At 46.7% G+C, this 288,358-nt stretch overlaps 2 protein-coding genes across 11 annotated transcripts; both read right to left on the bottom strand.

Annotated features, from left to right (window-relative positions):
- Window positions 1-37,833: 37,833 nt before the first annotated feature.
- Window positions 37,834-61,438, bottom strand: Rap2a (RAP2A, member of RAS oncogene family). The gene is made up of 2 exons (XM_051160982.1): window positions 61,078-61,438; window positions 37,834-38,202 (listed from the first exon to the last, which is right to left on the bottom strand). The coding sequence occupies exons 1-2, from the start codon at window positions 61,389-61,391 to the stop codon at window positions 37,965-37,967; spliced, it is 552 nt and encodes a 183-aa protein (XP_051016939.1). The 5' UTR covers window positions 61,392-61,438; the 3' UTR covers window positions 37,834-37,964.
- Window positions 61,439-105,122: 43,684 nt separating this feature from the next.
- Mbnl2 (muscleblind like splicing regulator 2) lies at window positions 105,123-259,794 on the bottom strand. 10 transcript variants are annotated; one of them, XM_051160973.1, is made up of 10 exons: window positions 259,556-259,794; window positions 210,957-211,559; window positions 156,541-156,705; window positions 148,729-148,929; window positions 145,010-145,273; window positions 138,054-138,107; window positions 137,204-137,357; window positions 130,464-130,499; window positions 129,121-129,215; window positions 106,778-106,859 (listed from the first exon to the last, which is right to left on the bottom strand). In XM_051160973.1, exons 2-10 carry the CDS (start codon window positions 211,128-211,130, stop codon window positions 106,845-106,847), a joined length of 1,158 nt encoding a protein of 385 aa, XP_051016930.1. In that variant the 5' UTR covers window positions 211,131-211,559; window positions 259,556-259,794; the 3' UTR covers window positions 106,778-106,844. The 10 variants fall into 10 exon arrangements, with proteins under 10 accessions (XP_051016929.1, XP_051016931.1, XP_051016933.1 ...); XM_051160972.1 differs by lacking the exon at window positions 129,121-129,215 and having other exon boundaries at window positions 105,123-106,859; XM_051160975.1 differs by lacking the exon at window positions 130,464-130,499.
- Window positions 259,795-288,358: the final 28,564 nt, after the last annotated feature.

Genomic DNA, 288,358 nt, shown 5'->3' with positions numbered 1-288,358 from the left:
GAGACAGAAAGCAGCTGGGGCTTGATGAATGAAGGTGCGAATGAGTGAGTGAGCAGACATTTCTGCACACGGGAGGGGCTGAGTTTTAGTCTCCACTGGCATTTAGCGTAGAAGTGAGGTGTTGTTCCAGGTGCTCCTGGTGGGAGGCGCCTGTGCAAAACAGGTGATTCAGGGAAAGGTTAGCAAAGCTTCTCTCCTAATTTAGCGATATATCTGCATAGTCCTTTAAAGGATTAAGATAGGACACACAAGAGCACTTCGATGGATGGCAAGTTCAGGTGACTGTACCCATGTCCTGTAGGGAGCCATATCTGTTGGGTCACCTAACGAAAATGAACTCATGAGCAGTTGTCACACATGGCATGCCAAACACAGGCATCTTTCTCCATATGTCCTCTCACTGCCCCCAAGACCTAGTGCAAAGTCAGGGAAACTCTCACTGAGACAAGGGGACAAGGCTTTTCACTGAAAACGCTGCCCTGAAAATAGATGCCTGCCCTTCTGAGGCCAACGTTGGAGGCAGGGACGGCTATGGGGTGAGGAGCATCTTTGGGCCTCCAGGGATGGAAATCCAGCTGGCTTCCCCCACTGAATCTTCTGTCACCAGAATTGGAAAGTCAGGGCTTTGGCTTCTCAGAGGAATTCCTGACATCCTGGCCAGCAGGACTCCAGGAGAATAGGGTTAGTGGGCAAGTGGGGCTGACAATCACACATCACGCCATAAGACCAGAATGAAACAAGAAGCTGGCTTGCACAGTGAGGCAGTAAAACGGAGTAGCCAGAAGCCAGGAGTAAAATAAATAAATTAAAAAAAAAAAAAGACTTTCCTAGCTCTACCTCTGCGTATTACATATTAAATAGAGACACTGCAATATCTACACCATTCATAGACTTTCCGGATCCTGGTTACATTCTGAGGCCAGGAAGGCGCCCGGGGACTCAGGAGTTCCCTGCCAGTGGCTGCCTGAGGTCAGGAAGGGCACCAGGGGTCATGTTCTGAGGACAGGGAGGGCACTGGAAACTTAGGAGGTCACTGCTGGTAGAGGAGACACTGGAGAGGGGAGAAGTTAACAAAACTGAAACTGAATAATGAAAATAAATGCACTATTATGAAACCGAATGCTAGAACATAGTATAAAATAGAAAACAGAGGGCCAGGTGGTAGTGGCACACGCCTTTAATGCCAGCATTTGGGAGGCAGAGGCCGAGGCAGGCAGATCTCTATAAGTTTGAGGCCAGCCTGGTCTACAGAGTGAGTTACAGGACAGCCAGGGCTACACAGAGAAACCCTGTCTCAAAAAAACAAAAGAAAAAGAAAGAAAGGAAGGAAGGAAGAAAGAAAGAAAGAAAACAGTAAAACATTAAAAAAAAAACCCTTTAGGCAACTTGGTTATAAATAAGTAAATGTGTCCGCGTTTGCTGTAAGCACTGCCTAACTAGCAGAAGTCTGTTCACGTAGAGGCACGTCACAGAAGACAGTGAAGAGGTTGTCACTGCTAGACTGATTCTCAGAAGGAAAGAAATCATTAGAAACAGTCAGTGGATTCTTGGCTCATTCTTCAGCTGTGTGGCAGGTGATGATTTCTTAGGACACATTTTCATTTAATTTTTACAATTGTACTTATTTGTTTGCTTGTTCATTCATTCATTTACTCATTCACTTTATGTCCTGACTGTATCCCCCTCCCTCCTCTCCTCTGGGTCCCACGCTTGCTCCATCTTCCCTCACTACCCCCTCCTATTCCTCAGAGAAGGGGAGCCCCTTTAGGACCAGTCCATGCATGGTCCTTGCTTGGTGTTTCAGTCTCCACAAACCCCTCTCGGCCCTGGTTAGTTGGCTCTGTTGGTCTTCTGTGGAGCTCCTGTCACCTCCAGGTGCTTTTATCCATGCCCCCATATTTCTACAAACCTCCTTATGCTTTGCCCAATGTTTGGTTGTGAGTCTCAGTATCTGCTTGGATCTGCGGCTGGGTGTGACCCCTCAGAGGACAGCTATGCTAGGCTCCCATCAATGAGCACAGCAGAGAATCGTTAATAGTGTCACGGGTTGGCTCTCTCCCATGGGGTGGGTATCAGGTTGGGCCAGGCATTGGTTGGACATTCCCTCAATCTCTGCTCTATCTTTATCCCTGCACATCTGGTAGGCAGAGTAAATTTTAGGTCGAAGTGTTTGTGGATGTGTTGGTGTTTTCCTAGAGGGTGTCCTAGAGGGGTCTCCATGACCCCTGCCACTAGGAGTCTCAGCTGCCGCTTTTGACCCTGATGAAAGAGTCTCTGGCGAGCTCTAACTGGTATCACTAGAAGCACTGCCTAAAAACTCAGTGCTTCTCACTTGACTGTTGATTGCTACAATAAAGAATTTCTTTAATTGGATTTTTGGCATTTGGGGGTGTTTAAAAGTAAACCTTAAAAATGCTTTGAGACAATAGAAAAATACAATATTTAAAAAGAATACAACCAGAGTGTGGTTCCTAGTAACCATATAGGGCAACTCACAGCCACATGTTACTCCAGAGCTAGGAGACCCACACCCTTCTCCTCTTATCTCTTGAGGTGGCTGCCCATATGTGTGCTCACAAAGACATATACATATACACATTAACAAAAAATTTTTTTAAAAATGAAGAAGCATGGCAATTGTAAGGTAGACCAGTAAGGTAAACAATGAGAGAGTGTTCGAGTTTGCAATGGAGACATCCCCCAGAGACCCCTGTTTGGTGAGAGGCTGCAGGAACTTTAGGATGTGGGACTTGGGGGGCCATCCCTTGATGCCCAGCCTCTGGCTCCTGGCCTACCACAAAGGGAACAGTCTCTGAAACATGCACCCACTACCACAGGCTAAGCTGCCTCACCCAGGCCGTCCTTGCTCTGATGAACTGACACCGTAAGTACAAATACTCATTTGCAACTCAGGAAGGAAGATGGTGGAAAAGGAGGTAGAGAGGAAGTGGGCTCAGGAAGGTCAGGTCCAACGGTCTGTTCTCCCCTGGTAAAGGCGCTTTGCTGGCAAATGCCACTTCTTTCTAAGTACAATGAAGTCATGTGTTATAATTATAACTTTTACTTTTTATGAGGTTTTTCTTGAGCATTATTTTGTTTCAAAAAAAAAAGGGGGGGGAATCTGCCTGCCTCAAATTACTAATACCAATTCCTAACGTGCTATTTGGGCTTCGAGAGCCCACTGCGTAGTAAGACAAACACTTTCCAGTGGGAACACATCCGGCCTTGAATGAACTAGAGATTTTCAATACCCAGTGTGAGATGAGTCTGTTTGCTTACTTAACTAAACAAAAGATTCATTTTAAAGGAAAATCAAGCAGTGAAAAAATGACTAATATTGTGAAAGTGCCTAATCTTTCTAACTCACCCAGTCCCATTTCCTAGGAAAACAGATGGGCATCCTTTCAAATGCTGCTTTCTGTGCCCATGTGAACACGCTTCTATTATACCCAATTCGCGCATATTTTAGTACACAGATCAGATTATTTACTTCCTCTTTTGTAATACAGTTTTTGATATTATTTTATTGCCACAAATGTAATACATTACTAGCAGACAATGTTGAAATTAATTTTCCTTTGTTTTAATGGTTGACACAATTTTGAATTTGCCTTCCTTCATTGATTCTATGATTGAAAACAAACCAAGAGTTGTAGACAATCAAAATTCAAGCCAAGGAAAATAACACGCTTGTGAGAACAATTCTTCACTCAGGAGCAGATCAGAAATCAGAACATGGGTGAGCTGACCTTCCTCAGATGGTGGAGGAGGAGGGAGAGAGCATCCTAAGAGATGGACCAACAGGAAGAAAGGCTCAAAAGCACATCCATGCTGCTTGTCACTTGAAGGCAGAGTGATGGGGGCTCCACAGCTGCAGGACTCTGCATGGGCTCCACAGAGGCTATCCTGGGGCCAGCACTAACTCCCGTGATGTTTGTTACCTGATCCCAACCTCACGTGAGGGGAAGTCCCCTTAAAGACATGCTCAGCACAGGAGAGCCCTCTATGCGGTCCTCAACTCTGTCTCTAGTCCCTGGATGGAGAAGTGAGTAGGACCAGAAAGAGAGCTCAAGTTCTGCAGCCGTGACTCCTGATGTCACCTAATCTCAGAGATAGATCGGCCAAGGTTTGGTTAATGCTTGAATGGCAGGAAATGGACACAGGGGTTGGAGGGGCGGATTTCATGGGAGCTACTTTTAATCTTTTGACAAAGCTCTAAGATGGAAAACTTCATAAGAGAAGAGAGGAGGTTGTAGATGGAAGCCAGTTACAATGTCTGTTTGGCACTTTTATTCAGTATTTTGCCTTAAGCTGAAAGCTGTGAGATCCTCTAGTTGGCTAACTCTTCGGAGTTCCTCTGTCCTCTTGTTGAAAACACTTGTTCCAACCCACTGCTAAACACATGGCTTCCAGCTATCTTATGCGTAGGTGACTTTTACTTATTTATGTATTTACTTTGTGTGAGTGTGTAGGCATGTGTGTGTGTGTGCATGCATTTATGTGTGTGTGTGCATATATGTGTGTGCACATGTGTGTGGTTGGAAAGTGTGTGTGCATGTATGTGTGTGTTCACACGTGTGTGTGCCATATGTGTGTATGCATATATGTGCATGCACATGTGTGTGGTTGGGGAGTGTGTGCACATATATGTGTGTGCTCACATGTGTGTGTGCCATAGCACACATGTAGAAGTAGAAAGACAACTTGTGGAAGCTGGTCCTTTCCTCCTTCCACGTGAGTTCTGGGATGGAAATCACATTGTCAGACTTGGCAGCAAGCCCCTCTGTTCACTGAACCATATTGTAGGCCCACTAATTTTTATTTCTTTTAATGATATTTAGTTTTGGGTTAGAATTTTTTTTTTTTTTTTTTTTTTTTTTTTTTGCAATTTTTGTTTAGGGATGTCTACTAGGAGGTAAATTTGAATGTCATGAAATTACCAATCATTATTTATTTTTATACCTAAAATAATTTTATATTGTTTAGTCTGATATATGCAACTACATTGTTCTGTTAATAAATTGAGATTATATGTATTTAAAATTATGGTACAATTAAATAATTTTCCCCTTTCCTCCTTCCAAATCTTCCCATGTGTCTTCCCTCCACTTGCTGTCATTCAAATTCATGGCCTGTTTCTTTGTGTGTGTGTGTGTGTGTGTGTGTGTGTGTGTGTGTGTGTGTGTATACACAAGAATTCATGTATGTATTCCTAAAACCTGCTTCGTCTGTATAGTGTTTCAGGGATGGACATTTGCCTTGCACAGCCAGCTTGTGTGTCCCCTGGAAAAGGCTATCTCTCCTTCTCAGAGTTTCTTAGTTGCCTCAGCTCTTGCTAACATGGCTGCCTAAGTGCGGCCGGAACAAGGACAGCACCAACAGACAGGCCAACATGGATGGGACATTGCAGCAGGAAAGAAACGGGCCCTGACTACAGACTCCATTCAGAATGGAAACTTCCAGCACAGTGTTCTTCTGAGGCCTTCCTCCTCTTCCGGCTATACGCTAGCAATTTCCTAGGCAGGTCACCTGAAAACCCACTTGTGGTAAAAGGTCTCGTCCTAAGCCCTAATTGCAGTGCTTTCTGTTTTTACCTTATCAGATTGTGACCTCTGTAGCCATTTCTCATCTCAGTTACACAGAGGAACGGATGGTGGTGGGGTCTCCCTGTGAAACTGCTGGAAAAGAAAATTCCAGAAAGGTTCTAAAACCCTCCACGCAGTCACTGTTAGGACCCACGTTAGGATGCGTGTGAGCCTTGGGAAGTCTGCACCAACGCTTTGGGCCGCGACTGGTGTTCTTCCCACGGGCCTCTCTTTCCCTTAATCTTGGTGCTGAAGTGTCTTACCAGACAAAGATTTCTGTTCCTCTGTAGGTTGCCATGCCTCCACTGTCTGTGCCTTTAGCTGCATAGAAGCCTTTTAGTCTCCTGAGGTCCCATTTGTCAACTCTTGGCTGTTCCCCCCCCCCCCCCCCCGAGTGATCGCAGTCCTATTGAGAAGGCCCTTCCCCCATCCTACATGTGGAACCCCTGCATTCTCTCCCAGCATTTTCTCAGTGTCAGGCCCTGTGTTAAGCCACTGATCCATTTGGAGTTGTATTTTGTGCAGAGTAAGAGATATGGTTCACTCTTCTACCATTGATTGAAGATGTTGTCTTTCCTGGATTGTGTATTTTTGGTGATTTTGTCAAAAAAAAAAAAAAAATCAGGCTGTAGTTGCATAGGTTTGAATCTGAGTTTTTTTGCTGTCCTGTTTATCTGTGTAACTGTGTATTTGTATTACTGTAGTTCTGTGAGTAATCATGTTTATATCCATAGCAAAAATGCTTCCCTTTGCCTTAGTCAAAAAAGCCTCTCTGTGCAGTGGATGTGGCGATGTGGACTCGTGCATGCACAGGGCCTCAGCATGAGTGAAGGGTGAGTGCTCCGCCTCACACAAGAGCTTTAAGCCATCCCTCTAAGGCTCAGTGAACATGACAAAAGAAGTAGAAGAAAGAAAGTAAGGAGCTGTGGAGAAAGGTCATCAGGGAAAGACTAGCCCCCACAAGCAGGAACTCACAGAAGCAGAACACCTGTGCCAAGTCTGCAGAAGACTGCGTCCTAAACAGTCAGGCATGGATGAAGAGCTGAGGGTGGGGCTGGAGGGGGGGCACTCCTCCCTTCACGGCAGAGATACTTGGTACTGATAGCTTCATGGAGAGGACAGATCACTGTCCTTAGCTGGGTATTCTCTGATGACCGTTCCAATCCAACGGTCACGTTAAAGACCCTGGTTAGACCAAAGCACAAAGAAAAACCAAAAGTCATGATTGGTCCAGATGAGGGGACACTGAGAGCATTGGGAGGGAGACAAGAGAGGGTGTGGGGGAGAAAGTAATCAAAGTATATTATATACATGTGTGATATTGCTAAGTAAAATACATCAGTTAAACTTCATAATAGAATGTCAACTCTGCCTTGAAATTCTTTCCTCTAGTAAAGCTGAGACTCTGGTATTTCCTCAAGCAGAGGACCTCGTCGGTCAGGCCGTGGGCAACAACACAGAGCTGTGCTTTCATCCCATCCCTACATTCCTGACATCAGTACCCGTCTCTTGCTAACTCCCCGCTTTTAACGTCAGAGCCAACTGAAATGAAGTTTCTATAAATCTTGAAACATCTCCCACGTGCCCGTCACAGGAATACCGGCTAGCAAAGAACGAAGCAGGCACGCAGAGTGGAGAGCACAGTTGTTCATGTGGGCATGCACAGAGTGGAGAGCACAATTGTTCATGTGGGCTGGGATCGAAGCTAATGCTCTGAAAACACGCAACTTCTTATGCCTTTACAAGTTGGACAAAAGTATTGAAATCTGTCTACATGACCATCTGAGGAGGGATATTTCCGTTACAAGTTACAAGAACGAATATTGTAGGTAGCTGTTAAAACATTTTTCTTCTAAGCAAACAGGATATGTGGGCTGACCAGACAGCTGTGGTAGCCAGTTCTATAAGTGGTTTCTTGAAAGCATTCTGCCTTCCCAAGAGAAGAGGAAGGGGCTCCAACCATCTTTGCAGAGCTCAGCACACTGAACCATCCCAGGAGTAAATTCTTAACTCATTCTCTTTCCGCATACCCCTACAGTTCCTAGGCAAGAGTTTTATTATAAGTGTATTTTAATTTTTGTTATAGTTTTATAATACAGAATAGTAATCTGATTTTGCAAGGTGTGTACACATCTTCGCCTTTCATTCAAGCTTGACTGGTCACACAAGTTCGGCTTCCCTTATTTGTGATAGAGACCTATTTGATGTATCTTTCCATCAAGTTTCCTGAAGAAAATGTGCCAATTTTTCTAGGTAGATGGTTTGATCTTCCTAAACCAGCGGGCATCAGGGAGAGGCTCCTCTCCTCTGCGCCACTTCTTCCAGTCCGGTTTTTGTTACCGACTTCCACTTTACTACTGAACTTGCTTCACCTGATAGATGCTACAGCCACCTCTCTAGTGGTCCCTCTCCTGCCACACAATCCCCGCCACACAGTCCCCGCCACACAGCAAACTCCCCAATGCAGTCCTCCTTGGATTGGACTGACCGGTTCTGGAGCGGCCTCTTTTAGACACTAGACCAGCCATTCATTCACTCACCCACAGGGAATTGTGGGACAAAATGGTCACGTGTGGCATAGTAGCAGAATGTTCTACATAAACATTCCTACCACTCATGTGAAAGTCACTTTAGATTCAGCCCTGGAACGTGCTTTGAAGTTTGAGCCTTGCCACCCCTCTCCGTGTTTGAGTTCCCAGCTGATCTTAAGACAGAGGCGGCTGTGGGAAGCAGCCACTGCCTGTGATATCTCTGTGTAGTTCAGGAAGTCCTGGGTCCAGGCTGGTGAAGCCAAGAACGGCGGTGGGTCTTTGCGGACAACGTGCCTCATTTGAAGTTCACAGGCACTTCCCACCACAAGAACTGAAATCTAAGGACTTCAGCAGACACCTGGCATTGCCTGATTCCGGCACACAGTAGTTACCTGGTTACAGTTCCCGAGTGGTCACATCATCATCCTGCAGAAAATGCTATGTGTATAACTGAGAAACAAAATCTGCGGCTCGCTCTGCTCTGCATGGCCAGTCCTACAGGAGCCCTCAGAACTGTTGCCCAGAAAATTACTGAGTTTGAACCTAGGAGAGATTTTTTTTAAGACAACAGGCCTGATGGGTATTTGAAGATGCTTCTTATGTGTGAAGAGGGATTTTAAAGGAGTCAATGGCTCAGGTTGACTGGACACATGAGAAAGCTAGTTGTCCCTGACCAGACCGTGTACATGTGAAAGGAAGTGTTCTGGACCACAGTGAGGAGTCAGCGAGATAGATCCTAAAGAGGGAAACACTGCGGGGAATAAGCAACAAGGATGGATTTAGGAATGGCATTTAGCTGTAAAGTTTCCTGTGGGGAAAACTAAGCAAGTGTTTACAACAGTAGGAAGAAACCACCGTGGGGAATATCAGACCTTCTTTACTGCAGCAGTCTTGGCAGAAGTACAAAACGGCGGCTGCGGTTATAACTATTTCCCGAATCCTAGACTCCTCACACCATCTACTTGGGCAGGGGGCATAGCCGAGCGGCTAATTGGGAGTCGGATAAAGCGATTTTGTTCACAAATATTTTTCAAAACCTGAGGAGCAATTTTGGGTCATTTGTATGCAAATTAAAAATGAGTCTGACTGGAAGGAGAGAGAGGTAAAAAGCCAGGAGTGTGAAGATTTACTGACTGAGTCTTGCTGCCTCCAGTGTGGAAGAGGGCAGGAGGTCCACACAGAAAGGGCAGGATGTACACACATGCTGGGACACTCTGAAGCTGTGCGGTGGGACGGCAGAGCTGGAAGACCCCGGCTGGGAACGGGGCAGGAAATTCTGAGCCACTTAGTGGTGGCTTGGGGACTATCCCAGGCCTGGGAAACCCTTGCTCCCATTCTACCCACTAGAGACTTGTTAGTTCCCACACAAACATGAAAGAGAGAGAGGAGGAGAGGCCGAGCTGCTCTGAGGAAGAGGCTCTAGTGACATTTTTACCTAGGGGCGTCAGAGCTGTTGGGGTGTTAGCCTCAGTCCTGGTAGGAAGCTCCTCCAGTCATCCCCAGTCACCTCCATCCACTCAGCCCTTCGCTGGGGTCACTAGGGTAGAAAGAAGTAGAGCAGATGTGCTGTCCTCAGCATGCAGATGTTTTGGTCTCTGCCCAGTGCTTATCAGAAGCACTTTTGTGGATAATTCAACCTAATTTGCCAACCCAGTTCAGTTTTTAGGAAGTTGCCTTGGTTAAATCAAAGATACACACCAAAAGTTGAAGGGAGGGCTGGCTCAGAGCGGGAAGACGCTGGTGCGTGACCTGATGGCCTGAGTCCCAGCCGCAGATCCCAAGGCGCAAGGAGAGAGCTGACCCACAAAAGTTGTCCTCTGGCCCTGCATGTACACACACACACACATGCACATGCACACACGTACTCACTCACACGTGCTCATGCACACACACTCACGATAAGTCAAGTCAAATCATTTTCTCAAAGTTCAAGGTAAGGGGAACCAATGCCCTCTACAGTAGGAGCGGCAACTTCCAACCCTAGCAACGCTGTGATTTTAGACAATAGTTCTTTCCATCCTCCACTCTGCCCCGAGGATCCCACTGGAACAGAGGTGTCTGACCACATGCTCAGGGGTATTACTGCCACATGCTCAGGGGTCTGATAGAGGAGGCAACAGAGGTGCCAGGTTTCATACCTCAAGAGCTGCTCCAAGCACATGGGAGACGGTCACCCCTGAAGTCCCCTCAGTCCAAAGTCACACTCCCTAGTATGCTCTCCTCATTTACAGACTTTCCCCGTATAACCTATCCCTCCTCGACATGCTGGATGTGTTACTTTTTATTATCATGATAGTAATTACTGTGGTTTTGTGAGTCAGGGTCTTGCTACATAGTCCAGGCTGTACTTGAACTTAAGATCTTCCTGTTTCTGGCTCCCAAATGCTGACTACAGGCACATACCACTAGAGTCAGCTTACTTACTTCATTGTGTATGTGTGTGTGTGCATGTTCTCCTGTGTGTGCATGTGCGTGCACATGTGTATGTGCAGGTGTACATGTGTCTGTCTACATGTGTGCAGAGGCCAAAGTTTGATGTCAAGAGTCTTCTTCAGTTTCTTCCTGCCTTGACTTTTGAGACATGGTCGCTCCCTCTGAAGCCAGAGCTAAGCAATTCAGTGACTCGCTGGCCAGAAAGCTCCGCTGCCTTGCCCCTTGACACTGGAATTACAGATATGACGTCATGGCACTGGCTTTTTACATGGGTGTTGGGGATCTGAACCCAGGTACTTATGCTTGCATGGAAAGCAAATTATTGACTGAGCTGTCTCTTCAATCCTGACTTCTTTCAAACAACAACAACAACAAAAATGGCCTCTGTCTCTCTGTGTATCTCTGTTTCTCTCAGGTGCCTGTGTGTGCATCCACACACAATTTGATGAAAGCAATATTTTTTGTCTCTTTCAAATGTTTGGTGCGGAATAGGCTCTTAATAAATATTTGCTAAATTAATAAACAAGGGAATGCCCCTTTGGATGGTATGTTCTCTGCAGGGAGAGTCTGACCTCTCCCATCTCACCCTGCAGCTTTGCCCTGTGTACCGGTCAGATGTGCGAGGCTGTCCCATGACCTACTAGAAATGGCTCTGTTCCATGTCCAGATGTTTCCTACACATCACTGAGGGCAACAGCCGGAGAGTAAGGCGGCTCGCTGACCCCGGTCACGGGCTGTGTTATCACCTCCAGCCTGTAGTTAGTACGGACAGAGAAGGGGCCATCTTCCCGTGGCATTTATCCTGATGTCCCATCCGTCCCTGAAGCTCTTCCTTACCTTCCTAGCTGGAGCAAGCTCTCCTTACGACTCCTGCTATTTACGGCCCAGCTGATTGGCTGCCAGCTATTTTGTCTCTCTGTCCAGATCCCGCTTCCCCATATCCCCTCTGTCCAGGAAGGCTGATTTGCATGGACACTATCAAAGGAATCCCAGCCCTCCCCGTTGCTTCCTTTGGGGTCCAGCCAATGAGACTTCCTGGCAGGAGAACTGAAGAAGGGAGGGAGTGGGGATGGGTAACTCCTGTAAGGCTGCTGTGGCCTGGGGTGCCCTCTCTGACAGCTGGTGCCCCTCACCAAGCACCCAGCCTGTCCAAGCCTCTGCATGCTACAGGGTTTCCTACGTGCAGACATGGCAACAGCCCCTCGGCCACCATCTTAAGTTCCCCCTACATTTCTTCTACACCTTTGCAATTTAGCAACTTTATAAACAAGCCCTTTGTAGTTTCTCTTAATTTGCTCGTACGTTCTATTCCCATGGGGTTCTGACCCATGCAATGGCTTTAGCTCTTAGCTGTGCCATTACTGTGACCTCCAATAGAGGGCAGAAAAGTGATAGAGAAATTTCTAGAAACTTCTAAAAGGTCCCTCTAATAAAGCATCTCTGTCAAACCACCTGTGCTAGTTTTTTGGTTGCTATGGCAATCTAGCCTGGCAGAAGCAACCTTCAGGGAGAAAGGGCTCGTTTTAGGCCACAGTTCCAGCCTGTTATGGTGTGGAAGGCTGGCCAGCAGGAGCATGTAGCTGGCCTGGCAGTCAGGAAGCCAAAGAAGAGCAGCAGGATCCAGGCTAAACCCTCAAAGGCCACCCTTAGGGACAAACTCCCTTCAGCAAGGCGCTACCTCCCTTCAAAACAGCAGGGGACCACCAGCCAAGGAGAACCAAGTGTCCAAACACACGAGCATGTGGGGACACTCCATCTTAAACCACTGTGGCATGCAAACATTTACTTCCCAGAATGCAGTGTTTCCTGGTGAGAGAATTCAAGCATAATAGTCCTTAAAACTAATTGGCAGGTGCATCTGTAGGGTCTTGCCATAGCAGCCAGATGACAAAGCTGTGGGTATGTCCCTAGAACCCAAAGCCCAGGGTCCCAAACTCATGGGGCTGAAAACTCTTCATTTCTCACATCCTTAAAGAGGTGATCTCTGTGGTGGTTAGGGAGAGCTGTGTGTTCCATCCCAGCTCCTGAGAAAAGTGACCTAACCATTGGGGGCCTCCTCCCAACAGGGAGCTGACTTGTCAGTGCCTGTTTGAAAACAACTTAGAATGGTGTCCTATGTGAGAAGTTCCAAAAGCATCCGTTGTTATGGTTAGCGTTGAAAGACACCCTCTCTCTACCACTGCTTGTTTTAAAATTATCTTGACTATATTTAGAAGAAACCTCTGCCCTGCACACTCTGTGGTCGTCAATACTGATTGCCACGTGACTGGATCTATTATCACCCAGGCACTCTACTTCTGGACAAATCTTTGAGTTTCTAGACTGGCCCAATGGAAGAAGTCAGACCTAATGGCGAGGGGCCTGGGATGAGATTATTAACACCCCTAGGAGAAGCACAGGGCAGAGTCACTAGTTTCCCTGTAGAGGGTCTAGTCACCAGCCCACCTCCCCACCCCCACCTTTCCGACCCCACAACCAGCTGCGCTCACAGGAGCGGGTGGAGTCCACTCTTTGGTGGGGAAGTTTTGGTCCATTATCTGTGCTGGGGCAAGACTTCTCAGTGAGGCTGCTGTGAGAGTGTCTCATTTGCGCATGCCTGGGTGACCTCTCACCCTAGTGAGCTCATCAGTTCACCAAAGCCGGCCTTGGATGGAATCCGTTCACTAGTCTGTAGGCACTGTATGCAGGTATTTCTTTACATATCTCAAAGAAAAGTAACTCCACACTTCCTCAGTTGGAAGAGATGATATTGTGGAGACAAAAAACCATGTGGAAATGCCAAAAGCATGACGGGAACCTCATAGGGGTCTGCTTTTCCTAGCATGAACCCTTGAAGAAAAGCAAGCACACAAAAGAACCAGCCCAGCATCATAGAAGCTGCCTGGCAAACCCACCAATTCCTGTGTCTGTTTTCTGGTCTTACTGTCCTTGATGCAGTATTTTTCTCTTTTGTCTATTGTCTCAGGGTTGGGAAGTGGCCGCTGTAACTCCAGAACATTCATCTGTGTCACAGGCAAAAATACGGAGGAAAGAGGAGCTTCAGGCCAGTGTGTCCCATTTCATCCACAGGACCCTAAGCCCCGCCCACTCAGTCCTAGTTCTCCAACATGCTGATTCCTAGGTACAGAGGAAGGTGGAAGACAGAACATTGCTGGCCACTGCGGAACCAGCCGGGTGATCTTGTTTTATCACAGAACTCCATACGTGGTTTTCCGTGGACGGATTCTGATCAGCGCACTTTACTGAGTCCACAAATAAAACTGAGTTAAGGAAGATTTGTGACCCTTCAACCATTTCCCAGATCTAAGTCATTCTGCGTGGCACCACTCACCTCTGTGGGTTCACACACCTGTGCCCGCTGGCCCCGGCACCCAGTGGCGCTTCCCTCCTCCCATTCTTATGATTTTTCTTGTTCTTGGTCCTTGGCACACGTCCTTTGCTCCCAGTTTACCCACTTACCACTGCTTACCCAAAAGTCTCACTTCAAGGTCCCTTTGATTTCAGAACACCCTAAGCCTCTTCCATTGTGTCCCCATCAGTTTGGGGTTCTCGCTGTTAACTCATTCCCTTCGGTCTTGTCCTTCCATCAAAAGTTCTGAAGGTGAGGGTGTCACTCAATCCAATCCCACATGTGACAACAGTAGCGGCAACAGAACCAAGGTCTTGGCAGGGTTGGGGGATGCTGGGCCAAGAGAAACCACTAGCGTAGGTACCGATTTTGCAATGTCCTGGCTCATCTTGGAGCATATGAGTTGGTTGTAGCCACTTCCACATTAGCTGTGTGTGGATGTACAGGCTGGGACAGTGTATGCGTGTGTGCAGTTGTATGTTTAATACATATGAAGTTCTCAGACATCCGAAGTAGGACCTTCTCAATGGCAATGGCGTCAGCTGAAGCCGAGAGTTGCAGTCCAGCACCACTGACAGTAGCCTGAGGAGATTTCCCTTAGGGACCTCCACTCAGGTAAAGGTGAGTTCTGGATTCTGTCACAGAGGCATTGCAGGGTGAGTCAAGGAGGGACGAAGCTGTGAGTTTATTAGGTGGGGACAGACTAGCACAAGCTCCAGGCTTTAGTGTGGGCATTTAGAGAGAGCTTTAAGGAAAGGAGGGAGTGCAGGGTGGGCCTCTCGGGAGAAAGCCACACTTGGCTGAAGATAGGGTTTTGTGTCTTTCTTTTGTTTTCCTGCTCTTGTTTGAGACAGGCTTTTACCCCACAGTTCAGACTGACCTGGAACTCACTGTGTAGGCCAGGCTGGCTACAAACTCAGGGCAATCCTCCTGGATTTACAGGAGAGAGCTACCAAGCCTGATCCAAATCTTGGTCTAAGTTACATGGCCTGAAGAATATAATTTAAAGCAAATTTTAAAAATGAAACGACATTTTAAATTTTTAAGAAGGTTGAAAAATTATTTAAAATATATGGGTGATTTATGTTTCTTACCTTTAAAAACTTTTATTTTCTGAGTGAAGTTGTCTTCTTAGCCTGGTTCAAACTGACAACTCAAGAAGTGTCAAAGACACTTGTACACTTGAACAATTAACGTAGTTTCAGTGAATTTGTAATGCGGAGAAATAGCAGGGGAGTATGGTAAGGAAGACACCAGGAGCCAGACTTACCTCAGGACGTGGCAAGTCACTCGTTTGCTCGCCAGTGAACACGCTTTATGCTGACTGCAGAAAACTCAGGGGGAACCACTTCCTGTCTCGAAGGGTCTAACGAGCAGAAGCTACGGCGCCCGCAATGGAGGTGAGGGCGCGGCCATGCTTCTCGTGGTGGCTTCACTGAAGGACAGATCTCTGTCCTTTTAAAGGATGTGAAAACGTTACCATGGAAACAAGAGTGGAATATACTCAACTTGTATGTGAGGAACGGACACATGCAGATACACAGATATAAAAAGAAAGTCTTTCCCCCACCCACCCCCCGCCCCAAATGGCGGTCAGAGATGAGCAGGGTGCGGAGCAAATGCTAAGAATAAAGCCAAAACACAGCCAGGGTCAGGACGAAGTGTCCTGCACAGAATCACGCGCGTGTGTAAAGCAGTGGGCTTCGCCGCCTTGCCTCGGGAGACTCTAGTTTTTAAAATCCATCCATCTACCTACCCATCCCTCCATCCACTGTGTGCATGTGTGGACACCAAGGTGTGCACTCCATGGTGCACCTGGGGCAGCCAGAACACAACCTTCAGTCTTCCTCCTTGCTGGAAACACTGTTACTGTTAGCGACGCGTGCACCAGGCTGCGTGGTCCTGCGAGTCTCTGGCGAGTCTCCTCTTTCCATTTTCTGTCTTTTGGTGGAGCCACCTGTGATTATAGGCACGTGTGAGTCACATCTGGCGTTTCACACAGGCCTGGGGGTCCTGACTCGGGTTATACAGCTTGCATGGCGATTGTACTGCTGTGCCCCGGCATGGGGGTCCTGACTCGGGTTATACAGCTTGCATGGAGACTGTACTGCTGTGCCCCGGGAGATCCCCTCTACAAGCAGCTTTTGACTCCACGCACATGAGTGGCACCATCTGTCTGGCACCACCCATGTGACACTGGTGAATAATGTCCCTGGGGCACACAGGGTGGCACCATGCGCGTTTATCGGGGTGAACTGGCACTGAGAGCGCACAGGAGTCTGCTCATCACATCGGGAACATGAGGCCCAGGAGTTAACTGGGATAAGGAAAGAATGTAGCTCCCACCCCTGGACCCCACGGAGGAGGATGCCCAAGACTGCAGTGACAGAGGTGCCTGGTGACCAACGGCCACAGAGAACCAGACTGGCCCGGCGGCTGCAGATGGGGCGTTTCTGCTGTTCATGTGGTCACCTTGAATCACTAGCAGCCTGTCTGCCCATCTGCCCTGTCACCTGCCCACCTGCCTATCCCATCATCAGGACCCGGTCCTGTCCCTTTGCCTCTGGGGCTGGACTCAGCTCTTGTTTCCCTCACAAATCTGTGTCGGCATCACCTGACTCATAGCAGCAGCTTCTCCGTCTTGGTTAGCTTCGTTATCTTGTCAGTAAGGACACAAATACCCTTCTCTGCTTCCCTGACTTGGCCACTGAGGCCTCGTGGGAACTCCTCATCTCTTTAACCGTTTGTAGTCACTCTGTAACATGCACGCATGCGCACACGCACATGCTTGCTCACACACATGCACACATGGATGCACGCAGAGAGAGAGAGACGTGCTATGTGATTTCTAATGTGTGATCTGAGAGTCAGCGTTAGTAACTAAGGCTAGGATGAGAAGAACTCGTGTTCCCCTTGGCCAAGCTATCAAGAAAAATGGGAGTGTCCTGAAAATTGCTGCCATTGCCCACTGACTGTGTGGATTTGTTGTTGCTTAATAAATTCCAACACCGTGGAACATATTCTGACAGCACGCTGATGCCACAAAAAGTTCTTAATGCCAGGATGTGAACCTTAGAGCAGCGCTCAAGATCACTGGTGCCATCTTCTTTGCGTTTTACAAAAAGCCTGTGGCCGTGGTGTGAAAGAAGGGCACAGCATGCCTTAGCATGTGGGAGGAAGTGAGACAGACAGGGTGGCCCACCTCTCCCTGAGGGGGTTTAGACTAGGAGCGGAGAACCATTGAGTGATGTTAAGAGGGTCAATGTTAATGATAGGCCTTTGCTGTAAGTATTAGGTTTTGTAGTTTTTGAGACAGAATCCTGGAGCCCCAGACTGGCCTCAAACCCACCAGGTAGCTAAGAGGGTTTTCTTGAACTTCTGAACTTCCTGCCTCCATCTCCTGTAGACAGACACCACCAACCCTGTCTCCTTTATGCAGTGTTGGGGTCTACAGTATCTTTTTATATTCAAATAAGCTAAGGTGTTTGTGGCCACGATTTAATATTGTGACCCACAGCTCCCAGACCCCTCCCCTGTATGTGGTTCCTTTGAGAGGAGCTGTCAATCAAATGCTCGCCCACCCCCCACCTCCCTTTTTTGGCAACTAGCTTGACTGTCACTTTGTCAGCCCACTGTTTTTACTACTTCATGGATGCCTTGAGGAGTAGAGTCCAACTTAATGGAGTACCGTGCCAGTGAGAGAAACAGCTCTTTCCTCACAGGAAGAGAACAGAGAGTCCACTATGAAGCGAAATGTAAGTGACCATGACCTAGAAACACAGGACTAGGCTTGCTCCTGAACACCGGACTCCAATACCGTAGCAGTGTCATGGAGTTTTTATAGGAGCAGAACAAAGAAAGTTATAAACGGACATCCTTTCCAAATACATGGTGGGTACATCAAGTACGTGGGATTCAGCAAACTGGGAAAAACTCTGCTGTGGACCTCAGGGCTATCTGAGACCATCTTAGCCCTTTGGTTGGTGGAAACTAGGGGTCTATTTGGACGTTCCAAAGGATCCACCCAATGGTCACACAGACCCAGATCACGTGCAGAGGAGGGAGGCTAATGGCTACTAAGGGCTCTAAAGATGCCCCAAGACGATTTGTTTCTGCACTTAAACACCCCCACAGCTCCACATCACTGAGGTTCCAATCGGCCAATCACAGTCACAACCACACCCCTGGCTATGAGCATACAGCCAGGAGTCCTTGGTTCTCAAGGCTTAGCACTCTACCAGCTACAGGGGGCCTGGAGGCTCAGCCTGTTCAAGGCTATCACTGTCCCCTTATCTGTCCATAATTCCTATACTTGCAGGACAAAATGACCCCTAGCCACCTGTAGGTGGATGTGGTACTGAGCCTCTCAACCAAATAATGCAGATCTCATTCCTGACAACACAGAGGGTCCTGAGCATGCCATATTAGAACCACAGAGCATCTCTCTCTCTCTCTCTCTCTCTCTCTCTCTCTCTCTCTCTCTCTCTCTCTCTCTCTCTCCTTTCTTTCTTTGCCTCTCTGCAATGTTAGAATTTACCGAATAAAAATAATTCCACAAGGTATAGTGGTTTTCTTGGCAACAATTTCTCAGATACTCCCACTTCTCTTGATGGCCCTAGCCAAGCAGGACAAACACAGATTCTTTCCTGTCAACCTTATTTACTAAAATTCACTTCAAATCACACATAACATACCATATACCTATAGCATGTACGTGTATGCGCAGCTTACAGAGTGGCTACAGAGGGTTAAGGAGTTTCAGGGAGGTTGGAAGTTGTGAGGCCAACCTGGGAGCCTGTGGAATGCAGTGTCTGTGTGGGGAGATAAGGAAGCAGCCGGTGGTCTCCAGAGATGATCTGTGCTGTAGTCACGACTGTGGGATTTGGCTGCAGGGAGCTGAGCTGCAGAGTTGAGTGTGGCTGCAAAGGTAAAAGGGCAGGGCAGAGTTCAGGTGACTAAATGGGTAGACAGATGGAAGGCGGGCCTACGTAAGGGATCAGGGGGTCAGGCCTAAGGCATTTTGAGTACGCTGTTTCAACTGCAAGAATTGAACTGAACTGAATGCCCTTGGGACACTTGGGGTTCCAGTGCATGCTGGCCCCTTGACACACATGCCAGGTTGTCAGATGAGTCAGTGAGTCTTTGCCACTATAGTGCCAGCTATTCCTATCTTTATGAGGACCAGATAAGGAAGTTAAGGCCTTTATTTGGTCTGGTGAGTCTGATGAAATCTTGGTTTAGGTTTGCAAGAGAAGATTTTAATACTCCCGTGTATATAGATTTACCCTGTAAATGTATAGAGCAACGCCCTGCCACTTCCAGTAGTCAGTCATCAGTCTATGCCTGATGGCCAGTGCTAGTGCCATTTCTGTGTCCTCCAGGGGTATGGGTACCCTCCATGCTCAAAATGGAATCAAGTATGCCTGTAAAATGGAATCTATCAGGGCAAGGCACAGCCGGAAACCCACTGCTTTTACTATATGGAATAACTTAAGGCAGGCTATGTTCTGATTATAAGAATAAGCACCGAGGAACTCCCTGGTTTAAGAAGCATGAGGTAAGCTAAAAACGCAAACAAACCACAGTCATCCAGTTCATCTTCCTGTCCCCATGGCAGCCCTCACTCAAGCCAGCTACCTTTCTGTGACACAGTCCTTGGCGTTTAGTCATGTAGGAGACTGTCAACGCTCAGATGTGGCAGGGAGGAAGCAATGTGGTTCCTCCTGGCTTACTACACTCACCACACCCAAGGCTGAGCTCCTTGGGATGAGATGTAGCAATGCGGTTCCTCCTGGCTTACCACACAGACCACACCCGAGGCTGAGCTCCTTGGGATGAGACATATCCCCTGTTCAGCGGAGGAGCTTTTGTTTTCTGTCCTCAGGAAGCTGGAGAATCAAGCTGAGACTGAACATTCGGGAGCTGCCATTTGATGACAGTGGCCAGGTCCATAGTAATCCAAGAGAATTCACATCCTACACAAGACCTCTTGAGGCCAGAGCTGGAGATGAGCCAGTGCCCTGAAGTAGCAGGTGACAGAAAGGCCTCCAAGCAAAGAACTAGAAGATTCTGCCCGATTTCACCTTCCAAATATTTTATGAGTGTGGCTATTTGGCCACGTGCTGGCCTGAGGATCTAAAAAGAATTGGAAAAACACAAACTCCAAATTTCCACCTTTTTGCATGCAACATGGCAGATGACAAGATACTGGAAATAAAATTTCAGTGGCATCTGCTTCTGGGTATCAGCCAGGATCAAAGGGACTCTCTCTCTCTCTCTCTCTCTCTCTCTCTCTCTCTCTCTGTGTGTGTGTGTGTCAAGGAAGGAGGAAGAGAGAGAAGATTGAATTCATGGCCTCTCGCACACTAGAAAAGTATTCAAGAGTGAGATGTGCCTTCAGCCCTGCAGTTTGAATGAGAAATGTCTCTTGTAGGCTTATGCGTTTGAACACTTGGTCACCAGTTGAAGGTGACCTTTAGGAGGTGTGGCTTTGCTAAAGGAAATATGTCACCGTGGGGGGAGGGGCTTTGCTGTAGGAAGTACCTCACAGCACCCCCACCTTTGTTGAAGGAAGTACGTCACCACAGGGGGCTTTGCTGAAGGGGTATGTCACTGACATGGGTCGGGGTGCTTTGATGATTTATAGCCTTGCCCGATTTCTTGATCTTTCAGCGTCCAGTGTGCAGGCAATATGTGATTGCTCTGCTCCCTGGTCTTGCTACTGTGCTATGCCCTCCCAACACTGATGATGCCCATATCTCAGAAACCATAAAATAAAATAAATCCTTTTAAAAGTTAATTTTGGTATTTTACCTCAGAAAAGTAACTAATACAAACCCTAAAGCTGTATTTTTAATGGTTTATTCAGAAGATAAACAGACAAAAGGAATCAAAAGATGTATGGTGAAATCTAAATTTCGCCTAAAAGCTTGTTTTGATATTTTTGGTTGACTTGTTGCTCTCTGTGTTATCAGAACATGTTTGATTACTGACAGTGGATTCTTTTCTTTTCTCCAAAGTATTTCTTTGGCGACTTTAAAAGCAGATGGACCATTAGGGAGAGCCATGAACTTAAAATTTTTGGAGATAAATCTTCAAAGCCAGTGGAAAGTGCAAACAATTTTTAAAGTAAAAATGAATAAATAACAGCCCATTGATAAGAACAAAGAAAATGAAAAGTTTAAACATGACCTAAATTCAGAGCAGCCTCTGGGCTTAGCATAACAAGAGGCTCTCCTTGAGTGTAACGGTGGGTGCACACATGGGTGTACACAATGTAGTGACGATGCAGGGAACGGGCACAACCCTTTCAGAGTATGCCACTTAAGGCCTCCTTGCCTTGGGGATGTTTGCTGATATCAAGACATTGCTGAGGGCTTGGCCGGTGCGCTGGTGGACTGAAGACTTCAATTCAGAGTCTGCCAGGATCAGAAGCCCCAAGATACTTTGAGTTGTAGTCTAGAAAAAAGAATAAAGCAGAAGTAAATCATGTTCTATGTGGGCTGGAATCCAGTTTTGAGTCATTTGGCTAAAGCAGAGATGCGCAGTTCATGAAAGTGGCCAATAAAACGTCAGTCGTTAGCACATCATTTGCCTGGCCGGACAGTATTATCAAATTATTTGCACAACTACATTTTCAAATGCATTGTCTAGCACATTATCAAAGACAACCAGTGAGAGGAAAAGTACAAGGAACCGCAGACGAAGGTGCAGAGAAATAACGAGCAACAGAAACAGGTGCACAGGTGTCCTGACGAAAGAATGGTCTGACACAGATGCTTGAGGGAATTAAAGGTCAGAACACAACGTGGGCAGAGAACTTAAGGCCATTAGATAACATTTAAGAGACACACATGATAAAGGGGCCAAACAGAAGTCTCCAGCTGAAATGTGCAACGACTGAAGGTGATAACTCAGTTCGGGGTTAAGGACAGCATTAGCTAAGAACGCAGAACTGCGGACCTGTGAGATGGCTCAGTGGTGAGAGATGTTTGTTCCCCCTGAGCCCCGCAGCCTGAGTTCCGTTCTGAGACTCACGTGGTGGGAAAAGAGAACTGACTCCTACCAGCTGTCTTCCGACCTCCATATACAAGCCATGGTACATCTGTGTCTTAACTACTAAATAAATGTGAACTTTAAAAAATAATAGGGCTATGGCCTGGAGAGATAGCTCAGAGGTTAAGAGCACTGACTGCTCTTCAAAAGGTCATGAGTTCAATTCCCAGCAACCACATGTTGGCTCACAACCATCTATAATGAGATTTGTATACATAATAAATAAATCTTTAAAAAAAGAAATCTAATTAAACAAAAATAATAATAGGGCTCCTAGCCCCCCAGGTGGTTGAAGAGTAAATACTTACAACAATCTAAAAACACAACCAAAAACTAAGGAAAAACAAAACAAAAAAACCCACTGGTAGTATAAGATATGTGCTATCTTCCATTTTCTGAAGAAAAGAAAGACTTTAAAATTCTCTGACCAGTGAAAATGCAGAATAAACACAAAATGAAAAAGCAGTAAAAGAGAAAAAGAAAAACAAACAAACAAACAAAACTTTAGAGTTGTTAAGCTGTAGTCTAAAAACATCCTCCAAAGAGAAGGAAAATGGTCTCAGTAGAAGGTCAGATGCTCAGCAAAGTGTTCAGGAGCAAGAAAAGTGTGAAGTACCAGAGCGTGTGTGTGTGTGTGTGTGTGTGTGTGTGTGTGTGTGCGGCATGAAGTGCCAGAGCGTGTGTGTGTGGCATGAAGTACCAGAGCGTGTGTGTGTGTGAACGGCAGCAAGAACGCTGTCTTTAGGATCAGCATGAATACAGAAGGAAACGGTCGTATGTTAGTGAGAGGGAACTTAAACAGCGTCAACATCATCTTCAACTAACGCATGGTTGAGGAAAAGCACCTTAGCTTCACGTAAAAAAAAAAAAAAATTGAAGGAAACCTGGGTGCTCCTTTCCATTGTTAAGCTAAAGGCAGCACAACTTCCAAGTTACAAAATTATAAGATGAAACCGTCAAAAATAACCACTCCTAATAAAAGCAACCCATCCTCCCCCTCCTCCTCCTCTTTCTGCTTTCACAGAAAGAAACAAGCAAATAGCAAGGGAGCAGTGATATGGTAGGTAAGACATCTAAATTACCAGGAGTCACAGCAAGGAAGCATGAGGCCCAGACCCGGCTTCCAGCAAAGACAGAAGGAGAAACAAGCTTATCCTCCCATTCTGTGCAATCAAAAAATAAGAGAAAGGTGTGAAAGAAGTTGTAAGACACTGGAAAGCAGACACGGTAACAAATTATCTACAACCCTCTAACGCACAGACATGCCACAGGGAGAGAACTCTTAGGTGTAGGCAGAGAGCTCGGCTCTCCCCTGAGCCGAGGAGACGCGCGTAAGGGGAGACACGGATGAGGGTGGCCAAGGACCTTCAGAGCAGGGAAAAGAGCTACAAGAGAAGGGACCCTGGAGATCTCCAGAGTCAATCTGGTTGGGTCTCTGTGAGTTTCAGGCCAGCCTGGTCTATACAGAAAGTTCCAGGCTAGCTGGAGCTTCATGGTGAGACTTTGGCAGAATTGACAACATTTGCTGTTCTTGCAGAGGACCTGGGCTCAGGTCCCAGCGCCTGTGTAGGGGGCTCACAACGACCTGCAACTCTAGGTCCAAGGATCTGATCAATCCTTTGGCCTCGGAGTGCGCCAGGCACCCATCAGGCACTCAGACATAAACATAAAATAAGAATAAATATGTATTTTAAAAATTGTGAGAGTGCCAAGGTCAGCCAGAAGGCACCAGGTATTTTACATGTTTGGTTTTCTGATACCTTCTGTCTGTTCTTCAAAGTGACTTGTAAGATTTCAACAAGAGTGAACGCAACTTGCTTTACCTGTGCAAATAATTCCTGACATACTTGTCTAGCATGTTGCAAAACCAAAGCTCAAAGTTCTTTTTTAATCTGTAAGATTGTAATGCTGTTAAGTCCTTCTGAGAAGTCCTGAGACCAGAGCCAGTCACAAGTGTGGGCTAGATAAGTTGCTTAGCAACGAGGATAAGGAGGGTGGGCTCTGTGCCTGTGAGCGGCCCCTTCTTGCATTGGACCAATAGTATCACTGAAGGAGAGATAAACATGTTTTTTGTTAGATCCCAAGTGTGGGATGAGGAACAGGTGATGTTTATCCCCTTAGAAGTCGAACCACTTCGTGGGGGAGATTGGTTGTTACCAGCTGAAAAACATCCTTGAACAAATTCTGAGAGGAGATATAAATGTGAGCCAAAGACAGGAGGGGGGCCTTTGGAGACTTGGGATGGCTTTGGCTCTTCATCACTCCACTTTGAGACACTTCCTGAGAGAACCACTCCAGTGAAGGTTTCGGGGCTCCGGGCTCCAACTGAGGTTCGGGTTCCAACTGCTCCAGGTTCCAGCAGAAGAAATCCTGCTGACGGCACCAGGAGAACCGTTCTTGAGGACTGATACCGAGAAGGTTTCATTTTTCTGTTCTTTAATCTTCTCTTCCTCAGGTTTATGATAGTAGGGTTACAAGGGAGGTATGCTTGTTTGATAAATTCATAATAAAATGATTGTTTAAAAAATTGAGCCTACATATCACTGTCCTGGCTTACTGGTTTGCAACCCTTCAAGCCCTGCCTGCCAAATCCGGATGCTTTCTTCCCCTCTCCACGCCTTGGTGATTAATTCAACACAACTTTGGACCAAACTGCACATCCACATGCCAGCAGTCCGTGTTTTAGCTGCTCCTTCTATCAAGATGGTCCCGGTGCCCAGGGCTGTCAGCTCAGAAATCTCAGGGCCAGACAGTTCTGCATTTTCCATATCAATTCTCTTTCTCCAAGTTAATTTCCTTGCAGACTTGTGAATGTTTTATGTACATGACTTGTTTTGCTGCTTTCGCTCCCCGTGAGTAGCCTAACGGCAATGGGTGTGGCCGTGGATATGTTCTGCTCAGGCCCCACGGTTCTCCCAGGTCCTGCAGAGTTCTGGTCCACAGATGATGAACTCTGTGTTGCATTTTAACACAAGCACCCACAAATCAACATGCTTCTATACTTAACATTTATTTTTAAATATTTAATTATCTTAATTATATTTATTTTAAAAGTAAATATCAAGTAGAATGTTCTAAACAAAGCCACTTTAAACATTTGAGTGTTCTATTCAAGAATCCAGAAATAATTATATTTTTATGACAAATATAGGTATCTATAGGGTTTATTTGACAAAACTTGGATTATAGAGTAGAAACATTCATTTTACTGTGTCTGTCATAACTTTTTAATTACATTCACTTATTTTGTGTGTTCATGAGTGTTGTTGGGTGATGTGTGCATCTGTACACATGCTAAGGTGCACATGTGGAGGTCCTGAGCCCATTTGTGAGAGCCAGTTCCTTTCCTTCCGTCATCTGAGTTCCAGGGGTTGAGCTCAGGCGGTCAGGCTTGGTGGCAGGTGCCTCTGAATGTTGACGTGTCCCACAGAACCACCATTTATAGCCCTTGACTTGCATAAGCATGTCGCGCGCACCTTTTGCCGATAAAGGAGACGCGGCAACTCAGGATTCTTCTGACAGCATTTTATTGTACAGCTCTCTGCAGACTGATGGAGAAGGACCCACTCCCCGTAAAATCCCTGGCTTATATAGGAAATATCAAGGCGTAGAGGGACGTGTCCTCCCGTCATTGGTGCTCTAGAGAATACCTAATTAGCATACCGCCCGCGTAAGCGGGTTATGTAAGGGTGACGTGTTTGTGCATGCGCACTGGCCATAAGGGCCTCCGTGAAGAATCAGGAAACAGGAAGCCAGCGCCATCTTGGAATGGCGGAGCGGCTCCCGACATAAGCATCTACAGCCGATGTGTTCTCCTGTGACTACTCTGTGTTTTACTTAATAGTTTCCCTGTTCAATGTCTGAGCTGTTACATATGATACAGCAACTAATGCATGAATTCCTGTCGACATTTTTCCCCCTTGTGTTCAGTCCTAGAAATAAGATTACCTCATTAAGTGCTGGGAACACTGAAGCTCTGACAGATGTTGTCAAGTCTTCAGGACCATTAAGCATCTCGCATCCTCAGGTCCCTAGGATGCACCACACTCAGAAGTGGGTGTGTCTGCAGAACAGATGAATCAATAATGTGACTTCGCTGTCAGCCATTTGCCTCGTCAGGTTTGAAATAGGATCCTTTCTGGGCTCTTAGAACTCATTTTTTTAAGGTTTTACTTCTAATAAAGTAACAAGAAACCTGGCAGTTTTTATGCTGAGATGAAATGATACAGGCATTTTCTAGCTAAAGAGACTGTCTTTAGGACCAGTGGCGTGCATCCCAGCCGGAGCTCAGTGCAGAGGCAACAGCTTTGCGTCTTTGTGATGTCTTATTTACTTTCCACTTCAGTTATTTTTTTTGGTCTCATAGCAACCATTTTTAAACCAAGTACCAAAACCTTTTTGTATGTTAATTAAGATTTTCTGCTACTCACTTTTAACTTATGTTCAAAACTATGCCATTTTATTAATTCCATTAATTAATTAATGACATTTTGTTTGATATTGGATTAACTTTAAGAGGGCAGTATGGCCTTTTCCAGCAACGTGCATCAGGATGTCCCAACTGGATGTGGCTTCATTCAACATGGATTCTTTAACTTTCTAATGAGATTCATGCTGAGGGAATGGACCGAGTTTTTGAAATTATCACTTATTTGATTACTTTTAGCACCAATTTCTGTAGATTAACTTTATTACTTTAGTTAAATTTCTTTTGTAACCATTTTTTTTTTAGATTTTGCAAATAGATTTGTACCTATAATATTTTTCTTTAATTTCTACTATTTCTAATTTGTGTCGTATCTCTTTCTTATCTTACTGGATTTGGTAAAAATTTCTTGAGCAATGTGAAATAGTGATGGCATGGTGACCGCAGTGTCATCCTTTACCACATCGGAGTTATCTGTAAGTTAAAGTGTGTGTGTGTGTGTGCGTGCGTGCGTGTGTGTGTGAGATAAGTCATCACAGTGTGCACTCCTTTACCATATTGGGGTTATCTATGTTAAAATCGTGTGTGTGTGTGTGTGTGTGTGTGTGTGTGTGTGTGTGTGTGATAGGTGCATTCTGTTACGCCATCGGAGTTATCTGTAAGTTAAAGTGTGCGTGTGTGTGTGTGTGTGTGTGTGTGTGTGTGTGTGTGTGATAGGTGCATTCTGTTATGCCATCGGAGTTATCTATAAGTTAAAGTGTGTGTGTGTGTGTGTGTGTGTGTGTGTGTGTGTGTGTGAGATAAGTCATCACAGTGTGCACTCCTTTACCATATTGGGGTTATCTATGTTAAAATCGTGTGTGTGTGTGTGTGTGTGTGTGTGTCTGTGTGTGTGTGTGTGTGATAGGTGCATTCTGTTACGCCATCGGAGTCATCTATAAGTTAAAATGTGTGTGTGTGTGATATGCACTTGCATGTATGTTATCATGTCCCTACTGCAGAGATCATACAATGAGTGTTGCACCCACCTTGATTTTGGCATCCTGTCAGGTTTTAGTTTCCAGTATTGTCAGGTGCAGTTTGACCAGGCATCAGAGCAGGTGTAAGTTCCCTGAAAAGCGCCTACACTGTAGCTTTGAAGTCAGACAAACACATTTATGAAAGACTGAACAAACGGTGTGGTACCTGATTGTGTAACTTTAAAATTCATTTCCCTAAGAATGCCAGCCATCGAAGGTAAGATTACAATTGGCCTTTCCTAATTATATTTATTCCACACTCCACTATTTTCTATTACACTCGCTATTTCCACCCCCACCACAATTACAGTATTCCAGACCAGGACTCATTGAAATCACAGTTGGAGTTGGGAAGCTGCAGCCTCCCAAGCTGAGACTATGAACACACCACGCTCCACTCTTGGCTGGGAGCAGCGCTAGTTCAGATCCCGCTAAGCTGAAGCCCTCACGTGGGCCCCTCGGGTATCACTGTGCCTGATATCAGAAACAAGGCAAAATCTTTTCTTCTTCCTGAAATACCTGAAGCAAATTATTTCAAAACTTGACCCTTATGGAAGAGTGAAAAACCATCTGAACAATAACATCGACAAGAATAGTTGTGAGGAACACCCAGGCGGCAGGGACCACACTAACTTCGGGCAGGCGCGCTCGGTAGGCGAGGACCCAGGGAAGCTCCTGCCTCAAGCATCTGGCACGGGCTGCTTTATCACAAGAACACCTCAGTGTCTCAGTCTTCTTTTCCTCTTGGCTCCCAGGGAACTCAGTAAGTAGGAAGGCTTTGTTTGTTTGTTTGCTTGTTTTTAAATCAGGAGTGTTTGGCATGCATTGTGGTTAATAACTCATTTTCCTGCTATTTTTCCTTTTTTCTTTGTTTCCTAGTCAATAGGTAATCATGTGGTGGGCAAGCTCTCCTCCCCTACAAGATACTGAAAAGTGAGGATGTGTTTTATATGACAGTTTAACTTCTAACATGAGTACCTTTAGCTTTGCAATGTAAGGTGAATTTTATTATTATTATTATTATTATTATTATTATTATTATTATTATTATTATTATTATTATTTTATCATTATTGTTATCATCATCATTATCATTATTGTTTATTGTGTGAGTTGTGTATAGTGTATAAGTGCAGGCAAATGCTTTGGGGCAAGTGGAGGTCAGAGGACAATTTTTAGGAGCTGGCTTTCTCCTACTTGGGTTCTGGGAGTTGAACTTGGGTCATTAGGCTGTTGCACTGCATCGGTTACTTTCTGTTGTTGTGATAAAGACGTCTTCTAAAACCAGCTTATGAAAAGTAAAGAGCCTGCTTTGCCTCACAGTCCCAGAGTCTGTAAGAGCAGGGGAGGGCATGGCAGAGGGCGGTTAGAGCAGGAAGCTCAGCCATCACATCGTCAACTGCAAAGAGGCAGAAAGGAAACTGGAAACGGGTGAGTCTATGAGCCTGCAGGGTCCGTCCCTGTGACTTGCTTCCCCGGGCAAGGCTGCAGCACCTCCTCAAGCCGTAGGGGACATTTCTCAGCCACACCACCACAAGTGGCCAGTGTCTTTTACCCCCCTGGCTCTGCCTTTGCAATTTCTATTGGCCGATTATTCACACTGTGTGAATGGGTGGAAGCTCCCACCTCTGATACAGACTTGGGTCACACAAAATCAGGGACTACAGCATCAGTGCAAAGGCTAGGTCACCTCAAACATAACTAAATGTTACCCATCATGCAGTTAAATCTCGGAACTAGCCACGTTGTTATTTCTAACACCACTGCTACATGGATTCATGTTCCCTGGACTGATTAGTATGTTTCTGGGGGCGGGGAACTGGATATGGAAGATTTCTTTTCATGGGACAGATTTGATTTGTTGTTGTTTGACGTGTTGGTGGAAATCACGGTGCATAACCAGTGAGTCCCTGCTGATACTCTGGCTCCTTTGGTTTCGCTCTATCTATTCTTAGTGCTGGGCTAACCTTGGCTATCTTTTACCAGATGGCACTGCCTGGTGTGTGCTGCATCAGGCTACAGTCAGGGCCTTCTAACAATGTTTAGTTACCAAAAAGCTGCCTCAAGTTTATTGAGTGTGTGGTCACAAGAACAAAGGGACAAATGGATGGAGAATAAAGCAGATCAGGTTCAAGTGTAAAGCAAGCACTGGCAGGCCTGCCTGACGGGGAGGAACCACCGTGGGCAGAGCAGTGGCCATGTTGTCCAACGCTTGCTGGATGACCTGCCTTCCTCTTCATGTTGGTGCTCCCAGAAACTGTCCGAGGGGACAGCAGATCCCCGAGAGCATGTTATTTAAAGCTGCGTCCCTTGAAGGGTCTCTGTTGAGCTAGCCCAAAGGATTCTGGGTACCTGGGCATGTTCTCCTGTGCCAACTCTGTCCTTACTCTCTAAACAGAAAGGAGTCTGAGAGTTCCAGGTTGAGCCCCACCCTCCTCTGGGCAGGGCTGCCTAGGTCTTTTACAATTTCCAGTGTGTGCGCTCAAGATGCCCACGTTAAGACGCGAGATGGTGGGCTTTGCTTCATCACAAGCATGGGACCCATGTTTGAGCCCCAGAAGCCACATAAAAAGAGCTGGGCACACACATGTGCACACACACACGTACACACACATGTACCTCACACACATGTATGGATGCACGCACACACACACATGTGCGCACACACACAGATTTTTAAAAATACTGTTAAGATTACAGCAGTAGTAAACAGAGTGCCAGCTTTTCTGAGTTTACAGCCATTTATGACCACTCAGGTGGCACGCTCCACACTGATTCCTGCAGATATGTGCTTAGCGTGTTTCTGAACAAATGAAAGTTGACAGTTTTTTTAGACTTGTGTTAATTTACTAGAGCTTCTGTGGTGCTAGAGGTGCCCTGTATTTCTGCTGTCTGATAGACAACACTCACATAGCCTGTGTGATTGGCAGATTGGCTACTGCAGGCCCACTCCACTTTAGATCAATGGCTATAGATTTAAATAGCTCCCTGTGAGGTGATGCGCTCAATGCTGCCGTATTGGACATCGACTGTATCAGGTAAGCTACAGGCTAAAGACAACAGCTCCATGTAGGCAGAGTGCGTGCAAGCAAACATGTCCGCTTCCCTGGAGCAGTGAGAGCAGCTGGGCCTGCAGGTGAGCCCGGCTCTAAGTGCAGCCGGCCTCCTAACTCACAGGTGAAACGTGACGCTTCTTTAAGGTTCAAAACTGCGGATCTTGGAGGAGATCCCTATCTTCTCAACCCCTCAAGGCAGTTTCCATGGCAACAGAGAAGTTGTTGTGAGCAAAAAGTGAGTAGGGTATGTACATTGTCCTGTTCTAGTACATTCTACCTTTACTGATTTTTTTTTTTTTAAAGCCAAGGACGCGTTAGCATGTTAGACAGTGTTTGTTCAGGAAGGAGGCCTGCAAGTCATTGTTGGACACCATTGTTTGAAGGACCATCAGGGACTTGAGGGATGGATCATCGTCTAGAGGCTTCTGTGGCCACGCCCAATAGTGTGAGTCAGATCCCTTGCACCCGCAGGATGGAAGGAGAGCCAACTCCCAGAGGCTGCTCTCTGACCGGTGTATATGCATTTCACATGCACACACACACACACACACACACACACGAATGCGCACACACGCACACGCGCGTGCACACACACACACACAGAGGCAGGCAGGCAGACAAAAATGTAAAACAACCTGTTTTTTACAAGTAAAGGAACATTAGGAACTGCACATTTAAAATTTGCTGCCATTTGAAATTCTTTTAAATCCTATTACACTAGTTTCCCTGTAGGAACACTGTTCCTCAGTGAAGATTACTGCCAGCTCTGACTTAAAGATGCCTGCCTTCGTTTTTTCCAAGAAGTGTTTGTCCTGGACCCTAGCTTGGTTTCAGCAGCCCAGGCGTTTGTCTGCTCTTTCCCCCTCCAGTCACCAACTCCAGGCGACAGCAGCAGTCAGCTCTGAGATGTAGGCACTAACAGTAGCCACCTTACTGTCCAGGGTTAAAGTTCCCGTTGAGACTATGTTGCCAATAATATTTGTGAAAAACAAAAGTCATCTAAAAGTACTGTAACAATGGATACTGCCGTATGGGTGACCACGTTTCATTTTATATGTTTATTTCCTTTTAGTTGTAGGTCATGACCTGAAATCCCAACATATATGTGCAGGGAAGTTATACACTATTTCTTCCCAATAGGCTCCTTTGTATCCGCCTTCTAAGACAAGGGCAGGCAGATGAGACTCGGGTGTTTTCAGTGTCTGGGATGCTGTGTGTGACTCTGTCTCTGGCTCACACAGGGCAGGATTACAGAGTAACTCTCAAGATACAAGAGCTGAGTGAGGCTGCGAAGAGCAGGTTCAATTCAAGCATAAGAAGCAGTAATTGGGGAGAGGTGATTTAAAAGCCCTGATTAGTCAGAGGTGCCAGGTCACCCCTGCACAACCCCGGCATTAGGCTGAGGTGTAGGACAGCAGTCAGCCGGAGGGCCACCTCAGCTACAACGTGACACCCTGAGGCACAGGAAAGCTTGGCTCTGCCACTGGCAGCTGCGTGACCTTTGCTTTTGAGTAGGGACACTTTTCTCCTAAGGAGCATCAGGCTGTGTACCCCGTGTCTGTGCTGCAGCCATCTACATGTGACAGGAAGGACAATGCACAGCGGAAGCGGATGCTGCTGAAGCTGGGCTGACCGTCCCTGTTTTCACTGGTACCTGGTTTCCTGCAAGTCAAACCAAGTCCTGAGTAGAACACAGTGACTATTCCACTGCAAACACGAAACACAAGGACATCTTGGACGCCGTCTGCATCTCTGAAGTAGTAAGATTTCATATCGAAATAAAACCAGGTGATGCCCCAGGTGTAACCCGGTTTCCAGAGCGAAGACCCGGCCGCTGCGAAGGGTTCAAGGCCGCTGAGTTAGAACTTTTCTGTGTGTGTGTGTGTGTGCAGGGTTGGGACGCTGCAGATACAGAACCAAGTGATGCTGGCGATGTTCAGCCGCCTTGGTCGTCTTCACTGCCCGTCACTCTGTTTGAACTAACCCCACCCCTGTCACTAGCTGCTAATCACCATGTTCTAACAGACCAGTGGCGTCCACTAACCCAAAGGCTAAGAATGCCATCAGTCTCTGAGGCCCGTGAAAGAGAATTCCCAAGTGCTGTAACCCACCAAGCTGATGCTCCTGCGTCTGTGAAGCCAGCCTTGGCTACAGTCATGAATTGTTACCATTCTGAAAAGTGGTACCTGAGGTAACCCAGGCCATAGCTCCACACAGAGTAAGCTCTGGGGTGCGGGGGGTGCTTTTGCATGGACACAAATATCACCCCTATATGGGAGGCAGAGGCAGGCAGATGTGTGAGTTTGAGGCCAGCCTGGTCTACAAAGAGAGTTCCAGGACAGCCAGGGCTACACAGAAAAATCCTGTCTCAACAAACGAACAAAAGGACGTGAGCCACCATGCCCTCCTAATGCACACATGGTGAACGTGTCCTTTTGTGTTTCATCTCTTGCTGTCTGCCCCCTGTAATAATTGGAGGAACACCGTCAGCAAAGCTGTTCGGGTGTCATGGAGAGTGTGGGGAGTTTGAGGGACTCTGGGTGACAATTGTAATGCTTTATTAGTGTTTACACAGCCTCACAGCTGCTTTAGGAAGTGGCTCCCGGAACTCCTGACACCTCCAGGCTCACAGGGCCTTGGAGGACAGCAGGGCTTGGTACTGGTTAACTCCTAATTCCTTCAGCCACGTGTCTTTAAGCCAGGGCAAATGTAAACGCGATAAGAGTTTTGGGGTACTCCTTTTGGCCTCAGGTAGCCTCTGGACTAAAATAAGAATTTGATAAGCATACCTTTTAAACACTTCAAATGAGACTATGTAGCCAGTCAGCAGATAGTGGCTACCAAGATATAGGCATTTATCTTGAAATATTTGACATTCTGCCTACAGTGTGTCTGTTATGTTCATTCAAATGGCTCTTACACAGCAAAACAATGGCGCTTCTCAGCTGGTGGGATGCTGCAGGGGGTTGGAGAGCACATAACCAGAGAAGCCTTTAAGCTGGCAGGGGAGTGAATAGCCGCCTTATCAGAGCAGCGGAGGCCCATACAACAGCATCTCTCAACATTCACGGGACCCTTTCTAGAACTCACGGCCCCACAGCTCTACAGAACAGCAGGGCCCATATAGAACACGCTGGCTGGCCCCACAGAAACAGCAGGGCCCATATAGAACATGCTGGCTGGCCCCACAGAACAGCAGGGCCCATAGAGGACACACTGGCCCCACAGAACAGCAGGGCCCATACAGAACATGCTGGCTGGCCCCACAGAACAGCAGGGCCCATATAGAACATGCTGGCCCCACAGAACAGCAGGGCCCATACAGAACACGCTGGCTGGCCCCACAGAACAGCAGGGCCCATAGAGGACACGCTGGCCCCACAGAACAGCAGGGCCCATACAGAACACGCTGGCTGGCCCCACAGAACAGCAGGGCCCATATAGAACATGCTGGCTGGCCCCACAGAACAGCAGGGCCCATAGAGGACACGCTGGCTGGCCCCACAGAACAGTAGGGCCCATAGAGGACACGCTGGCCCCACAGAACAGCAGGGCCCATACAGAACACGCTGGCTGGCCCCACAGAACAGCAGGGCCCATATAGAACGTGCTGGCTGGCCCCACAGAACAGCAGGGCCCATATAGAACGTGCTGGCTGGCCCCACAGAACAGCAGGGCCCATATAGAACGTGCTGGCTGGCCCCACAGAACAGCAGGGCCCATATAGAACGTGCTGGCTGGCCCCACAGAACAGCAGGGCCCATACAGAACATGCTGGCCCCAAAGAACAGCAGGGCCCATACAGAACACGCTGGCTGGCCCCACAGAACAGCAGGGCCCATAGAGGACACGCTGGCCCCACAGAACAGCAGGGCCCATAGAGGACACACTGGCCCCACAGAACAGCAGAAGAGGAGGAATCTCCAGCTTCTGGCACCTTCAGATCATATGACCTGAAAACAAAAAATGTTAGCCTCAAGCCGTCGCTGGGCAGACACTGAGATCTTCAGTGGTATGGCAGGACCATAAAGCCACTGCTAATTAATGTGAATTACCTAATTAATGTGAATTAATCCCCAAATTAACCAGCTATCCTTAAAATAAAGAACATACAATACTTATAAAGATGAGTACTTATGCTGGCTTCAAACCTTCCTTGTGCTATTTTAAAGGCCATGAAAATGTGCAGTTAGCCGCCCTCCTTAATCAGTTTGACTTAAGGGGACCTGTATGCAGAGTGTTCGACTCATTACGGGGCAGTGGCCTGCTTTTGCACACAGTGAATGCACCTCACAGGTGCAAGCAACAAACACAAGCCAGACTTTCATTAAATAAATTTATTTGTTAAAATAATTTAACTCCAAATACAACTGTTGAATTTGCATGGAGTTGTAAGTACAATTCACGTTTCAATTGAAATGTTGGGGCTTACCTGACATCACGACAAAACAATAAACTGTTGGTCAATCTGAAGTGGTCAGTTGTATTAGAGTTCAACAATTAATGTGACCTGTATCTCCGGGAAACCCCAAATCCATAATGATAAGTCTATTTTTAAAATCTACGGCAGCCATTCTAGAAACCCTGATGGAGGTTTAACAGACGCACAACGACAAGTCAAACAACAAAAGGGCCCCGCGGTCTTAACATCTGATTGACTGAGGAGACAATTAAAGCTTAGCCAGTGCTAGCAGGGGAGCTACTGATGGGGCGGACAAAGCACCTTCACACTCGCCAGCAACACTCACACGGGGAGCGAACAGCAGACACCCTTGGGCAACACAGAAGAGCAAGAATCAGTAGTTTCACTGGAGAGTGATGGCAACTCTAGTGACTGGGTCAAGTCCTAAATCTCCAAAGCAAAGGGGGGTGGCGGGGGAGCATCAAGCACCTTCCGTGGTGTAAGGAAAGGCCTCGAGGGCTTCCCAGCAGATGCTGGCTTGTCTTGTGGAAGCGCAACAGTGGAAAGGCGCCGGTTACCATCACAACCACAGCTTAAAAGAACCCGGAAGCTATACCTTGAAAGAAAGAAACCTAAAAAGACCTGCCTCCGTATAAAAGTATGAAACAACGCAAAGGAAACTAAATAATAGCTAAAGAAATAGTGGGTCTTTGGGTCAAACCATAATATTTTTAAGGCATGTTAGAACAAACGTCTTATTTATCTAGTTGCTAGGTGGATCGGGGCTTTAAAGAAATAGACCTGCCAGCTCTCCCCTGCATCCTGTTACTCATGTGCCAAGTGTCACTTTCCTGTCCTTGGGTTTTTTGTCCCAAGGCGTTTGTCAGCAAACGCCATACACAAGAGTCGGACAGGGAGCTCACACAGGGCAACAGGGAGACGGTGTGGCATGGTTTGCCCCACGGAAGTGCCTGGGCACGTGAAGGACCAGTGCAAAGCCAGGCGCTAGGACTGTCTCACAGAAAGAGCCTGCCCGAGGTCTGAGGGGCACCTCCGCGTCAGCCAGGCGCCTCACAGCTCACCGTTCTCCCGTCGGCAAAGCCACCTGATGACGTAAAGCTGTGCAGTCTGTGGAGCTGCTTCTAATGTGCAATGTCATCAACGGCTATTCATTATGAGAGTCTAAAAATTAAGAGTTAGTCTGGCAGGCTAGAGGCCTTACAGGTCAAGCACCAACATTTCTACTTCATTAGCGAAAACATACTTCTTGAGTCCAATTTCGGGACATGTCTGAGTCAAATCAACTCTCACAGAATGGACTGTGTTTCAGGAAAACTGGTCAGAGTTGTTTGTCCTATAAATGTAGTGCTTCCTAACTAGAGAAAATGACACTGAAGATCATAAATACTCAAAGACTCACTAACACCACGACCTGGTTTCCCCACATTTGTTTCCTTCTCACACACGACAAATTCCATTGACCTTTTTCTAGGCTTAAAGCCACTTACTGAATACTTGGGGGGATTTCAATGGCTTATAGAGACGAATAATTTTTAAAAAAATGTTTGCTTATGCACTATGTTCTGCAGTGTAGATCCTCAGCTGAGGCCATGATCTCTGAATTGTGCCAAATTCTTAGGAACAACAAACACATGCACACACAAGCACACACTCTTCTCTCAGTTACACACGCAAGACTAAGCGGCTACTTGCACGAGACTGTGGAAACAGAAGGTGTGGGTGCTAGGTACTCCAGGCTCAGCGACACTGCGGTTCTGAAGGCCAACCTGAGCTCCCAAGGGTGGGCTCAGGACTTTTAGCGCTGCCATCTCTGAAGTGAGGTGAGAGCCGCTCTACACTTGACTGTGAAACTCCTGAATCGATTTTTTTTTTTCCTGTGCCATTAGTCATGCAAATGATAAACACTTCACGGCTATAAAAACCAAAAATGCCGGAGCCGGAGCACCCTTTCAAAGCAAAAGATTCACTCGGGCAGTGTGGCCACTTCAGCAATCAGGGCAGAACAGGAACAAGAAAACCTCCCATGATTCTCCGGGACGAGAAAGAGGGAAGATTTTGTGCCCCTTTCCTTCCACTCTAAAATAATTTATATTCTACTTTTAAGCCCAAATTATTTCACAGGTTACTCAATGTAATTTTTTTTTTTTTTAATGCCTACAATAAGCTCTGTTACAGCAAACTGGATTCCCAAAGCAGGTGAGCCAAGGGTCACATTGCAACCATAGCCCTTAAAGGCTGCTTCCACGAACACACACACACAAAAGCCAGATATTTGTACTGTCCTGTGAGGTGTCTGCAAATGGGAGCGTGTGGGTGTAACATGGCTTCGTTTTCCTTCTGCGATGGTTAATCGGCTCATGCTTGTTAGGAAGGCTGGGCAATCTCCATCTCAGACGCTTCCGTCCCTGCTCCGTACACAGAGGGTGGATGTGCGTTTCAATTCTCATAAGCCCTCACGAGAGACTATTTTCTGTGGCAAAGCAGGTGACTCAACAAATTCTAAAGCCAGAATGGATTTTCACACAGCCTTGTTCTGACTTTTACTCTACTGAGGACTGATGCGTTGAGTGAGGTCCATGTCACAGCTTAGGAGGACATCTACAAGTAAGCATCGAGTTGCAAGACAGAAACGCGTCAGTGGGGAGACGCTCCTGCAGTGCTGTTTTACTTGATGGAGACACTGGCTGGAAGGTCCATCCATCCCATTCCTGACTTCAGTATTCTTGTAGGAAAATATTTCTCCTTTACTTTTTTTTTAAGACAACAAAATATTTTAGTTATTAGTGATCATAGGGATTCTTCTGGTTTCTCTCTCATGGTTATTTTTAGTTTATGCAGCAGTGGCTTCTGTTAACTCAATGGCAGTGCCATGGTTACTTCATATGAGATCACCCTGTAGCTCCTGGTGGTGCCTTCAGGCTGCGGACGTACAGAAGGCTGAGGCCAGCGGTGGAAACTGTAGTCACTGAGCCCCCGGGACTCCAGCCTGAAGGCTGCAGAGCACTGTGGATGCACACCACCCATCCTGCAAACGGTAGGGAGGAGACAGGTACTGCCGCCCACGGCCCAGGGCAGCCGTGTTGGGCGCTACTGTACACTGCAGGCAGAGCAGCACGGGTCGTCCTTGTCCGGCTGGGCGGCATAATTCATCTGCCTCACAATCTCAGCAAAGAGTTCGTCCACCATTGTTTTACTCTTAGCAGAAGTCTCCATAAAGGGGCAGCCCCACTCCTCAGCCAAGGCGCGGCCCTCATTGGAGGCCACTTCTCTCTCACTCTCCAGGTCCACCTTGTTCCCCACGAGGATGACCGGCACCTTCTCATACCTGAAAGAGCACACACGCATTGGGCCAGTTAGCAAGCGGGCGACAGACTTTTTCTTTTTTCCTGCTATGTGGTGTAAATGACCTCTTTAGCCACAGGAAAAATGACCTGCACCGGGGTTGGCTTGGTGTCTAGCAAGGGCATTCTGAAGCTGCTCTCAGAGGGGACCGTAAATGGGCTTTCCAAATGATGTTTTCAATTAATCAATTATGTATCCTTTAAAATCAATTATGTATCTTTTCCAGATACACTTGGGGAATTATTTGCAGCATCCCAGACTGACTTCTCTTAATTTAAACGCTGTCTGTTCCATGAGATGCTTTCTCTCAAAATTTCAGCCACTCATGCAGTCATTAACTTTACTGGTGACATAATGGTCAGTATTGTGCTATATTCCATAAGAATATAGAACAAATCATACTGTAAATAGCTCCTACACACACACACACACACACACACACACACACACCAGAGCACAAGGGCTTGTTAATGAAGAAACTTACAAATGATGACAGATAAACCTTACTGAGTCAAAGTGAAGCCCTAACTTCAGTCGGCTAACTATACTTAATATAGATGTAAGTGCCTGGTGGTGGCACACACCTGTAGCCCTAGCACAGGGGCTGGTGGTGGCACACACCTGTAGGCCTAGCACAGGGGCTGGTGGTGGCACACACCTGTAGCCCTAGCACTGGGGCTGGTGGTGGCACACACCTGTAGCCCTAGCACAGGGGCTGGTGGTGGCACACACCTGTAGCCCTAGCACAGGGGCTGGTGGTGGCACACACCTGTAGGCCTAGCACTGGGGCTGGTGGTGGCACACACCTGTAGGCCTAGCACTGGGGCTGGTGGTGGCACACACCTGTAGGCCTAGCACTGGGGCTGGTGGTGGCACACACCTGTAGCCCTAGCACAGGGGCTGGTGGTGGCACACACCTGTAGCCCTAGCACGTAGGAGGTGGAGGCAGGAAGATCAGGAGTTCAAGATCGTCCTGAGATACACAGGGAACTGGTGGCCAGCCTGGGCTAGATCTCACACAAACAAACAAACAAACAAACAAACCACTTTCTATTATTAGGTAAGAGAAAACCATCTGAAAGACTATTTTAACCTTAAATATGATATTATATCAGTATTTTATATTTAAGAGAGACATACTTTTAAGTACAAGATCTATTAGAACGTGTGGACTTTTCAAAACTTGTGAAAATATCAAGCTGTAGCAGCTGGCTGATACATGGGCTCCTCTGTCAGGAGGTCAGAGTTACGACACACAGCGGCAACTGCAGTCGGCCCCGCCCTTTACCGGGTGGCAGCTGAGCACTTGGCACTGTTCCACACCACAGACACGTGTGCACGTGTAACACACGTAACAGGTTCCAATGGGTATTCGGAACATGCAATAATGGGGCAAAATCAGGATGTCTGTCCACCTCCGCTAACTGAACTGCCAGTGGGCTTTTTGGCCACCAGGGTATTAGGAAATGCAGATTAATAACCCAAACACACACCTGACAAGTATCAAAATCCTGAGGGGAAAACAAAACAAAACAAATAGTACACTTCCAAACAACAGATGGTGATGGGTTTTATCTGTTAACGTTAAAGTTCGGGACCGTGGAAAATATTAAAAACTGTGGTTTGGATGGATGCTTGGCTCTCACTGCTGTCTAGAAGAGGCTCCAGAGAATTTCCTGATATCAGTATCTCATCTCTCTGCTGGTAAAATGGAGCTCAAGTACCTGTTTGCCCTTACAGCAACATAGACGCTGTAAGAGCCAGGCGAGCCAATACAGAAATGCAGACTAGACAGTACAGGACTGTGCCCGCCCCTCCTGCTGCCCCCACTTATGTAAGACCACAGCTTGGCAAAAGATAAGAGTTTTGGAAAATTCAGAAACCATCAAGAAATGGAGAGCTCTGCCTAAGATACTGACACCAGCGGGAAGGGCTGGGTGACAGGAGGGTCCTACATGGAAAGCAAGCCTGGGAAGAAGCTGGTTCCTCTTGGGCTGCAGATGAGAAGGCAAAGGGCAAAGGCTTGTGCTGACGACCACGCAGTGATGTCTACTGCCATGGCAAGCAGTATGGCGTTTAAAACAACACCACAACTCCCAAACCTGATCAAGGCTTTAGCCTTAGAAGGAACTCTAGCTAATCATGAGGACTTAGATTCGTATAGTACAGTCTCCAAAGTTCCTGTTTGCTGGACTAGGTCTAAAGAGCTCTTAAACCTGAAGGTTAAAAGTCACACATGCGAAGTTAAGTCAAGGGGTAAGGAAACTGCCATGTAAATATCACGGGAAACTCCCAAGCGAGCTGTGGACTGCATGTCAAGAGCCTGTGGGTGTGTGCCCGTTGGCTCAAGGAATAGCAAATGGCTTGTGAGATCCATCCGCAGAACGCCCTCCCAGGCTGCTCAATCCTGCAATGCAGGTCACACACTTCGTCTGAGAACAGGGGAAAGGGGGTGCCAGAAGTGACCTCACCAAACAGCATTTACAGCGCAGTCACTTTATTATTTAGGACGGCCAGCCATGTGGTCAGTAAGTGACAGTAGTTACTTTCTTGTTTGATTTTCAACACAGCTCCATGGATTTTCTTTATTTCCCCCCTTTCAAAGGATAGCATTTGGGAAGAAGTAGAAAATGCAAGATTACAAAATCACTCTGCTAACCTGACTGTGGAGGGGACACCAGAGTCAGGGCCAGAGGTGGCTGATGTGGGTCGTGAGCTTTGTTTGTAGACTGTGGGAAACATCTGTCTTATTAACATGAGTTTACATGCTTATTAACATGTTAGCTTCATGGGTGTGATTAGATAACGTAGGAATAACTAGGGCTGCTCTTTGAAGCAGCCGTGCTTAATGGACTGCACAAAGCACCGGTTAGCTGTAGAACTTAGCTGCAGAACGCTGACGGGCGTCTCAGTGAGGTACATCGCTAACTTCCAATGCTTAGAAGGATGCGTGTGCTCTCCTACCCGTCCTAATACGTGTGTTAGGACACACACAATTTATGTACACTTTATTCTGGGAATGTCCTAGCTTGGCTGGTCATTACAACTCAAGAATTTAAGTACCGATTCCTGAGCCTTGTTCTAGAGCTACTGAAGCTGAACCTGTGCATCACAAGCACTGAAACACGTGCTATGGACACGTCAGCTCTGCAGTGTGACTTCAGGAAGCACTGGACTACTCTCTGACGCCGACCCTAAACGCCACCTCCCATCTACGACGCTAGATCAGTGCCTCTGCTCTTCACACACTCCTCAAGGTAAACCGCAGCGACGTCTCTGCAGGCCTCTGACTTCCGCTTGAGGGTGTACACTGCAGCACCTTAAAAGAAGGGCAGGTCTCACCAGGATTTTGTCATGCTGTTCTTGGCAAAGGATTGAAGAAGAAAACCTATTATCCTTTTGGAAAAAAAAAAAAAGTCCCTTTCCCTGCAAGGCAGAGGCTAGGAAGGAGTGAGCGCAGACATCACAGATCTGAACACACCAAGCTTTTAAACTCTGAATTCTTAACACTAATATTTAACAGACAGACAGATAGACAAAGCAAGCTGCCCATAGTGTGAGTTCTTTGTCACAGAAGATGTTCGGAAACACTGCGAAGACTTCTGCCAAGGCTGGCCCCAAAGTGAGGGAAGCATTGAGCGTTTGCCATTTTGTCTCAGGAACTCTTACTAGAGGAGGTTTTCACCCTGGGAAGAAAGTTAACAAAAAAACTAGGAGAAGCCTTCCTGGTTCTCTTCTGAACTCATTTTGTTTGGAAGACGAACTCAATTGTGAGAACTCTGTGGAGGGCGAAAAGCTAAAACTGTGAGAGAAACACCCTGCTTCCGGCCAGGAGAACAGGCTCTGTGGTCTGCAGGGTGTGGTAGGAATCTCCATGTTACTCAACGTAAGTTCACAGGAGCCCAAAGACGCCAAGAGCACAGCTTAAGAACAGGTGAAGGGAATGCAAGGATCCCCACACCCGGAAGGCGCTGCTGTGCTGCAGGGCTGCGCTGTGGGGTCCCTGCGCCCCTGAAGGCGCTGCTGTGCTGCAGGGCTGCGCCGTGAGGTCCCCGCACCCCTGAAGGGGCTGCTGTGCTGCAGGGCTGCGCTGTGGGGTCCCTGCACCCCTGAAGGGGCTGCTGTGCTGCAGGGCTGCGCTATGGAGTCCCTGCACCCCTGAAGGGGCTGCTGTGCTGCAGGGCTGCGCTATGGAGTCCCTGCACCCCTGAAGGGGCTGCTGTGCTGCAGGGCTGCGCTATGGAGTCCCTGTACCCCTGAAGGGGCTGCTGTGCTGCAGGGCTGCGCTGTGGGGTCCCTGCACCCCTGAAGGCGCTGCTGTGCTGCAGGGCTGCGCTATGGAGTCCCTGTACCCCTGAAGGGGCTGCTGTGCTGCAGGGCTGCGCTGTGGGACTCCTCCAGCAGATGCATCTAGCTGTGCATCTTAAGGTCAAAGTGTGTGAACTCTATGGTATGAAAGTTATGCCTCAATAAAAATAGACTAAGATAAAAAAAAAAATAAAGGCCTCATTTAAACAGAATAGCAGAATACCTTCAAGACAACAGAGCGCATATGCGTGTGGCGTGTGCTGTTCAGTAATATAAAATGCACAATTAGGTTAATTAGTCAATTTATTACTTAGCTAAATCCTGCCAATCAATTTTAAGTTGAACTCCTATGCTGCTAAATTTCCATCCTTGGCATAGGGAATCCTAACACTAAGCAAAGTGTGTTACTGGAGATAAAAACGACAATAGTTCTGAAGGCTCCTGTCACCTACAAACTGCACCCACAAATCTTTTCAGGAGACACAAGATGTTGCAGTACTTAGAACCCACTTTAAAAAGGGAAATGTAAACTGGGGAGTGGCGGTGCCCACTTTTAATTCCAGCACCGGGGAGGCAGAGGCAGGTGGAGTTCAAGGCCAGCCTGGTCTACAGAGTAAGTTCCAGGACAGCCTGGGCTACACAGTGAAACCTTGTCTCAGGAAAAAAAAAGGGGGGGGGGATTTGTTTTGTAAAATGTAACTATGATGACATTCAATCTGGCCTTTTGTCATTAGAAATGATTACTCCTGACAGAAATGTGTGTCTGTGAGGAGATGTTTAGTACAAGCCTGAAGCCTTGTCTTTGGAGCTGAGTGGGAAAACGGAATCAATCTGGTTCCTGCTAAAGGCAGCACATGCATGATCTGCAGAGAGGTGGAAGGAACAGCTGTTGGCCAGACCCACTGTGCGGCTTCTTCCTACTCGAGTCTGCAGGTGCCTTTAGGCTCCAAATAATACTGGACCATTTAAAAGTAAATCACAGGCACACTCTTGAAAACACAGCATCATCTATCAGGGGGAGAAGGCGCTGGAGCATAAGACATGCACTTAACATTTAGCTGCACTCTAAGGCTGAAGACAGGCCAACTAGGTTTGACTAGATTGAGTCAGCTGCTAGGATAGGAGCTGCGCGAGCAACTGTGCCTCTGTTTACTAGAATGCTTAGGGTCTCGGCACCCTGTTTCAGAATAACTCACTGTTAACACTGCCCGTGAATGAGGGAGGTTTAAACATGCCGGAAACTTTGAAGAGTTAAGGCCATAGGGATTATGAGCAAAAGGGTGTTTATCTGAGCGAGCACTCTCATTATCACGAAAAGACTTAAATATATTTCTATTTCCTTCTTTCCTCCAAATGACGAGGCCCAGGCCTCCACACCCCTCACCCCCTCCCCACAAGAAATATTTAAAGCCCAAACAGCCAGAAGCTATGGCAGCTTCTTCCTTAGCCCCGGGGAGGCTGAGGTAAGAGAACCACCAGTGAGTTCAAGGTCAGCTTGGGCTAGAGTGAGATCTTGCCTCAAAATACCAAAAATGCCAAATTTCAGCAATTCACTTTTCTAGAAAATGAAGGTTGAAACAGTAATGGACTCAGCCAGCATTTCTTCTTGCCAGGAAGGAAGCCCTCCTTCGGGAGGGGAGGAGGGCAGCATCTATACGCACCCCGGCAGGGAAGCTGCGTCACTGTCAGGAGAATGACTGCTGACTGCGGAGGGCTATGATCTGAAGCAGGAAAAACCACAACAGGTGAGCAATGAAAAAGAAAGACTGATAAGAACAGATACTACACTTGATCTTAGCCAAGCTGTGACTTCATGGTGGGGAAAAAGGTCCCCTTCTGTCACAGACCTAGGGGAGGGGAAAGGGTGAAAGAGGGAGGGAGGGAGGAACGGGAAGATAAAAGTGAGGGGATAACAATTTAGATGTAATCTGAATAAATTAATAAAACAAAAAGAAAGAAAAAAGAAAGAGTGTAAGTGAAGGAGGCGAGCACCACTGACAGAGGAGCCCCTAAAGTGGCCACCGGAAAGTGACAAGTGCCAGACACATGGCAGCTTCATGTAAAACCACCAGGTGGGGCGGCATGGGAGAGCGGAGGGAAGCTAAGAGCCAGGAGGCCTCTAGTCATGCTCAGGCACAGGATATGAGGGTCCGTGACAACAGCCTGGGGACAGGCAGAGCAGGCGTTACTGGGTGTGAGGAAGCCCACCCGTCACTTCCACATGAACAAACCCTTCATTTCTAGCACAGCTCAGCAGAGCTCCTCTCCGGGAGCTCTAATCTATTTTCCACCCCCTCTATGCCAACTCCAATGTAATCAAAACATTGCTTTCACAGTCCGCCCCCTAATCCCAACTATCAGATAAAAATGTGTGGAGACTCCATGGTGCCCGGATGAAGGCTTACTCCTAGGCTAACAGTCACGGTCGCTCAGAGGCTAAAACCATGACAGAGGGCACCAGGCAGAAAGATGTTTGCTCCTTGGGTATGCTGCCTGCCTTTCCGAACCCTGGCTCTTTACCTGTGAAACAGAAATGATGTGTAATCTTAATTACGCTGAGAGCAGAAGCATTACTAACAACCAGCACCCACAGAGGGCTTGGTCTACGCCAGACTCCCCACTCAACTAAAAATGTATCCAAATTGTTTCTAAGTACTTTCCCTCCTTTTTCTATCTTACACTCTCTGACCCAAGTATGACCAATCTAATTATTTAGTCTAAAAGTCATTAATTGCCATGGAAAAAAGAAAAATAAAAGACAACATTCCCTCTAATTTATATAAGCTGACAATCTAGTATCTTTTAAAAACAAGTATTTTTCCTTATTCTAAGCATCCTTTTTCTCACTACATACTGCTGTCACTATGTATGAACCATTGGCTCTGGTGTCCCTGTAAGACAATGTGGGACACAAAAAAAAAGAAGCAACTCCCCAACTCTGCACAGAACTTGAGATCTTAGCCCAGCACACACCATTCGGGCTGCCTCACAGCCTGTATCCAACCCAAGCCAGGGCCAGCAGCTATGTCTGACCCTCCCCTGCAGCTTGGTGCTTACAGGTACACGGAGCCTAATGATAGTGATGGAGGAAGTTCACGCTGTGTCATGTGACAGACACGTCACTGAGACAGTGCAAGCACACAGCCTTTCTGATGTGCACTCCCTAGAATGCTGCTCTGCCTTCTCGTGCCTTGCCTGATAAATGATAAATAATAAATGATTTAACGCTTACGTTGATTGATAAGGGTCCCTGAGGGTTTGGGGGGGAGGGGGATGGTCAAAACACAGCATGTAATAACCCAAAGGGACTTGTATTCATAAATTTAACTAACAGTGTCTGCTGTGTTTTCTTCTGTATCCCAGGGTTGTAGATGTCAAGATGGGAGAGTAACAACAAACACGTGGAGGAAATTCTGTACTAACATAAAGCAGACGGCACATCCCACCAGCTTTACAAACAACAAACACAGGAGGTACACTGAAGGGCCGGGGAGCCAAAGTCTATAGCATACGTAGAGTTTCCTTCTGACGGCTTTGATGTGCTACATCCTTTAAAAACCCATTAGTGAGCAGAATTTTTTTAAAGATTTCTTTTATGTTTAATTATGTGTCTGTGTCAGGCTTATGAACATGCAAACATAGGTACACGGGAGGCCAGAAAAGACGACCCCGGAGTTACAGGCAGCTGTGAGCTGTCTAACAAAGCTTATAGGGGACCTGAACTCAAGTCCCTATAAAAGCAGAAAGAGCTCTGAAATGTTGAGCCATCTCTCCAGCCCCTAATACGTTATGTTCTTAATAAGACTCAATATGATCTTCAAATTATAGTCCTGCCTGGGCAACCAAATGACACTAGGTAAATTCCAAGGACAGGTGGCAGGGGGCTGGGCCATTTTTAAAAAGTTATGGTTCATTCATCCATCCATCGATCCGTCATCACTTACTCTTCCTCAGTAAACATTTCAAAATGTATCACTGGTTTTTAAACATTTAGAAAGATAAAGAAAAACAGAAGCAAAGGCTGTCCTGAGCTGATGGTTTCGCTAAGCCCTTTACTAGACTTCACATATTGGTCATGACCTGGGCAGCCCTCCAGTGGATGAATTTCCTGTCCTCCATCACATTAAACGGGTCACTCAGAGGTGTTCAGTTGGGGTGGTGGGAAGAGAAGCCCCCTTTCATGTAGCTGCAGAGCCTCCCCATTAGTTCCCAGGAGCAGCCAAGGGCTTCCTATATGTCTTCAACGTCAGCTCAGGGGACCAAGGAACCAAGGCGAAGCGTGAGACCACTGACAGCAGGCCCTGACTGACTGAGCACCGCTTCTGTATACACTAACATTCAGCCCAGATTCACACGAAGAGTAGTTTACCAACGGGTCTGCAGCCGTCTTTAATCTGGTCCACCGAGTCAAAGCAATGTCCTCCTAAAACTGGACCAGTCTCTAGCTCTCGAGGATTAACACAATGGACAAGAGCAGTGAGGATGCTGGCCAGGTCAGACCACTCCGTAAAGCCACATGCAGACGGACCGAGCTTGTTCAGATTCTGCTAACAAGAGTCTGAGGAGAGATCAGGAGCAACCACGTGAACTGCCGCCCAGTCAGGGGTGCTCTGAGATGGAACGGGATGTGTAGCAGGGCACCAGTCTCAAGGACCCAGGGAAGCAGAGGTGGGTGGGCACTTGTGGGGTAAGAGGACAGATCCAGGCAGCAGTGCTTATTCAAAGGGACTGTTGGAAGAAGAGGACACGCCACTGAGAGGATAGGAAGAAACCTCCTTGCAGACATTTCTTGCAATAAAGCCAGGCGGTGTGCTTGGGTGGCCTGTCACAACTGGGGTGGGTACAGACAGAGAAGGGAAACACCAGCACCCGGCTGCTGCTGGGGTGATGTTGCCAGGGGATGGGATCCCAGCTTGCCTTGCTCCACCTGTGAGTCCGGCTGGAGGCTTCCCTGCCCAGTGCCCTGTCAGCAGCCCTGCATGCCAAAAGGGCTCCGTCCACATCCTTCCCCGTGGTCAGTGGCCACTGAGCGTAGGACAGACTTGATGCCAGAGTACAAAATCCAAGCCTTCCATGTCAACATTACTAAGCAAAAGCTGAATATAAGTCATTGAGAGTTCTTCTCAGCCCCTGCTCTTAAAAACAAAGCAAAACTACAAACATGAAGGGCAGTTCATTTCCCACCTGGCTTTCATGCATGAATTCCATTTCTTAGTAAAGCTTCTGTGGGTTCTCATGTTTGCATGCTCATGTGTGATGCTAGCTAGCCTTCAGGTATGCACGTCTTTAACTATAGGTCTTAGCAAAGGACACGTGGCCCTTGACTTCAGCAGCCAAGGTCACTGATGGCTCAAGTGTGTTTAGACTGTTGGTTTCCAAAGCTGGAAAAGCGAACAGTGCGAGTGAACAAGGCTCACAAGTGGGAGAAGGAAATTATGTTTGGGTAGTAGATAAAATATACTGAACAAAGCTTGTGCGTTGACTGCTGAGCCTGCTCACTGCTGACAGGCTGCAACCCCAGTCCTAGTGTGATGGAACTGCGGTCTGAGGACTCAGGGTGAGCAGCTGCCCCTGAAAGTCAGCCTTAGCACCCTTCAAAAGGCTCAAGGATGATTCATTCACCTTTTCTCTCCCAGTTTCATGAAGATGTGTCAAGAGGAGGCATCTACAAACAGGCCTTTAACCAGACACTGATTTTAGACCTTCATTTTCATTGTTTACGAATTACGAAGTCTAGGACATTCTTGCTACGCAGTCCCAAAGGACTAAGGCATTACCAAAGCAAATATCTACTTGTTATTTCTTGTACGGACAATGTTTTGACCTTTAATGAATCAGAATGAACAACAACAACAAAAATTCCCCAAGAAAGGTGGCCAAAAAGCCAAAACCAAAATAAAAACAACAATAACAACAACAACAAAACCCAAATGTTTTGGTGGAAGATATCTTGAAACTTAAAAATCAAGTTGTTTTAAAGACTGTACTTGTGTGTGAGCTGGAACTGTCAGATCTGTACTCGCTGACAGTGCATCAGCTAAAGACAGCACCTGTACTTATTCTGCATCATGCCCAGGGCGATGCTATGCAAATGACGTGGCTTAAGCCATATTATTTGATGTTGACAATGATAATTTTTATACAATGTCAGATAAAACTTTTTCTGGAATTGGTTTATTAAGGAAAAAAAAAAACTGTCAACACTTCACTAAAACTAACCACCCAGAGTGTTAAACATCTCTTTATCCACACAGAGCTGTAGGCATCCATGAAAAGGTGTCTGACTACCACTGCCAACGTCTCAAGAAGTGTCATTTAACAAATACTAATACTCTATGCTCATTATTTTATATGTCATTTTTATAATTAAACACATGTACTAAACCCCACAATTTCTTCTCAGCTAAAAAGTACTTGTCACCGAAGTTAAAGTTTGCCAGGGGCAGGCAAAGATCTAGAACTCGAAGCAAGGCAGGTCTACCGCCTGAGTCCCACTGCACACTCTGGGAGGCTGAAAGAGGGGCAGGCCATAGCGCCATGGAGCTGGGGGACAGGTTGTGGCACCGTGGAGCTGGGGGACAGGCTGTGGTACCGTGGAGCTGGGGGACAGGCTCTGGCACCGTGGAGCTGGGGGACAGGCTGTGGCACCGTGGAGCTGGGGGACAGGCTGTGGCACCGTGGAGCTGGGGGACAGGCTGTGGCACCGTGGAGCTGGTAGTTTGGGATTGTTATGTAAATAATTACTTCCTGTTGATAATTTCTTTGGCTATGTATCATTCCCATTTGCAGATGAGGAAATTAAATGCAGAGAATGCTGACTGCATAACCTTAAGGGCTGGAGTTCAGCTTTCACCATGGCAACACTCAGTCTCCAGAGATGAAAAGGCAAGATCACTATGCACAATAAAATTTCATATTTGAGAATATACAGACTATTTGAAGCATTCATTGAAAAGTGGAAGATGGGCATATTTAGACTCTATAATGAAATATATAACCAATTACAGAAGAAAACAGTAATATTTCATTTAGAGAGAGCTATAAAGACATCTGGTGAAGAAGAAAATATTAATATGTATTGAATAATTAATATAATGCAGGATTTCTATTCTGAATTATTAACTTTTGAGGTGACAGAAAGTATGGGAAACAACTGTCTTAAATTAAATGTGTCAAGCAGAGGTTTACAATGTTCCTCCTGGGTGGTTTTACTAAATGATTTGAAGTTATCAGCAACCAGAGTCCTCTTCACTGCACTGTCTTCACCTATTTACAGAACCTTCGCAGGTGACCCCCACCCACCACCGTCACACGGTTAGATCTGAATATCAAGTGCAGACTGAGCAGCCCTTATCTGAAACACACAGGACCTGGCGCGCTTCGGATGGTAGATTTGGGGAGGTTGGCAGTCTTGTGGCTGGAGCTCACGCCTCAACACGAAAAGTCTCATGTACATGGTAGACATGCAGCCCGCCACCCACGCCCACAGCACTTGCCCTACACGTGTGCCTGGAGTGCAAGTGACCACACGAAGCAGGGTGGGGTTTTCCCACTGAGGTTTCGGGCTGGGGTTCAGAGAGTGCAGGGTTGGAGAGCTGCTAGCTCCAGGTTTTCCCACTGAGGTTTCGGGCTGGGGTTCAGAGAGTGCAGGGTTGGAGAGCTGCTAGCTCCAGGTTTTCCCACTGAGGTTTCGGGCTGGGGTTCAGAGAGCTGCAGGCTCCAGGTGAAGTGAAGAGCACAGATGCTCATCTTGACATCACCCCTCACTCTACTCTAAGTTTGGAACAGGCAGGGGCCATCTTTCCTCACTGGATGAACAAGATTCATGACTAAACACTAACTTCCCTTGTAATTGTAACGCCAGCTCACATGGGGAAGTATTTTGTTTTTACACTTTTAAATATTGTATCATGGTAGAAAACTAAAAAAACCAAGAGAGAAGAATTGTTCCAAAGCATGAGACAGGTCCATTCGGTGTTCCTGAAGTAAAATCATCTAAGACAGCAGTCTCCAAATTACGTGTGACTAGAGCACTTTGGTAATGGGGAAAAAAAACCCAAAACAAAACAAAACAAAAAAAAACAGAAAATGGGGCACAAGCAACACAGCAAGTTTAAGGGCACACTGGTTTCACTTTGCATGGTTTTTTTGGTTTGTTTATTTTGTTTTTCGAGACAGGGTCTCTGTGTTAGCCTTGGCTGTCCTGGACTCCCTTTGTAGACCAGGCTGGCCTCGAGCTCATAGGGATCCGCCTGCCTCTGCCTCCCGAGTGCTGGGACTAAAGGCGCGTTCCACCGTGCCCGGCTCCCACTTTGTGTTTGTGCACTGGTTAAAGCAGAAGGTGCATAAGACAATGTGAAGGCGGCTGGTAAATGGACTAAGAAGTAAACAGTGTTTTCACTGCTTCAAAACTTTTAAACACACAGAAGTTATTAAGTCATTGTATGTCTCCTCAAAATATCATTTCATTTTTGGTATGTCTTTAAATCTGTCGGTCATAACCCCCCTCCCCCCACATACCTCCTCCTCAAACCATTTCAACATCGTAACCAACAATGTGCAATTTAAGTGTGCTTACTTGGGCAGCTGCAACCTATTTTAAAATGTATTCAGAAACATGGTTCAGCAACATTGATCAAAACTACAACATTCAGTAGTTACCTGCATCAAATTTCCAGTGCTAGCATGTGACAGGGTTTCCCAAACCAAGACCTTAACAAAGCATGGTGATGACTGACTCAATACCCATAACCTCCTTTAACTTACATACTTCAAAGCATCCTGTTTCACGTATAACCTTCTATTTAAACAGAAAGTTGTTTAAAGACTAGACTCTTTTGGAGGGTGACAGTGCCCACTAGACACCAGAGGCTGACTGACAGCCCAGGGCCAGCGAGGAGCTGCTCCTCTTCCTTGTTGGCTACTGGAGATCAGGACATGTTAATCAAGCTAGTGTGGCCTGGAAGCTTCATTCCTACTGGCTAGCTTTCACAGTGCTGGAAGGTGCTATGCAGGCTACCAGGGGAGAAAGGAGCCATCAGCCTCACCTATGACCCCCGTGGACGACAGCAATGACGACCTGATAAGCCACACCCACTGATGCAATAATAGCAGAAACATTGTGAGGTGTCTCTGATTGCAGTTAAGTCCCGCTCCACAAGCTAAAACCCATTCCTGGCACCATTACTGGGTCAAGAATCTCCAGAGACAGACAGGCCATAGACCCCACAGGAGAGCCTGCTGTTATGCTGCCAAGCAGATAAGGGATAAAACCTAATGTAGAGGAATGTTAATCCAGCAACATGGCTGCTCTGGCAAGGGATCACATCTGATCTTCCAGGTCTATGTGATCTGGCCGGAATGCAGACCAGCCCTGAGCACACTCCCTTAATCCCAAACAATGAAGGCAAGGTTAGTTTGCAGAAGGAAGCAGCCATGTTTGAAAGTGACGTCTCACTGAGGAGCAGACAAAGTGACAAATCAGAAAGATTGGACAGAATGAGTCAGAGATGGGATACACCCAACTCTCACGAGAACAGACAGGAGAGAGGCTACCTCAGAGCAGTGCAGGGGGAGAGAGGGAGCTCTTTTCAGGGACAGTTGCACAGACACAGGCTGCAGAGAGAACAAGCCAGACACAGGTGAGCCAGAAGATTAAAACATACTGCCAGAATTAGTTTGAGGCCAGGCAGAGCAATTCAGTCAGAAGTCAAGAGAAGCCAGTTTGAGTCAGTCACCTTGGAGAGAAGTCTGAGCAGAACAGAGTTGGACCAGCCAGTGAGAGTTCAGAAAGAGCTGGAAAGGCTTGTGAATGGCTCTCATGTCATCCCCTCATCTGGGGAAATAAAAACAACATTTATACCTACTCCTAAGGACCTAGTGTTGTACCCACAGATCAAGGCACCCCCAAACCCTCATCTGAGAAGCTGAGCAGTGGACGGTGTGCAGCGCCCTACAATTATGTGCTGAGAATAAGACAGAGCAGAATTCTCAGTCCTAAAGGAAATGTGTTCCACTAGCACCCTCAAGCCTCAGGGATCACTGAAGAGAGAGGAGGCAGGAAAAGTGTAGGGAGCAGAAGTGATGGCTGACTATAAAGACACTGTAGAGTGGCTGCACCTATGAAGACAGCATGCACACCACCTGTGCAGACCCCACACACAGACACAAGTCCCACCCCTCACCACGGGACTATGGGCAACTGTGCGGTAACAGGAGAGGGAGAGACTGCCTTCTCCAGTCAGCCATGCTCCAGTGGAAGACCACACATCCAAGGGTATTCAGGCAGCACCGGTTGGTTCCAAGGTCTATTTATTTTTTCTAAAGGACAAAGCTGGGTGTGTGGGAAGGGGTAGCATCTGGGAAGGGGAAGAGGAAGAGCATACATATGACTGATAATCTGATTTAAAAGTCAGGCTCTGTTTGTTTTCTATTAGAGCTGTCACAAAACTGCAATAAAGGTGATATTGTTGGAATATTAGGCCTTCTATTTCCAAAGAGATTTTCATTTTTAAAACTGCAAAGCTAAAACCAGAATAAAAACAAAACAAAAAGTGCAAAACTAAACAATTTAGTACTCAGTATATACCATTACAAAACTATAGTGACTGTTTTTAAATATTTTTGATTTCTTTAAATTTTACAGATATATTTGTTGTATTTACATACTTCAATATTATTTATTTCTGTATACTATAAAAATTCCATTAAAATGCAGGGCATCATGGTATGTACCTTTAATCCTAGCACTTGGGAGGCAGAGTTAGGACAATCTCTGTGAGTTCCAGGACAGCCCGGTCTACACAGTGAGCTCCAGGACAACAGGGCTACATAGAAAAAAGGTTCCTGCAGAACTACTTATACTGACTCTGGGTGCCTGTCTGACACTTGTGCCTACTGAGATAAGGAGCTTGCTGATTCCACTGGGCTGGCTTGTGAGGACATCCCAGTGACCTGCTGCCATTCCAAACATGTACCACCACACCCTGCTTCTCCAGCGGGTGCGGGGAACCAAATGTGGCTTGCACAGCAAGCATTTGCCTGCACTTCCTCCTCACACTTTACTTTTGGAGCTACCCAGTGTATACGTTTTAAATTTTGCCTTAAAAGGCTAGTGTACCCAAAGTCAAACTCCAGTATTTTTTCCCAAACAGATTCCAAAGTCAATAGCCTGGAAAAAAGAAAGCATTAGATTAAGAATAAAGAGCCAGAGTTAAGGTAGACTTGAAACCCTGCTCAGAACCCTGAGTGGACTCACACTGTCGCCCCAGGGCCTAGGATCTGAGGATGAGGACATGATAAAAACAATCCTGAAGAACTCCCTTGAACCAAGTATAATGTACATGGCTTTGTGCAACAATCCTTGCCTGGAAAGACGCGACCTACACTTCACTTTACTGTGCCATGTGTGATCTCCTAGAGGCTCCTAGAGCTGTTAAGTCATCCGCGTGTTATCACCACTAATAAATGTTAGTGAGACTTGAATGCTGTCAGCTCTTCTTCAGACATTTTCATCAGTCCCGCTAATCTTCCTCAATGTTAATTAAGTTTAAAAACTCCAAATCTAGGACAGCCACGAGAAAGCCATTGTGTCATAATAATCTTATCCTTTTACAATGCAGAAAAGACAAGTTTCCCCTTCAGGAAGAGGAAACAAACAAACCAACCACCTTTGGAACATAGAAAGCAACGCATCATAAGCCTTTATTATGTAATGAGTTGAGTCCTACAGAGTGCGTGCAGCAGGGTGTCTCTAGGTAACAAAGCTATCAGGTACTTAAAACCCTGCCAAGGAAACACATCCTAAGTATTCTTGGAGCACACAAAACAAATGACTCAAAGAAAAATGGATGGAAGTGACAGACAGGCTTGAACGCAGCTGTGTGGAGAACATCAAAGAAATAAGATGTAATTCAGTTAGCATGACAGTCTTTAGGATTCTGTTTCAAGTAAACTGTTTTTAACTCCTAAGTTCCTCTAATATAAGACAGAGAATTAAGCATTCTTTCCTCGTGTTTGCACTTAGTCACGTTCTTTCATCTTGTTAAAGTTTTTAATGATAATGTTTTATAACCACAATTCTTAACAGTTTTTGACTCTCAGTTTTGTGTCTAAATGGATCAACATTTCCTATTAAGTCTTTTTCTACATACTTAATTCATCTCTGTTTGACTGTCAGGATTAGGTCATCAACTTTCGTGACACAGTCATTAATTTTAAAAAGTGACTCATGACTACTAGGCTCTGGACCTTGGAAGCCTAGCTTTGGATTCAGTGCTGGTTTCTGACAAGGGTTGACCACCTCGTCCCCAATCTTGGCGGCTTGGTGGCATGCAGCCTAGTACAAAGCGCGCAGTCTTCGCCGTTCACCTGACTCTCAGCTCTGTCCTTCACCGTGTCCGTTGTTTCTAATGTCCGTTCCAGCCACATCTATCCACCTCTGCTCTGCGCTGTGGTCTCAGCTCCTCTCAACCTGAGCTGTGCAGAGGGTCTGAGTTTTCCCATTTGTACAGAACCTTCAAGGCCTTTTCACACACTCTAATTGTTAGACACAGCTATTGGAACGATTATCAATAGCAGCCTCCCCTGCTATTCCACTCTGATCTCGTTCACTCGTGTGCAGGTTCATTCCTGACAACCTTGCCCATCTTTCTACAGGCACCATACTAGCTCACAGACTTTATAGATCACAGATACTAAATTGCACCGCTGAGAACTACTCTCCTGTCATAAAACAGAACGTCCACCACCACTTTGCCACCCATCTTCTCATCTCTGTTGTGGTTTCCATGCTGATTCTGATTACTGTTCTCAGTAAAGGTTTAGCCGTCATCCATCAGTGAGCTTTAAAACCTGTCACCTAACCTCAGCTCCCCACACATCTATGTAAGTTTCTGATTTAGTCGTCTGGTCTCTTTAACACTGAGAAAGCACTCTGTATTTCCCACGCCACTGCATCTGTCCACAAGACATCCTCCCCGGCTCTGTCAGCTCGCCTGACACCTGTCCTCTTCCTTGCTGGCCAAACCAGAAGAACTCTCGCAGAAAGCTAGCGCCTCCATCTACAAATCAACCTGGAACCATGAAGTGCCTGGGGAAACTGAGTGCAGATGCTTCCCTTCCTACACCTCCCTCTGCCAGAGTTTTTGTTTGTTTCTTGTGGGCTACTGTCATGCTAGCCACCTGGGTGTGAGCTCAGTGAGAGTGTGTGCAAATCATCCCAGCAAAATATATGCAGCTGTGCGACCATGAGAAGGCAGGGCAGAGGGCGGCTGAGTGGGGCCCAGGTGTGAGGTCAGTCAGGAGAGCCGGGCAGAAGTCATTCAGTCTGGTAAGAGGAAAGGGCTTCTCTAGGATGGGGAGATCTTTCCAGCACGATGAAAGAACAAGTAAAAGTTAACTCTGCAGGAAGACAAGTTCTGAGGCAGGAGAATCCAGAGAAAGAGGTTTACGGACAACCAAAAGAAGGCGAGGATGCTGATGGAGAGGTGCGTCTGCACAGCCAGCGAGGCACCGGAGCACGCCTGCACTGAAAGGTCAGGCTCACAGTCTGGGGACTTTTAGGCCTGGAACAGTATGTTCCAAGATACTTCAAGTCAGGGCCACAGCTGACCCTGGAACAGGTAACAACAGAAAACTGTGAAATCAGTAAGAATTCTAGTTTATTTACATATATGTGCTTACCACTCTTTTTTAAAAAAATCTGATCCAAACTCAAGTAAAAAGAAAAAATGAAGAGGAGGAAAAGGAAGAGGAAAGGAAGAATAAAAGGAGGAGGAGGAGGCGGCGGCAGCATATGATTTATACATAAAGCCATTTTGAAATGATCTACTTGACTTTGAAAAGAAGTCTTATGTAGACTAGTAAGAGTGCGTGTGTGTGTGTGTGCGTGTGTGTGTGCGTGTGTGCATGCGTATGTGTGTGTGTGTGCGTGTGTGCGCGTGTGTGTGTGCGTGTGCGTGCGTGTGCTTGTGCGTGCGTGTGTGTGTGTGTGTAGATGGCTCATTCGGTAAAGTGTGTGCGTGCGTGCACACGCACGTGCATGTGGGCATGTGTGTGCATGTGTGTGTGTGTGCGTGTGCATGTGTGTATGTGTGTGCGTGTGTGTGTGCATGTGTGTGCGTGTGTGTGTGTGTGCGCGCGCGTGTGTGTGTGTGTGTGTGTGTGTGCATGTGTGTGTAGACGGCTCATTCGGTAAAGCACCTGTGATCTGAGCCTAAGGCCCTGAGCTCAGAGTCCTAGTACCTAAGTGGGAGTTAGCACAACAGCGCACAGATATAAACCAGTATTTGAGAGGGCAGAAACGGGAGGATCCCTGGGCTTGCTGTCAGCCAAACCATCAAGTTTCAGGTTCAGTAAGAGATTTTGTCTCAAAAACTAAGGTAGCAGGCTGGAGAGAAGGGTCAGAGGTTAAGACACCTGACGCTCTAGCAGAAGAACTGAGTTTGGTTCCCAGCACCAACATGGCAACTTACAAGCACCCGTAACTGCAGCTCCCTGGAGCCTGACGCCCTCTTCTCACCTCCATGGTGTACATGTAGTACACAGCATATCTTTACACAAACACTCATACACATAAAATAAAAAATAAATACATCATTTTTAAAAAGGTACATGGCTGTGGTGGTTTGAATAAGAATGGCCCCATAGGCTCATCTATTTGAATGCTTAGTCATGAGGGAGTGACACCATCTGAAAGGATTAGAAGGACTAGGAGGTGTGGCCTTGTTGGAGGAAGTGTGTCACTGGAGGTGTGGCCTTGTTGGAGGAAGTGTGTCACTGGGAGTGTGGCCTTGTTGGAGAAAGTATGTCACTGGAGGTGTGGCCTTGTAGGAGGAAATGTGTCACTGGGTGCTGAGGTTTCAAAAGCTCAGGCCAGGTCCACACTGCCTCTCTCAGCCCGTGGATGGGGTTATTGCTCCCAAGTACTTCTCCAATGCCATGCCTGATGCCATGTTCCCCACTATGACGGTATGCCTGACGCCATGCTCCTGACTATGACGCCATGCTCCTACTAGGACACCATGCTCCCCAATAGGATGCCATGTTCCTCACTATGACGCCATGCTTCCACTATGACATCATGCTCCCACTATGCCGCCATGCTCCCACTATGCCGCCATGCTCCCACTATGCCGCCATGCTCCCACTATGCCGCCATGCTCCCACTATGACGCCATGCTCCCACTATGCCACCATGCTCCCACTATGACACCATGCTCCCACTACGATGATAATGGACTAAGCCTCTAAAACAGTAAGTTAGTCCCCAGTTAAATGCTTTATTTTACAGTCGCCTATGTCGTGTCTCTTCCCAACAACAGAACAGTGACTAAGACGATGGCTCACTGGGTAGAGCTGCCTGCTGCACAAGTCTGGCATCCAGAACCCACAACAGAGGGAAAGTCAAGTTGTCCTATAACCTCCACGTGTGCATCACAGCACATGGCCTTCACACACAGACGTAATAATGAAAAATGTCTTTAAAAAATGTTTAGAGCAAATGAGTAAGAAGACTCATATCAACCTCTGGCCTCTACATGAATGCATATACAAGTGTATATGTACACACAAATATACAACACAAAAAGACATAGGGGCCTATTTTAATATTCTTAAAAATTAAACACTCCAGAACATATCCACGCGATGAAAAGCCCCTCTTCTCTCTTGCCTCTGAAAGAGAGTTAAATGTTCATTCTCTTGCCCTTTTTCCCATAAGGGAAAATATTTTACAAAACCAACAAGATATTTTCGCAGACTAATTTACATTGCACTTTTGTCAGTTTATAACAGGCAATGAATTCCAAACTGTGTTTACAAATATGAGTTATTTCCTCTAAAACTACAACTATATACCAAGGGTAAAACTAAAGGTAGCTAGAGTGACACAAGTTGAAAGAATGACAAGAACTTGTAGCAACTTCTGTGTACCAAGGACTGTATGGATATCGTATTATCCCAATGACACGAAGGGGTGAATGCTATTTTCCATTTCACAGAAAAGGAAACGTAGGCCTATAAAATAAGCAAGTATTCCCCTAACCACATATATCTTAGAGCTGTGAAGTCCAATATAGTATCTATGGCAACCAAGCACTTGAAGAATGTTTAGTCATGACAGACTTCTAAGATAGCACAGGAAGTAAAATATCTGAGTATTGTTAATACTGAATGGATTATTGAAATGATAATAGCTGGTTAAAGAAATGTACTATTAAATTACTACTTCTTTATACCCATATTTAAAACTCAGCTACCACAAATTTTCCAACTATCCATATGGTTCACTCTCCATTTCTATCCAAAGTACGGACCTAGCATGCAAGCTGTAGGTTAGACAGACCAGTAGACACCAAGCTGAAAGACCACCTGCGTAGAAGAGGCGATACCGATTCAACAAGATCTTAAAATCCTCTTCGTGACTGATTGGCCATGGGTGAGGGGTCCAATATCTACATTTCAGTTCTGTCAACTGCACTGTGGCACTGTCAATAGCCACCCCAAACTACTATATATAGTATGTAAAGCAGATAGCTGGCACACAGTGAGCAAAGGCGGGGTGGAGCTACTGCTGCTTCCTATAGCACCTGGCCAGTTAAAGACTGGTCCTCCAAGGGGCAGGAAAGTCATTTATGCGAAAACCATGTTCACTATCTAAGTGAGAGGCACTAAGTGCCTCTTGCTCGGGCTTATGTATACAACATTGCAGCGAGGCACGAACAGCCACGGCTCACCCTCTCTCTGTGTAGACTGAAGCTGATAAGATGCGATGGACCCAGAAGGCAAATGATGAAGTTATAGTGAGGTACAGAAATCAGACACAGAAACAGCTGCCCAGGCTGGCCGCGGACACTTTAATCTCAGCACTGCCTGGGCAGGGGCAGGAGAATCTCTGTGGACTTGGGGCCAGCCTGGTCTACACAGCGAGTTCCAGGACAGTCAAGGCAACATAGAGACACCCTGTCTCAAAGAAGAAAAGAGGAATCCTCATGACAGGATCAACGGTCCTAGTCTGCTGTCCTGGGATGAGGTGCCAACAACCTGCTCTAGTAAACTGAGAAACGTGAGCTGCAGACAATCACCAGAAACTACAACAGGATGTAGACATGGCATCCTGTCTATGCCATGCTCTGGTACCCGTGTGAGTGTGAGCTGAGCTGGGAAGGCGGGATAGCTGGGGCACGCAGACCAGTACTGTCTCTATAAACAACACCCACATGTGTGTACCACACAAGAAAATACATTCCTAAAAAAAAAAAAAAAAAAAAAAAACAGGAGAGAAGTTAAAGCTATCAGGATCAGCGACTTTGTGGGGAGATCATACACATATCCACTGCTCTCTAACTAACTTGGAACTTGGCACAAGAATATAGAAATTTCTAGTATGGCTGTTAACATGCATACTGAAGCAGCTAGGAGGGGGCTTTCCTCTGACCTCACACACAGGGTTAACCCCACCCCCACTTGTAAGGAATCTCTGAGTATTCCCTGAATACAGTGACTTGCTCTGGGCCCTGAAATGAGTACACACTAACTGATAAATGTGACTGTTTCTATTTAAACTTTCAATAGTCACTTCAAATTCAGCTGCAGGTAGAATAATCCTGGGAGATTAGTTTTAGTTTATAAGGATCAGAGAAGAAAGTCATCAGTAAAGAAGAACTAGAAAATGTTGCCAAAACTCTGCAAAAGCATGTTAGATTTTCAATACTTCAAAGTTAAGGGGAAAATACATACATCAACTTAAGAGAAAACAAACCCTGAAAACATTCAGACTACCAGCCACATCCAAATGCATTCTCTGAACATTTTCCATCAGGAAAAAGCTTGCTTGCTTCAACCTTTTTTAAGTTTTATTTTTGCCTTAACTTCTAAGTTAGCTGATCCACAAGCCACAGCTCACACTAAACTTCTATTTGGTTTCCAAGAATAGCCACCTTCCTTTTTTGAGGGGGGGGGGCGGGGAGGCTAGATTTTAAAAGAGAGAGAAATGAAGCTGTGTCCTTTAAATACAAATGTTAAAAGCGTACCTCTATATGCCAACTCCACTGAATGTTGTGAGGTCTTCAAATTATTTGCCAATGTGTCTTTAAAGTTTTACACTAATTCATTTCTGCCAATCTCTTGGCAATATTTAATCTTTTCCACTATGAGAAAGCATCCCCCCCCCCTTAACTCGTACTGACACTGTCACAGGATATGTATGTGCAAGTTTTGGCTGTCAAGCCAAATCAAAGGTGCCTAGGTGAGGCGTGCCTACACTAGACAGCTCCCCTTCCCCTAGCACCCACTTACTTTCTCATCCCTTCTCTCTGGGCAAGTTTGAAACTTTGTTTTCTCTGGGGTCTAGAAAGAGTGCAACCAACGTCCTAGAGACAAAGGGCTGAGCTGGGGGTTAACGGGCTGCCCAATTTTAGTTGTTGAAACAAAGCCCTCAAATCTGAGCCCCAGGAGGAGGCGGTGCAGCCCGGGGCGGGCCAGGGCCGGGGATCCCCGCCGCCGCCTCCGCCGCCACCGAGCCCTCGCGCGCGCGCCCCGCTCTGCTCACCGCTTCACGCGGATGATCTGGTCCCGCATGGGCTTGATGTCCTGGAAGCTCTGCTGGTTGACCAGGCTGTAGACCAGGATGAAGCCCTGGCCGTTCTTGATGTACAGGTCCCGCATGGACGCGAACTGCTCGGTGCCCGCCGTGTCCAGGATCTCCAGCACCGACGGCGACGAGTCCACCTCGATCTCCTTGCGGTAGAAGTCCTCGATCGTGGGGTCGTATTTCTCAATGAAGGTGCCGGTCACGAACTGCACGGTCAGGGCGGATTTGCCTACCCCGCCCGAGCCCAGCACCACCACTTTGTACTCGCGCATCGTCCCTGCGCGGCCGCCGCCGCCGCCGCCGCCCGCGACATAGACCTGCGCCCGCGCGCCGCGCCCCGACCCCGCGGCCCCGCCGCCCTCACGGATACGCCGGCTCACGGCCGCGGCGGCAGCGCCCCGGGCGCCGGAGGCTGGGCGACAGCCGAGCGAGCCGCGGCCCTGAGAGAGCGGGTCGAGCCTGGCGGCGATGCAGCTCCCCGAAGGCGCCGACAGCAACGGAGCGCGAGCCCGAGCCGGAGCCGCCCGAACCGCGGGCCCGCAATGCCGCCCGCCCGCCCCGCCCCTCGCGCCTCCACGCCCAGCTCCCGCCGCCGCCGCCGCCGCCGCTTCCCAAGCGCTGGAGCGCGCGCCCGAGCCCCAGCCGCAGCGCTGCCGGGGGCGGGGCCAGGCGGGTGGGTGGGGCCTAGACGGGGCCCCGCCTCCCTCGCCGTCGCCTAGCGACCGCCCGCGCGCTCCGGCGAGGCCCGGCGCGGCGCCGCAGCTTCCGCACCCGGCCGGCACCACCCAGCCCCACAGGCCTTCGTACTGCGCCTGCGCGCTCTCCTCCCACCGAAGGCGGGCGACGTTAGACTCCCACGCTCGGGATTCGCGGGAGGGGACGGTGGCGGGGCCGCGCTTGGGGGCCCCATGACGGCCCGGCCTTTGGCCCACGGCATGCGGAGAGCTTTGGTTTTATCCTCCTAGACGTAACTATGCGGGCCGTAAGGGCGACAGAGCTTAGCTTCCCACTCGGGCGAGTCGGCGGCGCCCGATGACGTCACCCGGCTCCGCCCGCCGCCGTCTAGCCCCGCCCCTCTTCGAGCCCAACTTAAAGCGGAGCTTCTCCCACGCCCAAGTAGACTGCCATGGGCTCGTGGAAAACGTGGGTCGCGGGTCCGCCGGCCACGGACAGGCGACGCCGAAGAACACCTCAGCAACAGCCTGCGTGGGTGTCTATGCGGAAGCTTGGATTCACTGTAGCCAATCAGGCCGCGCGTCTGGACTTTATCATGCCACTCTTGACCAATAAGAACGCGTCTCAGTCCGTTACCCAATCGCCTGGCGGCGGCCGGCGTGGGCGCTTCCGCACGCTCCGGGCACCAATCGTAAGCCAGCTGGTGAATGACGGAGGACCGGGCGGAGCCAATCAGAACTCTCCCGCTGCTGCTGCGCCTCCCAGGGCCGCGGTCTGGAGATAGTGCAGGGCTGCCGAGGGGACTGGGAGGGGCGGAGGCTGGCGAGCCCAGTTCCCAGGTCTTCTGGCACCGGAGCGGGTTGCGTTGGCAGGCGAGAGGGATGAGTTCTGTTTTCACGTCGCCTCCTCCGTGGCATTCTGCCTGGAGATGGGCATGGAAGTGGTGGCGAAGGATGCGGGCTGGATCGTGGGCTGAATCGAGAAAACAGGGACTTTTGTCTTCAGGGTGAGAAATTTTCTGGTCCCTCAGGAGACGTCCATCTGGCAGCAGTGGCTGTGGTCCTCCGTACGTGCCTCCTGAAATGTGTATTTTGTACTCAGTTTTAAAACAGCGTGTCTTTGGCCCTGAACGTAGTCATACACTCCTAGCCATAATTGCAAATTTATGAGAAGTTACATCCTCCAACCTAAAATAACTGGCCATGACATTTATCTTCATTATACCATGTCCTTAAATGGCGACCCCTGGCCAGTAATACCTCACATTTCTTGAGAATACTATATTTTTTCAGCTCTGTCAGGAGCGTGATCTATCTCTCCTCCGTTCTGATTTCCCACAAGGTCGTTGTAGAGGGGGTTTGGGTCTGAGTTCCTCTAACAGGCAGGCGTTCTTTTGCTATCTTTTCTGTCACTTGTCAAAGTACAGAAATGTATTCTGATATAGGAATCCCCAGCTGCCTATTGTTTCTGAACATTTAAGAAGGATTCCATATGCCCAAGCTACCTAGCTACAGTCTAGCTACTAGTTTTCATTGAAAACGATTTAGAGCAAGTGCCCTGTTACATTGAAAATGTAAACTACTGTCTCTCCATCGTCATATCCACAGAGGTTTGAAAAAACACCTCTCAAACCCAAAACCTGCAGATGCTCAAGTCCCTTATATGAAATGGGCTCAGCCTTCAGTTATCTCTAGATTAGGGCCGCATATATTGTAAATGCTAGGCCAGTCGTTACTGTATGGGAGAATGACACACATAACCGACCTACAGGCTCAGTACAGAACGCCATGCTTGGTGGGGTATTGGGGGTTGTTTTGTTGTCTTTTTAAAATGTATTCATTATGTATACAATGTTTTTGCTGCATGTACACCTGCAGGCCAGAAGAGGGCACCAGATCTCATTATAGATGGTTGTGAGCCACCAGGTGGTTGCTGGGAATTGAACTCAGGGCCTTTGGAAGAACCGTCAGTGCTCTTAAGCTCTGAGCCATCTCTCCAGCCCCTCACCCCGATGTTTTTGAGTGCTGGTGGATGCACAGATAGAGAGGGCTGCTGATGCAGCCCAGTCGCCACTTCTCCTGTATGTACTGTGAAGGGTTAAGGAGTTGAAACCTAGAGGAAATGTGCGTGGACGCATCAGGAATGTTGTGTTGTGATGGAAACTGAAGACCATCTCTCTCATTGTAAGCTAGTAAGGAAGTGAACTAAAATCGAGCGCGCTTACCCAGGAAGCTTGTGCCCCTGTGACTTTGATGGTGACACTCCAAGAGGCGGATGTAGGTAGCACTACTGTAGCTGGAGCTCAGATGTCTAGTTTTCTGTAAGACTAGTCGGCCGGGTTGTGACTACTGCCGCTCAGTCGCAGCTGGCTTTCTGGGGAAAGGCAGAAAGCTTCTGCTATGATTCAAACTCTGTGTCTGGGTGATAGCGTCTTCACAGTGGTGGGGATTCAACAGCGCCTAGAAACACCACATTTTCTTTGTGGCTGTAAAGACCTGTACTGCTTGCTTTTCTCACTGCTGTGGCAAATACCTGACAAAGCCGCTTACAGGAGAAAAAGCTTATTTTCACTCCTGGCTCACGGGATAGAGCTGGCTCCTGTGGCCACAGCTGGAGGCTGTTTACACACAGCTCTGAAGACCTACATGGTCTGGGGGTGAGTTCTCTTTCCCTCTTTAATCAATCTGGCACCCTAATTGGTGGGATGGTAGCACATGCTTCCAATATTGGTCTTCCTGGCCCTTAGCTACTCCACGTGGAAAAGCCCTTAAAGACATACCTGAGGCATGCTACGCTGCATGCTAGCTGCTTTGTCACCCAGTCATGCTCCACCTGTTTACGCACTGTGTGGAGCTAACTGTCCACACTGGGCCAGTGGGGCGGGGTGGGCTTGCATTAGGATGTTGGATGCAGGAACTAAGCATGTCCTTTTGTGATTCCCAGAACCCTCAGAGTCGGGAGAGTGTAAATTAAAGTGCACATCATAAGAATTGTCAATGGTTGTGGGTGATCCCCTAGTCCTGTCACCCAGCATAGTCAGGAAGAGGCATTTCTTGAGCTATTTCCCTGACGTTTCACCAGCCTTCACCACACTTTGATAAGGTGTAAAGACAGCGGCATAAAGATGCAGTAGTTGCAGCTTATTTGTTCCCCGTTCTGACAGGCCTGTTTTTCATTTCATGAATGTAATTCTTTGTTTGCTTGCTTGCTTGCTTGCTTGCTTGCTTGTGCCACCAACGTACAAAACAAAAGCTCTGGGCAGGAATATATCTTCTTACCATTGTGGCCTGGATGCTGATACAGTCCTGGTTTGTGGTGGTGGTGTGTGGGACACTGGTTCAAAGGTGAGTTGCTGTAATAAGAAAGATGTCAGGCTAGAATGGAATGGTGCCCGGCTCTGATCTCAGTTAATAGGATTTCTAAATGCAAAAGGGTTCAAAATTCAAGCTTGCCCAGGCTACATGGCACGTTCAAGGCCAGGCTGGAAAACTTAACAAGGCCTGTTTATAAAGTACGATTAAAAGGGGTTAAAGATATGGCTTCTTTGTAGGACATCTGCTTAGCATGTACAGTAACAGATTTAGGTTCAACCCCCAGTATAAGAATAAAATAAATTGAAGATTTAGGTGAGATACTGGTGTGTATATCCTGATCTTAATGGCAGTCACTTCCATGTCTCTATGAGCCCTACTCCAGCTGTGACTCCAAAACCTGAAGTCTTCATTCATGTGTTTGTGGGAAAGACAAAAGGAAACTATGGTAAGAGGAAATTCAGTTTTGTTTCAGAAGTGTAGACCTGCTTGACAGTGAGAACCAGCACTGAGCACTGTCACCGCAGGGTCCCTCGGCTTTAGAAACGTGCTGCGGGGAGGAAAGGGGAAAAATGAAAACTTAATTCCTCTTCATCTCACCTATTTCCAGATACCCTCAATTGTCACACTTGTGTTACCATGGAAACCCAGCTTCTTTCCTTCTGTAAAAAATGTTGAAAAGGGTAGAATGAAATAGGAAATGCACTGTGTTTTCTGACTTTGTGAGTCCAGCAAGAAGCAGATATGTGCAGACCTTGACACAAACAAGCTCGTAGTGGGCTCTGTGGCATCACCCGTGCTTCTTGCTCATTGAGCCATGGCTCCTCTTGCTCCCTGCTGAAGCCTGGTGTGTGAAGTGAAGGGACAGCAGACTACTGGCAATGTTGCTGGTGACTGTGACGGGGATGGGGGGACTTTCTAGGCCTCTGAGGCTGCTTATGTAGCTGAGAGAAATCTTCAGACATGAAGCCCAGAAAGGGAGGGTTCCTATAAAAACCTAGCATGTCTTGGTGCTTTGGAAAGGAAAGACTACAATGTAGACACAGTGCGCAGTGAGTCTGTGAAAGAAATCTATTGGGTGAAAGCATAAATGCTTCAAAAAGGCAGCTTTAAGGAGGTCATTTCTGAAAGAGAAGGCTTGATGGTACCTGGAGAGGAATAAAGCCTGGTGAATCCTAAGAGCTCAAGGGTTCTGAGGTCATGAGAGCTTCAGTGTGGTTCGGATAACACAGAGAGGGGTGGACAGTGCTGCTGGCACACTCTGCAGCCTTCCTAGGTCGCTGCCGAAGAGGCTGGGCCTCAGGCTTGGCCATCAGCAGCGAAGTTCTTGCCTCTGCCCAAGGTTGTCCAGAGCCGATAGCATGGCCGCGTTCTTCCCTCCCAGACTGTGTGTGGGCTTCAGGTGTGAGGAAGTAGACACCTCATTTTGATGCTACAGAATGGTGCTTAGAAAGCGGCAAGTGTTTGAGGGCACATCTGCCTGTAAATGTTCTCAGTGTGCTAAGGGCACATTCGCTCTGTAAACGTTCTCAGTGCGCTGAGGGCACATGCGCTCTGTAAACGTTCTCAGTGCGTTAAGGGCATATCCGCCTGTAAACGTTCTCAGTGTGCTAAGGGCAGGCACATTTGCCTGTAAATGTTCTTAGTGTGCTAAGGGCACATTCGCCTGTAAACATTCTCAATGCACTAAGGCTAGAGGTCAAGAAAAAAATGGAGAAGAGGAGTGGGTTAGCCAAGGCTTATCTAAGGAGAATTAATATAGAGCCCTGTTGTGAAGGAAGTGGCCCAAGGACCACTTTGGAGGGTCGGAAGAGGGATGGAAGTGACAGAGAAGGCAGGATGAAGATGGGGGCAAGAGAGACAAACAAACAAATCTGTTTTCTTTATCAGTAAGTAAAACACACTAAAGCAATTTCTCCTTAAACATGTAGATTTACCCCAGGTTTGTGACCTGGGACAGTTTCGTCTGTCTTGTCTCAGGCTTTCTAATCTAAAAGTAGTCAAAATTCAAGGCTTGCCTAGAGTACCCAGTAAGTTTAAGGCCAGGCAGGGAAACTTATTACGGGCCTATTTTTAAAGTAAGATTGAGAAGAGTTAACGTGGCTACATGGTCAGATATCTGCTTAGCACAGAAAGTAAAAAGCCTTAGGTTCTATGGTGGTTTGAAAAAGAATGGCCGCCATAGGTTCACAGAGAGCGGCCCTCATAGGAAGTGTGGCCTTACCGGATGAAGTATGTCATTAGGGGTGGGCTTTGAGGTCCCAAGTACTGAAGCCAGACCTGGTCTCTCTCTCTCTCTCTCTCTCTCTCTCTCTCTCTCTCTCTCTCTCTCTCTCTCTCTCTCTCTCTCTCTTTCTTCCTGCTGCTTGAGGATGCAGAAGCAGAACTGTCATCTACCTCTCCTGCACCGTGTCTGCCTGCACGCCACCATGCTTCCCGCCATGACGATAGTGGGCTGAACCTCTGATCTGTAAGCCAGCTGTCCTGGACTCACTTTGTAGACCAGGCTGGCCTCAAACTCACTGTGATCCACCTGCCTCTGCCTCTGCCTCTGCCTCCTGAGTGCTGGGGTTAAAGGCGTGCACCACCACGCCCTGCTCTGTGTCCTGATCGTAATCACAGCCACTTCTATGTGGATACGAGCTCCATTCCAACAGTGATTCCAGAACCGTAAGTCTTCTTCATTCCTGTGTTTGTGAGAAAGACAAAAGAAAATATTATTACAGGAAATTCAGTTTTGTCTCATAAGTGTAGACCTGCTAGACAGTGGAGACCTGCCACTGAATACTGTCACCGCAGGGTCGTTTTGGCTTCAGAAGTGTGTTGCTGTGAGGAAAAGGGTGGGCGGGGGGAGCCTAATTTCTCTTCTGCCTACTGGATCTGCAGGGCGATACCTCACCTATGTCCAGACATCCTTATTCGTAACACATGCTGCTTTGAGAAGTTGCCGGAATATGCAGGCATGGACTTGAAGCCCAGTTTCATCTCCAATGTTGTGGACAGGGATTGTATGTCATGGGTCTTACCTAAGTTTCAGTTCAATGTAGAAGTTACTATCTACAGACACTCCCTAGGGAAAGTCAGAGGCCAGGCTTCTCAAAGCAAGATTGCAGAATGTGTAGAATTAATATAAGACAATATATACGGGAGAGGACTGGGGCTGTGACTTGTTTGTACCGAGCAGGTGCTTACACAAGCACCAGACTCTGATCCCTGGAATCCATGTAGGAGCAGCAGCTGTGCTGGCATGTGCTTGTGAACCCAGCGCTGGAGAGGGGGAGGCAGGTGGGCCCTGGCGCTCACTGGCCACGTAGCCTACGCTACTTGATGAATTCCAGTCTTCTGCCTGGAAAAAAAGAGCAGGGGAAGGCAGAACTGTTGAAGGAACAACATCCACGTTCTCCTGTGACCTCCACATGCATGCGTGCACACGTGCACGTGAGCTTGCAGACACAGGCACTCACACACAAACCTGCACATGCATACACAAGAATACTGAAAGCAAAGAGGAGTGGCGAGGCTGCATTGGAAATGAGGGGCATTGAAAAGAGAGGACTCAAACTTTCCCAAAATAAAAAATGAAGAGTAGACTAAATGAAGCAGGCAGGAAGATGTTTTGCTTGTAGCTATTTTTCATGGTAGCTGTCCTGACATGCATTATGTTAAAATGAGATGAATTTGACTAAAAAGAAGCAATAAACTAGTAAATATAAAGATAATCTTTTTACATTAATAATGTCATTTAAATGTTTCCTTTAGAATGCCTTTGTTGTACCTTGTTACCAAAAAATCTCTTCAACAACAACAAAACAAAACTGTAAGGAATATCAAGTTGTAGATAAATGAAGTGTTTTAAGGAAAAAAAAAAGCTCAGGTAATAGAAGAACTGCAATAAAAACTTGTAATAAACATCACATATTTGTTTCCCATTATGCATTTTCTGGTTAAATATGGTTGTAATGATATCTCTAACGTTATTTTTTATACCTATATGAGAATACGTTAAAATCTAAGCTATAGTAGGCCTATGAACACATATTGTACTATCAGAGGTACAATTTGCTGCTCACTTTTTGTGACCCCGAGTGTAATAGTGAACTGACTTCTTCCTTGTACCAGTAGCACCTGCTTGCCCTGCCCTCCTGCGTGTGGGCACCGCGTAGGACCTGGGCCTCATTGCTCTGCCCTCCTGCGTGTGGGCACCGCGTAGGACCTGGGCCTCATTGCTCTGCCCTCCTGCGTGTGGGCACCGCATAGGGCCCGGGCTTCAGTGCTCTGCCCTCCTGCGTGTGGGCACCGCGTAGGACCTGGGCCTCATTGCTCTGCCCTCCTGCGTGTGGGCACCGCTTAGGACCTGGGCCTCATTGCCCTGCCCTCCTGCGTGTGGGCACCATGTAGGGCCCGGGCTTCACTTCTCTGCCCTCCTGCCTGTGGGCACCGCGTAGGACCTGGGCCTCATTGCTCTGCCCTCCTGCCTGTGGGCACCGCGTAGGGCCCAGGCTTCATTGCTCTGCCCTCCTGCCTGTGGGCACCGCGTAGGGCCTGGGCTTCATTGCCCTGCCCTCCTGCATGTGGGCACCGCGTAGGACCTGGGCCTCATTGCTCTGCCCTCCTGCCTGTGGGCACCGCGTAGGGCCTGGGTCTCATTGCCCTGCCCTCCTGCCTGTGGGCACCGCGTAGGGCCCGGGCCTCATTGCTCTGCCCTCCTGCCTGTGGGCACCGCGTAGGGCCTGGGTCTCATTGCCCTGCCCTCCTGCCTGTGGGCACCGCGTAGGGCCCGGGCTTCATTGCTCTGCCCTCCTGCGTGTGGGCACCGTGTAGGGCCTCATTGCTCTGTCCTCCCGCGCGTGGGCACCGCGTAGGGCCTGGGCCTCATTGCATTTTTGTTACATTAACACTCATTGCCTAGGACACAGTGGACATCCAGAGGACGTTTGTCAATGAGTGAGTGATTATGTGAACTGTACATTTGCCTTTAGAACCCAGGGCTTTCTGTATACAAAAAAGGATGCAAAGGAAGGAGAAGGAATGAGGATTTTCTCAAAATCAAAATGAAGGTGAGATAAATGTCCTGTAAGCTGACTGACTTAAGAGTCAGGACTGCACGCCAACAACACGGCTGCCTGTGAGGCCCATAGGGGCTGCTCTGACTAAGAAGCACTGGGCCCTCACTCAGGCCCACAAGGTAACTAAACAGGATGAAGGTCTGCTGTCTCTGCCTTTATTTTATGCCATTCTCCTAACTTCAGCATCTGCTGTTAATCACTCAAGGTCTGTCTGTCTGTCTGTCTGCCTAGCCTGTTTTCTCCATTCATGCCTGGCAGTAGAGAGAGAAGCCCTGTCTTACACCTGCAGTCCTCTTGAACTCCAGGAACAAGAAGACCTTCAGCACCGATCCCTGCTCTAGCCACTCATGTCTCACCAGTCCCCTCTTTTGGGTGTTGTCTATGATGGTGAGGTGGTCATCTCCCGAGGGACAGCTTCTCCCCTCAGGCCTCAAGCAATATGATTTCTTAAGGCCACATTGTAGGTGTTGGGACAATGACTGACCCAGAGTTGTTGAGCAAAAGACCTGGAGGCCACTCAAGTGGGCAGCACAGACAGTAGGGAGGAAGCTACTGAGCTGGACCTGGGGGCAGTCGGCAGGTTGTTACGGGGCAGCCTCCTTGGCAAGTGTGTTAGTGCGCCACCACGGTCCAGAGACGTGTGTGCTGTACTGCAGTCTCGCACACTTCTCCTTATGGTCTGTGTGTCTGTGGTTAAGTCTGATGAGTGTGGTGTGTCTGACACCAGGTGGCATAACAAGCTGTCCTCCTCCATCTTTTCTCCCTCGCTCCTTTCGCTCCTTCCCTCCCTCCTGTCCCTCACTCCTCCTCCTGTCCCGCACACCTCTCTTCTTCCCTCTTTTTTAACTGTATTTTGCTCTGCTGTGTGTCTTGGTAAATCTGAGTATGGATCCAATGAGATGGCTCAGCCAGTGGTTAAAGGCACGTGCTATTAACAAGCCAGAAGACCCGAGTTCAGTTCCCAGGACCTGCAGGGTAGGAGGCGAAAACTGACTCCCACAAGTAATCTTCTGGCTTCAGGGTACCTCACCCCAGAGACAACGAATAAATATCAAAACTTACTGTGGTTGTCATTTAAAACTTGATTGGTTTTCACTGTTGCTGTGTTGAGTCACCCCACTTTGACTTTTGCACCTGTCTGGGGAGTAGCCCAGGAGAAACAGTTGTCCTGGACAGGATGCAGTGACTCAGGATCCGACATAGCCCGACAGCTGCCTAAATGCACGTGCACTTTAAAACAACACTGAGTATATCGATCCATGGGAAGAAATAAAGCTGGGTCTTAGACAACCTCAACAGCTAGACCTGTCTGCCAGAAAGGTGGTGTCACACTGTAATCAGGGCACAGGACCCAGAAACACGGTGACGAGAGCTCAAGAGAGCACGGGTTACATGCTTCAAGCTGGGCGTTCTACAGCTAAGGCCAGGGAAGCGGGTTCCACTAGGGGCAGAGTGGGTGAGCTGGCTGTTTTCCTTAGATAGTTGTTTATGAAACTGTAGGGTCTGTTTGTATCTGGGGTGAGAGTCAGGTACTTGTCTTCGGCAGTTCCTAAGAAGCTTACTTCCTGGAACATTGAGCTCCAATTCGGGCTTTGGGTTTAGGGCCAGAGACTTTGAGTAAGTATATAAAATGGGTCTAAAAATCAAACATTTATTGATAATAAGTCATAAATTTATTTAAAATTATTCTTTGGTATACACATGTTTCTACCATTTAGCAAGGATGAATAAAGACATACTAGTGAGATGTATTGCTTATTTATTTACAGAGAGAAGACTTGGCTGGATAATGCTGCAGGGAGATGTATTGCTTATTTATTTACAGAGAGAAGACTTGGCTGGATAATGCTGCAGGGTGGGCAACATCTTTGGTGTCTTTCCGAGTTACTGATATTCAAATAAGTATATTTAATCAGCTTTAAAATACAACTCCTAGGCCATATAATTAATCACCTAAATTTTAACAGTTCTGGGGCCAAGCCATGATTAAAAATAAGCTTATAACAGAAGTGCTAGGGTCAGACTTGGGCAAGCTGTAGCCCTACTCCTGGGCTTTAGTTATGGTTCCTGAGTAACCCTGTAGACTCATGGCATGGTTTTATGACCCTTGACTGAGGGACCAACCTATCTCCAGGCATGGCCCTGGACTTACACTGGGGTCCTGTTTCCCTGTGGCCAGCCTCACTCAACCCTAGTTCCTACTTTGTATTCTAGGTCTGAATGTTTTCTGTTTCTATACCCAGAGTTTAGTTTCCTCCTCTTCCTCTTCCTTTTTTTTTTTTTTTTTTTTTTTTTTTTTTTTTTTTTTTTTTTTGAGACAGGATTTCTCTGTGTAGCCTTGGCTGTCCTGTACTCTTTGTAGACCAGGCTGGCTTTGAATTCATAGAGATCCACCTGCTTCTGCCTCCTTAACTGCTGGGATTAAAGGGATGTGCCACCACACCCAGCTCATAGTCATAGCTTCCATTCTTGACCTTAATTTTATGTGTGTGTGGGTGTGGGTGTGTACATGACACAGTGAGAGAAAATAACTTGGGAGAGTCAGTTCTCCCTTCCACCATGTGCTCCCTGAGAAGCAGACAGACTCAGCAGCAGGCCTCTGAACCATCTTGCCAACCCTGACCTTAGTCGTTATTATATTTTAATTTTATAAGGGTTTGGAATGGGACCAAGGGATTTTCTATATCATTTTGGACTCCAGAAAAATATTCTGTAAAATAAAGATTTAGTTTCTGACCGTCAGGGTCCCGTGCATGATGCAATGCCTAAGGCCTGCCATGAACAGAACTGACAGGAAGGAAACTTGGCACCCAGAGATGTAATTGGGACAACAGAACAGCAGTCTCAGTCTAAAATATTTATATCCTGAATCAAATCTAAGGCTTGATGGTTGTGAGACTTCAAGCTCTAAGCTGAGGGACGGAGCTGGGGATATTATTTTACGACGTCTGTTATTTCTCTGTTATGACACAAAGTACCTGAGGTAGCCAGCTGAAAAGGAAGAAAATTCTGCTGTAGTTCTCATGCTGAGCAGAGCAGACTGTGGTGGTGGGACAGTGTTGCTCTCTGCACTGCTACCAGGAAGGGCGTGGGTGAGAAGGAGGGGCATTTGGGACACCCTTCAAGGATACACCCCTACAACCTAACTTCCTGCCAGCAGGCCCCACCTCCTGGACATTCTATCCCCTTCCTGTAGTGGGGCAGACTGGAGACCAAGTCTTTAGCATATGGCCTTCGGGGTCATTTAAGAATAAAAATCACAATACTGGGTCTATTCACGGAGGTGGGCAGTTTTTTAGTATTAATGTTGAATCAACTTCACCTTCCTGGAACAGGACACAGGTTGCATGCTTGCCCGGATCGATGTCAGCGCCCACCAGCACACACAGTTTCCAAACCCTGAGACTCCACAGTTTCATATTAGTGTAGGACTTGGTACCTAACCTGGTCCTCAGTTGAAAAGCACCCACCCATAGTCGCTCGCGGGCTCCGGGTTTTTATTTGCTTACATGTTTGGTTGGCTGGTTCCCTGAGGCTCAGTGACAGCTCTCTGCAGTCTGCAAGGGCTACACTCTGACAGGGACTGATGAGGCCTCCTCAGGGAGCAGGGATGCATACAGACTCTCAATATTACTTTTCCTTTCTTTTTTCTTTCTGCTGTTTAAAAATAGCAGGCTTCATTGTGGTAAATCTGTGCTAGAATGTATTGATGTTTTGCCAGGAGGACAGCGTTCTACAGCAGTGGGTGAAACATGAACTTATTGTGCAAAGTAGAATTAGCCAGTCATAGACACAGAAGTGCTACGTGAGTCCAAGAAAAATCTCCAGTGCCACGCAGGCTAGAGGCTGGGGGTAAGAGAGAAGGGAGGTGAGTGTTTCCTGGACCTAAGGAATTCTGGGGGTGACAGTGATGGATACACTGTAAATGTGCCCAGGCCGGTGAGCTTGCACACTTAGGTTTATGCAGAAAATTTTATAACATGTATATTAGTATACATATTCCCCATCGCTGAGGAAGAAAAGGCAAGAGGAGTGCCATTCTGGGAAAATGGTGGAAATGTCCTTTTTCTTATGTCTTTGATTAAGCATAGCTTAAAATTCTGGTAGTGACCCATGAGACACACGCAGGACTGTAAGCTGGAGTGAAGGCAAGCCTAAACACTGGACAAGTTAGCCTGGGTTGCTTTTTCCTTATATAGCTCAGGCTGGTGCCTAGAAGCACAAACTACTCTGGGAAGGAAGGAAGGAAGGAAGGAAGGAAGGAAGGAAGGAAGGAAGAAAAGGGGCGTGAGGAGCAATGGAAGTATGGCAGCACAGAAAAAAAAATTAATGAATGGAACAAGCAAACAGGCAGTCAGGCCCAAGTAAAGCACAAGACACTGAAGGTACGGGGTTCAGGCATGATGGCAAAGGGGGCGTCTGGGCCTACAACAGGGTGACTCCAGGGGTCTCTACGCCAGCTCCTCACCCAGATGTCGGGGTTTCAGACCTGCTTGCATGGACTCATAGGTGTCCAGTCACTCCACCAAAGGCCCAGATGGGAAGCCTTTGCTTTAGTCTAAATGGTGCTCATTCATTCAGCCTTAACCTCCACAGTCGCTTGCCGAGCGCTGCCTTGGTTCTGGCTTTGGTGGTGGCATTCTAGGTCCTGAGGCTCATAGCCTGGAAAGCTCATGGTGTTGGGCAGGTCGCTGCTGTGGTTCCAATGACTTATTAAAGAACACGGACATTTCTAACGTTCCTGTCAGCATCCCTGATAAAGACGGGGTAACCTTTAATTCTGTGAGACACACTTAACACAAAGGAGAGCCCAAGTGTTAAGTCTCAGTTTCTTCATGCACAGAAGGACAGGGTGAGTGCTGGGGGCTGGAGGTGGTGTCACACACACCTCTGCTGCCTTAAAACAGACACATCAAGAGTTTTCTTGTATATAAAACGGAAGTAATGATGATGATTGTCTTCTAAGGACAAAACTACTTAACAGTTGCCACGACAAAGTCATGAAGCTTATAAAGGATCTTTAGAGCATTCCAGAAAAGCCCAGTCTGCTGCTTATAGACACTGAGGCAGAACTTAAGTGACCAACCAATGCACTGTGCTCCTGACTGAGCACCCAGCACCCAAGTCCGCTATGAGCTGTCGTAGGAGACCTTACCTTTGCATGTCTGGGTCAGAGGCCTGTGCCATCTAATCATGGGCCTTTTCTCAATTAGAACTCCAGCCCTCTCTCATCTATAGGCAGTGCTAGTGAGTGGAGGGCTTCACTGAGGACTCTGAAAAGCAAACACAACCACCTCCCATTTGCTTATCTTCTGACAGGATCTCAATGGTATCATGGCTTTGTCTAGTCTAAGTAAGCCTTGGAAGTAGGGCTTAGCCCCTATACGTCTTTCAGATTAAAAAACTAGCTAGAGATAAGTGATTATGTTACCTAGAGCCATACTAATTTAAATATATAAGAAGTTTAGATATCAACGCTACTCCATATTTTCCTTTCAGAGATCCACTCAGTAGGAAATGAAAGAATCTGCCGCTCACATCCTTCATGGCAGCTTTGCCCCTCCCCTAATCACAGTGTTGGAGGGACTTCAAGCTTCTAAACCGGAGAGTCACTTAACAGTCATGTAAAAAAAAAAACAAAAAAAAAAAAAAACAAAAAAACTATAAATGTTGGGCACCAATTTGTTGGGGTTAATTTACCAGGATGGCCTAATAATGTTTGTTATTAGGCCTATAATTATTATTACGGCAGTATTTTCTAACCCACTAGCAATCAATCAGGACACAGATACCTGTTATATTTTAAAATAGCCTTAGCTAACCTGGGGGCAGGGCAGAGAGTAATCCCCTAAACTACTTCCCATAGTGGACCAGGTATGGAATCCCTGCCCCAGCCCCATGCCATCTGCTTCTAATAATTCCTATCAAGCTACCTCCCACCCATAATCCCAAATACTTGCTAATTATCATCATCTGGGGCAAATCTCCATCCACCCCGGCCATGTGCTTCTCCTCCTCCTAAGCCATGGTGCTCTCCTCTCCTCCCCTCTCCTCTCCTCTCCTCTCCCCTCCTCTCCTCTCCTCTCTCCTCTCCTCTCCTGTCTTCTGGTCTCTCCTCCTCCCAAGATTCTCTCTGTCTCTCCAAGCCCTGGAACCTTAGCCATGCCTATCTCATTTACCCTGCCCAGGTGTGATGACCCTTTATTGGTCAAACAGGTTAGGCTCTTAGGCAAGGTACAGTATGGGGCACAGAGACAGCAAGCAACAATTAGCATCAAAACACATTAGACCAACCTCCAAAATATAAATTACTTCTTTAGAGGTCTGGACATTTGTTTAGTTTCTTGTTATTTTATTTATTTTAACATTCTAGAGTCTGGATAGACAGTTCAGTTGATGAGGTGCCTGCCATACAAGCATTAAACCTGAATGCAGTGCCCTAGCACCTATGGGGCTAAATCAGGCGCAGTGGCTCGCAGTGGTAACTCCAGTGCTGCCTGTGGGGAGATGGAAAGACCCCTGGGGCTGGCTGGCCTCATGGCCACCTGAATCACTGCGCTGCAACTTTCATGAAAGACCCTGTCTCAAAACACAAGGTGGAAGGAAACCAAGCCAACATCAATCAGATGTCAATTTTTAGCATCCATATGCATGCATACACATGTACCTGCTCACATGTGTTTGCATGTACACACACACACACACACACACACACACACACACACACACACAAATCCCCACAAGTCTCTAGTTAAAAATCAGATAGCAGGGTTTTCTTAGATGACACCACACTCTCAAGGGCCAATTGGAAGTGCATTAACAGGACACCCTAAGTCAAGAGTTCATGAAGTGTGTCCTTTATTCTTGGGTGTCTGCTCTCACTCATTGCGTGCATTGTTGACCTCATGTCTGGAATGTAATATATGTCACAGAGCTGCAGATTACGCGATCCATCGTAAGTGTTACCACCAGTCTCAGCCACTCATTTTATTTATTAAGCCCAGCTGGAGAAGGAGCATTTTGACCCTTCGTACATTATGCTGAAAATATAGATGCAGTTTGTCTAGAGTGCTGGAGACCGTGCGGGGAAGGAAAGCCTATTTGAGTCATAAAGGTGAATTAATAAATTCTCTACCAATCCTACATATCAGAAAGATGGAGGGGTGGGGATTAATGTGTGGCCTCTGCTGAGGCAGAAACCAGAATGTGCTGGCTGGTGAGTGGGTGAAAACAGAATTCAACACTTCCAAAGTCACTCTGAATCAGTGAAACTGACTTTGGCAATGTTGTTTTAAAAAAATTAGTTTCCATCCGGGTGGTGGTGGCGCACGCCTTTAATCCCAGCATTTGGGAGGCAGAGGCAGGTGGATTGATGTGGGTTTGAAGCCAGCCTGGTCTACAAAGCAAGTCTAGGATAGCCAAGGCTACACAGAGAAACCATGTCTCGAAAACATGACAAAAAAAAAAGAAAAATGAGTTGTCAAAGATATAGAATGTACCAGGGCCCCTTATTTTCATTTTCCGCTTGTAATATCTGAGCGTGTGTGTGTGTGTGTGTGTGTGTGTGTGTGTGTGTGTGTGTGAAGTACACGTGTGTGTGTGTGTGTGCACATGGTGAAGGCCATGAGACATCACCCTTGGCTGTTATTCACCAGGGCCTGCTCAGTTCTCTCAGTAGCCGGGAACATGCTAGGTTGGCTAGGCTGGGAGCTGGCAATCCATCCGTCTCCACCCTCACCCCCACCCCTGCCTGGGCCAGAAGCGTATGTCCACCTGCCCAGCAACACTGACACAGGTTCTGACTAGTGAACTCAGGTACTTGTGATGCAAGGCAAGCACTTTGCCAGCTGAGCCTTCCCCCTCCACACACACATACACACCAACTCTGTAACATTGCTTTCTATCATAAGAGCCTTCAGCAAAATGAATTCAAATGTTCTATTAGTTTAGTCCTTAAATCCAGCGACAGGCTGCTCTGAAAAACTGATGGTGAGAATTCTTGCTGAGTTGTTTTTGTGTGACTGGCTTTCTTTCGAGAGTGCAGAGAGAAGAGAAGAGTTAGGCACTATGAGCGTGTTTCTGGGCTCAGGGAAGAGTCAGGAACACCCCCCCCCCAGAGAAAAGAGGAATTAAAAACTTCAGGACACAGCTGTTCACACCTCCTATTGCCCTGTTCCATTATAAAATGTATGCGACTCATATTCTTCTTTTAAAGATTTTCCCCATATATATATATTCAGTTTTGCCTGTATGTATGTGTACATGTACACCACATGCGTACCTAGTGCGGGCAGAGCCAGAGGAAAGTGTTGGAGTGAGTAGCAGACAGCTGTGAGCCAGCCTGCTGGGAACTGAACGTTGGTCCATTGGCAGAGCAGCCAGTGTTCTGAAGCATTGAGCCATCATCTCTCCACTAAATACTATGTATGTATGTATGTATGTATGTATGGATGGATGGATGGATGTATGATGTATATACTGCTTGCATGTTCACCTGCAGGCCAGAAGAGGGCATCAAATCACATTACAGATGGTTGTGAGCCACTGTGTGGTTGCTGGGAATTGAACTCAGGACCTTTGGAAGAGCAGTCAGTGCTCTTAACCTCTGAGCCATTTCTCCACCCTCCTCAAATTCTTAAAGCAGTTTTTACTTTCAAGCTTTCTGGACAGCTTAATAATTGTCATGACCTTGAGTGAGGTGTGGACTCTCAGGACCTGGGCCAGCACAGAGACAGAGAGAGGGCAGCATCCTGAGGTCACAGTGATTAGCTTGACAAGCTGTCCCTCCCTCTTCCCCCATCACTGGTTTTTTTGTTTTGTTTTGTTTTGTTTTGTTTTGTTTTGTTTTGTTTTTGTTTTTGAGACAGGGTTTCTCTGTGTAGCCCTGGCTGTCCTGGACTCACTTTGTAGACCATGGTGGCCTCGAACTCACAGCGATCTGTCTGCCTCTGCCTCCCTGAGTGCTGGGATTAACAGTGTGGGCCCCATCGCTGTTCTTAAACCCCCTCCCTGTCTTTCAGGTGGTGTGCTGGTCAAAGACTACGCTTGCTGGCGTTAAGAGATGGTTTCCTGGGTCCAGCCACCTCAGGAACAAGCCCCATCTTGCTGGCATGGTCAAAGTTGAGTACCTGTTCCCAGGCCCCGGAGCCCAGGTCCTCGCCTGCTTCTTCAGGTGTTCCGTGTTTGTCTGTTGACCATTGTCCATTATCTGAGCTAAGGTGCACATGTTGTGTTTATGTTTTTCTTTCTGTCTTCGCCCACTCCTTTGTGCCCCTATCATTCTAAATGCCAGGCCAAAGCCCAAGAGAGGACATGACTGCAAAAAGCTGAGATAAGGTGACCTGGAGAGGCACAGTCACCCATGTTTACTTCCTCCCTCAACCCCTTGTGTCGAAATACGATTGGTCAATGTGACAGCCCACCCACTCCCCTCACTTGGTGGTCCCATCCTTTAGAAATGTACAGTCTCCTTTGGGGAATTGGTTCAGATCCTGAACTGGCTGCTTCCCTGCGCATGCGCAGAAAGTGAAGCTTGCATTTTAAGCTTGGTCTCCAAAGTGAGTTTTCTCGGCTCCCACCCTGAACACAACAGCTAGCTTCCCTCACATCTAGATGAGACCAGGGAGAGGCTGCAGGAGGGAAATGTAGGCTGCGTGGGCTGCGTGGGCTACGGTGTCACAACCATTTCTGGCCCTCACGCCAACCCCTATAAAGGGTCACAGCCATCTTTTCTTCTGGCAGTCTTAACCACCCAGCTAGGAAAGAGGCTACCCCTTTGCTGTGTGCACCCATGAACCTGTGTGATGAACAGTCAAGCTTCTCTCTCTCTGTCTCTGTCTCTCTGTCTTTGTCTGTCTCTGTCTCTGTCTCTCTCTCTCTCTCTCTCTCTCTCTCTCTGACACAATCTGACCTCTTAATAGAAGGCCATGCTCAGACACACCGTGCATGCAACACAGCCAAATATCTGGGTAAGATGACCCAAAGGACCTAACTCAGAGCCACCTCGTTAGGTCTTCAAGACCCATGGGAGCCCCCTCTGTCTTATCTTCAGACTCGCTCGGTGGAAGGATCACTGGCGGAGGGAATTGCCTGGTCCCAAGTTCTGGAAATTCTCTGCTGGTCAGCAGGCTCTGCCGAAAGTTCTGGGAGCCTTCCAATGTCCCTGTGCTCTCTTGATCCTGGGACTGTAGGATTTTGAGGGGAAGCTTGTCCTACATTCTAGGCCTCTTTGGTCAACCTGAAATCCAAGAATGCCTCTGGATGGATGCATTTGACCCCTTTTTTACCTTGGTTCTCAACCCATCATAGGCTCCAAATTGTCTGCCAAAGGATACAGTCTTAGTCTGGTGCAGGATGGAAAAAGAAAAAGAGCACCATTTGGGAGACCTCAGACTGCGTTCACTTGTTTAGTCAAAACTTGTGAAGCTGTTTAAACTAATTTAGATGTTAAAATCAAAAGTTCTGCATTTGAGCCAGCAGTGGCCGTTTTCCAATGCGTATTGATTCCAGACTTGGACTGAGAACTGAACCCAGGGATCTATGTGCCCATAAGCAGTTTGTGTAAATCCCTGGGCAAAGTTGCCACTGGGAGCCGAGTGGTAAGGATGAGAAAGGCTAAAACCACTGCCCCCATACAACCCCCAACTCATTTCCTCCTGGGTATGGATGCATCCATCACTGGCTTCTGTCTGCCAGAGACACACCTGTCTTTAGGTATGGAGAGTGTCTTACTCAGGGTTTTATTGCTGCGAAGATCCATCATGAGACTTTTAATTGGGGCTGGCTTTATAGTTTCGGAGCTTAGTCCATTATCATCATGGTGGGAAGCATGGCAACAGGCAGGCAGACATGGTGCTGGAGAAGGAGCTGAGAGTTTCTACATCTTCATCTGCAGGCAGCAGGAGGCTTTGTGCCCCACTAGGGCAAGCGTGAGCATAGGAGACCTCAAGGCCCGCCCCCACGGTGCCACACTTCCTCCAGCAAGGCTGCACCTCTGATAGTGCACTCTGTGGGCCAAGCAGTCACACACATTCGTCAATGGGGGCCGTTCCTGTGCAAGCCAAAGAGAGTGCTAGAAAATTGTCACATGATGTTTACTTCACCGAAAAGCTGCCTCTGGAGATGGGATTTGGCCTGTCAACATTAGACCCAGGCAAGTTTGTGTAAAAGTTTGTTCCAAAGCTGCTGTCAAGATTCTGTGACAGGGAGAGTGAGAACAGTAGAACAGCTCAGGGACAGGATACACGCTCAAGAACAGCTAAGAGGTGAACTACTTCCAGTCAGGTTACTATTGACTATCTTGTGCTATTTAAAAGGTTTTAGTCAAGAGAAATTTATATAAATTAAAATGGCCTAATGTAACCACCGACATTTAACTCTCTAAATACCCTCCTACCTTTTCTTAGTTGTGTTTACTAAAATGCTTCCCCATTCAAGGTCATGGTTATTTTTGAAGCTGTAGCTGAAATATAAACTTACTTTATTGCAGGATCTGAAAGACCACTGGGGTGTGATTTTTTAAAAGGCTGTAAAATTCCAAGCAGAAAAAAGTTAACTTAAAACTTGTAACAAAAAAGGTTAGTAGTTAAAAGTCTCAGTGTAGGTAATCTTAATTTGCTACAGCATGCCATTTATGAAACTCTTGTTTAGGAAAATCAATGTTTTTGAAAAAAATAATAAAAAGATGTGTCTGATAGGCTCACCATGTCAGGGAGCTGGGATCACCTTCAACAATGTGGCTTGCCGCCATTTTGGGTAATGACCTCATTAGGATGGAAGCAGCCATGTGACTTGGCTGCCATCTTTGCTAATGTTATAAAGAAGGCAAATGCCATGTGATTTCATGTCCATCTTGGTTAATGTCACCTCATAGAATAAACCAGCGAGGGCAGCACCCAGAAGCCCTCTAGTCCTCCTGAGCCCTCTGCTCATCATCAGCTGTTTTTATTAGACTAAGGAGGTGGCACCAGGCATCCGAGACAGTTTGTTTCATTTCATTTTCCTTAAACCAAGGCCTACAGTGGTTTGTTTTCCCTCCACTAAGGAGGTCTCCAAGATGCTCTGCACAAGGATGGATTTTTGTCTGATGACATTTTGTTCTGGGAAATAGTAGATGAGAACAAAGTCAGGAGCAAGGCATGTGGAAAGTAAGGCTGAGGAACAATGTATGTTTGATGATTGACATTTATAAATTCTAAGGTTATAACGGTCGATTCTGTAGAGGAATTTTAATCTAGAAACACGGCTGCTCTGACACATCCAAAGACCTTCTAGGTCTGTGTGACCCAGCCGAGATGCAGGCACACACTTTGTACATACCTTAATCCCAAATGATGAAGGTAAGGTTAATTGATAGAAGGAAACAGCCGTGTTTGAAAATGACGTCTAACTGAGGGGCAAATAAAGTGATGAATCAGAAAGATTTGATAGGATGAGTCAGAGGTAGCATATGCCCAACCCTCATAGGAGCAGGACAGGAAAAAGCAGCTCGGGGAGATTTTTTATTTTGTTTTTTAGAGAGACAGGTTCCATAGGGAACAAGCTGGGCACAGGTGAGACAGAATGAGCCAGAGAAGGAGAAGGAGCCAGAGGATTAGAGCAGATTGCTAGAGTTAGTTTGAGGCCAGGCAGAGAAATTCAGCGAGAAACTGAGAGAAGCCAGTTTGAGTCAGTCAGCTTAGAGAGGAGGTTGAGCCAGAACAGCTGAGTTGAAGCAGCCAGCCGAGCTCAGAAAGAGCTAGAAAGGCTTGGAAATGGCTCTCATCTCATCTCCTCATCTGAGGAAATAAAACAACATTTACACTGTTCAGGCTAACAGAAACTGACTGAAAGATGTATGTGTAACCACCATGTCGTGGCTAACTTCACTAAACTTTCACCAGTTGGAGAAACCGAGTAGTATAAAAAAAGCTGTAGTATTTTGTAAAGGGGTGCTATGAAATGATCAGGAAAATCTCTCTCCATGGACTGTCTGGTTTAATGCTCATTCTGACACAAAAGGATCTTCAACTCAAAAATTATAATTTTTAAAGCTCAAGCTTAATAGGGATAAAATTATGAAACTCTTATCTTACAAGAGTTACTAATTTATTATAAACTGTTGAAGGTAATTAAGACATACCAGATAAGGTTATTCACCAATTCTTTATGTCCTCAGGACTATGCTATAGTCACGCTGAGTGCAGAGTAATCCTTTTACAAAGACATGCTTTGAGACAGAGGCCAATTTATGTCTCCTGTTACATAGTTCTCACAGTATATACTGTCAAAGCAACTCAAAGCAAATTTAAAGAAAAATTAATTTAATGTAAAATAATGTTCAGTATCAAGTATGTTTAAATAAAACAGGCTATGAAAATATGAATGTCTGAGTAAAATGGGTTAAATTTACAATACACTTGCATGGCAGGATGTCCCCTGGCCCAAGTAACTTACATGGAAGGAACACCATCCCACCAAAGTAAGTCTCAGGTTAGTGTCATTACAGAATGAAAAACACATGGGGAGACAAGGCTGCCCGAAGTCTGCTGCTTCTGCCCCAAGCTGGGTAGGCCTGACCAGTTCTGGCTGCATAGAGCAAACCAGAAAACCCTCCTTATCTGTAGGGAAGATGAATCAGTCCTCACATCACATACAACAAGAGGATGGACTCTCTTGACTAGTGGAGGGTCTCAGAGTCTGCACCCACATCCTAAATGTCTAAACAACAGAGAGGCAAGTAACAGTTACTCTGCCCTCCATGTCTCCTGAACACACAAGGATGCCCAGGAGAACCCTGGGCCTAAGCCTACCACCGACTGCTGTGGGACCCCAGTGCTGGTCCATGTGCCTAAGCCTACCACCGATTGCTGTGGGACCCCAGTACTGGTCCAATTGAACATGCCCTTTCAATTCTTTTTCTTAGCGAAAGCTAATCCCAGTGTCCACACCCTAACCGTCCATGTTCCCTGCTCAAAGGAGACTTCCAGAGACTGTCAGCAAGCTCATAGCTTTGGCAAGTTATTCAGGACATCTAAGCAGTGTTTTTCAAAACCTTGCTAGACAATTCTATAAAAATGACTCAGTATGATTTCCTTTCTCTTTTAAACTGTCAGTTAGATGCTGAATCTAACTGGCTTCCTTTACAAAGCTTCTTGTGTCTGGCTTGTTCTCTCTGTAACCTGTCTCTGTAAAACTGTCCTGGCTAAAAACAACAAACAAACAAACAAAAAACCCAACTTCCATTCTCTTTCCTGTGCTGTGAGAGTTGGGCATGGCCCATCTCTGACTCATTCTATCATCTTTCTCTGATTCATCACTTTGTCTGTCCCTCAATTAGACGTCACTTTCAAACTTGGCTGCCTCCTTCTATCAATTAACCTTACGTTCATTGTTTTGGATTAAAGGTGTTCACTAAGGGCATGTCTGTATTCCAGCCAGTTCATATTGTAACCCAGGGTGTGCCTGCATTCCAGTCGGATCACATAGACCTAGAAGGTCTTTAGATGTGATCCCTTGGCAGAGCAGCCATGTTGCTGGATTAAAGTTCCTCTGTATTCCAGGTGCTTGTTTCTTTTTTTTTTTTTTTTTTTTTTTTTTTTAAGGTGCTTGTTTCTTACACAAGAGTCTGATATAACAAAGAGGCAATTACAGTTACCTTATCCTATACAGAACTCAGGGTACATGGTCCAGGCAGTTATATAATTGCATTTAACCTCATGTTAGCTTTGTATTTAACTTTGTATTGACTTACGGCAATCCTGATGTAACAAAAGTTTCTTGCTAACTTTACTGTTCCCCACCAGGCTATACCTCCTGTTTTATGTTGGATCTTTGCCACCTTGTTACGTTTTACTGTGGCCCCAGAGATGGGCTGTCTTCTGAGAACCTCTGACTGCGGTCCTTTTTATATGCCCACCTTTGTCAGCTTGAAGTGATTACAGAGAGATCAGTGCACCTCAAAACCCAATACCCTGAAAGCATTTGGATGGCCTTTAAAAGGGGGGGACTAATGGGCCTTGGACCACCCAACCCATCTCTCCTCTTACCAGTCAGTCTGGTACAACCTCTGAAACTCAAAACAAAAACTGCTGCCCTGGAGCCTCCTTTCTGCTAGTGTAGCCTTTCTGTCTCACCAGCCCTCGAACCACCTTAGAAAAACCTCAGACCAGCTAACACCCTCCAGGACCATCTAGGTTCTTTATACCTGGTGCTCTGAGACTGGTCTGAATACTACCAAGGGTGGGTTTGAACCCCCCTCCCAGGAGGAGGATGCTGTCACACCAACAGATCCTACTGGGGCCTCAAACACTGGGACCAGACGCAAATCCAACCACCCTGGCTCCTCCCCTTGATCTCTTCATCCTACCTTGTTACCCTCATAGTTATAATCTTACCCTGTCCTTTCAATGTTTGCTCACTGAGCCCCTGGATCCCAGAAAATGTTCCACATGGGCTGTTCCGACGGCTTTCATCCCACAAGAGCTGCATTTGTTCCTCATCCACCTGCAAAAGACCCTTTCACCCCAGTCCAGATGCCATTCTTTCCATATCTCCTTCATTTTTTCCCCTGTCCCCCTCCTCTGATGCCCTGCGGCCCCCCGTGGCTTCCTGCTAGCTCACTTTGGTGGAACACTCCTGGCAGCAGGACCAGTCACGATCACCCTGAATCGACACTGCCCACTTCCTCTCACCAATTCATGGGCTCTCCCCCTCCTCTGCGACCCGCCATCTCTCTGCTCACCTCCCGGAGGCACAATCTCTCAGTTTACTCTGTGACTGAATCGTTTGCTTATGGCTTCATGACTATTATTTTTCAAGTCGCTCCAGGAATGCAGGACAGCAATTGCATCCTGCTCAAGTCAAAACTCTTCTCCTGGTAGGTGACCAGAGGCACTCCCCACCTCACCCACTCCAGAACTCCCCTGGGGCAACAACCTGCCTCAGCATGAAGTAGCTGAGAAAGTATCTACTCACCCCCACCCCACCCCAATCTCTACACCCCTTCCCTATAGCCTAGCAAGCCCAAGGACAGTCCACAGGAGGGAAATGTGGGCTACCAGCTGTGGACAACATGGGCCACTACTGTACAGGGTAGTAGCCATCTTTTTCCCCTGGCAGTCTCAGCCATGTGCCTAGGAGAGAGGCTGCATGTGTGTGTGTGTGTGTGTGTGTGTGTGTGTGTGTGTGTGTGTGTGTGTGCGCGCGCGCACGCAAATAAATTCACCCTATCTGCTGAAGGTCATTCTGTGAGGACAGTCCTGAATTTGGTGATGAAAGGTCTGGAATCACATCTCCTGTGCCTTTCAAAAACCACCCTGGAGCTGGCATTTCTGGGACTTAGGAAAGACAGGTATGATAAGCCGCGGGCGACTGCAATCGAGTAGTGAGCTTCGAGCTGGAAGTTACTGTGACCGAGGCAATGAATGGCTGACTCGCCGCTGAACAAATAAACCTAGAGCTGGCTTTCCTATGGATGCCAGCCAGTTTCTGGCTTTCAATCTGAAGACAGAAAGAACTAGGAAAGGCTTGACTGAAAGTTACCTCAATCTTATTTTTCCTCATTATTTTAACACTTGCAGAACTCCCAAGACCTGCTTTAATTTTTAACTTCTGTTTTTTAAATTATTAATGTACTGTATCTATAATACATAAACACAAGCTTCTTAGCCCATATAGTATTATTTGTATGTATGTTTTCAGGGATGACCATTCGATAAACTGTTGTCACACTGGTCCCTGATGTTAGCATATAAACAGCTTCAGGGACTTGCCCCCAGGCTGCCTAGCAACCTATGACATCATCACCTGCCCACCTCTAGGTGTTCCAGGTGACCAGGATATAAAAAGGGCAAGCTCACCTTGTCTTCCTCTCTCTTGCTGTCTCTGTCTCTTTCTTTCTCTCTGGGTCATCCCCTCCCCCCTTTCCTGCTTTCCTGTGCTTCCACATTAAGCCTCTCCGTGTTCTATCTGTTGCCTGGCATGTTGTTTTTCTGTATTTAACACCTGGGGAGGCTCTTCCTCCCCTCTCGGCATTTCTTCCTGTAGTTCTTTGTTCACTTTGCCAAGCCAGCCAGCATTCCTAGGCATTCTAGACATTTATCCCGATGCCCACAGATTAGTGCGGTTCTCAGCCCTTATCAGGGAAACTTCTCTTTGCAATGGCCAAAGATAATTACAGACAGCAGCCAGGTGTGGTGGCACAGGCCTTTAATCCCAGCACTCGGGAGGCAGAGGCAGGCAGAGCACTGTGAGGTCGAGGCCAGCCTGGATCTACAAAGCGAGTCCAGGACAGTCAAGGCTATGCAGAGAAACCCTGTCTCAAACAAACAAACAAATAAACAAAAACAAAACCAACCAACCAACAACAACAACAAAAAACACCTTAAGTCACAATGGGAGAGCAGGCCAGAAGGTAGGTAGAAAATAACAGAGGGTAGGAATGGTGTCATATAAAAAGACAGAGGTGATGGTTGAAGGCTAATCAACCTACAGAGCACCCAAGAGATATACCTCAGGCATATCTGTGACGAGGTTCCTGACAGGGTGACCCAGTAGGAAACACCCACCCCGAGTGTGCAACTCAGCATCCATCGGGCCAGGTCCTGGGCAGAGTGAAAGGGAGAAGGAGAAGAGTAGCGGGTGCAGTCATCTGTCTGCACCCCGACTAAGAGTGCAGTGTGACCGGCCCCCTCATGCTCCCACTTCCATCCTTCCCTCAGTATTTTCAAATGAGTTGTGAGCCAAAACCAACCCTTCTTTCCATAAGGCTTTTTGTTTCTTTATTCTGTTTTTGAGACAGGGTTTCACCATGTAGCCCTGGCTGACCTGGAACTCTTGGAGCTCTGCCTGCCTTGGCCTCCATCATGCCTGACTTTCTTAGGTTGTTTCCATTGGATATTTTATCACAGTGTGAGGAAAGCAGTACACAATGCTGATGCACATTAGTGAATGAGTTCACAGCAGGCACCAAGCCAGGGCAGTGGTCATAGCGGAAAGCCACTCAGCAGTGACAGTGGCTGTGAATCTTATGCATGTATAGTTGCAACTCTCTGCACATAGTCCTGAGGAAAGTAAGTCACGGGACAATCTATATTCTATGACACTATTTATATGAAGTTTAAAAGTTCAAAGTAGCATACCACATGGTTTGAGGAGACGTTCCTCTTAATCATGAAGATCTGTGTGGTACAAACTCAGAAGAGGTTTGAAATCAGGAAGGCTTCTTGGGGGACTTGGCTGTATTCATATTTTCTGGCATATAAGATGACCCCCAAATTTAACTTTAACTTTTCCAGTTAAGATGAAGAGTTTGCCGCTCGAGTCTGCTGCACAGAGTGTGTGTTGGGAGAGGGGCAGTCTTACATGGTGAGTATATTCCAAACTCTATATTTTAACTGGAAAAGTTAAAGTTGGGAGTCATCTTATACACCAGAAAATATACGACTATATATATATAATTAAGCCTGGAGGTGGGTCCATAGTGCTTGCTTTATTCTGTATACTTTTTTATATCTTAATTTCACAATGAGCTTCTATAATCATCAGCGATGAGGAAACAGACAATACATGGGAATCATTTGCCTCTATTTTTTACTGGGAGGAGAAGAAAAGAAATTACCTTCTATTCTTGATTCTAAATGATTTAGAAGAAGCCAAACATCTGTGCAAACGTTGAGGTGAGCTGACATCTGCAACTAGATTGAGAACCCACTGTGTTCAATTTAGGGAAAGTGATTTCTACTGTTGTTGAATGGAATCAAGATGAGAAAAGTATCCAAGAGAAATTTTCATATGTATTCTTTATTCTCTTTTGAAAGGACAAGTAATACACATGTAGAGAGATTGTACACATGTGAGGGACTGTACACATGTGAGGGACTGTACACATGTGAGGGACTGTACACATGTGAGGGACTGTACACATGTGAGGGACTGTACACATGTGAGGGACTGTACACATGTGAGGGACTGTACACATGTAGAAGGACTGTACACATGTGAGGGACTGTACACATGTAGAGGGACTGTACACATGTGAGGGACTGTACACATGTAGAAGGACTGTACACATGTGAGGGACTGTACACATGTAGAGGGACTGTACACATGTGAGGGGCTGTACACATGTAGAAGGACTGTACACATGTGAGGGACTGTACACATGTAGAGGGACTGTACACATGTGAGGGGCTGTACACATGTGAGGGACTGTACACATGTAGAAGGACTGTACACATGTGAGGGACTGTACACATGTAGAGGGACTGTGCACATGTTAGAGACTGTACACATGTGAGGGACTGTACACATGTGAGGGACTGTACACATGTAGAAGGACTGTACACATGTGAGGGACTGTACACATGTAGAGGGACTGTACACATGTGAGGGGCTGTACACATGTGAGGGACTGTACACATGTAGAAGGACTGTACACATGTGAGGGACTGTACACATGTAGAGGGACTGTGCACATGTTAGAGACTGTACACATGTGAGGGACTGTACACATGTGAGGGACTGTACACATGTAGAAGGACTGTACACATGTGAGGGACTGTACACATGTAGAGGGACTGTACACATGTGAGGGACTGTACACATGTGAGGGACTGTACACATGTAGAGGACTGTACACATGTGAGGACTGTACACATGTGAGGGACTGTACACATGTGAGGGACTGTACACATGTAGAAGGACTGTACACATGTGAGGGACTGTACACATGTGAGGGACTGTACACATGTGAGGGACTGTACACATGTGAGGGACTGTACACATGTGAGGGACTGTACACATGTAGAAGGACTGTACACATGTGAGGGACTGTACACGTGTGAGGGACTGTACACATGTGAGGGACTGTACACATGTGAGGGACTGTACACATGTAGAAGGACTGTGCACATGTTAGAGACTGTACACATGTGAGGGACTGTACACATGTGAGGGACTGTACACATGCGAGGGACTGTACACATGTGAGGGACTGTACACATGTGAGGGACTGTACACATGTAGAAGGACTGTACACATGTGAGGGACTGTACACATGTGAGGGACTGTACACATGTGAGGGACTGTACACATGTAGAAGGACTGTACACATGTGAGGGACTGTACACATGTGAGGGACTGTACACATGTGAGGGACTGTACACATGTGAGGGACTGTACACATGTGAGGGACTTACACATGTGAGGGACTGTACACATGTAGAAGGACTGTAACATGTGGGATGTACACATGTGAGGGACTGTACACGTGTGAGGGACTGTACACGTGTGAGGGACTGTACACATGTAGAAGGACTGTGCACATGTTAGAGACTGTACACATGTGAGGGACTGTACACATGTGAAGGACTGTACACATGCGAGGGACTGTACACATGCGAGGGACTGTACACATGCGAGGGACTGTACACATGCGAGGGACTGTACACATGTGAGGGACTGTACACATGTGAGGGACTGTACACATGTGAGGGACTGTACACATGTAGAGGGACTGTACACATGTGAGGGACTGTACACATGTGAGGGACTGTACACATGTAGAGGGACTGTACACATGTAGAGGGACTGTACATGTGTGGAGGGACTGTACACATGTAGAGGGGGTGGGGCCAGAGTGATGGCTGAACGAGCAGATGCACCGAGCTCTCCGTATCCGTTGTTGATCCCAGGGCTGACATCCGGGAAAGAGGACACCAGCTCCACACGTTGCCCTCTGACCACCACAGAAGTGTGCCTGTGCATCATTTCCTTGTCTCTTCCTCCATATCCCCCTTCTCTCTCACACACACAAATAAATAAATGTAAAAAAACTACTAAAAGTTGAAAATATTGAGTCATGTAACTGTATTTGTAAGGAGCACTCAACCATTAAAGCTGATATTTGATGACACGGTAACCTTGTAAATTACACCATAGACAAAATGTAGATGCTGTGGTCAAATGCTTTATTGTCTTCTGCTCTGCACACACACACACACACACACACACACATATACACGCATACACACATACATGCACATATACACACAATACACACATACACATGCACACATACACACAATACACACATACACATATGCACACATACATATGCATGCACACATACACACGCATACACACATACACACATGCACACACACACATACACACATATATGCATACACACACATACACAAACACATGCACACACACACACACCATCTTTTATGATCTCTTTTCATCACAGAACTTTCAAAGTCTAATGCTCACAAATGCCTCTTTCTCTTTAACGATGTGGTGTAGGTATTTTTAAGTGTGCTTGGCAATTATATGCTTTCATTGTCTCCCCTTTAAAGTTAAATCAGACATTTTCTGTTATGGGTACAGTGTGTTCTGTACCAAAAGAAAAATCTCCGCTTGGAACCACGGTATTGCTGAATGGTTCTGCCAGAGACCTTTATTTCAAAGGCAGGATTTAATTTCACCGGAGATGGCAATGTGAAAGTCCTTTACCAGCAATTAGCTTAGAAAACAGCAGTGACCTCACTTTCTCCACTGATGTTTGGAGGCTAGACAGCAGATTTATGAGATTCCTTTCCTAACTTAGGTGAAATTGTTAAGAACTCACCACACACAGTCTAGGTAAGAAAAGCAGATGTGCAAATGTGGCCTGGCCTTAGGACACAGCTATGGCCCATGTCACAGTCCTGAGAGGCCTTCCCCTGGGAAACACCTGTGGCCTCTGTCACAGTCCTGAGAGGCCTTCCCCTGGGACACACCTGTGGTCTCTGTCACAGTCCTGAGAGGCCTTCCCCTGGGACACACCTGTGGTCTCTGTCACAGTCCTGAGAGGCCTTCCCCTGGGACACACCTGTGGCCTCTGTCACAGTCCTGAGAGGCCTTCCTCTGAGACACACCTGTGGCCTCTGTCACAGTCCTGAGAGGCCTTCCTCTGGGACACACCTATGGCCTCTGTCACAGTCCTGAGAGGCCTTCCTCTGGGACACACCTGTGGCCTCTGTCACAGCCCTGAGAGGCCTTCCCCTGGGACACACCTATGGCTTCTGTCACAATCAGATAAGTGAAGTCCACTCCAGGATGGGCCACTCTGGCCTTGCTTTGTCTTCATCTCTACTACAGTTTTCATTGAGCTAATGACCATAAAGACAACAGAACCCACTAAGTATCCATCTTCTGAGTTCTCATTTATAGATGGTGAAACGTAGACCGTAAGAGGTTGTCTTGTCCAGGGATGACAGTTACTAAGTGACCAGAGCAAGACTGGAGCCCAGAAAATCTGATTTCCAAGCCACTCACCCAACTGCCCTACTGTAACTGATGATGTTTGCAATAGTCATTACTGCTGGCTAGCGGTTCATGCAGGTGATCCCGCTGTGTGCTTGTCAGTCTTGGCTATTGTTAGCACTGGCTAATTTGAGCTTAGCTTTCTACCTCAGGCCTTTACTATCACAGCCAGTGCCCCATGCCCCAAAGTTTTCTAAAGTAATGGTAGCAATTTGAACTCTCAGCAATGCTTTGCTCTAGCAAGTATCGCTCCACACATTCACCTCTGATGGTCTGGTAGGTCTGAACTGGGGTAGGGTGTGCATCAAGGTGCACTGCCCCCGCCTGTGCTTATAACTGATGGGTTGGTATTTTTTGAGACAGGATCTTGCTTTGTAGCTCAGGCTGACCTGGAGCTCTCTATGGAGCTCAGGCTGCTCTCAAACTCCCACTCTTGCTGCCCCTGCCTTCGGAGTGCTGGAGTGATGGGCATGGGTCTTCATGGCCAGACTACTGTGATTTTAATGGGAATTTATCTAACAAAGTGGTGAATTTTCCACATTATTGTCTTTTCTATGAATACCCATTCAGGTCTTTCACTCGTTTTTATACTGTGCTGTTTTTCTTTTCACATTGACACACAGGCATTCTTCACGTATTCAGATACTAAGCTTTTACCCTTTGAAATACATCACGCATCTTCTCTGGCTTGTGCCATCTCAGGGTCCCTTCAGCACCTCTAAATACATGGGAAAGTCTCAATTTTGTAAATTTTACTTTATTTATTTACTTATTTATGTATTTATTTATTGTGTGTGTGTGTCTGTGTGTTTGTGAGGGGGAGGGGAAGAGAGAGAGAGAGAGAGAGAGAGAGAGAGAGAGAGACAGACAGACAGAGAGACAGACAGACAGACAGACAGAGGAGGGATATGTTCAGGCACAGGAGTCAGAAGACAGCTTCATACAGGAAGAAGTCAGCTCTATTTCTCTGCCTTTCATGGAAGTCACACTTTCAGGCAAGTGACCACATCCAGCCGACCATCTCTCTAGGCCTCTTAAAGTCTCACTTTGAAAATACTTAAATTTGTTAATCTTTTCTCTTAAGAGTCTGAGTTTCCTTGTAGGCATCTAAGGCAGTGGTTTTCACCCTGTGACCTGCGACCCCTTCGGAGGTCAATTAACCCTTGCACGGGTGCTGGCTAGCATCACCGGAAAACACAGACTGTGAATGTTGCCTTTATGTCCTCCGATGAGAAGGTGAGATGAGAGCAGTACCCAAGCCTTTCTAGTTCTTTCTGAACTCTTGCTGGCTGCTTCGACTCAGCTGTTCTGGCCCAAAACTCCTCTCCAAGCTGGCTGACTCAAACTGGCTTCTCTCAAACTATTTTTGGCAATATGTTCTAATCTTCTCATTCTCTGGCTCATTCTGTCTTCACCTGTGTGTGGCTTGTTCTCTCTGCAACCTGTCTCTGTAACAAAACAAAACAAAACAAACAAACAACCAAAAAACAACCAAAAAAACCCAACCCTCTTGGTAAAAAAACTCTCTTCTCTCCCTGAGTTGCTCTTAAACAGCTCCTCTTTCCTGTCTGTTCTCATAAGAGTTGGGCGTATCCCATCTCTGACTCATTCTGTCAAATCTTTCTCTGATTCGTCACTTTGTCTGCCCCTCAATTTCGGGTCACTTTCAAACATGGCTGCTTCCTTCTGCAAACTAACCTTGCCTTCATTGTTTGGGATTAAGGGAGTGTGCTCAGGGCTGGTCTGCATTCCGGCCAGATCACATAGATCTGGAAGATCAGATGTGATCCCTTGACAGAGCAGCCATGTTGCTGGATTAACACTCCTCTACAGCAGACATTTATCTTATGATTCATAACAGTAGCAAAATTACAGCCACGTGGTAACAATGAAAATACTTTTATGTTTGTGGGTGTCACCACAACACCAGGAACTGTATTACATTGTTGCAGCGTCAGGAAGGTTGAAAACCACTGATCTAAGGTCTCTTGCCTTGCCTCAAAGATGTTGTGTACTATTGTCTTGGTCTGCTTTCTATTGCTACGATAAAACACCAAAAGGTCGGAAAGGGTATATTTTATCTAAAATTCTGAGTCCCATCCACACAGCTGAGAGCCAGCACAGGAACTCAGAGTGGGACCCGGAGGCAGGTACTGAAGCAGAGACACGGAGGGATGCTGTTTGAGGCTTGCTTAGTTCGCTTCCGGAACTCAGCACACCCTACCTAGGAGGGCACCTCCCACAGCCGACTGGGCTCTCCCACATCAATTTTTAATAAAGAAAATGCCCAACAGGGTAATGCCTACAGCTCAGTCTTATGGATACATTTTCCCAACTGATGTTTCTTCATCTCAGCTGACCCAAATTTATGTCAAGTTGAACAAAAAACAAACAAACCAAATGAAAACAAAACAACAACAAAACAAAACAAAAAACCAAAAACACTAGGAAGCACAACCCCAAAATGTTTAGTTTTACACTTAAGATTATTGTTTAAATGTATGATCTCACATTTAACTCCCCCCTCTACTTAGAATCGAATCAGCAATCTTCCGGTATGGTGGAAGTACGGATGCAACTTGTTTATTTACTTTTAATCTAGTGCACAACCAAACGCCCCAGTACCACGTACTGCATCACTGCATCGTCTCTGCCTGGCTGCGATCTGCATTGAACACCTCCTCCTCTCTGCTCAGCCGGTATCTCCCGGTTCCGTGCCCTCTTAGTTGCTATCACTTTTATGGATTAGTCTGCTGGTAGACACCTGTGCTTTCTGTGGAGGCTGTTCCCCTTTGTCCTCACACTCCAGCCTCCACACACGTGACTGACTTGTGAGGAGTGCAGTGTGAGCATCTGTCTGTTCACCTCTGGCTCTGGCTTATAGCCACCACCATTAAAGCCCCTGCTTTCCATGGCTGCTGTGCTGCCCGGCGCTCATGCCCAGCGGTCTTTGGAAGTCACGTGATGTGCAAGGGGCGTCTCTCGGCAGTTGTGTTCCCAGGTGACTGGGACGAGCCCGGCCCCTCTATTAATCAGCTTTATTTTATGGGAAACACATTTTTTTTTCCCTTGCAAAGTCACTGAGATGTGTGTACGACAATAATTGGGATTAATTTAATTAGTTCATATTGACTTATGCACATTTGCATAAATATCTAAAGAGCAGTTAATTCATTGGTGTTTTCTTTGTCAAACATTACACAATCTGGAGTAATTGATGAGCTTATCTTCTTTTTTCTTTTTTGTACATTTCACTTCTTTTTTGTGGGGGAGGGGTGAGGGTTTCGAAACAGAGTCTCTCTGTGTAGCCCTGGCTGTTCTGGAACTCACTCTGTAAACTAGGCTGGCCTCTAACTCACAGAGATCCGCCTGCCTCTGCCTCCCCGAGTGCTAGGACTACAGGCGGTCGCCCCCACATCTGGCTCGCTTTTCACTTCTCGTATCCCATTATTAGCCAACAGTGGCTGCACCGTATGGAAACTAAGCAACTGGTTCACAGTTACTGTGCTCCTGACGGTGAAGGGAGCCTCCTGAGACTCACTGAGTAGGTTACGCTGGCTCCCCACTTCTGGGGCTGCACGCATGCGCAGCTGCATCGGGCATTTTTATATGGGTGCTGGGGATTGAACATCGGGTCCCCATGCTTGCAGGGCAGCACTTAATAAAAGATCTGTATCTCTAGTACCAATAATTTTGGTTTTTGTTTTGTTTTGTTTAATTTACTTCAAATTATTCCCTGAGTCCTAGGGGTTTGGGCTCTACTTTAAATTTGTGCCTGAGGCAGGCTAGCGAACTTTGGCCCTGACCTCGGGCTGTCAGCTGTTTCCTCTGTCAGCCTCTCTGCCTGCAGCAAGCAGGGTCTTCCTGCTGAGTCTTGTTTATTAGGAGACGATAGATATAGTGTTGGGTCATGCAGAATTATCTGGAATGTTCATTGCAGTAAAATAGTCACTGCTGAATTGTCTGCTGAGCTAGGCCCAGGACCTGACAGCTGGTCCCTGGGTTATATAATTCCACTGCAAGGGAACTTGACTGTCCACCCAAGGTACCCTTCCCAAGAGCAGGCCTGAGAGCAGGAATGACGTCTACAGAGACGCTCGCTGCAAGCAGTAGACACCGGGCGTGGGCTCTGTGTGTCAAGGGCGATCATTCCTTCTTGTACTCCAGGAATAGCCCTAAGACTGTCGTGTGTAGTAACTGACGTAATTCTCACAGCCACCCCACCAGGCCAAAACTCAAATCCCTTTTTCAGAAAGGAAACACGGGACAGGAATTCAGTCATTTACCTGTGGTCACACAGTCCGTGACCTCAGCTAGCATGCCTGCCTGCCAAGCCCATGCTTGGAGCCCCTTCTGCTGCCTTCCGGGAGGGTTAAAGAGCGAAGTGAGCTTCATGAGCGGCAGTGTAAACCAGCGACCAAGAGGGGGCGCTCAAGCTCACCAACTGTCAGGGCTCCTGTGGCCTCCTAAGCCTAGAATACATAAATTATATTTTTTTGTGTGTGTCCTCAGCCCATCGGCTCATGCCTTAAGTGTGCTTATTGATCTATGTAAAGATTTTGACCAGAGCAAACCCACCTAATACGTGGTTTGCATTAAAAACATATCAATGACTCTTAGAGTGTAGGCTTTGATCTTTTACAAACCTACTTTATTTGGGGTTCTTTGACTTGGGGCTCCCTTCCAACCCACCTGCCTTAGATAGGAGAGTAAAGAGATTAGGGGGGATAAGAGAAGTAGACCTTTCTAGACTCAGTTCCTTGGGCCGATTCCTCTCTCTGAGGACCTGTTAAACAGCATGCCAGAAAGTCAGCAAAAAGCAACAGCAACCACAGCAGCCGGAACCCGGAACTTCAAAGCATTCTTTGGAGTGTTTCTCTCTAGGAGCATCTCAAAGTGATGGAGAGATAGATAGTAGATAGATAGATAGATAGATAGATAGATAGACAGAGAGAGAGAGAGAGAGAGAGAGAGAGAGAGAGAGAGAGAGAGAGAGAGAGAGTTCCTCTAGTCCCACAGTGCATGTGTGTGTAGGAGGACCGCACTGTGGAGTTGATTCTCCTTACCTGCGTTCTGGGGACTGGACTCAAGCCTCAGGCGCCTGTAGCAAGTGCTCCACAGTGGCCTCCCTCATGCATTCTCAGCAGAGACACCTACATTTATACCCCTGCTCGTCCTGGTGCGACAGGAGTTCCCACCTTGCCAAAGCCTGTGTTCATTGCCCCCCCCCCCCCCCCCCCCCTGCTGCCCCTGCCCCAGAGCATTCTCCTGTGTGCAACACCCTGAACGTCTCCAGATCTCACCACTCTCTAGACTGGATGTCTGTGTAGTGATTTGGAAAACATTAAGAAACACCTTCAAAACACATCTTGTATTTTGTTTGCATCTATTTTTTTCTTCCCTGAAATGATTGTAACTAGATTATGAAAGCTTCATACTGTTTTATAGTCTAATAAGGAAGTAAAGTGTGTGTGTGTGTGTGTGTGTGTGTGTGTGTGTGTGTGTGTGTGTTTCTGGCATTTTGGGATACATAAAGGATCAAGGGTGTTATTTAATGATTATTCTCCTAGTTAGTTCCTTAGACAGGAATGTGATCTGGTGGAGGCAAAAATAACTGTATTTCTTGTCTTAGATTTTTTTTCTTGCTTTCTTCCACCACTAGTGACTCATCACCAGATATTTATTGAATGCCAGTATGTTTCAGACACCATTTTCCTTCTTTCCTTCTCTCTCTCTCCCCTAAGCTTTCCCTCTCTTTCTCCCCGGCCCTCCCTCCCTCCCTCCCCTCCTTTGACAGAATAGTATACTGTGGCTCAGAATAGCCTGGAACTCATGGTCCTTCGCCCACCTCAGCCTACTGGTTGCTAGAGTTACAGGCTTGTGCCACCAAACTCAGAGCTGGACACTATTTTAAACAGGGAGGACATGGTGGTGAACTCCATCATGGTGTCACAGTCCAATGAGAGAGATACACTGTACATCCACGTCATGAGATGTGGATGAGAAAAATCGTGGTCGGTGCTATGAGAGCAACGCACACAGAGGTGGGATGGACGAAGCCATTTAGAGCCAGGGTGAGGTGACATTGTCTTCAGAAGAAACTGACCTGGCATTATGAGAGAAGGACACACACAAAATCCACGGATTCAGGAGGAAAGGACGCCTCCATGCGCCTGAAAATTAGACGCCAGAGGAACTGAACAGAAGTTGGTTTGTGATGGACGTTGGAGGTTGGTCTGGTGTATTTTGATGCTAATTTCTGCTTGCTGTCTTTGTGCCCCAAGTATTGCTACGTAATCTTGCCTTAAAACTTATTCCTATTTGACCAATAAAAAGCAGACACACCTGGGTAATCAACTGGGATAGGTGTGGCTATGTTTCAAGGGTTTTTGAAGACAGGAGAATCTTGGGAAAGAGGGGAGACAGGATAGAGGAAGAAGGAGGAGGAGGCTCACCATGGGATAGAAAAAGAGCTGCGTAGGCCAGAGAAGGCACTCTGGGGTTCCTCACGGAAAGAGATGGCAAACAGTAGCAAGCATTTGGGGACTATGGATGGGAGGTTGCCAAAGAGAAATGCTTAGAAGCAGATGGAATGAATGGGGTGGAGACTGGGAGATATTGGAGGACAGCTTAGGAGGTAATATCTGCCCTGTCCAGGTAAAGGCTTATTATAAAATACATCAGGTGTCTGTGTTTTCATTGATTGCTAGCTGCTTAGAAAATACTACCATAACAATAACTAGTCTAATAATAAGTATTTATTAGGCCACATTTCTAAATTAACTACAACAAATGGGGGCTGTGGAGATTTGAGTGAGAACGGTCCCATAGGCTCATGTACTTGCATGCTTGGTTTCCAGTGGGTGAACTGTTTGGGAAGGACTAGGAGGCGTGGCCTTGTTGGAGGGGGCGTGCCACTGGGGATGGGCTTTGAGGGTTCAAAAGCCCATGCCAGGTTTCAGTGTCTCTCTTTGCCTTCTGCCTGCAGATCGCCTTCTGCCCCAGGGCAATGCCTGCTGTGCTCCCTGCCTTGAGGATAAGGGACTAACCCTCTGGCATGTAACCCAGCCCCCAAATGCTTTCTTTTATGAAAATGTCTTAGTAATGGTGACTCTTCACAGCGGTAGGACAGTGACTAAGTCAGGAGCAAAGGACAGGATGACTCTGGGGATGCTGCCTGCCAAGGACAAGAGTCTCAGGAAACCAGGAGACAGTGAAGCTTGAAGGGTTCCTTTCTGCTTACGGATAAAGGGATGCTGAGAGAAAAGGCAGGGTGGCAGAGTGTGAGGCGGCCGGTCACAACGCATCCACAGTCAGGAAGCAGAAGCCTTGCTGGGGAGTGGAGCTAAGAAGCATCAAGGCCTCGTGACCCGCGCCCTTCCTCTAGTCCTCACCTCCAGGCACACTTCTAGCTGGATCAGAAGAACTAAGTGTTTAATAAACTTTAAACGCAGGATGATTTGTGGGAGCATCCTCCATTTAAACCAGCTTCCCCGTTTACCTGATAAGGGTAGAGATGCAGTCTCCCAAAACGCATCTTGAACTCTTCACCCCCGTGAACGTGTCTGTATTTGAAAACAGTCTTGCAGATGCTACCCAGTTAACGTGAAGCCCTTAGTGTGGCCTTGGTTCGGTGTGAGCGGTGTCCTTATAAGGTAACCTGAAGATACAAACAAGGAGCAGCATGTGATGTTGGGTAGTGCAGCGACGAGCCAGGGAAGCTAAGGGTTGCTGGCGGCGTCCACTAGACTCTGAACTGTGCAGGCTTCAGGGCCTCATGAGGAGCTAACTAACGGAGAGAACCTCTGGATGGCGGAAGCTTGGGCTTTCCTTACGTCCCTGTCCCCTGAACTGCTAAGACTGCTTGGTCTGGGCTTATTGGATATTGGTTGAATTGACGTAATTGGAGGCTTCCACATAATGAACGAGGCTCGTTATAAATTTCCTATAATTTACCCACCGGCTTCTCCCTTTAACTGTCATTGAGGAAATAGAAGGGGCGCCTCTTCATTGTCAACACATGTTTGGGTAGAGCAAGCAGATAAGTAATTACCGTGGGACCCGAGCACGCACTTGAACACTATTTTAGGGGGTAGGCTAACTGAGGGCCAGCAGGCAGGTGTGCCGTGTCAAAGCCCGCTCCACAGGGCTGGCACATGGCCTCTTAGTGACATCTTGTTGTGTCTCAGCGAAACAGACTCAGTCTGACTCTGGGTGAGGAAACACGGTGCTTAGAAGTTGTGCAAATGCAGACTTGAGAGTTCAACTTGGGCAGAAATTCAGCTCTTAGCCACCAAGCTATTGTGACACGCAGACGCGGATCTTTCTGTAGATCCAAGAGAAGTTTGTCATCCCCGATGGTAAATGCTTGGATCACACGCCACATAGACTTGCGAGAGTGCTACATACGCACTCATGCCGCGCTTTGTTAGGTACATTGGCAAAACCTGGATCGATTTCTCTGGACACAGCTGGAGCTCTGGGGCTCGTGTTCTTTAACCTGTCGGTCTACTTTGGGTGCATTTTCTCCCCCTGTACGTCCATGTATTTTGTATTTCAATGCATGAGTTTCCATCCCCTAATTTGAGGACTCAGTAGAGGCCAGGAAAGGGGAACCCTGCCAACCATAGTGCTTGGCTTGTGTGCCTATGAGAGCTTTCCTTTGAACAAAAGATTTTCTTTTAAAAAAAAAAAAAAAAAGAAAGAAAAAAAGAAAAGAAAAAGACTGGCCTCATTTCAATTGTTGTGCTAGCGTGCACATGAGAACCAGTCTGAGTATTTTTTGCTTACATAAGCCGAAGGTCTGGGAAGACCGACAGTAAAGTTAGGACACAGAGAAAAACAAGAGTGATATCCAGCTTCTTAGCCTCTCTGGACACAGCTGGATTTTAGTGGAATGCCTTACATGTGTGACCTTTTGTGACCTTTATGCAGAGCTGTATTCTTTCTGGCTATTTTCCCCAGACTTTCATCTTCTCAGGGACTATATATGGGTCTGGCGGCTCTAGGACTTCATAAAACATCGCTACCAGGCAAAATTCAATGGCTCTCCTTCGGTTGTGTTTTAGGAGAACCGTATGGAACTTGACAAAGGCTAAACAAAACTGGGCTACCCCGGAGAGCGGGCACTTCTGGTCCTAATAAAGAATTAAGCTCTCTCCTAAATCTTTAATAGTACGTTGTAGTTTGCAACTACAAAGTATTTCTTACATTGTATTGTGACTGGGAAGAAAACCCATTTATTTGAAGTAAAAAAAATAACATTTACTTTAAGCCTACATGAATACTGTACTCATAACTTTTAATGAAAGTTTGGCTCAAAGAATGCCACAAAGTAAGCTCATTGCAACATGGCCGTGGTGTTAGGATGAGCCAAGACCGGAGGTTCTGATCCATAAAAGGGCTGCCTAGTTTTTATGAGTTTTTATTTTTCCTCTACATGTGAGTATAAGGGATCCTTTGTTAAGCTGGAGACGGTGTAAAATGTATGTGAACCAAACCAGTCACCGTTTCTACCCTATTTCATGAAAACAGCCCTATGTGAGGGGGTTTATGAAATGCTCTTATTAAACTTAAGCCAACCAGCACATATGAAAATGATGTGGGCTGCGCCAGAAAGACACCTCCACAGTTGGCAGGCAACCAGCTTTTAAAGGAATTGAAACAGGAGGAGGAGGAGGAGAAGAAGAAGAAAAAGAAGAAGAAGAAGAAGAAAAGAAGAAGAAGAAGAAGAAGAAGAAGAAGAAGAAGAAGAAGAAGAAGAAGAAGAAGAAGAAGAAGAAGAAGAAGAAGAAGAAGAAGAAGAAACTGAAGGCATGTGCTGGCTGGCCACAGGATGTGCCAGGCGAGCTATGATCACTTTTCCTGGAAAGACAGACACTGCGAAGCCCTGTTGATCTAGAATCCCGCTGTTCACAGCGTGCGTGGTTGCTGCTCTCTGAGCTAGGAATCTCAGCAGAAGCCGGACTCACGTGTCAGTTATTAGCAGTTCTCTCTCTTCATCAACACAGCATGGACTTGATGAAAATCTGCTTAACGTGGAGCGTGGAGCACGGATCTCCTGCCCTGCCACTCACCTCCCCCACGGCCTCCCCCAAGGAACAGAGGGAGTCGTTAGCAGTTCATTCTTTGTAAGTCATAGTTACTGACAAGAACGCAGTTGTTTTCATGAAGGGGGAAGGTCCGACAGCAGCGGTTGCTCAATTTCTCAGACCTTGGCTACTCAAAGTGGGGGAATTATTCCTTAGAGAGTCAGCATGTTGAATACTTCTGGCGCTTTAGAGATCAGAATGTTGAATATTATCTCAGTTTGCCCGACTGTCTGTAATTCTGTAGCATTGCAAACACACACACGCACACACACACACGCGCGCGTGCAAAACCCACATTGGTTAAGGAGAAAAAATGCATTTCTAGGTCTAAAATATCATTTTTAGACAGTCCAAAATTGAAACACTATTTTTTTAAGAGAACTATATAAGATACTTGATATTTTATACCTAAATAATTTTATGCTAAGGAGATAGACTGCTTTTATATACTTTTGTGTTTGAGATGAAGGATTAAAAAAATTAACCTTTGTTTTTTATTATTTATATGTATGTATATGTGACATATCTACATGCATGTCTGTTAACATGTTTTTATTATTTATATGTATATGTGACATATCTAGATGCATGTCTGTTAACATTTGTTTTTATTATTTATATGTATGTGTGACATATCTACATGCATGTCTGCTAACATGTTTTTATTATTTATATGTATGGACATAACTAGATGCATGTCTGTTAACATTTGTTTTTATTATTTATATGTATGTGTGACATATCTACGTGCATGTCTGCGCATCAAAGGCACATAGTGCCTAAGGTGGCTGGAAGAGGGGGTCAAATTCCTTGGAACTGAATTAACTTACAGACTGTTGCAAGCCCCCACGTGGATCCTGGGAATTGAACCCTCGTCCTCTGGAAGAGCAGCCAGAGCTCTTAACTGCTGAGCCATCTCTCCAGCCATTGAGATGTGGCTCCCTTCCAGCCCACAGCGCTGCTCCGCTCACGGTCTACCTGTGCAGACCTCTGCACCTAACAGTTATGCCTTTCTGTCCCCCTCAGCAGCTACAAAGCACGCTGCCCACCTAATCTCCTCCTAGTCTGTATCACCGGCTAATGGGCACTTCCTTTTCTTTTAATGAAACTCGCACTCTTGCTCCTGGCTCCCATGTGCACACCAATGTTCATGCCTTTTCATTAACAGTCAGAGTCACAAGCAAAGGGACTGGATGGTGGGATGTTTTGTTGCTCATTTTAAAGGATGCTGAAATTATGGTACAGTGGATCCATGTGCTCGCAGCCAAGTCTGATGACCTGAGTTAAATCTTTAGGACCATGTGGCAGGATAAAATCAGCTCCCTAAAACTGTCCACCCCGTCCCCAAACAAAAGCACAGAAGAAAAAAGTCAAAGGAAGGCCAAATCAGTCAGTCAGTCCTTGCCCTCCCCCAACCCCCTATGAAGAATAAATACTGTTTGTGCTTTGGGATCATTAAGCGGTATCTACACCAAGGTAAAAACGTTTCTGCCCAACTAACTATCGGCCTAAACAAGAAGGAAGACCACACACGCCTTTTAAATGCTTCTTTTATTTCATTGGTTGTACATTGGGTGAGTGAACTGAATATTACAACCAAAACATAGAATTGATACAAATTAGACTCCTGTTTACACTGTAAGATAACGAATGAGGAAATTCTTTAAGAAGTGTTACAGAAAGAGCTAGTAGAAATGTGACCAGTGGTATATGGCTGAAAGAGTATCTTCGTGAAGTGCTGTTATATCCGGAAAACCAAGAGTGAAATGGAGTTCCGTGCTAGCGGAGTTAGTCTCCTCATGACTACAGTAGCTGTTGAATTGATAGCTTCCTGTCTTGGATATTGGTGATTTTGTTTTCGTAATTAAACAAAGCATTTAAGATTTATTCATCATAGTCAGACTTCTGAATATAAACAAACTTTTGGCAAATAATATTTATACAGAAAAATAGTTTTAGATCCTCTCAAATCCCAGAATTATTCTATAAAATTACATTATAAATAAATAAAAAGCAAAATCTGTTGTACATATATTTGTACATCTATGCGTTTGCCTTGCCTCCTCCTTATTGAAAATGGCATATTTGACTCTCTGCATATTATAATCACAATTCTGGAAAATGGACATCATAGTAAAAATACAGTCATCTATATTGGCTGGGGGATACAGGTGATGTTTTGGATGCTCCTTTACTAAAGGGATGAAAATAGCTATGTGCTAAGAACCTTAAAATAAAAATCATGAAATGAAAGAAAAAAAAGACAGTACAACAATTAGTCTACAAAAATATTTCAGTGATTCCCATAATTTACCTTTTAGTAACGTCTACTATCTTCTCAATGAGTTTAAATGAATAAGCAAAGAAAAAAAAATAAGTATGCGTGTTTTAGGCAAGTTGTAGCATAACTACATTGTTATAGCTGAGAAAGTTACAAGTATCAGCAATACATAAAGATAAGAACTATCGAAGTGATACACATTAGACACAAATTAAAAGCGGCACGATACAAGCACTACGTAAGATTACACTTGGAAAGTGATGTCTCCTTTGATACAGGGTATCAGATCTATGACGTAAGATAAATAGTAATTAGACTTCGACCAACATGAATTAAATGCAGATTTTTTTTTTCCTCAATCGAAAAAAATGATATGGTTGATGCCTCTCGTTTTCAGAACAGGCAATGATACCAAAATTTAAAATATTGTACATTCAATCTCAAAAGTCAAAATACTTCAATCACTAAAATGTTCACAAAGAAAATGGATGTTTTAAACAATTACACATAATATCCATTTATAACAGCTGTTTCATTTCTCAAACAATAATTTAAAAACTATGTAGTACTGTGTAGGCTGTGTGCAACATATAAAATGTGAAATATGAAATATTTGGTACGATAGTGCTTAAAATAAACTTTAAAACAAACTTTATGAACAAAATTTAATTGTATCGCTATTACCTTGAAGATCAACCAAGTATTTAAAAAAGTAAACAACATTAAAATATGTTTCATCCATATATAGCATATATATGTGTATATATAATACGTATGTACTTGTATTAAAGTTTTTTATACTTTTGAGACATAAAATATGCTTTAAGGTGAAGGAATGAAAAGAACTATTTTTCCATGCTGTAGTTAGTTACAACCCTTTAATCCAACTTTTGAAATGCAAAAACAGTAATGGATTTTTTAAAAAGTGAAACTATCTACTTCTTTTTTTTTTGTTTTGTTTATATAGTAATTTAGATTAAAGTCACAGTTTGCATCTGTAGTGACTGAACTCAGACGTACTTGAACTGGAATATTATACAGACCGCCTCACCTACAGCTTCCCTGTTTGACTAGGTTTTAGTTTAGAAGAGTTATTCGGTACCAGGCAACCGGAGGGTGAGTTTGAAAGACCAATCCCTTAGATTCGACTATTGGCATGAGCCTTTCATTCTTGTCAAGCTGGATGAAGTCTGGCAAAAATCGAGGCACTTCTACAAAGTCTTTCTTATAAAACAACTTTAAAAATAGACTTGTAAAATAATACCTTCAAGACTTTGTTGGGTGGGTATGAAGCTCATACCGTGCAAAGTTTTTTTGTTTTTTTTTTTCCTCTCTCAACCTATGCAATGTTATTCTAGAATCCCATGATTCAGTGCGGCATCTCCAGGCAAACCAAACCCCACACTCTGATGTGTCCACAGCAATTGTGCTTGAACTGCCATTAAAATTTTAGACCTGCCAGGCAGGTGTACGTTTCACTTCACTTCTCCTCTTTGCTGCAGCGTTCATCTCGTCAAGAAGTGAATCATTACCCTTTGATCCAGTCAGGAAATGAAATGGTGGTGGTCGCAGTGAGAATCGAACCTGCCCTTGGAATAGGTGCTTAAACTAATGCTAACTGTTTATTGCTAAATTTGAAGTACTCGGAGTCGAAATGAGTATATTGTGTGGGCTCTCTGCATCAGCTATAGTTAGGGAAGATAAGATAATGTTCCTAGGACAGAAACTATGCTTAGAACCCTGTAAAAGAAAACCTCATCCCTAATGTCCCTGAACATCGCAGCTGGTCTCAGGTAGTTAACTATCTTGGGCTGGAATATACTAAGCATATCATATTTAATACTCATATATGACAGAGCAGAACTAGCCTTAGGGTTGTGGTCTGTCCGGAAGAACTAAATTTAGCATGCAGTTTGTGGCAACTCTACTGAGGAGGAAACAGGGTAGTATGTACAGTGACAATGTTTAGTTATTCTCAATGCAGATTCTTGGCATTCCATTCCATTTCTGTTGATTACTTCAGAATTATCTGTGAAAGAAAAAAAGAAGCACAATTCAGACCTTCTGCGGGGAAAAGAAAGAGTTTAAGTCTTATTCTTTGCAAGCAGATATTTGAGAGAAGAACGATCTTCCATTTATCACAATTCTGACAGTCATTCATTTTGTGACAGCTCTACCCCTCATGCTGAATTTCTGCACTTAGCAAGCTTCTTCTGTATGGCTGTGGCGAGGATGACAACTCAAGCACACATGTGCGCTCTGACGCCGTGACAGCATGTATGTGGGCAGGCAGTCTGTTCAGACCTCAATCTCTTAAATTATTTTGCTTCATATTTCTTTGATATGAGTTCCTATGACTACCAAGTTGATACTTGCTCTAGTGATCAGAAAGTCTAATCAGAGAATTTATTCTTTGAAAGTTGTTTATGAGCTTAACTATAAATACTCCGACTTAATCAATTAGGCGGGTTGACTATTAACTTATAATTCAAAGTCTTATCAAACACAATCTTGTTTCCAAGTTGTAACAGCAACCAGGTTCAAACCCAGGGCATGCTTCCAGGTCTCAGTAAAGAGAAAAGGCAGTTACAATCTTCAGAATAAATCCCAAAGCACAGATAAAGCTCGAGTCAGGCTACCCTGCTCAGTTCGAGCTGTGGCTCCTGGACTCCGCTGCCGAGGTTCCGCCCTGTCTTTTGCGTTACAGGGCTGTGAGTCCAGGGCCTCGAACATGCTAGGTGTGCACTCCACCACTGAGAAAAGTCCCTCTCCGACCCCATGCTCTTGAGCTGAGAGAGTTGGGCCTATGTGGTCAAGGCCATTAAATATCAAGCTTACGTATAAAGCTTTATCATAAGTGTTTGTTCTTGGCAATGCTTTGGTTTGACCCTGCATAACTAATGAACAAGAGCTCATTTGTTAAATAGCCATAAACAAGTAAGGAATAACTGTTGAAACTCCTATAGTAACGCCAGGTAACACTGGTACACATCCACCTTCAGTCCCCAGTAAAAGGGCCATGTCTACAAACATAATTTACTGCCCTGTTAGAGCAGAGCCTACGCGTACGGACACTTCCGTCTTTTCTTTGATCACTTCCGTAGTCCATAGGCAGTATTTTCAGTACGGTCAAAGGATCAGCATGTGCACCCTTTACTTTATCGAGGCATAAAGGAAACACACATCTGTGTATAAAGCTGACAGAAAATGGAGCTGATTACAGAAATGCTTGTGTGAAAGGGACGTTCAAAGCCTCAGATACTGAGGTTATTCACTTAGAATTTATTTGCCTACTTTTACTTGTATGGAGGGATGAGTGTCTGTGAGTGGGGACACTGCATTGCGTGGGTGCCCAGAAGAGGGGGTTGGGAGTTCTGAGCTGAACTGTGGGTCCTCTGGAAGCCTCTACTCTGTCCTTTGTTATTAAAATAATTACTTCACTTTTTGTTTGAAAACAGTGTTCGTTGCGTCATATACTGATAGATGTGACTAAGAACAAGACATAATTTTTATATGTAGATGCTACCACAGGAGCTAGTATTGGGATGCACTTATCATATTACCTTCAAATGACGTCATTACCACTAGGTAGTATTTGGGTTCTCCAAATAGTCAGTTTATAACTTTGCTTTTAGATGTAGATACTTGACTTTTTTGTTTTTGTTTTTTGAGACAGGGCTTCTCTATGTAACAGAGCCCCGTCCATGCTGGACTTGCTTTGTAGACTAGGCTGGCCTCGAACTCACAGAGATCTGCTTGCCTCTGCCTCCCAAGGACTGGGAGTAAAGGTGTGCACCACCACACCTGGCCTGAAACTTGATTGTTAAATAGGACTTTCCTCTGTTTCATTCCTGAGCTTCCATGCTCTCTGTACAACAGGACCACTCCCTAGGGCACCAAATCATGCCCTACTTTTTTCCCCCTATTTTTTCTTATTAAGGTAAGAGACCCTGATAAGATTTAGGGCAACCTACTAGTTTCTTATATGAACATATAATAATGTCTGTTTTGGAATATTCACAGTCCTGCTTATTGGATGAAATTAAAAAGCCAGACAGAATGAAATTTACAAACACCTGGAAAGACAGGTGCCCTACAGAAAACCCCATAAAATGAAAGTGGGCAGATGTGTTTTACAGAAACTTAGAAAAATTCTTTGACCTTGTGTGTGACAAAGAGGCTACTGAGGATCAGGTGGACTGGAAATCAGTTTCAGAGTTGTTTCTCAAAGCGTTGGCTAGACTCACCCAGCCTGCCTTTCCCCTCACCGGTAAACGCGGGTTCTGGGGTTGCTGCAGTCACAGCTGTGCTGCCTTTATCTAGACTAGAAAACTGGCTGTCAGGGCTGCACCTCTGTCTATCTGCGGAGTGACTGTGCGGGATAAACAGGATGAGGCACCCTCACAGCCACCACAGACTTCACAAGGCTCTGGGATCTGACCGCAGCAGTCAGTAAAACATCCAGATGCTCCCCTTAGACGCTGCATTTGTGGGTGGCAACGATCTCAGGGAAAGTGTCATTTATTGTTAAGTTTCTTTTCTGAGAGCTCTACCGTCTGGGGGGAGTTGTCTGAAATGAGGTTCGCTCTGGCTGGGGTGACATGTCCCTTGGAAGCAGGACACCCAGGTGATGAGCAGCAACCAACCAAGGCTGCTCATTTCAACGCTGTCCCTTCGGCTGCCATGTTCCACATTAGGTGGAATGCGCTACTCCCTTCCATCCTTAGGGCCCCAGGTGAGTGTGTGACAGACGAACTAAGCAGGGGGCAAGAGGGGAGGCTTGCTTGTGTTTGGGGGTGCCGCAGGAAGTGGGAAGATGGTGTCAGAAGCTTCTCTTTAGTTTCTGACCTTCTTTCCTTTAGTCGGGTTATATTTTTTAGTTGGTGCTGAGGGGATACAATTTAAAGACGAATAGGAACATTTTGTATGCTTTTCTGCTGGCTTGCCCTTCTGCACTGCCTATTTATCTCCCAGCACACCCTTTACCTCTCTGCCTCCCTTCCCCCACTGCTCTTCATGATGGTTTTCACACCAGGTGGGTTGAAGCCGTCAGAAGGTATCTGGACTTTGAATATTGGCACAAGCTATATTCTTAAAATTCTAGGCTTATAGGTGTTAGAAGTGACCTGGTAATACACTACAGATCTGATGTGCACACACCCGGACTTTGAGTTTGTACACTTAAAAATGGTTAATTAAACTAACAGGGCTGGGAAGGTGGCTTAAGAGTGCGTACAACTTTTTCAAAGGGCCCGAGTTCGGTTCTCAGCACCCATGTCATGTGGCTTACAACCTGCCTGCACCTTCGCCTTCAGGGGGATCTGATGCCTTTGGCATCAGCCTCTATGGGTATTTTTACTCACATGAATGTGCACGCACGCACACACACACACACACACCCTACACACAATGAACACACTAAAAAACAACATTTAAAACAGCACACCAAAATAAGTGCAATATGCTAGATGCCAGAGATTTCCTTTCTGCCTTTAGTTCAAGCTGAGGTGGCATCCCAGCACCCCAGCACCCCAGTATCCCAGTGTCCCAGCATCCCAGCGTCCCACACATTATTGGAGAAGGTAACTGAAAACTTTCCTTAGCGATGCAGAAGTCTGCGTGTAAGTTACGTGGAGAGCTAACTTATCAAGTCTCCGGAAGGCCCTTCTGTTTCTGCTCCAGCTCTAGCGTCCACTCTCTTGACTGCCGGCCGGCGCTGAGAGCATCTCTCATGTGTGAGCTTAGGATCTGCTGTTCTCAAACTCCGCAGACATGGAAGCCCGCTCAGTATTAGTTGGCTTGCACACAGCAGATAGTTATTTGTTCACTTTGCTCCTGACATGAGAATTCTCTTCAGGGAGTGAAACTGCAGGCCCACCTCAGACCCATGCCGGGGACGAGTGGAAGCTGTGGTTCCAAAGGCTTTTTTTTTTTTTTTTGGTGCCTCTGACCACACTAGTTAAGAAGAAGGTCCTGAGGAGCCCCCTTGAGCTTATGAATCAGAGGACCAGGACATCATAGAGTGGGTCTGGAAGGACCAGCCTGCTACACGAGGTGGAAGGCAGTGCATACTGTCTGGAGGGGCTACTGCAGGAGCTAGCCCTGACTGGCCACATGCATCCTGCCCCAGATCCTTCCAGTGAATGCAAGACAGGTCTGTCACCCTACCCCATGCAAGAAATGTCTGTCACCCTATCCTATGCAAGAAACATCTGTCACTCTACCCCATGCAAAAAATGTCTGTCACCCTACCGCACACAAGAAACGTCTGTCACCCTATCCCATGCAAGAAACGTCTGTTCCCCTACCCCATGCAAGAAACGTCTGTCTGTCAGTCATCCCATCCCACCAGGGTGTCACTCCTTCAGCTTCTGCAGGCTGAAGGAAATAAAGGAAGCCTATTGAACAAGACACATTTCTATGCATGTCCCTGGTGGGTGGGTCCCTTAAGTAAGTAGTATTTACTGTATCAGAACCATGACTGGAGAAGGAGGCCAATTCTTAAGTACAATTATGGTCTGTCACGTACGGTAAGTCAAAACTTTGAACTGAAAGTTTCATTTTTTCAAATCCCTTTCCTACTAAAAGAACACACAAAAATGAAGTCAGCCAATACGCACAAAGTCTAGAGCTCAACTTAGAAAACACAGACAAACTTGACCTCTGATTAAGAGTGCTTTGACCAATCAATCATGGCCAACTGGCTGTAACAATATGTAGGATTCAAATTTATGGATGGCTACAATAGAATCCACTTATTAATAAGGAAAGGAAATCATATGAATTAATTGAACCATATCCCTTCGGTTGCTATATTTAACAGTTTGAAAATTCTCCATAGCTGTAGCCCATGCTAACAGAGTCCACACGTGGCCTGCTGTTTTTGAAGACAGCATGAATGAGTCACAAGAGCATCAAATATGGCCTCCTTTAACATCTGTGAGCAGCCACTGATTAGTTCTTGCACTGTTAGTGAGGTGATGAATGGCAGAAAAACTTATAAAGAGGTCCTCTGGCTTCGGCCCTGCATACGGACTTACTAAGCCTTTCAGTGTGACAGATCCACATTACAGAAAATGACTGTGTGTGTCTCAGATCCATCTTGTGGATGGATTCAGCAACAGGCTGTGTGTGTGTGTGTGTGTGTGTGTGTGTGTGTGTGTGTGTGTGTGCATGTGCGCACGCGTGCATCAGACTCACTTCCTGGGATCCTGCGAAAAGATACCCAATCAAGTGTGGACTGCTTCTTTCTGAGTTGAGGGACAGCTGTCGACAGCTTAGGCAGATGGTGGCAGGAAGGTGGGTGGGACAGGGTGAGAATGTCCACTGGGGAGTTAACCCTGCAATTCAGACATTTAGTGTTCACTCCCAGGACTAGGGCACTAGGCAAGCAGAAACCCGCCACCTAAAAAGAAAACACGATCACTCTGCCCCTGATCAATCGCCAGCTAGGAAGTATTCATGTTGTCTTGTTTCTTTCTTAATGATGATGGGTTTACGATGAACCACCCATCACTTGCAAAGAGATCTGACCAGCGTGTGGGATGCCTTTAGTTAAAAGTGAAACGGTTTGTGCAGAAACTGCAGCGCTACATTTGAACTCATTAGTGCCATGGATCTGGCAGCTGACTCAGCCCGTCTTCAGGCAGGAGGGAGCAAAGTATCATGGGACTGCTTTAGTGTTTCAGAGGTGAGTCTTGACGCCTCTGAGTTTACTTCTTTGTGGGTGATCTTTAGGAGCCAGATGTATACTCTCAAAAGGGCGGATTCCTACGTTCCTTCTAGAAAATGTTACAGTCCCTACAGAAAATACTCACTGCCAAGATTCAGAAATGTATCTGCAGAGATGGTAGCCTAAACGCTAGGCTCATTAAGAACAGCTTTGTTTCATTGATGTGGCAGACGTTTCAGTGACACACACATGCATCCAAAGCACAAAGCAATGAAAGAAGATTGAAGGATGCTTTCCTTGAATTTCCCTCGTGACTGGCCATCAAGTGCTGTCTTTATGATGCTGACTTAGGAGAAGTAGATAAGATATGCCTTATAACATGTTTGTATGGCCTTGCCAAACTACAAAAGAACCTCAGAGGGTCTTGGTATCACGAACTTCTGTAGCGAGTATTCCCAGGCATGCGTATTAACCAAGTCCTCAGCAAATCCCTCAGGAGGGATGCCTAACTTGTCCTTATGTCCCTGGTGTCTGGGATGGGTGCTGGCACACAGGTGTCCCCAGAATCGGGCTGAGTGCCTGGACGAACACACAGGAAGTAACTGAGGACACTGCCACATTCACAGCGGACCATGAGGTGGATTAGAGCCAGCAGGCAATGCAGGCAGGAGCAGAGCCGGTAGACCACAAAAAGACGTTTCTGTAGCCTTCCAGGGTGTGTGAATATCTTGGAAAACCATCTTCACTTCTCGTCATACACAGCTAAGAGGAACAGGTCTCAAGGCTGGGGCCAGCATCACCCAGGGAAATGTGGCCGGCAAAACAAAATTCCACTTGAGGAAAACTTCTAAGCGTGGCAATATTTCAGAAGGACTTTTCAACAGACATGGAGCTTGGCAACCATAGAAGACCTTTCCCAGGGCCACAGGCTCCATAACAACAGAAGGGGGTTTCCCGACTTCCCGAAACCAAGCTTATTACTTACTTTAAAGTATAATAGAGGCTCGCTGGTCACCCACCAGCCTGACATTTGTTTCTTTACTTTTCTGTGATGGGGACTGAACACTGCTAAGACACGCTCTGTGGATGAGGCACCCAGCTTCTCCTCCATGTTCCTTTACTACTCCACTGGCTTTCCTCTCTCCTCGCTCTCCACTCTTTAATTTCCCCCTCTTTGCTCATCTATGTGGCAGCCATTACTGTCAAAGTTCCTGGTGTCTCCAGAGGGACAAAACCGATGGAGTACTGTGATGGAGCACTGAGATGGAGCACTGTGGTGGAGTATTGTGATAGTGTACTGTGATGGAGTACTGTGATGGAGCACTGAGATGGAGTACTGAGATGGAGTACTGTGATGGTGTACTGTGATGGAGCACTGAGATGGAGTACTGAGATGGAGTACTGTGATGGAGTACTGTGATGGAGTACTGTGATGGAGTACTGTGATGGAGCACTGAGATGGAGTACTGAGATGGAGTACTGTGATGGAGTACTGTGATGGAGTACTGTGATGGAGTACTGAGATGGAGTACTGAGATGGAGTACTGTGATGGAGTACTGTGATGGTATACTGTGATGGAATACTGAGATGGAGTACTGAGATGGAGTACTGTGATGGAGTACTGTGATGGTATACTGTGATGGAGTACTGAGATGGAGTACTGAGATGGAGTGCTGTGATGGAGTACTGAGATGGAGTACTGTGATGGAGTACTGTGATGGCGGCACACAGACATTGGCAGGTTTTTGGATCTGGGTTGGTTACTATTTAAGTCCCAGTATGAACTACTGAAGCCAAACACAAATGCCTTCTGTCTCTTGGTGAACATGTAGATTAAAATTATTAATTAAACCTAAAATGTTAATGTCAGTACACATATGCTTTCAAATAAACACATTCTCTGGCCCATCTCATGCCTACTGACATACTAACCGCATATCTCATGCCTACTGACATACTAACCGCATATCTCATGCCTACTGACACACTAACCGCATATCTCATGCCTACTTACATACTAACCGCACCCAAGTTCAGAGACAGATAGTGGTGTGTGCAAGGATACTTTGAAAAGTTATCTTAAGATTGTTTTTGAGACAGGGTCTCATGTAGCCTAAGGCTGGCCTCAGACTTTGAACTCTGGACCATCCTGCCTCTACTCACTACTGCTGGAAGCACAGGTGTGTGCTGGAACCACAGGCACAGCGTACTGTCAATCCCCCTCAGTGCCCTCATACCCCTAGCCTCTGAAGACTGGCCTTACTTGCTATTTTAGGGGAGCGCTGCTCCGAGGGAAGGCAGAATGCTAATACATTTATCTGACTTTCAAGTGCAGATTTTATTGGTGCAAAAAGGGCATCACCTGGGGTTCTGGAAGCAGATGGTCAAGCTGAGGGTTTCACTCTGAGAGAAGCAGGCTAAGCTTGGATAGCACGCCTCTGAAGAGCAGTTCTGTTCCACCTGTTCTGCTTTTGCTGTTCAAAAAGTTAGCACCCCAAGATGTGACTTCCCTGCTCTCGCTGATGTCAATTTTGGGCTTCTCATTTTTTGGAAAAGTGTTTTTTCCCTCCCATTCTGTGGTTAACAAATGGAAGACCTTGGGTGTATGTTCAATTTTTTTTTTAAACACCATGTAAAATACTAGTAACTGGGCTCTCAATATGACAAGTGGTAACGCCACCCTCATTAAAGATTATCGGCGAAGGCCCACGTTGACAGCTACCAGGATAAAATCTGTAAGTGGAAGTTCTTGATTTGGGTTCAAGTATCCATGCCTCACATTAAAACAAGTCGTGTGCGAAAGCATCTTAGACTCCTGTGTACTGCAGTGTGACTGTGACCTCCAGGTCGTCTGACCCACAGCTCTGTAGTGTTTTCACACTAAGGCAGGGCTGGTCCTTACAAGTGTGCTCTAAAAACACCCATGGTTGCTCCAGAGTGACCATTTCTGTTAGAAAGTATATTTCCAAGCCACATATAACCACCAACAACAACTCCCCCGCTTTGCCAAATGCCATATAAATAAAATAACTAGGTGGCTTTAAAAATTGTGTCCACAACTATAATGCAGTGGAAATACAATGCAATATATAATATATAATATAGGGAGGTCAGGGGCTTGGATGTACTTGTAAGGAGAATACTAATGTTTGCAAACTAGTCCCTTCCCCTGAGATGGCTGCTAGGAGTCTGGGTTAGGCACAAGCTTTGGGTCTCCCTGTCTTGAATGCCAAAGTGGCAGCCACATTCATGGGACAGTGTTTGTCCACAGTGGTTTTTCAGGGTCATGCCATGAGCTTAAATTAAACCGTAAGGGCACTTAGAAGACCCATTCTGGTTAAGGCTGCTGCAGAAAGCCCTTTGAGGACTGAGCTCACCTAAGGCATCTGTCTGGTCAGAAAGAACACCACAGAACACTTGTCTTTGAAAGATCCTGTCTCCATCCACAGGATGCATCCCCTTGAAGTGCATCTCTAGGTCACCATGGAGACATAACCACCAGGATCACTTCTGTTTCTACAGGAAAACTGAGCCCCAAAGCCACTGGCGTAAGGACTTCAGGAACATACTTCCCAAATGTGGACTGTGTATGTTAAGGAAGGCTAAGATTCCCTACTGGATCAAAACATATAAAATCAGGGACAGATTATTAAAGCGAGTACCCTAAGATACCTGGAGTGTTTACAGTGACATGTGTAGGAAGTGACGCTGAGCCTACGTGGGGACCTCTCCCCTGAGGGATCTCACTGCTGAGATCTCTGGGCATGGATCAGAACATAAGAAAAATATACATGAAAAGCTAATTTAGGTAACAGTAAGACTCTCTTTGTTGTACAAACAGACAACAATCAATGTGCCTATTATTTGCTCATAGTTATTTTGACATCAAGTTTATCTTAAAGTGTTCACAGGCTATGCATTAGCAACTCAAGAATGAGCAATGAACACAAAGACTAAGACATGGCAAGATGAAAGCCGGCAGAGGAAGCCTTATCAAGGAGAGCAGTCATACTTTCTTTATTTCTTTATTACTAGGGTCTTTATGAGGTGTTTTGCAACTCGTAATCACTTTGACTATACTTATTTGCACATTTTTTCAATGCCTACACCCTTTATTATGTAAAGCCCACGAGAAAGGGGCTGTCCCTTCGTTGACTCATCCCCAGGACCCCAGCTGTATAGTTCCTAATATCCATGGCCGAGAAGAAGCAAGAAGACACACTGTCACTGAACACAGAGCACGCGATTTTACAGCCTCAGCCCCCTGAGGAAAACCCCGCAGCTGCACACCGAACGGAAGCGCCAAGACAAGGAGGAATTTTTATCAGGAGAGGAATCCTCCTACAGTGCAAGACCAGCGGCAGCCCAGGCACTCTGACATCTTCCTTAATCCCTTCTCTTTTGGAGAAGTGTTCATTTAGTGCTTCCGTCCGTTTGAAAGTGTGGTAAGGTGTGCATAAAATCTGCTTTAAACACTGTAGGTGCATAGTTCAGCGACACGTATCTATTCACTTTGTCACTGTCACCTCAGCCCACCTCGGGGACTCTCCCTCTTAGTTGAAACCTGCACCAATTAAACACCAACGCCAAATTTTCCTTTCTTGACACTAGTGTTCTCACCCCCGGGAACTGAAGCAGGGATTTGTGCACACACGATAGGAACACCCTCTGCCACCAAGCTACACCACCCGCCCTTGTGTCACTGAGACAGCGTCTCATCAGCTCATGGTGGCCTCTGACCCGATACCCTGGTGTCGTAGCCTTCTGGGTGCTGTGGTCCCATACACTGCGTTTCACACCGTGCTTAGCAAGCCCTAACTGCCTTCCACCTTTACCTGCCCCTCCTTCCATCCTTTCTGGGGTTTTGCACACGCCCCATCACCATGCCCTCAGCTGACACCCTCACTCACTTCTGTGCTTTCACTTAGGAATAAATGGGACTTCCGGTTGATCACTTTGCCCATCTCTTACAGGCTGCCCACACTCTTTCTTAACTAGTGACTCAGTTTACCCCAGGGCCAGGGCACACGTGGGCATTTCCCCTTGTCCAGGGCAGGGGACATAATGGATTCTTTTTCTTTACATGTCTTGGGTCTTCCCTTCCAGACTTCTGTCCTAGTTCACGTTTCGGAGGTCAGACAGAGCCCGTCGCTCTTGGTGCTTTTTATTATAAGACGGAGCTTGAGAGGTTTAGCGAAGTCTGGAAGCTGGCTCTGCTTCTCAGCAGTGTGGCCTTGGGCATGCTGCTCAGCACCTCAAATGGCCCCTTCTGGACATTTCTGTTCTCACATCGAAGGCCGCACGTGATGTTTGGCACATGGCAAACGCTTCAGGCAGGGTGCTGCCTCTTTGTGTGCTGTATCATCCTTGTGGTCTTTCCCTGATCATCTACAGTGCCCTCTCAGCAGGCAGCCGGCTCTAACCTGGTTCTAGGCTTGCTTACTTTGCCAATTTACGTGAGGTGGGCCAGGCATGTCGCTGACTGAGTCCAGCTCCTATTACAATTTATAATGTAACTTGTACCACATATAAATGTCTTTCCAGGGCTGGGGAGAAAGCTTCGTGGGAAAGGTGCCTGCCGCACAAGCACAGGGGCACCAGTTGGGAGCTCCAGCACCCATGGAAAAGCCTGATGCAGTGCTCTCCTTATGGGCACAGTTACAGCCTTGGTGCTTGGAGGGCAGGAGGAGGACGCCTGGGGCTTGCTGGCCAGCCAGTCTAGCTAAAAGAGTGAGCACCAGGCTCACTGACAGGCACCACAGCAAAAAAATAAATAAATAAATAAAATAAGGTGGAGAGTGATTGGGATAGACATTTGCTGTCACCCTCTAGACTCAACATGTGTGTGTACCTACACACACACACACACACACACACACACACACACACACACACAAAACTTTTGAGTCCACAGGTATGGCATTATTGCGGTTAAGTTTGCTCTTTGGACTGACTTACATCTGAATGATTTAACCAAAGCTGTTCCTCAGACATGATGTGCTGTGACTACCGGAGTGGCATTGTGCAGCAGTCACTTTAACGAGGCTGCTTTTGCCTGGTGGCACTCAGAGGAAGGATAGCAGGCTACCAAGAAGAGACTTGATACCCTATGAGCATATACAGGGGGAGGAGGTCCCCCTCAGTCATAGACATAGGGGAGGGGATTGGGGGGAAAATGGGAGGGAGGGAGGAATGGGAGAATACAAGGGATGAGATAACAATTGAGATGTAATATGAATAAATTAATAATATATATATATTTAAAAAAAAAAGAAACACCGCATGGGGAAGAGTAGCGAGTATCTATACGTGATACAGGAAGCTTATCAACTTGGGCTTCGCATGTCTGAGTACTTCAGAGCACGGGGCGACGATAAGACCAACAACTATTGAAGGCCAAACAAACAGACCAAGAGTCACAGTCCATCAGTTCGATTCTGAAGTGCCACGGATTGCAACGGCTGGAACAGCTTAGAGTTCTTCATTAGCCCTTGTCAGAGAAAACCAGTCGTCCAGCCTGACCTCGTACAAACCACAAAGTGTCAGCCGGGACCTGTCATGGAGGAGGGCCGTGTGGCAGGCAGCCTCTCTGGCTTTGCTCAGTAATAAGTCATCCTCCACCTCCAGTTGCTTTCTTCCTTTAGTCCTGATTTTAGCACCTCACTAACAGAAGCCACCTCACGGTGAACTGGTACCCAGCCCCTCCCAGCTGCCACACACGCTCCATGGACACAGTTTGCAGGGTCTCCTCTAGTCAACTTTATTTTTTATGAGTGACCACAGCATTTTCTACTCTATTGTCCCGCCCAGTCACCCTACAGGACCAAAGCAGGCTTTTTAGCTCATCTGAGATAATCTGTTACCCTATTTAAATCTGTTCTAACTGTAGCATCTCTTTAAATTTTTGATATATTAGATGTGTGTGTGTATACGTGCATGTGTACGTGTGTATACATATGTGTGCATGTGTGTACAGGCGTGTGTGTACACGCGCGTCGTGTGTGTGTGTGTGTGTGTGTGTGTGTGTGTGTGTGTGTGTACACATTAGGTCTTCAGGCTTGGTTGCAAGTGCCTTTACTTGCTGAGCTGCCTTGCCAGCCCTGAGTTGATCCCATGATCCTTTCTAGGGTATGCATTCTACAGGGGCCGTGTGTAACGGGGGGGGGGGGTGGGGGTGGGGGTGAGGGGCAGTGAATCCGCAACACTCTGGATCTGTCGACCTGCTAAGGGCTTCACCTCCGGCTTAGCGTCACCGGGCAATGATGGGAACCTTCGAGAGGCAAATTGTCACTGGAGAACTAGGTCTCGGAAGGTGCCCCTGAAGGGAATATCCTGACCTGTTCTCTTCCAGTCTCTCTTTTGCTTCCAGGTTGCCATGAGGTGAGCACCCCTCTCATGATGTACCATGCTGGTGCACCCCCCAAAGCAATGGGCCAACGGACCACGACTGAGGCGTCAACTCAGTCCTCACGAAGTCGATCATCTTAGGTATTTAGTCACATGGCAGGAAGTTAACTAAGTGTAAGGTCAAGTCCGGCCTCTGCTACCTATGAAGGCCATGACCAAGCGCAAGCCTTCATTGAGATGTGGCAGCGACAACAGAGCCCATGTTACGGGCTTAAATGCGGTGGGAACATGTAAAGCAACATGCTTCTGAATTCCCTTTTCCTATTACCCCATCCTTGTTTCTACCACTCATTTATTTCATGTGTACAGGTCTTCCAGTGCTTGTGAATATGTATGTGATACACATGTACACGTGTGCACATGCATGTGATGCCAAGGTCAATCTCAGATGTCCTCAATTGCTTTCCACTGTGTGTGTGAGCACGTGAGTGTGTGAGTATGTGTAAGTGAGTGAATGTGTGTGTGTGTGTGTGTGTGTGTGTGTGTGTGTGTGTACATGTGGGAGCCATATGTTGACATCTGGTGTCTTCCTTAACCACTCACTATCTTATTCTTTTGAGGCAAGGTCTCTCTCTGAATCTGGAGTTGAAAGATTCTATTAGGCTAGCTGGCCAGTAGCTCCTGGATTGCACCTGTCTCTGCTGGGGGTCCAGGTGTGTGCCGCCACACCTGGATTTTTACATGGGTTGCTGGAGCTCTACACCCAGGTCTTGACATTTGTGTAGCCGGCACCTTACTGATGAACCTCTCTCTGTAGTCCGTTTGCCTCCTGCTTTGAGGTAGGGTGTCTCACTAAGCTTGGAGCTTGCATATTTGACTAGCCCGGCTGATAAGGAAGACCCAGCGATCTTCCTGCCTCCACCGTCCCACTGTGGGATGACAGATGTAGCTCTGCATCCACCCTTTACCTGGGCTCTGGGGCACTGAGCTCAGCTGCTCAAGCTTGCACAGCTAATGTCTTACTGGCAAAGCCACCTTCCTGGGTCCTGTGACATCCTTGCCAAGTCAGTCTGCACCTTACCATCTCCCAGTCTCCCCCACGTCCTGAGGAGGTGTGCCCCGTCTCCCCACATCCATCATCCCCACATCCTGAGGAGGTGTGTCCCCATCTCCCCCACATCCTGAGGAGGTGTGCCCCGTCTCCCCCACATCCTGAGGAGGTGTGCCCCCCTGTCTCCCCCACATCCTGAGGAGGTGTGTCCCCATCTCCCCCACATCCTGAGGAGGTATGTCCCCATCTCCCCCACATCTTGAGGAGGTGTGTCCCCATCTCCCCCACATCCTGAGGAGGTGTGCCCCCCTGTCTCCCCCACATCCTGAGGAGGTGTGCCCCCCTGTCTCCCCCACATCCTGAGGAGGTGTGTCCCCATCTCCCCCACATCCTGAGGAGGTGTGTCCTCATCTCCCCCACATCCTGAAGAGGTGTGTCCCCATCTCCCCCACATCCTGAGGAGGTGTGACCCCAGTCTCCCCCACGTCCTGAGGAGGTGTGTCCCCGTCTCCCCCACATCCTGAGGAGGTATGTCCCCATCTCCCCCACGTCCTGAGGAGGTGTGTCCCCATCTCCCCCACATCCTGAGGAGGTGTGCCCCGTCTCCCCCACGTCCTGAGGAGGTGTGCCCCGTCTCCCCCACATCCTGAGGAGGTGTGCCCCATCTCCCCCACGTCCTGAGGAGGTGTGCCCCGTCTCCCCCACGTCCTGAGGAGGTGTGCCCTGGCTGCTTTAGGGATGGAGTCTTACCTTGACCTTATTTCCCATGCAGGGATGTTTACATATGGGGCTTCATGTTCTAGGCGCATGTTCCCGATGATTTCACACCTCCCTCCTGAGCCACTGATCCCTAATTATCTCTGGCATCCCACCCACCCCAACTGTAACAGAGCCTGCAATCATCAGTGGACTAAAACGCAGTGGCCTTGGCGGTCACTGCCTCTTCCATTTCTGGTAAGTGCAGGCACAGTCTCTTGGCACTAACCCCCCAAACACATACAAAGGCTGGCCACTTCCCCAGCACTTGGGCAGGACGGCAAAAGCATCAGATTTGGGTGCAGAAATGAGTGAACATTTGTTCTGTCTGGAGTAGCTGTTCTGGAGAAAAGCCCCGTCCACCACTGAGTTCTTGCCCTGCAGCTAGTCTGTCCTCCCTCACTGAGGATGACACACACAGGACGAATTGCACATCTATATACAGGCAGCTCCAAGCCGGCAGCCTAAAACTCGAGAGGTGGCGCATGGCTTTACCAACAGAAGCCAAAATACTCCGAGGAATACGACCTGCTAATAAAAAAACACTCCTTCCCCAAAGACCCAACCAAAGGCGAGAGATTGTGGGGTTTAAAGCACCAGGCAGGAGTGCCACCTTAGGACTCCGACAGGTCAGTCAGTGGCTGGCAACCTGAGCTGCTGTGTATCTTTAGGTGCTACATACAAAAGAGGGGCACCCAAGATCCCCACCATGAAGTGGGAGTTATTCACGAAAAATGAAACTGTGCTGGGTCACAGCATTTATATAACTCACGTTCCCTAAGGAATCTGCAGATGCATTCATTAATTAAGCCTCCCTGCACCCCCCCCCCCAAGAGCTGCATCTGAGGCCAGAAAAGACCTGTTGTCTCTCAATTTCCTGATTTCTCTTGAGTGTGTGCCCACCCACATGTATACAATGTGTGCGAATGCTAGTGCATGGATATCATGATGCACGTGTGTGTACAATGTGTGAATGCTAGTGCACGTGTGTCATGGTGCATGTGTGTGTAAAATGTATATGAATGCTAGTGCGTGTGTCTTGATGCATGTGCGTACAATGTATATGAATGCTAGTGCATGTGTGTCATGGTGCACATGTGTGTACAACGTGTGTGAATGCTAGTGCACGTGTGTCATGGTGCATGTGTGTGGGACTTGCCCGTCTCCTTCCACTGAGTTCTGGGGCTCACATCCTCAGGCTTGTGAGGTGAGTGCTTTTTACCTGCTGGGTCATCTCACCAGCTGATTCTCTGACTTCGAAAAGAAAAGAAAAGAAAAGAAAGGAAAAACGACCCTTCTCTCTATGTTGCTCCTTATGTATCCAGGCTCCCCTAAGCCCGACAGCGTACGCTCATCATTGAAAACACATTCTCCCTGCTAGTAAATGTAGACTCCATGCTGCACTCTGGAAGTTAGATCCAGATAGCGAGCGGCTCACACTAAACATGCACGCACCATATTTAAAGAGGCTGAAGCACGCTGGCGGTGAAAGTTGGGAGAGCGAGGACTGCATCCAGCACGCAGCGCACAAGGGTAGGCTCTGATGGTTTGCAATGGTTTGCGTGTTTGCTTTTTGGGGAGAATATCCCTGTGGCCCAGCACTTTCCTGTCCTCAGCTCTCAACAATGGGCAGACTATGAGGAAGGGGTGTTTGGCCATTTGCTCCTCTGCATGGAGGCTGGCCACTCGGCTGTGTATTTCAGGAGAGAGGTCCGACAGAGGCTGGCCATCTCTCCCACCCTGGGCTTTGCAGAAGCAGGGTACTGTCTTGTGAGACAAACACGGGCCCTAAAATGGGTCAAGTGATGACAGCGGGAAATGCTGGGGGCCTCCTACATTTGTCTGAATATAGTACCAACAGATGGCACTGCATAATGCAAGTCCTGCGAGGCTGAGCTGTGAGGGGCGGACAGCAGAACACCCTTACCTCTGTGGCTCTGGGAAATGTCCACAGTGACAGTCAGGAGTGAGTGAGGTGAGACACCGTTCATTAAAAGTAGTTCTTAGCAAGGCCAGTTAAAACACGGTGTATGATTCTCGTTACAAGCAACGATACCATTTTTTTTCTGGCCAGATATTTTTGAGGTTGAATGTCAGATATAACAAACCTATATCTGGTGTGTCTGAAAAAAATGAAAATTTCTAGCTTATGAGATATTTTGATGAAAAGATGGGGGCTGGTGAGATGGCTCAGAGGGCATGGGCCCTGGGTTGCAGAGTCTGAGGGCCTGAGTTCAGTCCCAAGATCTCGCGTGGTGGAAGGCGAGAACCAACTCCTGCAAGCTGTCTTTTGAGCTCCACATACATACTGTGGTGTGTATACATGCACACACACGCACACACACACAACGTGCATGCGCACACACACTTTAAAGGATGGTGCTAAAAACATGATATATACATTATCAACTAATTTTCAGTAGACTTTTCTTAAGGCTAAATATCCGTTGAGTGGGCCTCCTCTCCCGAGGAGTGTACAGGGAGCAGGTGTGATGGAGTGGGAAGGCCATGACCATGTACACGGATCAGCATGCTTTGGTGACATGGATTACGTGTTAGTTCACTCTGTGCTGGCAGTCATGTGACCTCAGTTTTGAAGGCACCGTGTGGGGGCTCCAGAGATTGCTAATGCTCAGGCTGTAATTGGTTTTTTCCCCAGACATCCCACAAACTGCAACAAACTGGAGGAGGGTGGTGACCCTTCTCCATCCACAGAAGCGTGATGCAGAGCCAGGGCCAGAGCGGTCTCCTCACAGCTGAACGGACCAGCCGGGGTGGGGGTGGGCAACAACGATTGGGGTGGGCACACTGGGCGTGTATGACCAGAAGGCCACCAAGCTGCTGCTCTGGAAGGAATTCAGAGCCCACGCAATGACTTCCTGTGGTGACCTCTCACGCCGCCCTACATCTCTTTCTGCCTCCTGAAACTTCCTTCAGACAGGTTTTGACATGGCACGGCGGTGTTTAGACTTTTGTCTGCAGCTTTAAGCTACACTCCTATGAAATGCAAGGCTAAGTGGGCCATTTGCCGGGCTGCCACTGTCCAGTGTAGGATCTTGTTAAGACTTTTCAGGTCTCTGCAGCCTTCCTGGCCTGGAGCCCACGTGCTCAGTGTTCTTAGCTTCTGCTCACAGGACTATTCTGCTTGAGAGCCCCAAAGTGGCCAAAGGGCTAAATCCTTTAACCTGACGTTAAGGTCAATGCCAACGGGAGCAGACATACTTGGGGCCGCACTACCCAGTGACCGATCCGATGGCTGGCTCTCCTCCAGCTAAACTCCCCTCCCCTCGGCTGCACCTGTGCACTTATCTTGCCCGCAGGGGCTTCAGGCTTGTGCAGACACAGTTCCTGAGGAAGTCAGAGGACATCTGAACTGGGGCTTCAGGGAGACCGGGCACAAGCTGGATTTTAATTGGGTCCTTAAAGGGATAGAGGCTCAAGGGAACAGAATGGCCTCTGAATATGAGTGAGGCAGCGGAAATGGAAAATATATTTATGTCTTCTCTTTTTGAAATAACAGACGTTGATTTTGAAAATCTGAAAGCCTGAAAAAGTGTGCATCAGGGTTCTGTAATCACTTAGGATTCAGGAATTCTAGTCCACACCCCTCCCTCTTTGTAGGTAAAATGTCTATAATGAACCAACTAGGTAAAGCCACACGCTAGGCTGTTTACTTTGTGTCTCTTGTTTAACAGAGGGGCCTTCACACGTTCCAGCCTTGTGTCTCGGCTGAGACTGGTCAGTTTGCACATTACTTCAGGTTCTGTTTGTTGCCAAGGCATCTTGACATTGGTGGATGCTAGTCATCAAATCTACACAAGGACAGTGCCACAAACTCACTTTACTAAGACAGCTGGCTAGCTCTTTCTCAGATTTATTCTTAGAAATTATAGATACCTTTCTCTGATTATAACATCACCTAACTCTAATTGTAGTGAGATCTACTGTATAATTTCTTTTTTTTTTCTTTTCTTTTTAACAAGGAATATCAAATCATTTTATTTAACTTTTTAAATTTAATTTAATTTTTTATTATTAAATTTTATTATTCAGATTACATCCCGATTGTTATCCCTTTACTTGTATCGTCCAGTTCCCCCCTCTCTCCCTCCTTCACCCTCTTCCCCTCCCCTAGACCTGTGACACAAGGGGATCTCCTCCCACACCATATGACCACAGCCTAGCAGGTCCCGTCCGGAATGCCTGCTTCCTGGTGCTTATCTAACTAGCCTCTGTGCCCACATTCTTCTTCACAGTTTACTATTCTCCTTAGTTGGAGGCAGTGGCAAGACTGCTTCCTGCCTCCTACTGTGAGCCCCACTTGGCCACTGTTACATTGTGAGGTGTAACTTTCGTATATTCATGATTACAGAGACACAGGAGCAAGGCCTCCGTAGCCAGACGGCTTTAAACCCTACACAGCCACGTATTAGCCTTGTCACTGAGCTAACGCAGGCACATTTTTGTTTTAGTTTTATTATCTATAAAGTGAGAAAGATGAACATTTTACCAGTCTCATAAAACCACAGTGAAGATCAAATGAGCATCTGTTTTACACACACACACACACACACACACACACACACTACAATATATATTAAAGTCAAACATATAGGGAACATAGAATCATACCTGCTCTAGAGTGAGAGGTTTATATTACTATTATCCTAATATCCTAATATATTGAGATTAAAAGATATTAATTGAACTAGAATATAGCGAAATAATTTTGCTTGTTATATTTTTGTTACATTCCTAGAGCTAAGCAGCCATTTCTTAAAAAAAAAAAAAAAAAAAAAAAATCCTGAATGCATTTATATTCTGTCTTTCTCAAACTGCCAATCTGAGGTTGTGCAACTTTTACAGGTGGTCCAGCTGTGCTGCGTTTGCTGCCCTGTGCTGTGCTTCCTGGGCCCAGGGTAAAGAGGCCTGGGTGGAAAGGCTGCCCCGGGAATTGTGGCCTGCGCTCTTTCTCCTTCCAACGTCTTGCATCTAGTTAGGGGCACCCACGACATCTGCCATCTGCAGTGATTGACATGGCCATCTGAATTAGCCAAGACACTGCTGAAACCGCACTGCATTTTGTGACCAACAGGGATGGCTCTTGAAGAACAGGCCACCCAGGGAGCTCCACCCTCCCCAGCCCCACATCCTCCTTCCTGACCCCCTGCTGCCGGTCTGCAACACTCACAAATCTCCAAGGCCACCTATCTGGTCCTGAGCGCCTATTGGCTTTTGTGAGTCACATGGGCCTGGTTCAATTGGCATTTACAGAGTGAACTTAAACAAGATGGCAACCTGCCATTTCTCAAGTCATTAGCCACCTCTGCACTTGCTGCTCTGCTCTTAGGCCCTGAGAGCTCTTCGACACTCACAGAGATAAATAATATTGTATCCGGAAACTTGTAGTGCAGCGGTCTGCTTTTCTGTGATCCTCCCCCTCCCCCAACACATATGTGTAAGCAGACCTTTGCGGGAACTGACACCCCGAGTCTCTTTACCATCAGTGCCTTCCCGGGCGGGCGACAGACAGCTGTCTACCAGATCATAAGACTCAGGGGGAATCCAGCATTGGGGCAGCCACTCAGGTCTCCCTTGGTTTCCCTCCTCTGGATTAAATCAAATATAAACTTGCTAGTTCCTTTACCCGGCACGGCACACCTCGGAAGGGATGTTCCGCTTCTGGCTTCTGGTTGGCCTGTGTGCTCCTTAGCGTAAGCCCCCCCCCCCCCCCCCGCACACCCCTCCTATACTTTTAGGACTTCGGTTCTGTCTACAAACAGCACTGAAGAACCAGGCCAGGAAACTATCACAGGTGCTCGTGTGACACAGGCAGGGAATTCACTTCTAAAGCGTCTCTTTATCTTGCCCCCTTCCTTTCTTAGCCAAGAGGTCTGAGGACCCGAGGTGCTGAACCTGTCATAAAGTGTAGGTGGGACTTCACTGCAGGTCCTCCTATAGGACATCAGGAACTTGTGTTCCTAGGACCAGAGTTTCTAACGTAAACTAGATCAAACTGGCAGGACTTAGGCTTACAAAGCAGGCATCCGGCTCAGGGCTCTACTACGAGGGAGTGAGGGAGCAGGAAGGGCTTTGAACCTACTTACAAGGCAGCAGTCTCTCCTTTCTCCCATCCCCGTTTATAACCACTGAACCAACCTACCAACCGAATAACAAACTGAAACCCCGTCTTCCTAGGTAAGGGACTTATTTGCTGCTCTTTGTGATGGTGTTAGGAACCAAGCTGGTGTCCCGTTTCCCACCCCCACCCCCCTTCCTGGGAGTGAGCCTGGCACTTGTGAACAGCAGTGAGGTGGTGACTGTGCCCTTTGTCTCTGCTGTCCACTGGCCTGGCTCCCTCCCTTCGTCCCCCTCCCCGCAGGCCTGCCTCTGGGGTTCCTGCCAGTCCAGAGCACTGGGATCACTGGGGCTGAGGTTTGGAAGCAGCCATCTATGCCCAGGCACAATCTCCCCCAGTGTTTAACTTACCGCTTCTCCATTTGCCTGGCCCTCCTCCCAGTGCCCTAACCTACTTTGTATTTATTTATTTATTTTTAAATCTTTTTCACCCTTTCTCAGCACAGTTGAATTTGTTTAAAACAAAACAAAACACAAAATGAAACAAACAACAACAACAAAAAAAACCCCTAAAATTATTCTATGAAGGGAGGAGCTTCGTGTGGACGTGCTTTTCTAGGTGAGATGAGGGGACACTTTGCCACTCATACTTGTCCCTCATGGGCTCGCAAAGTCAGGGACACAGTCAGCTTATGACCACAGAGTAGGAAACAGCCCACTGGCTCTCCCCACTGAGAATTCTCCCCAGGCTCCTAGTGGCACATGCATTAAGCCAACACAGTGAACTCTCAGATTCAGTTAAAGCAGCCGTGGTGAGGCCAGCGATAGCACGCTGGTCTCCCTGGAGCGGCGTGGCTCCTATGCCGGATCTGACCAGATCTTCCAGTGGATACTGAGTCAGCACCTCTGACCAAGGTCAGTGTTAGTAGGTATTTATTCAGACCTCAAATTTGACACTTAGGATATGGGAGGAGAATTTTCATTTTCCTCCCATCACGGAATGAGCCAAATCGAAAAGTCGAAAAGTGGAGCTGGCTAGGGAGCACCCACAGGCGAGGTCCTCCACTTCTTACGTGGCAACTCACAAACCACTGGACAAGCAATGCTGCACTAGAAGGAATTTAAGCCTGTCAGGTTAATTACACAATATTAGGTACGAAAACAAACAGTGCAACACAAAACATAGCTACATCATTATTTGCAGTAAATGTTAACTCTAAATAAGTGCAACCTGTCCACAAACGCTTGCCATAAAACTAATCAGAAAAAATAAAATTTGATGGATAAACATGAAAAAAAAATTCTCCACCGAGAATTTTTTTTTTAAATATCAGCACTCATTTAGAGTTCGGGATTCGTGAAAGAAAGCTTTAAAAGGAGCAAACCTGATTGGCTGTGGCTGTTGCTGCGAAGGGGACACTTGTTGCAGGAGTTGTTGCTGCAGAGACAGTGGCGGACGTAGCGCTGTGCATCATGGGTACTTTCAGGAGGGGAACCATGGAAGCAATGAACAGGAGGGTGTAGCATTATGGGAATAGAAGTGGTATTTTGGCATGGTGAATATCAGAGCAGCAAGCCATCATGGGTTAAACCAGCAGATGGCATGCAGTCACAATGCAAAGCAGGGAAGCATGGGAGAGAAATAAAAAGGGAAAATAGCTTATTACAAGTACAATTAAAGGAAGTTTCCAAACACAATCAGTGATTCCCAGAAAGGCCAAAGCACACCGCTTTGATTGGTGTATTTATGCAGGGTGCACCGTGACTGCTTCTCGGAATGTGATAGGCAATATCCAATGAATGATAAGCCAAGGAAACCAATCATAAATTTTCAAACAGCAAAGGCTCAATAGGCCTAATTTAAGATAAGATGAACTTTGGACTTAATTGTGGTTAAACTAAAAAAAAAAATATTTTTCTCTTAAATTTGGAATCGCATCTGTAAACTGGAATTTCAGTGGATTTTTTTTTTTTTTTTTTTTGTTACTAAACAGTGAGACAAGAGAAATGGCCTTGGTGTAAATGCTAGAGCTGTTACTATAAAGTAACCAGGTCTATTTTGGCAATGTTTACGTTCTGAGTTCCTACGTGAAACAAATCAGATGTCCTGAAGACAGACTTTTGTGCCAAGGCCTTGAATGTGAGAGAAGACTCCACTATTAAAATTTCCCATCTGAGGGAATGTGGAGGTTCAGAAAACAAACAAACCAACCAAAAAAAACAAAAATAAAATGACCCAAAACCATCACAAATACTCTAAAAAAGATAATCAAGTAAGAAAGTTCAGACACTTGATTTTTAAAATATATCCATGCATATTTTTTTCCAAAAATAAATACTTCTGGGAAACTCTGATAACTGTAACACACAGCAAAGAGGAGATAGAGGCACACCATGAAACTTTAAAACACTGATGAAATTAGCCTGCCTCTGTTTGCCTCATGCTAAACCAGAGAAACTATAAAGAGAAACAACACAAGTCATTAAAAAGCACACTTGCCCCTTGTGGCTTATGTCTCTGTAGTGACTGTTGCAGCATAAGAGGGCACATTAAAACCATCATTTTCTTAATCACACAGGCATAGCTTACACGTTAACTCTAAAGCCATTAAAGCCTTCAGATCTACTTCCTAAAGCATTTTTCTACCATCTCTGAAATTGGTAAATGTCACACAGTGAAGGCATTGTACATCATATAAGAGACAAATAAAAAAAGGTTGAAACCTACCAATACTGGTAGCGGGTGTCATGCACAAAACTGACCCTGAAGTCATGCAATGGGAGGGGGTGGAAAAAGTGAATAAAAGGAAAGAAACAGGTTAGCGGTTTAGAGTTAACATTCAAAGTGAGATTGAAGCACAAGCAGAAATAAGTAGGGTTAGTCTACACAGTTCTTAGGGCCGTTCACGCCATCAGGATAGACACAGGTAAATCCAACTTACTTTAAGCCAATAAGATTCCCAGCCCCATCCTTTGGTCTCCCTCCCCTTTCTGGTCTATGTCGACATGATTCTAATAAGGATGACACGTGATGGTACCACAGTGTCCTTTTTTAAAGACCTCAAAGTATTTTACAGACATTAATCAAGTTAATCCTGTAAGGTGGAGAGTAGGTATTTTACAGATGAAAAATCTGAGGCACAGTAACTCCTCCAAGGTCGTGTGCAGTGCGAGTCAAGGGCGAGGGCAGAGACAGAGCTCCATGCTAAATTCAGGTCAGATTTGATGCGTGCTAGGACGCACTATGCTCACTGTGTTAGAAGTCTGTTTGGTGATGCAAGGTACTGTGTCTACAGCAATGTGTAAACAACAACAAAAAAGTGACTTAAGATCTCATCTCCTCTAAATTAAAGCCTTGCCAGTGGGGCAGGGGAGCTACAAGCTGGATGGAAGTAATGTAGATGAAAACTTCAGCTCGGCTACGTAGGTCTGGGATCTATTCTGGCTGTGAGCCTCACTGTGGCAAAGGGATGGCACATAGTGCTGACGTGTGAGTGCTACTCAAGTGGGTACGGATCTGAGACCTCACTGGGACCCTGGTGAGAGACTTCGATTTCGGTCACGGCCGTTCTAAGGAAGCTTTCAAGGGATGGAAGAGCTGGAAAATCTCTGGCTGGTGTCTAGGCTGGTGGGTGGGTGAGGGAAGGAGACAAACTCAGCGCTTCCTTGGGAGGAGCTGGGTTACCTGTGGGTGCTCTTAACAATGTACATGTCACGCAACTCTGACCATGAACAGTGACGCAAGTCGGGAGGGTGGAACAGATGTGCTGGGGGTGCTGAGGGGTTATCTGGTCCCAGTTATGTTCCTCAGGACGTAAACCAGGCGCTATAAGCGTCCCTGGAAGTTCAGGGCCACACAGGTGTCAGAGTGGTGTTTTTAATGAGTGCTATGTGCGTCTGTTGAAGGTTTCAGAACTACGCACTGAGAGGCTGGATGTGAGTCTGGAAACTACGTCTCCTTTTTCACTTTGATAAGGGCTTGCTGCTTGACCTCTGTTTTGACCGGGCTGACACTACTGACTTAGGGAAAGGCTATTTACGTGGGGCTACCACTGGCTTCTTTAACAGAGATGTGCGCGTACATCCAACTTTGCACACGCACCAAGACACTCAGATGTGCTCACACGCTTCAAAGCCATTGCAGCGAACGCCATCTCCTCCGGCCCTATCTTTCGGCTTTTCACAAATGTCTAGACAGTTCCTTCTACCTCCGTTTTCCACTTCCTTGCTGCCGTCTGTCCTTCAGTCCTCTCCAATATGGTTTTATGTTCGCTCTATTTTGCCCAGGTTAACAGAACATTGTTTCAGCTTCATCCACAATTTCAGGGCCATTCTGCACTTGCCTACACCTTGCAAACTAAGCCACTTTCTTCCTTCGAATTCTTAGACGCACACGCACATACTTTTCTAAAAGCTTGTGATGAATTCTATGTATATATGTGTCCATACCTACATCTATATCTATTTGCTGGAGATTTTAGATCTGTCCTGGGTCCTTTTTAATTTTCATTTGTTTCTGCTCTGTGGGCCTTCCAGGTGGCCTTCAACCTGCCCATTCAAAGCTACCAATGATCTGATGTCTTCCACGTTTTGTGTCCTGCCAGATCGCAGGCCTCTTAACCTCACTGCTCTGCGGGCTCTCTGCCTGGGTTTCATGTTGAGCAGTGCTCCTCCCACACTGTCTCCCCCACAACTGGAAACACCTGGCGGGTATCATCGCTCATGCAGCACTTCAGCCTCACAGGTTAAGTGATGCATTTCCCTCACACTGTCCCCTGGTCCAGCTCCCCAGCATGAGGATGCGTTGGAGCATCTGTCTGGTTACGTCACTGCTGCTGCTCTGCAACTTCCTGTCCCATCACTACTGGTATCAGCTGCAAGGCAGCATCCTGTGGGGCCTTCCTGCTTCCTTCCTACTTCCTTCCTGCTTTCTTCCTACCCCAGGCTCCACTCTGCTGGAACTTACCCCACTTCTGGGAAGGATCTGCTGGCTTCTACAGCTTTGAGTATGGAGGCTCATCTACTCCAGGCCCTGACCACCTCCCCGCCGCGTCCTCTGCCCTGGTACCAGGGTCTATCTGGATGGGCCGCCACTGCTTTCAACTGAGCACATTATCCTGTTAATCCTATATTCGGGATCCCTACAGCTCCCTCAACCCCTCCTTATGTAGAATGCTCCTTAGCCATTTCTTTCATCTCTCGGGTGTCAAAGGATGTGTCTTTTCTTCAGAGAGTCATTTTGTTCTTAATTTCCCCGCCTCCCCCCGCCACCTAAGTCAGTTTCCATTTAAATTTCTATTTAATCATTTGAGCTCTTTGCTTTTTCACTCATGGTATTCTAATTTTTAGATAACCTATTTATATGTGCGCTTAGCATCTTTCTCATTCTGCTGTGGATGCAGAAAGGCCTCTGCCTTTCGACTAGATGCACGGGCCACCTCGGGGTACCCCTGTGCGGGGTCAATATTCCCTAGTGAGAAGGGCTTTGGGGGAAATCTGTTCCTGAAATTTACTAAAGGGTCTACCTTGTAAAATACCCCACTTTAGAGTCAACCCCATGTCAGGCCTCACAGCCACTCCGGAAAAATCCCCCTTTACCCCTGTGTTCCTCAGTAAATGGGCTTTCTCCAAGGGTTTCCTGGGTTACCCCTGTGTGTATCCACAGGGAGTGAGCCACCCCAAACCGATCCTGCAGCACACAGGGCCTGACCCGTGTCACTCTGGATCGTGTCCTGGATTGAGACATGCCTGTACCCTGCTACTTCATCGGGCTCCGTTCTCTATGGGCCAAGAGTGAGTTAAGCATGGGGTGTGTGGAGCTTCTGCCGTGCGGATTGCTCTCTTAGGGCTAGATTCTTGTTTGCTCTGCTTGGCAGGGTGTGTCCCACGTTTTATGTCAGTCTTACCCTCTGTTCCTCCCACAGGCCCTGTAAGAACTTGACACTGTTACTACAGGGAACAATGCACTATTCTTTAAGCCTGTTTGTGTCATCCCTGCCCAGGATGCTCTTCTTCTGATGGGAAAAATCTTACTTCTCTTTCAAAGCAAATTCTCCTGCTTTGGAAAAATCTTCCTTTCCTGTATTGTTGTACCACTATCTTCTGACAATGAACACCTCGTGCCCCCCCACCCCCCTTCCCTCAACCCCATACTCAAACTCCCGGCTCATCCTTCATACTGTGGACTCTGGTTTTTACCCAGCTCTGGGCTCCTTTGCATTTTCACTCTGGGTCTGCATCTCTGACCATAAGACGTACTCAGGGATCACTCTCTGATCTGAACAGATCTTGAGCTTAGGCAGACAGTTTCCAGTGAACAAACCCTTTACAAGTGTGGGAGAACTTTATATAGCACTGATGGCTCCTCATCACTGGGAAATGCCTGGCCTAGAACCTTCCACATGCAGTTCCTATGTAATGTCGTATTTTAAGGTAGATGAAGGAAGGACTCTGCCCCGCCTTCGCTCTGACTGGCTGGGGCATCTCACAGGATGCTGACGCTATGGACAAAGCCTTCTCAAGCATTTGCTTCCTCCACTGCACAGATACATCATCTCAAGTTTCTGGGAGCCAGAACTGTCTGGGTAATTCTCTTAGTTTTACATGCCACTTTGTATGTAAACAGCCTTGGTTTTTCCATCTGTTTGCCACTAATAGAACTGTGATGCCTTGAAGACCAACGACCCTGTCTACAGGAACAGTTCCCATAGCTCAGGAAAAACTCACAGAAAGGCCAAAGCTACTTACTGCACTGCTGCTTCTGGCACCTTGCATGATTTTGCCACTTTCCTCTCATAGCAAGGGAAATGTATAGCTTCTTAGTTAAAATAACTCCTATCAAAAAAAAAAAAAAAAAGGAAAAAAGAAAAAAGAAACCCCACCCACTATGAATGTGCCTGGGCATCATCCAGGGTGATAATTATCTCACTATGGTTGTGGAGAAGAATCCTTGCCCTGTGTGATGTTCTACATTAACATTTTTACAGCCTGGAGGCAGATTTCCTAAGATCCAAATTCACATTGTAGCAGTGGGGAGATTTTCGTACATATCAAAGCTAGACTCTGAATGGCCTCCACCACAGGGGAGTGCTCCAAGAGGGCACACAATGCCTTTGGTCCTTACGTATGAAAGCTGCTTATGTAAAACAACAGAACGATTTTTTAAAAAAATTGTTCACTAAAAATAATGGCTTGACCAGCTGCTAACAATTGCCGTACAACCTTATCACATGTCAGCAGCGGCTTCTAAACAGCCAGGGTAAACCTGGAATGGCTTTCATCATTATCAGTTTTTTAAATAAAGTTGAAAACATGGTTTACAAGAAAGATATCCTGAAACAAACAAAAAAAGTCCTATCACCACCCTGGAGAACTTTGCTACAGATTTAATTGGGAGAGACCTTACGCTAATTTTATTTTAATAAAATTTTAATAAAATTATTTTCTCTTCTACCACTTCAGGGGAGTGTGATTAATTTCTTGGAAGTTCTAATACCACTCCACATACAAAATCCACAGGGTGATCCACTGTGATCTTTACAGCATATGGTAAATATGCTATGAATGCTTTCAGTTCAGAGCTAACTGGGCTTGCCCCCTTACACAGCTGAGCTGTTCCCAGGGAATCCACCAGAGGGCGGGCACACAGGGCCACAGCCAACAGGGATTACCCTTTGACACATTCTCCGGCGCAACATCAGGTTATTGCGGAAGCTACGCTATCCACCCTTGCTTGGGAAACACCAAAGGGCACCCTGACAGGATCTTTGAGTGAGTTAGCTGACTAGTCCTAACTGGTGTGGAGTATAAGGGTCCCTCTGGTGCTCCCAGGGGACTGTGAGGTGGCATTACCCATTCTACAGAACACACTTAGCTTCCATGCTTTTCCCCCAGTGATTTCTTTCTCTCTTAAAATATATAATTGTCACAAGGTCTACGAGGAGACACTTGTGGTAACCATACAGCCCTCAGGGAGGGCTCGCCATCTGGTAATTTTGCTATGTCAGGTGGGTTACAACCACAAATTGGGCTAAGCTAGAAGAGCAGGGAACGCCATTAATTAAGGCAGCAATAGTATTAAAAAAAAAAAAAAAGTATTTTAAGATAGACCCAGAACTCAGAAACTTTTTGACCTAGTGCATTTTTTATTAATACAAATATAGTTTATAGGTTACTAACTTATTTAAAATACTAGCTCACATAGGTTACTATTTATTTATAGTTTTCATACAAAGGCTGCTACTGGAATAAAGTCTAGCTGCCTCCAATCCTATCTGCTCGCATGCTATGGATCCTAAGATTAACAAACCCAATTGTAAAGATTAGCAGCAATGTCTCCTCGTTATCATGGGATGAAGAATCTGGCCTTGGGAAACTCAGGAGGTGTCCTCCCCACCACGGTGTAAGTTACCTGCTTCTAACAGAGACTAAAGGGTTGGTCAAGTGAGGATGGGTGTATTTGTGAGCGTGGGTGTGGGTGTGCACGTGGCTGTGTCGCTGTCACTGGACTGGGTGATGGCTGCGGGGCGGGCAGTTAGAACAGATAAATGTTATACTGTTTTTTTTTTTTTTTCACCTGAATCCATTTTTTCATGTCACTTAAAAAAAAAAAAAAAAAGCAAACCAAAAACCACTTTAATCCTATTTTTGGGAGAAGTCTGTAGACTGCGTATGGGGGCCAGTGTGTGTGTGGGGTGCAAGGTTATGTCAATCAAACCAGGCATTGGAACACCAACCGGGAGCTTGTGTCAGCTGTGCCACCTTGGAAAGTCACTTCTCGTTTCTGTGGGAGCCTCAGTTTTCTCATTTGTAAAACAGTCAACTGGACGAGGAACTCATGAAGGCCTTTCATCTTTGCTCTGTGAGACCTGTGTTAGCGGATGGTCTCCAGTGAGTGCTCGGCTAAGGGTGACACTGCTCTCCTCACTCATTGGCTCAGGGATGGAGGGCAAGCACTCCAAATACTTGTGAACTTTAGTGAAAGTTGAGAAGGAGGATGAAGAGAGAGATAGAATGATATAAAATATGAGTAGAGCGTTGTTTTAATTTGAATAGCCTTAGACTTTTTAGTGCTCTGAATAGAAGCAGGGGAGAAATGGTTAGTATTTACTGGAATTTATATTTTTAGGTCATTGAGTGTTAAGGACAAATTTCAATTATCTCATTTTTTGAAAAAAATCTTACTTACATAAACTATTTTACAGGGCTTCCATCAGTAGAAGAAACCCAAAGCTTTAACTGCCCTGTTTCTGAAGCTAAATTCTACCAAACACTTGGCTTTAGGATGCTAACTGCCTGTAGCTACCAAAGCGAGGTCCACAGGTCTAAGTCTCCAGGGCTGTGGTGGCCAGGCTCGATTTGCACCTTCTAAATGCAAACCAGACACCACCAAACAGCTTAGAGAAATGAGAAGAAAGCACATGACCGGAAGGACACAGGACACGAGACGTGGACGGTGAGGGCACGTACCTGTGGGAATAAACGCCGTGTGCTGCTGCAACTGCGCACTGGTCAGAGCCTGCTGGTAGTGCAGGACACTGGGGTTGAAGACCGTGCTGGCACCGTTGCTCTTTTCAAGTGCTTGTCTCTTTGGTAAGGGATGAAGAGCACCAGGAGGGAAGGCCTAGGAGGGAAGAATTTGACAGGATGTGTCCAATGTAAAGCAAACGCGCGCTCCACGTCCACAGAGATCATTAATTGCAACATTCTTTTTTTTTTTTTTTTTTTTTGGCTTTTCTTTCTTTCTTTAAAATAAAAATGACAGCCGAGGAGATGCCTCTGCCATGCACCTTAATTTAAACAGCGGCAATGTCGAATGGGCGAGGGTTTGTTATTGAGAGCAGAAGAAGCATGAATTCTGTAACCCAAAACCAGTAGCATCTCAACTAAGGAAAAGAAAAACTATCAAGCAACAACAATGGAAAAAAATGGCTTCAGCTTTTAAAACAAGTTAAACTACTCTACAGGGGATGGGGAGAGAAGAGCATTTGCGTTATTATTAATATCTATTCTTCAACTGAACAGCAAATTCTTGAATTTAAAGGTTAATAAGAATTAAAATGAGTCTTTTTTTTTTTTTTTTTCCTGAGCCACATAATTTAAGTTTGCTTCACTCTTTTGGAAAAGATATTAAAATTTTGTTAGATTTAATTTATGTCCCAGATCACATATGCAAATGAGACGACTATACACCTTATTGAATTTCCTCCATTTTAAAATTAATAATAATGATTGGCTGCAAACAGTATTTTAACATACAAATCTCAGCTGGTTCTCTGAAAAAGCTACATGCAAAGCGAAAGGTGAAAGGTCAAAGTACCAGGTCTACAGTTGCTTCGAGAGGTCGCTTCAGTGCTTTGGCAGTCGACTGAGTCTTTTAATAACAGGCAGCGAGCACATGATGGCAGTGGGCCAATGGGATTCAAGCGAATTAACATACAGGTAAACAGCAAGCAGAGGTGCATCATGGGAGCGGCATTGCATTGTGGATAGGTGAGAAGGAAAAAAATATTCTGAATGCAATATACAACGTACAAAACACTAGGCATGCACAACAACAAAAATGTTCTCTAAAGAAATGAATATTACACCTTAAATTAGTATTGAAGCAAAAAACGCATCTACTATACCTTAGTTAAAAGCATATAAGAGAGTAAAATACAGACGTTTGAAATTCAGGAAAGTTAATTAAAATGGCAGCTTGCATACACACCATAAGCACTCTTTTATATTGCTTCAGGGGGGCGGGGGATGCAAAACTTTTCAGGCCCACGGGGCTGGAGAACATCTGATAAGTTAGTTCCCTCACAGAGTAATGGAGAGGCCGGGCACCCCCACGTGGGGAGTCTTCCTTTGAATATTCTAGTGCAGATTAACCCAACAGAATGAAGTGGAAACCGAGACAAAACAATTCAGGCAAAAAATATTCAAACGCAAGATTACTTAGGCGAAACTGTTTGGGTTTGGGGCATTATTTTTTGGCTGAATCACGTGGGTAATTGTCTCAGTTCTCTTCTTCACTCTGCTGGCACGGATCTCATCATGTGGATTAATGTGACAAAGCGGGCACAATTTGAATTTAAACAGGAATTTCCCAAAGTTTTTGCTTTTACTCTGCTCCATTTCCAGGTACTAACTTATCGTCCGTTCTCTTTCTACCACATTTGAAATTATACTTTATTTCAAACAACTTACCGGCTCATATTAAGAAAACGCCCTTTAAAAAGGCATTTTGTGTCCTTGCGAATAAATTTCTCTTTAGTAATATTATTTGTACTTTTTTGGCCAAGCCAGTTAATGACAAGTGGGAGAGCAGAGGACTGCTTTCAGGCAGGTGACACACTGCCTTTAGCTCACAGCCATACTTATGGGAAGAGAGTTTCATTTAACCAACCAAGGTAGTATGGACATAGACTGACTTAGACCACAGCGGAAAAAATTTCCTATTTCTGGTTAGTTGTTAAAAGGTGGAAAAATTCTATGATAGAATTCTGTGAAAAATATAGAGATCCAGGGAGCAGTTCCAACGCAAAGAGGGACAATGGGCCATTCCCCTTTTACGGTTAGCACAATAGGTAAATCCCCAAGGCTTGTCTGGTAGAATTCAGTCTGAGCTCTGTGGGAGAGAACTGCTCTGCTCAAGGTGGGAACAATTAGTGATATTTTCTTTGGCAGATGCAGGGTTGCTCATCATTCGATGATTCAGGATAAAAAGTTGTGAGAGAAGATAGCTTAGGAGCTACAGAACTGAGTGCATAAGACTAGGAAAGTGTGCACAGGGCTGTGGGCAGAGAACAGCCAACAGGGAACAGAATGTTCTGGAAGGCAGTTTGGATAAAGGTCATCGAATAATAGGAAATTGATTTTTTTTTCCAAAATGAAACAATATTGAAAATAATTTGCCTTTGATACAGAGTCTCACTTTGTAGTTCAGACTGGCCTTGAACTCACAGCAATTCCCCTGCATCAGCCTCCAGAATGCTAGGATCACAAGCATGGGCCACAATGCCTAGCAACTCCTGGATATTATTAAATGTAAATTCAATACCATGAAACTACCATGATTCGATTTTTGGTTCAAATCCTTCATCCCTGTACAGTTTTACATGTTACCTAATACAGGGTATGTATGTATGTATGTATGTATGCATGCATGAATGTACACCTGTACACATATGTAAAATGGCACATGTGCGGACTTGTGGAGACAGCTGCCCTTCCACTATGGGTCATCACGGCTGGCAGCCGACGGCTCTTCACTGGGTCTTCTTGTTGCCCCTAAGGGTTTATGGTGGGTTTTGAGCCCCAACTCATCTTGATTCAGTAAAGAGGGCGACATGGCGGTTCTGCCAATCACACGGGGAATGCTCGCTGCTGCAGAGTCCAACATCACTCCTTCCCTAACTCCCCGGGGAGTTTCCCACTCCCAGGCCCTTGGGGTCTAGGAATGAACTTCCCAGTGGGTGGGTCTTCCTGGTATGCAGGAACACAATCTTGATTAAACAGAGCAAACTTTAGCGAGTTCTCCAAACAGAATAAATAATGTTAAGTAATTATTTTATGGCAGTCACGTGGAACTTTAATGGTCATTTCTTTTGGTTGTTAACTCCTAGTTTTTAGACTTTAGAATAACGTAGGAGTTGACAATTTCTTTTCTTTTCTATGATACATTGAGGCCTTGAAGTATGAAGGTTTTCATACATATTAAGGCTTTATGTACATTATAATCACATGTAGAACATTTTTTAAAGTCTGTGTAGATGACTAACGAGACCACCATGGGCTTTGTGGCACACAGGAGCTGCTCCAGGTGATGCTGGCTGTGGCATGTTCGCCTGCTCTGAATGACCGACCTTCAGGCTTAGACCGACCTTCAGGGATAGAGGAACGCAGGCTGTGCGCGAGGAGCCTGCTTGGCACCAGTACAAAAAGGGGGCAGTTGAGCTTAAGTCTACTGCATGCCAGGCACGTGGGCTCCGTCCTTGCTGGCCTTATTGGTATTACTGTCCTCTGTGGCCAGGTCTGGATGGGTGGACACACACGACAAAACACGTATGAAGATGAGACCAGGACCCACTGCACTGCAGACCAAGAATGAGAGTAAACAACTGTCCAGGCCAGGGTTACAGGCGAGGACCAAAGCCAGGAGTCAGGAGACCTGGGCAGAAACCAATGCCATAGAACGAGGCAGAGGAGCGGCGTGGGACTGAGCTCCTGTGCGTGTTTCCGGGAACAACCGGAACTACCCTGGTGGAGAGCATCTTGCCCTGTTTCCTTTTGCAAACTAGTTCTTCCCTTTGTCACCCCGTGCTGGTTTATGGGAACAAAGACAGATTACACACGGAGCTCGGTCACTCTTTGTGCGGAAACTACCAGGGCCCCTCAACTAGCTTAGCCTCACGTCAGAAAAACTCCGGTGAGCGTTGTGCTTTATGACGGGCTCAACATAGTCAGAGCTTCAAGTTCTTCCTTAATGTCTGATTATTTAAAAGAAAGGGGGAGTCTCTGGGCACTAATAAGGAATTCCAGTGTGGAAGTGGGCTGCCTTCAGCTCAGCACGTTCTACTGCAGCCATCACTCCCGGGTCTCCCACTAAACAAGGAAAGGGAATACCAGTCTTTCTGCGGTGTTCCGGGTAATCGCTCTATAAGGTTCATCAAACTGTGCCTAGGCTGGTTTCAAATGAGCCTCTCACGTCAACTGGAGAGACATGACAGATTCAGTAATCTTCCTGTCACTGTCAGGAAGATGCTGGCATTGTTCTGCATCGCTTTGGGCTGCCGCCTCAGAGGATGCTCTGAGATCTTGTGACTTCTCAGCACTCCAAATTTGGGCATGGCGTAACAACCCAAGGAGCTATGGTAACTGCCTCTCACAGCAGCTACTGCAGTCACCTTCATGCATTCTGATGAGCTCACGTGAGAACGTGGGCGAGGCCTGTGGCAGAGCTCAGCTGTGGCTTCAGACTGCGAGGCTCTGGGACGACCCGTTTGGGTAAATGGAAATTTCTGCCCATAGCCCCACCGCCTTGCCTCACCTGACATTGACACTGGTTAGGTACACGGTCCCTTCAGGACTGAACTTGGTATTGACTGTGTGTGTGTGTTGGAACGCCTATTTCTGAGACATAAACAAATAAAGCCGGAGCTGACCAAGTCAGGGTGGAGCACGATAGTCATTGTGACTACTGTGGCTTCCAAGCTTTACAGGTATTTCAGTTAGAGACACAAACGTTTTCATGTTCATCTCCAGAGCTTATTGTGTCTCATGCTAAAAGAGGGCACAGTGACCTAGGATCATCAGCTCCTTTCACTTTGGCCACCGAGAAAGCCACAAAGATGACAAAATGACAGCGATTTCCCCCTTAATTAGAACTTGTGTCGGAAAAAAAAAATGTTTTCTCTCTCATTGGATGTAAGAATGTGTCCTTACAGATGTCCCAAGCCATTGGCAGGGTCACGGGGAGAAGCTGGCCTCAGAGAGTAGCTATTGGCAGGGTCACAGGGAGAAGCTGGCCTCAGAGAGTAGCTATTGGCAGGGTCACAGGGAGAAGCTGGCCTCAGAGAGTAGCTATTGGCAGGGTCACAGGGAGAAGCTGGCCTCAGAGAGTAGCTATTGGCAGGGTCACGGGGAGAAGCTAGGCTCAGAGAGTAGACATTGGCAGGGTCACGGGGAGAAACTGGCCTCAGAGTAGACATTGGCAGGGTCACGGGGAGGCCTCAGAGAGTAGAAACTGTATTAGAAGGGATGCAGGAAAGTCTGGCTTGGCCAATTAACCACTTCAGTCAATTAACCACTGCTCAACACCTGAGCCCTGATTGGCCCAAGGAGTGTCCTAAGTCCCTAGTGTGGCTTCTAGAGTGAATGACATAGAGAAACATGACCTTACGGGCCAAGAATGACACACGGCTACATGGATGGAAACAGCCCTCGGCACTGACACTCATGTAAAGGACACATTTCTCTAAAAAAATTCACTTTTTATATACTTTTAATTATTGTCTTTTTTTTTTTTTAACCTTTCCAAGCCTCCCCTAGTTCTCAAGTATAATGCGTTTTAGAGGTCTCGCCTTCACTAAAGCCTTAGTTAATGGGTGCATTTCCCTCTCACGTGGATACGTTTGGCCCCACATGCACAGGAACACAGAGACTCAGTGTACTGTGTGAAGACAGACAGAAAGAAAGAAAACCAGAAACTAGAGTGTGATAGAGCCTGAGAGAGAGAAAACCCAGCAAGGCACACTTTGGAAGATGCTTGGAGCTCAGACCATCAAGACCTATATAACACAAAAAATTGTGGCAGGAAGCTTGGAGCGCCTTTCTGTCGACACACCACCTCTTGGGGCTGCTGTGAACCTCCATAAACCCTCATGTAAACCGGGCTGGGTGATGAGGAGGAGGCCTTTGGGTGGTGCGCTTCCTCTTCCTTCCTTCTTGGTTGCTCAGCACTGTGAGATGGTATCTGCTAGGCCAGAATATGCGTTTGAGACCACTTTTGAAACCTTTATTCTTATGTTGTGTGTCTGACCTGTTTGTGTGCCTGTGCACCACTTGCGGGCAGTGCCCGTGGAGACCAGGAGAGGGCAAGCACTGGGTGCCCTAGAAGCAGAGTTACAGGTGGCTGTGAACCGTGTGGGTGCTTGGGATAGAACCTGGTCCCCTGGAAGAGCATCCAGTGCTCTTAACCACTGAGCCATCTCTCCAGCATGCAGGCTGGGCTTTTGGGTTGTCCCTTTCCTCTCTGAGGTCCTGTCCATCCTTTGCCAGGAAGGCCTGGCCTCTGTGCCCTTCCTGCCTCACGAGCCCATGGTGTCTCTATTCTGGGACTGAGAAGCACCGGCCTCTGTGCCCTTCCTGCCTTACGAGCCCATGGTGTCTCTATCCTGGGACTGAGAAGCACCGTTGCTCACACTCACACACACCAAGCTCCTTGAGGGCAAAGCGACCTGTCTCGCTTATTGACGCTATCCAGCAGGTGCCTGGCAGCTGGCACCATGTCTACTGAACATGAGAGTAGATTTCTAATGAGCTAGACGTCTCACTTTAGAGTAAACTCATTGGAAACGTGTGCGACCTAGCCCTGTGGTTCTTAGTTGTGGGTGAGCACTGCAGTCGAGCCACCTGGAAACTTCAGAGGGGCTGCCTGCTCCTAGTCCCGGCCCAAACCACGGCACTCCAACAAGCTGCTCTGGGATTAGGCATCAGTCAATGTCAGATCCTTTTTTAAACCATTCAGGTGATTTCTAAATACAGCTAAACGTGAGGAGTGGCCTGGACACGTGACTCTCAAATGTCAACATGCGTACAAAGCGACTGGGTTTTTAAAAAATGTTACGCATATATGTGTGTTTGAGGGTCTGCATTTGCCACAGTCAGATGCCCTCCAGCTGTGAGCCACCCGAGTGCTGGGGGTCAAACCATAGTCCTCCCAAAGGCTGTGCACACTCTTAACCATCTAGCTATCTTATATCCTGGGCCCTAACTGGGATTTTATTTTATTTTTCTAAAAGTTAACTTCAGATCCTGAGACTCTGCGTGAGTCTCAGGGTTCTAGAGTCTTCGTAGACAGGCTCCAAAGTAGTCAAAATGACGCTGCTGCCCCCGGTGGCCAAGGGGAGACTGGAATTCAGGAGCTATATCAGCATTGGTTCCTGAGAGACAGTGGGGTGAAGCAAAGGGCTAGCCAGAATTTTAGGTCTTTTAGTTCGTTTGCTTTAGCATCGGCTAGCTCAGTGCCATACTCATCCTTTCTTGAGCTGTCGCTGGGCTTGACATTTCCCTGGGTTGTTGCGAAACAGGAGAAGCTAGTGCCTGACAGCGTCAGCGGTTGTTGGCCATCTCTGAAGGCTACAGTTGCCCCTGCCCTCCGCCCTGGACTGACTTCAGTAGCAGGCAGCATCTCTGCTTTCTCTGCTGAGTTCCCAGCCTGGTTCCCTGCAATGCCCTAGGCCCAAGGTCCCAGTTAAGGATGTAGGTGGCTCACAGACCGGATCGCCCCGGGACAAAGCTCATGGCTTGGGTTCCCTGCGCCTTGGGGATTTAGTTATTGCGAAGAAGGGACAGAAAGGGAAAACAGAACAAAACAAAAAGGGGCGGGGTGGGAGGGGTGGGGTGGGGCGGGGATGACAACAGAACATAGGCAGCGGAGCAGCGGGAATGCAGCCTTGTCTCCCAGCTGTCCGGGGCACACCTCCTTCCCACCCGCAGGCACCACGCGCGCGCGCGCGCGTGCGGCCAGGGAGGCGCAGTGCGGGGCGGCGCGGGCGGCGCACTTACCATGACTGTGGCCGCGGCCGCGGCTGCCTGGGCGGCCACCGCGGCCTGGTTGGCTTGGTGCTGCGCAGCTTTGATTTTGGCCTGCAAGTGTGCAGGAGGGTGAAAATATTTGCATTTCTCCCTCATGCAACGCCCCTTTATGTAATCCATACAAACGGTTACGGTGTTGTCGTTTGTGTCGATCATGGTGCTGTCTGCCGGGTGTGCAAAGCGGCAGTCTGTCTCTCCCCGGGCACAGTTTCCTCGCTGGAACTCCCTGCATACCTGAGACAACAGCAAAGAGCAGAGCGCTGCAGAAGAAAGCCTGGCGGCCAGTGGAGGGGGTGGTGGGGGAGAGGACCAGGAGCAGGGAGAGGAGAAGGGAGAGGAGGGGGAAGGAGAAGAGGAGGAGGAGGATGGAGAAGAGGAAGGAGGACTAGGAGACACGGTTTCCACTTCCTCTCATGGTGTTTTAGGGTTCACAGAGCGTAAAGCTGTTATGGTCTAGTACCCAAGTTATGGAGATTGTTAACAAACTGACTTGGGTTTTGTTTTGTCCCTTTTTCTAGGGTGAATATTGAAATGGAGAGATTAATCTGAAATCTTTTCTTTACCTAAAAACAACAAAGGAAAAATAATTGAGCAAAGCCACTGTTGTTCCTGCAAAGCACATTGTATTTGTTTTTATTACCTACATATGTCTTTGAATGCCTGCATGGACACGGTTATGTAACACATGCACATACTTACTCATCACATAACACATGCGTGTGTGTGTGTTTGTGTGTGTGTGATTTATTTATCTCCCTATCAATCATCTACCATCCATCGATCCATCATCTATCCATCTATCTATCCATCCATCCATCCATCTATATTATGTAATTCACACACATTATCTTTTCTCCTTTCGTTTATTTTTCCTTTTCTTTTCTCCTCCCCCTCCCCTCCCTCTCCTCCCTCCCCCCCCTCCCCTCTTTCCCCTTTTCTTCTCTTAAGGTTCTCTTCAGTCACTCTACCTACCGATGTCTTACAGTGAGTGTGTGCTGGTTACAACACACACACACACACACACACACACACACACACACACACACACACACTCACAGCTGGTACCTCCTACTCTGATAGTAACTCTGGAGTTTCATAGGTTCTTGGCACAAAAGGGAGGCTTGCCTGTATACCAAGCTACCACAGGGCACAACTAGTCTTGGGGAAACGACACATGTGCTCGCCTGAGGATGAGGGTCAAAGCTCAGTGACTGTGAAGACGCTGCCTCCCCTTCTCCCTGCTCTACTCTACAAAGGGACTATTCGTAAAACCTCCAACCTCAGGGACACTTGAGACCCCAAAACTTTCATTTTAAGCTCACTGTAGTATTTTTGATAGCTCCCAAAGATCATAAAAGGTTAAAAAAAAAAAAAAAAAAAAAAAGAGAGAAAGAGAGAGAGAGAGAGAGAAATAGAGCAAGAGAAAAAAAAAAAAGGTAAAACAAATGGAAGGAACAGAGTAGTTAGAAATGCTGATTTCTATAAATTTCTTAGCTCCCTTGTCTCCTAAAATCTCAAACAACTGAACCTCTCTATCCTCTGAAAATTTCAGTAAGCCAAGATTTTACTAAATACAGAAGAATTTCTGTAGACATGGAAGAGTATTCTTCATTCTAGATAGTATAAAATAAAAAAGGCGTATGCATATTATTTATGTAATTCATTCCTGCTTATGCATATCAACAGGAAAGAGCCCAGAGAATGGTGAAGCTGCTTCTTATGGGCTCTGTCGTCCCCCCCCCCCACAGCCCCCTCCCCCGCAGCCAGTAAATGTAACCAGGCTTGTTTGCTGTCACTGTTGTTTGCTGTCACTGTGATGTGGCTGAAGGGGCAGAGACATGAAGCCCGAGTCTGTAAAAGTCAGTCATTTCTGGGAAAGCATCTCTCTGACCCGTGGCTGAACCTCAAAGTTTTCCACAATTTCTTCCTATGTGGGTACTAGCCAAAGTTCCACCATCAGTACAAACATTTCTAAACTAAATTCTAGTCAGATAGACACTTAGATTCTGTTCCTGTTCATTTACTTTGTTTTTGGACAGATTCTCCTGTCGCCTCAGCTGGCTTCAAATTCACCATGTAGCAGAGTCTGGCCTTGAACCCCGATCCCCAAGCCTCTACCTCCCCAGTGATGGGATCATCACAGTCAGGGTTACCCAGGTTCTGAGCTGCTCTAACTGATGCTCACAGGTACAGCTGGAGCTCACCCAGGTGTACTGGGTGTGGATGACGTCATTTCCTGGATGCAATGGGCCACCCGTGAAGAGCAGGTGCCTTGGCTACCAATGCTGTTGGTAAGGACCCTTCCCTCCTGACCACTCTCATTTCACTTGGTTTTCTCTGTCCTACTCTGAGCACCTAAGCTCCCTCTGCCCCAGCAGGTGGAGCCCAACACTTTTCCATTCTCAGGACAGATCTCCGTAGCCACAGGCTAGCCTAAAGTTTCCCAAAAGTAGTGACTAGAGTTTTTATTCTCTTCATCCAGAGAACTACATACTCTAGACAGAAGCTGGGTGGGGGAAAATGCATCTGTGAGAAAATTTGTAGTTTGACATCCTGAATTCTGAAACATTTGCCAAGGGCTAAGCACTAAACATTTCTTGCCCTCAAGATGTATTTGTTTACTATTTAAATGAATGCACACTGGAAAGATATTCCTTGATAGGCCTGTTTTCTAAGCATATGCAGATTACCTAACAGTTCTAATCAATAATGGAATTAAAGGATGCCTTTCAAAAATCTGTCAGAATCTTTACAAATGCACCCTCGGTTGACTACCACAGGGAGAGTGAGGCATGGCTAGTAGGAAAATGCTTGGCTCTGATTAAAGAAAAACTTTACTCAACAAAGTCCAGGGGGATTTGCTTGGTGCAAATGTAAAAGCGTATGTGCATAATTAATCCTTTAAAATTTTACAGAACATTTGGATTTACATTGAAGACAACATATCAACAACACATTAACTCAGCCCAGACTTTCTCCTATTTACTAACAAAACCACTCTGACTGGTGGTGACTCGGCACCCACACCGGAAGCACCCACACCGGAAGCACCCACACCAGAAGCACCCACACCAGATTCACACAGCTGCTGAGAGCTGAAGTCGCTTTCACTCCCGCTCTTGTCCCCGAGTGCTCCCAAGTCCCTAGATGCTGGGCTTCTGACCATTTCCAGAATGTTCTGGAGTCTGGTAAGGGTTACTGCGGCTGTGAACAGCAGGGGAGCACAGCAGGGGACTGCTATAACCAAGAACCCACTCTGATGGCATCCATACTCTGTCCATGGATATTTATTTAGTGTTTTGAGACAGGGCCTTACTACTCTGTTAGGCCACACTGACCAGGAACTTCTCTGTGGCCCAGTCAGCCCTTGAACCTGTGGCAAGGCTTCTTGCTAAACCTCCCTGTTGCTGGGGTTACAGACATAGGGCCACCATGTCTAGCTTAGTATTTCCTCCTTACGCACAGACCCCATGCCGCCGACTTTTGCTCATTCCAAGGTTATTCTTTGCCTTTGGGCTAGTTTCCTTTATACTTGGCTTTAACTTTACAGCACAGAACTGTGAACACGCAGGTTTGCAGCAGCATGTGCATGAACGTGTGCGTGGATTTTCGGCATGCATCCATCCACTCCCACAGACGTAACACTGCTGCCGTCAAAGCAGCTCCACACACAAACGTAATTAAAGTACCTCCAGTTTATCAGTCCTGAGAAGTTTCTGAGTTGCAGTTGAGCCCGGGACGGTGACCGGTGGACTTCCGGGAACAATGACCGGTGTGGTAGGTAGAACCTCCGTCGGGACTAAGCCAACTCCAGGGGTGACAGGCGCTAAGTAAGGAGCAAAGCTAATAGCCGCGTTTGTCCCTATGGTGGGACCTACAGGAAAGGTGGGCTGCAGGGGGGAAGAACACAGGAAAACCCTTCTTAGTACAAACCTTACCAGCAAGTGTCATTTGAACGCAAATTCACAAAATCACTAGGACATGGTCACTTGGGAGAAATTTATCCATTGCCTGGAGTGTCCTTTGTATCAGCTATAAAACTCAACCCTGAATTCATCAAACACCTCCTCTTCTATCTTTCTTCTGCTCCGCAAAAATGAGAACGTCCTACGTCCTCTCTTGCATACTGAAGAGCATTAAAGAGACCCAGGGTCAAGGGACAGACTCTCCCTGTGGTAGTGCCCTCATCTCCGCCCAGCCTGTCACTCCAAACCGCTGAGAGCTGTTGCCCAGAGGCAGAGAGGCCCACCGAACACAGACGGGCCGCCTCTGCACTTCCCTCTCGTCTCCATAAGGCACATGAATAGAACACCCCTTGATGACAGACAACCTGATACTCAAGCTAGCCAGATTCACACAGTTTCAAACGGGGAGCTTCCTAGGGATTTATTGTCCGGACGCACGGATGTTGCAGTGTTTCATCACTAGCAGATACATCCCCAACTCACAGGCAGCTTTCATGTGGACCTAGTATGTGCCGCTCATGTTGACTTAGTATGTGCCACTCATGTGGACCTAGTATGTGCCACTCTGCCTTATTGTGTGCCAAGGCCTACCCTATTCTTGAAAGGCTGGGTGGGAGATCTTGCACTTTTCAACTGATCAGCTTCTCACATGATGCTGAAATTTAGTTTTATTTCCTGGCCACACAATCAGAGAAGAGCTGACTAGCACGCCCAGTGCCTTGCCAAGCGTGTCTTTCATCACCCTAGTCCTGGCTAAGAAGAGGTACACCGTGGGTTGGTAGGATAATTAATTTTAGTTGTTGCATCTAATAAATATCCAAATAGTGCTATCTTTCAGAAAAGATATTATCACACTTAGACAACAAATCTTATTTCATATTTAATATTTAAACAAAGTTTCTGCATACAGTCCAGGATAGAAGGCTACTAACTATGTAGCTCATGCTTGCTGCACACCTGGCAGTCCTCCTGCCTCAGCCTTTCGCGTGCTGGGATTCTGGTGTGAGTCACTGTGCAGGCGCTGCATTTTTGCCTCTGAAGAACCATTGTTAACATGGTCTCCGAAGATTTCTCTAAGAATAAACTGTACATGAACTGGACTAATGGCCCTTTATTTGTTTGCTTGGTTTTTCAGTTATGGATTTTTTTTTTTTGTCCCTTTTTGAAGTGTTGGGCCTTGAACCTCATATGTGACAGGCAAGTGCTCTTCCACTGAGCTGTCTCCCCAGATTTACAGACAATTTCATAACCTATTTGTTTTTAGATATTCCCAGAGGTATCTAATGTGGCTTTCTGGCACGGAGCTGTGTTGTTGCCACGTGTCATAACATTGCTCTGTTTTTACATCGCGGGTAAGGTTCTTGTCTGTTTAGGCTCTAGACGAGTTGTTTAATACGTGGGGAGACTAACAGTCTGTGTCAGTCAGTGTAGTTTCCTCTAGGACAACAGAGCAATGTCTGCTATGAATGACCATGTTGGGAAATGGCAGATCTTAGTAGGGATTTCTAGAGGGGCTACAGCGTCTTTGCAGGAGAGGTCGCAGGCTGCAGGAAGTGATTCCAGTGGTCATGGAGGGACGCCTGGCAGTTCTCCATAAGGAACCCTTACATCTTTATGGTTCAGAAATAATGTTTGCCTTGGGAGAAACTGCAACATGAGCTCGGCACACTGGGCAGGGACAGCAGTTTAGCATGTTTTCTTCCCCTGACTTTCGACAGAATTTTCCATGGATGGGCTGTGTTACCCATTGGAGTCAAAATTATAGACCGCTGTGGCTTTTTAGTAACTGTCACTTTGGTAATTCAGTACCATCGAAGAAAAATAAAGTAATTTAATAGTATAAGGACGACGTTATGCTAGGATTAAAAATATCAACCTTGAAAGGCCACACACATGAGCGAGTCAATGGGCCCGTTGTATCTGAACTGCCTTGGGGTGTGTGTGTGTGTGGATTTTTAAAATGGTAAATGCTGGTGCAATAAATAAGTCTTGGCAGGGACCTTCAGATTCTCATTGAAAAGACTTACTATGCGAGGAGAGGAGTGTGCGACCAAATTTGGGGACCACTCTCATAAACGAGGAATGAAAACAGGCATGACACTTGTACCGCGTGATTCAATTCAGAGAGGAATTAACAAAGCACATATTTAGGAGACAGAACTTCCCTGCAAATCTCCAATTTGATTTTTTATGAATATAAAGATTTCTTATTTTTGCACTTATATTTATTTACACACATGTGTGTTTAAAGGTGCCTTTGAGGCTGGAAAGGGAATCAGATTGCCCTGGCGCTGCAGTTCCCACAGTTGTGAGCTGCCCCACATGGGTGCTAGAAAACAAGCTCGGGTCCTTTAGAAAACCAGCCAGCACTCTCCACTGCTGAACCACTCTCTAGCCCCTGCCCCCCCCCCACGCCATTTAATGCATGTAGAATCCCAACCCCCTCTTCCCACAGATGAGCACGGCGACTTAACTGCACATCGACCTTGGCATCTACTAGTAAGATCGCCAAGATGTATTTTCCAAAGTCCCTTTTGATACCAACAAATTTATTCTAGTAAAAGGCCAAATTGTGGTTGGCTTGTTTATTCGGCGTTAGGCTCTGAAATACATCCAGCATGTGTAATGGAGGGTGGAGGGTGGAGGGTGGAGGTAGCATCTCACTAAGACAGTGCCATTTAGCATAAAAAAAAAAAAAAACTATAAGTGTTGGATGTACAGAGAAGTACATTCAAATACAGTCCTTTCCCACCTATTTTTGTTTCCTGAAGAGGAAATTACCTTCTTTGGGTTTAAGTTTTCTCATCTGTAATGGACAGGTCAAATCACACGACAGATCAGTTAAACAAATGGTGATTTCTCTTCTTTTTCCCATTGTCTCAACTCAATAAACAGCTGCTCTCATTGGTAGCATAAATAGTCAGATCATTACAGCCTTGGCCTCAGCTTAGGCCTCTCTAGCATGAACATAGCCAGCAGACAATACACTCAGCACATGCAGAGCGCAGACCTTAACTGCAGCCAATGCCTTGTCTTCATTTTTTTAAATGTATGCTGGGAAAATACTTTCTGTCGTGGGAAACTCGGACGTTTCAAGTTCATAGGCCTTATAGAGGCCGATTCAATTAGACACACGACAGTTTCCTTTCCGTACACAGTGTTTTTCACTGAAGTTGATGAGTAAAAGAAAGGCACGTAAGGCCATTTGCTAATAGCACGATGGCATATCGTAATACTTTGCCTCTGTGGATGGTTCTAGCACAGACAAAGCATTGTCACACGTGTAGTCTCCTGGACCTAGCCCACAAGAAGCAAGCACAGCAGGGGCATTTACACCTTTGCAGGTGAGAACTGGTCAAAGGCAGATGCAGGGTGAGCCAAAGCGAAGGCTCCCAGTGTGGGCTGATAGCCTCTCTGCTGCGTTCCACAGACTGTGTCAGTCATTTCTTAGAGCAGAGCATGGATGGGGGAGGGCCTGGAGCCCACACGCCATGTCTACGTGTCTGTGGAGCATCGACAGAGAGCACCGTATGTCCCTTGTTTGAGCCTTCCACGGATAGGGTGTGTGAGTCTGCCCTGACCAGCTGGACCTGAACCAGGAACAGTGGGTTCTGAGATCCTATATTAAAGTGAGACTCCTGGGATACAGCCCATGTCAGCCACAGATCACGTCGTCTCTGCCCAGTTTCCCACAGGCAGCGGAGACATGAGCAGCGCAGTCACCCTGGGGGGGGGGGGGGACTCCATTCTTAGAAGCACACCAGCTCCAGCCTTGATGACGAGCGCGTAGTTTCTGCACGCACTGCTGCCAAGAGGTCCAAGACACTATCCGTTTGGTGCCTGTTCACTCTCAGCGCCAATGTGTAGCTGAAGAGGCCGGAGGGCAAGAGCCACGGACAGCTTCTTGAAGAAAATCTCTTCTGAAGGGCTGTTCTTATTTTCTCTTCCCCCCTCCCCCCACCCCCGGCCCGTTCCCTCTGTACTCCCGCTCTCCACTTCTCTGTCCTAGAACGCTACACCAGTGGTTCTGAGGTAACCAGAGCTGCATGGAAAGTGGAATTCACAGGACTTTATGGGCCACAGTCAAGTTTAATATTTAAGTCATTGTCCCCAGTGACATGGGGAGCATTTAGGGTCCTTAGGTACTTGGGGGGTGAGGAAAAGGGAACAATAAAAAAGAGGGGGGTAGAAAGATGAAGTGGGGCTAAAGGGTGTTGGGGGGCGACTCCACCAAAATAAAAGGCTTGCTTTCTAAGCTAAAAATAAAATCAAGGGAGTTATAACACCCTGTTTATGCTTTAAAAGACCGCCGGCCCTGACGATTACACACGAGACCCGGGAGGACAGCAAGAGTAGAAACTGAGACTTTAGAAGGACAGTGCTTATGGAACACGTTGACAGCCAGGTTAACAGTGGCTTGGATAAGGGAGACGGGAAATGGAGAGGTGGATGGCCTTGAAGGCAGATAGGACAGGACCTGAGGTGACCCGCATACAGGAGGGCGAGCCTCTGCTGGGCTCAGCTTGATGGCGGCTACATTTACTGAAATGCGGATGCATGCTTAAGGCGAGCTCAGACAAAGGCGGTTCTACGAGCCTGGGGAGAGGGCGGGGGCCTGGCGATGTAAAAAAAAAAAAAAGGTCACAGCTTTTGGAACAAATTAGGTTACCAAAAAGAGGGTAAATAGAAAGAAATATTTATTCTGGAAATTTCACTATAGAGCCGAGAAGCATGAATTAGGCAGAAGGGACAGAGATGAGGAATGCGAGGAAGAGGGCTGTGTACCGGGACGGGATCGCATACATATGCCGAGTGCAGCTAAAAGGTCCGGCATACTTCCACTCGTGAATTTGGTCTGTGAGGGTACAATACCATAAACTAGGTGGTGTTTACACACTTGAAATGTATTTACCGCAGGCTCAGAGGCAGGGAAACCCAAGGTAATGGCACCAGCCGATTAAATGTATAGTGAGGATTCACGTGCTGGTTCATATTACATGCTTAATGTGTGTGTGTGTCTGTCTGTCTGTCTGTCACACCCCACGAGTCCATGTGGATAACTTGTATGAATCAGGTCTCTCTTTCCACCATGTGGGTGCTGGGAATCACAGTCAGGTCCACCCTGGTGGCAAGCGCTTTAGCCACCGAGCGTCTGGCTGGCTACTGTTAGGTGGAAGATGGTTGCTTCTGGCAAATCTCTTTTCCTCTGGATGCCAGTCCCGCCCCTCAGTCTCAATTTTACTAAGAGATATTGAGCACTGGTGAAACACACCCGCATGTCTGTAGGACGTTTCCACACAGGGTTATTATATGGGACGGTGACAGGCCAAGGGTGGCAGCATCTTTGGTGTTGGTGGACGCCTCCCAGCAGGTGGTCCAGATTTTTGAAAAAGGGGGAGGAGGGGCTGACTTGTCCTCTGTAGGTCCAGAGTTCAATTCCCAGCAACCACATGGTGGCGCACAACCATCTACAATGTGATCTGGTGCCCTCTTCTGGCCTACAGATGTATGTGCAGCCAGAGCACTGTATACATAATAATAAATAAATACATCTAAAAAAGAAAAAAAAAAAGAAAAAGAAGTCTGAAGCAAAAGCTGAGCATGTGCGCCGCTGCGGCCCCTCCTTTCTGGGGACCTGCACTGCCTGCCACGGCAGCCCCAGTTCTTCATGTGTACCAGCCTCCAGCATCTTTCACCTTTCAACAGGAAGTTAATAGCCACAGCTCTCAAGAGGGCTCCTAGGCTTTCAGTGCAGAGAGGACCTGCACCTGACTAGGACATACCCTCATTTCTAAAACTCTGAAGACCTTTGTTGGTCGAGCAGTTGAGGGGAGACTCAGGACATTCTCCACGCTGAAGCATCTTGATAGTCAAAAGACAGCACTGTAGTATTTAACGGGCCATCCCCTTTTCCTAGCAGAGTGGTGACTAACGCCAACTCCTAATTAACATTGGAGGCAAATACACAAGTGTTACTCTAAGAAACAGTTCAACTAATTCTTAATGACATGAGTAGGGTTTTTTTTTTTTTCTGTATTAAAATGAACATGACCAAGTACCAGGGTCAATTCTTACTAATTCTAAATCAACAGGAAGTGTATATTTTGGATGACTAAAATGCGTAACACACTGCTGTTACATCGACCTGGCTCATATTACACGTATTGCCATAGACATTATTCAATATGGGTAAGTACATTATTTTTAAAACTTAAGTAACTTAATAAAATAATTTATATGTGCACATCAAAAAACGAACCATAAATTACGCACGTGTGCAGTTTTAAATAGAGCCACTGACATGGCTGGTGCTCAGGATAAAGTGTATTGCGCTGTCCTGTGCTTCTAGGATAGCTCTTTCCAGCCCCGCACGATGACGTGTTTGACACTTCCTTCCTGCACGCAACCTTCTCTCCCTGTCTGTGCGTCCCTATCCCAGACGGCTAGATCTGTCTCACCTTGGAATCATCTGCAGCTTTTTCTTCACTATGGGTAAAGCTGGACCTTGGAGTCAGCTTCTGCCTGGAGGCTAGCGGAACTGCTAAAAGCAGCTGGAGTGTCTCAACTCTTCCTGCCCACCCTCCCTCCCCAACCCCTCTCACAGGAACACAATAGAGAAGACGGTTCTCCCTGCCGCCACCCCTTTCAATTTAGCTGCGCTCAGTCACACAGACTTTGAATACAATAACGCTGATTTTTTTTATATAATAGTCTTTTGTGAAAATTCACTCACGTTGGCTTTTTTAAAAATTAGCTTGTTTTTGACAAATAATTCACATTGTAAGTGAGACCCGCTGAAGTCAAATGCACTCCTTTCTCCCTTAGGCCCTCAGCTCTGAAGCAATTTCTAGACCTTTAAGGAGGCAGTCTCAAACACTGACACCGGGGAGAAAAGATTGCACAATCCATATTGATACACTCAACTCCCTGGGGCATCAAATCCGTGGCTCTCCTGCAGCAGCTGCCACGCCCTTTGCAGGCTTGGGAGAGACAGGAGATGGAGCGACCGGGCCATTTCCTGGTGCTCTGCTGCTTGTGACATCATCCCGACACGGCTGCTGTCTGCTCCCAGCTGCAGCACACTGTACAGAGCCAGCCTGGCTAATGACCTAGTTCGAGCTCAACTCATTAGCTGCATGATAGCGGGGGCCCATTCGTCTCCTCATCCCGAGGACGATGCCGCTAGCTAAGCTGCACGGAGCATCTGCCGCACTGCCAACCTTGCTCTAGACTCCACAGCCCAAACTCTAAGAAAAATTCCCACACAAAGATGTTTTAAACACAGAGTTCACCGATAAGGAGGAGCTAGTGTACACTTCCCCGATATTGATTAGAGGCTGCCCTTGTCTCATTTCTACACACGAATCTTTCCATTTGAGTTAAGTTTTCCATCACCCATTGAGTTTCAGGGTTACCTTCCCTGATTGTAGCCAAGGTGACAGAGTAAGGGGAGGCCATCTTTGGCCATCATGGCACTGCCCACACAGTGCCATGGCACTGCAGTCACCCAGCCCATCCTTAGAAAAGTACACTCACCACAGGATGGAGCGGTGTTCCCGGAAACATAAACTGCATCTGTTGGGCGAGCATGGCTGCTGCAGTTTTTTGCTGAATCAAATTGTTCCTCCCATTAATTTCTAGCTGGGTTTTTAAGTGTGTTGGAGGATGAAGATACTTGCAGTTCTCTCTCGAACAGCGGCCCTGCAAAACCAACAGTCTGGGGTTAGCACTGCAGCAGGGAGTCAGCGGGTCCAGTGCCAGCAATGTCATAGTCACTGTCTTCATTCCACCGTGCGTGTGTGTGTGTGTGTGTGCGCGCGCGCATGTATGTGCACGTGTGTATGTGTGTGTGTTTGTGTACATGTGTGTTCATGTATATATGTATGTTTGTGTACATGTGTGTTCGTGTGTATATGTATGTTTGTGTACATGTGTGTTCGTGTGTATATGTATGTTTGTGTACATGTGTGTTCGTGTGTATATGTATGTACGTGGATGTGTGCACTTGGGTGTGCGTGTCTGTGTGCATGTATGTGTGTTACAGGAAATGAATCAAATATTGCAGAATTATCTAAGTCCTTGCTTTTCCCTCCCTTTTCCCCCTGATTTCCCCTCCCTTCCTCCCTCCCTCCCTCCCTTCTTTCTTTATGTTAAACCTAGATAACTCATTTCAAAGAGATGACAGCTGAGAGCAAGGAGAGGGGCATGCTTATCTCAACCCTGTGAGTCTTTGAACTTGCTTTGCACATGCTAGAGTGATGTGAACATGTGAGTAGTTGGCTGCCACATGTGTGCCATGAAGATGTGAGTAAGAGTGTTAAGTGTGGGGCTGGAGAGATGGCTCAGAGGTTAAGAGCACTGTCTGTTCTTCCAGAGGTCCTGAGTTCAATTCCCAGCAACCACATGGTGGCTCACAACCATCTATAATGAGACATGACACCCTCTTCTGGCCTGCACTGTATACATAATAAATAAATAAACAAATAAATCTTTAAAAAAAGTGTTAAGTGTGTATCCCAGACAGGCTGAAGATATCAGTTTGTCCTGCTGATGGTGAGGTAACAGGGACAGGGCTCCTGGGACTGCTTATGCTACCACCCAGGTGACTCCCTGGGGTGAGCTGGGATGAGTGTCTGCAAGTCTAATTTGTAAACAAAGGTGCCCTCCTGTTCCTCACCCTTCCCCATGGCAGGAGACTCTGACTTAGGGGCGCTCATGGCCATGCTATCATTGGGACATGGCAGCTGGTAACAATGAGAAAAACCATGAGGTGACATCCAAGCTGACCTGAAAAGCGATTGCATATGGAATTGCAAAATTCCAAAGTTAGCAAAGCTACCAGTCATATGAGAATTAAACTTGTGTGTGTGTGTGTGTGTGTGTGTGTGTGTGAGTTACGCAATTTCCAGAGAAAGAAGAGCAAACTGTGTTAGTCAGCTGGGGTATCACCATTCCCTGCAGAATTAGTCTACTTGCAACCAGGCAAAGAGAGTATGAGTTTGTTTATCACATTAAAAAATAAAAAATTAAAGCAACTTTGGTGGAGCTGGAGGAATTAATTCCTCTATAGCCATTCTGATATATAACATCTGGAGTCCTCTCTCTGTTCTCTAATTCCAGCTGCACTTTTGGCATCTCTAGCCTCCCCTCTGGTGAGGGTTTCCCCTTGAAGCCACGGTGATGGGCAGAGCTGAGCCCCAGGCTCTGTCCTGGTGGTCTGTGCCATCAACCCATGCCACCCTGAAGCTCAACAGCATGACAAATTGCCTCACTGTCTTGGGTATCTCATGAATCCTTAGCAAAAGCCACACCAGCTTCTTAGCCCCAAGCTCTTGCTGATTTCCTATTCAGCTTCCTGTGTGCAAACAGACATCGTAAGGCAATGCCAACGGGTAACAACGTCGGGGAATCGCACTGCCACAGGACTCCAGGCTCTGCTCAATGCTCTGTGACTTCCCAGGGCCCCATCGTGCCTATGAATTTATTTCAGCCATCTTTCACTTTACATCTCTTTTCTTTTCTCTCTTGACAATCCCCATGTCTCCTGGTTTGTTAAAGTTTAATCTCCGGAAGAGCGGGCGTTCAGATGGTCCAGCAAGCAGCCCATCAGACAGCCAGCGCCTTCATATCCGATGTCATCTGCCCCGGGAGGCAGTGATAGGGATCCGAAACACAGACACCTCCCATCAGGTTGGGTGCAGAGGGGTTAAAATGAAGGGCATTTCTGGTATAAAAACTAAAGGCACCTCTGCCGCTCTCAGCCCCAGCTCCTCAGCCATATACACTGCACTTGGCATGTGACACCCAAGGAACTGTTCGGACGATGCACGCGTGGGTCTGGTGTGCACATGCGCAGGGGCTTGGAGAAGCAGGATTCTGAGGGGGTGGGGCGGGGGATGACGTCAGCATGTACACATGCATCAGGATGGGAGATTGTCGGCGTATAATTATCAATTGGATCACTAATCTTCTCATCTGATGTTTTGTTGTGACTCATACAGGTTTCAACTGGCTGGAAATACAGGTTTCTGCTAACGCTGTTGCCCTTTCTTATAACCGGAATCTTGGGGAACTCTATTAACCACTTTTTTTTTCTGGTGACGGAACATGGATTGTAATAGAACCTTCCTTTTCATGAGAATTACTCCAATTTCCTACTGTCCTCACTTACACACCCAGAGTACAGAATATTATTGATCATCAATGAGCCAGGCAATTTATAAGTGGTTATCTCATTTTCTCCGGACAACAGCAGCGATGGTTCCCCACTTCACGGAATAGCATGCAGGACCCGAAGAATAAAAGAACACTTCCGGGTCATCTCTCTGCTGAGTGGGGCTGTACTGAAAATCCACGGCTTGCTCCACTCAGTCCTAGCACTTCAGTGAGGTAAAAACGTAACGCTGTCCTTCACAAAACAACATGAAGCAGAGCAAAAGTTAAATGTAGTGCTTTCCACATGTGTGACGCTCTGGGGCTGAGAGACGGGTACTTGCTGGGTCTATGCTTGGAGTGTGCGAAAGAGTAGTGAACATACATGTTCTAGGCTCAGAGCTTAGCTCTGCCTTTTTCTACATGCATGAGGTGGAGCGACCGGTTAGTCTCCTCATTTATACCCTGAAAGTAATGCCTGTGCCCTCCTCTTAGCACTGCTACGCGGCCAAGTAAAGTAAGACACGGATAGAGTTCCCAGAGCTGTCTGGTGTACAGGAAGTTCTGAGAATTAAAATAAGTATGAAAGAAAAGCAATTGTAATATGGTATTGTTTAGAGTTAAGTGTAAGACCACAGATTCACTACTCTCTGACTAGCTCTTTGCTTCTCCTGTGGATGAGCTTTCAGATTGACTAACTAATGTTATTACTCAAATATTGTGTTTGGGCATCTTTTCAGTTCTATGGAGTAGTTTTTTTTTTCCAACTGTCCCTATGTAAACAAACAGCTTGAACCCTAGCTCAGGCTGGCATTGGGTGTTTTAAGGAATGTTGTCTGTGGCTATCTGAAGCATTCTAACTCAAGCACTGCAAGACCCCAGGCGACAGGATTTTAGTAAGGGACCCTATAGGATTCCCAAACCTTAACAGAAAAGCTGCTGTCAAAATATAATGAGCTATCTGACACAGTAAACAATTTGTAGAAAAATTCTTGTGAAGGTCCAAGATTTCTCGGGACATGCATCTTTGCACACAAAGCTGCCGATCCTCAAAGTAGGTTGTCCTAAGTGACTGAGAGGGGCACTGTGGAGAAGGCAAAGCATCTCCACAGGCCACCGTGAAAAAAAAAAAAATACCGAGGTGTCAAAGACAGCGTCTCCTGAGGTTAGCCCAAGGGATGAAGACAAAAATGTAGAAAATTTCCCTGAGGCTGCTAGGCCTTGCTTCTCATTTTCCTTATCTTCTGTGCTTCCTAGTGACGTTTCTCAGGGCCTGCAGGAAGCAAGGCCCAGCCCTGGGACAGCTGAGCGGGACGCAGTTGGAGGCCGACGCTGAGGACTCATGGCTCACATAAGCTTTGTTCACCTCCTATGAGGGGGCCTGCCAGGGGCACGGACGGTTGACAGCTGTCAGGGTCAGGCCAAGTCTCGGATCCACTCCACAGACGTTTCCTACTAAATATTATGCTCAGTGCTTGTCAGATGTGAACACAAACAAGACACACTGTCTTCCTTCACGACGCCCATGGGCTGGTGGTAAAGGTGATGCTGACCAAAGTCTGTGCAATCACAAGTTATGAGATGTGCCCTAGAGATGCTGAGATGCTGAGCAACGGTTGTAGGAGAGGACCAGAAATGACAAGTGTTATCCAACCTGAGAGCTGCAAGATGTACAGGAATCCAGCAAGGGAAGGGCGGTGGCCGATGCCTGTGTGTTTAATGTGTCGTACACGTATGTTGAACGGCCGGTGCACATGATATGTGGTTACACACGTTGTGCTTGGCATGCTCATGTGTACCGAGCATGTTTGTGACGTGTTGCTGCTTGTAGTGGGGGAGGAACAAAATTTAAGAACACCAGAGGAAGAGAATATGCCATGGGAAGGGATGGCCCATCTGGGGACACACATGTGGTTTCCCAGGCTGGAGCCCCCAGTGAGCGTGAGGAGGAGTTGGGGAGGTGAGAAAAGATGAAGCAGGAAGAAGTGGGTAGAAAGCAAATCACAAGAGCAATGTGCAGTCAAGGGACTTGGTCCTTGATGCCTTTAAAAGGTTTAGGCAGGAAATCAACACGTCTGACTTGCGCATTACATATGGAACGTTTAAGTGCGGACCCTGATTATTCAATTTTTACATTCCTAATTCTATTGTTGCTGGTGTGACTTGTTCGAAAGGCCTAGCAGAATTGTGATTGGACTTGTGTGGTTTGTTTTACTTCCTCAAGCAAGATCTGTCCCAGGAAGATTTAGATTAGGGGCGGTGATTAGAAAGAAGTTTGAATTTCAAGCAGAATTGAATGTATTAAAATAAGCAACCATGGTAGGTTCCAATACAGAGGCCCCCATGTCGGTCTGCAACAGGATGAAGGAAGATCCTCACTGAGTACCTAATGTGTCTTTGGCAGAAGAACAGACGTGAGCTATCAGCATTGCATGGTCTTTAAGTTGTATGGCTGGGGATGGAAAGAATTGTAGCCTAGGCAAAGAAAAGACTCCAGAACCAGTTGGAGTAAGAAAGAAAGAGAAACGGGGTTTTAAAAACTGTCTTTTTTCTTTCTTAACAAGTAATTTTCAGAATATAGGAGCAGGATATTAGCTAGGGAGCAGAGGACCTGCCCTCAACAGCGGGGGCTTCTGCCTGCAGGAGCTGACAGACAGGATCCCACTTGTCTCCCTCAGTTAGTGGACTTACAACTTGAACACAGACCCCTAAGAGAACCAACGAGTTGACGAGCAATGACTGTAATTGTGTGTTTGCCTCAGCCTCAGTGGGTCCTGGGTTCTGAAAAGGTCCTTTGGGGAGCTGCTGAGAACCAGCTCCCAAATTACTCTTTTGATCTCCGCCCCCTCAGCCTTGCTTGGCCACGGAACTCTCAACAGGTCAGGCCACAAGAAGCAGAACCATGCACTGGCAGGCAATGCAGACTGCAACCACCAGGGCAGGTGACATGTGTCTTCAAAGTGGCAGTCTCCCCAGTGGGGGACACTTGCGTCCTAGAGCCCACTGCTGCCACAAAGAGTGGTTCCTGGGCCCCACTGACCCACATAGAATGGTCACCTCAGAGCCTCTCAGATTCCTGACATTCCATGGGCTCCACTTCCTGAAACCAGCACTCAGGAAGTCCGCCCTAGCCCTTGGCTACATTCCCTCTGTGGCCTGGAGAAGCAGTTTAAACTAAGGATTAAGAAACAGACCAGGAACCAGACTACCAGGTTTCACAAACCCTCTCTACTCTTGTTGCTGGGGGGAACGTAGGAAGTGTGACCTATGGCCGCCATTTGTCCCATCTGCAAACAGAGACACTACCTGTCACTAAACTTCATAGCTTCTCAATAAAAACCCAGGGTCAGGTCCTATGAAACGTTGGAGTGGTGCCTGGCACACAGTAAGCCCCATCTAGGCTTTATCTCATAATTACCGTCTTCACCACTATTAACCCGTTCTTTACTCAATGGGTAATGATACTATTTTAAAAAGCCGCTCTACTGCGCGTAGTTTTCTCTGCAGCTGTGTTTCTGTCTGGGCTGTGCACCAAGCTCTTTAACCCCTTTGTTACTCCTGTTCTCACACTCAGTGCCAACTTTGGATATTTATCTTTTCAAAGAGCCTTAGGTCTGTCTCTCGTTAATATGTGTCTCCTTTGCTGACACTTGCCAGGGCTGGTCCACACAGCATGACTCACCCAGAGTTAAAGCAGTCAGTGTTGTAGTCGGAAAGTCCTGGGTGTAACTCCCTCCCCAGATGGCTGTGGGAACTTCTACTAGTGCCTTATAAAAGCCTATGTCTTGGTATTCTCATCTGTGAAATGAGGGCGATTCTTCTGCTATGTTAATGCCTTCTAACAGTTGCTAGGGCCTGATGAACAGCAGAAGCGGACCCCAAAATATACATAAAAGGCCAAGTATGGTTTTTCTAATTCTCTGTTCTTGAATCCTCCCCACCTGGTAAGGACAAGAAGCCACATAAACCAAGGTAGCTTTGGGGACAGCTGCTGGCCAAGGTCCCTAAAGGTTCTGAGAATTATGCAAAGTTGGTATAGTCAGGTGTGAGAGATATTGGCAGCGAAGGATTGAATCCAAATTAATTAGAACTAGGAGGATTTATTAGGTGCCAACTGTATACATGGGTTGGAAATGAAAACCCTCATCTGACAGACCACCGTCTCCATCCTTGTGCCGGAAGTAGCCTAGCAGATATTTTCAAAGAGGCTCAGCTGTCTGGGTGGGCCAGATATCCGCAGCCTCGATTTCCTTGTAGTTTCAAAACCTGTGACGTGGGGGTAGTGTGGGGTGGGGTGCTGCCTGTGAGTACACGTTTACAGCTTCCTTGTTCTTAGGGGTCGGAGTCAGGAGTCAGATAAGACAGGCTGAGCTGAGCATTCGGTTGGAACTCCTGCAAGTAGAAGTGTGGGGACTGGACGGCTACTTGCATCAGACGTCATGGATAACTGTAACTACGGGCCTGAAACAGCTCCGCTCAGGGCAAGCGACCCATTAGGCTTTGAGCTTTCTTTTGAATTTAAATAAACTAATCGAGCCACATGAGTTCTTGCATTATTAGCGCCAACCACACGATACAGCAGATAAACCATAAGAACACAGGGTGTTGGGATGAGGAGGAGGCTGGAGGCTTGGGAGCGAAGTCACAACCAGAACAGCTGCTCATGTTGCTGGCATTGCGCACAGATCTAAAATGGGCCTTTTCTGCTTATTACTTGGTTCAACTTATAATGCAATTCATCTTTTGTAGACTTTATATGCAATGATTTCCTGGTAAATAACAAAACCGTTACACTTATTAAAGATATTAAACTGGGATCTTCGCAGCTGCCTCTCTTCTGGGACATGTGCCTTCCCAGCCGTGTCACTTCTCTGGTGTAGAAGCAACATGCAGGAAGCTCTGAGGAAGATTTGCAGAGGAGGCTGATGTGTAAAGGGACAAGCCACAAATGCTAGGAGGTAGCCTTTAGTGACTCCAGCTGCGCTGGGCCATTGACAGCACAGTTGGAGTTCAGCAGAGCAGAAGGCTGGGGACACAGGGGGCTGTGCACCTTGCTGTCTTTTCCTCCCAGAAAGCCTACAGGTGTCATTTTGCCACCCAGGGTGCTCACTCTGCCCCACAGGGCTGGAGCCCTACCCCGGAAGGAGCTGAGTGCCATTGCTGCTTCTCTCTACATCTGCGTCATGGGCAGATGTCCTTACTAGAGGGTGGGCAATGGAGGCTCTCTGTCACAGGTGTAGTCTGCAGGCTGACCGCCAAGGAACTGCCCGCTCTGGATGGAAGCTAGTGGTATTGGCGCATGCCTTTAATTCTGTGACAAATTTAAATAAATAAAGCCTTAAAATAATAAACGGAGAACAAAGGTAAAAGAGTCAACCGCTCGCATTCGGCATCTCAAAGCCTATGTAAGCATCGTTTCTGGAAATGAGTTTTGGTTGCTTGGCAGCACTGGTTTCCCACACTACTGTGCCACGTGGTGGAGAGTGTTCACTGTTGTCTTGATACTGAGCTTTCTCCTCCTCCTCCTCCTCCTCCTCCTTTTATATGCTAGAACTGAAAACCTGACAGTAAGAAGAAATCAGTGAAACCAAAAATAACCCCCAAGGTCTCCAGAGATTCAGGGAGACAAATTTCTGGGCAGCAAATGCCTCCTTTGAAAATTTTTCTGCATCTATTCTCCCCTCCCCTGCCCTCCCCCAATTAAAATGTGTCTTCTGAGTCACAAGGGGATGTTTGTTAGTGTGGACCATGATACAAACCAACCTAGCAAGAAACCTGCAAATGTGTGCAGTGCCGAGGGCAAAGAACTGACGCCATGAAATAGTCACAGCCTGGCTCTAGGGTTCTTCCTGTGGGGGAGGGGAGGCACTTTTGTCACTTCATCCGTAGAGCCCACATGTGCAGGTACTCACACTCACTGTCACATGATGGCGTGCACTGTATGTTACAAACGGCCTTCCTTCCTCTTTTCCACAAGTATGTGCCACACTCTATGGTACGAAATGATAATTAAGGTTCAGAGTGGTACAAAGCACACACTTGTAATCCCAGTGCTGGGGGCATGGAGACAGATGGGGCACCCTTGAGACCCCATGGCTAGCCGACCTAGGCTGCTTACCTGTACCTGACCAATAAGATAGGCTAAATCGAAGTTGATGCTGTCCTCTGGACTCCACATGTTCACGTACTCATGAACACACAGAAGCATTCATTGACACACGAGCGCGTGCACACACACACACACACACACACACACACACACACACACACACACACACACGCAAAAAGTTCAGAGAGGTGAATGCCATTGTGGGTTCTAGGCGCCATGCAAACACGCTGCCAGGAGCTTGCCTGCCAGCCTTAGCAGAAAAGGGTGGGCACTGATGTTACAGTCTAAATCAGATTGTCTAGTTGAGAGCACAGGGTCCTGACAGAGAGTAGGGCACAGCTATTTGGAGAATAAACGCTTGGCTAATGCTGCCTGCCATGTCTATCACCAGTCACTACCCACCTCAGAGGCTGCTTGGTCTCCAAGGATGTGCTGTCTATACAGAGGCACACAATCTTGCCCACACTACCTGCTAACGGAACCACTGTCTGGTGAGTCTCCTGCCCACTCCGGTTCCTGGAGCTCAGACCCAGATAGACAGCCGGCCTTTATGGCCGACATTTAGTGAGTATGCAGTGGTGCGTCTGTGACATCTTTCAAAACACAGGGAATACTGTTCTAGACAGAAAATAGCCACTTTCCCAAGCCTGTTGTCAAATACCTTTGCCATTTTTTTCTGACCACTCCTCTGCCACCCCCCAAAATTTGAAACCGGACAGTGCAGGATCTCAGCCATGAAATAGTTAAACTCAACCTAGCAGGAAGCCTGAAGCCCAGTAGGCAGGCACTTAAGGTAAACAGGTCTGAGTCTTGCACCTGGTGATGAACACATTTGTGACAAAGTGACTGGGCATGGCTGCTCCTTATACTAGTGGGGGGGGGTACACTTTCAGGAAGAGGGGGGAGGGGCTGGGTGTCATATGGATGGTGCTCCGGGAAATGGGTGGGCTGAAGAGGGAGAGTAGGGATAGGGAAATGTGGGGAGAAGGAAGAAATATGGGAAAATAAGAAAGCAGGGGGGACTTTCCAACAGTGCACTCTTGCTGAGTCACAGAAGCAAAGGACATTCTTCTCAGGTGGCCTCTGCACTATTCCGTGGCCAGGGAATGACCTACAGGACCAACTGAAGTGGACGGAGCCTGTACTTTGTTCAGAAAAGCCAGGCTGGGTAGGTGCAGGACAGGGCTTACACCATAGCACATGGTGGGGTACTGGCTGGAGAAGAAGTACAGCAGTTTTGGGGAGAGGTGGGGGGGGGGGTGAGGGTGGGGGCTAGCGGTGTTTCCATCCCTTTTATCTCACCCCCCCCCCCAGATGGTTTCAGAGCATCTGTTTTATGCCAGAAGCAGGAGTGGAACTGCACACGGGACACGACGCTGTGGCCCTGTCCTTGACAAAAATAGCGGAGTTATGTAATACTGCACCTATCGCGCAGCAGGCGGTTTCTTGAAGAGCACTCCTATTTAATCTTTACTACAAGCTCTTAAAAGAGGTACTGTTAACAGCCCTGTTTTATGGGATGGGACAGAGGCGTGGGGGTGAGGGGTGGGGGGTAGGGTGGGCGTTGGGGTAACAGTTTCCCAAGGCCGCGCATGCAGCTCATAAGCGGCAGACCTGGGCTGCCATCCAGACAGACTGGCCTCCGACCCGTGCTGTCTGCCCTCTGCAGGAGAGCCATTTTTAAGAGACTCACACTGGAGCACTCACATCACACCGTACAAAGCAGTCTTCACAGAGGGCACCTCACTGCTGCTGCACAACACTCCTGTAATCTGTTACCCCAAATTCAGGGCAAGGAAGGAAGAGACACAGAGAGAGACTTACAGGCACTTGCCAAGGTCGTGTCAAAGTTAAACAAGGGCGCGTTTTGGTTCAGCATTGCTAAAGCACGAACCCTCTCCACCGCCTCTTCGGGACAGTGGGAGAAACTCCCAAGCGACAGGTTTTTGGCTCAATATTTGAAAGATTAATTTAAGAAGACAAGGATTATGGTCTGGCATGATTTAAACTTTTGGGTGGGCATACTATTGAGCGGTCAGTGTTCTGCACGGAACTGTGTTTCCAAGGAAAAGATATATTAAAGCCCTAATGCCTAGGACCTCTGAAAGTGAGCGTGACCTGGACTAGAACCTTCTCAGATGCGAGTAAGGTGAGCCTGAGCCAGCGTGACCGGGGATCTAGTTCTTTCTTTCTTTCTTTCTTTTTTTTAATTTACTTTTTTTTTTTTAAGTAGTAAGAATTATCTTTGCATATACTGGGCATTTCAAGTGTCCTGCCATCAAGCTGCGCCCTCCTGGACCTCACTTGACTTTTATAAAACAAACAAGGTATGAGGAAAGAACTCACTAAGTTGTCTGTATGCCCTGGCAGGCATTGAATTTGTGATCCTCCTGCCTCAGCTTCCAGAGTGGCTGAGAGTACAGACCCATGCCGTCAGCGCCAGCTTCTTGTCAAATAAGGGAAATGTGTACAGGGAGAGTGTGACGAGGCACAAAAAGAAGATGGCAACTCTAAGCCGAGGGACAGCCAAGGTCACTAGGTCGATGAGAGAGGCAGGACAGTGATTCTTCCTGTCGCTCTGCTGACCCTGACTGTGGCCATCCAGAACAGCGACAGCCTAGACTCCCACTGCTCTCAGTCACCCTGTGCCCAGGATCTGTTACAGCAGTGTGAGAAGCTAACAGCCTTTAATATGTATTTTTCCTGGGAATGGGGACTACAGCACCACACTGCAGTGTTTGCTCTGTAGACGAACTAATTTCTTTAATTAACTTGGGAGACAAGCTCACCTTGCTTTAGAAATGAAAGGCCACTGTTTGTAAATCTTTACCAAGTACAGTGATTTTCTACCAATGAAACCAGTCAGTCTAAATGCTACCCAATTTTTCATATGGAAAAATCTAACAGGAGAGATTTATTTTAGTAACAGACAAAAACGTTTCACTGAGGATCTCATTAGTAATTCAGGAAGGCCTACTGAGCCTCTGAAGATTTGTTCTCCAAGAGAAATGTTGGGATAATTTTTAAATTCTGATTACAGAGAGTGACTTGATAAAAACGGTCCTTGATATTAAAATTCCCTGAGGGGAGGGGACTCTGCAGCAAGAAGGAAGGGAAGGCGAAGAGACGTTGTTTGGGCAGCAAGCATTCTGTAGTCGCTTTGCGCAGGGTGCCACAGTCTCACGCATGAGGCGAGGCCACCTACCAGGGCAGTTTGAAGCACAGAGTGAGGTTTGGTACGGAGAGAGAGAAGAGAAGACTTTGTGCTGTTTAATGCACAGTCACTAACTCATTAATGTCTCCTTGTCCTGACTGACCTAAGGTAGGTCCAAGTTCCCAGGGCAGCATGAGCCGGAAGTGACCCTGAATCTCCGCCTTGGCTGCCGCCCCCTTGGTATCCTGGTTTTGAGAAGCACGGGGCTATTTTCTTCTCAGCCTCAATGTTTTGCCTCGCATCAGACACTGGATAGCGAAGATCTCATGCTGAACACTCCACAGGGCTGCTTTTGTCCTTGCTGTCAGGTGTGGGGAGCTTGCACACCACAGATAGCCCTGATCATACGCAGGTTTTTTCTTTCTCAAGGCCCATCTAGACGGCTCTTGCTGTGGCCTGTCTGGACACAGGTAACCGGGTTCCCCAGCAGCAGCTGAACGGAACTAAGTCTGGATGGAAGTCAAACTCCGAGCAACACATCACTTCCTCTCATCAATTTCAGGAATCAATTTTCCTAGCAAACTCTAACTGTAACCCATCCACCATTACCAGTTGCATATTTGATTGAGAACAGTCCAGAAATTGCCTGTCAAACTGATTGATTTGTAAACTGAACTGATCCATTATTAAAAATATAATACTTTTGAAAAAGAGCATTATGTATACATACCCATATGTGTCTGTGTGTGTGTGTGTTTGTGTGTTTGTGTATGGTGATAACACTTGGTGACATTTGTTGACTAATATGCAGTTTTGTTATTAGTTATTAAATGATTCTTTTCAGCTACACACTAGGTATTATGCCAAGTGCTTTGCTTAGTGGTGAGAGCTGGAGACATCTCCACTCGACAGATGGCAGAGCAAGGCCCCGCACAGACTACGGCTCACACCCTTGTGAACACACACAGCAAGAGGCAGAGCTAAGATGTGAGCATGGCGCAGTGACCCTGAAGGCCCTCTTGGCTACTGCCCTTTCACATGTTCATGTAATTATCAGAAATTCCGTCGATCGAAACTTTGCGCCAAGCAGAGTGGTAAGTGCGCACAGAAATGACCTTACTAAGGCCCATGATTCACCTGTGTCGTGGGGTTTGTTTTCATCTTTAGTTTCAAGTATGGGAGCCGAGACGCATGGAGGCCAACTGGCTCAAGGTCACCTGCTGTAGGGGGAAGGTCCCAGGCCTGATCCCACTCACTTGTCTAGTCCGAGCACCAGCTCTGAATACATATATCACTGGCTCCTGCCTTGAGTCTGGAACTATGCTAGGCCCAAAGGCAGGCAAGGATGAAAAGCAAGATGGCCTCACCATGAGGAACTGTAGACACACAGACCTGCAGTCTATAGACATGGGGACAGAGAGTTACGCGTGAGCCTAGTGCATTAGCCGGAAGGGCCCCATGTAATGGCCCATAAATCATCCATCTTTACAAACTCAATTAAAGTGATGGAGTACGTCTTATGCATCTGGTTAGATTTTAATACATCAAACTAATCATCAGAGAGGATGACCCTAACAGGCTGCTCTGGTCTCTTTTTTATTTGCTGGAGCTGAAGGTTCTGGTAAACAGGTTCTGGGCTGCCCCACTAAGGGGCCTGCAAACCTGGAGCAACTGCCTAAAACACTGTAGTTATTCTTTTACTCGTTCCATTTATACACTCATCAGTGTTTTGTTTACTGACACCTAGGAGGAGGGTGTCTCTCTATGAACGCAGGTGACAGTCTCCTCTCCTTCTTCCCATTTGGAAGCTGTCTGCCAAAGTCTAGCTCAGCTGACCTTCCTCCACCTGACTGACTCCCCAACCAATCCCTGGAGTTCTGGGGGAAACAACTTGTCCTTCTGTGCACTTCTCAAACAATCGGCATGTCTGGGTGGCACCTGACCGCGGATGCCCGCCCTTACCATGCCGGGCTCCATCTTGGCTACACCCTCTAAGCTCTTTGCAAGTAGCCGAGCACTCAAGCCTCTGCAAACAGCCAACAGCGAGGAGCGGAAGGCCCCCAGGAGAGCAAGGCTGAGTCTGCACTTGAGATACAGATGAGCTTTTGAAAGATCGACTTCCCAAGGCAAGAGCCTCGCAAACTCTGGGGTATGAATGAGACCTATGGGTGAACAAACAGGCCTTGCGCAGATGTGGGCGCTGTTTCTCTGCATTTGGAGGTCTTTGTGTTATGTATATAGGTGATCTGTCCCCCACCGAAGCAAAGACACTAGTGCCAAAAGTTTTATTTTTTCTTTTTTAGAAATAGATTCAATGTACTCCCTAAAGTACAACTGCCAACAAGGAAAGAGGTTCCCACTTGGACAGTAATGCAGTCGTCTGCACATTAATTCAGGTGTTTTTAAGCAGGAGCATGGATCTCGCATCCACAAAGGCTTCCTCTATGCACTCTGTTTTAAGTACGCTGCTTCTGTTTCTTACAACAGCCTTGGGATCCTGAGTCCTCATCTCTGCTCTTGCTTCTGCAGGGAGCTAAGGCTGGGGAGGAACTGGCCTAAGGCGGAGAGCTTGCCCTGGTTCCAGAGCTGCAGGTGGTATCATAAAGACTCAGATGGGCTTCTCTACAAAGCCAAGGGCAAAAACTTCCTCACACCCCCGCCCCCCACCCGCCATCCACCTTAGACACTAGAGCTCGAACCCTGGTGTTCACAATGCGATTAGCTCAGTGAAGGAAACCGTGACAGCAAGATGACAGCAACAGGAGTGTCCTTGCAGGGACTATGCCACCAGGTGCACTTCATTCATTCCTTCATTCATTCGTTCACCCACTCATTGTGTATTTGACTGTGGTCTGTGGCAAGTACTGTTCTCAGCATCAGAGAGAAGGCAGCAATGAAGCAATACAAAAGTTTTCTCTAAATGGAACTTAAATTTTAAAATGGGAAGATATGCCGGACACAGTGGCGCATACCTATAATTCCAGCACTTGGGGAGGCAGCGGCAGGTAGGTCTCTGAGTTTGGGCCAGCCTGGTCTAAAAAGCAAGTCCAAGACAGCCAAGGCTACATAGAGAAACCCTGTCTCTAAAAACAAAACCAACCAACCAAACCAAACTAAAGCAAACCAAACAAAAAACAAAACAAAACAAACAAAAAAGCCAAACCAAACCAAACAAAACAACCTCCCCTACCCCGGAAGATAGACATTCAACAGGATCAATAAATAAATTAATAAAATTAATAAACAAACAGTAAATAATTAATTAAACGATTAATAAAGAAACAGTAAGCAGTGAAGGGCCAAAGAGCTGTCTCAGTCATCAAAACGCTTGTTTCACAAGCTTGAGTGCCCTAGCACCCACATACAAGGCTGGGTGCTGTGGGTGGGTGGTGCATCCTGATGTCCTAGTGCTGGGGAGGGAGACGCAAGGACCCCTGGGGCCTGCAGCCTACTCTGGCTAGCTGACTTGGGGGGCTCTAGGCTCTGAGAAAAGTCCTGTCTCAACAAATGTGGTAGAAAATGATTAAGGAAGGCACCCGATGCTCTCTTCTGGTCTCAGTACTCAAGTGGATGTTCACACGTGTACACACACACACACACACACACACACACACACACACACACACACAGCAAGAACAATGGTGGTGAGCACTTGGGGAAAAGGCAGTGTGAGGGCCTAGAGGGTGTGACCTGAGAGTGCTTCAACTTCTGCTACAGCAGCCTAGGAAGATTTCAATGTGCACAGGCCACGTGAGGGGCTCAGGAGGCAGGCCCCAGTGTTCTTGGAATGGCCACCAGGGTGCGTCAATGCGCTGATGGGTGAGGTGAGGGCGATACTTAATGTCTGACGAACAAGGGTAAGGTGGCCAGAGGGTGGGGCCCACCAGTCATCAGGAGGCTTTGCTTTCACTCTGTTGAGATGCAAAAATCAATGGAGGGTTAATGCACTGCACCGAATTACCGGGAGGCCTCCATGTTCTCCACATATTTTTTTAAATGTATTAGCAACTTTAATAAATTATGAGGAAGTGCATTATGTCAAACTTGCAATCGCTAAATACGCTGATCTCATACAGAACTCCATTTAGCACTGCCCTTGTGATGGGGAAGCAAGTCTGAGCTGGGAGAGCCTGGGAGGCTTAAATACAAGGAGCGCAGAGGCACTGGGCTTTGAGTTTCCAGGACGCCAGCCCTCAGCGTCTCCAGAAGCCTCATCTCAACCTTAAGATACAAGCGTCTGGGAAAGGACCAGGCCATTGCTGCAGCTGCCCCTGCAGCTATGTGGTGAGGACAAAGCCATTCATCCCTGGTGGCAGTGCCAGCTTCGCTGTGACAGTGCGGAGAAAGCTCTGGGTGCATTTACCAGCATCCCATCCCAGTCTGAAATTCCCAAGGGAAGCCCTCCAGTGCCCGCCACTCAGACACTCAACTTCATCTGTCCGCTGGTCGTTTCGCTCTTTTCCCGTTCTCTGGCTGTCATGCCTCAAAGCCCCCATGTGGCTGAAGGTGGCCTTGAATGTCTGCTCCTTCTGCCTTTACCTCTTGCACCCTAATGTTCACACATGTGCGTGGCCACACCCTGGCTTTGTGAGGCACTTGGGATGGGACTCGGGTCTTTGTAAGTGCAAGGCGAACACTCTACCAACTGAGATACACCCTCAGGTCCCCCTGAAGTCTTTTCAGCTTTTCCTGCTCTGTCCCCTGGGCAGGGGCAAGGCGAGTAAGCCCCGAGGGGACAAAAATGTGCAGGAAGGAAACGCCGGGCCACTGAGCACTGCCACAGAGAGGCCAGCCTGGTAGCTCAGCTTCTGATTTTAGAATTTAAGCTAACCCATGGGATGGGCCTTTAGCCTGGCAAGTAGACGGCTGAGAAGAAGCCAGTGGACTCAAAGAATCTGGGGGGCAGGACTAAGATGTCCACTGTCAAGGCCAAGGTCCTGATGCAAGGGGCACTTACTTTTTAATATTTTTGTCATGTACACATGCAATTTCTCCTAAGAACTTTCTAGAGTTTATTTCTCTCTGGGCTTCTGGTTGCTCCTCTCAGTGAGCACTGCTGTCCATGGGATGGTGGGTGTGTTTTTCACCAGGGCTATGAGGTCACATGTGCCACCAGAGATCAGCTGTAGACAAACAGCTTTTTGGGAAGACTCATAAGACAATTTCCAAAGTTATAAATTCTACTGTGAGACACAAAAATAAGAGATTCAAATATAATCATTGTGGTGGTTTGAATAGGTATGGCCCCAACAGACTCATGTATTTGAATGCTTGGCCCATAGGGAACGGTATTATTAGAAGGCGTGGCCTTCTCGGAGTAGGTGTGGTCTTGTTGGAGGAAGCGTGTCACTGTGGTGGGCTTTGAGGTCTCCTTTACTCAAGCTGTGCCCAGTGTGGCACACAGTGTGGCAGCCTGCAGACGGCGATACAGAACTCTTGGCTCCCCCAGCACCATGCCTGTCTGCACATTGCTGTACTTCCAGCCATGATGATAATGGACTAAAGCTCTGAAACTGTTAGGTGGCCCCAGTTAAATGTTTTCCTTTATAAGAGTTGTCATGGTCATGGCGTCTTCACAGCAATGAGACCCTAACTGAGACACTCATTAATTGTATGCAGAGATTTCTAGAAGGTATGTCTTCTTCTAGAGATGCTAAAAAACAGTAGAAAGTTTTCGATGTTTAAAGAGACATTTAAAAAATTTCAAAAACACACAAGCCAAAAATCATGTCAGATGTAGAACGGTGAACTCCCTCCTCATACTCACTGGCTGCGGTCAGGACAAAGCACAAATCCTTAAGAACACTGGGAAGAGGAGCCACTGTGTGGGTCTCCTACTGTGCACTCACTTCTTGGAGGTGCTGCCTATTTGCTCTGCCTATTTGTTGCACCAAAAACAACTCAGAAGCCATTAACAAATGCAGTGCAAACAAATCTGTTAATCACCTGCCCCAGTCAAAGATGGCAGAGTAGGAAATAGGAGCACTGGTGACCCAAAGAGCCCACGGAGTTAGTTAGCAAAGGAACTCGGAAGTGCTTAAGGTGGAAGAGAGACGTCTTTGTGTTGACTGTGAAAGAACACTGGATTTTATTAATGTCTATTTATTCAATAGTTAAAATGACGCCCAACTCTATCACTGTGCTTGTGAGTGATGGGTTTTCACAGGCTTGGAAGGGCTCTGCCCAAAGATGGGGCAGTTTTTGACGTGTGCACCAAAATGTTTCTTCTATGTGCCATTTCTTTTCAAGCTGTGGCCTAGGCAGAGTCTTTTCTAGAATGTTCTTACATGCCATGGAGATTTGAGAATGTAAAAAGTTACAGTGCTTCAGCCAAACAGTTAAGGTGAATTATTGGTCATGTTTGTTTGCAATCAAATGGGCAGAAGGAATGGAGAGAACTTTTCCTTACTCCAAAGAAATATGACGGGAGCTGCACAGAAGGAGGAGAACGGGCAGGCTAGTCAGGAGAACCACTGGTACCCGGAAGTTCCCTTGAGAACTGACCCCAAGTGTGGAGCTCAGAAACGCGTTAAGGGCAGGATCACTGCACCTTCCTCATTACATGCTTGTGTCCACAGCTTCAGTGGCCTCAAGACAAAGGCGAGGACCGCAGTGTGGACCCACCCATCCACATGACTGTGCTCCAGGAAAGCCATGTCAAGAAAGTCATTAACGCTTCTTTCTAGATAACATCATTTCAGTATGTTGTCTTCTCTTTGTTTTTTGTTTTTGTTTTTTGTTTTTTTTTTGCTTTGTTTGTTGTTTTTTTCGACAGAGTTTCTCTGTGTGTATCCCTGGCTGTTCTGGACTCACTTTGTAGAGCAGGCTGGCCTCGAACTCACAGGGATCCACCTGCCTCTGCCCCTTTTCTTTGTTTTTAATTAAAAAGCATAATTCTATAAAACATTACTTAAATGTAAAGCTTAAGTATGTGAACTGGTTCATTTTCTTTGCTTATTTTCTTACATTTAACCATAAACATTACAAAAATGGGGAAATAGGTATGTGGAGTGAACTTCCCTTTCATGAGCAGAGTTCTAGCACACGGACTTCCAGCACTGAGGACCTGCCTTTGTTACGTTTCATACTTTTATACAATGATAATCTTGGTATACACGATTTCATCTCCTGACTGGTGTGTGTGTGTGTGTGTGTGTGTGTGTGTGTGTGTGTGTGTGTTTGTGTTTGTGTGTGTGTGCGCGCGCGCGCAAATGTGAGTGCAAAGGCCAGAGGCTGATGTCACGTGTCTCCCTCCATTGCTCTCCATCATGTCTTTTGAGACAGAATTTTTCTGAACCTGGAACTCACCAGTTGGGTAAGGCCAGATGGCCAGAAAGTTCAACACCCCAGGATCCTCTGTGTAAGCTTCTCCAGGATTTGGGTTCTAGTCACGTGACACCATGCTCTGCTTGTGTGGGTGCTAGAAACCTGAGCTTGGGGCCTCAGCCTTGTGCAGTTGGCACTTAAATGAGCAAGCCATCTCAACCCAGGCCCTCGCTGGACTATTCTTTGTGAGCCTCCATGAACCTTGTCTCTCCGCTGCTGGACAGCCTTGTCTGCAAAGTCTGTGTTACACGTGCTTGAGCAAATGCACAGTGACTGGTTCTTTCCAGTTCCGCACTTTGACAAGTGACTCTGAGACAAGCATTTTCACACACACAGTCCGCCCCCACTCCCGCCTCTCTGCTTTTTCAAATTTCCTTGGTATAAGTAGAATTACTGGATTAAAGAGTATGGATTTTTGCATGGCTCTTAATGCGTTTTGAATTGGTCTACTCTGAAATGTAACCTCATATGAGCACTCAGACTATCTACAAGTTTTCCTCAAGAGCTAATCACATTACACTGATCTGTATCAGACATTAAGCACACGTTTTCCTTTTCGCCTTAACTGCCAGGAAACTCAGAGCTAAAGCTTAAATCCAATAATGAGTTCATCTCAGGTGACCTGTAATATGTTTCTTCTTTCCTTGGGTCAGTTTTCTATTTGGTTATTCCTTTACAAAGAAAAAAAGAGGCTAGATTTTTTTTTTTTTTTTTTTAAGACAGGGTTTGGTAATAGCCCTGGCTGTCCTGGAACTCTTTGTAGACCAGGTTGGCCTTGAACTCACAAAGCTCCACCTGCCTCTGCCTCCCAAGGGCTGGGCTTAGCCTCTGGCTAAGAGGCTGAAGTTTAAAACTTCCCTGAAATCCCTTTTAAGAACAGGTGGGCTGTGACTCTTCCCCGACTACAGAGGCGCACATGGGCACATGCTGACTCTGTCCAACACAGCACTCTGTGTAACTGACACTGTAATTTCTTGGTTAGGAAGTCTAAGATGGTTCCTGAAATCTTTTATCTACAGAGGTACAAGGAGAGGTGTGGAGCACAGTGCAAGTCCCTTGGCATTTCTCCGTGTCCTGACCTTGCTGTTGTCACTCAGAGAAGCATCTCTTTATGACATTGTCACTCTTCTTGTCATTGCCACTGTCATCTTAGACCCGCATGGTTCCACTCTTGCCCACTTTCCACACTTATACACTGTCTCCATGGCTGCCCAGGCAAAGTACCACATGATTGAGTCATGTGATTCACAGCACAGTATAGATTTACAGCCCTAGGGGGCAGAAATGAGCATGCTTGCTCCTTCTGGGCGCTGTGAGGGAAGAGGTGAGCAGGTTTGCCCTCTCTGAGGGTTGAGAGGAAACGATCTGCTCCAGGCTTCTTTCCTTGGCAGCAGACAATGTCTTCCCTGGATGTCTTTTCATATCACACTTGTCTCTGTTCAAATGTCCCTGTTAGTGAGGACACCAGACGTGCTGACCTACGACTGACCCCAGTGTCCCTGTTTTACTTGCTTATTTCTCTAAAGATGCCATCTCCACTTACTTCGGTACGATAGGACACTGGTAAGACGTCCACGCTCCTGTAAACAGCATTTCACTCAGTGTCCCTGCCAGAGGCCTGGAACTCACTGGTCCCAACCCTGAAAACAGAGCAAACTAGACAGGAACTAGCTAGAAAGAGGCTCGGGACACCTGGAGTGGGCGGGAACACCTGGAGTGGGAGGGGACACCAGGAGTAGGTGGGGACACTGGGGTGGGCAGGGATACCTGGAGTGGGAGGGGATACCTGGAGTGGGTGGGGATACCTGGAGTGGGAGGGGACACTGGAGTGGGCGGGGATACCTGGAGTGGGCGGGGATACCTGGAGTGGGCGGGGATACCTGGAGTGGGCGGGGATACCTGGAGTAGGTGGGGACACTGGGGTGGGCAGGGATACCTGGAGTGGGAGGGGATACCTGGAGTGGGGAGTGGGAGGGGACACCTGGAGTGGGTGGGGACACCTGGAGTGGGAGGGGACACAACAGGATAATGTGGAATGATGAATGCTACTAAAATAAATAAACGATGCATGTGTGAAAATGTCATAATGGAATCTACCTGTCTTCCAAAAAACCAAGCTGTGAGGTGCAAGAGTTTACATTTCACTTCCTAATGATCACAAAAGTGTTTCCATTAAAAAAAAAAAAAAACTCCTCTGTTCAACAATTTTCCTTGTTGCAAACATATTAATGCCCAGATTCACCTCTTTGGCATTCTGGGTCTTTCCCAACCCTGTTTTATGGTGTCTCTGTCATCTCTATTGTGCGCAAAAATTCTCAGGAAGAGTCCATGTCTGCCAAGACTGATCGAGTAGTTAGAGCTGCAGTGGGTGTGTGTGTGCACTGGGGGGGGGGGCATTTGATGTTGGTTAGAGCTGCAGTGGGTGTGTGTGTGCACTGGGGGGGGCATTTGATGTTGGTTAGAGCTGCAGTGGGTGTGTGTGTGCACTGGGGTGGGGGGGGGCATTTGTTGTTGGTTAGAGCTGCAGTGGGTGTGTGCGTGCACTGGGGGGGCATTTGATGTTGGTTAGAGCTGCAGTGGGTGTGTGTGTGCACTGGGGGGCATTTGATGTTGGTTAGAGCTGCAGTGGGTGTGTGTGTGCACTGGGGGGGGGCATTTGATGTTGGTTAGAGCTGCAAGGGGTGTGTGTGTGCACTGGGGGGGCATTTGATGTTGGTTAGAGCTGCAGTGGGTGTGTGTGTGCACTGGGGGGGGGGGGCATTTGATGTTGGTTAGAGCTGCAGTGGGTGTGTGTGTGCACTGGGGGGGGGGGCATTTGATGTTGGTTAGAGCTGCAGTGGGTGTGTGTGTGCACTGGGGGGGGGCCATTTGATGTTGGTTAGAGCTGCAGTGGGTGTGTGTGTGTGCACTGGGGGGCATTTGATGTTGGTTAGAGCTGCAGTGGGTGTGTGTGTGCACTGGGGGGGCATTTGATGTTGGTTAGAGCTGCAGTGGGTGTGTGTGTGCACTGGGGTGGGGGGGCATTTGATGTTGGTTAGAGCTGCAGTGGGTGTGTGTGTGCACTGTGGGGGGGGCATTTGATGTTGGTTAGAGCTGCAGTGGGTGTGTGTGTGCACTGGGGGGGGCATTTGATGTTGGTTAGAGCTGCAAGTGGGTGTGTGTGGTGCACTGGGGTGGGGGGGGCATTTGATGTTGGTTAGAGCTGCAGTGGGTGTGTGTGTGCACTGTGGGGGGGGCATTTGATGTTGGTTAGAGCTGCAGTGGGTGTGTGTGTGCACTGGGGGGGCATTTGATGTTGGTTAGAGCTGCAGTGGGTGTGTGTGTGCACTGGGGGGGGGATTTGATGTTGGTTAGAGCTGCAGTGGGTGTGTGGGTGGCACTGTGGGGGGGCATTTGATGTTGTTAGAGCTGCAGTGGGTGTGTGTGTGCACTGGGGGGGGGCATTTGATGTTGGTTAGAGCTGCAGTGGGTGTGTGCGTGCACTGGGGGGGCATTTGATGTTGGTTAGAGCTGCAGTGGGTGTGTGTGTGCACTGGGGGGGGCATTTGATGTTGGTTAGAGCTGCAGTGGGTGTGTGTGCACTGGGGGGGCATTTGATGTTGGTTAGAGCTGCAGTGGGTGTGTGTGTGCACTGGGGAAGGGGGGGCATTTGATGTTGGTTAGAGCTGCAGTGGGTGTGTGTGTGCACTGGGGGGGGGGCATTTGATGTTGGTTAGAGCTGCAGTGGGTGTGTGTGTTGCACTGGGGGGGGGGGCAATTTGATGTTGGTTAGGAGCTGCGAGTGGGTGTGTGTGGTGCCCTGGGGGGGGCCATTTGATGTTGGTTAAGAGCTGCAGTGGGTGGTGTGTGGTGCAACTGGGGGGCAATTTGATGTTGGTTAGAGCTGCAGTGGGTGTGTGTGTGACTGGGGGGGGCATTGATGTTGGTTAGAGCTGCAGTGGGTGTGTGTGTGCACCTGGGGGGGGGCATTTGATGTTGGTTAGAGCTGCAGTGGGTTTGTGGTGCACTGGGGGGGGGGCATTTGAATGTTGGTTAGAGCTGCAGTGGGGGTGTGTGTTGTGCACTGGGGGGGGGGGCATTTGATGTTGGTTAGAGCTGCAGGTGGGTGTGTGTGTCACGTGGGGGGGCATTTTGAATGTTGGTTAGAGCTGCAGTGGGGTGTGTGTGTGCACTGGGGGGCATTTGATGTTGGTTAGAGCTGCAGTGGTGTGTGTGTGCACTGGGGGGGGGGCATTTGATGTTGGTTAGAGCTGCAGTGGGTGTGTGTGTGCACATGGGGGGGGGCATTTGATGTTTGGTTAGAGCTGCAGTGGGTGTGTGTGTGGCAACTGTGGGGGGGCCATTTGATGTTGGTTAGAGCTGCAGTGGGTGTGTGTGTGCACTGGGGGGGCATTTGAGTTGGTAGAGCTGCAGTGGTGGTGTGTGTGCACTGGGGGGGGCATTTGATGTTGGTTAGAGCTGCAGTGGGTGTGTGTGTGCACTGGGGTGGGGGGCATTTGATGTTGGTTAGAGCTGCAGTGGGTGTGTGTGTGCACTGTGGGGGGGGCATTTGATGTTGGTTAGAGCTGCAGTGGGTGTGTGGTGCACTGGGGGGGGCATTTGATGTTGGTTAGAGCTGCAGTGGGTGTGTGTGTGCACTGGGGGGGCATTTGATGTTGGTTAGAGCTGCAGTGGGTGTGTGTGTGCACTGGGGGGGCATTTGATGTTGGTTAGAGCTGCAGTGGGTGTGTGTGTGCACTGGGGGGGGGCATTTGATGTTGGTTAGAGCTGCAGTGGGTGTGTGTGTGCACTGGGGGGGGGCATTTGATGTTGGTTAGAGCTGCAGTGGGTGTGTGTGTGCACTGGGGGGTGGGCATTTGATGTTGGTTAGAGCTGCAGTGGGTGTGTGTGTGCACTGGGGGGGCATTTGATGTTGGTTAGAGCTGCAGTGGGTGTGTGTGTGCACTGGGGGGGCATTTGATGTTGGTTAGAGCTGCAGTGGGTTGTGTGGTGCACTGGGGGGGCATTGATGTTGGTTAGAGCTGCAGTGGGTTGTTGTGTGCACTGGGGGGGGCAATTTGTGTTGGTTAGAGCTGCAGTGGGTGTGTGTGTGCACTGGGGGGGGGGCATTTGATGGTGGTTAGAGCTGCAGTGGGTGTGTGTGTATGGGGAGGGGCCATTTGATGTTGCAGGTCCAGCACATACTTTATCTCAGGCCAGGTTATGACCCCCACCACCCAGATGCCATTTCATGTCTACCTCTGTGTCGGAGCTAACATCCTGTGACAAATAGAGAAAAACAGTTTGGACTCTGCTAGCTTAGTTGGCCATGAGTTTCCACCAATCCACAGGCTAAGAATGTTGTCTGAGGCCTATAGGGGAGATTCTGCCATCCTGCTGTAAGGGCCTCTCTGAAGTTTCCACCCATGTGTTTCTCAACCCCCTTGACTTAACAATTTCCTTTGTTCTGTTACTGTACAACTCCAGGAACCCAATTCCACAGGGAACACAGAACCTGGAGTGACTGAGCTCTGCGTTACCTAGGCCACATGCTGCCTCAAGTTTGGATTCAGATAAACTTCCATTTACTTTGATGTGAGAGCTTTTATTTTCTTCATCAGCAATAATTTCCCCACCTAACTCACAGTCCTTTTCCCTGCAGCCCCCCCAATCCCCACCCCCCACCCCATAACTCTCAGATTCCAAATACAAAAAGGCTCTTTCCCTTCCTCTTTGCAGAGTGCCTTGCTGCCTGCACCACCCTGTGTCTTCAGGCCTACCTCCCATAGTTCCTAGCTCCTGACTGAGGCAAATCTTCTCCACAGGCCTTTGTCTGGCTTGCCTTGCCAGTTGCTGAGTTCAGAAAGAAATATATGGCCACAGCGGTCAATGGTAACATTTCAGCGTTATCTGTGGTTGTGTTTGTCACGATGACATCCAGCGAATCATGGCGTGTGTTAACAACGTAATAAAAAGCAGCAAGGGTTAATGTGAGATCCAAGACTCCCGGTGTGTAGGCTTGGGCCATGTTAAATGTGGGACAGTATCAGTTTTACTAGAAAATTCCCTTTGTCCTCAGCATTCTGCCCCCATCAACAGAAAATTCCATGAAGCTCGTTTCTAAAGAAAAGCAAATATCCAGATGGCCAGAGGGATGACCTTTCTCTAACAGGGGGGGATGGATTTGTTATCCAGCCAAATGTTTGAAATTCTTCCACCAGCATGCATAATTGAGAGAAACGTGTTAATTGCCTTACACGACAGCTGGTAGGACTTCCTGAACCAGCTCTGAGCGGGGCATTGATCTTGAACTCCCGCTTTAAGGCACTGTACTGTGTTCACAGAGGCTCTCACAACACGTTCTGAACGGGCGGGTCAGTGCGCAGGGCTTACAGGAACTTGAGCTGCAGGCGCTGTGGCAGTGGGCCAGTGCTCTCGCAACAGAAGTGCCAGGGTAGAGCTTTGCATGTCATTTCGGTGAGCAAAAGGAGGGAAACCCCAGGGGAATAATCCCGATTATCACAACAGCTCTGCGTCTCCGCACGCGGGTTTTATCAAAAGGAAGCGCGAGTCCAGAGGGCTAGGGCTTTTCTTTTATCCTCCCCCACAGCCCGCACCCTCAGCACCTCCTCCCTGCCGCCCGCTATCTGGGGGACTGGCGCTGCTGCTCTGGCTCAGCACTGTGGGCATTCCGAATAGAAAATAGACATTGTGATCCTTGCCCTACAGGAGCTTGGCGCTAGAGAGAAAATAATCCAATTCTCCAAAGTTTCCAGACGCAAGATTTCATGATTGCACGATAAAGGGAACTATTTTATCTTTAGACAGAAAAATGTCATGAATATTCTTTTGTTTTAAGAAAGCCACTTATACCCACTCCATTGCTTCTCCATGAAGTTTTTCCATTACAGGCCTGTACAAGAGAGCAGAGCGGTCAGATTGAGTCTTCCTTTTCCAATTGCTGACTAAAGGTTTTCTCTTCCACCTGGACTCTCCCTTAACTTTTCTGAAACCCAATCTAATGGTATTTTGGCTTCCAAAGTAACCACTTTGTTGTCCATTCATACATTTCTGGAAAAAGAATCTGGTTTTGGTTTAGTCTAGGGAAAATACATTAAATATTTTCCCCTTAAAATGTGTAGAAGAAAAATATACATTACTTTTAAACAACTGGAATCAATTTAAGTCTCTGGCACAGAGAATGAAAGAAATCAATGGAAGTTAAATGTTGAAAAGCAAAAGATGTCTTTGCACATGTCCCTGAGGTTGTGTCTACTGAGAAAAACGCAAGGAAGGACTCTGACAACCAGGTAGCATACCACGGCAGGGCAGACAATCAGTCAGTGAATACGCTGTCCGTAGTGGTGTGTGTATGTCTGTGTGTGCGTGTCTGTGTGTGTGCACGTGTGTGTGTGTGTGTGTGTGCGTGTGTGTGCGCGCGTGTGTGTGTGCGCGCGCGTGTAGGTGTGCGTGTGTAGGCCAGAGCTTGACATTGGGTGTCTTCCTTATTTTGTTTGTTTGTTTGTTTTTTTATATTGAGACAGGGTCTCTCATTGAAGCATTCACTGAGGCAGGAGCCTCCCACTTTGGCTAGACTAGCTGGCCTGCGCAGGGGTTCTAGTACGCCCCACCGTTTGAATGTGGGCGCTGGGGACCGAACTCAGGCCCTCATCTTGTGCCTTTGTGGCAAGCACTTTACCGATTAAGGTATCTCCCCAGCCCCCAATCAATATGCTTTTATGGAAAATATAACTTGCATTGGATGCTGGGAAACAGAATCTATAAGATTCTGTTTCTTGCTGTCTTTTAAGAAAGTTCTGAATTTAAGCAGGGAGCAAACGGAACACGCACAGAATACTGAAGTGCTACGCTGCTAGGAACTGAGGATCTAAAGTGGATGCAGGGGGACCTCACGACCTCTGCAAAGTGCAGACAAGGTCTCACATTGTAAGTTCCCAGGAATCCCGAGAAGAATCCATTCCCAGCCCCACAGGAAGTCACAGGTATTTGAGAGCCAGAATCAGGCACCAGTGAACACCAAGAGATCAGTGTCCAAAGACCGTGTCTACCCGTGCACGCTCTCGTGTCCTGCTTCCTTTTGGAGTCTTTGGGATTTCTCTAGAAACAGCTGTTCCTCTTTTCCTGCCTTAGCTGATGCGAGTTAAAGGAGGATCACCGGGGAGGAGTGGAGTTAAGGGAGGATCACCGGGGAGGAGTGGAGTTAAGGGAGGACCACCAGGGAGGAGTGGAGTTAAGGGAGGACCACCGGGGAGGAGTGGAGTTAAGGGAGGACTACCGGGGAGGAATGGAGTTAAGGGAGGACCACCGGGGAGGAGTGGAGTTAAGGGAGGACCACCGGGGAGGAGTGAAGCTGCCACTCAGGCCCAGAACCAATCGCTCATCCTGAAACATCCTGCGGCACACACACTGCCGTCAGCTTGTCCCAGGTGATAACGAAGGGCTTCAGAAATATGAACCAGGAGAAGCGAAAGCCAGGCTTGAAGACAGAAAGAAAGCTAGAGCCCTCGGTACTGTTAAATACTGTGCAGAACTCAAGGAAAATAAGGGTTTCAGAAAAGGACCACATAAAGTGTCGGTCAAATCCATCCTGGTGATCAGATCAAAGGCAGTGCTGTGAGAGTTGGGAGGCAGTGGGAAATAAGGCTGAATGATTCTTTCATCTGAAATGTCCTATTAAATTCGATTCTTCTGGCCAGGGAGGTTGGAGGATGGAAAGAAAATGGATTTTAATACTATAGAGAAAAATCTCCATTTTTCAACCTTTCCTGTATGTGAGTCGGGAAGGAAGAGATGTGGGCTAGCCACAGAAGCTACTCAGGCAGGGCACTGAGGGCCAACTCTCTCCAAATCCCTTTAATCTCTCTACACGCACAGGTGTGTATACACACACATGGACAACAGCAATCACTCCATTTATTATGACCGTTTTTGTTTTTAACCCTGCTCTCCCCCTTTCCCCTTGTTCAGGTCTCAGTAGATATAATTACTGCCTGGGCCAAGTGCACTGAACTTTTCGTGTGAAAGCTACGAGAAGCATACACAGAAAGGGAACTTGGATCTTAAAGTAACGAGCTAGGCTTTCAGGCAGTTAGTCTAAATCTATACCAGCCCAGTACTGGCTGCGCACTGGGGACCAGCTCACTTGCTGATTTCTCCTAATATTTATGTACATCTTATATTCCATTCTCACTGCCAAGCATTAGGCTGCACTTAGTTAAGGAGGAAACACTCCTATTTAGAGAAAAGTCTTAATTACACATAAGAGTAGCAGAGAGAGAATTTGAAAATAATAGTAATTCATGCAAAAATACGCTTTAACTATTGGTATTAGTTCCAACCAAAGAATGCAGCCCGGATACTGCTGAATGGAGGCAGGAAGCTAAACAGAATGTTATCTTTTTGACAGTTTCGCAAAGGTCATAATGGACATTTCCTCGCTTTCAGGGAGAGGAAATGGTAATTAAAAGAAGGAAGAATATGGGTAGAAAGCCCAACGGACACAGAAGGGGGAAATTCCCCTGGAGCCCCAGGTGGCTGATCAACTTATGAGTCAGAGAGCAGGCCTGAGGCTCAAAGGCGGCCGAGTTCAGCAGAGGCCGACTCTCCGATGTCCTCTTCCCAAGACCTGTCCACAGAGTGTGCTACTCCAATCCTATGTAGTGATGTGCTGTATTTGTAGGCATTTCTAGGTCATCATGTCACCTTTATAACAGCTGACGGAAGCTATCACTGAAGCACGTCACGATGTCATTTACCTTATAAAGGGTAAGGTCCAGGGGCCAGTGAAGGCACCAGAGGAAGGATGACAACCTGGGGCCAATCTCAGGACCTGCATCACAGGAAACAAGCCACACCCACTGGCTGTCCTGTGACCTGCATGGCCCAGAAGCATGTATACAGGTACACATGCGTGCGCACACACACGCACGCACGCACACACGCATGCACACACACGCAAGCACACACACTAAAATATTTTTAACTAACTGATAACTAAAAAAAAGTATTAAAAAAATGTAGGTTTAGCAGGCAGAAGGAACCATTTAGAAAGCCATTATCAGAGCACATAGGTCAAGTACAACTTAGCTGAAATGCTTAAGACCAGAATTATTTATTATTTCAGATGGTCTCAGGGTCTAGATTACTTGGACCTACAACCCAAGCCTAAACATGAGATTTCTTTGTTTTATGTGCATTTTATATACATAGCCTGAAGGCAACCAAATGCTGTAGTAGTAATTTCGTGTATGAAGCTAAGTTTCAGGGTGTGCAGTACCCACTGGTGACTTTGTGTGGCATTTCAGAGGCTTTAGTTTTGTTTTGTTTTTTAATTTTGTAGATTTGGGACTTGGGGTTTGAAGAAAGTCAACCAAGGCTAAGGCATCTGTCACCCCTCAGGGTCATTATAACTTCAGATGAGGAACAGAGAACACAGAAAGCAAAGGATATTAGCAAATACTATTACACAAAAAGTTGGCAGCCTGATGCAGTGGCACATGCCTGTAATCCCAGCACGTGGGGAGGCAGAGGCAGGTAGATCTCTATGAGTTCAAGTCCAGCCTGGTCTACAAAGTGAGAGTAGGACAGCCAAGGTTACATGGAGAAACCCTATCTTGAAAAAAAACCAAAATACCACCCATAAAAGTCAGCAAAGTAAATAAGTTTGCTTATAGTGTTGACTTACATAAAATGGTATGTTTTAAATATAAACTTGAACTCAGACAAACAGCTAGCATAGGCAAGAAGAAATTGCCTTTGGCACTTAGTCCCACTGGTGGGCTCAATTCCTGCAAAGTTTAAGAGGATAAAACATATGACAACGCTTTCTTTCCTATGCCATTTTGCAATCGAATTAACCAGAGAACTTTAAAAAATGCAAGCCCTTGTTCACTCAACAGGAGATACCCATCAATTGTTCTGAGATCACAGTGACTCTTTGACTGAGGGCTTAGCGTCAACAGATAATCACACGGTGGCCTCAACTTCCCAGTCACTTTCTGATGAAGGGCTGAAAGTTTTGGGAGAGGGTTTTTCAGGTCACAACTGTACTATTTATTCAATTATGGCATTAAATTATATCCCAGTGACCCGAAGGAGCTGGTGCATATCCAATTATGCCTAATTTGTACCCTGGGATGTGCCAATTCGGTCTCCATGTAAAATCCTAGTAGAATTGCAATTTAACAAGCTTGACAGGATATCAAAATTGCTATGTTGTCTCCAGACATCATTAAATGGAAGCCTGTGTTTTCCTATAACGTTCAGTGGGAGTATAAACTATTATTATTTTTCTATTTGTTTATGTAAGGTAAATGTGCAGTAACACTTTATTAGGAAACAATATGCAGTCAGAAGGAACCACCGTGAAACAGAGCGTCTGTAACCACAGCAGTGGGGCCTGGGAGAGGAAATACTTCATCGTCCTTCACGGCTCCGCATTTACCGGAACATAATATAATCCTAATAAATTTGACCTAATCAAAAACATCATGGTAGCATCCTAGGCTGGCTAGAGTGAGCTAAAAGCTGGCCGGCTGGGACACACTTGAGCTTGGAGCCTTGCTTATGTGTCTCCTACCTTGAGTGTCTTTGACCTTGGCTCTCTCTAAGTTTTCCCCGTGATGTCAACTGTCCGCCCTCCATTGTTTTTGTTGTTGTTTGTTTGTTTTTGTCTTGTTTTGTTTTTTTTACCTGGCATTTGTGGTTTCTCCTGGACTCTATGTACGGGCACACCTTGGTCTGCTCAGCTTATGGTGCCCTCTATTTGGTTGGCATTTCCCTGGGTATCTGTCTTATGATGTTTGCCACCCAAACCTGCTACCTCTTGTCCGCAGACACTTAGGAAGTTTCTACTTGAACAGACTCCTTCCGACCCACCCCTGTCAACACTCTATGATCGCCACCCAGTACAATTTCCTTGTTCGGTACCCAAACTTGGAGCCACAGTCGAAACACTGCAGTGAGGTCACCAAGTACTCTAGATTTGGTGGGCTAAGGGACCTGGTTCAAATCCCTTCCTAGCCACCTGGGAACTATGGTTACTTCTTGTCTCTGAGCCTGTCTGCTGAACTGCAGAAGCGACAATGGGAGAATTTTTTCACGGAGTCACTGAGTCACTGAGGGAACCTGGTCTGGCCTTTGGTTAATGTCTTCTCTGCCATTTTTCACTGTCCTCTAAGGCTCAGCCAGTGGCCCTTCCCTGAGGTACCCTCATCTCTCCTCTCAGTTCTGTCCTCGAAGCCACCATTCAAATCCCATGAATGCCCCAGGATGTGCCCGTGTTTTCTAACCGCTGAAGGGGACAGCTAGGTACTTACCTACATCATATTTGGGGATGGCGTTCTGTGGGTCAAACACTAAACCTCTCTAGGCTTCTGATGCCTACAAATGGGTATGACCTCAGCGTTGCATATAAAGATTTTGAGAATTGATGCTTTTCGGGAGCCTGGCATGGTGCAGGCCATATGCTAACACCCCAAGGAGCAGTGAGCAGTCTTTACACCCGGAGCCAGCCTGTGAGGAACGCCAGGCATTATGCTCGGCGAGAGCTTCTCGTATCCTGCCCTTCTGCTCAAAGGCCTCTGAGGAGTAGCAACTCCTTCGGTGGAAACACTTCTGCCAGCCAGCTTCTCCATATTACTGAAAGCTTTGACAAGAAACTACAGCCAGGTGGTGGTGGCACACATCTGTAATTCCAGAACTCAGGAGGCAGAGGCAGGCGGATCTTTGTAAGTTTGAGGCCAGCCTGGTCTACAAAATGAATCCAGGATAGCCAGGGCTACACAGAGAAACCCTGTCTTGAAAAACCAAAAAAGAAAAAAAAAGAAAAAGAAAGTAGAGGAACACTCTTTATAAAGCTGAGACTTGCTTATGGCTTGGGTCAGAACACAAAGAATAGGACACATAACAGGAGAACTCTGGTTCTCGGTTTCTGCAGGAGGAGGGCGGCTTTGTAGGGGAGAGGCAGGGCAGAAGCCAGATGTGCCAGGAAGGAGCCGTAACCTCTGAGTTCGAGGTCACGCAAGAGCAGCACTAGGATATCGTGAGGACATTAAAGAGTGTGAGCACAGGGGAAACAGTGACCTCAGGAAGAGCCTGAGCCGAGGAAATCTGAGAGGTGCAGAGTTTACTGCTTGGGGGCCAGGAGTTCTGGAAACAGGAAGAGCCAGCCTGCTCTTGTTTCCAGGGAGTGACCGCAAGTAACAGGGAGGAACCGGTGTTCTCGCGGCAGGAAGGCTCCGGGACTCTTTGGCAGCCTTTGCTACTTCAGAGCGAATGCAGGCTGCTCTCTTTCTGCCTGCTAAAACCTTCATCAGAACTGATTTGCGAAATTGGGCCAGGGAGCCGCACTGCCTTATAGGGTTTCTTTTCCCTGGGGCTGAGGGAGAGCACAGAGCCAGGTGGAGCCTGATACAGCATTTCCTGTGGGTAACTCAATCCTCCTGTGCCACAGCACCTCAGACACCAGGGTGACCTTCTCCTAAGAGGCCTCAGTGACACCCCGCCACGGGCTTCTTGTCTCCTGTCCACCCCACACGCCATGGCATCACTGAGGGTTGTCCAGTCTGAACCACTCGAAGGTGCAGTGAGGTAACTGGAACCCATACAGTGCTAGAACTATTTATATCTTTGATTTGGGTCCAAATCCTTCTTTATACATACTTATGTAATCCTGAATCGCTAATGTCAGCCATTTTGTCTAATTAAACTTTGGAGTCTTATTCATTTTTACTTTATTCATACAGCTGTTTTGCCTGCATGCCGTGTGTGTGCACCATGTGCATGCAGCACCCACAGAGGCCAGAAGAGGGTGCTAGGTCACCTTGGTACTGGCGTTGCAGATGGGTGTGAGCTGACTGACATGTGAGTGCTGGGACTTGAACCTGGGTCCCTCTGGAGGAAAACTCAGGGCTTGTAACTATGGTTCCATCTCTCTAGCCACATTTTACAGATAAGGAAAATTAGGCTATCAGTTCTAGCGATGTGCTGAGTTACATATTCCTGATACGTATTGATGTCTTTATGGTCAAGCAGTTCCAGTCTCATCTCCTTAAGCAAGCATCACCTTCTGGTGCTTGTCATCACCTCCAGCAAGCATCACCTTCTGGTGCTCGTCGTTACCTCCAGCAAGCGTCACCCTCTGGTGCTCCTCACCTCCAGCAAGCGTCACTTTCTGGTGCTCACCCTCAGCTCCACTCTCAAGTCCCACTTAGCTTAACAGGTTGAGTGTTGGCTTGAACACACCACCTGCCATTGTTACATTCATTCATTCTGACACAGCTGTCTTCTACCGTCTCGTAGGTGGGTGTCTCTGAAGGGGAAGCCAGTGCCAATGCCAATTCCAGCCTCTCGCTCTATCTATCATTATTATGAGTGACCAGTGTGTTTGTGGGGCCAAGAAACGAGCAGGGAACTCCCAGTGAGCATCAGAGGTTAGTAGCAGCAGCAAGCCGACTTCCTAGTGGTTGTAATCAGGTGCTTTTGTGCATTCCAACGGTGGTTAACATGTGGGCATCGGATAAAAATATTGGGAATACAAGTGGAAAGGAAAGGCAGTGTTAAGAGAGTCAGTGGTAAGGTCAAATGCGCTGCACAGAGCCGCAGCATGCTGACTCAGACAGGACCATAGGCAGGGAAAGGTGTGGGCCCAGTCATAGTCTCCCCGAATCGCAGGAAGTGGCCCAAGTCCTCCTATTATATACCACGCCTTGTTATCACCTTAGACTAAAATCTCATGTGCCCTTCTGTTTTATGCGTGTAGCTTTGGGAGAAGGGTGAATCATTTTCTCTGTTCTTTTTACAATGCAGTTGTGGTTGTATAAGTGGTCATTTTGCTAGAATCTCCAAACTCTAGGTAGAAGGGAGTGTCCTACGGTCTGAAGAATTTCAGAGCAATGATACGAAAGGAACCTGGGCCTTTAATTGTGTAGCGGCTATCATACACCCTCTGATGAGAGAGGACACACTTCTCACTTATTCATGTAAGTCATATGATTAAAAGCTACATATCTGTTGGGTCCTCTACTACTGACATAAGGAGATATAGACATTATAAGTAACATATGTAACTGTAGCCACACAATTTCTGTATTTTAGATATAAACAGATTAATAGTGGACAAAACATTGCAGCCAGCTTCATTCTTTCTAAATAATATGTTTTGGCAATTTTTTTTTTCTGGCCATACAAGTATATGCATGCTGTAAATGACAGATAAATACACAAATAGATATGTAGAATCATAAAAATTTGAATTATCTTATAGAGTTCATCATACTGATGAGCCATGTTTGGTCTAAATATTCCCTTTGTGGCTGCCTTCATTTGCCAGCTTTGTAACTATCGATTTCTCACTATTATCAATCAACACCATTGGCACAGACATACTTTGTGCACATGTACAATAGTATTCCTCTAGAAAAAGTCCCTAGAAGTGGGATGGACCGGTGAGCTGAAGAGAAAGAGCGTTGGATGATACAATGTGTTTGTAAAATGTTCTGCTAGTGAAAGCCAATTTCTATTTCCATGAAGGTAGAAACAAATCAATGCACATATGAAACTGGACAATTCCCTTTAACACCGTTTATCCATGGTCTTCACATTTTATTCAGCTCATAGGAAAACAGAGAAACAAAGTTACTAGATAATAAATCAATTATTTAAAAAAGTAGTTGAAGTGTAGCACTGTGAGGGGCACCAGCTACCTCTGCCCACACCACTTGAACCATTTGGAACAGCACATGGTTTTGAACCCCTCCCTCACTAGCACTTCTCAGGATGAGAGCTGCAATCCCCTTCCTCCCCCAATGCCCTCCCCCAAACCATGCAGGCACACTCTGAGTTCTTCGTTTCACTGTGCCCATACGACACTACAGGGTTACAGGGCATTGACACACTAGTTTCCCAGAATGACATTGGGCAGTAATGGGGACCAGCTTTCCTCTGCCAATAGGTTCAACTTTGCACTGTGGAGAATAAGCTCCATTGTTGAAGGCCAATCAGTCTGTCCAGCTGCTTTCAGCACAGGCAGGAGAAACACATACTCACCCCTCCTCACTGTAACGCCCCCCCCCCCCCCAGGGTCCTAAAAACGGAATCCTGTTGGTGAGTAGAGAGAGAAGACAGTATGTCTGGATTTGAGAGTGGCCCGTGGAACTTAGAGAGCAGCTGCATAAAGAAGAAGGAGACAGCCAAGCTGGTGTTTAGCAGATGGTGTTTGGAGCATGGGTTAACTGCTCATCAAGTCAGCGTCATCCTGGCTCTTGTGCAATTCTGCACCAAGTGCTGAGTCCTGTCAAGCCTCCATTTTGCCATCCTTTAGGTAAGGCAGTACCATTAGGTACAGATCTTGAGGCAGCCTTCATTCCCCGTGCCTGCCCTTGAGAAACATCTGTTTCCAGGGAGGAGGATGGGGTAGGGGATACATTCCAAGATACAGATTCATTAATCAACTCAAGAAATAATTATTGAGTTAAATTCCTGTCTTAGTCAGTGTTCTGTTGTTCTGAAGAGACATCATGGCGGCGGCGGCAGCTCTTACAGAGGGAAACCATTTAACTGGGGCTGGCTTCTGGTTCAGAGGGTTAGTCCATTGTCACAACGGCAGGGAGTATAGCATCAGGTAAGCAGACTTTGCTGCTGGAGAGGTAGCTGAGAGTCCTACATCTGCAGGCGGCAGGAAGTGAGAGACACTGGGCCTGGCTTGAGAATTTGAAGCCCCAAAGCTCACCTCCTATTGACAGACTTCCTCCAACAAAGTCACTCTCTGATGACTAAGCATTCAAACACATGAACCTATGGGGGCCATTCTTATTCAAAACAACACAGCCCCCCCATTTGCAACTACTATCCATAGAACTGAGTTTTGGGTTTTTGTTGTTGTTGTTGTTATTATTTTAGTTTATTTTACCACCTTCCGAAATTGTTTGAAAAATTACAAAAAGGCTCCACCGAGGCCACTACATCTAGTACCTTCTCTGGAAACGACATCTGTAAGTATCACTCCCTCCCTTGAATGATTTTATTTATTCACCTGTGTATTTGCTTACTTCTTTGACTATTTATTTATTTATTTATTTATTTATTTATTTATTTATTTATTTCTGTGACTCTGGCCAGTTAATCATCTTCTCTGCGTGGTTTTTAGCACTACATTTTTTTTTCGGGGGGGGGGGGGTGGAAACATACAGAGCCACAGTTTCCTGGAAATGGGATGCAGACCACAGCAGGGGAATGGATGCTCTGTCTCCTCTATAAACCACAGCGTGTCCATTAAGCAGCACATCATTCTGTACTGAAGCATAGTGGTCCATGGGTGTTCCTCACCAGTGACAGAGTGATGATGGAACAGCAATGGAACACCGATGGCAGATGCAGGAGACCAAAAGTGGGGTGGCCGAGGACAAGCAACCTCCTAAGACTTCTACACTGCCCTTGAGTTCATTTCTACCCCATCCCCCCAGTCCGTGAGCCGTTTCCCCAGACTTCTCAGAGTTCCACCCCTCACTCACGGGCCTCACCAGCATACACTTTCCATCTCCCTGATGGCCCTCTTGGTGGCCTCCGCCCTGACTGACAGTTACCTGATTGATACTCATCTCCATCTCCTTTGAGAATAGTCTGTCACTTGTGGTACCCTCAGACAGAGCTGGGCACCCAGCAGGCCCTCAGTACGTTCCCCCACTAGATAGTGAAAACACAGGGAGAAGTAGGGAAGTCCTCAGGGCGAAGGCCCCCAGGTAAGGCACAGACAGAAAACAAATTTGTAGACGAGACAGAAGAGCGACTCTGACGTTCAGACGATTCATCCTCCCTCAGTGAACAGGAGCGAGGGGACCAGCCCCAGGGTGGGGGTCCCTTTCCCATGAGAAAGAATGAAATCGGACCCTGGTCCCCTGAAACCCACTTACTGGGCTCTTCGTCCACTGTATGTCCAACCAGTTAAAGGCACCGACTGTTCAAATGGGCAGTGAGCTTAGTTCACGCCACATCTTACCAAGCTAACCTTTGCGGCTCTGTGTCTTCATACATTGTGTCAGACCAAAGTTCTAGAGCTTGTTTTTAGATGTAACCCTCTTCATTTTCCCGTATGTGGATGAAGATTCCCAAAAAGACCATCTCAACTAAAAATAGCATCTGACTTCTTACCAGAATCCTTTGCAACCAATCTGCAGGTTTAAAATTAAAAGAAAGAAAGAGAGAAAGAAAGAAAGAAAACCCTTTTGATAGCATTACTTCTTCTGTCTTATTCAACCATAATTCTATTAATGATGAATCACCAGTGGGCCAAGAATAGATACATGCAACCTTCTTTAGCAAGTTAATATGTTAAGCATCATGCCACTGAGCTCCTAATGTAAAAAGGGCTCCTCTGGGTGGGAGGCGGGACACTTTCATTAGATTCTTTTTATAAAAAGCACCTTGAAAAAACTTCCTGATATGCAGACACCAGTCTTGTTCTGCTCCCTTGTGTATATCCGATTTAAAGGTTAATAAGTAATTAGGAAGAATTCTCATCCCCAAATTACCAATTAATGTGCCATCATTTTCATTAAAAATGTGATTAATTCTATTGTTGCACCAATGTTATGGACTGGCTAATAAAAAGTTACCTAGAGCATCACTAAATCTTTGGGGTGGGGGTGGGGAGGGAGGGAGGGAAGGAGAGAGAGAAACTACTCAAAACTCAATCACTTTCTAAAACTATTCTTTGGATTTGCGAGATCACACAAAGGAGTGGAAATGACTGTCTCTTTTATTTAGTGTGGACAGACAGACAGGTTCTGGGGTTTATTTTATGTACTGAGTCATTATTGCAAAGGAAAGCTAAGGAGACATCTTGGCAGATGCTTACTGTGGAAGTACGGCAGATCATAGTCCTTTGCTTCTTATAACATAAAGCAGCTGCTTATAAATGAGATCAAACTCTTAAATGATCCAGATATGTTTTGTTGGTTTCCTAGGAGACCATGAATGGAAAGTTACAAGTTAAAGTGCATTATGCGTCTACACTCTGTTCTATACCTTAAATGCTGGTGTGAGTCATACGTTAAGTATTCACAGGACTCCAAAGTTGAAGTTCATGATTCAACTTGTGCCACCAATCCAAGAACTTGCCCAGGTGGGACCATCTTTAACAGCTTGGAAGATGCTCTCGCTGCCGTCTCACCACTGCCTGCCTGGATCGGACACATTCCCAGCGGGTGCATGGCGGCCAAGCTGACAAACATTAGGCGGTACCAGTTACAGCTCGACGCCATTCCGACATATAGCAACCTCTAGTGTGGGAATCTTTGTGAGGACTGAGATGAGCCAATGTGGTGTCAGGAACCGCACAGTCAACACCCACACAAACCAACCATTTTCTGATGCATGGCAGATATTTACTTTGTTGCTGGGCAACCAAATATTTCAACACGGACACCAGAGGAAATATGTATTGCCAAGCTAGGATCAGTCGCTTTAGCAATTAGCTCTGCATGGGACTGTCTCTTAGTGGCCCTGGTGTAGAACAAATTTTAAAAAGACACTTAATCCAAAAAAATCAATCCCAGGCATCTACTTGAGTGGTTCCCAAGACCAGAACGTTCAGGCCCTGAGGCCTGCTGCTCATACGCTCCCATACTGAGCAAAGACCATCTTTCTGCAGATCTTCTCCTTTGGCCCCACTCTTCATAGAGACCAAGCCTCCTTATTCCTCTACTTGCCAACTCTTTGCTCTCCAATACCACATGTTTTCTCACAGTGACTGTTCCCCCTCCTGATGAATGATACCATTGTTATTTTGAACCAGTCATAGCTCTGGGATTGCATGCTGCTGCCCGGAGTCTTACAGGTCGGTGAGTTACAGGCAGTAACTGAAACTGACATAGGAGGAAGATGTTAAACGGTTTGGTGTTTGGACTTACTCAGAAAATGCTGTGTTTAGTTATCACTGTTATGTGTCTTCTTTGAACCTTGTAAGACAAATGGAAACAGCCAGCAAGATACGCACAATGGATTTGCACACCGTAAAAGCAGCTCCAGGGTCTGTGATGGGAGCGTGTGCTTGCTAACTCTGGCCATGCATTGAAATCCCTTGGGGAAACTACATGTAAACAGAGTCATAGAGTCCATTCCTGGACCCGACCAATGAGCAACCCCAGAAGTCCCCCCCTCCCCGACAGCAAAGGCATTGGGAGGCTACTGACATGGGGTCACGGGGTCAACACGAAGAGCGTTCTTATCCCTCAGCTAAAACCCACCTGGCCCCTAAAGCTTTCTTCCTGGTCATTCTTTGCTGACTGTGGTAGTTGATGTATCTGTTTCCTTGGAGACCTGCTACTGACGCACCATGCATGTCCAATAGTATGACACATAACCACTCACAGTTAGCGTGCTTTCTATGTTAAACATAGCGTGCTTTCTATGTTAAACCTACATAAGCGATTGAGGTCAATGAGCTCTGTCTCTTTGGGTGCGAATCTCTCAGCTGATACAATATGGCCATGACTCACCCTGAAGGTCCCTGATTCAAATAAGCATCCCGGGCGTCTCAGATTGTTATGTAGCCTAGCATCACAGTGACTGTGAGTTCAAGATTAATGACTCTGTGTTGATTCAGGATCGATCCCAATTTTAAATGTCAAATTCAAGAAAGGATGCTCACATGAGTTAAAAGTCAATATAATGAAATTAGAAATATAACCAATGGAACGAGATACATCAGGAAAGCATGAATTTTTTTTTTTTTGTATACTCTTGTCATGTCTTTACTCATGTCAATGAATAAACTAAACCAAAGGTCATGCTCAGATTGATGTGAGGCAGAACCTTAAAAACACTCTGAGAACATGGAAACACCAAGCACAGGGTAAGACGGTATCAGGCTAGGAAAAGTTAATGTTAGAGGCAGAAGAAAGGAGTGATGGGAAATTTGCAAGACAACCTCAGAGGGCATAAAATGAACTCTTGTGTGCACGCCAAACACACTGTAAGTGCCCACACACCTGCTTGTATCTGCCCCCAACCCCCCAGGCAGGCCCACTGCCCATCTTAGCTTTTTGTCCCAGATGCCTTCTGTGGCTTCCCCTGGCAGCCTTCCACAAGGCAAGTCAGGGCCTACCACCCCGCACTGCAATCCTGTGTCAAACAGGAAGTGTTAGCTCCTGCACGATTTTTCTCCTACCCACTATCCAGGCACCTTGCTCCCAGGCACTGGCAAATACTGCCATGCGTGGCTGGCCATTTCCTTTTCTCTGTACCCGGAAAGTCCCTCTTCGCAGGGCCTCCTCCTCCTCCTCTTCCTTCTCCTCAAGGACTCAGCCCCCAAAGCAACACCTTGGAGGTGGCACCCTAGCCATGGCTTCTGCACAAAGCTCTCTAAGGATATTGTATCCAGTAGTGCTCTTTGCTTCTTTTCCAACACAGAAGGTGGGAAACACAAAACATATTCTTGAAAGGGGAGGAAACCTACATCTGGTTTACTTGCATGTAGCCCCCCAATAGAATGACGGCACCCTACAAGGTCAACAAACTAACCTCCAACACCTGGCTCAAGGGCACTCACACTGTGGACACGCTGTATTCGCTCATTATTTCATGAATGAATAGTGCCTTTGATAAGTTATGATCATTTTCCTTTGTTAAAGAGTAAGCTGAGGAACAATGGAAGCTTAAAGCTTTTATTTGAACAAAGAGCAATTCAATTGCTGGCTGCTTCGGATAGGGTGAGCCTGGACTCCCTTTTGCTTTAGTGGAGGCACTTAGAATGAATATCTAAGTGCTAAGGTTTGCTTATGTTTGCAAATTAAACAAAACCAAGGTCACATGCGAGGCTCAGGTGTGTCTGCTCAGCAGCTCTTCAGGCCCGGTGTCTATTTCAACCTGGTCTGCTCTTGTGTTGCAGCTGTCCCTGTGTCCCCCAAAACCCTACAAACTTCATGAGAACAAGGTCCCCCAGCCCTTGTTCAGGAACCGAATACAGTGCTCGGCACCTAGTAGGGGCTGAAGGGTCGTTTTGCAGGCCTCTTAATGAACACGGGTGTCTAAAGTTCTCCACGAAGCGTAGTTTCTTTGTTCTCCGCCTCACGGCGCATCTGGAACGCACTGGTTTGAGTGGACTTCTTCCTGAAGAATGCTGTAACCCAGCATTTCCCAGATGTTGCAGCCTCTGTGAACAGCCGGTGCCCAGTGGGGATGGAAACAGGGCTCCATGAGTTAGCCGTCTCCAGCAAAGCCTACAGATGATTAATTTTAGATTCTAAGCATCTGGGTCAGAGCCGAGTTTCACGGCAGGTGTGGAAATAATCTCTTTGGTGTCATTAATGATTTTTCCTAAGGGCTGGGAGCACTCAAAATACTCCTTCATATGAGATTTGGGCCTGAGCTGGATGGATATTTAATAACAACTTACATATTTTGCGGTACCCAAGTGAGCGCTTCCTATTTTTAAGATGATAATAAATGCATCTTCTGGGCGTGGCTTGGCGGGGCATGCGTGCATGTGTGTGGGCATATGTGGTATACATGAAGGCCTGAGGTTACCTCAAAGTGTCACATCTCAATCATTATCTGGCTTAATTAATTAATTAATTAATTAACTGAGACAGGACTTAGCAGCCAGTCAGTCTAGTGAGCTCCTGTCTCAAAATAAATTAACACACTAAATATTCTTGTTTCTACCGCCCCCATGTTGGGATTCCACATGCTTCTCTTCACACCTGACTTTTACACGGTTGCTGGGATTTGAACTCGGGTCCCCGTTCGTGCCCCGGAAGCACTTCGCCCACTCACTTCACCCACTCAGCCGTCTCCCCAGCACTGGATTATCCACACGTCTTCAGCAGCCAAGAACTCTTCAAGTCAAACACTACGTGCGCTAGTCTGGTTTTAAAAGAAGTATTCTGTGAAGATGACAGTAGTTGAAATGAAATGAAAAGCGAGTCGGAAGTTGCTCTTCGGCTTTAACTAGGCTTAAGGCCTTGGAAGGACATTCTCGTCCCTCATCCTCTGGAGATACCTCATCTGCTGGAAGGCTCAACCCTCGGTGTGGTGCACAGAAAATGGTTCTGTCAGTCGGTCACGCCCCTAAAATTCTAGTTGGCCGGCATGGTGGCTTATCTACAAAGAAACAGGCGACACCCACTCATTCCCGCTTCCGGATCCTAAGGTCAGCACTGGGGAGGGGCCTGTCCTCAGCGTGCTGTGCTGTTCCAGCTCAGGGCGCTGCTGAGAAAGAGCAACGCAGACTGCGCCAGGACCTCAGAGCCGTAAGAAACGGAATCACACCAAGAGGGAAGGATATGCTGTTTAGCAGTAATAGGGTCAGTTCATGGGAAAATGGCAAAGTAGGTGAAGTTCCTTGCTGGTGTAGCCCCTGCCAAGCAAGCTTGGCCTCCACGCACTCCAGGATTGTGCCCCTTGGCATGGAGTAAACTTGCCATTGTCTGACACCTGCCCTCAGCGTTCTGAGTATTTGTTCCAGTACGCAGGGACAAACACACTCCATGTTTCAGGGTCTCTGTAGTGAAGGTAGGGGTACAAGGGGATCCTCCATTCTAAAATGCAAATTTACTGGTCTGATGGGCCAAACTGTCTGTGTTTACAAACAGCAAACTGCTCAAGGAACTTCCAAAGCCCTCTCCGGTAGTGCGCAGTTTACCAGCGGTTTTGTTATTGTTTTGTTTTTTGTTTTTTTTTTTTTTTTGTTTTTTTGACGTTTTTGAGGGAGAGAGCTAAGGCACAGACAGACAGTTCACTGCAGGCTGTGCATGGGGCAGACCCTTGCCTTTGGGTTTGTGGTGCAGTGCTCTTTAATAAGAGTTGGAAGTGGACAAAGCATTGGCTGCTTTTGGTAGTGCTGGTGCCCAGGCAGGGCACTAAAGTGAAAAAGCAACGGCAGCTAAAGATAATGACTCTAACTGGGAAAACAAGAAGGAAAAAAAAAAAAAAAAAGACCCTAGAATTAACACCTCCCAAAAACCCCAAAACTTCTGAATCGAATGAATTTAACTTCAGAGAATAAAACAACATAATTCAGTGTTCTAGTTTGAGAACGAACGAGTGGTGAAAAAACTTGATCAAACACTAGCTTTGGTCTGTAGGAGTTTGGAGAACTGTAGAAATGCTTCATGGTGATCAAAAAAGCCACTCACGCCCTGTACCCCCCGCCCCACCGTGTGTGGTGTGTATGTGTGTATATGTGTGTGTGTGTGTTTGTGTGTGTGTGTGTGTGTACCAAACCTCGAGCATCACGTGCGGCATGGAAGCACTCTACCACTGAGCCACACACCCAGCCCACTCCATGCATCTTAATAGCCTTTAAATGACACTTGTGGCAGGTCGCCATGTATCTTGCCTGTTGGAACAGCTGCATTACTGAGCATGACCCAGAGACGTCTCCTGGGATGTAAACCCATAATCATGGGCATCCAAGAGCTGCCTCCCGGCTTTACATCCCTGTGGGGGAAAACAGGTAACAGACAAATAGAAAACACCACTGAAGCACAGGGATCTGAACGGGCTTCTGTGGCAGGTCTGTGATATTCAAGGTAATGACCCCAGGCTGCGGTTGCCTGGACGAGACCATCCCAGGGGAAGAGAAGAGTTGCTTTCAAGGCCCTGCGCCGCAAACACACTCTGTGATTGGAGAATGCTCAGGGACGAATGAGCCGAGTCCAGATCCCAGAGGGCTTTAAGGATCTTCAGAGTTCATGAATGAAATAGGAAACTTCTGGAAACGGGCACCCGATAGCATCTGCTTCTTATATTAGATGAGTAGGTGATGTGGAAGCAAGCCCTTCCCTGGCAGTTATAACACGCCATTAAAGAAGACAGAGAGAACAGGTCGTGCAATGCAGTGAAAATGGCGGCGCCTGTCTTAGTCAGTGCTCTAGTGCTGTGAAGTCACATGACCAGGGCAACTCGTATAAAGGAAAGCGTTTAACTGGGGCTTCATTATCATCATGGCAGGAAGCACGGCAGCACGCGGACAGACATGGTGCTGCAGAGGGAGCCGAGAGCTCTCCATCTGCATCTGCAGGCAGCAGGAAGAGAGAGCCACTGAGCCTGGCGGGAGCCCTTGAAATCCCAAAGCCAGTGACACATTTCCTCCAACAAGGACACACTTCCTAACAGTGCCACTCCCTGGTGACTAAGTATTCAAATCTATGTACCTATGGGGGTCATTCTTGTTCAAACCACCACAGACGGTGAGAAAAGGTTCAAACATGGCTTAAGGTCCTTAATTAATCAACTGAATAAACGATACCATCTACTGAGAATGAGAAAGCTGGGAACAGAAGTACGAATGGGGCTGAGGATGTGGCTCAGTGGTAGAGTGTTAGCCTAGCATGTGCGAGGTCCTAAGTTCAATCCCCAGTACCAGGAAAAATGAGAATGGGAGACAAGGAATTTGTCAGGAGGCAAACAGAATCGCTCGTCACTCCTACCTGTGCAGAGACTCAGGTAAGCAGTGGACACTCAGAGTTAGGGTAGAAATGAGGGCTGAAGACGGGATGCAAGAAATACTCAGCAACAGTTCTGGGCATTGTGTCAGACGAGGTCATAGCAAGAGTCAGGATTTCTGGCGGATGGGTCAGCAGGCACAGGGCTTTGAAGGAGTGACCAGTGAGGATGGGGAAACCTTTCTGCGAGAGATCAAGAGAGGGATCGCTCGCCAGTGCAGTGCTAACGTCTTTCATGCGTAAGGGCAGCTCACAGGGTCACTGTGCTTGTAGCGCTGTGTGGATGGAAGGCATGGAGCACAGGGCTAGGCTCAGCGGGTGCCAGTGCCTAGCTCACGCTCCAGGTTACTTATTTCAGAGGATAAACAAGGCAGTCTGCTGCTCGAACACATCCTCCTCGTCCATTCTGTTAGGATTCTGCAGTCTAAGGCTATCCCAGGGATTACTGCAGTCTGAGGCTATCCCAGGGATTACTGTGGTCTGAGGCTATCTCAGGGATTGCCGTGGTCTGAGGCTATCCCAGGGATTGCCGTGGTCTGAGGCTATCTCAGGGATTGCCGTGGTCTGAGGCTATCCCAGGGATTGCTGTGGTCTGAGGCTATCTCAGGGATTGCCGTGGTCTGAGGCTATCCCAGGGATTGCTGTGGTCTGAGGCTATCCCAGGGATTGCCAAGTTTACTGAGCCCACTGGTTCTTTCAGGTACCTGGGTTACCATAAGGCAGCAACAGCTGTGCCTTCCTAGGTGGCAGCTGTCGTCTTCAGAGGGATCGTGGGCTGTGCAGCCGATGTCTGCGTTGTCCATCAACTGCCCAGTCTCTGTGAGAGCTGAGGCACTAGTGTGGGTCGTGTTTCTAGTTCCACTTCCGGTTGTCCAACTGGTTAATGACCAAGAGTGAGCGGATGAAGGAACGAATGCCCCGTCCCTCAGGGAGCATAGGAAACACAGTCCAGGATCCGCAGCAGATATCAAGGTCCCTAGATTCCCAAGTTCCTCATATCAAATGGCACAGTGTCCACACCTAAAGCACCCACAGCATTTTAAACTGCTGACCCGCCATACTCACCGTGTGCACTCACCGCTGGCTTACTCAGAATTCCTCATGGGACGTAATCGCTAGGTGCATGTTTGTGCCGCTGTTGCTTAGGGCATGACAGGAATAAAAGGTCCGCATGGATTCAGCTCAGAAGTACTTCCTTTTTATGAAACTTCTAGCCCTCGGTTACCCGAATGCCCCTGTGGCTAAGGCAGGCTGCTCTAACTAGGCTTGAATTAGATGACAGTGTTTGTTTGTTTTCTGAGGCAGACTATGTAACACAGGCTGCCTCTGAACTCATTATGTATCCCAGGCTGGCTCGACCTCTGCAAAGATCTTCCCGATCTTCCCGCCTCAGGCTTCCAAGTGTGGAGATTACAGGTAGGTGCCACTATGCACTAGCTCTCTGTAGAGCTTTCCTTTAAACTATGCTTTTCCAAAATCTGCATTATAATGGTAACCTCCAACCCCCCCCACCCCCCACCTGGACATGACACTCGGAAAGAGTAATTTCTTGTAGGTTTCTAGGACCCTCTGGATCCTTCTATTTCCTCATACTCCCATACTTCTCTCACCTTGAGTCAAAAAAGGATGTCCTCACATCTACCCTACTTTCTTGGTAAGTGAAGACTTTCATGGGACATGCCCCTTGGGCTAGTGTCCAGATATAAGTGAGTATATACCATTTGAGTCTTTCTGCTTCTGGGCGAACTCACTGATTATGATCATTTCTAGTTCAATCCATTTGTCCACACATTTCGGGAATTCCTTGTTTTTCATAGCTGAGTAGTATTCCATAGTGTAAATGTACCACAGTTTCTTTATCCATTCTTCTACTGAGGGACATTATGGCAGGCAGATCTGGGCCCAGGGGTTCTGCTAAAACTATGGCACCAGCCAAGGACAATGCGTGCAGTAAACTTCAGACTCCTACCCAGATCTAGCCGATGGACAGGACATTCTCCACAGTTGAGTGGAGAGTGGGGACTGACTTTCACAGGAACTCTGGTGCCCCATATTTGACCACATCCTCTGGATGGGGAGACCTGGTGGCACTCAGAGGAAGTATAGCAAGCTACCAAGAAGAGACTTGATACCCTATGAGCATATACAGGGGGAGGAGGTCCCCCTCAGTCACAGTCATAGGGGAGGGGAGTAAGGGGAAAATGGGAGAGAGGGAGGAATGGGAGGATACAAGGGATGGGATAACAATTGAGATGTAATATAAATAAATTAATAATATATATATATTTAAAAAAAAAAAAGAAACACCGCGTGGGGAAGAGTAGCGAGTATCTATACGTGATACAGGAAGCTTATCAACTTGGGCTTCGCATGTCTGAGTACTTCAGAGCACGGGGCGACGATAAGACCAACAACAATTGAAGGCCAAACAAACAGACCAAGAGTCACAGTCCATCAGTTCGATTCTGAAGTGGGATAACAATTGAGATGTAATATGAATTAATTAATACATAACAAAAGAGTGATTTCTGGTTTACTTCATTAAGGTGAAGCCGTGCTAGGGAAAGCAGAGCCCCAGTCTGATGTAAGGGAAGGAGGGAGACACACAGGGAAACACCGGCGGAAGAAGTCCAGGGACAGAGGCCACCACACGCCCGGCGAGGGTCTGGACTTGAATCTGCTGAACTGGAAGTGACAATGAGCCACTCCGATGGGGACTTACAGAGTAACGTGGGAGCACGGAAGGGGCGGGAAAGGTCGACACCCCGATATGGGATTCACTGGCCGTCATGAGACATGAACCCCTGAATGTGGACAAGTTCTGAGCGCAAACGCCTGAGTCTGAGCAGGAAGCAGCAAGCCTGCATGTACTCACAACTGGGGAGCAATGGACAGACAAGGTGGCACCAGAAGATAAAAACATGGGAGGGAGGGCTGAGAGTCCGGAGAACAGCATGACCAAGGCTGCACCACAAAACGGGTGCATTAAATACAGTGGTGAGGTGGCAAACGGCACCCATGACAGTGGAGTCAGGAGGTCACCAGTGGGCCTCAGCCGTCCATCCCTTTGTTAACACATGCGTTCTCTACCTGGTTGTTATGGGATTGAGATGTGCTCCTGTGGGGTGGGAACTAGGGGCTTATGAAGCACTGACTTCCAGGATCGAGGGCGTGTGCAGCGCAGAAGCCAGCTGATAGACAGGGGCCCTGCTATACACGAAGGAAAAGGAGTGACTCTTAGGTCCCTAAAGCATGACGTGAAGTGAACCCCATGACAGCAACCTGAGCCAAAATCATTTTTGTGACATCAATGTAGTGAGTGATAGATAATATAGTACTGGCATCACACACACACACACACACACACACACACACACACACACACACACACACACAACCTGCCAGGTATGCTGGCATACACCGTCAATTCAAGCACGCATCCGGCATCCAGGAGGCAGAGGCAAGCAGATTTCTATGAATTCAAGGCCAGCCTGGTCTACAGAGCAAGATCCAGGCTAGCCAGGGATATGTAGGCAAAATTTATATGACTAAAAATAAATAAAATAAACAACAAAACAAATAAAACCAAACTTTGTATATCGCTTACCTTGTCCTCATAATTTCTCTCTTGTTTAAAATTTCTAGCATGTAAAACATTTTATGTTTATTCCTGGGGGCTTGTATGTTAAAAATATTTCACTTAATGTACTAAATTCACTAAATACGAATGTTGTTAAGATAGTAGGAATTCAAAAAGTAACCACACCAACAGTGTATATCCCACAAGCAGAGTTGAGAGGAAAGAGTGGATAATATCAATTTTGGAGTCACATTTGCCTGAGGTCATGTCCTTTCTCAATCATTTATATGTTTCATGGTCACAAATGAAACATTTAAAGGTTTGAATCTATATCCCCATGTGTCACATTGATTAACCATATTTGCCCAGCAGAGTTATGAGACAGCCCAGAAGGTGACTGGTTTGAGGCCAGTAGTATATGCCTGGACTGCATACTACAGAAAGCCAACAAACGCATAAGAGTGTATTGTAACTCTGGCCAAAACTGGGTTTACAGAGTATCCAGGCAATTACTGCCCATAATTAGCCTGAATTCTAGAGTCCAGCAGCAATTGAAGCACCTGACCTTTGGGGCAAAGTCAATTACACATTTTGACAAGGTTTTAAACAATTTCTCACTTTTCATTCTGAAATTCTTACCCATAAATTGTAAGCCAAAATTATATTTGCCACCAGCTAGCTTTTGGCTGATATCCTATGGATAAAGAGTGAGGGATTTTTTTTTCCATCTTAAAATTTAGAAAGAATTTAAGAGGGTAGGAAAAGGCAGATGTGACAACAATGCATGCAGTTTGCAAAAGCAAATGGTTTGTTCATTTTTCAGAGAGGCTACTGTATTTCCATAGCCACACCTGTCTTGAGATCCCTGTAGCAGCCTCCTGTTTTTAACTGCTACTGTAATGTTTGCATCAAGGCCGCAGAGTACTGCGTGGCAGTCAGGGGCGAGGTCACAGACTACAGTCAGAGCATATACCTGAAGTGCTGCACACTCCAGACGCTCAGACGTTGCAACTGTCCAAGAAGCTGGTGTGCCTTTGCAATGAACACGTGCTACCTTTCGACAGACTTTTATCTACTATACATAAGACTCCATTCTAGGCCTGGGGACACTGCAGTGCTCTCAGCTTACAAGACTGCTGTCCTAACGCAGTCTTGGTTCTCACGGGATCAAGGGAGTAGACTGATGAAACGCCAATAAACTGAAGGCCCAGGGAAGGGCCAGTAGGATCCCAGACATGGTAGAACTGGCAGAACATTTCACTAACACACTGACATGCTTTAGAGAAGTTGCTAAAGGGACACGAGAGGACAAACTGTTCCAGAATTTGAGGCACAAGAGCCCTGAGGAGAGCAAAGGTCAAAAACAGCCCAGAAGCAAAGCTTGCTGGGCACTGAGAAGAGAGCAAAACCCCTGCTGGTGTAGCAGACAACAGTCACAGGAAATCTGGGGCTCGAGTGAGTGCCGACACTGCGGCCAGAGATGTGAGGCTGTATTTTCTGAATGACATGAGAAGCCACACCAAGATTCTGAACAAAGAGGAGTGACATCCGACTGAGGTACCAAAAGAGTCACACCATCTTTCTTGGAACCAGCACGTTTGTGCAGGTGCTTGTGTGCGTGTGCCTAAGGGGTGCAAGTATGCGTGTGTGCACGTGGAGCTTGCCATTTCAGCTAGGTGGGCTGGTGAGTGAGCCCCAGGATGCACCTGCCTCTGCCTCTCCAGTGCTGGGGTCACAGAGCCACAAGGTCATCCTCGGACTCGGCTTTCATACGGGGGCTGGACTCCTCCTGCTTGTGTGGTGGTGATCACTGCACAGTCAGCCAATCCCTAGCCCATCAACTCAGTTTTATTTAGAAAGGTAACGTCTACGTTTCTAAAATTTGTGTAAACAGTTTCCCCAGCTATTCTGAGAACATTTTCAACCTAAATTAGCGATATGATTTTATTAGCTGGCTTCCCACTTAAAGGCTGAATTCAACTATTTAAGAAAACTGAAACCCTTAGTCTCAAGTAAACATTAGCGTTAATTCATGTATTTCTTTCCAGATGTTCCTATTTGCAAAATAGCCTAGATTAATTCCTGACAGTTACAAGAAAAAGAATCTAAACACAAATTCCTGAACATGGCAACCATGACGGAAAAACAGCTCGTGGCTTACAGAGTCCTAGCAGATGGGTTAACTAATCAAGGTCAAAGCCCTGGCAGCCGATGAATTCTCTGCCCAAAAGATAATTTTGTCCAGCTTGCCTCTGTGGAGTCACAAAACGGCCCCTCTGTAAAGCGTGTGTGTGATGCCAGTTCACAACTGAACCGGAACTTCCTGTAGTGGTATGGTGCACAAACACCACCGTCTGAACTATGATGTTTTTCTTTTTCTAAAACAGATCTTATTAAAGAATCTTCTTATAGGTATCCCTTCCCTTCCAAACACCTCAGCAAACTTCTTTCAACGCCCACAAACTTGTTTCAGCATGTACTTACAGAAAGATTAGCCAAATGTGCAAATATATCAACACAAGAGAAAAAAAAAAGTGTGGTCCCTTTATCGACACAGCAGTAGCAGAGACTGCACTCATGGTCACAAGCACCCCGTAGTGTTTATAAGACACCTCTTGGCAAATGGCATCAACATCTCAAGTCTTGTTACTATTATTTTTAATCTCATGAGCGACTTGTAGGACTGAGGAGCCACCATCCCTCACTCAGGTGATTCTGACATTAGACACAGCTGCCCTTTGAGCCCATCATCAAAACCAGAGGCAGTACTGGGAAACTTCTGGAAGGGAGAGAAAAAAACAAAACCAGCATTGCTGCGTCCTGATGTGTACAGCCCTGGGTTAAGCTGCGTAGACACAGGGAGTCAGGTCGAATGTGCAATAACCTTACGACACAGGAATCGCATAGGAATCACATCAACTCTAAAAAAAGAGGAAACTGAGTCAAGGAGAGAGAATAACAGTCTTGAAGAGAAGCTTGGGGCCAGGGAGGGGCGGCTGAGAGCGGCTGCCCGTTGTCTCCATTACACTCGCCTTCGCTCAACAATGCTCTCCCGCTCAGTACACAGCCTGAATATTCCTCACCCTAGATGCCTGTCTAGAAGCATTTCAGACCCGACCCCCTTCCCCAGATTTTAAATCTTTTTTTTTTAATTACATTTTACTGTAACTCATCCCATGAAGTCTGACATAGCATTTTCCATTGGTGGAATTATGCCCGTGATGGAAGGTGTGCACTTCTGGGGTCTGGGTAATAAGGACAGGAACTCCAGGGGGTCAGACCCATCATGTCTTGAGCTACTGTTTTCTGCATCTGTGAGCAGTGTGTCCTGCTGTAGGGACTTCTAACCTTAAAACAATACTTCAAAATCCACATGCTATCGAGCCAGGTGCTCTGTGAGCCTCGGTCGTCTTCACCAGTATCTATTCCCACTGATGCTGAGTCGTAAATCACCCAGGGAAGGCAGGGAGGAGGTGAGCAGGTGTTCAGACCGAGCTCCTCTGCCTGTAGGCTTCTTTCACATTCTTTAGTTTGATAACTCTAAACATATATAACACCACATTCAAATTAAGTCACCTGGAAGTCCACAGTTCTCAAAGGGGACCAGTAACCTGAGGCCACGTACTGTGAAGCTCCCACACTTGAAAGAGGGTGCACCAGACACTTCTGAAAATGAATCTGGCAGTCTCTTTGCACTTGAATAGTGCTCAACATCCTTGTGACTCCTTCACTGAATTTTGTGCTAACCATAACGTTATGTGTGGGGGCACCCAGTACAGTCCTGGTGAGCTCGTGGTGACGTGGTGAAGGACCCAGTGCAGTCCTGGTGAGCCTGTGGTGACATGGTGAAGGACGCAGTGCAGTCCTGGTGAGCCCGTGGTGATGTGGAAAGCATAAGGAATAGGGCTTTGGATGGGAGTTTTCACTAAGAGGTCACTAATGGGCACTGAGCCTCGGTGGTCAGGAAGATTCCCTTATATTTCTCTAACTATAAGACACTTACAAACATGATGAGAAGAAATAGTATCGGTTTGCCTAGAGAAGACTAGACCGGCAGAAGTAGTTACAGGAGACCTGACAAGTTAGATTCCCCTTCTGGACTGTTTCTTCACTTTGTTTCCTCTTTCACTGGGTATTTTTAGTGGTAACATCAAACAAACTAACATATATCTTTACTTATACAAAGAAATTAAAATGAACAAAAAAACACCAAAAAAGATGTCAAGATGTCACAAGGGCGCAAAAAAAAAAAAAAAAAAAAAATGTCATCGAAGTCAAAATTATCAGTATAGTTTCCTAGATGAAAGAACCGGAGGTGAAGCTGCTACAAGCTGCGTGCCCCTGGTGACTCACCGGTTGAGGTCCTACCTCTGAGTGTGCAGGCGATACGACATGTTTTATGTACATGACGTCAAGCCAGTGAGGTGTCTGGGTGGTGTGGTCTCCCCTGGTCTCACAGCTGAGGCTCATGGGAGCCAGCTGTAGACACCCACTGCTTTTCCCAGGGAGCATGTCCACTGGTGAAGATTGAAAGGCAAATTCAGATTGCCTTTCCTTCTTCAGCGAAAGGAAGGACTATGAACACTCAAGAGGACGTCAGCGACCACAGGTGCGACCGATTATGGCTTATCGCCCAGCTTTGCTGTTCATCTAGTCTGGCAACTGAACAGCCTCCCAACTATGTGGAGTGCCTGTCTGAATTGTCATGTTTTTCTTCTTCTGTTGGGCTAAAAAGAGGTCTTCTGCTTTTAGAACAGAGGCGGTTCCCTTCTAAAAGAACCATACATATTAATATTGGTTTGAAGACATTTGCAAGAGTGGTAAGTGTGAATTATAAGTCTTTTAAGATGTAATTTGTACATGTTTGATGCATGTGGTATATTACATGTGTGTGAGTGTGTGTGGTGGGTGAGCATGAATGCGTGCATGGTGCATGTGGTGTGTGGGGTGTTTGTGTGTGTGTGTGTGTGTGTGTGTGTGTGTGTGTGGTGCATGTAGGTCCAGAAGACAACCTAAAGTGCTGGTCTTCAGATTTGATCTGCCTTCTGCTGAAGGGTCTTTCATGGCCTGGAAGCGGCTAACAAGGCTGTGCTGGCCACACGCCTCCTCCCGTTTGCACTTCCCAAGTGCACACTAGGATTACAGATGCATCTTTCCACGCTGACTTTTCCCCTCTCATATGACTTCTAGGCAATAACCCAGGCCCTCACAAGGCCTTTCCAAACTGAAGTATTTTCCTGCCTTGAGACATAATTTTTGACATATGATTTAATCACCTTAAACATCCAGTTTCTTCAACACCTGACAATGGGGTTGCATCACATCAGTAAACTCATAGCACCACGGTTTCTCAACAGGATATCAAGAGCATCCATAATATTTTTTAAAAACTGGTAACCAGTTTTTCACTGAATTCTCCCATTTCTTCAAACCCTAACTCAACTCATCCGAATATACAACTGGAGCAAGCTAGTCTCCACAAATACTTCCGGCCAGGTGGAAGACAGCTCTCTTGTCAGATCTCCCAGGGAAGTATTTTGTCTTCCTCCCATAGAGTACACATCTTTCTTCCTGTACCACAATTATCTGCCACCGTGGCCTACTTTCCTCCAGACATGAGCTCATCAAGTGGACATCTGAATCATGATGATTCTTTCACAACGTTCCTCACAGACAGTAGAACCAGAACTGTGTGCGCTCAGTAATTCCCACTAGCCATCAATCATCTTAGGAAGCATTTTAGGAAGGCTTTAGTTGAGAGGGAGAGCCACAGAGGAGAAACTGAGACTTGAGTCAGGGTGACTGGCACACGGAAGTGACAGGTTTCGCTTTTTCACCTTTATGTGACCCGGAAAAGATCAAGAGCTGATAAAATATTTCCTGCCATTGTCAATAGCCTGACATTAATTTGAAACTCTTGGGTACCAGAGTGTCAAGCTAAACCAGAAATACACCACCATGTATTTTTAATTTAAGCACAGATATGTAAAAAAAAATTATGTATGCCTGGTATAAATAAGTTTTAGTAAAAACAAAACCCAATAAAACAAAATACTCACTCCCCCAGCAGACATCATAAGGAAGACAGGACCAATTTTAATGGTAACGTCTGCAGACCTCAGTGCAAAGTGCTCCCTTTGCAAACCCGGCTCGGCCTGGAGGTGACATGTAAAATGAGTGTCTTACCTTGAGGGAATCAAAGCAGGCAATTACTCTTCCATTTTCCACCTGGCAACTTTTGGGGGGATGAGCAAATTTGCACTCTTCATCGGAGCGGGAGCACGTCCCTCTCTGATACTGTCTGCAGACTTCCAGCGTCAGCCACTTTGTGTCTCTCACTGGGGCAACGTTCAAGGCCATGATGAGGACTACTTTGGACTCTGGTCCTTTCTGTTAAAGGATGAAATCAATCCAAGTCTCAATGATCTCAAAACTGCTGTTGTGGAAACTCCCACATGTAAGTCTGGAGGTAAGCAATGAACTCCTGATTGCAGTCCAGTCTCCGGGGAATGGGGAAAGAGGAAAGGTCTCAGCAGCAGCAGTCACTGATCAACAGGCCCCACTGGAAGACTTTGAGCCACAAGCAGCGCCTGCTTACTGTCATCTCTGGCTCTCAGGGTCCTAGTCTCGAGACTGTGTTGCTGATAGACCGCTCCGTAATAAAGTGACTTCGCTACAATGGCACTCTTTGGGAAAATGTTGCTTCTGATGCTCACAGCTTTGAAAATGCTTCTTAGAGCTTTATATTTCAGCGAGATGGTGTTTTCCTTCCTTCGTCCTTTTTAAATTCTGAAATTAAACGATTAGCAAAGTCAGATCAGTTCATTCTTTAATAGGGTCAGCGTAAAGTGTGTTCAACAAAACAAATCGACAAGCCAGCCAACCAGCCAAACAACAAGCTAGCCAGCCAATCAAGCAACCAAGCAACCAAGCAACAAGCCAGCCAACCAGCCAACCAACTAGCCAACCAGCCAACCAGCCAACCAACCAACCAACCAACCAACCAAGCAACCAACTAGCCAACCAGCCAACCAACCAACCAACCAACCAACCAACCAACCAGCCAGCCAGCTATCCAAACAACCAACCAACCAATCATCCATCCATCCATCCATCCATCCATCCATCCATCCATCCATCCATCCATCTATCCATCCATCAAACCAATGAACCAGCCAGCCAGCCAACCAGCTAATCAACCAACCAACCAACCAACCAACCAACCAACCAACCAACCAACCAATCAACCAACCAACAGCCAACCAACCAACCAAAAAACACAACAGGTGAACACAAAAAGAGCTCCCTGAGGGCTGATGCCAGCAAAAGTGATAGTACAAGGCAATTTAAAATCATGGACCTGCAAAACACAATACGACATCAACTTGTATCCAAGCTTAGAGGAATCAAACACTTGAACTATCTACTAAGCTTGGGTCTAGAATTAGAGTAGAGTAGACCTCTGCTTCTCAGTATCGTGAGGGGCAATGAAACAAATGACACTGTATTGCAGCATGATCTAGGCAGCAGCCCAAGAGTTAGGAGTGACTCAGATGAGTGAGGCAGACACGGTGATTAGGCCCTTTGAAACAATCCCATCTAATGTGCTTAGTCACCACACAGTGCATTGGGGTTGTGGTTCCCAATTAATTTCACATTTGGGTCATTGATCGTACTGTGGGGAAGTCCATAAACAACTATAGGGATGTGTCTCTCCTACAGGGTGGAGATAATATTATTTTGGAGGATGCATGAGTTTTCTGCTCCCTGAGTTCTTTTGAGTTTACAGAGATTTGATGCTGGCGTAGGAAGATGGGCCTCCTGAGATTTTTCTCTCTGAACGCTGATGCTTCCTTGCTTCTGCTACTTGGGTGGATGCCTGCCTTCCCTGCAATGTGCTGTTAGGTAAGTCTCTGTTTCCCAGATGCCATACTTCATGGTTTCTGCTAGGACCCCAAGAAATGCTTGTTGACCAATTGAACTTAGGACGGGATGAATGCACATGAACTTCAGTTCGGTTCAGCTTAGTTAAAACTGAGACATAACGTAACATTATCCTCCCCATGCTGGTGAGATGGCTCAGTGGGTAAAGACACTTGATGCCAAGCCTTACAACCCGAGTTTGATCTCCCGGAACCCACCCACCCCCCATTGTGTGAGGAGAGAGCTGACCTCTGAAGGTTGTTCTCTGACCTCCACACATCTCTCACACACAATAAAGTTTAAAAATGTAATACACTTTTAAAAAATGTTCTCATGTATTTAGAATGTGAGCATTAAAAATCATATCTACAACAATACTTTAGGTTAAAGTTCAGATGTCTATATCAACATATTGCATTTGTTTTCATTTTTCAAGGATTAGGAAATTGGTGTCATTAAAATTGAACATTACCAAGGTAAACACTAATAAAAGATTATAGCCTGTTAATTGACCATTTGCAGAAATTCTATGTAGCATAAGCCTTGATGCCCTCCTAAAAATGTATAGCTAAAGGCACTTCATGAAGAGTGGAAATAGATTAATCACGCTAAACCCGCAAGGAGAGTTCTATCAATGGCATGCCACTTATAAGTCATTGTCATAAAATTAGATTGGGTATTCAAGGTTCCCATGGCTGGATGGGGTCTTGGTCGCTGTTAACTTCCATGCTCAACTGTGATGCGCTTCTCGTGGGTTTGCATGATCCTGGTACACTGTCATGTGGAAGCACAGCCTTGACATTGATGGTCAGGAACGAGTCTGTGACTGTGTTCTGAATTCACTGTACCTCACACCACTTTGGCAGGCACTCTTTGTACTTACAAAAAAGTGTTTATTGTACACATCATGCCACGTTGCATAACTGGCGGCCTCAAACATTTGTGTTTAACACAACCTTCGATTGCATCGAAAGGTCACATCAAGTGACTGGCCTACATCATCTGGGCTCGCAAGAATACCTCTGATGACACGTGCTCAATGAGATCACCCAACAATGCACTTATCAGAATGTATCCCACCACTTAGTGACGCCAACTGTGTTTCAGAATAGCATGTGCTAAGTTCAGAGGGCAGTAATTGTTAGGTGGTTTACAAATGTTCCCAGCAAAAGCATGTCCTTGAAATGATGAAGAGTAGTTATCCTCAGGCAAACCAAACCAAACAGGTTTTCTTGCAGTTGGGGGTTTCCCATCCTGGAGAGCACTGCTATGACCCTCACAGGGGAGAGGAATCTATCTGGTGCTTTACCTTGATTTAGCAAGACTCTCCTCTTGGGCTGGTGAGACCTGCTTTTTCTTCCCCATTGGTCTCTTATTTGTTTGTGGAAGTTCTAGTGTAAGTTATATGTGTGTGCATGTTAAAGGAAACGGGCAGCAGTGAAAGCCATGGCACATAGCTAGCTTCAATTATAAAATACTTGAGGGAGTCAGGCAGGCTCCTGCTTGTCTGTTTGGCAGTGTGTGTTCGCAGCAGCAGCAGCAGCAGCACCAAGTAGCTTAGGCTAGGGAGCTTAAGAGGATGAGTTTAATAACCAAATTTACCCTGTCTCAGGTTTCACCGACTGGCCTGGACCTGCAGCTTCGTTCCCTCCTCTCCACCTCCAAACCTGGCGGAGAACAAAGGACGAGGGAAGCAAGAGCCAAGAACTGTTTCTGCTCATCAGTGGGCGTGGCGCATCAGTGCTAAGAGGACCTCAGAGGATGTCCTAGACATGCTCAGTTCACACTCAGAGCCATTATACAAAGCCCTCAAGTCCTAGGCAGGTTTCAGGACAACAAGGTTGAGGCTGTCCTCAAAGGCAGGAGCGTCCCCCAGGCCTCCCAGGTAGGGCAGAAACAGGCCAACCCAGGCATTTCTACATAGACAACAAGACTCAGTAGTCTTTATTCACAAAAGCTACACAGCGGTGCTCTCAGTCTAGAAAAAAGGGTTCCCACTTAGAGTTTGATTTTTTAAAAAAAGCCACAAGAATTTGAGCTTACAGACTATCGTGACAAACTGGCCCCTAAACGTGTTTATTTTTCACTGGCCAGTGGAACAATATATTTTATGGACCATGACAATATTTTAAGTCAAGCATACATTACAGATTATCGATCACGCACCACTTCACATACTTTTCTGCTTTTCTGGTGAGAGCACTTAGCATCTACTGCCAGCCATTTTCAAGAACTCCGTAGCTTGTTTTTAACTATGGTCACTGCACTATGGAACTTCCACTCCTATCAAACTGAAGTTTTCAATATTTTGATCAACTTTCCCCAATGCCCTGTTCTACTCCCTGGTTAACACAATTATACATTTGGCTTCTGGAAGTTCTTCTTTTTTTTTTTTTTTTTTCAGGGGAGGGGTTAAGATTCCATGCATAAATGTTTTTTTAAAGATTCCATATGTAAATATTTAATATAAACTTGCTTTTAAGAGCACAGCTGGCAAGCTTTTAGATGTCAGTTACTTTATGTCAAAGAAAGGGGTGTGCATGCTGTAACAGGAACACACTGCTATTTTAAGTCTGTTATCATGAATCTGCAACATGTGTCCTACCCAGCATGCTCTGCTTCTATTCTAGAGGTTATGGAGCTAGTTAAGGAAGGCACTGCCTCCTGTTGCCATAAGTGGATACAAGCAAGGAGCTGTGGGACTCTGGAAGACAAAACAGACTTAAAGTAGGTTTGGGTGAGGCCATCATAGCTGATGACCAATGATGATGACAAGAGATGATGGAGAAGACCGAGTTTTAAGTTGTTACCAAGGGACCAGGCTGGCTATGGCTACACAGAGACCTAATTCAATAGTGGGCCTGCTAGGCTGGACACAGCTGGGCTCGGGCTGGGCTGTCCAGCGGCCCCTCCATGTGGCTATGTGACTAGTGTAACCGAGGGACTACACTTTGAATCTTTTTTTTTTTTAATCTTTTTTGTTTGTTATGTATATAGTGCACATCAGATCACATTATAGATGGTTGTGAGCCACCACGTGGTTGCTGGGAATTGAACTCAGGACCTCTGGAAGAGAAGTCGGTGCTCTTAACCACTGAGCCATCTCTCCATCCCTACACTTTAAATCTTTACCTTTTCGTTTAAATACAATTTCAAGTTGACCCTCGAGTCAGCTATTGGGAAAATTATTCAAGTGTGATTGTTCCAAATTGGGTATATGAGCTCGTGTTTTCAGTTTGTAAACATTATTAAATCTAAATATACACTGTATGTGCACAATGAAAATTTAGCATGCAAAGAAACTTTTCCACAGTGTGTGACCAGTGTCCCTGATCCTTGTAAGGCAACAACTTTCCTCAGTTTCTCCCGCCTTTTCATGGTGGCTGCCTCAGGACTGGTTGGAGGAGAAATACAAATGTACACTGTAAACAGTATGGTACTCCAGTGCAAAGCGCTAGAAAGGTCCTGCCACAAATGTTCATTGATGCAAGCTTCTTTCAAGTCTCTTCCTCCCCATAAAAGCTCTACGATTGCATCTGGGTGGGATCTTTGTGAACAAGACACTGTCTTATAGATGACACGACTGCATGGGGGCCCACACCTGTAACAGCCCTGAAGCCTGGTCATTTATTGTTAGACAAGCATACTATAAATACTGATATAACAGGAAATGCACACTTATCACCTCACCCCAGTGAAAACTCTTAGGGATTTGATTTGTGTGTATAGTATATCTTGGCTCTTATTTCAAATCCCTTGAACTCAGCTCAGCACTTGGTTTGTAGAAAACACTCTATAAACATTTGTTGAACGAGCTCCTCCTCCGATAAACATCTGCATTTTAATGCAGACCAAACTCAAGGCTACAGGAATAAGGTTCTGAGGGGGTCATCTGGCTCTAACCTATAGCAACCTCCCAGCAGGTGCCTGCTTCATGCTGCTGTTGTCAAGCAGATTGAGGGCAGGCAGCTGCCCCAGTGAGGACCATCGCAACCTCAATGCCTGGTCTCCTCAGCCTAGTGAGTTTCAACGCACAGGACCCGAACCAGCAGCACTGCAGTCCCCTGGAAGCTTGTGAAGAAATGTACATTCCTGGGTTCCCCCGCCCCTGCCCGCCCCCAGAGACCCTACCCTGGAAGCTCAGGGCAGGCCAGCAATCTGCGTTCAATAAACCGTCTGGAGCGACCAGTGTGCAAGCTTGAGAGCCACTCAACCAGCTCTCCTTGCTGCCTTGCTCTGTGCACTGTCTTCCTCTTGCATGCTGAAAAAACAAAGATGGCTGCCTCAGGCCAGGCAGTGGCAGGATGTCTCTGAGGTCACAGAGTCCCACAGAAGCAGCTAAGTGGCTCCATGTCTAGCCAATCAAAAGAAAGCAAAGCTGGCGAGCAGAATCACCCAGGAGAGCTGTTCTACCTGAGTGTCCTGGGGAGTGAGGGCTCAGACAAACATGCTCCACGCTCCGGGCGCAGGCCTCTGGGGGAGGGGTGGGCATTCTTCTGGTGACTCCGTTGTCATCGAGGAGAAAGGGCTACTCTATGAAACACATGCACACATCCTTCCTAAGCCCAATACCCAGGCTCCCTACTTTCAAAGGAGAGAATCACTCCCTCCAAGTTCAAAGACAAATGGCTTTCTATAGTATTTCTTGGAGTTCAGGAGGCTTTCCATTCAATTCCACACGCGGATGTCAACTATTTTTAGGATCTTTTCCTCAGACGGCGCTTCCATTTCTTAAAACTTACTTAAAACCCTTCTCCATGCTAGCTTTTTCGAGAGCTGTGACTCTAGACTATATTTTAAAAGAATTTGCTGCCGAGATTCTGTGACAATAGCTAAATTATGCAGCCAGTAAGTCTGGAACGCCTGGCCCTATGATGTGGGACAGGAGGAGGTAGGTTGCTCCCCTGTGCTCTGCGCCCTCAGACAAGCCCAGGCCGAGGACCCCCCAGGTGTCCCACTTTGTGGGTAATTTGCACATTTCTGAAGGGAGAAATGTCAGTCACATCCAATCTTGAGGCGGGGCCTGATCAGAATTTAAGACTGCCTGAAGGGAAACCGCTCAGCACTACAGTTCAGCCCTCCTGGTTCCCTCTCTGGTCACCTGGGCTGCTTTAGCTGTCTGCCAGACAAGGCCTCCCTTGGCTCTGATTAAAGGATCCTCACAAGGCAAACCAGTTTCTGAGTCAGACAGTCAAGGACTCATTAACCATTGAGAAGCCCACAGGATAGGACGCCTTTCAGTTTATTTTGGATACATCTAATTACGGTGAAGAGCTCTTGCTTCTTTGACTTCCCATTTCTCATGTTTACAGTCTTTGGGTTTCCTATTTTTAACATTTAAAAACTTAAAACATGTTTTGTTTCTTGGTTTGAGCCAGGGTCTCTCTATTCCCTGTAGCACTGGCGAACCTGGAGCTCACACTGACCTTTCTGCCTTGGCCTCCTCCAGAGGGCTGTGGCTACAGTTGTGTGACACCCCACTGAGATTTTTTAGGGGGTGGGAAACAGGAGAGTTCTTTTAGACAGGTTCTTACTCTGTAGCCTTGGCTAGCAGAGTATACAGTATATAACTCAAATGGGCTTTGAGCTCTGGCAATTCCCCTGCCTCAGTCGGCCGGGACTAGACTTATAGGTTATGCCGCTGCATGTGACTTAAATACATGAAAAGAAAGCATGCTTTCATTTCTAGGAGCAGCTTGACATCTGCGCATCTTTTCCTCTATGTCTACAGACTGGTTTAAAAGAGCGCAGAGTGAGCTCTGTCCTCGGGTCAGTGGCATAGCCGCATGCCTGGCCCGCCAGGTGCAAACACTCTGATGACTTGGGAAGGTTCTGGAGCAGCCACCAGCTGAAGCACCGGGGTTGAGAGCCACTTGACTCTGAGGAGTGGGGCGTGATACCGTGCAGTAATCACGGCCTTGGAGAAGAGACATCAAACCAGGCTTCCCTCAGTCAGCCCAGGGGACAAGAGACAGGCGACAGTGAGAGGCAGTCAAAGGAAAGAGCCAGAGGGCAGCGGGCATTGGTTATCTCCAGAAGGATTTGTTCTTCCAAACTCCTTTAAATTGGTGTTGTTTTAACTTATTTAAAAAAATTATCTATAAAATGGTGCTTTGAGAGTTAAGAGACGAAAAGCAACTCTGTTGGCCTGGCTTCCAGTCTTCCCTCCAGGTAACTGTGAGTCAGACTTAAACTCTGAGCGTTCTGATGAAGCGGGCGGTAGCGCCGGGCCTGTAAGCACCGACTGTGGCACAATGAGGAGTTTAGCAGAAGGCCGCTCTTCACGGTAGCTAACCTATATTTATTTAGATTCTTAGAGAGACCTGCATTACCTTTTACCACGTGAGCTGTCTTAGTAGACTCATGTTTTAAGAACAAGGCAGTTGTATAAACCGGCATAAAGTTATGCGTTGCCTTGTTGGCAATGTCACCGGAATGAATTAGGAGTTTTGAAAACCCATGTTATTGGGTGTTAGTAAGCACATGGCCATGCAGACACACAATGACAAGTGGACAGATCCTGTGTCACTAACAGCCTTGAAAGCCTCTGAAATATGTATTATATTTAAACACACACACCCACACACACATACATGCACATGCATGCACACATGTATGTGTGTGTGGAGAACTCTCTCTATGACAAGAGATATGAGCCATGGCGTCCCCCCGCCCCCCCGCCCCCCGCCCCGTGAGCCCCGGAAACCTTTGACAAAGGTTCCTCTGAACAATGTGAGCTCTCATTCTACGTGGGAACAGAGCTCTGGCTGTCAGCGGCATCTCCATTTCACACGCTGCTCGGTTCTATTGAACACACTTTCTGATCTCCTTCTGAAGGAAATGACACAGAAACCCCCAACACACACACACCGAGGCCACACAACAGGTCAACATTATCTATGATGAAAGCAAAGAAGGAAAAGAAAATCAGCTAAACATGTTTTATCTGTGTGGCCTTAGAGTATACGTGGAAAAGCCATAAAACCCAGGGTTCCTTTAATATGAGAACATTTCCAATCTACTTTCATAGCCAATTCCAGTAACACCAGAGACAGAAATCTCATCTTTAATTAGAAGAAAGAAAAATTCTAAATATACTCCTAAGCCCATAGCTAGAGAGAATATGTTCAGCACATGTTTGTATTCAAATTGTGTTTTTTTCCCTATTGTGTTTTTTTTGTTGTTGTTGTTTTAAATAAAAATACAACTCAGGAGATGCTCCGATTAGAAGAAAGGTGATGTACTAGGTCACGTGTCAGAGTGACACAGCACAGCCCCACATTAGGTAACACACAAGTGTGACATCGCGTTTGTCTTCTGGATGGCCAGAAACCCATGGCTGCAGCTAAGCAGGGTGACTGAGCGCCACAGTTCTCTGTAGAATGCCCCTTTCCTTCCCTGGCCACAGTCTGCAGTGAACAGAACTCCGTCCAGGTGACCTCTGTCCTTTTCTCTCTCTGCTCCTGGATAGCTGCCTCATGGTGGCTTCCTCTGCCTGCTGTTAGCGCTGGAGTGCTGGAGTTTACACACCCCCTACATATGTCTGCTTTTAATGTTTTCTCCTCAGCTGGTGGCGCTCCTTTGAGAGGATGCAGGACTTCTCAATCAGCTCCCAGGCTGCCGGGATGTGAGAGGCTCTGTCGTATCCTCCTGCTCACCCTGAACTAAGAGACCCACCATGCTTTCCCCAGGAGGACTTATTAAACACCTGGAACCATGAGCCAAAACAACGGTGTCTTTCCGTAAGCTGTTTCTGTCAGGTGCTGTAGGGACAGGGAGACAAAAGGCTGACAACAAGCAGCCCTACAGATGCTGGGGCTCCCTTAGACCTACTTTAATATTGCCAAATGGAAGGGATGCCTCATGAACTCAATGGACACACGTCCAAAACAACCACTGCACTGCCATAACTGCAGGCGATCAAGCTATCCAGGCACATGTTAGCGGACAATAGGAACTGGTCAAAAGCTGATGTCTGCATGGGTGGGGCATATGTTTGGTGGGCACAGAAACAGGTTGTCACAAGTATGGCCAGCGGCATGACTTTTCTAAGCTGCACTGTCAGACAGCTACACTGGGCAGTTCCGCTTCCGGAACCTCAGGACTGCCCACAGTAGTAAAGGGATAATTCAGAGAGAACAGGTTGTGTGTGTGTGTGTGTGTGTGTGTGTGTGTGTGTGTGTGTGTGTTTGTGTGTGTATATATATGTGTGTGTATATGCATGTGTTTGTGTGTGTGTGCACACGCACAGCACCTGCCTGAATTAAATTCTCAAGCAGTTAGGAAAAACAGTTCAGATTGTACAGTTGCTGCACTTTTCAACAGTTCAAGACCTGAAGGGGAAGAAGGGAAGAAGCCACTGGCCCCTGGGATGAAAAGGCAGCTGCTCACTTCTTCCTCATGGGTGGAAAGAGGGCAGCTGGAAGCCACACAACTGGAAAATCAACTCTAAGTAGCTGGCTGTGTCACAGCCCTGCCCTTCAGTCAAGTTACACTGCCTGTCTGCCCCGCAGGAGGGGTGAGGCTGGGGCCTCAGACGCCTCAGAGAGTGAAACTGTGGACTTCAGGTAGAAGTGCGACAGGAGAGGAGAGCAGAGGCAGAGCATCAGCTGTGTTAGAGCCGGGCTTCCATGGCAACGCTGGTCCTGGACAGAAGCCTCTAGACTTGTCTCTTTCCTTACCCATCCCTGTGGCTCAGAGCAGCGACAAGAGAGGAGAGCAGCACACTCAAAGGGTTAGGGGCTTCAGGATGGCCCGTACACTACCAGAAGGTCCAGAGGGCTGGGGAGACTAGTGCGTGGGAGGCAGCAGCTAAGGTGGGAGGGCAGTAGGAACTGTGCATGGCATCACGGAGTCCATAAATACCTCCATGTGTGCACATGTGCGGCTGTGCACATGCTGAGCAGCCACAGGGAGTGGGCGTGGCTGATATCTGTCACCAGGACCGGTTAGAGAAGGGCTCAGCACACCACAATGGCACACGCTCAGAAGGCACAAGAGTCTGCGGCTTCCCCAAACACACAAGGTGCCACCGAGAAAAAGGCACCAGCTGGACAGCTTTGCAGGAAGTGTGGGACTGGCGGGGAGATAGCAGCTCTTGCCCTGGGGTTAGCATATTTAACGGAGAGATAAGACCAGGGTAGAGCTTAGAACAAACACTGACTGAACATCATCCGCGATAAGGTTTTCCAGGTGGGAGGTAATAAGGATGAGAACTGTCGCAGAGTTCATGCCTGGTGGTCTGTGCTAACTGGAGGGGGCGGGGCAGGCATGTGGGAGCAGGAAGGACTGGAACACGAGCCGACCGCCATACACACTAGGCCTCCGCTTAAGCACGTCTCTGTCCAGTTTTATGTCAGCTTTTATAACTGTAGACAATGATGTCTCCCAGACATCTATTCTCTCTGCTCCTCTCTTTCTCTTTAGTCCTTCCCTTCCTCCCTCAGATACCCTGCACATAATACACAGATGGCCAACATGGATGCTACCTTCCTGAGAGATCGGGGACCAGGAGGGCTATCCATCTGTGCTTCTCCATCACCCACACCACCCTTACTTCTCTCCTGTGTTTATTTCTGCTATAGCCTCTCCAGCCGTCTACCCACGCTACTTCCTGCCCTCATCCCTCCTTCCCGCTTCACCCCTACTACCCACCCTTACCCCTACCTCCCACCCTCACTCCTACTTCCCGCCTCACTCCTACCTCCCACGCTCACCCCTACCTCCCACCCTCAACCTTACCTCCCACCCTCACCCCTACCTCCCACCCTCACTCCTACTTCCCACCCTCACCCCTACCTACCACCCTCACCCCTCTTCCCACCCTCACCCCTACCTCCCACCCTCACCCCTACTTCCCACCCTCAACCCTACCTCCCACCCTCACCCCTACTTCCCACCCTCACCCCTACCTTCCATCCTCACCCCTCTTTCCACCCTCACCCCTACTTCCCACACTCGCCCCTACCTCCCACCCTAATCCCTACTTCCCATCAAACAAATTAGCATAAAGCAATCTAGTCATGAAGGTAGGCAGATGGGCTCACCTCCCTGCCCACCCCCTAGATGTGACAGCGAAGAGCCTTGCAACGGTCTGAAATCACCATCATGGTCGGGCCCCATGCCTTCACTGACCACCAGTCTGCAATGACCTTCGTGATTGTTCCCACAGCTTCTTCAGCAATCTCTCTCTGTGCTTCCTTCTAGCCTTCATCTGGGTCGTTGGGTGACCAGATGCAGCCTACCTCCAAGCTCTAACCTCATGGATCCTTCTGCTGGGAACACTCTCCCACACAGTAACACCTTGGAGGTCACCCTATAGGGAGACCTTTTCTGATGTAATGTTGCATCAGTCCTCCTGGCTCCTGCTGGCTCACCCTGCTGTATTTCCCTCCACAGGCCTCTTAGTAACTTTACAGCTGGAATGTAATGGCTGGGAGAGAGATCTGTATATGCCTCCCTGACCCCCCATCCCCCTTACCCCCCCCCGGCCACCTTTCCCCCATCTCCCCCCCACCCGGTGACATCTAGTAAAAGCCCTACCTCTGGGCTCTGGGACACAGCAAACACTGGGCAAATGCTTGCTGAATGAGGAGTGAGCCAATGAGCGGGCAAACACGTGGCTAGACACGCCCCAGAGCTCGCAGCCTGTGCCTGCCCTCACTGTGAGCTTTGCTCCATCCTCAGGATGGGGCTGGAAATCGTCCTGGGCCACTGGTGTTCTTGCTATTATTTCTGCTCCTCAGGAACCCAGTTTTGAGGGGGAGGGGGCCTGGCAGCTTCTAAAGTCACTTCTGTCCCTCAGGTTCTGTGGCTGTTTGGTGACTAGCAAGGCTGATTTAAGGAGAAATGTATTTTTAGGGACTCTTGTGAAAATCTTATCAAGTCAACTGCATCTGGCCTAGATTTGTTAGCAGGCCCTTTGAGCCCTGGGATTTAACAGGAGTGTATGTCACGGGAAGGGGGACATTTGCAGAGTGCAGACGTGAGGGGTTAGGACGAAAGGGAGTCTAGGGGGGAGTGGAGGTAGCTCAGCATGTGAGGAGGGAAGAGAGCTGAGAGGACGGAAGCCTCTGCTGCCTGAGGGACATGAGTCTGGACACCTGGCACCTCGCTGGTGGAAGTGTCTTTCCTCCTGTCTTCTCTCCCACCAACACAGGATAAGGGCTGTTTCTGCACGTCAGGTCCCAAGCAGAGCCACCTCAGTCTCCCTCGTGCAGCAGGGGCAGGCGGTGCTGCTGCCTTGGGCTGCCTACGGGCTAGAGGTCCCTTCGAAGATGGTGCTCCACAGGCCTCCTTCTCAGCTTGGCATTTTCTAGCAATCTGAGCAGCAGCTCAGAGTAAGCAACACCCCGGTAAGGGTACATCTCTGAGGATGCCTGGGAGAGTTGGCTCCCGAGAGACAGGGCCAGAGTGTGCTCTCTGAGGTGAAGAACAGCCCAGCTCTCGGCCTCTCTCCACATCTGACCCAACCCCATGACTTGTGCAGGACACAGCAATCCTGGAACAGAGCCAGATATGAGATGTGGGGATGAAAGTTCCATGGGTTTTCTGAGGCCACAGAAAGACAGAAACCTGCTCTCTCATTTGAGGCATGCAGGCCTTAGCATGGACAGACCTGTGACCTACAGATGACAATACTCCGTTAATTGCCCAACAGAGCAAGGCTTCCCCCACACCTACCATTTGACTTAAGAAGATTCCTGAACCCAGGGGTTCAGGAGCACCAGGAAGAAATGATTGACAATAGCTAAAAAAAAAAAAAAGGTTTTGCTTGCAACAATTTCACTTAATTCTAAAGGAGGGACATTTCCAGCCATGCTGCTTTTAATTGCCCTTGACACGGAGTGACTCAAGCCATGAGAATTAACTGGGCTACAGAAGTGGGTTTGAGTCAACAGTTTGTCTTATCTTAAAGAAAACTGAGTTGTTAGACTCTGGAATCAACAACCGGTATTTACTGTGTTTAAAGTCCAAACTCTGAGGAGTAAAAGGACCCAGGCCATTGTGTAAAACATATAAGCCCAGGCGCACGTGGGCACTACAAGATGACGTCGGTGAGACGGAGGGCGCGCCAGTGACTGGCTCCTTGCAGTGGGCACCTCTGTCTCTTCCTTTCCTTGGGCAGGGTTGGTTCCTTTTGTTACTTTCCCTCACTCCACAGAGGCTAATCACCACCCAGTGCTGCTTCCTGCTTCCCTACTGCCACCACTTGTCATGATTTCTAAGCAACCTCACTGTGTCACCATGGTAACCATGGGCCAACAGTTTGCCGCTGAGAAGCTGGGAGAAAGAAAGCGGCTGTTCTGGCCCTGGTCCGTAGTCACATCTAGGAACCAAACAGGCTTCTTCCCACTTTATGGAAGGGGAAACTGAGGAACAGGAAGTCAAGGGTCTTCTAAATTTTGTCCATGGAGGATGAAAGCAGCAGGGACAACTCGTGCAGCCTACAGTGAAGCTGAGCCTGCACTGCAGCAAACCTCTATCTCTCAGCTTTAGGGTTTTGTCCATGAACCGGGACTCCGTGGACTGCAGTGCTCTCAGCACAACTGACTTCACTGTTCATTTCCCAACACACAAGCCACGCCCAGATGTAAGCGCATTTGGGTTCCCAGGCCCAGGGTCTCAGGGACTCGGTCAGCCCTGATACTCTCTCTACCCAGGGCATTGCGCTTCTTCTAAGAACATATCTATTTCCCTTTAAGTTGGTTTTTTTTTTTTTTAAGAGACACACTGTTGAGCTGGAAAATTAATAACCTGGCATAACCTGTGATACCACCCTCAAGACAAACCCTCAAGTTACTTGTTCATTATTTTCCTGAAATGATTTTATCACCCATGTTCCCATGTGCATACCTCAATTGGTCCTCTAAGCCTGCTGGTTTCTCCAACTGGTCTGACCTCTTTCTCAAGAGAGCCAATGGCTCAGAATCAAACCAAACCTGACAGAGGGAGGGAGGGAGGGAGGGGAGGAGGGAGGGAGGAAAGAGAGGGAAAGGAGAGGGGGAATAAGGAGAGAGAGAGAGAGAGAGAGAGAGAGAGAGAGAGAGAGAGAGAGACACGAAGGGAAAGAGGGAGAATATGAATCCAAATAACACTTTTCTTTGCTATGCGGATTATTATATAGCTACTTAGTTAAAGTGCTTTGGATATGTGCCTGACATGTTCCAAAAAAGCAAAGTGGTTTACTTCTGTCTTGTTTTTGTCATTAGCCCATGTCTGAAAGGGCAACCATGACCACGCATCACTCCTCTGTTTTTAAGTGTGACTTTGCTGACACCACCTATTTTTAACCAGCAATGGAATGTGACGTGATTGTTATGATTAGAATGGAACTCCCCTGTATGAGGACATGAACGGCATTTCGCTTACTGAAATGTGTCGTCTTGGTGGTGGTCAAAACACCCCACGCACAACTTATCAAAAGGATGCCTCCGATGAGAAAAAAACACACACCGCTCAATTAAATTCGCAGTGCTGAGAGTCAGAGGCACAACCAGGAACCCTAGACCTTGAAACTTCACTAGCTGTGTCTCTATTCGCCACTGAGCCCCAAGTGTTACACTGGCCCATGGAAGACTCTGGAAGACCTGAAGACTAGCACAGGCACTGTGGCAGCCGAAGCCATGGCGGGGAGGCTGCAACAAGGGCCGATGGGACTTTGGTTGAGGTCACTGCCCAGCCCTGCAGCAGCAAGGCCAGGATGGAAGTCTCTGCCTGTCTCTGCTTTTCCAGTAAGAATGACTCATGAGCTGCAAATGCTCAAGCCAGCTATCTCTTCATCACTCGCAGCAGCTGCTGCGACTAGGCCCCCTCATCACTCAGCCAGCAAGCATTCCAAACCTTTGCAAATTACGGGTTTTATTTATATATATATATATTTTATATTTTTAAACCAATCAGATAACAAACATCTATGACCCCAAGCTAGTTCACTGTTAAGGATTCGCCGCTCTCTGTCATAAACTGGTGGCCTAGTTTCCCTTGCTTTCCTTCCAAACAAGGAGCCCTTGGAATGTGTGAGCCTGTGTGGATGGCGGATGCTCCACAGAACACTAACTCGGCTGCCCTCTTCCTCCACCCTGAACACAGCTCATTAGGTGCAAGGCTCATTAGGTTCCAGAGAGAAAAGGCGGCCAGCGTTCCTTCCTCCAGAGTGCAGAAAGGAAAGCCCCTTCCGTGCATTTACACGGCCTGTTCTGGGAGTAGTCTAAGTTCCTGTTTGTCTGAAAATGGACAGAGCTGGGAGATCTAGGGCAAGTCACAATTGCCTTCTCAGCCTCAGTTTACCCACACCCAAGGCAGTGGTTGCCAGACCGAGATGTAAGCCACCAAAGAGTGGAATGTAAACACTGCTGTGGCTCTCAGTAGCATGACTGGACTTCCAGTTGTGGGTAGCTAAAGAGAAAGTCAAAGACTTGAAGTGGCGAGTAATTTAAAATGTATCTCCGATAATAGCACAGGGAGTGGTAGGGTAGAAAGTTAAGATATGAAAGCCTTTGTAAATAAGTAAGGAGGCTCCTTCACCCTTTCAGGCCTGAAGAGGGCCTGCTATGCAGATGCTGCTAGAGAAATACTGATGAGCAAGCTATCCCAGGCTCCTTGGACCTCGGACACACTAGCAACTGTGTTTCTCGCTCTCCAGGGAGATGCCTGTGACCCACGGGATTTTCTTCGTTAACCCTGGGGCAGAAGCCGGGATTCATTATGGCTAATAATCCGTCTGACTCTCAGCCCTCCTCAGAGGAGGTAATGACGCTGCTGCTTCTGAGCCCAGGGCCTGCGACCGCCGAGAACCCTCTGACGTCAGCGCCACCGCCGCCCGGCTGGGAAATCCAAAGCACCAGTTTATTTACTGAAAAATAAGGAAATCGGCTGTGTTTGCCTCTGCAAAGTAGTGTGTGTGCCACGGTGTTTGGTTGTAATTGCTCATCTCAGTAAGAGGCATGATAGCTTCCAAAATATCCATCAAATACCCATTTTTCTTTAAAATTTACATTCTGTCTAAACACAATACAGTAAATTAAGAAGAGACTGAGAATTGTAGAGGGGCATATACTCCTACAACCTTAAAATTCAAAAGTAAAGGAGGGGCACAGGAAAAGAAACATGTCAAAAGGGAAGTTTAAATAAGTTTAGATTAAAAAAAAAAAGTTCTGGAAACACACGTCTCATAAGCACAGTAGACAGCAGTGATTTTGTTTCGCTGAAACCTTTACAAGCAAAATCTTTTCGGCCTAACTTCATAGTGTTGCTGAGTGCTTTCCTTCCCAATCGGCATAACCAATCCTTCCTTGTGTATCTGAAGTTCGAATTAGTCACCGTTTCAAAAAATCTTCATGTGAGTTATAGCTTACTTTCACAAAGAAAAGTTATAATTATTACCCAATTTGGAAATGGTTTGCTCCAGTTTGCTCCTCTACTGCTATGACAGACATCCGATACCCGGAAGGAAGAGTTGATTTGACTTACGTGTGTCAGTCCAGCATGGAGGGAAACCGGGCGGGAGCTCAAGGCGAGAGCCTGGAGGCAGAAGCTGGAGCGGAAGCCATGGGGGAGTGGAGCTTACTCTCTTGCCTCTCCTGGCCTGCTTGCTTATATAGCCCTGGCCAACCCCACCTAGGAATGGCACCGCCCACAGTGGGCTGGGCCCTACCACACTAACCAGCAATCAAAAAAAAAAAAAAAAAAAAAAAGCCTCAAAGACATGTCCACAGGCCAATCTGCCGAAAACGATGCCGTAATCGAGGCTCCCGCTTCCCAGGTATGAGGACATCTGCATTGAGCTGACAAAAAGCTAACCAGCATGTGGCTCAGTTTTATGAAAGTTTTATCTAAGTATTTAAATGCTTCTTTGGCAGCATTTAATAATTAAAACTGGGCATGTCTAGAAAAAAAAATTAACTGACAGTTCCCAAGAAAAATCTAACACACTTTCATCAAGGTACGTTTCCAGCAAACAATCTTACAATCATTGCTGTGTGCTAGTATATAATACGTGTTAGTGACATCTCTGAAGAGAACGTCCATGTGCCACCCTTCCATAAAGTAGAAGGTTTTAGAAGGAAAATTATCAACCTTGAAACTTGTTTAAATTCTCTCTAACTTCTCTGCATAATGCCAAGCTCTCTTCAGACGAGACTCTGTGAGGCCCAGGAATCCGGACCTCCAGGAAAAAGTGGACGGCGTCAATGAATGAGATCTACTTTAACTTTTCTTTCATGGGTGTCTCCGACGTATTAGCATTCATTGGAACAATAAAAGCTCAGTGAGTATGCATGTTTTTGCTTGGCAGCATTTCTCAGCTATGAGCACGTTGAGACTAAAATGATGCAAGCTGAACTACAGATCCCCAGCAAGGGCAGCCTAAGGAGTTGTCGGGTACAAGAGCAGCTGGGTGGATGGATTAATGAACCTAATGTGAGTTAGATGCAGAAATGAACCAAAGCGAGAAAGGACAGTCACCTCTAGGTCACACGCACATCACAACCAAATCTTCTATAACGCATCGTCTTTACACGCAACAGGTCTTAAATGTATGACTTGAAACATTTATAACATAAAAAGTCTAATGAATCTGCAGCGCTAAGTAGATTTTAGTTATCAAGATGAAAAACCTCTGATGCTGGGTGCTATAATTCATTGAGAAGTCTCTTGGGGGATGCTTGTGGCCACAACAGGATGTGAAATACAAGGTACTCATGATTTTTCAAAAGGCAAGAGACGGGGCATCGATATGAAACAGGAACGTATGACACAGTTGCTGGACAGAAGGGGACATGCTATCATCTGAAGACGGTGTGATTACAGACACAGGAAACCCAAGAGAAGTGAGTTCAGTCCTCACATGGAAAAAGTGGGCTCAGTCAGATTGCTAGAAATGAGAAATAAAGTTCAATGGCAGCAAGAGTTTTCTACAGTAACCAGGTAAGAGTACATAATGTAAATATTTAATTTATAGTAGCATCAGGAATGGCTCTAACCGAGCAATATGCTGGATGAATGGAAACATCAGCGGCCCTCTCACCTCAGGGTGAGAAGAAACACTTCAATAAGGTCCACACAGGTCCCGTCCACTAACTCTCTCTCTTTCTTCTGTTTCTTTTTTTGATTTTCCCTTGTAGTTCAGTGAGTCAAATCCAAGGCTAACGGGTTTGTGTTGTTTCTCTTTTAATGTCTCTGTGCTGGGGATTGAACCCAGGGGCTCGCATAGAGTAGGCAAATTCTTTTCCACTGACCTATTTCTCCAACTTTATCATTATTATTTAGAATCGAAAAGTGGCTCAGCACTTAAAGGCACTTGTTTCTGTTGCTGAATTTGGTTCCTAGTACCAAATGTGGGTGGCTCAGCTCCAGGGTATCCAATGCCTTCTTTTGGCCTTTGCTGGTACTCAAGCACACGTGGCTTACACCCACACAGACACACAAGTACACACACAAATAAAAATCAATGAGAATTAAAATTTTTGTCCTTATTAACCAAAATTTGTCGATTCGATACAATTTTATTACCATCTCAGAGGTTGTTTTTAGTGTTAGGGAAGGCTGGTGTTAAGTGTGGGGAAAGCTTGAATGCTTATTCTGGTATTTCTCTGAAAGAAGAAACAGAACCGAACAGAGATTTCCAAAAAGAAACCAGAGTACACGGGAATAAGGCTTAGAACATGAGGATGCTATTTAAAACAACGAAAGCCACTACTATTTATTACCGCTGAGGGAACAGGCACATAAATCAGTGGAATCAATTTTTAATTTTTTTTATTCGTTATGTGTGTGCATGGCAGTGCGTGTGTGTACCTGTACCGCATGCATTTGAGGGTCACAGCACAGCTTTGGGGAGTTCATTCCCTCTTTCACTATGGGTCCAGGGATTGAACTCAGGCCATCTGCTTGTACGCAAGCCCTTGTACCCACTGAGTGCTCTCATCGGAACCTCCAACTACAAGCTTCTGGAACATGATCTTAGTGTACATAATAACAGATAACAGAACCACGTGTGGAGAAACAGTGCTCAACTCGACAAATATTACTTTGAAAACTGGAAAATAAAAAGAGTAAGCTAACTTGTAAACTTACACTGTTCTCTACCTGATTAGATTTAAAATACAATCAAAAGGGAGGGGAAATAGGACTCTCTTGTTGAAAACAGGCACAAGTGTCCCTCGGAGAATCAAAACTACTGCAAGCGAACAAAAATGATACAAAATCCAATGGTTTCAAATTGAAACTCAAGGGGTTGGAGAGATGGCTCAGAGGCTAAGAGCAGGGGCTGCTCTTCCCGAGGTCCTGAGTTCAATTCCCAGCAGCCACACAGTGACTCACAACCATCTATAATGAGATCTGGTCCCTTCTTTTGGTGAGCAGCCATACATGTAGTCAGAACACTGTGGACATAGCAGTAAATAAATCTTTATAAAAATGAAAGCTGCTGATTATAGCTCAAGTCTGCTTGAACATTAAGTAGGCCTAACTTGTCCCACAAAGTCTGCAGCGCAAAGAAACCTTTAAGAGTGATTAGGAACCAGGGCGGCGCAGCACTTTGAAGTCTCTTGGCTTCCACCGGTCACAGTGGAAGCAAATCCCTCAGCTTTGTCCAGTAGTGAGGACAACTGAAGAGCTGACAGTGCAGCGTACTCTCCTCCAAGTGAAAGCAGCAATAGGAAGGAGTCGCGTGCTTGGCATCCTGGTGAAGGGAAGCAAACTGGGAGGGAGAAGTGACCCTTGACACTGTGACCCTCAGCAAAGATGACGTACCTTCTGCGGACACTGAGGCCAAGACGTTCTGAAGAGGTTGTAACACTGAGCTGAGTGAAATCACAGCAAGGGCTCTAGGTATGAGCATAGGCTGTAAGCAGAGGCAGGCCCGAGCAGGTCTCCTCTCAGTCGACATGAATGAACGGATAAAAACAAACAGCTAGGTGTGCCAGGACGACCTGAAAGGACTGAGCGAGACATTCCACAAACCAAAAGGAGGGTTAAGAGGATTGCACAAAGTCTGTTGTTGAAAAAGTAAAGCTTGAGAGATGTCATGTAGCTGCGTATTTTTCATTTTCAGTGGAGATCGAGAAAGCTGAACTTAGGAAAGATAAAAGGAAGAGAAGAGGAGTTGAAAAGGGAACAAAAGACAGAGTCAGTTGGCACAGAAGGGGGGACCACTGACATTTTGACTGTAGAATTAAAGTGAATCTGGTAAAACGCGCTATAAAACGCTCAAAATAGAATCCATGAGATAGAGATACATTAAATTTACGAGCTGCAGAGGAAAAAAGGGAAGAGACTAAAGTAATCTGAGAGCTGTTGACTGATATGGAAGTCAGAAGACAAAGACTCAGTCGAAGAACTACTAAATGTTCACGGATGGAAAATAATGAAATGAAAGAATAAAGTAGACGCAAGCAGTGATTCATGGAAGAGCGGAGAATGAAGATGCAACGGGAACGCGGGGCTTGGCAGCACCGTGTAAAGGTTCTGGACTGTCCCAGCAGTCACGAGGACAGTGCAAGATCTGGAAAATTACTGCAATCCTCTGCCCCAAAATGAACCACAAGTGAACTGAGGGGTTCCAGTTTCTCTTTGGCAACACAAAACAGTAAAAGCCAACAGCAGCATGTCTAAGTTTTAAGGAAGAAATTTAATAGCCATTACAAAATATTCAATCACATCAGAGTTCTAATATGCAAACAAAAACATTCTGAAATATGTGAAGGCTTAAAAATATCAGTCCCTCAAATCCCATTTGGAGAGAAAAAGCAATCTGAAATTAGAAAAATTAAAAATTAGCTGTGCACAGTGGCACACGTCTGTAATCCCCAAACTCAGAGGCAGATGCATTGCTGTGAGTTCAAGACCAGCCTGGTCTACAAAGAGAGTCTGGGACAGCCAAGGCTACATAGAGAAACCCTGTCTCGAAAAACCAAATTAAAAAAAAAAACATTTAGAAAATTAGAACTTATATGTTCAGGTTACAACCATAGCATAATGTATAAAAATAAGCAATTTGAATCAACTGAGTATTAAGTCACAAGAAATGTTAAAACAAATATGGTCTCAATCTGTTGGCATTTGAAGAACAGTATTTTAAAAACTTTAAAAGTGGATTGTCTAGGATGGCAGGTCCAAATACTTACTATATGATTTTAAACACATTTTTTAAGGAAAAAGGGTTTCACTCTCAGAAAATAAACTGAAATATAAACAAGCTAAGATTTTTTTAAAAATCTGAAAATTTCCCTTGGGCCTTTAGGCTTACAAGCATGTAATTTTCCATTTATAAGTGAACAGTAGGTCAAATGTTACTAGGATCAAGGCATGATCGGTTTTGCAATGTGGGTACCTTCCAGAACACCAGAACATTCTCAAATGAAAAAAAGGTAAAGAACTAGAGAAAGCACATGATTTCACTAAGCCTGCATACAGCTCTGTTGTTGAGAGCCATGTGGCCTCAGACACGACAAGAGGCGTGTATTACATATCAGGGTCTGTTGTTCAAACTGTGTATCAGAAATTATGTGCTATGAAGAAAAAGTCATGAGGTAAAATACAGTTTAGTATTTGAACAACGTGATGATAATTTGGATAATTCCAATTCGCAGTAAGTGGGCTATAGTGGGGGGCTGGCCACTGTTTAAGAGATCAAATTTCTTAAAAAAGACATAGAAGAGAGTGACAATGGCTTGAAAATTGTAGCTTTCTAATAATAGTAAAATTTGCATAACACTTTTCATAGGCTTGGCAAAAAAATGTTGAACTATAACTGCTTATTATTGTTTCTAATAATAAAACATAACTAATATAAAAGTAACCACCAAGACAGCATAAGTGGCAGCCAGAACACTGCACGAAGGGCTCTGCCCCGAAAGGGAGTTACTTGCTTTGGTCTCAGAGGAGTTCGGAAGGAAAGGAGGGCTCTGAGGAGAGTCTCAGTGTGACTGCGTTGGTCTCACAGCAGTGGTGGGCACACAGGTTCTGATCACCCATGGGTTACACGGAGATACTGTGCTGTGCTGCGGTTGCGCTGGCTTGGAGACGGGTGGCCAGGATGTGTGGAAAATCCTGAATCCGGAGTGCTAGGGACTTGTAGTCACTGTCTGATGCTTTACCAACTTGGCTGCCCAGCCAAGTACCAGAGCCTCAACCACAACAACAAAATATTATGAAGAATAAACTGTTATGGAAAAACAAATAATTACATGCTAAATTGGGGGGGGGGTAATAAATAACAGGACTGTCTGCCAAGAGATGGTATTTCCCTTGGGACACAAAAACACTAGGCAAGAACAAGGCTGTCCTGTGGCAAAAACAGAAGCTTACAGCACATGGTGAGAGATTTGAAAAAAAAAAAAAATTTAAAATTTTTACTCAACATTTTCTAGATTTAGGTAAAAATATCTGGGGAGATAAACTTGCAGGAAGATCAACTGACTAAAGCTACAGATTCAAATATTAGTTATCAATAAAGGAATTTAAAATAAAAAATAATGCTAATAAACCAAAATGTTACTTAAAATAAGGAGTGCTACGGTTAATGAATTCACTGTTATCTTCTTTCCTTTCTTTTTAAATCTGTTTAATGAGTGAACTAATCTATACTCCGAGAGTTGTTTTAACAGCAGCTCTGCCATTGTTCTAACCCTCATCCTTTGTGTTGGAACCCACAAACTAACGCTTCTGCTCCACCATAACCTCCAACCAATAAGCATGAGGGCAGGGTATACAGCGTGTGTGTGCACATGTGTGCACGTGTGTGCATGTGCATGTGTGAGAGAGAGACACACACCATCCCTTAGAACACTAGCAACACTGGTGTGAAGTCAGCATTATCCACCCCTGGCCTGAGAGCATAGCAAGGGTCAAATGACAATATGGAATCTTCAAAATCAAAGTAGCAGACCCTTGATAGGGAATAGAAACCTACCAGAGAACAAACATCTTTCAGGAGACAGATATCTTTCAGGATATTGTACACATGAGCCAGAATCCAAGTGCTCATGCCTTAAACAGTCTTAAACAGGAAAACAACAACAACATCAACAAACAAGCACATAGACAAAAAACAAAAAACAAAAACAAAGTACAATATACTGTCACTTTTTTTAAATGAATCAGCTTTCCAAAGAAACACAGTGAGCCATCCTGGAACTCTCTTCACAGCTTTATAATTTTTTCATATATTTATTACCATCGATATTATCAGCTGATGTTTACACAGTTTTGCTCAGGCATTCAACAGATGGGCTGTGGCATAGCGCAAGGAATCCCAACTGCTAGTTTAATTCTTTAGGTCCATAACACTTTCTCCCCTAGATCACCAGCACTGGCGGGTCTCACTGTGACCCCGTGAGCGACTCAGATTTACGATCCACCCCCACCCCTTGCTAGTTTGGAACAGCACTAAGTGTATTAAGACAAGCTCCCGGCTCTGTGCTAGAAACTGACTGTTAGCAGCTCATAAAGCCCAGGTCTGTGTCCTTCGACAGGAAGGAAACTGCCATCTGGGAGGCTGTTCCTCAAGTGTGCTCTGGGCAGTAGGTGTTTCTCTGCACAGAGTGAAAAATCAGCAAGAGAAATTAATAAAAAGGAAGGAGGGAGAGGAGAGATGGGAGGAGGAAGAGAGAGACAGAGAGAGGGAAGAAGGGAGGGAGGGAAGGAGAGAGAGAGGGAGAGAGGGAGAGAGGGAGAGAGGGAGAGAGGGAGAGAGAAAGGGGGAGAGAGAGAGAGAGAGAGAAGTAGCTAACATCCCAGTGTCAACAGAGAGCTCTCACACTACTGAGGTCTCCAGTTCTGGATGCGCCATGCATAAACCGTCACTGCAAGCATCCTGTTTAATGGCTGAGACAGGTGACAGTTATTCAAATCTAAGACTCCAGAGAGAATTGGTTCTAACTCAGTTCCGCAGTGGGTGAGGAGTCAGCCTTTCGAAACCTTGTTTTTCTGGTCTGTGTACTAAGACAATAATATCCATTTCTTGGGCAGCTGATAGCATTATACTAAAAAACAGCTTTTGACAGTAACTGTGGAAGTCCTAGGCCCTAGCAGACACGTGAGGAGTAGTCGCCCTATTTTCTCCGTCTTACACGGTCATCTTTCACTTAGCTTCATGAGGAAAGAAGGTGGTGGTAGTCTGAGACCTTGGCCCAGATTTATTTTAGTGGAGGTAAGTAAAGTGCTTCCTCGCTTTACTTCAAAAACTAAAGTAACAATTACATTTGAAATTAAACGTGAAACATTAAAAAATAACATCAAAGGGCCCATTTCAGAGTAACGGCCCTCTCCCACTTAAAAAAATAAAACAACAACAACAGCAACCAACCAACCAACAAACAAACAAAACACACACACACACACACTCAAAAGAGTTATAAAATGATTTTGATTCTCAAAAGTAGTGAAAATAGAAATGTATTGTATGTAGCTAAACAAATTCAACTCAAATGTTCTTCTTCAAGCTAGAAGTAAATTAAGACACTTAAATAAGTATCATTCCTGTAGGAAAAAAAAAATCACGACTTGTTAGGTCTTGAAGACACCCCGAAACTGTGTCAACAGCATCACGCAGTCGCTGCCATGAGGTAGATAGTGATTCCCAAGAATGGCTCGGATGAGCTTTGGCCAAGGGTAACAGGCGAATGCCATCCGGTCCGCCCCTTCTCCGGTCCCGTTCATGGCAGGCATCACTAAGTGATCCCAGGTTATTTTCCCCTTCAAACTTAGGCTTGGCACCAAGGAACATCTCACCACAAATTTCCAAGCAGGCAGCCACCAGAAATTATCGGAATTCGCCTGTGAATAGAAACCACTCACAGACTAGGTCAAAGTTTACCTCTGAACATTTATGAGATTAAAAGGTATAAGGGCTTGCCTGATGAATAAATTGAAGTCTTAACATAATTCTGATGTGAATATTTACCCTACTTAGGAGACCAAACTTCTCAGGCATTTCATTACCATTCATTTAGATATAAATATCTTAACACCACTTATAAATCATTCTTATCTCTTCATTAATAAGAGCTTCTTAAGGGTCATTATAAGATAAGATACCCTTGGTCAGCTCAAATTGCTATATGTCATCATAATTAATAAAACTGTACATCTTTATGAATGGTGTATAATTCAGGTTCTTCAGTAATTAGATTGGAATAAAGTTTTATCATATTTCACTTTCATTCTCTGCAGCGGGGATACATACATATATATATATATATATTTTTCCTCCCATGCCTATATAGCACAGCTCACCCGGTAAGCATCTATTTTTATGGGCAGTGTGAAGATGTACCCAGAACTGATTCCTTCAAAACAAGCACCATGGAACAAATGCCTGATTCTTTGGCTGGTGTGCACCAGCCTCAGAACAAACAGGCCATTATACAAGGGGCAAAGAATTGAGGTTACAAGGCCAGCACGGAACAGGGCACATTATCAGCTGGTCCGCATTGCAGAACAAAGTCACCAAAAAGCACCAGGAATCCATGAAAAAGTCTAAGTTCTACAGTTTCCAGCAAACTTCAATGCTTTAGGGCAGTCACCTCCAAATATAATTTTCCTTTGGATGCTATGTTTCCCTTAGGTTTTCTGATTTTGGTCTATACAACTGTATTACTAGACTCTGGCCTATTTCTTTCTCATGTCCTTCAATTTATTGTTTTCAAATTACAGCCTGCTTTTACCCAGGACAGCTACAAAAGTCACGATGTTTGAAATGCATGGAAACATAAATGGCAAATAGTTTGAGGCAGCTTTAAATTTTTTTTGACGTCCACTACTATGTGAATAAACTAAATATAAAAGTCACATTGGAATTTTCCAGGCAGTCCTATGACCTCACCCTGCAAATTAGACTAAACTAGGAGGAGTTTTGAAATCACCATTATCCAGTGTCATGTGAGCCCTTTTTGTTGATGTTTTCTCAGGCGTTTCTAGCTTGAGGGGAGAGTAAAGTTTTGTCCACAGCATGGCCCGAGAGGAAGGATGTGGCCGCTTTGGAAGTTTTTGCCCTGCTATGAAGACAAAGTACGCACGGACCAAGCAAGAGCCCAGGCAGGAGTTTCCCTGTATTCTCTTCCCCACAGTCTTGCTGGACCCTAATGAACTCTGAGATGTGTGCCAGAAGGCAAAAACGGCCACTCCCCAGTGCTGTCCATACCGCACAAAGCAGTCTTGTTCCTCTCCGTCTCCTCATGCTATTTGCTGGCAAATTTAACTCTTAATTCCTGCGGGGGTTTTCCCCTGAAAGAAGGAAGCAGGCAAGCAAGCAGGAAGCAAGCAAAGCTAACAGTTTAATGCTCAATTGCCCGTTAGTTTTGGTTTGTAGATGAGAATTGATATGTCCCAGGAGCAAGTAATTAGAAGGAATGAGTTAATTAAAGGGACTGGAACATTGTGACGCCCTTCTCCCCTTTCTCTGCTTGCTGTCCTTCAGCACAACCTGGAAGCCTCAGTTCAAACCTCTTGTCTCAGAAAAAGCAACCTATCCTTTGACGTCCTGCTGCGGAAAGACCTTGGCCACCCACCCTGTGTCCACTGTGTCCTCTGACCTTGGCCTCATCTCCCTGAGGTGGACCCTGCTGCTCCCTGTTCACAGCTAGAAGAATCGACAACAGGACCTTGAGGCCAGGCAAGGGTCTCTGAGGCCCAGCACCCTGAACAGCGTCTGGCACAGGCTGTCTGCTCACCTCAGATTGTTAACTGAGAAACATCAAATGGCGCTTTTGTAAGAAAGTAAGTACCAAGACTATCTTACCTTCCAGGGCAAACTGAAAATCACCAATTGAAACTGCATTGGAACTTGGTGCATTCAGGGAATATTGGCTGAATCAAAATTTTCACTCCCACACAATGTCCATGGATGTCATGGCCCTAGCTGTAGACAGTCCCTTAGGGAAGTCAGGGGAGGGGACAGGACTGGGTCAGTAGCACTGAGCTGCAGCCAAGGCTGGGGATGGGGGTGGAGCCAACAGGCAAGATGGCGGCTCTCCACGGCCAGACCACACTCCCTCCTCTGCTTTCATTTTCCCTCCCTCAGGAACTGCTTCCAGAGGGTGACGTCAGTGGAAAATGACTCCACCATGCACGCAGGCCAGTTATAGTAGCGTCCCCACAGATCGGAGCTTAACTGTACTCAAACTGTCAATCAAGCCACATAAAGGAGAAACAATAATAAACCCTTCTCAAACCAAGCGCTTTTAAAATTGTTAGGTGTCTCCAAGCCCCACCCTAAGGGCTTCAGAGACCTGTGTAATTCATGTAGCATGTTATCTAGAACATGCGATCCTATACCTTTGCTATACCCCTGCATCTGCCAGGATGGAAAAAGGCTAGTCTCCGTGGTTCCGGACAAGCGCCAGGCACCACCCTTTGCCTCACAAAATCAAATGCTTGTGACAAAGAAGACTGTATTTCTATAGCTAATGGCAGATAACAGGAGTGTTGGTGTCTCACTGTCCATCCAAGAGACCTGGAAGTGAAGCCTCCCTGAGCCAATCACAGGACCTCATCTCTGGTGGTTTCTCCCCTGCAGAGTGGTGGTCCTGAGTGGTCAAACCCTACGTGACAATGGCTGATGGAGCCGAAGCCATGGACAAAGGCTATAAAGAGAACAGGCCACGCCATCCAAGTGCCCACTCTTCACTCCATGCAAACAGCCTAGAAAACAGCAACCACATACAGCCTTAGTAAGTGCACCTGGCGTTTCCAAGACCCAGTCTATAATTGACACTTCTGGAAGTCTAGGAATGTGGGCAGATTTGTTTAAAAAAAAAAATCCTACCCCATTTCCTTGCAGGTAAGCCCAGCCTGAGGGACACGCCATCTCTGGTCTGTGAGTCGAGGCCCAGCCTTTCCTTGGCAGCTTTGGAAGGTATCGGAAGTGCACTGAAGCCGGCAATTTCCTTTCCAGGAACTCTGTGTGTACACACAATAGGAGCTCATTTCCTCCTATTGGCGTTTGTTGGAGCAGCTTCCTTTGATAGAGGGTGCATTCTACTCTCGTTCTCTTCCGGGTAAACTATACAGCTCAAGGCGAGGCCCACTCCACCGCAACTACGCCCAACTTGCCTGTTGTGGCCGGGCCTTCCCGGCCTCTCTATCTTAAGAGAAGGATCACATATCCAGGGTCAATGCAAATAGGGTTAATGGCAGTTTCCCCCATCTCTGCTGTACACACGTGTGCACGTATACATGTGTGCATGTGCTCATGCATTGTGGGTTCGTCCTTATGCATATTTCTGACTTCTTGATTGGCTGCCAATCAATTTGCTTTGCTTTCTTTCCTTGGCAACAGGGTGTGAAACAAACAGAGCTTAATCCACATTCTCTGAAGGGAGGGGACTGAGGTGTTTGAAGAAGATTCAGAATATGTATTTGAAGATTTTTCAGTTATATTTTCACTGGGAAATGCTGAAAAACCTTTCTCAAGTAAAAGATGAACCTTAGACTTCAGACCCCAGGGTATTATACGTTTCCATTTTCATCCCTTCTCTGTTTTTAGATTTCTTCTCCACTACACGGTTCCAGCCTCTCCCTGTGTGCTGATCAAATGCATTCTAGCGCACACTTTGTTTCTCTCTGTGTGTGACCCAAATCATATGACCTAGCACTCCAGCAAACACCTGACTATAGAAAGTCTCTCTGCCACTGATAGGGTCTCAATGCGGGGAGAGGCTGTGACAGAGTCTTCTCACACTGACAGCTGGACCTCTACATCCAGGGAGGAAGTGGGGGTCTGATTCTAGGAGGCACCTGGGAGCATCCTGGCTTATTCTTCCTCTGGGAAACAAAGCCATTGTCCTTCCTTGGGGAGCAGAGGGTAGGCCAGACTGACAGGTGTCACAGAGCACATCTTAGTCCCAGAGGAAATTTGCTCGCTCACTCATTCTCTCACTCACTCACTCACTCATTCAGTTCCAAAAGTTTAAATTCAGGAGTTGGGTCCTAGCATGGTCCCGTTACCATATGCTTGAACAACCTAAATATAGGCTGAGTGGAGACAGGATTACTTTTATCTGTGCCAAAACTGCTCCAGGCATGGCCTGCTACGGAGATTGTTCAAATGCCCCATTTTCATACATTCAGCATGAGAAAGTTTTCAGATGTAGGCCCTCCTATTTACAAAGACAACCGCGTTGCAGCTATGCTAGAAATACAGCGATCCGTTTAGTCTGAGAGGCCATGTCCTAAGGCCAGGGGCTCACCATTTCCCCCAAACGTAAACACCCCCAAGCCTCGCCACGAAGTTCTGCTGCAGCATGCAAGGCCTTCTGCATTTTGCTGGGAGAACAGCGAGGTCTTTGTGAGGGATACAGAGTCGACGAGTTGGCAGAAATCCTCATGTTGAAATTGCTGATCTTTCTAGAACCACTTATAGGACTGTAGTTGCATACTCTCCTCAGAAAGCGTATCCTAACCGGTATGCACTTAATTTTTAAATCTGTGTAATTTTTACAGCAGCTACTCCCTATGTAGATGATTCCACTTAGTCCTATTCTTCAGGCAAGTAGATATCACACTCCATCTGAAAGACGGGACAGCGTAGGTTCATACAGATTTGTTAAGTTTTTAAAAGTTGTGCATCTGCTCTGCAACAAGGCCAAGATTTGAACATGGAGTTTGGATGGACCTAAGACTGAGTGCCAGGAGGTCTATGAATAATTAAATCACTGGCTGCTTCCCATAAGTGGAGATTCCTGGGCCCCACCCTAGACACCCCAAGTCAGAGTCTTGGGGCACCAGCCAGGATACCTGCTTTATTTTTAACCAAGCTTCCATAGAGTTGGGCAGCCAAGGTTTGGAGTGGTGTGATGAGTTTTTGAAATCATAGTTGAGGAAAGTGGGTGCAGTATAGATACGTGACCTTGTCACCTTGCTACAAATCTCATCCTGGCTGGGACCATGGTACTCCTGTCTCTTATTTGATTTTTAAGAGGCCAGGTGCTCAAGGTGGAAGAAACAGGCCAATCCCTTTTGTGAGAGGTGATGGCGACACTCTGCAGATGTCACTCCTGTGGCCATTAAGTTTTAAAACACTTCAGACATTCTAGGACCTCCCGGTGTAGCGTTTCAGCCCTTCTCTCTCTGACCACTCCCTTTATCGGCCACCATTCTTCTGTAAAGTTTGAATAAATAATAAAATAATAAGGATTGCTGGTTGAAGATAGCGGGGCCTCGCTGGCCTCTCTGCAGGACTACAAAGCGCTGCCTCACAGAGCTGTGTGCACTGCCAGGGTGAGAATGTCCTCCGTTCACACTGCAGTGGAAAAAGTCCACCTCTGTCTGGGTGGCTGTTGAGGCAATGGATTTGTGTGAGTCTAACTCACAGCCAGTCCTCATCTTTTAAAAAAAAAAAAAAAACCCCGCCTGTCTTGATAGTAAAACACTTCATTCATTCCATTGCGTTCTGGAAACATGTACTAAGCATGCACTAATTATCAGATTCCAGCTCATGCACACTATACAAAAGGATTACTACAACAGACACGCACATCTACCATGATAGATTATGTTAGTTAAGGAAGCAGAGCCAGACCCCCAGAGCAGTCCTTTGCTAAAGCCCAGGGAACAAACAAAAATCAAGGAAAACTAGCAAAAGAAATACAACTGCCCCATGGCCTCGCACTTTTGAGAGCAGCGGCGTTGCTGTGTCGTCGTAGCTGAGCCTGTATATGACACAAAGCTTGTCTTTAATTAGAAACGGGGAACAGTTCTGTCTGCTGGCCTCTCCCCAGCACACTCACTCTGCTGAGCTCAACTCCTCACTCTGACAAAGCTCTGGAAGCTTCCTGGAGAAGCACTCAGACCTCACTTTACCACTGGCCATCAAAGTTATCTGATTCCAGTCACCTTTCCCACCACGGAAGACTCAAGCCTGTTCCTGTAACTGCTCTCAAATTCTTTCTTCCCTATGGATTCCAGTAATCTACTCCCAAAAGCTGCCTCCGGTGAAAAAGGTGCCCAGTGCCCTCTGCCAGCCCGGCACACCTCCCCACAGGCACCACCACCCCAGCACACCTCCCCACAGGCACCACCACCCCGGCACACCTCCCCACAGGGCCATCCCAGCCCAGCACACCTCTCCCCACAGGCACCAACCACCCCCAGCACAACCTCACCACAGCAATCACCAGCCCAGCCACACCTCCCACAGGCACCACCACCCCAGCACACCTCCCCAACAGGCACACCAAGCCCAGCCCCCACTCCCCACAGGCACCACCACACCAAGCAACACCTCCCCACAGGCCCACCACCCCACACACCTCCCCACAGGCACCACAGCCCAGCACACCTCCCCACAGGCACCACCACCCCAGCACACCTCCCCACAGGCACCACCACCCCGGCACACTTCCCCACAGGCATCACCAGCCAGCAACACCTCCCCACAGGCAAACCACCACCCCAGCACCACCTCCCACAGCCACCACCCCCGGCAACCTCCCCACCAGCATCACCAGCCCAGCAACCTCCCCACAGGCACCACCACCGGGCACACCTCCCCACGGCATCACCAGCCCACACACTCCCCACAGGCACCACCACCCCAGACACTTTCCCTCCCCAACAGGCATCACCAGCCCAGCACACCTCCCCACAGGCACCACCACCCCAGCACACCTCCCCACAGGCACCACCACCCCGGCACACCTCCCCACAGGCATCACCAGCCCAGCACACCTCCCCACAGGCACCACCACCCCAGCACACCTCCCCACAGGCACCACCAGCCCAGCACACCTCCCCACAGGCACCACCACACCAGCACACCTCCCCACAGGCACCACCACCCCGACACACCTCCCCACAGGCACCACCAGCCCAGCACACCTCCCCACAGCACCACCACCCCAGCACACCCTCCCCACAGCACCACCACCCGGCACCCTCCCCAACAGGCAATCACAGCCCAGCACACCTCCCCACAGGCACCACCACCCCAGCACACCTCCCCACAGGCACCACCAGCCCAGCACACCTCCCCACAGGCACCACCACACCAGCACACCTCCCCACAGGCACCACCACCCCGACACACCTCCCCACAGGCACCACCACCCCGGCACACCTCCCCACAGGCATCACCACCACCACATCGTAGTCCATTTATCCTTCCCTGCCCACGCCATCTCTTTTGGTTGCCACACACGTCACACTGTACACTCTACATCTGCAGTACCTTGTAGTGCAGTGGTCCAATCAATACCCTTCCTAAGGTGTCCCCAAAGGCCAAGCATGTCTTCTTAACCCCAACATGCCAGGGTCACACGCCCAGCTCCTGTCCTTCCTAAACCTCAGGGTTTAGCATTATTTCGCACTACCCCTTGGTTATATAAAACTTTAATGTAGGGCGAAGTGGATAGCACAATCCCTTTATGCAGACTCCAAGGCACGTAGGGAGGCCATAAGGCCCACACACCTGTGCCAAGGTGCACTCTTTGACATGTCATCCACCTTGTATGCCTAAGTCCATAAAGTGCCTGGGATAGCCCCTTAAATATGCATTCTTCAAGGCTGTGCCAACAACTTTTTTCTGTATTACTTTGCCCTGTTCTGATCCCAAATATTAGTCTTCTGCAGATAAATACCAAATTTGCACCGTGTTCTGCACCCCACGCTCCCCAGGACACCTGGGACCCCAGCCTCCTACATGCTCCCACCATCCGGGTCACTGGGCATCTCTGCGTCTCCAGGTCCTCCCTGGTTTTCTAGTTCCCTTGACCTCCTATAAATCCTACCCAAGCTCTTAGCACCTTGGTCTGCATCAGTTCATCATGTTTTGCTTCACTCTCTGCCACTATTCCAGGCCCTGGAGCTCTCAGGACGCACCCAAGGACCCATCCTTTGGGTCTAAATCAGCCTTCAGCCATGATGGATTCCATCTCACATCTGTTCGCAGACACCCAGAACGAAGCCTGAAGCCCATGCTGTGGCATTCAGACCCTACATCACAGTCCGTGCCAATGGCTCCCTGTCCTGCAGGCTGTGGTCCATAGAGGCACGCCTGGGTGCTTCTGTAGTGTGTGCAGTGCCCTTTTGCAAGACCACTAAAGATGCTGGCTCCTGCAGGGAGTTTTCCATGCCTCGCCTAGATGGCTGAAATCGACTCACAGGGAGTATTGTGGCCCACGTGACCTTTACCATGATGATGTATCCACTTATCTTCCCTCTAGTTTAGTGTTTCTGTAGAGCTTTTCATAGTCAACAGGAACCGGAAGAAGTTGAAAGCAATGGTATTGAGGGGCAAGGTTAAATTGATAACACTATCAACCCCAGGCAAACCAAGGGCCCCTCATTGTGGGCAAGGCCCTTCCAGGACTGCCTTCCTGCATCTTTACACAATTCTAGAAAATAAGCATGATCTTTCTGACTTTCATTCTTGTTTGTTTGTTTGTTTGTTTGTTTGAGACAGGGTTTCTTGGCTGTCCTGGACTCACTTTGTAGACCAGGCTGGCCTTGAACTGACAGGGATCCTCCTGCCTCTGCCTCTCAAGTGCTGGGATTAAAGGCATGTGCCACCACACCTGGCTGATCTTTCTGACTTTTAAAAAATCGTGTGTGTGTGTGTGTGTGTGTGTGTGTGTGTGTGTGTGTGTACATGTGTGTCCATGAAGATACAGGCATGCCATAGCAAACATTTGGAGGTGAGAGGATGTTTGTCTCCGTCACCAACTTCCACCTTGCTTGAGATGGTCTCTCTGTTGTTCACTGCCATGTATCCAAGTATGCCACACTGGGAATTTTCTTGTCTCAACCTCCCATCTTGCCGTGGGAGGGCTGGGATTACAGGTGTGTGTCACCGCAGAAGCTTTAAGTCAGTTCTGGAACTGAACTCAAGCTCTCAAGGTTGACAGTATTTCCACCCACTGAGCCATCTCCTCTTCACCTGATCATCCTGAATTTTGCAAAAGACATAAACAAATTTCTGAGTGATTTGCTCACTTGTCCTGCATCCTATAGGAGCCAGGACTTGAATTTGTGTTTATGGCCTGTGAGTCTGGGAGCCTGCTGCCCTAAACCACTTCATTTACTCTGTGTGTGTGTGTGTGTGTGTGTGTGTGTGTGTGTGTGTGTGAGAGAGAGAGAGAGAGAGAGAGAGAGAGAGAGAGAGAGAGTATGCATATGCATATTAGAGGTATGTGTTTTCTGGTATGTGAGGATACACACACACACACACACACACACACACACACACATACACAATGCCTGTGGAGACTGGAGGCCAACCTCAGGCACTGCCCATTTTTTTATTGAGACAGGGTCTCGTGTTGACTTGGAACTCACCAGGTAGGCTACAGGGGCTGTCTGGTATGTGTCAGGGATCCATCCGCCTGTTTCTGCTTCCCTAGTGCTGGGATTACAACCACCCACTGTCTTGCCATGCTGTGTTGTGTCTTATGTACTGTACTCTTACTGACTGAGCCATCTTGCCAGTTTCAGACAGACAGACAGACAGACAGACAGATGTAGATATAGACTCCCTCCATCTTTATGAAGTAACAGTAACTAAAGACCACACTATAAAGGATAAAAGGCAAAGGGCACCATGATCCGAGGTACCCCATTCTTTCTTCTTTTAATCTTAAAACCCACATTAAAAAAAAAAATCCTAGAAACTAATCTTTCACGTATCTAAATAAAACAAAAATGAAGAAAAGGAGATTATTTTTGTGTAAAATGAAACGGGCAATGATAATAATTATTGCTGTCCTTATCATTTTTGAAGATTTCTTTCCTTTTCAAGTTTGAAACATTGATTTCCGCAGGGCCTGGGATGGCACATCCAGCTGAGTGGCTGGACAGACTTTTGTAGTTTTGGTTTCTGGTGAGATCACTGATGTTTTGAGAACCCGCCACACCCACTTGGGGGGGGCGGTGGACGAAGAGACATAGATGGGGCAGCAGAAGAGGGTCTGGGTGGGAGCGGAAGTGGTCACGGTTGGAGCAGAAGCAGTCACGAGCCTTCTGCATGAGCCTTCTCGGTACTTTATAACAGCCAGCGGCTAGAAGCCAGCTACAAAATCTTTTTATTAAAGACAGAAGTGACCACAAACCCTGAGTGTTCAGCCCACTCAGCTTTCACAAAACAAACATCATCTGTGCAACGTGCACCCAGACTACAAAATTAAGACACAGGTAGGGTCCCAGGACGCACCTTAGCACCTCCTTGGCCCTATCATTCCTCGGGGATGACCACATCCCCTTGGTCATGCTGCCTGGCTTTTGGCAAAGCTCCATCTTTGCACCATGAGAGCGGGTTCTCTCCTTTAAGAAGCCTGCTCTGGCAGCAATCTCTGTTTCAAAGCAGGAGGGCGGGGGTAATGTACGTGAGGGAGTAATTTTGTGTGTAGGAGAAAAGTGTTTCTAATTTTCAGTCCTGTAAATGTGAGGAGAAGAAGGGAAACGTGAGGGAGGCAAAGGACTCAGTCAAAGCCTCCCGGCTCCACGTCCCTGCAGAGGCTGGAAGGAGTCCAGAGCCGCGCCGTTCTCCTACCTTGCCTTCCCCAGCCCAGGCCAACACAGGTTTCAGGCCCATGAGGTGAGCGTGTCTGGATAGGTGAGGAGCAATCAGAGTAGCGTGCTCCCCAGGAACCGTCTTCTGGACCGAACACAAGGTTTAGTCTCCTTCAGAGTTGTTGGTGTGTGTGTGTGTGTGTGTGTGTGTGTGTGTGTGTGTGTGTGTTTTCAACCATTGAGGAAGGTTTCGGGAATTACCAACCTAACTCCAGGGTTTTCTGAGACCTGTCACACTGTAATAGCAAGCTCACCCTTCACCTCAACAGCTCTGGGGAATCAGGGAAGAGAGGGGACAGAAAGGACCACTGGCTGCCATATGCTCAGGCCCTCAGAATAACTCTGCTCTCTTGTCCTGGCACAATGTGCAGGCCATGTTGTTGCTTTTTCTTGCCTTCTAACTCATCAAACAGGAGATGCAGCTGAAAGCAGCAAACACGGTCCTACAGCCACAGAGCCACTAAGGGGAGAGTCCGCACACACCTGGGAGGAACCCGCAGCTGTGGAAAGCCGACATGCCTCCACTCAGCACACTGAGCTCTCCCCGGCCGGCCAGGATTTCCACAAGTCATTGGGCCCTCAATTCCTTCTTCTCATCAATTATTTAATCTGGTCTGGGTAAGGCAACATACATCTCAGCCTGAGGTGGGGGGGCGGGGGTTGGAGGTGGGGTTGTGCTGTTTAGTGGTCAGTGAGAAAATTGGCAGCTTTCACTGAAAAGGCAAAATTTTCAGTATGGCAGAGCGTGGGCCGGGCTTGTTTGACATTGGTAGAACCAGAAGTGGAAAGAAGGGGGTAAGGGGTTGGGAGTGGGAAAGAAAGAAGGGGAGGGGGAGAGACAAGTAAAAGGACAGGGAGAGGCAGAGAGGAAAAGGAAGGGAGAGGGAGCAGAGAGCCCACTGTGTGTTGGTAGACTAGAGGCCTAGAACTCCTCAGGTTAAACATCAACCTAAGGGCTTTCCTAGTCAGAGTCTGCCTGAGGGCGCACCCCTTGGAAAGGCTTGCAGTAGGCCCTGGTTTCTTCACTTTAACTTGGTCTCAGGCGGGGAGGCTGGGCACCCCGCCCCTGCGGTACTGGGGTCTCCTGAGTGGGTTTGGGCACAACTGAGGGAGAAAAACCAGAGAGCCTTTCCTCATTCCTCCTGCTGCTGACTGGAGCTGTGGGTGACCTTGGAGCCTACTGGTAGTGCAGCAGGTCTCTGAGAAGCTGAGGAGGAGCCGCACTGAGGACAGAAATGATCACCACTTCATGTGGGTGGAGGAGAGGGAGGGAAATGCAAACAGCAAAGTCCAAGGCAGCCCAAACCCTGAGGCTCCCACTGTGTAACAACGGCTACCGGCCCATCTCTCCTGTCTAAGCCAAGGTCCAGTGCGCCAGCAGGGGTTCCAGGGCCAACAGCAGTGTACTGTTGGGGTAGAAGATAATAATTTTAGAATGTTGTGGAACATTCATCTGCTTTTCCCGTTGTGTTTAGACCTGAGGAGAAGAACTGAGGAAAATGCTGCTCACCCCTTCTCTATCCGTGCTGGTTCGGTAACGGTGGTCCGTAGGGTCCAAGGTGGCGTAAATGAAAGTATGAGACCCTGAATAAGGGAGGCGCCAAACTGACCCCATCAGAAGGTTCCAGCCTCTAGTGAGCAAAGGCCTGGCCTTCTGTGGAGACATCTGGGCTGCTTAAGTGGAGTCCCAAGAGCTGACAAGGGGCGAATACTCCCATTTCCTCACAGGGGAGAAGGTTGTTTCTGTGCATCTGGGTTGTGCTGGCCCACTCACTGGCTGCCCTCATTAGACATTGCTTCTTAGAGCTTTGGGAGAGGGTGGATATGGCCTGCACCAGATTCTCACCTGGCTTTTTTTTTTTTTTTTTTTTTTTTTTTTTGCACTCGGGGCTCCCTTCTGACTCCCATCTGTGTGGCAGAGGCAGTGTCCCATCCCCCCACCCCCATTTGAGTGTGTCTCCCATTCCAGTGCTCAAGAGCCCAGAGCAAGCTGGGAGCAGCTGGAGTGTAAGAAGTAAAGGGTTAAAAAAAACAAAAACAACAACAAAAAAAAACAAACAAACAAAAAAAAAAGACCAAAGCTGTCTGCTGGCCCTAGCAGCCCCAGAGGCAGCAGGTCCCTTTGATCCTGCCTCTTAATTGTAGCCTAGTTGCACCAGGAAACTTTAAAGAAAAGAAACAGGGAGACTTGAGAGATGGGGCTTGTTTTGTTTCCTGAGGGGGATAGATGGTCTTCTTGTTGGCTGCCAGGAAGCTGGTACCCCAGGGCCCAAGCGATGGGTTTGCTAAACAGGACAGCATCCTGTCTCCCATGCAAGCATCTGATCTGAGGAGATCCCCAGGAATGCTACATCTATGAAGGCCTCTTGAGTAGGAACAAGCAGGAGAGAGGCTTAGCATAGCATGGGCAGAGCAGACGGCAGACATCCTAAGCAGCCTCACAGAGCCCTTGGAGGAGGATGGAAGTTCTGGCAGGAAACACACTGCATGAGGAACCCTGAAGATGGAAAGTGTTCCTAGTCCGGCCCAGTGGCAAAGGCCCCTGATCCTAACTACCAGCAAGGTCAAGGCAGAAAGTTTACAAACTCAAGGCCTCCATGGGCTACAGAAAGTTTGAGACCAGACTGGATATTTTAGCAAGACCTTGCCTCAAAACTGAACATAGAGGAAGAACAAAGGATGTAGCTCAGTGGGCTTGCAATTATCCCACAGTGCGCACAGATGTGATTCTGGGGAGTTTGCTCCAATAGCAATGCCAAAAAAACAAAAACAAAAACAAAAACAAAACAGTACAAAACTTGAATAGTTTTCTTCTCTCCCTCTTCCTTCCCTCCTCCCCTCCCTCCCTCCCTCCCTCCCTCCTTTCCTCCCTCCCTCTTTCCTTCTCTCCTTCCCTCCCTCCCTCCCTCCCTGTCTCACACAAGCCCCATGATGTGGTGCTACACCATGTTCCTTTCTGAACGCGCCCCCCCCCCCCCGCCATCCCCCCATCCCAGCACAGGCATTTTCCTAAGCAAGGCCCTTTCTGCAACCCCCAAGGAAGCTCTCCTGACTGAGGTTCAGGTGTTGATTCCTTCCAAGTGTCTCTTGCCTTTGTTTTGCTCCTGAGGAGCTTGTGACCTTGGCAGACAATTCTCCCTCCACTTCACCTTCTTCATAAGACATTTTAATGGAACTGATGGACACGGCCCTCAACAGCAGGCTCTCAATAAACACCTGCTCTGCTTCACTCTTAAAAGGTTATTGGTCAGGTCAGTTAAGCACGCCTGCCCCACCCCCACTCATCTGCGTGTGGACTGACAGGTATCCATCCAGCAGGAAAGACTTCCCCTAAATCAGTTCAGGTCCATTCCTGGCTCCAGAAAGGAGAGAGCCTTGTTGGTTGACAGAGAAAGAGGCAACACCCCAGAGAAGAAGAGCAAGCGCTCTCCTCAGGCCTGGACCTTTCCCTGTCTTCTGTAATGAAGTCTCATTTACAGACTGTAACTGAAATGCAGTGGTGTTAAACTCATGGCCCGATGAAGGGGGGTGTTTAGGGTCTGAGGTGCACTCAGTAGACTTTTGGGGGCAATATTCAATGTTGATTTCTAAAATGTTTTTTAAGGGAATGAAAAAAAAAAAGTCTCTGAAGCAGATACATAAGCACAGAGGCCTCACCTCGGGGTGGTGACCAAACTTGTGCAAGTTGTGAGTCTGTGTCCATGACAACCACAGACATCTCAGGCACGGGAGGTTTCCACAGATGGGCTCTGTGTGGTCTCAGAGGTTCTCACCTCTGCTGTCATCCCTGCCTTCACCCTTTCAGCCCTAGCTGGACTCCTGTAAGACTGGGAGGTGACATCAGCATGATCTGACTGCTGAGTGAGACCTCCAAAAGCACCCCACAGACGCTAGCCTGCACCCCTGCACAGGCTCATAAGGTGAGCTACTACAGACCTAGCATCTACGGGCACTCACATTTCCTCGAGGCCACCCTAGTGTCCCAGATCCCCACCCCACCCCTGAGTACAATGAATGGCACCATCATCTTCACCCTCTGGGAGCTTGTTGGGAGAGCAGCATCAGCCCCACCCCAGACTTACTGAATCAGAATCTACATCCTTAATAAGATCCCCAGGTGACTTGCGGGTACCTGAAAGTTGGAGCAGTGCTGTTCTGGTTTACCCCTTAGAGGCATCTGGCAGGAGGGCACCAGCCGCCTCCAAACCACACCAAGTACTTTCTTATCCTAAGGTTTGTTTCCAAGCAGGTCTTATGGCTGGCTTCAGGAGACTGTGACCGATCCATGAACAAGACAACCAATGTCTGGTGACACTTGACTCTAGAATTACCATCCTAACCGGTGACATCCTGAAAATACGTATCTTAAAAGGCAGATGCAAAAGTCTCGATAATTTTGCTTTTAAATGTTTCACCTTTGAAAAATCTATTTTTAAAGTCACCTGTACATATGAAATATGCAGCTATGACTGTTCCCTCATACACCCACTATTCTGTGGCTTTAAACATGACTATGAGCAAATGTTTGTCTCCAACAGGATCATTGCCAGGGACTCATGCTGAAGAGGGTAAAATAAGTGTAGGAGGCTGTGATCATTAATTTTGATTGTCAACTAGATGGGATTTAGAATTACCATGGCAACAAACCTCTGGGCAAGTCTGTGAGAAAGTTTTAAGATTGAGTGGACTGAGATGAGCAGATCCACCCTAAAATGTGGGTGGCTACCATTCAGAAGGGGGCGGGGGGGGGGGTCCTAGGTGAACGAAGAATGTCCTTTTCCATTCCTCGCCCTGACTTCCCTTTGGTGATGGACCACACCCTTGAACCATGAGCCAAGGCCAGCCTTCCCTTCTGCCTGGCACTTTTGTTCTGTATTTTGCCCAGCAACAAGAAGAATAAACAAATGACTGTTATGGACTCATGCAGGCTGGGATATGGTCCTTGAGTTTTCCTTACTTTTTTAAAAAATTATTTTCTTCTTTTATGTGTATTTAGTTTCCTAATTCTTCGCTAGCTCTCAGTGTCTCCTGGGTCACCGCTAATTCTTCTCAAGGCTCCTCCCTGCTGGTCAGCTGCCTGCTTCTCTCCACCCTTGCTGTCTGTGTGATAGTGAGTACGCATGACACCAATAGAGCTTCAAGACCTCTCTCTCGGGCTCAGAAACCGCCATCCTCTCCCCTCGTTGGCAAGGGTCGATAAGACAGCTCCACAGGTATACTCCACTACTGGCTAGAGCGCCACGTGGAAAGCTCACAGCTCATCACCATCTCTCCTCCTCCTCCCCCAACCCTCTCCCCTTCAGGTTTCTTCTTCTCTCTATACCGTTCCCAGTCACGGCACCATCAGCATCTCTTGTGATAGAAAGCACACTGTATTTCTGGCATTTCTGAGCTCTTGCAGCTTCTCTTATCGTCCCGTTGTGATGTCTTTCGGATCCTTTCTCCTCCACTTCTTCCTTGCATTATGCCCGGAATATTCTAATTTTTTTTCCTGTCCAATGCCATCAGTCTCAGCAAATGGTCTAACCACTAGGCCTATCTCATGGATTCCAATAGGATCTGTAGTAAATATCACATAGGTGTCGTAGGCTGTAAGATTAAAGTCTGCTGCGTGGCTCTTCCGCTCTACCCTCCCCTGTGGGTTCCAACTGTCCCCACGTCCTCCAACCCCGACGCCCTATCCGCAGTCCACTCTCCTCCCGGTTCCTCGGTCCCTGACCTCACCACTGATCCTCTTCCCTGACCCCTGAGCTCTCCACACTTTTTGACCATGCACTCCTACGATGAAACATTGTGTAAATCAGAAACAACCATCATAATAATAGTTCCTTATTTATAAACAGTGTTCTTGCATAACCATGCCAATGTGACCTACACATCATCAACTACACATGGAGATCAGCAGCTCAAAAGGATACACTAAATAGTATACAAGTTAAGCCCCCTCTTGGGAATGAACAGTCTAACCCTCAGCCTGGGTTGTAGACTTTGCACACTAGGGAGGCTGATACAAATGTTTGCACTTAGAGCCAGAGCAGGTGCTCCTTCCTTCCTGAAGCCCTGTCCACCGTCTGACCCCAGAGCAGCTCTTCTCTCCCAGCTTCTCAGAACTCTAAAACCACAGGCACTAAATTATCTACGTCATATACACTTCCTCAAGACTTTCAGTTTGATTAACTGAAGCTTGCATTTAGGATGCCAGAAATTTATAGATTTTTTTTTTTTTAGGATAATTCAATTTCTTAATTAAAAACATTACTGTCCTCTCCAAACTTCTAGGGTTGAGCCCTGTTCAGCTATGTAACATATATTGTATGAGAACTGCAAGTTAGACCCCAGTGTGTGTGATTCATTTCGCCCGTTAGACGTCACACGCATAGATTCCTGTCCGTTCCACTTTGGGGCTACTAAAACTTGTAGCATATTACTTACCCTCACACAAATCCTGTTTTCATTTAATTTGTTAAGCAGGAAATGGGTGTTCTGATCAATAGGGGAGATAGTAAACATAAAACCTGAAATAGCAAACATTTGTAGATGTGACTATTACACTCAGAATTTAATCAAATGGAGAATAAATATTTCTGAAATTTCTAACACAATTGGTCTTTCTACCTTGAGACCAAAGTTCTTTCTGTAAGTTATTTACTTCATCTCTCTTATTTATTCAGCTGAAAACCTACAATGCTGGCTATCTGTAGGACTTGAGAGGCTCAGAGGCCTGAATTTAAGTGGCGGCCAGGCAGGCTTTTGCTGCGACCAAGTCTTCAGAGAGTTCTTATCTTTTATCAGCTAACTGAGAGGGCTGTTGATGGGGCGGGGCTCCCGCAGTCTTCCAAGGTCCCTACTGCCCAGGGATCTACGTGTAAAGCTTGCTTGTGGCAAGTGCCCCTAAAATAGTCACGTCTACTGCCCACACCCATCTTTCTACCAGTTTAAGAGACTCGGTGAGATGCTCTCAGGGAGACAGAAGGCTGTGGAGTTGTTGATTTGGGCTGTTCTCTGGCCTTCGGGACATTATAACCCCTCACTTGTGCGTGGCTGGCTGGGTGTGGGGTCAGCCTCGGCTTCATCCTGCAGCCTAAGCCATCCAAGCTGAGAATGTCCGTCTCTGAGGCTGCCTTGGTCTAAACAAATCCTGTCTGATAAAGTGACATGCATCTATGTCCTCACACCTGGAGTGGGTAGCCCAGGCCAACCTAGAACTTACTATGTTACAAAGCATGCTTGTGAACTTCTGCCTCCAGCTCTTGAGTGCTAGTGACTGAGGCCTGCCCCACTATGCCTGGCTTTATGAGATAATAGGTTGGGATTGACCGGAGGCTTCTCGTATGCCAGGCAAGCATGCCACAGCTGGGTTAGACCCCCAGCCTCCTAACAAACACAAGCTTTAAAATCTACTAATAGCTCATCTCCTGGAGTTTTAGCCAGAGTGCCTTACTCAAGGTCCTCACTTCATAACTCCCCATTGGCGCTGCTGATGGAGACAGTGCCAGCAAATGCCCTTGTCCGGTACAAGGAGCCCCGCATCTGCTGATCATTCGTCTGAAGAAGTTGTGCTCTTATCTTATGTGGGAGGATCTGCTTTCCTAGCTTCTGTGCACGCAGGCGACTCAGCAATGAGACCTGCAGTGTTTCAGGAGCATGGCAGTCACTTCTGCTTCCACTAAGGTGACTTACACAGCTCTTCAATGCCAGCTTGCCATGGATGCTCCTAACCTTGGCCTAGCTCCTCTGTCGATGGAGACCCAGGGCCGATTAAAAAAAAAAGCTTTAAAAAGACAGGCTGCCTTCCTAGCCTCTGCTCTGAGCTCTGCCCCTAACTGCACCCTTTAGCCCCACATAGTTTGTATTTGTCCACAGAAAGGATGTTCAGGGGCAAAAAAAAAAAAAAAAAAAAAAATCTCCCAAACCACTACCATCAAAACAACTTACAGTTTAGAGGGGGAATCAACGAAGACAAAACAAACCCCTGCATTTATGAAAGAATGCGGGGACGTGTAAGCCTCCAGAGGCAGCTTCGAGTTTCCTCATAATTGCATCATGGGCTGCTGGCGGCAGGCAGCAGCTCAGGAGTGAGAGGGTCTAAGATTTCCTTTTGTTCACTGGCTAGCATTTAAGACTTTATAAATGACGTGCCCATCGTCCCCTTGCCACTAAGGACTGAAGCTCTGCTTGCCAATACTCAGAGTGAATGCTCCCAAAAGCCATCTCTTCTGGGTGCTTCAAGCACTCTGACACACTGTGGCTTACCTCTCTTTACGTTAATTATACAACACTAATGGTAGGGAATGCGGCAGAGGTGAAGAAAGTATGGACATCTAGCTAAAAAACAAAACAAAACAAAACAAAACACAAAAAAACGGAAACTGTTCTATCCCTAAACAGTAGAATCACATCTGGATTAAAATCAACATCTGGCGGCTAACAATGCTAGCCTGATGCAGAGCCTTTGAAATGTAGGATTTTATGGCAGTTGCGTTTGTACTTATTCACAAAGGCAAGTACTAGGTAGGTTGGTGTTTCCACAAAATGCAAGAGCCTGCCGGAAGGCCGCTGAACAAACACTTGTTGACTGACTGATAGACTCGCTGGCCCAGGAGACCTTAAACAATGCGGTCTTTGTCAAAACACTAAAGAACATGGTTGGGTCCAAGATGTTTTGTCATACTGTGGGGGAGTAAGGGAAGGCCAGCTTAAAACTTCACCACCCTCGCGCAGGCTCAGCAAAGAGAGCTGGAGCCTGACTGAACATACCTGTTTGCACCCAGTGCTGAGGCGGCTGTGGAGGTGGAGGCGGGGCCTAGCTGTGACAGAGCCCGGCCCTTGGAGGCCCAGGCCTGAAGCAAGCGCCCTACTATCACCTTTGACTCCTGGCTGAGACTATCACTCTTACAGCAAGAGGCACTTTGCACACATTTTCAAGAAGGAAAACAAAACCTGGACTGACTAAAATCCTGGAGGGGAAAAAAAAATCCAGCCAGTACTGTAACTGATCCATGAGGCCCAGATTACACCTATTTCATCCTCCACAGTGGGAGATGCCACGCTCCCGGCTCCACACGGCCTGTCTAACTAAACTGAATGGTTCTTTCCAGAAAGGAAGCTTGAGCTCCTAACCCTTCATTTTATTTTCCCCACAGTCTCTTCCCGTCTCTCCTCACAGGGCTTCAGGCTGGGCCCTCTGCAGCTTGTCCTGTTCTCTGTGGGTCCTGACCTTGGGGTTGGTCTGTGCTCACCTGATTGACTTTTGACCCGCGGGTTTGTCATGACTCCTGCCTGCTTTCCTCTCTCTGACACCCCTCACCCCCCACTGCCCACCTGCGTCCTCTTTGCCAGGTCTCTCTGCCTGACAAGACTGCAGTAGCTGTTAACCACCCCACGGCCTCTCAGGGACAGCCCTCTGTGGAGGTGCTGAAGTACCCAAACTATGTTTTCCACAAATGTTGCCTCTCATCCCTGTCCATCTCTTCCTTAACCTTTCACCTTTCACCTTTCACCCTCTGCAGTGCCCCCTACCTACTTCTGCACCGCTGCTCTTCTGTTATTTTGAAGTGTAGACCAGCCAACTAACTGCCTTTATTCCCACATTTTTCTGGCTGGTAAGGGAATGCGAGAAGAAAGGACAAGAAAATGTGTGTCAGACTGACCCAGCTCCTTCTCCAGGAGGAACTCGCTCAAGCTCAGTAGCTAAGTCCTCTTTTCCCAGTTCCTGCTGGAAATCCCCAGGGCCTGCTCTTGGATTTCTATGGCGCTCCTCCGGCTTGGGACTGGCTGGGAGCCATGTGATATTGATTTGTTTTCACCATGGCAACAGCAAATTAAAACAAGGAGCCTAGCGAAGGCAGGCTGTTAAGCGGTAAAGCTCCATGACCAGTATTTTTCACAGGCATCTTTTTCTGCCTTCCACCCAGTTTTCTTTCATATGCACCCCACTTTCACAATTTCATGCAGGAACTAAAGGAAAGCTAGCATGGAGCACTGGGCACCAGAGCTCGGCGAAGCCTCCTGCTGGAAGAGGCTGGCTGGCCCAACCTCTAGAACAGCAGACTAGATCGATGGAGGAAACTCAAACAACCACGCTTTGATTTCCTTGGAAATTTCATTTGTTGGCATAGGCATATACAGTCTTTGGGAAAATCATATGAAATTGACAGAGACTGTAGGGTTTTGTATTTGTGGCCTTATATCTTAGCATGCCAAGACCCTGGCAACAGTGTTGCCACCTTCGTACTTTACAAAACACAGGGCACCAAGAGACAAACAACTTTTGCTACTGTTGCTTGTACTTAGTCCCTCCCTAGAGTTCTAGAATAAGAGAAAGTGGAATAAACACTACCTGTTTCTGTGAAGAGAGGGAAACTGAGGTAGGCGTTTGCTCAAGGTGAAGTGGGCAGCTGGTCGTGGGGACCCCTGGGAACTGCAGTGTGCTCCAAGCCAAATTCTTTCTTTAAAAGACACCTCAATAAACACTAACCTTTCCCCTGATCCCTGCCATCAGGGTTGTCACACGAGTGCCACCTGTGACACAGGGTTAACAGCAGGCACTATTGTATTTTATTTCTTTGAGCCATCTGCGCCAGGATGTGGTGCTTTATCTGTGAAAGCAGCTGCCATCACCATCCAATCAACCTTGAACTTTGGTGGCATACCCTGGGCCTTAGATAATGGATCCAGGGGGACCTGGGATTGGGGACCCTGGTCCACACCATGAGCAATGAGCTAGGCCAGAAAGAAAGTGCAATTCAGCTCCCTGAGCTTCCCCACTCTTTTCACTGGCCTAGCCAGAAAAGCCTGCAGAAAACCTGTGCGGACAGACAGACAGACAGACAGACAGGCCGGTAGGAGAAGTCTCCCTATTTGGCCTGTGAAGCGCAATTGTGGCTTTAAATGCGAAGACATAACTCAAGTCCTGCCAACTGGGAGTTCGAATGTTCCTGGCCTGAACTGAGAGAAACAGTCCTCTCCACAAGCTGAATAAAAGAACACACAGCAGAAATAGTTGGGGGATGACGTCAGAAGTTCTGGGCTAGTGTCCTGCACTTCTCCTTGAAAGTAAAAACAGTGGGTCTAGAAGAATCTACGTGGCATTGCCCATATTCAAATGAGCACTGCTGTCCCTCAGAACGGAGCAAAAGAGAGGAAGAAAGTTCCTCTTATGTAGATGGTAAAAATGTCTCCTGTCTAATTTTTGTTCCTCATTGTTGCCTAAATACACATATGCCCTAATAGATATTTTCGTACTTACTCTTTGTCTTTTAAAGAGACAGAACGCTTTTTGAAGAACGTTGGAACAGTCATGGGGGTGGTGGTTAGGCAAGCTTTTTTTTTTCCCCTCCGCTCCAGTGCTTGCTAACTATTCTAAAAATGTTACACATTTATTGTAAACACATGCTTCCAAGGCCTAACAAAAAAGCAGGGTTCCCTCATGCCTGGCAGGAATTTAAAACGGAAAAGGGCAGAAAGAATTCGTTAACGCAGAGATCCTTCCCTTCTCCTGGGCCAAGTGTGTTAAAAATAAATCTGCTTCAGCCTTTTCTAGCCGCTGCTTCTCGGCAAGAAAGTTGATCTGGCTGGCCATAGTGAGAGCCCAGCTTTAAAAGCTAGCCAGCTCTCATTAAATTATTCTGCTGGCTGTGTGTTCTCATTAAAAATGCATACAGATCAGATAATTGCAGTAAGCATTATTAACCCAGCTTTACTTTTGAATATAATGGTCCCACTTTTAAGCTGGAAACAAAGACGGGGATGCCAGGAAAGGCAATGTAAACATTGTACTACAGTGTCTAAGACCAGGCAGGAAGCTACCTCTGCCATGGTGCTTAAAATGTGCTTTTGAAACTCAATTAAAGCCGTTGCCCTGTAGCACCAGGGTGGCCCCCGATTTCCAAGAAACAGACATATTTCGGCCCCAAACGTTCAACCGATGATTATTTACCATGATTTTTAAAACATTCTTAATTTTAAGTGTGTTTTCAAAGAATAAGATCCATGTAAACTTTATTCTTTAGCTCACTATGTCAGTAAAAACCTTGTCTATCTTGAGAAAATAACCTGCATCTTTCAGATAATTAAAAAATAATAAATGAATCTGTTCTTTAAATAAATAAATTTAAAACCTCGGTTTTATGCCTCACCCCAAACGGGGCGGCGCAGATTCCAGCTTTGCCATTTCTTGTTCTCAAATCCAAATGTTACGTAAAACTCCAGGGTTTCCTGCGAGTGTTCCCTTCGAATGAGTGGAATCCGGTCGCCCTGGCTTCCCTAAGCACACACACGGAATGCAGCACACTGCAGCAAACTCTTTAAACATTGAAGAAAAAAAAAAGGGGGGGGGGGGGTTGTTGTCGTCCTCCTACCGTGTTTAGCTCTGCTTCTCCTGTCCATGTACAGTGACCCCAAGAATATCTGGCAGGACCGAGTGGCCGCGGCTTCTCCACCGCATCATGAGGAAGGGGGGTCCATGCAAGTAGTTCTCCGTCCCTGTTTATTGTACTCTGCGAGCCGCCGGCCGTGGCTGGAAATTTTTACCTTCAGATGATGAAGCAAAGACAGTCTAAACTCTGTTGCTGCGAGCTGCAGCCCTTCCTTCCCACAGGCCCCGCCCAGGCGCGGCCGGCCAATCCCTGGCCAGCTCGTCAGCCCTCTCGTCTGAAACTGGCCCTCATAGGATGACTGACACAGCAACACGGCGCTGGCAGGCTCCGAAAACAGTGCGTCCATACTGATGGAAGAGGGATCTCCCTCTCCCGAAGAAAGCAGCGCTAGCACCGAGACAAAGTGGCACGTAACTGGCACAGCACAGAGAGGGGTAGCTCAGACAAGCATGCTTCCAGACAGACAGCCCAGAGCTGGGAGTTGCGTCGTAAACACTCCGGAAATCACGAAACTCCTAAGATGGCCAAGAAATCCAGTTGTATCCCTAAACTGAAGTCCTCACGCCAGTTGGACAAACACTGAATTGTGTGTATGTGTGTGTGTGTAATATGTGTGTGTGTGTGTGTGTGTGTGTGTGTGTGTGTGTGTGTGTGTATCCAATTCAGTGTTTGTCACGGAAAATAATACCTCACAGAACATTTGCATGCAATTCCCATGACCGAGGGAGAATAACCAAGTCAGAGCACACCTTCAAGAACAGAGCACGCTTGAAGCCCCAGCACACAGCTTTTCTGGAGGACAGATGTCATTGCAGTGGTTGGTGACTAGAACCCATGTATCTTCCATCTGAGTTTCCGGGGCACCAGGGACTTCAGTCAGGGAGCTTAGTATCTATACATTAAGCTTTGAGGCTCTTGGCTGGCACCCCAGGGGGACTGAGCGGGTCTTAAGTCCTCGCACGTCGGCCCACCCTGTCATTAATGCCTGACGCCATGTGCTGGATGGTGTTTACTGCTGAGAACGCTTGGAGCTGATCCAAGGGGCACCCTCCAGTCCCAGTCTACAAAAGATGGCCCAGAGACGCCAGCACTCCCCAAGAAAAAGCAAGAAGAAGAAGAAGAAGAAGAAGAAGAAGAAGAAGAAGAAGAAGAAGAAGAAGAAGAAGAAGAAGAAGAAGAAGAGAAAAAAAAAAAAAAAAAGAACGGAAAGGGTTATCCACCCCACCCCACCCCCACCTCACCCCAGCCAACAGCATTTCTGCACGGTTTGAAAAACAAAAACATATGGGGTTTAGACAACACAGTGAGCACACGTTTTCCTCCCACAATGCGCAACATTTTGGATCTTAAAAATTAAGTATCATGGTCCCGTGACTAACTCCCGGCAAGAACAAAGACCCTATTCATCTGGAAGATTGAGTCTAACTCTTTCTCTCTTTCTATTTTTTTTTTTTTTTTTTTTACAAGCAACTGTTTAATGCATCTGGATGGAGCAACAGAGTAGAATGCAATTTTTTTTTTTTAATTTTGCAATTGCATTCTTAAAATGTAGTATTTCTTGTGATTTGTGGACTGATTTTCTACAGTAGACTATCTTGTTTTATTACTTTTGATTTTAATACTTATTTATATTTTTAGTTAATATCATCATCTGTAGGCTTTGGTTGAGTCTGTTATTTTCTGAAAATTTAAGTTAGTTCCATTCAAACAGGTGGAAACCCTTTTCACTTAGGCCACACAGCCTGTGTGATCTCAGACTTAAATTATCTCTTCCACCTTCCCCTGCTTTTGACATAAAATACCTAATCTTCCAGACAGAGTTTCCCTGTGTAGCCTTGTCTGTGCTGGACTCGCTTTGTAGACCAGGCTGGCCTGGAACTCACATCAATCCGCCTGTCTCTGCCTCCTGAGTGCTGGGATTAAAGGCGTGCACCACCATGGCCGGCTCTGCCCAGCTCCATTTTCCTAATCTTATTCCTTAAAATGTAACCCCTGTCAAGATTCACTCTCACTCAAAGAAATTAAGTCTGGTAGGTTTTTTCCTCCTGGCTAGGCTTGAGCGGTGACCTCTTTCCTATGTGCTACAAAAGCTAAGTCACGGCCTCTGGGATTGCAGACCCTTCAGCTCCGGCCTGCCTTGTTGCCAGACAGGTTTTTCTGAAGTCATGTAAAGTCATGTTCCTTCTACACTCAAACCTGTCCCTCCATAAAATCCAAATTATAGGTTGTCAAGGTCCTGAAAAATGTGGCCCCTGCCTCTACAGTCAGCATTACCTCTACTGTCTTCCTAAGCAGGCCTCCCCTTTCCCTACCCCGTGTTTATCTGTTCCTTGCCCAGTGTGCACACCTTAGTCCCCCTGTCATTTCTTCAGTTGTGCCTGACCTCACCCACACTGGCTTCTCTGATGTTCAAAGGGCTTTCTGTACTGTTCATTGTCTCAGACTATTTTAAGCCCCTAACAATGTAGCCTTGTGTAGCTGGCTTGCCCGAGCTGATCTTGTCCTGTAGCTAGCTTGCCGGAGCTGATCTCCTTTCAGAAGGCTAGGTTTGCGTCCTACATTAATTAAGGGAGGCGCATGAAACATCTATGCAAGGGCTAGCGTGACAGAGGGGCCACTAAACGATGGCTATCCTTAGAGAAATGTCTATGTTGGACAAGAGGCCACATGCAAACACGTTATTTGTATTACAAGAAATGATACGTGTTGTACGAGCCCAACACTTGGCTTTTTTTTTTTTTCTTGACCTTCCTCTCCCACCACAATTTGAAATCCATTGTCAAAGCCTGTTGAGTTAAACACCTGATTACTTAGAGCATTTTACTTGCTCCTTCTCTGCCAATAGCCCCTTGTTCACTGGCTGACTTCCTCTGCCTTAGCTCTTGAAATAACAGCTGTCGTGTCGTGTGTTTGTTTCTTTCTCTTCCTCCCGAGCCTCTCATCTTGTCTCGTCTTCTTCTTCCTCATCTTCCTCTCTCTCTCTCTCCCGCCTACACTCTCTCTTTCTGAACCTATGATGTCCTACATGTGTAGGGCCCTGTATATCGTGTGTAAATTCTCCATCACCAAGCTGCACATAGCCCAGTCCTTTCATTGCTTTTTTAAAAAATTGTGATATGATTTTACTAAGTTGCCCAGGCTATTGACAACACACTCTGTGGCCAAAGGCAGCCTTCAGTTTGGGCTCCTGCACCCTCAAACTCTGAGGCAGCTGGGGTTCCAGGCCTGAGCATCAACCCTGGCAGTAGATGTGCCCTTGGCTTCCTTCAGGCCTTTGAGAGTACATCATCCAGAGAAGTTAACATTTTTTTTAAATCTTATTTTTCATATTTCTTTGCTTAAAACATTGTTAGGGACTGATCTGTACACATCCCCAGGCAAACTTTAGAGGCTGAGGAGGTAAGCCTTGAAGGGCTATGTAGAGATGGGGCACTTGGGTAATTAGGGTTAGATGACGTCATGGGGCCGGGACCTTCCTGAAGATATCTCTGTTTTTAAGAGAAGATACTGAAGAGGGGTGCTTTTCTCTTTCTGACTTGCTCACAGTGAGATGCCCTTCTTCAAGCCAAGAGGATAGTCCTCACCAGATGCAGACATTGCATGGGCACTCCCTCCCCTCAGAGCTCCAGCATTCCCTTATGAGAAAAATGGCTTTCTACTGTACAACCATGTCGTTTACAGGATTTTGTTAACATGGCAGTCCTAAGTTCGGATCCCCAGAGCCTCTGTGAAGCCTGCTGTGGCCTGTGCATCTACAAACCTAGAACTTGACAGTGAGTGAGGGCAGAAGAATCGCTGGAAGCTGATGTGCCAGCCAGCCAGTTAGGTCCACATACAGAGCAGCAAACTGCAAGACACCTGCCTCAAAAAAAGAGAAGACTGACTCCAAGCTATCCTCAGACCTCCACATGCTATCCTTACACATTTCCCCACAAATTCACACACCCAAATCCACATCACACACACATACACGCCACATACAACACACACATATACACTTACACACATATATGCCCACATTTCTCTCTCTTTCTGCCTCTCTCTCTCTCTCTCTCTCTTTCTCTCTCTCTCTCAGTACATAATATAAACTCTCTCCCTCTTTGAGTTGCTCTTAAGTAAAATATGTTAACTTCTCCACCTGCCTTCAATGACTCCACAGAGCCTCTGCAGTTCTAAGGCAATCGGAGGCCATCTTTGCAGGGAACGATTCCCTGACCCACGGGCTGAGCCTAGGTCCACCTGTTGTTTTCTCTCACAGCCCGTGACTCAGAGCTTCTCAAGTTCTATGGTGCATGCAAATCCCCACAGGATCTTGTTAAAGCACAGATCCAGTCTCAGGAGTTCCTGGGTGAGCACTGAGACCCCGCTCTCCTAACGAGCTCCCAGGTGAGCATGCTGCTGCCTGTCCCGGATGACTCTCCAAACGGCACAGTTTTACAGGTGCTTTTCTCTCTGCCGCTTTTACTATAGAGTATGGTTATACATTAATTTGGTTAATTATTTATTTCAGGTTTGCCTTCCCTGTCAGCTTGTGAGCACCAGAAGACAGCAAAGCTCTCTTTTCGCTAATCTTTAGGCACATGGGAGGAAGCGACCAACTACAATGCACATTAAAGGGACAGACTGACAAATGCGACCACTGTAGAACCAAGCTGAATTTCCCTCCTTTTCTGTTTCCTTCTTAACCCCTCCACTACTTCCTTGTCCTCATTCTCTACTTTTTATAGATCCATATAAATTTCTTGAAAGTATGTAAAGAAACTGAGTTGATATGTAAAAAATTAAAGAAAACAAAGCAAAAAAACCCAAAAAAACAAAAACAAAAAACAAAAAAACCCACCCCTGTAGTCTTTATCGATGCTACATGTTAAGGAGAAAGGAAATGGCTAAGAAACAAACATAAAACACATCCAGGTGACACGTCAGGGCATAGTCAATGGCACTTGCTTATAATCCCAGCACTCTGAAGGCAGATGAAGGATACTATGAGTTCAAGGCCAACCTCGTCTAAGTGGAGAGTTCAGGGTTAGCCTGGGATACTTAGCAAGATTCTATTATGAATAAAAAAACAAAAAACAAAACAAAAAAAAAACCCTGCTGAGTATACATTATAGCAGGATTGCCTCACACACATCAGGTTTCCTGTCCGACTCCAAGGAAAAAAAAAAAAAAAAGATTGTGTCCAAAGTAAGAAGGAAACAGAAAAACAGAACAGCTAAAATTAAAGATACTTTTGATTTGTCCGATAGCAGCTATCAGCAATGATGAGTTCTAGATCCGTTTGTTCATGTCAAATATGAGAATGATCAAGAAAACAACCATAGGACGAACACAAAGATTCTTGGACATAGTGGCCCCGTCTGGATTTCTTGGCATCTAGACCCCACTCCTCACTTGCAGAGATCACTTAGCTTCACCTTGGTCTTGAATTACAATTATTTTGATAATGTTTTTTTGCTGAATTAGTATTTCTTTTATTAAAGGACATTTCTATTATGCACTTCCCTTTTCCCCCAAGAGAAGTATGGGGGTTTGAATGATGTGTGCGTTTGAACACTTGGTCCCCAGCTGATGGTGCTGTACGGGAGGTTAAAGAACCTTTAGGAGGTAGAGCCTTGCAGGAAGATGTGCATCACTGTGGAACTGGCTTTGAGAGTGCATACTCTCTCTCACCCTCCCTCCCTCCCTCCTTCCCTCTGTCCCTCCCTCCTTCCCTCTGTCCCTCCCTCCTTCCCTCTGTCCCTCCTTCCCTCCCCCTCAATTCCCCCCCCACCCCGTCTCCTTCCTGTGTATGAGTGATCTGCCAGCTTCCTGTTCCCACTGCCATACCTTCCTGGCCGCGATGGACTTTCTCCCTCCTGGAACTACAAGCAACAATAAATCCTTTTCGTCTCTAAATTGCTTTTCGTCACGGTATTATTGTAGCAGCAGAAAAGTGTCTAATACAAGAAACGAGAACGCTTTTCTTGTCAGCAGCTTATCCCTAGTATTGGGGATGTACAGTTATTGAACAGGCAACTAAATAGGTGTTGGATGGCTAAGTGGTTGAATGGCTTAAAGGGACAAGGTTGAAATGGCACCAGCGAGAAAACAAGGGATCGATGGAGATGCCACAGAAGTGATGCATCTAATATGTAATGTCTGTGTGCATAGACAGACAGACAGTATAGGTCTCCTTTGAGTATCAATACACTATATATAGTACTATATGCATAAACTATATATGGCACATATATATGGTAATAGATGTATCTTGGGCACTTACTACAAATGAAAAATGTATGATATATACGTATATATGCACCTATGTGTGTCTGTATATGTGCATATATGTCTACTGTGTGTGTGTTTTATGAAGTTTGGATACAGGGAGGAAAGCAGAGGTGACATTGAAGCTAAGAGGCCCATTGCATAGCAAATGCACCTCCTTTGATGGTCAACACAAAGTCAGTAAGTTTTCAAGCAAGGAGAGCGTTACTTTTTGATGATGTTTAGCGTGGCAGTGAATCCAAGAGTGCCCTGGTTAGTTTTGTTTGTTTGTTTGCTTGCTTGTCAACTTGACACAGGCTAGAGTCACCTGAAAAGAGAAAATTTCAATTGAAAAAGGCGTCTCCATAGATGGGCTTTGTAGGCAAGACTGTGGCAAACGTTCTTGAGTCATGACTGGTGCGTGAGAGGCCAGTCCACTGTGGGTGGAGCCATCCCTGGGCAGGTGATCCTGGGGTGTAGGCTGAGGCAGGCAGCAGTTAGCTTCAGTTCCTTCCTCTGGGGTGCCCCATGATGAGCTGTGGTTGGATGTGTAAGCCATGTAGACCCTTCCCTCCTCAATGTTTCGGGCGTGGTGTTTTATCACAGCTGTAGAAACCCTAACTAAACCATGGAAGGGGGAGCAACCAGGACTTCCTGTGAGTGGAAAAAGGCAGGCATTTTGGAAATATGGAAGTGTTTGCCATACCAGAAGAGAGAAGCCGGGAAGAAGTAACGACCGTTCACAACAAAGTAAGACAGGAAAACTGAGCTGCTGCGGCTGCTCTGGGGCAGTCCAACTTGAGGCCCCTTCCTCTTTCAACATGACACTCCTAGCCTGTACTTTCCCATTTAGCCCTTATCATGCACTATTTTTTATTTTTCTTTGCATGTGTAAACGAGGCTGTGGGCCCCTTGAGGAAAGAACATTCATTAACAACAGATCATTTACAATGTGCGATATGGACATACCACTGAATAAATTTTGGTTGGTCAATTAAAATTACCAAGAAAATTTACCTTCTGTACAAGGTGCCGTGTTTCTCTTTTTTAGTGTGTGGGTTTTTTGAAAGCACAACAGGAAACAGAACACTGCCTTTCTGATTGTCAGAAAAACTAACCAATTTTTCATAAGAAATGTTAAGAAATTTCTCAATTCTCTTTAATAGAACTAGGGGCAGAGGGTGAGGAAAAACGGAATTTTTTTTTTTTTTTTTCCTGGCTTGAGAAAAAGAGAAGTAAATTGCATAGGATGTATAGAGGAACCCTTGTGTGAGATGTCCCCTGTGTGAGATGTCCCCTAGGTAGAACAAGGTCTGGCTGGCTGAGCGGTTAGGGTGGCCCAGTGGTCAGGGTGGCCCAGTGGTCAGGGTGGCCCAGTGGTCAGGGTGGCCGGGTGGTCAGGGTGGCCTGGTGCTCAGGGTGGCCCGGTGGTCAGGGTGGCCCCAGTGGTCAGGGTGGGCTAGGTCCACCCACTGCTACGGCTGCCTTTAGCATTACTCTTGAGTTCTAGAACCTTCCTGAGATTCACGTGAAAAGGAAATTGCTGTGTGGTAAGAAGAAGACAGAAACAGTGGCTGCAGAAGGAATCTCCACACTTTCGCCTTGTGGAAATATGTTGTCAGTTATGTCTTCCCCACATTCCTAGGCAAAAAGACGAAACTAGTGGATACACTCTTTACTTTTTAAAAATAGTTACTTTCATACAGTGTATTCTGATCAGTTTCCCCTCCCCCATTTCCTAGATCCTGCTCACCTCTCCACCCTTCCAACTCTAAGCTGTCTCTCTCATTCTCTCAAGAAAACAGGTAAAACAGACAAAGTAAAACTAAATGAAGAAAGTTACAAACAAAAAGAACAAAAAAATGAAGAAATAACATGAAAAATGCACACACACACACACACACACACACACACACACACACACAGACACACTCCATAAAAAAATCCCAAATCAGAAACCATAATATACAATTGCGCAATAGCCAGTATACAAGAAAAAAAAAAAAAAAGCAAAACAAAGCAATATGAGATGAAATATCTCCCCAAATACCCTCGAGTTCATCTTGTGTTGCCATTTACTGCTGGGTGTAGGGTCGCCTGTAAGGGTCATTTACATACCTGGTAAGACTCTTTTGGAGACAATAACTTTTCCTTTTCATGTAGTTGTTAATTGGAGAAAAGAAAATGGGGTTGGGATGGGAGCTGTACCCATTTCCACATCTTGGAGCTGGGACCGTGTCTGCCTTGGCCCTGCGCATGCTGACTTGTTTCCATGAGCTCTCTTGTGCTCAGACCTGCTGTGTTCATAAGACACTGTTTCTTTGGTGTCTCACATCCCCTCTGCCTCTTACTGTCTCTCTGTTGCCTCTTCTGCATAGTTTCCTGGTCTCCAAGAGGACGGGTTTGATGAAGACAATCCCGTTTAGGATGGGTTAGGAGTCTCCCACTGTCCAGCCGTGGGTCTCTGTGTCAGCCTCCGTCTGCTGCCGGCAGAAGCTTCTCTGACGATGGCTGAGACGCGCTCTATGAGGAGAGCAGAATTCTGTTCGGAGTCATTTTACTTTTCCTTTAGTGGAACAGTATTATTTTTTTCCTTAGGTCCATGACCTGTGCAGTCTCAGATTCTTGGCCATCTGAGCAGTGACAGGCATCGCACAGGGCGGACCTTAAATACAATCAGACAGTGGTTGGTTATTCCTACAGCTTTTCTTTTGTGCCACTATTGTATCATGCAGATGGATCAGCGCTGTATACTGAAGGGTTGTGTTGACCTTTCACCTCTGGTGCTTCAAGTACCATGACCATTAGGTGTAGGCACAAAGGCCCTGGTCCTGACATCACACTTACTAAATGGTTACAGCCTGCACTTTATGTTTTGAAAGTTCAGTAGCTAGAGGGTTAATGCAAAATATCTGACATAAATTAGAATTTAAAACATCTGACACAAGTAAGATTTTATTTAACTATTTGACATAGATAAGATTTTATTTAACTCCAATTTTTGACACAGGGTTTCCCTGTGTTGCCTTGTAGACCAGGCTGGCCTCGAACTCACAGAGGTCCACCTGCCTCTGCCTCCCAGAGTGTTGGGATTACAGGCATGTGCCACTGGACCTGGCCCCAGTTAGTTATTAATGGATTGTATTTTTCTTCTCTTTTAAAAAAATTAATCACTTAATTAACTAATTAACTTACTTTAATCTGGACCACTGTTTTCTTTCCCTCCTCTCCTCCTCCTCCCCTCCCCTCCCCTGCCCATCCACTCCTCCTCTGTTTCTCTTTAGAAAGCAAGAGGCCTTCCGTGGAATATCAACCAGCCTTGGCACAGCACGTTACAGTAGGACTAGGTGCATCTTCTCCTATAGAGACGAGGTGAGGCAGCCCAGTTAGGGAAAAGGGATCCAAAGGCGGGCGATGTAGTCAGAGACAGCCCCTGCTCTTGCTGCTGGGAGTCCCACAGGAAGACCCAGATGCATGATGGTTACATTTGTGAAGAAGACCCAAGTCAGTCCCATGAAGGCTCCCTGGTTGTCAGTTTAATTTCCATGAGCCCCTATGAACCCAGGTTAGTTGATTCTGGCTGTGTGTGTGTGTGTGTGTGTGTGTGTGTGTGTGTGTGTGTGTGTGTGGTGTCCTTGACTCCTTCTGGGTCCTACAATCCTTCCTCCTTCCTCCCTTTTCAGCAGGATTCCCCAAGCTCCGCCTAGTGTTTGGCTGTGGGTCTCTGCATCTGTTTCCATCAGTTGCTGGGTGAAGCCTCTATGAGGATGGTTATGCTAGGCTCCTGTCTGCAAGTATAACAGGATACTATCAATATGTCAGGGGCGGGCTCTCTCCCATGGTGTGGCTCTCAAGCTGGACTGGTCATTGGTTGGCCATTCTCTCAGTTTCTGCTCCATCTTTACCCCCCGCATGGATTGTGTTTTTCTATTGGACATATGCTGCATATAACTCTCAAGGCTTGGGATCCAACTGGAATCAGTATTCCTATTTCTGTTCCATGTTAATTTTTTATTTTTTGCATATTAGATATTTGCTTTTCATCTTAAGAGCTGCTGAGAATCTCATTTTGCAAAGACAAAAAAAAAAAATCATCAAAAGTAAGGCAGAATAATTCTAATACAGAAATTGCAAATCACCTTGGCCTAACTGTTGGCAGCACCCAACATATGTCAAGTCTTATCTTGCCCTTGAAAATATAAAACCATCCACAGAATCCCTGTGAGCTCTCAGGGTACCTGCCACCACAGTTTGGGGAACAACAGTCAAACGATTGCTCTAACAAACTGCTGCAGCGTAAAGGACAGGCCAGAGGCTCTTGGACATGCCCAGCCCTGAACCTGAGATCATTTGAAATTTCACAAGTTTTGAGATACGTGTGAAACTATGATTTTTCTAAAACCGCAGATGTTTGCGACCCAAAGGGAGTTACTAGAGAAAGCGAAGAAGCCTGGGTCCTGCTAGCTCCTATAGCCGGGAGCTTGTAATATTGCCACCTTCCTGTCTGGGAAACTGTGACAATAATCTCAGGGGGGCAGCAGCAGGGAGACTGTTCCCTGCAGCAGTGGGGACCTTGTCTGCCTTGTGGCTAGTTAAGGAGGCGTTGCTCACCACTGGGATGACCTCATCCTGCAGCATGGATTGAAGACTCCCGGCCCTGTGTTTTCTTCCAATTCTGAATACTTTAAGAGTGTGATTCTCCCCCGGCCCCCAGGGGTGGGACCAGCTGCAATGGTTTCTTCACCTATAACCCTTTGTTCATTTCCTAAGTGGGAGCTCAGGGTACCCATGGGTGGGACAGGATACTCACCTGGTAGGAGGAGATCTTGCCTTACCTCCTGTGCTCTTCCATGGCACTCACCACGCTTTGTCACAACCAGTAACCTGTTTGGTATTTGTTGGTGATCGTCTATCTGATTCTCGGGCAGTTCAGTTCCCAACAACGAGGGTTTTCATGTGAATTGTGCTTGATGTACAAGGCCAACATCGAAACTGGACAAACCCTTCTGAAGGAGACGTGGGGAGCTACTAGAGCCAAGTGTTCGAAACCAGGGGCAGGGCAGAGTCCTCGGGTCAAGGTCTAAGCTGCTGGTGAATTGGATTTTCATGGATTGTTGATGTTGGGTCCAGGTCCCTAGAACGTGTCTTTCATGAACCGAGGATCACCTATTCTTCAAAAGGCTCAGAATTAAGTGCCTCTGAAAAGGAAAAACTGTGTGATGATGGCTGAGCGCTCGTGACAATGAGATAGTGGAGGCATGGGCTGGCCATGGTGGGTAGACTGTGCCCTCAGGTTCCGCCATCAAACTGCACTTTAGGAAGCAACTGATCCTGAGTTAGTCCAATATAATATTCCTGTCCGAAAGACTTCAGGGTGTATCTCTTCCTGTCACTGGCGATTCTCGTCCTACCAGAATTATCACTTGGTCTCTCAGCTGCCTAGGGTCTGCGACCTGGTCACAATCCACGGGCCCCATCTGAGAGCAGAGGATGAAAGATGAGTGACACAGAGAGTGAAATAGGTGGATAGGTGGGTGTCTCTTAATGCTCTCACCAGAAAGCCTCTGTGGAAGGATGAGAAGTTTGAAATAGTCGGTTTTTTGAAAGCTCTTGGAGCCTTGAGAGAGTGCCTTGTGAATCTCCAGGAGTGTGTAGGTCACTGTGTTTGAGAATTTGTTCCACCACAGACTCTGTTGTTTAAAACACATCTAGCCACTGTGATCTAGGGGGTACAGTTTGTTGTCGCTTTGTTTGTTTGTTTAACTTTCGCATTGCCCATGGATACTTCCTTTCTTCAATTCGACATCTTCTGCTTGGTCCTCGGTGTGGCCAACAACTTGCAAAGTAATATTATTTCCAGGCCACATTGTCCACATTTGGGGAAATGACATTTAAGCTGGAGGTTCTGCGCCTCCAGCCTAGTTTGGCTACCAGTCTTCTCAGTTCAGAGGGCCATTTTGGAGATTAGTTGCCCAGGTTCTCTGACTAGCAGAGTGCCCCCTGGTGTTTGGATGGTGAACTACATAGCTGCCTCGGCAAATCGTAACTGTCTAAAAATCTTTAGTGAGAATTCTGACTTCTGGAAAACACGCTGCATGTCTTTTTCCTCTGCTCAATACCACCCATGCTGAGCTCTGGCATGCTCCTACAGAGTAGGAGCAGGGACAGGCCACCTATTAAACGTCTACGTAGGGATTACTCTATGTGTGGCACAGCACTGCCTAACATATTATACCATTTCTGTCCTTACTTTGTGCACTAGAAAATAAACCCAAGGGATTGGATAATTTTCCCAGTAACATGTCTCTAGTCAAAACAGGAGGCTGTTTGCTCCAGGCAGGTGGTTTTTCAGTCTATGCTCTTGAATAAGAATCCTGCAGTATAATAAAAAAAAGTCACATGGCACATTAGAAGGTGTCAATGCTAAGACAAGAGAAAGTAGGACATTGGAAGCAAGACCAGGCATCTGAAGCAAAGCCAGAAGGGAAAGTTCTTGTGTACATGGTGGAAGAGCCTGTTATTGGGTAATTTTGTGTCACTTTGACAATAATACCTGACAGAAAGGACTTAAAGGCAGGAGTATTTATTTTGGCTTGTGGCCTCAGTCCATCACAGTACAGCTCAGCTTATGGCTATGAGAACACACCATTGAGGATGTTGGCATCTGTGCACTGGCGGCAGAAGGCAAAGCAGGAAGTGGTCAACGGTTCCTCCGGGACCCACCCCACTGACCTATTTCTCCAGCTAGTTACCACCCCTCAAAGCCACCAGAACCTCTCTAAACAGTGCCACCAGATGGGGACCAAATCTTCAGAACTTGAACTCATGGGGACATTTAGGATTCAAAGCCTGACAGTGCCCTCTAAGCAAATGTCCATGACACAGGCCCTCTGTGGACTCTTCTAAGCTGAAGACACAGAACCTAGGAGCAACTCTGGAAGGCATCACCCGTGTACCGCTGTTCTTACTCCTGTGACACAATGCCTGACAAGTAGCAATTCAGGGAGGAAAGAATTTATTTTGTCTTACCGTCCCGTGGGAGGCATTTGTTCTAGTCAGGGAGATGTGGTGGAGACCAGGAGGTGCTGCTACTCACAAGCCGCCTTCCTCAGCCAGGAAGTAGGGAGAATAAACAGGAAGTGAGGTCACCCTATTGACACCCAAGGCCCGCCTCAGTGGCCCACTTTCTCTAGCAAGACTCCATTTACAACTTAAAAGTTCCAGAATCTTCACAGAGAGTGTCACCAACCGGGGCCCAAGTGCTCAAGCACAGGAGATGATGGAGAATGTTTCACCCACAGCAGGAAATGACTTCAGGGCTGGCTTGCTCTGGCCTCCAGGTTGCCACTAAATCTCCCTTGTGCGTTAATCTAGCAGTTGGGTTATCCCTGTGGTGCCAGCAGAACCCTTGGTGCAGCACCTCAAGGTGAAGGCTCCTTCTCTTCCTTCACATCCAGGCACTACTTTGCTGTTTTTTCTGTCAATGACCATGAATTCTAGGTACCGTATTTTCCTGCATATAAGACGACTGGGCATATAAGATGACCCCCAACTTTTCATTTAAAATATAGATTGGAATATACTTGCTGTATAGGACTACCCCTCTTCCAGTGCACACCCTGTGCAGCAGACTCGGGCATGTGTCTATTTGCAGGCAGGGCACAAACAGCCAGGCGCATTATTAAATGTTGGCAGACAGCCAGTGCCAGCCCACACGACCCCTTAAGGCGTGCTCCACACTCAAACTGAGGACACACAGCACTCTGAGTTGGATGGGTGGGTTCTGGTGGAGAGCCGATGCACGCTCACGTTCTCCTCCTTGAGGCACAGGAAGATGTGTTCAGCTTGCTTCTCCCTGCTTCACACTCCCCACACAGAGTGGGGAATTGGACGCCCCCCCCCCCCACTATATGCGCCAGACATATGAAGCAAGGGGAAGCAAACTGCAGGTAAGTGCCTGTCATATAAGACGACCCTGGACTTTGGCATTGGTTTGTCAAGGTTAAAAATTCGTCTTATAAGCCAGAAAAATACAGTATTTTATTATTGCCCTGTCCACTACACTAATTCAGTAAAGAGCCTCATCTTGGCATCTGTTGTGTGTGTGTGTGTGTGTGTGTGTGTGTGTGTGTGTGTGTGTGTGTCTGTCTGTCTGTGATGTGTTTGTGTTTGGGTCTGGTGTGTGTGGTATGTGTATTTGTGTATGTGTGGCATGTGTGTAGTATGTGTCTTTGGGTGTGGTTTGTGGTGTGTGTGTGTGTGGTTTTGTGTATGTGTGTTTGTAGATATATATACACTCATTTTGTCATTTGATGGGGGGGAGTTGTTTGTTATTTATTTATTTAGTGCTTTTTAAGATGTTGTCTCACTGTATAACCAAAGCTGGCATTGAACTTGAGGTTCCTTTTTTGGCATCCTCTCAAGAGTACTGGCATTGTAGGCATGTACCACTGTGCCCAATTTGGTAAATGTTTTTGATGAATATAAAAAAATCTCAAATTGGCCTGAAGTGTTCTAATAATTTTCTCTAGGACAGTTGCTATATTTTATAATAAAAATTACATCTTTATTTTAAAAATAATTTGTGCAGAGAGACAACATCTGGCTTTGTTTTATTTGCTACTCAAAGGAGACCATGTCATAGATATATTCTTTACAAGGAACAGGCAATCACTCCAGCAAGATCAGAGAGAAGAACAGGTTCACCTTAGCAACAGCATCCAGTGTGCACAGATATAGTTACTTAATCGTATCATCTGGTCCCGTGTTACTGCATTCGTCCTCCAAGATCTCACAGCACAGCTCCGTAGACATCTGCCTTTAAGGCTTCAGACAAAAGACTGACTTTGGACATCCCTGAGCCATATCCTCACAAAGCTTTATGAGCGGGTCCTCTCTGCAGCAAAGCAAATGAAAAACTGTTCTTGTGCTACTTTCTGCACTGGGCACACATGTCATGTCTCTCCCAAGCAGGTACCCAGACATTCCTATGGTTGCCAGTCCCACCAACAAACCCAACTAATGGGGTCATTTTATCGTGCAAAGTAGTCCAGTCCTGAGACGTGTGGAGATTATAGTCTGGGTTGCAGAACCAGAAGATGCTGGAGTTTCCCCAGCCCTGCTTTTGAGGACTGGGGAACAGATAGCAAGGGTCCTAGGCCCTTCCCTCTTCGTTTTTTCCTAGTGTCCTCCATAACAGAAAACTCTTGTTATCCAAATGACTGAATCTGAACATCAAAAACTCTATCATGTTCCAGGAACTGGGCCATGACTCATTTGCTTGGAAAGTCCAAGACTGGCCTTGATCTCAAAATAAGTAGGATAAATAAAATCCGTATTTGTGTAAATCACTTAAGTTGTTGTATTTCCACCCATGGGCTTGTTTCTATTGACATGAAAATAATCGTGGTCAACAGACGGAAAGCTGTTCCCAGCCACGCTAGGCTGGAGCGACAGGGTTTGTCTACCTGTGTTGGACGCTCAGTAACTGTCAGGCTCTGAAAGGAACTGGGAAACTTCATTCTTTGCTGGGCTCCTGACTGAGAAACGCAGATGATATTTTTCATCTATTTAAATCTTAAGAGTTATTTTTAACACAATTAAGCATTTATAACTTACTTTAAAGATACACACTTTTGAGTTACGTAACTCGCTGAACTATTATTTTGGACGGCACTTTGAAAATTTCTCTCACCTCAAGATTTCACACTTAGATATAATGAGAACATTTTCTTTTGGTTACAAACCAATGTCTTTCCTTTAAAGGACTTTGCTGTTTCTTATTTTACACCCATCTAGTTACTTATTTTCTACGTAGGTGGGTGGGTGCTTGACACAGCACGCTAGGAGGTCAGAGGACAAACAGTGAACTGGTTCTTTTCTTTATCCATGTGAATTCTTGGGGTTGAACTGAGGTCATCAGTTTTGACAACAAGCGCCTTTAACCATTGGCCGGCTCTCTAATCCTTAAAGGAATTTTCATATTGAAAACAACTAGATATAGGGTTACCAAAGTTGTAGGAAACTGAGATTTTACTAAGTGGGTGATGATCACACATTTTTTTTTTTTGTCCTGAATCAACTAACAAATACTTATTGCTTTAATTGGACACCCTGATGCCCCAGTAAGAAATATGTCACTGCTTTCAAAGGGACAAAAGAGCTAGCTATCTGTCTTCACGTCTGCAGTCCTGGAAAGATTATTAAGCATTCATCATACATGCCTGAAATGCACTTTACAGTAATTTATTGCTTCCAAGTCGGTCTGGGAAGTGACTTCTTTCAGGTATGGAGAGGGGAGCAGAGCACATGCAGACATCCCTAAGTACCTAGGGGAGCATACACGCTAAACCAGCCCCTCTGTGAACTGTGGACTTGAGTTATTCTCAGGGACAGGCTAGCACTGGAACGCAAGCTAGGATTCAGCCCCAGTTTCATGACAGTGGGCTAAGATTTGGCAGGTGAAATTTTGGTGCATTCTCTTGTTCCTACAGAAGAATAAGGGTAATATCGTCTTGGGAAACAAAGACAAAGATATAGAGAACTTACTGGAATATTCTAAAAGATACACAGAGATTTAACTCTAATGCACTTGATATGTCCACATTATGTCTTTGTGGGAATTTTGATCATTCCTGCATCTTGGTAGCTGGTGATGTGGTTAGCTTGAATTTTTTATCCAACCTTTAAGAAAATGTTTGATAGAAAACATAGCTATCACTCAGCCCAACAGTGCTTTGTGGGAACCCATTCTTGATCCAACATCAAAGCAATATACAAGATTATTCATTCTTGTAACCATGGGTGACACACTCCTGTAACCATAGATTGCATTCTATTGTAACCATGGGTGACACACTCTTGTAACCATGGGTTACACACTCTTATAACCGTGGGTGACACACTCCTATAACCATGGGTGACACACTCTTGTAACCATGGGTTACACACTCTTATAACCATGGATTATAATCTCTTGTAACCATGGGTTACACACTCTTATAACCATGGATTATAATCTCTTGTAACCATGGGTTACACACTCTTGTAACCATGGGTAACTCACTCTTGTAACTATGGCTTACATTCTCTTGTAACTATGGATTACACACCCTTGTAACCATGGGTTACATACTCTTGTAACCATGGGTTACACACTCTTGTAACCATGGCATCACATAACTAACTCTCTAGAAAATGATTCAGGTACTGGTCATCCTTCCAAGTCAACATTATTGAAATATGTGGACACTTAGAATTGGGTGGTACACAGCCTGTACAACCTATACACCTGCCCAGCCAACAGCTCTGGGTAAAGGTTGAACCAGGTGGGTTCACAGGGGCTGGCCACCATGGGATACACTTTATGTTCTCAATTCTTTTTTACTTTTCTTAGGATCCTCTGAAATCCTTCACAAGGCCTTTGACCCACATGTATCTTCCACTAAGATTCCTTCACTCGTCCCTGATGGTGTAGGGACTAAGGACGAGGTTTCTGTATCTCAGAAGGCTAGTGAGATAAATGATGAATTAGCCTTCAAGAATTCAAGGAGCAGCAGCCCTGTACAATTGTGCTATCTGGGCCAGGCTGCAGGTCTCTCAAAAGGCCCTGGTTTCAGCTTTGCAAGTGAACCAAGGGTTTGAATGAGGCACAGGTGTGAATGAACCAGGCTTGTGTAGTCACCTCATCTTCCATGAGTCACAGATCAGAGATGCAATCTTTGAGTCCTGCATTTATGTAGTCCGTACCCACAACTCCAAGACATTCCCAAAGTCATTTTTTTTTTTCTAAAATATCCCCCTTGTAAGATGGTTTAAGAAGACTTAAAAGGGGATTTATTTGGGAAATAGTGAACATTTGGAGATTCCCAATGTACATCAGAGTAATAACGGCTCCGAGCAGTTCCTCGGGAGGAAAACATTTAATATTGTTGAACCCAGATGGGTAACTCCTGCTGATATAATAGTTATACCTTGGGAAACTGGAAAAACAAGCTCAGCCAGTAAGGATTCTGTCTGAGCTGAAACAATCCTTTGGACTCACTTTCGCTGAGCAGCTAACTTTTGCAGGTCCATTTTGGTAACCACTGTGCAACTGGCCACCTGAGGCTCTCCACAAGCTGGCGGGGGTTAGGGGGGGGTGTGTTACAGCTGCCTGCATGTGGAGAGTCAGGAGGGAGACTGAACCATAGGGAGGAAACAGTAAGTGAAAGAAAAGGAGACCCAAAGAGTGACCCAAGGCGCCCAGGGAAGCCAAGCCAGTTGCTTGGCTCCGACTTACTGAGTTCCTTGCTCAAGTTAATGTAAACTCAAGTTGCCGACCCCAAATGCCACGATTGTCCCAAGCTCATTTCCCCTTTGATACTTGTCATGTCATTACATGTCATTAACATTATCAAAGTGATCAAAAGAGGCATTTGAGAATATTGGGTGGATACAGGCGCCAATCAGCCTCCCCCCCCCAAGACCCCCAGTGCAGGCTCCTCTATCCTAGTGTTTTCCTGAGATTCCTGGCCCCTCGGAGTCTCCATTCGTGCAATGGAAAAGGGCACCCCACACGACACTTGCGAGGACACAACATTAGTGCTTAGGAGATACTACTCAATAAACACGGCCTGTTGCTTTTAGTGTGGTTCAGAGCCTAATTCTAACATTGTGCAAGTGTTATATCCGGGGCTTGCTTTTCACCGTCAGGAACAAAAGGGAGAGTGTCCCCTTGATTTCTACTCTCATCAGTTGCGGGAAGGCCGAGAGATCACAACAAGTCCAGGATGAACCTTAGGCTGCGGCGGGGTGGGCGTAGCCTCGCCTTTATCCCTGTTATCCGCAGCTGCTGTGGTTAACAAGGTGGATGAAGCTGGCACAGCGAAGGAGAGCACTCCTGTTTCCTTCCTTCCACTCTGAGGCTTGGCAGTGAATGCACCACAGGTACATTTTGCTGGGCCAAGTGACTTCTTGCTGATTCATGAGTACGGATACAACGGAGAGAGACACAAAGGGATGTTTACTGAGAGCTGACGCCATCTCTAGCTACTCATTGGCTTTCTATCGACTGATTTAATAGCCCAGATCTTTGGTCTCAGAAGTGACTGTGTGTTATGTAAGAGCAAAGCTTCTGTTGTGAGGACGGACTTAGGAGGAGGAGGAGGAGGTCCTGGGTCAGAAAGCGGAGGGAACAGGCAGAGAATCAGGTTCACCAAGCTCACCTGTATTCACCTCTCCTCCACCCCCCTACCCCCTGTCCCCCCACCCCCACCGCCCAGGCATTCTGTGTTTTTGTCTTAACATATTTGATTAAATTTAAATTTTAAATTTAACGCCGAGTGTGCACTTAACACATGGATCCACCTTGATGCCTCGTCGCTGTGGAGCAGGGTTGGATTTGGTGTTCTATCTGGGTCAGCTGAGTAAATCAACAGCATTAATGAGCTTTATTAAATCATCTTAGTAAAAGCCCCGCTGTCGTAACTGTTTACTTAATTCTACATGCGACAAAAACAGCTGCTGCCCCCTGACAGACACCGGTCTGAAGGAGAGTTCTTGTGAGGATTTGTAGGCCAACAGCATTGTCCCATTTAGAGTCCATTAAAGAACGCTCTGTGATCACGTGCCCACCAGGTGGACCCCAGCTTCCTACTAAGAAGGGATATAATGCAAGGGGTGGGGTCAAAGGAATCAGTTTGCTCCTGGTGGCTCCTAGTTCATTATATTTACTCTGTGTGCATGAGTGTGTGTAGATGTGTGTGCTCATGTACATGTATGTATGTGTGCTCATGTGCATGCGTGTGCATGTCAGTGTGTATGTGCTTATGTGTGTGTGTTCATGTGTGTGTGCATGTTTGAGTGTGTGTGTGTGTGTGTGTGTGTGTGTGTGTGTGTGTGTGTTAGGGGACCTGCACACACACTTAGCAGGCAGAAGAAGAGGATGCCAGATAGTCTCCTGTTTTACTCTGTGCATTACTCCTTGATACAGGGCCCCTCCCTCACATCTGTGGGTGCTGGGAGTTCGAACTCAGAGCCTCTGTTTATGTAGGAAGTACTCTTAGCCATCCAGCCAAGTTCCAAACCTTTGTTCTGCCGTGTGTGTGTGTGTGTGTGTGTGTGTGTGTGTGTGTGTGTGTGTGTGTGTGTATGTGTGTTGCTTTGGCTCCTGGGACAGGATCAGCTTGTGGTGATTCTTCATCTTTTGAGTGTGTCATCACACCTGGATTTTGCCTTTTGTTTTATACACAGAACTCTGAAAACGCCACTCAATGACTCAACAGACAGCTGCATTGACTCAGAACCCAATATCTGCAGAGATTTGGAGCCAGGCTGACAGGAGATGGCCAGCACCACTCCCTGCTCTTTAAGCAGGGTTTTCATAAATAAGTCCACCAATCATTTCAATATTTTAAAAATTATGTGTATCTGTGTATAAGTTTGTGCACCCATGTACAGTACCAGCAGTGGCCAAAAGAGGGCACTAGATCTCTGGTTGCTGTGGTTAGATGGTTGTGATCCACACAGTATGGAGGACTGACCTCTGCTCGTGTGTGAAAGCAGCAACACCTCCTAACCACTGAGCCATCTCTCCAAGCCATTCCGCCTTCACCAGCCATATGGAAGTAAACTTCCTTAATAAAAAGTGAATTATTTATGTTTTAGGAACAAAGGCAGGATTCTTCAGCTTGCTTGCACAACATTAACAGCTTGATTATATGGTCATGGCTGAATAAAACCACCATCTTTTTGAAAAGATGTTGGAAATATTTGAAAAGCAGAGATTCTCCTGGGTGCATTAACAAGCCTCACTCTACCTGTGGTGCTCCTTGGGAAAGTGGAACCTACTGCATTGAGAAAATGATCTTATGTGTGGCCTGCGGGGGAAGGTCACCTACCCGCTGTATCCCAGGAGCAGTGTTTCACACTGACACTTTGCCCCCAGAGTCAGCAAAGGCTCCTCAGCTTTGCTGAAGACAACAACTGCTTTGGTTACTATGGCTCTGCAGTAATGTGTGAAGCCAGGCATTGCAAGGCCACCTGCTTTGTCACCTTTGCTCAAGATTGCTTTGTGCTTCTATATGACTTTTATATGATTTTTTTCTATCTATGTGAAGAATATCAGCAGACTTTTACAGAGACATACAACTTAATCCACACCGAGTATATATATGGATATTTGAACATTCACTCTTCCAATTAATGAACAAGATATGTCTTCCTGATTTTTAGTGTCATCTTCAATATCTTTGGTGTCTTATAAATTTTATTGTAGATATCTTTTATCTCCTTGGTAAAATTTATTCATAGTTTCTTTGGTAGCAATTGGAAATGGTATTGCTTTCTTGATTTCCTTTTTAGCTAGTGTTCTGTGGGTCCACAGCAATATTGCGGGTTTTGCTGATTTTCTATTCTGCAACCACTGCATTCACCAGCTCAGTTTTTTTGGTAGAGAACTTCCGTTTTCCCCTATATAAGATTGTGTTGTCTGCAAATAGGGATAATTTGTCTTCCTTCTTTCCAATTTGGATGTTATTTATTTCCCTCTCTTGCCTGATTGCTCTGGCTAGGATTTCTAGCATGTTGAACAAATGTGACAAAACAGGAAATCCTTTCTCTTGTTCCAGATTTTAGAGAAAATGCTTTCAAATTTCTAAGTTCAGTATGATGTTGTCAGTGGGTTTGAACCACGGCATCATGGTATGGAAGTGTTCTCTCTCTGAACCTAATTGGTTGAGAATTTTATCATGAAGGGATGTGGAATAAAATGAATAAATGAACGAACTACCATATCTAGTTCCAAGGTTTACGTTTTTGTACTTGTTTTTCTTGTTGGCTTAATTTATTCATTCATCGTTCATTCAGTTAAATCCATATGCTTTTCAGGCTGTGTGCCAGGTAGGGTTTTAGATACTGTGGAGCTGTTGAAAGATAAGGGCTGCAGAGATGGCTCAGTGATTAAAAGCACTTGCTGCTTGTGCAGAGGACTTGAGTTCATTTCCCAGGATGCACATGATGGCTCATAACCAGTTATAAGTCCCATTCCAGGGGATCTGATGCCCTCTTCTGGTTTCTATAGGCATTGCATTCAGGGAGTACACATACATCCACTCAGGCAAAACAAAGACGATAAAAAAGAAAGAAAGAAAGAAATGTAAAGCATACATAGACAATATCTTTACAGGGGAAAGAAAGATTGATACTAACTAAATAAATGAAATACCACGTTTAACATGATAAATGTGATGCAGACTAGTGAGAGAAAAGAGACACAGAATTCAGGGTCAGCTTGGCATCTCCAATATCAGTTAGCGGACAGAGGCATCCACTCCAAGGAATTTGTACTTGATCTCACACCAAGAGGAAGCAGAGGAGAAAGCCATGGAGACGCCTGAGAGGAAGGTGTTTCTGAGACGGAGCAAAGAGCAGCGCACAGATATCGAGGCAGAGGTGTGCTCCCTGGAGCCCAGAGGGGCAGCGATTGCGGTGTTCAGAAAAGAGCGCTGCGACCGGAGGATGACCAAGGTGCTCCATGCTGGGCATGAGATAGCATCCTGGAGGTTTGGGCCTCCGTGCCTAGGCACAGTGGCTGTTTATCCACTAAAGTCACCAGTACGTACATGGATCACAATGGCAGGGTTTGTTTCCACAAGTATTTATCCCCTGAAATGAGCCTGGAACCAACCCTGGTGGTTCCCACCACCTAACTGCTAAGCTTCTTTTGCAAAGCAGTTCACTTTGGTTCCTCGCGTCCAAGTGGTCTGTGCCGAGGCTCAAGGTCTAGAATGCGAATTCTAGTGAAAGGCAGATTCTGCCATGGCTTCTCTGTCTCTGGCACAGCCCCCTGGACACATGTGCACCTGTGCAGCTGGTGTGCTCATTATTCTAGCAGCGCTGCCTCCCATGAAGGAAGGAGAAGAGAAACATGGACCCAGAAGAGGAGACAGTTTCTTTGACAAAGGACAAAATCTGCCAATTGTGCTCCTGTCCAGCGCCGGGCCAAAGGTGGCAGTGGAGTTGAAGCCTCCCGCCCCTCTTCTACTTGGAGAGCTGGGGCCTGGCCAGTCTGCTATTAGAATCCTGCATGCTTTGACCCTGCGGCCCATTCTCATCAGCCACACGCTACAGTCCCGGGGCTGGCTTGCTTATTTATTTTTAAGCTCTTGCCGTGGGAAACCGTGAACATGAATAGAAGCAGTGGGATGGACGTAGTGAGTCCTCGTGCATGCACTGCCCAGCCTCAATACCTGTCACAGAAAGCCGGTCCTGTCCATCTATTTTCTCCAGCAAAATATTATTTTGAATCGAATCCAAGACACCAGAATATTCCATGTGTAAATACCCAAGCATGTGCTTCTGAATGAGAACTTTAAAAAAAAAAAAAAAAAATATATATATATATATATATATCACCGTGCCATTATTACATCTAAAAATATCCATGAGAAGCCTCTCGTTTCAAATTTCTTCTGGCAGGCTGTGGTTTAGCTACAAGGTCATGATCTAGTAGTCTTTGTACGATATTATATGGGAGAAAAAACCCCAAATCTACCACTCCACCAATCACAACATCTGTTTTCAGGCTTTGAACATCAACAGTGCTTGATCAAGTGAGACTCTTTTACGCACAAGTTGCTTGGGCAGTGTATTCGTCCAATATGATCAACAATGAGAAAGTCCACATTACAAATTCCAGTCCCCGTGTGTGCATCCCTCACAAACACTCCCACAACCCCTGTGGTCTGTAGACAGCCAAGGGCTTGAATGATCACTGATTTATAATATAAAAATCTCAAATTCTCAAACCTTCTGCAGGTTATAATGTCAATAGTTCTACTGGTAGGCTCCTAGATGATTTTTATTTAATAAAGTCCCCCCAGTAGATAAATCTATGAAGATTTGTAAAAGCAACAATGTTAGTATTTAAAATTACTAGTCAATGCTTTGAAGTGATTCCCTTCTCTCTGGTGGCGGACCTGTATATGCGATGACACATTCGCCATCCACCATGTGTTCACTCACCTACTGACCTGTGTGCTTACCTGCACACATAGCAAGGTACATGTTGGAAAGTAGTTTTTATGTGTTTATTTATTTTTGCCAGGGGTCTTTCTATATAGGCCAGGCTGGCCTTGAACTCTCAGTCCTGTTGCCTCCACCTTCCAAGTTGTTGCAATTACAGACATACCACAATGTTCAGCTAAAGAAGCTTTAAAAATAATATAAACTATTATTTCCCACAGTCTAGCACATGAAGAACATAATAAATATCATTGATTTATTATGTGTTATGAAGGGAGGAAGAAGAAATAATTGCAAGATCAGATGCAACCCAGAAGAAAGGGTTTGTGTGACTCCAAAGCAAGGCAGTTATGCTTTTCTCCTCGTGTTAGATGCCTCTGACCCCAGCTCACTTCACCAAGAGGAAGGTGATGGGTCGTTAGATGCCCATCATTCACGGTGTTCAAGGAAAAAAAGGCTTTCAAAGGAAGTTTTTTCCCCTTCTCCTCCCTTTGTAGAGTTTATGAGCTTAGTGAGTGAGAGACGGAAATGACCTCATGGAGAGAAGAGAGTCTGAGGTGGGGGTTGGGGGGCTGGAGAGAGGGGTCAGCGGGTAAGCACAAGGATCTGAGTTCAATCCCTGAGTACCCACAAAGAAAAGCAGGCTGGGCTGTTCTTGTCTGTATAACTTAAGCATGGCAGGTGGTATTGGATCCTGTGATGGCTAATGAGGCATTCTGGCACACACACACACACACACACACACACACACACACACACACACACACACACACACACACACACACAGAATAAGAAAGCCCTATACTATAGCAGGAATGTCAGCGAGAGGTCAGAGGCCTCCTTTCTCTGAGGAGCCATCTCACCCACCTCTCGATGCTTGGAGAATTTGGTCCAGGAATGAAGGGTGAAGCAATGAGCTTCCTTACAGTTCAGTAGTTGTCTACTTCGGTCTACTTGGTTTAGAAGACAGCACAGTGACTCTGGTCATCTTTCACGGTGGGGTGTGTAGGTGCTAGGATACTAAATTATTAAATACCTAAATGCAAGGCAAACCTGAGGCATGCAGAGAACCATAGGTTTTTAAAGAGACGGAGCTAAAATTTCTTTTAGGGGGTTGATAAACGGCTCAGAGGCCAAGGGTACTCGATGATCTTTCATATAACCTGGGTTTGATTCCAAGCACTCACATTTGTAAAAGGGATTCCACGTCCTCTTTGGCGTTTGTGGCCACCAGCATGCACATGGTCCACACACGTCCTTGATGCAAGACACTCATACATATAAAATGAATGCATCTTCCAAAAACTTCTGTAAGCCAGGTGTGATAACACACGCCTTTAATAGTAACATTCAAGAAACAGGAGCAGATTTCTGTGAGTTTGAGGCTTAGCCTGGTCTTACATAGTAAGTTCTAGGACAACCAGACCTACACAGAAAGACCCCGTTTAAAAACAAAACAAAACAAAAACCATTTGTAGTTAATTCATGACAAATGTAATTTTTGAAGAATGTAACTGAGGTTTTTTTTTTTGTTCAATGTGTATTAATAGTCCATAGAGTCAGATACGTTATAAAATGTAAATATTATGAGTAGATATTCTATAAACTGTGGTGAGTTGGGGTAGGGGTCTGCGTTTCCTCAGATTCCTTTCCATGGAAGGTTCTGGGTTAGTTTGGGCCATAAGAGGCAGAGTCATTGGCATTTGAAGCATCATCAGCTGGAAGCCATCTTTTCTTTGCTAGCTGGATGGGCTTTCATGACTCAGCATCTGACCTCATTGTTGCTTCCGTTCCCAAGAGATCAGCTCCTTCAACGCCACCAGGGCCTGGAAAATGTGTATGTGACTGTGTTGAGGCTTACGTGGCTCTCCAGCAGGTCTCACCAGACCTTGGTGACAGAGGTCATGAGGCACAGACCAGCCTCCAGATTTTCCCAACTGACCTTGTGGGGCCCTAGTTCATCAAGGTAAGGTCTTGCTTGCCGTTCTCTCCGGCACACTCAGCTTTCTTCTGTCTTTACTGGTCTAACAGAGCCAATGGTTTCCACGGTTTAGACTCCAAGATGTATTACAAGGGGCAAAAGTCTGAAGCTCCGAGTGCCTTTCTCTCCAGAGTCCACGCAGAAGTGAAGGCTGAGCGCCTGCACCTCCCTTACACCATGTCAGACAGTAATCCTGCTTCTTGACCAATCCTTGACTGAAGAAACAGCAAAACCATGCAAAACTGAAATTCATTGAGAGCAGGAAGGAAGCAAACTCTATATCAGCAGCCCCCAAATTGGCAAACTATTTGAATGCCAAGCTAAAAGTTTACCTTTTTTTTTTTGCCAATGCATCAACATAATTATCAATCAGTATTATGCCCATTAAGACCGACAGCTCTGAAATTAAAACATTCCAGAGGTTCTCAATCTATTTGACATCATTTTAGCTAATAAGAAGACACAGGTATTATTTAGCAAAGTCAAGCTAAATCTTTGGGTCTTGCTTTTTAATTCTACTTTACCAGCTATACATGTATTCTTGAAATTGAGAACTGCAGGACGGATGCACATAAATTACCCTTAAGGGCCCAGCAGGCAGTTGCTTCCACTTGGGCATGCCACTCCACATGTTGGTACGACGACGTCCCTGGAGTGTCCTTCCTGGTTCCAGATGTCTGCCAGGCATATCCCACAGATCTCCCGCAGGAGCTCAAACCCAAGCTCAACTCTTCAAAGTGTCACCACTGCCTAGTAACGTTCTCTCACCCTGGCTTGCAAATGGTATGAGCAGCAGTGATGGTTACTTGTGTTGGTCTCCGAGAAGACTTAACATGCCCCCTTTCCACGTCCGGAGGATTGCCATCGTCCTGGGTCTTAGCTCAGGAAGATCTTTTTGCTGGCTTTGTTCGCAGTTCTCCTATGATGTGGGGACTGTCCCTGTTTGATGAACCTCCACTTAGAGGACACCCCTAGACTCTGTCGGAAACTGATGGAATTGCAAAGGTAGCGGCTGGATGTTCTCTTGCTTTCCAGGAAGCAAAGGTGAGGGGCTGGCTCCTCCGGCCCCACTTGGAGGTGTGAATTGTGTCTGTTCTCCATGGCAACCAGAGAGCCTGCAGTATGTTCTGCATGCTGATCCTCCTCTGAAATAGTCTTCGGACCCGACTGATTCTCTGTGTGCTCTGAAGTCTTTATCAGTTTAGTTGGTAGGATTAGTAGCTCAGTGTAGTAATTGTAATTAAAGGCACTGACTAAAGGAGGTGTGCAAAACAAAACCACGAAATTTTCATTTGTTCTAAGCAGTTGCAAGATCTCGGAGCTCTCCCATGTACTTCTCCTTGCTTTCTTTCAAATTCATGGCCACATTTTTCATTAATTGTTGTCATCTGTACATATATTTCTAAATAGACAAGTACAACTTGCTTGGTCTGTATAATGTTATAGATGTGTTTTTAGAACTGATTGCTTAGCACTGGATAACCAATCAGTGTTGTCTGTCTTAGGGAAGACTATTTCTCCTCTCCTCAGCTTCTTTTAGTTGCCTGGAGCTCTTTTTGTAAGGTTGGGGCTTCTGAGCTTCATACCACCTTGTCCACATTAGGTCTAGTGTTGCTTTCTTTGTTCAGCTCAGGATTAGGCAGTCATATTGGGGAGACTTAATGACTGTAGTTTCTGACATTCCTAGGGGACACAATCTCACAGCAAACTCTCTGTTTCTTTGGGTTACATTCCTTGTAATCCTTCTCTGTAATGATTTCTGAGTCTTAGGTGTGGGAGTTATATTGTAGATGCACCTGTTGGGACTGGGCTTTATAACTCTGCCTTTTGATTGGTTGTAGTTTTCTGTAATGGTCTCCATATGCTGAAAACAAAAGTTTCCTTGATGAGGAGTGAGGGCTATGCTTATCTGTGGGTATAAGGACAAATGTTTAGAATGCACGTAGGGATTATTCTGATTTTGTGAAGTGGCAGTTATACGTAAATTTAACTTTAATTCACGAGATGTAATTGTCATCCTGGAGACTTGCTGCTGAATAAATTTACCCTTTCTAGTTCTTTCTGAACTTTTTCTGGCTGGTTCAACTCAGCTGTTCTGGCTCAAACTCCTCTCCGAGCTGACTGATTCGTAATGGCTTCTCTAGGCGTCTCCTGAATGGCTGTGTTCTGAATGCCACAAACAGGACGGAAAACACAAACTCAGCTGAACTCAGCAGAAAGAACTGCCCTGGACTGAATTGAGCCGAACTGCCCCGAATTGAACTCAGCAGAACTGCACTAAATTTTGTCTGGACTCAACTCCACCACACCGACTCCTCCCTGACTTCCAACTGATGAGGGAACTCAATTCAACTCTTCAGAATCCCTTCTCTACCGCAGTCTCTACTCTACTGTCTTTTCCACTCTCTCTCTTCTGCACCCTACTCCTTTAACTCTACGGTCCTGTTCTTAAGTAGTTTCTCTTTCCTGTCTGTTCTCATGAGAGTTGGGGACATCCTGTCTCTGACTCATTCTGTCAAATCTTTCTGCGTCATCACTTTACCCTTCAATTA

The sequence above is a fragment of the Acomys russatus genome, chromosome 18 (assembly GCF_903995435.1).
Source record: "Acomys russatus chromosome 18, mAcoRus1.1, whole genome shotgun sequence".
NCBI lineage: Eukaryota > Metazoa > Chordata > Mammalia > Rodentia > Muridae > Acomys > Acomys russatus.
This window is presented reverse-complemented; position numbering and strand designations above follow the sequence as displayed.

Bases quoted from the DNA above. Each gene is read 5' to 3' on its own strand.
- Rap2a (XM_051160982.1), bottom strand. From the start codon at position 61,391: ATGCGCGAGTACAAAGTGGTGGTGCTGGGCTCGGGCGGGGTAGGCAAA. The intron at 38,203-61,077 runs GTGAGCAGAGCG...GTGCTCTTTCAG, and splicing joins CAGATCATCCGCGTGAAGCG to GTATGAGAAGGTGCCGGTCA.
- Mbnl2 (XM_051160972.1), bottom strand. From the start codon at position 211,130: ATGGCCTTGAACGTTGCCCCAGTGAGAGACACAAAGTGGCTGACGCTG. The intron at 138,108-145,009 runs GTAAGTGCGCCG...TGTTATTAAAAG, and splicing joins CGGCCGCGGCCACAGTCATG to ACTCAGTCGACTGCCAAAGC. The intron at 137,358-138,053 runs GTACTTTGACCT...CTTCCCTCCTAG, and splicing joins TCGAAGCAACTGTAGACCTG to GCCTTCCCTCCTGGTGCTCT.